This window comes from Suncus etruscus, chromosome 13 (genome assembly GCF_024139225.1).
Source record: "Suncus etruscus isolate mSunEtr1 chromosome 13, mSunEtr1.pri.cur, whole genome shotgun sequence".
NCBI classification, from domain to species: domain Eukaryota; kingdom Metazoa; phylum Chordata; class Mammalia; order Eulipotyphla; family Soricidae; genus Suncus; species Suncus etruscus.
In genome coordinates, this window is record NC_064860.1 from 58,625,373 (window position 1) to 58,913,730 (window position 288,358).

A 288,358-nucleotide genomic window follows, 5' to 3' on the forward strand; every position below is an offset into this window, starting at 1 on the left:
GAAAATTAAGTAAAATATATCTGCTTTTAGTAACAAGAGAATAAATTCTAAACTAATATAGAATTTGAAAGTCAACTATTTAGATTAACACTTCTCTCTACTGTCATTATGATTGAAAACTAAGAACAAATTAACAAATTTTTCGAATTGTCTATTCAAAGATAAAGATCTTAGTGTAGGAATTTAATATGTGACTTAACTCATATCATTTCATATCATATTAATCCCAATTAGTTCTACTTATAATATTGGTATTTTCTTAGTATGTCAACTTTCCTTTTAGTGGCTTAATGTTAAATGTTATAGAGTTTGTAATAAATACACTTAATGTAACAGTTATGAAGACAATTTCTAAGTTTCTTTCTAAGCTTATCTCTGGAAACTTCAAGCTTTTAGAACTGTGGTGAATATATAGGTCACCCTGGGATCTTGTTCAAATAGGGAATTTTGGTTAATAAACCTGCGTTGATTTTACATGTCAAACCATCTTCCAGTCTATGGTGATAGATTAAACTTCATTAAACCACATCTTCTTTAAATCTTTCCTAGATGCCTTTCAATGGTATAAATGAGAAAGCCCACATAGCTGGAAACTTTTTCATTATACCTGTCTGACTGTCATTGCATTGATGTTACTATGACCTGGGGTGACATTTGCATCTTGAACCCACTGTCAGTGTCATCTTTGTCCAAGCCTGGTTACATTAGTCATACTTAATAAGTAGAAAGTTAGAGATCAAAAATTGATTTCATAAAGCAGCAATGTGTTTATTATATATTACAGAGTTTAGTAAACTATAGTATCATTAAGAATAATAGTATCCCTTAATAACATTGTTAATTAGATAGTAGATGTTTATAACACACCTACTGTTTGCTGTGCAGTATTAGAAATTCCTTTGAACCCCATGGTAACCTATGCATTTTTATTATACCTTTAAAATGTTAAAGGTCATTTTAAAATATTTCAATTGAATTTGTATTTTATCCAACCACAAAATACTCTGCCCAAAATACTCAATAAAGAAATAACTAAAAGCTATCCCAGCAAAACAAGATAATGACAATAGGACATATGATCCCTCCAAAATTATTACATTAAAATTCCTACCTCTAGCATGATTTATTAAAGGAAAGAATTATTGGAAGGTGAGGAAGTCAATGGTGAAGTACTCAAGAATGGGATTAGTGTTTCTAGCATTCCTAATTTTCTTGCCTTTTTTGCTCTATAAGAATTCAGTGAGAGCATGTCAGTGTGTAACCTGCAACAGGTTCATAACCATAACTTAATCATGATATGAGAAATAAATAACTTTTTTCCTGTCAATACACCCAGTTTGTTCTTTTGTTAATTCTTTTTTAAGTATTTTAATTACTTTATTGCAATTTAGGCAATGATTAGACTAGTGCAATAATTTTATGATTTTAATATGCAAAATTACTGTACCTTCATCATCAAAGTGCAACAAATCCTCCAATATTTTTAAATAATATCTATATTTAAACACTGATTACAAATATGATTATAGTTGGGTTTCAGTCATGTAAAGAACACTGCCCTTTACCAGTGCAACATTCCCATTATCAATGTCCCAAATCTCCCTCCTCCCCATCCCACACCCACCTGTACTGGAAACAGACTTCCTACTGCCCTCATTCATTCACATTGTTATGCTAATTGTTAGTGTAGTTATTTTTCTAACTGTACTCATCACTCTTTGTGGTGAGCTTCACATCATGAGCTGGACCTTCCAGCCCTCCTCTCCTTTGTCCCTGAGACTTATTGCAAAAATGTCCTGTATTTTTCTTAAAACCCATAGATGAGTGAATCTATTCTGCATCCATTTTTCTCCCTCCAGTTTATTTCACTCAGCATAATAGATTCCATGTACATCCATGTATAGGAAAATTTCATAACGTTTTCTCTCCTGACAGCTGCATGATATTCCATTGTGTATACGTACCACAGTTTCTTTAGAAATTCATCTGTTGAAGGGCATCTTGGCTGTTTCCAGAATCTGGCTATTGTAAATATGATCCAGCTATACCACTCCTAGGGATATACCCTAGGAACACAAAAAAACAGGACAAAAATCCCTTCCTCACACCTATATTCTTTTGTTAATCTTTCTCAATTAAAGCAAACATGACTTTAGAAATATCATTTAAGATTAGTCTACTCATGGTGTCATAAATAGTTAAACTGACTAAAATGCACTTATCCAAATCATTAATCAAAGTTTAACTATTGATAATTAAATTGTATTAGTGTTATTATCAAGATCAGAATTTTAATGGCATAATCATAATCTTTTCCTTAACAAAGATCAGTCTTTTCATAAAAAATGTCTTTAATACTATGATAAAAAATCGGTGATTCTTCTATAACTATCATGACCCATAAGTCTTAACAGTACATAATAACATGGATATAGTTTTTGTCCATGTTGTATGCTTAATCCAATAACAATACAATAACTGTCAATACTCAGCTTTACACTAGCTTAATTTTGTGACCCAGTTGTATAGAACAGCCATAGCTGGAATATTTCTTTTATCACATATAGAAAGGGTGAAAATAGATTGATTTTCCACATAGTTCCTCAGTAAAAAAGAAATCCATACATTTCTACCCGCAAGAAAGAACAGTAAGCATATCATGGTCAAACTAAATTTTATTGTTATGGCAACACAGACTATACTATTCTACAAGGGTAGTATAGATCATAATTTTTATTCTGTTATCATTTAACTTATAAATATTGTGAACTTTGTTGCTTTTGTATAGATCTAGCACTTATATACAAACTCCCAACAAAGTACATGGTCCACTTTTCTTCCCTCATGGCCCATCTCAACAATAATTTATAGCATAAATTGCGATTAGTTTATTGTAAGTTTTTGTTTGTTTATTTTGGAGGCATCCTCACTGTTGCCTGGGTCAACAGAACTATACTCAATGAAAACTGGAATTCAACCAGGAACCTACATAAGCCTATCATGCACTTCCATCTTCTCAGCTATATTTCCATCATCTCAGCTCTCCAAAGGTCCTTCAGTTTTATTTGAAAATAAGAAACTGAGAATTCTCAACTGCAAAGTAGCATTATGGCAAATAACAAGTATATCATTTTATAGTTAATGGTTTATGGAACAAAATACTAACATCAAAGAGATGGACAGGCAGGCAGGAGTATGAGAAAAAGAAATGGTTGCAAAGGCATCATTTAGTCTGTAACAGCAAGAGACAACTCCAAAGCACAAGAATTTAGGAGGAAATGTAGCACCCTGCAGTGAAATAATTTAGATTCTATAGTTGGTGGTGGCTTGGCATTCTCATTCCTGCTGCTCACTGTTACAGCAGATGATGACGAGAAGAGATCTAAGATGATGCCAGAACTCCCTACAAAATCAGATACCCAATTCCTTCAGGCTAAATGTCTAGATGCAAGTCAATGTAAGGTTGTTTATTTTATTTTTGGGTTTGCATATTTTTGGACAGGGGTTACTCCTGTCTCTGAGTTCAGCAATTACTCCTGTTCTCTAGAGGGACCATTTAAGGCACCAGGGTCTAATCCTTGTCGGCCACCTGTAAGGCAAATGCCCTACTCATGGGTTTGGAGTAGAGCAGGTAAATCACTTGCCTTGCACAGGGCCTCATAGTTTTCAATCCCCTGAACTCATTATAGTCCCACTCTCATCACCCACCACGATGATTTATGAGTGCAGAACCACGAGTAATCTGTGATCACCATCTGGAGTAGTCAAAAACAAACAAACAAAAATAAAGGCCCTACCCGCTGTTCTATTGCTCTGACCCTGTAAGATATTTTTTATATATTTTATCTTAAATTTTTTCTGTCATCAAGTCTCAAGCATTAAAATTTCTGGATGAAACTAAACTAGAAAAGAATTTAGGAGAAAAAGTATCATTTCTATTGTGCTAAATAGTTTATGACTAAGAGAACATATGAGCAATGCAGTTACATATAGCCTTAGAAAGACAAAAGGCAACTGAATGCAAAGAGGCTGCTTTTTTATATCAATAATCTTTCTTAAGGTGGCCCAATTGTCCCCTACAATTATTTTAAGGCAAGGAAGCCTCTATGTTTTGCCTAACATTGATAGATGTAAACTGAATGCAGAATTATTAAAATTATATTCCAATTGTATTTGCATGTGCATATATGTGTATGTTTTTGTATGAATATGTGTTTATGTTGCATGTGAGGTTAGACATGAATATAAGGGTTTGTGTATGTGACTATACATGTGTGTTTATGTGTATCTCAGAGACATTGAAAGTAGATTGATGTGTTCTATTTCAACCTATTTTGGTATGTGGGCTGGAAAAATTGGGAGAAGGTAAAATATATGCCTTGTATACAACTGTGATGGTATTTACCCTGGTTCAAATCTCTTATTCCTCATAAGGTGGCACAGCTTCCACTGGACATTGTCAAAGTTCCTTCAAAGCATGGAGCAGAATATAGTATTTGGGCAAAATGATGTGTGGTAAAAAAAGAGAAAAAGAAAAAATTAAATGTGTTAGTAGCCTTCTCCCTAGAATAGCTCCCCTTATAAAAACTTTTAGGAATTTAAGAAAGAGGTAAAAAGACTTTCTTGAGTCTGCTATTTCCTAATTACCTTAAATTCATGATAATCCAGAAGTCAAACTATTTTTCCTCTTCAAATAGAAAATGATTAAATCAAAGGAGAATTATATGCTCTTTTTAGTTTATTTTATTCATTTTTGGTGGGGAGCACGACTGACAGTACTTGGTATTTAATCCTAGCTCAGTAACACAGGGGTCACCTCTGTCTATGCTTGAGGTGATATGGGATGCCAGGTTTGGAACTTAGACCTGGTTCCTACAAGGTTAGTGTATTATCTCTGTTTTCCCCATACGGATCACATTTTAAAGTTACATTGTTCAAGCTCTCTCGTTGTAATCTGCTTTCAAAGGCAGAGGCCAGTGGGAAGGAGCATGGGAACAATGGCAGAGGAAAGAGTAAATCCTGATTCTTTAAATAAATATATTTTAAGGCTACTCTTTTAATAACAAAGGAAAAATAACATAAAAGTTGTGCAGTTATCTATAAAAGTTCTTTCTGATGTATTGATTTAGATTATATCTAAAAGCTATATAATTGGGGGGCTAAATAGTAGGGAACTTGCTTTGCATTGATTATTTGGCATCCTGTATGGTCCATAGAACACCTCAAAGAGAGATTCCTGAGTCTTTATATGTGTATGTTTACACATATATATAATTGTGTATATATATATTCACATATACATATACAATATATATTTGTATTTTGTATTCATATTTACATACATTGTGTATATATTTATATAATTATAAGTGTGAAATTTAGCATTTTCTTATGAGTTTCATGCCCAGACCAGTCTAGGATATAGTAGCATTTTTAAAATAAAAAATATTTCATTGTAATTTATCTTTATTTTTTTAATAAGTAAAAATAATAAAAAGTAGGTTTTAGGGAAGTGTTTTAATAAGTAGTCAGTGAAAACTTCACTGGCTGATGTGGAAAAATTATGCTATAAAAAAAAAGCTTGATAGAACACTCTAGCAATGATAGCAGGGCAATTAGATAAAAGAAAACTGAGAAAATTTGACAAGTAGGCTGACTCTCTTTTGATATGAAAAAATCTTCTGACCTCCAGGCACTAAGATGATTAAAGTTAAAAAGTAGCTTAGTGAGAAGATAAATCCTACCCGCACTACAGATGTGGCTGGCACAACAATATAAAATCATGGGGTTGTGAATTGGTAAGGATTCTAGGCAGATAGGGGGTTTCTTTGAAAATGACCTAAACTAGCAGCTGGCAGGGAAGAACATGCTGATATTTTTTCAAAGCTCCCTACTAACCAACTAAGATGCTATAAAAAATGTGGTAACCCCTACTAGGAAAAACCAATCTCTCCCTGGCTAGTTCATTTTTCTTTCCTGAAACACAGGTCTATTTTTGAATACTGCCATGAATAGAGTTCTCTCCTTTGGAACAGTTAAGTGTTATGCAGTGCTGCATGTTCTGGTATAATACCTTTTTATTCAAAAGTTTCATAATCAACTTTACAGACAAAAGTAGATTAGGGAGATATGTTCTATGAGAGTGACTTTCATATGGCAAGATAAGGAGCAGCCTGTGGAGCAGGAACAAAGAAGGAAGAACTAGGAAGCAGAATTTGCATTAGCAAAGAAAAAGTAAATATGGTCTCACAGTAGTGAGACAAGAGAAGGATGAAAAGGAGCTGCACAGAGAATGAAAGGTCAGTGGGAGATAAGAAGGAAAAGATCTAAAGAAAAGGTTTGAAAGGATATTATCTCACATAGGTGATTTTTAGGTGAAGAGCTGAAAGAAATCTGGGAAAAGAATTTTTTTTAAATGTGAAGGAACATAAATTATAGAAGGGAGCATAAAAATCATAAAGTCATAAAATTTTAGAAATTATATTTAGACCATTGGATTTAGGTCTTCAGATGAAGAAACTGAAACTCAAAGAGTTTTAATTAAAAATCCAAGATGGCATAGCAGAGATCATATCTACCTGGATAGGTGGATCCACCATCTAGTATTTTACCCACAGCATCCAATCACCTCATATGAATGTTATAAACAAATTTGTTTTGTTTGGAGGCCAAGAATGACAGTTTTCAGATTTTATCCTGAGGTTCCAGGAGACTGAATGTACCAAACCAATGAAATGGTAAGACCAAGAACTTAATCCCATACTTTTTTATTTTATCAAATCAGGTCTTGCCAATTTGTAACTTCAAATAAAAATATGCCAGTTGACAGAATATTTTATTTTATTTTATTTATTTGTTTGTTTGCTTGTTTGTCTTTGTTTTGGGGCCACACCCAGTGAAGTTACTCCTAGCTATGTGCTTAGAAAATGCTCCTGGCTTGGGGGACCATATGGGACGCTGGGGGATCGAATCGCAGTCCATCCTAGGCTAATGTGCATAGGCCTTGCACCACTGCTCCGGTCCCTATTTTAGGTCTTTTTTTACTATCCAATAATAGATCAGATGAATCCAATACCTCTGGAATTATACAATTACTCAAATGATAACTACTCATTGAAATTACTTTTAACCTGTTCTTCACCAACTTTTCCAAGCCTTTCTATAATAAGATTTATGAGGGAGAATTGGTGGTGGGAATGTTGTACTGGTGAAGGGGGGGGTGTTTATTTTATAACTGAAACTCAACTACAAGCATATCTGTAATCATGATGCTTCAATAAATATATTACTTAAAAAATATTGTTCCTAACAGAGCTAACTGTAATTTCAGACTCCAAAGTTGTAATTACACATAAAAATTAATATTATAAATGGTCTTAGCTAAATAAAGTTGATAAACTCTTTAGCCCTTTACTTTTAGCTAAAGTCAGGGTGAGTGTGGGTAAGCTTGATTTTGGGTAAGATCTGAATTAAGTTAAAGTATTAAAAACTTATCAGTAGAATATATTTAAATAACATAAGCAATGAAAGCTAATTGTAAGTTCACAAGTAGTAAAATAATGAAACCATAACAAAATAAATTTATGACACAAATTGTACTCAATAATCCGAAAATTAAGGATATATATGTATTATTTATATATTATTTTCATATATTCATTGCCAATTGGTTAAAATATTGGTTAAAATAATTCAAAAGAGAATTAACTTTATGCTTAGCAATATATAGGAAAGCAAATTAAATTGGTAAGGAGGTAATCTGAGAAAAAAAGAAGTTGGCTTAACTCATGGCTAACAACTCCTAGCTAATCAATTACTGCTATGGGATCTCAGTGGAATAAAAATGAAACATTTAATCAATCAATCAGTCAATGAAGACTTGTGATTTATCAGCATTATTCAGTGAATTTGAGGATCATTTGACAGTACAGTGATAATCCAAGTATATTCCCAAACAAAATAAACTCCATATTAGTACAAAGGACTCTTGATAAAAAATAGTGTATAACAAAAAAAGATGGGGTATAACTCTTTACACAGAGGCTGTATGTAGTTTTATATGAATTTAATTGTCTATCTTAATACCTTCTCCCATCCCCTCAAATACATGTAAAAGTATATAAAAAGCATAAACTTTTGTATATTCTTCAAATTGCAACTCTTAAAAATTCAAGAATTCACTCAATCTATGAAAAATCAAAAGAAGAGAGACACATATAAATGAATCAGAAATCTGGTGAAAAAATTTATGGACAACCATTAAAAATGAAAGAAGGAGGAAGGAAAAGGAAAGGGAAGAACAAACACAATAGCAAAGAGTATAACATATGAAATATTGGAAAAATAAATGACTCTGGAAGCAAATTTAAGCAAAGAGAAAATCATAGAACATTATTTGTTATAAAGAACTTAATAAGAAAATGAGTCCAAGGAACTAAGAGCACAGTAATAAGATAATAAAATACAGAATTAAATTAAAAGAGAAAGACTTATTAAGAAAAGTAATTACACCCTGAATCAATAGTCTTACATAAATAATAAAATAAACCAAAAGAGGCAGTGAATGAAAAATATAGTTGATTCTTGTATATAATTAAAACATATGCATGAGTTACATACTGTTTAGCAATTAGTAAAAAATATAAATATAGGGGAATGACTAAAAGTATTGAAGTGGAGGAATATTGCAATTCTTCTTAACAAGACTACTTGTAAAACGAAAATCAGTCCTTGCTTCCATTGCAGATATATCAAAAGTAAAAAATTTCAAAACTTTATTAAAATATATTTATATATAAAAATAAATTGGAAGAGGCACATTTTATATGCTTTGTGCCTCCCCCGCACACACGCCCATCAATGTCCTAAAGCAAAGTCATGAGTAAACAACAGAAAATTTCAGAATACCCCAAAATAATTTAATAAAACACTATAAATAAAACATAAATGCCCTTGATAGATAATGCACTCTTATACACTACCTATTAGTTCAGACAAAATCACTATATTAAATCTTGTTTCTATCATTTTCATGTAGCCATTTATTACACAAAACTATGTTACTAAAGAAATTATTTTAGTTTTTGAAATTAAAAGTGTAAAAATGAAGTAAATAATTTGGTTTTGTTTCTTACTGATAAATTTTTAAAAAATTATTTCTGGGTTGTGTGATGAAAATGTGCCTTGGATTCTACCCCCCCACAAGAAAATTATAAAAGATAATGGGGAAGCCTATATTTTCTTTATATGTTTAATAGCTATATAATACTACCTCTTAACCTGTTTATCTCCAAATGTAAGATAGTTTCCTACATCACTTTTTTTCTGTAATTACTTTTTTACTTCATTTTTTTTATTATGTGTGTGTATTTATTTTTCTTTTATTTAACTTCATCTGTTTTAGTTCTGCTAAAAATCTACAAGAAAAACTCTTGCCCAGGATAAAAGTTCAGGTCAAAACCGGCACAGAGATGATTAGCCTGACATTCTCACCTTTCAAATTCACTAGCAATATAAAATACCACCATTTTTTTTTTTGCAAAGGCATATTAAATGGGGGGAATTTTGTGTACAGAAACAAGCTTTTATCTACTAGGAATAAGAACTCATACATTTGTACAATACAGGAGTGCCTCCCACCCTGAACATATGTCATGTGAACCCAAATTAGATTCCATGTGATTAGACAGTGACCATCCAATCCTGAGCCCTATATCTCAGACATAGAACTGACACAGCTCTCTTCAAAAGCTCCTGGAACCAAACTCCTCCTGGAAAATTCTTAATACTGCTCTAAAACCAACATTTTCCAGTTTTGATATGACATCCTGATAATGAGGAAATGGCAACAGCTTGATCTAAGAGCAGGTTGTCTTATCTCATCACTTAAGGATGAGATAAAATCAGAAGACATGCCATCCTCTGATCTGTGCAAAAACCAAGATCCCGAACTATAGAAGAGTGACTTTGACAACCATGACTAGGTAGAACTTATTCTGGGACCAATAATTAAAGGCCCTAGTGTACACTTTGGCCTAAGATCAGTACAACAACAAAGATCTTTAATTCCAGAGGTCTGACTGAAACAACTACAACCGAGCAAAATTTCTGGAAACATAATGAAAACTCTATCCTAGGCTTCATTGTAGGATTGGTGCAAAAACTAAGACCACCAACAGGGAAGACTGATTAAAACAGTAGTGATAGAACAGAACTTCTAGAACCATAAAAAAAACCTTTATTTTAGGCTTCTTCCTATGACCTATGAAAATACCAAGAACTCTAGTTACAGAGACCCAATTATGTCATCCACACTGAGTGGAAAGTTTCCTGGCACCATAATAAGACCTAGGGGAGTGATAAAGAGCAGGTATGGAGCCTGTAGTTATTCTCATGACAGTATGCTTCAAGGGTTAAGAAATCCTGTGTCAATTAGGCCAAGGGAATTTCCTTTCTAATCTCCCCAATATTTACTGTGCCTATGGGAAAAACAAAGAAAAGAAAAGAAAAAGAAGCAAAATTATTATTTATTTTATTTTTTTCTTTCTTTTTATTTTGGGCTTGTGGTTATTGACTCTTTGTTGTCTTTTTTGCTATGGTGCTTTATTTTCTTAAACTGACATTTATAACCTCCAGGTATACTTCTCCCAGTTTTTTTTGTTGTTGTTGTTGTTTGATATTTTTTGTTTGTTTTCCCTTATTTACTTTTTTCTTTTTTTCTATATTTTTCTTTAAACAGAATCACATAACTTGAATTATCTTGTTCTGCCTCATAAATAGATGAGAGGAGTCTAAGGGAAACTTCTCCTGCGCCTATCTGCCTGTGTTTCTGAATCCCTGAAGGTCTCCTCAGAGGCTTAGGGAGCGCACCCCCAAAACACTGCATTTTAGAGCTGCCCAGTGAGTACATTCTGGCTGTGGGGGTCACCATCCAATATGCTGAGTGATCTGGCCTGTGAAGGATCCACCCTGCTGTGCCTTTGTTCACTCTGAAGACTGTCAACTAGAGGCAGCAGAAGAGCATGGCAGCTTCGCTTCACTTCACGGTTGTGCACTCTTTCTAACAAATGAACCCCACCACAACACACAGGAAAAACCACAATACAAGCGTGACAATAGGGATAACTTGCAGGCAAACACCATACTCAGAGAATGAAGGCGAAAGCTCAGATAACCTAATAAATTCCAATCACCTGATTAACCTCTCGGATAAGGAACTTAAAATAGCACTATGGAAGATGTTTGAAGAACTCAAAGAAAGCATAGATCGATCTGAACAGAACACAAAGACAGAAATCAGAAAACTCCAAACTGAAATAACAGATCTAAAAAACACGGTAGCTCAACTGAAAATCTCAATGGATAGCCTTGCCAGCAGGTCATCAGCAGCTGAGGAGAAAATCAGAATACTGGAAGATGTGATGCAGAAAAACTCAACACAGCAGAAGAAATTGGAAAAGAACCTTAAGACAAACGAACAGGCAATGGAAATAGAAGTCTTTGATAAACTCAACAGAAATAACATAAGACTCATTGGAGTCACAGAGACCCAGGTAGATCTCCAGGAAAAATCAACTGTCAAAGACATCATCAAAGAGATACTCCCAGAGTTAAAGACTACATGCAATCAAATCCTGCATGTCCGAAGTGTACCAGCTAAAAGAGATCCAAAGAAAAACACCCCAAGACACATCATTGTTACAATGACAAATCCCAGAGATAGAGATAGAATAATAAAAGCAGCAAGATCAAAAAGGGAAATTACATTCAAAGAAAGATCCCTAAGACTTACAGAAAACATGTCACAAGAAATTCTCAAGGCCAGAATAGAGTGGAGGGTTATTGTGACAAGACTTAATGAAATGAGTGCCTCACTGAGAATACTGCACCCAGCCTGACGACGTTCAGGTTTGAAGGAAGAATACATAGCTTCATGGATAAAATACAGCTCAGAAACTTCACAGATGATAAAACAGCCTTAAAGGAAAAACTGACAGGTCTACTCTAAGACAAGAGAGACCAACAAACAAAGCAAACTTATCTACAAAGATGTCATTAAATCCTACGACAATCATCTCCCTCAATGTCAATGGACTAAATTCACCAATTAAAAGACACAAAGTGGCAAAATGGGTCAAAAAGATGAATCCAATCTTCTGATTCCTACAAGAAACATATTTGAATAGTCAGAACAAATATAGAAACTAAATCAAAGGCTGGAGAAAAATCATCCAAGCAAAAAACACCCTCAAAAAAGCTGGGTTGGCCCTATTAATATCTGATGACACCAACTTTATACTCAGAAAAGTGGTAAGGGACAAAGATGGACACTATGTACTAATCAAGGGATATGTGCAATAGAAAGAAATCATACTATTAAACATATATGAACCCAATGAGAAACCAGCAAATTATCTAATACAATTACTGACAAATCTGAAAGAAGAAATCAATATTAACACAATAATTGTGGGAGACCTCACACAGCCCTATAAACACTTGATAGGTCAACCAGACTGAAACCCAACAAAAGCATACTAGCCCTGAAAAAAGTAATGGAAGAAAGAGGACTAGTTAGATATATACAGGACACTCCATCCCAAAAAACCTAGAAACACATTCTTCTCCAATGTACATGGGTCATTCTCCAGGATAGACTACATGCTGACAGATAAAACATACCTCCATAAAATTAAGAGGATAGAAATCTTGCAGGCTACCTTTGCTGACCACAAGGCTCTGAAATTAGATGTGAACTACAAAGCCACACAGAAGAAAAACTTTAACAATTGGAAATTAAACACCCTGCTACTGAACAACCAGTGGGTCTGAGATAAAATCAAAAGGAAATCAAAACTTTCCTGGAAACAAATGATAATGAAGACACAAACTGCCAGGTCTATGGGACACAGCAAAAGCAGTCCTGAAAGGAAAATTTATAGCTCTACAAGCACACATCAGGAAGGAAGAGGGTGCATACATGAATAACAAAGATGCAGCTCAAAAAATTAGAAAATCACCAACAAGAGGAACCAAAAATAGGGAGACAGAAGGAAATAACAAAGCTGAAAGCAGAACTCAATGAAGTGGAAAACCAAAAAACAATCCGAAAGATCAACGAAACCAGAAGTTGGTTCTTTGAAAAAATAAACAAGACTGATAGACCATTGGCAAAACTCACAAAGAAAGAGAGAGAGAAATCTGATAACCCGTATTAGAAATGAAATGAGGGAGATCATGACAGATATTGCAGAGATCCAAAGGGTAATAAGAGACTACTTTGAGAAACTTTTTGCTACTAAACATGAGAACCTAGAAGAAATAAAAAAATTCTTGGACACTTATAACCTTCCACAGTTAAGTAAGGAGGATGTAGCATATCTAAACACTCCATCACTACTGAAGAAATTGAAACTGTAATCAACCATCTGCCCAAAGAAAAAAAGCCCAGGTTCAGATGGATTTCCTAATGAATTTTTTCAAATCTTTCAAGAGGAGCTACTACCAATCCTAGCCAGACTCTTCCATGAAATTGAAAAAATGAGAACACTCCCCAAACTTCAACAAAACCCTGGCAAATAGAATCCAATGCATCATCAAGAATATCATACACTATGACCAAGTAGGTTTCATCTCAGGAATGCAAGGATGGTTTAACATCCATAAATCTATCAACATCATACACAACATCAACAAGAAGAAAAATAAAAATCACATGATCATAGCAATAGATGCAGAGAAAGCATTTGATAAGTTCCAACACCCATTCTTGATCAAAACGCTCAGCAAGATGGGAATGGAAGGAACCTTTCTCAATCTAGTTGAAGCCATCTACCACAAGCCAATGGCAAATATAATCCTCAATGGAGAAAAAATAAAAGCCTTTCCTCTAAATTCTGGTTCAAGACAAGGCTGTCCTCTCCTACCACTCCTCTTCAACAATAGTACTGGAAGTTCTTGCTATAGCGTTCAGGCAAGAAAAAGATACCAAGGGAATACAGATAGGAAAGGAAACACCATGATTACAAATATGATTGTAGCATAATAGATTCTATGTACATCCATGTATAGAAAAATTTCATGACTTCATTTTCCTGAAGGCTGCATAGTATTCCATTGTGTATATTTACCACAGTATCATAGCCACTCATCTTTTGAAGGGCTACTTGGTTGTTTCCAGAGTCTGGCTATTGTAAATGGCGCTACAATGAATACTGGTGTGAGGAAGGGGTTTTTGTATTGTACTTTTGTGTTCCTTAGGTATACTCCTAGGAGTGGTATAGCTGGATCGTATGGAAGCTCAATTTCAGTTTGTGGAGGAATCTCCATATCACTTTTCATAAAGACTGGAGTAGGTGGCATTCCCACCAGCAGTGAAAAAGAGTTCCTTTCTCTCCACATCCCAGCGAGCACTGATTGTTTTCCTTCTTTGTGATGTGTGCCAATCTCAGTGGTGTGAGGTGGTACCACATAATAGTTTTGATTTGCATTACCCTGATAATTAGTGATGTTGAGCATCTTTTCATGTGACTTTTGACCATTTGCATTTATTCTTTTACAAAGTGCCTGTTCATTTCTTCTCCCCATTTTTTGATGGGGTTAGATTTTTTTTCTTGTATACTTCTGTCATTACCTTGTATATTTTGGATATTAGTCCTTTATCTGATGTGTATTGGGTGAATAATTTTTCCCACTCAGTGGTTGGCCTTTGTATTCTGGGCACTATCTTCTTTGAGATGCAGAAGCTTCTCGCTTAACATAGTCCCAACTGTTTATCTCTTCTTTCACTGTTTGGAGAGTGCTGTTTCCCTCTTAAAGGTGCCTTTCGTCTCAATGTCATGGAGTGTTTTACCAACATGTTTTTCTATATACTTTATAGTTTCAGATCTGATATCAAGGTCTTTAATCCATTTGGATTTTACCTTCATACATGGTGTTAGCTGGGGTCTGAGTTCGCTTTTTTGCAAGTGGCTAACCAGTTGTGCCAACACCACTTGTTGAATAGGCTTTCCTTGCTCCATTTAGGATTTCTTGCTGCTTTATCAAAAACTAGGTAGTATATGTCTGGGGAACATTCTCTGAGTACTCAAGCCTATTCCACAGATCTGAGGGTCTGTCTTTAATCCAATACATGCTGTTCTGATAACTATTACTTTGTAATACAGCTTAAAATTGGGGAAAGTAATGCCTCCCATATTCTTTTTCCCAAGAATTGCTTTAGCTATTCTAGGGTTTTTATTGTTCCAAATAAATTTCAAAAATGCATGATCCACTTCTTTGAAGAATGTCATGGGTATCTTTAGAGGAATCACATTAAATCTGTACAATGTTTTTGAAGTATTACCATTTTAATGATGTTGATCCTGCCAATCCGTAAGCAGGGTATGTGTTTCCATTTACACGTGTTCTCTCTTATTTCTTGGAGCAGTGCTTTATAGCTTCCTTTGTATAGGTCCTTCATATCTATTGTCAGGTTGACGCCAATATATTTGAGTTTGTGTGGCACTAATGTGAATGGGATTGTACTCTTAATGTCCATGTCTTCCCTATCATTATTGGTGTATAAAAAGACCATTGTTTTTTCTGTGTTAATTTTGTAGCCTGCCTCTTGCTATATGAATCTATTGTTTCTAGAAGCTTTTTGGTGGAGTCTTTAGGGTTTTCTAAGTAGAGTATCATGTCATCTGCAAACAATGAGAGTTTGACTTCTTCCTTTCCTATCTGGATTCCCTTGATATCTTTTTCTTGCCTAATCGCTATAGCAAGGACTTCCAGTATTATGTTGAATAGGAGTGGTGAGAGAGGAGAGCCCTGTCTTGTACCAGAATTTAGAGTGAAGGCTTTTATTTTTTCTCCATTGAGGATAATATTTGCCATTGTCATGTGGTAGATGGCCTTAACTATATTGAAAAAGGTTCCTTTTATTCCCATCTTGCTGAGAGTTTTCATCAAAAACAGGTGTTGAATCTTATCAAATGCTTTTTCTGCTTTTATTATTATGACTATGTGATTTTTATTTTTCTTGTTGTTGATCTTGTGCATTATGTTAATAGATTTACGGATGTTAAACCATCCTTGCATTCCTGGGATGAAACATACATGGTCGTAGTGAATGATCTTCTTGATGAAGCATTGGATCCTGTTTACCAGGATTTTGTTGAGGATCCTTGCATCTGTGTTCATCAGGGATATTGGTCTGTATTTTTTTTTTTTGGCTGCATCTCTATCTAGTTGAGGTGATGTTGGCTTCATAAAAGCTATTTGAAAGTGTTCCTGTTTTTTCAATTTCATAAAAGACCCTGGCCAGGATTGGTAGTAGTTTTGACATGTTTGAAAGAATTCATTCGTGAATTCATCAGGGCCTGGGCTTTTGTTTTTGGGCAAATTTTTGATTACGGTGTTTCAATATGCTTCATCTTCTTCATTCAACAGTGGAAGGTTATATGAGTTCAGAAATTTATCCATTTCTTCCAGGTTCTCATTTTTAGTGGCATAGAGTTTCTCAAAGTGTTCTCAAAGTATTCTCTGAATACCCTTCGAATCTCTGCAGTATCTGTAGTGATCTCCCCCTTTTCATTTCTAATACATGTTATCAAGTTTCTTCTCTCTTTTTCTTTGAGAATTTGGCCAATGGTCTATCAATCTTGTTTAATTTAAAAAAAAAAACAACTTCTGACTTCATTGATCTTTTGGATTGTTTTTTTGGGTTTCCATTTCATTGATTTCTGCTCTCAGCTTTGTTATTTCCTTCTGTCTCCCTATTTTTGGTTCCTTTTGTTCATCATTTTCTAATTCTATAAGCTACATCATTACGCTATTCACGTATGCTCCTTCTTCCTTCCTGATGTGTGCTTGCAAAGCTATAAATTTTCCTCTCAGTACCACTTTTTCTGTATCCCATAGGTTCTGATAGTTTGTGTTTTCATTGTCTTTCTTTCCAGGAAATTTTTGATTTCCTCTTTGATTTCATCTTGGACCCACTGGTTTTTCAGTAGTAGACTGTTTACTTTCCAGCTGTTAAAGTTTTTCTTCTGTGTCCCTTTGTAGTTCACATCTAACTTCAGAGCTTTGTGGTCAGCAAAGGTAGCCTGCAAGATTTCTATCCTCTTGATTTTATAAAGGTATGTTTTATGTGCCAGCATGTGTTCTTTCCTGGAAAATGACCCATGTATTTTGGAAAAGAACGTGTATCCAGGTTTCTGAGAATGGAGTGTTCTATATATATCTAGTAGGCCTCTTTCTTCCATTTCTCTTTTCAGGCCTAGTATATTATTTTTGGATTTCAATTTGGTTGACCTATCAAATATTGACAGGCCCGTGCTGAGGTCTCCCACAATTATTGTGTTATTATTGATATCCTTTTTCAGATTTGTCAACAATTGTATTTAATACTTTGTTGGTCCCTCATTGGGTGCGTATGCGTTTAGCAGAGTGATTTCTTTCTGCTGTATATATCCCTTGATTAGTACAAATTGTCCATCTTTGTCCCTTACAACTTTTCTGAGTATAAAGTTTGTGTCATCTGATATTAGCATGGCCACCCCAGCTTTTTTAAGGGTGTTGTTTGCTTGGATGATTTCCCCCCAACTTTTGATTTTGAGTCTATATTTATTCTGACTATTCAAGTGGGTTTCTTGCAGGCAGTAGAAGGTTGGGTTCATTTCTTTTGATCCATTTTTCCACTTTGTGCCTCTTAACGGGATGCATTTAGTTTATTGACATTGAGAGAAATAATTGTCATGGGTTTATTGCCATCTTTGTGTAGAAGTTTGGTGTGTTTGTTGTTCTGTCTTGTCTTTAAATTAGATCTTTCCTTTTTTTTTTAGGCTGGTTTTGAGTCTGTAAAGTTTTTGAGATGTTGTTTATCTGTGAAGCCATGTATACTTCATTCAAACCTGAAAGTGAGTTTTGCTGGGTGCAGTATTCTTGGCAAAGCATTTATTTCATTAAGTTTTGTCATTATATCCCACCACTGCTTTCTGGCCTTGAGGGTTTCTGGTGACAGGTCTGCTGTAAATGTCAAGGATGCTTCCTTAAGTGTAATTTCCCTTTTTGATCTTGCTGTTTTCTGTATTCCATCTCTATCTGTGGGATTCATCATTGTGACTAGGATGTGTCTTGGGTGTTTTTCCTGTGTTCTCTTTTAGCTGGTACTCTTCAGGCATGCAACGTTTGGTCACATGTTTTCCTTAGCTCAGGTAGTTTCTCTGTGATGATGTTCTTGACAGTTGATTCTTCCTGGAGATTTTCTTCTTGGGTCTCTGGGACTCCAATGATTCTTAGGTTGTTTCTGTTTAGCTTATCAAAGACTTCTATTTTCATCTGTTCATATTCTTTCAATAATTTTTCCATTATCTGATCATTTGATTTAAGGCTTTTTTCCAATCTCTTCTGTTGTGTGGAGTTGTTATGCATCACATCTTCCAGCACACTAATTCTATCCTCAGATGCTGTTAACCTGTGGGAAAGCTCATCCATTTTGTTCTTCAATTTGTCTACTGAGTTTTTCAGTCCTGTTATTTGACCTGATATTTCAGTTTGGAGTTTTCTGATTTCTACCGTCATATTCTCTTGATTCTTATTAGTGTTCTGATCTATACTTTCTTTGACTTATGTGAGCATCCTCCATATTTCTTCACTAAACTCCATATCTAAAAAACTACCTAGGTGGTTGGCCATTGTTGGGTCATCAGAATTTCCATCTTCATTCTCTATGCCTGATGTTGGTCTTCATAGTTTCCCCATTGTCACGCTTGTATTGTGGGTTTTCTACATGTTGTGGTGGTATTCATTGGCTAGGAGAAATGCGTGGCTGCGAAGCAAAGTGGTTTGGCCATGCTTCTCTGCTTGACCACTTAAGAGGTGGGCTTAAGGAGCCCAGTAGACTCAGCTTTTTCTGCAACTCTGGCCTGGAAAGACACACCTCAGCCGAGGCATGCCCTCAAGGGATTAATGCCAGAGAAGATCAAAGTTCCCAGGTTGAAGTAAATCAGAGGAAGCCTCAAAATGTTTGCCAAGCCTAAGGGGTCCAGCAGAATTAGTTTTTTCCACTACTGTGGCCTGGAAACACTCAACTCAGCCAAGGCAAGCTATCAGGGGATAAATGCCAAAGATCAAAGTTCCCAGGTTGAAGCAAGCTGGGGAAAGCCTCAAAATGTCTGCCCAGATATATTTTTCCCTAGCGCACAACAAACTGAGTGCAAGATTTAATACCCAAGCAAAAAAATGAAATGGTAAACACAAAGAAAAGAAAGAGAGAGAAAAGAAAAATGTCACACTGGTCAGCAGGAGGAAGGGAGGAGAGAAACTGGAGGCATTTGTATCAAGATAGGTATACAGGTGGTTATTTTACATTGTTATTTTACATCATTCATGAACAAATTTATAATTATATCTCATATGATTCATTTAAAGAATTTAATTTTCAAAATAATTTTATAAATTAATAATAAAACTCTTGGTAGGTATTTTGCCTTGCACCCTGCTGACCTGGGACAGACATATATGTTCCCCCAAGCCTGCTAGGAGCAATTTCTGAGCTCAGAGATGGGAGTAACCCCTGAGTGTAGCTGGGCATGATGCAAAATTACAAAAAATAATAAATAAATACATAAATAAGCAAATAAGTAAATAAATAAAACTCTCAACAATTTTGCCTCAGTTACTTTCACTTGTAATTAAACACAAATACAGGTGATAAAAATAGAAAGAGCAAAATTTTTTGTCTTGAATATTTAATTTCTTTTTGATGTCTTTTTTAAATTATTAGTGATATCATTAGTTAAATCACCAATATTCTGGTTTGTTTTTTATTTTATAAAATCATTTTAAAATTTTCTTCATCATTCTAGTATAAAAAGACACATGTTTTTATTTTCATTTTTTTTTTTTTTGGTTTTTGATTTTTGGGTCACACCTGGCAGCGCTCAGGAGTTACTCCTGGCTCCACGCTCAGAAATCGCTCCTGGCAGGCTCAGGGGACCATATGGGATGCCAGGATTTGAACCAATGACTTTCTGCATGAAAGGCAAACGCCTTACCTCCATTTTATCTCTTCAGCCCCTCTTCTGTTCTTAAATTATTTTTCACACCTGTAATGAATGCTCAGGAGTTCTGACACTACATTCAGAAAATCACTTCTGGTAGTGCTTAGACCATTTGTGATGATATGGATAGAACCCAAATAAGTAAGGCCAGCACCCTATCTATTATATTATGCCTAAGCCTTTTTCTCTACTTTTTCTTTTGACTCCCCCGCCCTATTTTAGGTATATCTTAGCTACTAGGAGTTTATTTCTTTGTGGCATGAAATAAGAATCTTAATTTCCTTTCCTTGGCATAGATAACCAACTATTCCAGTTTACTGATTAAATAAGCATTCTCTCATCCTCTATCAGAATTTTGATCTATTTGATCTATGAAGTCCTTATGAAATTTAGCTGTGTGTGGGCCTTTTATTTTATACCACTGAGATAAATTTCAATTCCTAACTCAATATCACTAAGTCTATTTTTATAACTTTATGTGGGTTTTTGTTATCTGATAGGGAAAGTTCAATTTTATTTCATGAATTATCAAGACCTATAATTTGTTATTTTTCAAAAATGATCGCCTGTTTTATTTTAGTCTGCATTTTCATATATTTTTATTTATAAAAAATAAACTTATATGCTAACATATAGAGAATGGTTATTTAAAATACATCATTAAAAGATCAATTATAGTATAAATGATGCTGTTATTTTTAAGTCTGTGCAATTTTACTTAATAATTTTATATTTGGTCTGTTATTACCCTGAGCTTGGAGTGGAACATGCAGACCCATTTTTCTATGTTTTTCTTTCCTAAAATAAAGTGAACATAAATGATACATAAAGTTATACTTGATTTTATAAAATCCATTTGACTGCATCAATCACAATGAAGAAGATAATCAAGTTTCTACCTTTTTGACTTCCCAAATTTAAGATGTCTATCTATTCTCAGGCTTCAATTTTCTCCTTGAATTTGACTGAAATGGATCTCTCCCAATTTATTATATCATGAAGATTTGAGAGAGAAGCCACAACTAGAAGTACTTGGTACCTACTCAGATTTCTGTTCTGGAAAGTGAAGGGTGTTCAGGGGAACATGCAGCGCTAGGAATCAAACCTGTGCCTTCTTCCTGTCAAGCCCATGTTTAGCTACTTGAGCAATTTCTCTCACCTCAATATAATATATTTATATATTCAACAATACAACCAGTATTAATTTTAAAAAGTAAGTGTATTTAATGGCATACATTTATTCAAGTATTACTTCAAATGTGGGGGTCTTGGAGAAGAGTACAGTGGACAAAATTATTGACTGCATGTAGCTTACTGATGTGTGATCTCCAATCAGGAGTCCTCAAACTTTTTAAACAGGGGACCAGTTCACTGTCCTTCAGACTGTTGGAGGGCCAGATTATAGTAAAAACAAAAATTATGAACAAATTTCTATGCACACTGCATATATCTTATTTAGAAGTGAAGAAACAAAATGGGAATAAATACAATATGTGGTCCGTGGGCCATAGTTTGAAGACCCCTGTATGGTTCCCTAGACATCATCAGAGTGATCCCTGTACTTATAGCAAGGAGTAAGCCTGGGGAACTATGGATGTTATTCCAAAGACTGATTAAAAATAATAATGATGATGATGAAGAGGAGAATAAGGAGGAAGATAATAGCTAACTTCATTAGTGGATGTTCCACAAAACAGCCATTTTCTTCTTTTAAAGATAAAAAAATTAGTGACTACAGCTAATTTTAATCAATCATAATGCCCCTACAAAGTCAGCACATTAAGACTATAGAATGTAGGGATTTTTCTTTGATCTTTGATAAATTTTTGCTACCAAAACTAATAGCAACTTGACTGCTATTAGATCAACAGAACAGACTTGATTAAATGTATTATTTCTTTATAGATTCAATGGTATAAAAAGTATAAAAATACAGCAATGAACTGTAACAGACAATACTTGACTTTCCTATAAAGTACCAATCTACTCTTTATTTTTGTTTGTTTTTTTGGGCCACACCCGTTTGACACTCAGGGGTTACTCCTGGATAAGTGCTCAGAAATTGCCCCTGTCTTAGGGGGACCATATGGGACGCCAGGGGATCAAACCACGGTCTGTTCCATGGCTAGCGCTTGCAAGGCAGACACCTTACCTCTAGCGCCACCTCACCGGCCCCTACCAATCTACTCTTATGTGCAAAGGTACATTAACATGTCCACTAATTACAATCAGCATGTTAAAAAAAGATAAAGTTCAAAGCAAATGAGCAATGTTTTCTCCACCCAGAACAGTTCCTTAAAATAGAAACAAATACTTTATTCTTCTCATCGCAGTTACTCCCATTCATTAATAACTGTGTAAGGCCATAAAGAGGAGCCACGTGATTGTTTTTAAGTGGACTTTAAGTCAAATCAATACTGTATAAACTCACATAAGTGGAGATTGAGAAATATCTGTTTCTTTTAATTATACATCAATTAGTAGTAAGCAGATAAGAAAATATGACACACACATATATATATATTTAATATCAGGCTTTATTTGCATCTGTGAAAAAATTATTTATAGAACATTTATATTGACATAGAATGAGGGAAATTCCTTAATTTAATTCAATTCCTTACCTGAGTCAGAAGGTAAAAGGTTGATTAGCTGGGAATTCTCTATAATATCAAGTGTATGTGTCTGATGACTCATTTGCCTACTATAAATTTCATGTGTTTTCCTAATAGTTTTGTAAAAGATAAAGTATTATTTTTTACAACATGGATTTTCATTCACCTGGATATATGGAGTGTTCAGATGATTAATATTTACAGCACTTGACAACTCTTTACTCATTTGTATCTTCTTAAAGATTAACTGCCCTTCTAAAGCTACTTAATGTATGGAGACATCATACTGCCAAAGCATTTGCACTGTCCAGTAAGAGGATGTAGATTTATGTTACTGCATTGCAAATCTTTCAAAGCTAGACTCTCCCAAAGTGGGAGAAATTTTCTGTTTTTCTCAATATAATACCTTCAAAAGCTTAATATGGCACCCAGAAGAAACATGATATCAAGGCCTCATTCGCTCAGTACTTATGAAGTCATGTTTGCAGCTCTCTTCACTATACTTATGGTGGTCTGTGTTGGATTAATTATAGTTTCTTGTTTAGTAATCAAGGCTTCAGAAAGAGGTAAGTGGCATCTCCACAGTTGGCTACTGATGTGAATGTACATGCTTTCAATTAAGCTAAATTTACACACACTAAGCTCAGTTCTTCTGACAGGGTATTTTATTCATTGCTGTGATTTTATAAGGTTTTTATACTATATCACATGCCTCTTTCAAGTTTTCTTCAGAGAATATTAAAAAAATGATGGTTTAAAATTTGAATTTAATCCAGAATTCAAGAATGAAACTATACTTTTTATTCAAGTTTTTATTTATTTGGAGAGTTGGCTATACCTGGTGTTGCTTAAGTCTTAGTCTTGAATCTGTGCTCAGGTGTAACTAGTGGCCTTTCTTTGGGAGATCATATAGGATTCCAGGAATCAAGCCTGGGTCATCCCCTTGCAAGGCAAGTGCTTTACCCACTGTACTTTCATAACTCATGAGACTCCATTTTAGTTGTTTGCTTTAGTAATGTTAAATTTTTATGATTCAATGTACAGCAAAGAAGATTCCATAGTCTGTGGAGTTTGTTCTGTGTCATTTAATTTAAATAACAATAATATCAACTTTCTATGAATCAACAAATAATCAAAGTTAATAAAAATATATTTTTATTATCAGAAAATTATTATTATTATCTCTTATTAGATAGCCATTTCATTTTTTAAGTTAACCTTATATTTGGGGGTAGTGTCCAAATGCCAGAAAGTTTTATTCATATTAATTATGTAATAAACCACGAAAAGTCTTGTACTATAAATTTATCTTTTTTTCACTTATAATTCTTCTAAAAATGGTTTATACTGACCCTTGACCTGATATAATCATTGAGCAGGCAATAGTAGTCTGAGGCTTAATTCAGAAGAACTTTGCTTTGTTTGTCTAAGTAAGTTAGATTTCTTCCTTCCAAGAAGGAAATTTGGGATACATTAAATAATTTTGTTTCTGAAATTTTATTAGGAAACAAATTTCTAATTTTCTTCTCTTAAATATTGAAATTCTGAATCTCACACCAAGTCATTTGAAAGTTATTTATCATTATTATAGCACTTACTGGCAATTTTCTCAGTGTGTGTTACAGTATTTTTTATGTTGAAGTAGTCAATGTGAAATTTACTTACTATTACTATAGCACTTACTGGCTATGTTATTTTTGTGTGTTTTAGTTGATTTTTCATTTTAATATATATTAAATAATTCTGTATTCTATAAAGTAATTTTTCTGTACTTAATTGTATGTTATTACTTGCTATCTTTATATTAAATTTAACTATTTTCCTAACATTTTTATGGAGGCTATATATTTTTCTAAAGCTTTCTCAATAACTATTTTAACAATGACACATTATCTAAAGTCAAAAGGTCATACTTATCAGTTTTATAATTATTAGAATGAAAGAAGTATCTCCAGAGCCATGTTTCAAAGTAATGCAATACTGAAATTTTCACAGCAATCCACATGTAGAAACCCAGCAGTGATTCTGGATGCTAGGTGTTCAAGAAGTATCTTAAAGCAACTACAAAACTTTTAATGGCTCTCTTCTCCCCATGCTTCTCTGGGGTAGTTCTATAATTGGTGAAAGTTGAGCATTCCTATATCTTCCAATAGAAATCTCAACAACAAAATTTACTTGGAAGCTTAGAGTGTGGGTTAAACTTCAAATAAAAGGGGAAAAATATAACAGGATGGGGAATACTTCTTTGTTAATTTTTTTATAAAAGTAGACAACTTTTAAACAAAAGCAGCAATTGATTATGAAACATTATTATCTGTAAAGGAAAAATCACAAACAATAGGAAAACATTACAAATTTTTATTTCTAACTGTATATTTTTAACTAGTTTAACATTTGTGTTTTATTTATCAATTAATTTAGACACAGAGATCGGAAAAGGTTATGAAACAAGAGGGACATTCAAAATAATTTCCGGAGCTACATATCATCCAAGTCTGCAAGACAAGAACTCAGTGGATTTCAAAGTCCTTTCCTTTGATCTTCAGGAAATGGTAGGAGAAGGCATATTTTTAGATTATTTAAAATTGTAGAACATAATTCACTAATTATTTCCCAACATATGCACACATTTTGTTTTCAATTAAAAACAAATATGCCCCTAAACTAGGGCTTATTTATTGGTCCCAAGATGTATACAGTCTGGTGGTGAATCAAGCAGCCAGTCATCTGTAAATCCCGATCTTGGGTTTTTGTCCTACCAAAGGGAGCCAAGACTTCTGGTTTTGTCTTGTCGTTAGTTGGTAAGGTAGGCTAATCTGCTCTAAGGTCAAGATGATCCCATTTTCCCCGTTGTCAGGATATCATGTTAGAACTGGGCCTTGTTGTTGGTCTGTACAGATACTGAGACCTCTAAACACAGAGCAGAAGTCTTCCACACACCAAAGGAAAAAAAAAAAAGAAAGAAAAAAAAAAAAAAAAAAAACACCACCGGGAAAGTAAAGGATCCTGAGCAATGTCTAGAGTCGATCCCATGACAGTATGCTCCAAGGACGGAGAAATCCCATATCTCTTAGGCCAAGTGAATTCTTTTTCGAATGACCCCAATATTTACTGTGCCAGTGCAGGAGGGAAAAAAACAAAAATACAAAAAGCACAAAACCTTGGTTATTTTTTTGATATAAATATATATAGTACCTTCATTCATTATTGTTATTATTATTTTTGATTTACCAATCTATTTTGGTCGATTTCTCTGTTTGGGTGTGATTATTGAAAGTGTAGTCCCCAATTATACTTATTTTTTTATTTTTTTTTTCTCTTCCTTTCTTCTCTTTCGTTATGTGCTATGCCATGTTTCTTAATTCAAGACCATGGCGTGATTTTTGTTTGTCTGTTTTTGTTTTATTTTTTTTCTACTTGTTTGTTTGTTTGTTTTGTCTGCTCTGTGTGGTGCTTATCGAAATAGCTGGAGCCCTCACTGGATATTTGACACTTCTTTTGGTACTAGTGGAGTGTTTCACCTACTTTTTCTCCATCTCCCAGAGTGATGATGAGAGCCTTTAGAAGGACTCCGCCCATTTTCGGGGTATTAGACTCTTACCCCAGTTTATTGCTTTTTTCTCCTTCAAACAAAACCACGCAACTTGAACTAGCTAGTCCTGACTCCAGATAGAGGGGGAAATAAGGGAGGCATCAGGACCAAACAGGTGCAAGACTACTAAGTAGTGGGTTAGATACAGAGGGGACCACATATTCTAGCCGCCCTGGGGTGAGGGAAAAGGAAAAGGGAGGTAGGATAGAAACGGAGGCGTAGGGATGACAATTTGGCGATGGGAATCCCCCCTGATTTTATGTAAATATGTACCTAAAATATTATTGTCAACAATATGTAAGCCATTATGATCAAAATAAAAATTTATATTAAAAAAAAAGAAAAAAAAAACAAATATGCCCAAGATTGAGCCCTACCACCATAAGGAGAAAAATAGCTACAAACTTATTCTTAGCAAAAAAAAATGGCTTTTTTAATTAAAATAAGTTTTCATCTTAATCAGCTTTTCATAATCTTTTTATTTTATTTTAGATAAATGATATCCTTCAATCAAGTAAGCTGCAAAATGAGTATAGAAATTCAAGAATTTTACAATTTAGGTGAGTGTAGCTCAAAATTTTTCTACTGATTTTATAGAATCAGACAAAGATTTCTAAATTTATAAAATAATAAGGGGAGCTGGTTCTATTTGACAGGGCTCAGAGACCACTCCTGGATTTGTGCTCAGGGATCACTTTTAGTGTTACTGAGAGAGCCAGGCCTAGAATCTTTTTGGCTATCTAAACACCAAGTACCTTAACTCAATACTATCATTCTGGTCTCTAAAATTGTGTATTTAGGAACAAATGAAACATTTGAAGTTTTCAACATTTTTTGTGAAGATTTAAAATAAGAATACAGCATAAGCTTTATATTGGTAGCAAAAATAATAACTCTAGATTGATCTAATTAATGTATTTTCTTTCCTGAGCTTAAGCTTGTACAGACACATAAAGGGGACTGAAGTTTAAAATAAGGTCTAATACTAAAAATACATTTTAAAATAGTTTATTATTTAACATATATCAACGGAGAGTCAAAAGGAACTCAAGGAGAAACATTGGAGAAACATGAAACTGAAAAATATAAAATCTAATCTATCTCAGATCAGGAACAATTAGATTAAGAGGAATTAGAAAGAATAGTGGTATGAAATTTTCACAAGCTCTGGCATACAAAAATATACCTTAGTTTTAAGTGACCAAATAGAGATAAGAAGAAAGTCACCTTCAAAGCAAAAGTATAATGCTTAAAAAATTACCAAATGAAAAAAATAGGTTATTCAAGACACTGGCATTTTCCTTTGCAGCAAAGTTCATTCTATTCATGAAAGGCATGATGACAAATATGTCAATTTTTCATTTTTCATAACCTATGTCTCATTAAAAGTTAAAAAACCCTTTCTTTTTGGTGCTGCTAACTTAATTAGTAGAAGACATTCTTAATATGTGTGAGACCCTCAGTTGAATTTATTGCACCACATGATGGCAAAATGTGATCAAGTGTAGTCGTCTCCAGGGGCCAGAGTGGTGGTGCAAGCGGTAAGGCGTCGGCCTTGTGTGTGCTAGCCTAGAATGGACCGCAGTTCGATTTACCAGTGTTCCATATGGTCCCCAAAACCAGGAGAGATTTCTGAGTGCATAGCCCAAAAACAAAAAGAGTATTCATCTCTAAAATAAATAATAAAGTTCTTTACTTTCATCATTCTATACTATTTCATTTCTTTCTTATTTCCTTTATATTTAGCTGTATTTAATATTATTTGTTCCCAGAAATATCTGTGGTATTTATTTTACTTTTTATCTATTTTTTTTGTTTGGGGGCCACACCCAGCAAGTTCAGGATTACTACTGCTCTGTGCTCAGAACTTTCTCCAGGAAAGCTCAGTTGACCATATGGGATGTGGGGATCGAACCACAGCTACATGCGAGTCAAACACCCTAACTTTTGTACTATTTCTCAGACCCTCAATTTATCTTACTTTTTAAATTATTTTTCTTATCTTGGCATTTCTAAAATAATTTTAATTGAATTACCAGGGTATTCACAGTTACAAAATTGTTCATGATTGAGTTTTAGTCATACAATGTTTCAACACCCAAATCTTCACATTTCATACCACCAGTAACTACAGGTTCTCTCCCACTATTTTTTCTCAGCTAGCTTTCTGTCTTTCTCATGCTCTGTTTATCTATCTCTTACTCTCTTTGTCCAAATTATCATTATCATAGCAGTCCCTTCTCTGCCCTAATTACATCGCCCTCCTCTTTGTGGCAGGCTTCCTACCATTGACATGTCCTCCTGGTTCTCATCTCTATTGTCTTTGAGTATTATTATGTACTATGTGTTTTTTCAATATTCCACAAATAAGTGTGCTTGTCTCTATCATTTCATTCTATCACTTCATTCTACATAACTATCATTTCACTCAACATAGTACATTCCATATCCATCCATATATAATCAAATTTTATGACAATCAGTTATATATATTTCATTGTGTATAGATGTACCGTAGTTTCTTTATCTATTTTTTTTGCACCTGGATTATTTCCAGATTCTGGTTATTATGAATTGTGCTGTAATGAAAATATAAATGAGATATCTTTTCTGCATTGTGTTTTTGAGCCTCTAGTTAATATTCCCAGAAGTGGTATTTTAGAGTCATATGACACTTCAATTTTCTTTTTTTAGAATGTCCGTATTGTTGTTCAAAAATTCTAGACCAGTTTGCACATCCAACAGCAGCAAATAAAAGTTATTTTTCTTGCTTCCACACCAACACTGGATGTCCTTTTTCTTTTTGATGTGTACCAGTCTCTGTGGTAGAAAATGATAATTTAAGTCAGTAGGGCAACCTAGCCCAATTTTCACCTACTTGCTGTCTTTATTTCTATCGGCAATACAAACGCTTTTATTCATTTTTCAGTTATTCTCTCTGAAGTCCTCTTTTACTTGCCCAGTACTAGGATACTGAGGGACTTTTAGAAAAGATTAGACTTTTAGTATTCTAAAAAGTTCAATTGTTTACAATTCTATTCAATATTTGTGTTGTGAGAGTAAAACTATGCAGTTATTTTTGTTCCATGCTGTTTGTATTTTTCAGGTTATCGAGACTAGTTAAATTTTCCAGTTAGATGGAGACTGAATATAAACACTAAAATATCATGTCATATTTAATTCTCAAAGTTTTTAGTAATTCTTGGGGAGAAATATTCCAAGTTTTTGTCTGTTTCATTAGACTTTGTACAGTAAAATAGATTCAAATAAAAGTATCCAGTTCAAAGTCTATAATTACTTTAACAGCAAGCTTTGTGAGAACCACAAGTTTGAAACATGTTGAACGACTTTATTTTTATAGGATAATTGTGCTGGATATAGATTTTTTTAAAGCTTTTGTTAAATGTGACCCAAGTAGTAGGGCATTTGCCTTGCATGTGTCTAACCTAGGACAGAACATGGTTTGATCCCCCGGCATCCCATATGGTCTCCCAACCCAGGAGATGTTTCTGAGTGCATAACCAGGAGTAACCCCTGAGCATCACCAGGTGTGGCCCAAAACGAAAAAAAATTCCATTACGTTATTTAAGTTTCCAGTCTGCATCATTAGAGATCAACATCTATACATAGAAACAAAATAGAATTAGAATTTGTTTGTTTTAGAATATAAGTTCTATGAGACTAGCATAATAGTATAGGAATTAAGATGGTTTCCTTGAAAACCCAAGTTCAGTTCCTGACACTGCCTGAGATCCCCCAAGTACCACCAAGACTGAAACCTAAGCAAAAACCAAAAGCACAAGTGCACCAATTTTTCACCCCAAAATATATATATATATAAAGGATAAAAATTCTAGCAATAGTTGAGAGAACATGGTTTACCACAAATGCCATACTGTTGCTGGTCTTTGTGAAGGTGTTTCATCATCTTCACTGCCAGAAAGTCAGTAAGTCTTCATCTCTGTTCCGGGGAAACAATTGAATCTTTTTTTATTCCAAGTAAAAGGAAAATTACAGAAAGAAGCAAATTAGTCAGTTGATCATTCATAATTCTAGAAACAGTTTAGTATTGCTCTTTTGTTTTTGTTTGGGGGCCACACTCAGAAATGCTTAGGGTTTACTTCTAACGCTGTTCACAGAGATCGTTTCTGGTGATGTAAGAGGAATCATACCGATCATTTCTACTATATTTATGTGCCTCCCACAGTAACAATTTAAAGAAATGCAAAATATTTTGACATCCAAGTTCTCTTTCAACCTTTAGTATACATCTAGCAGAGGTGTCTTTATTAAATGTATGGGGGCTATAGCATCATTGGTTAGTGTTTTCCCCACTGGTTGGCTGATAATGGAGTCCAACCTTGAACACAAACTATTTCATAAGTAGGTTGGTAGCATCCCTCCATGATAAATATTTCTACCTTGTGTGAGCTATAAAATATTTTCTACATACATGAATACAGATTTTTAATATGGTTATCAAATCCTCCAGCAACTTTTCTGATACTCAATAAGTAGTCTTATTTCTCCGCAGAGTAAAATCACTGAATTTAAAACTAGAAATTATTTGAGCTGATGAGTTATATTTTTCCTTTATTTTTATAGCTATCTAGAAGAGCACTGCAGTGCATAAACCTTGACACAGACTTTACGATCCTCAAACAACTAAGTTCTTTAGTGTAGATACTTTTAGGCAGTGGTAGTTGAACTACTCTTAAATCAGAAGCAACTTCATGGAAAATGCAATAAAAAGAATCCCAAGCAAATGTTAGTGAGGTAAATTAGATTGGTATTTAGGGAAACTTATAAATGAGAATCATAAAAGCAATTCAAAACTGAAAAGAGATGAAAAATAAAATCCAGGTTATCTTTGAATAATCACAAATAAAATAATATATTTCACTCGTGGGGAAAAATAGAAATTTCAAAATGATGTTTACAGTACTTCCGTTTAAATTGCCAATTGACAAAATAGGTTACCAACTAATTTATATTTGCACTGATTTTTAAAAATATACCTAAAGTCTTTTAGGGTACCTATATTATTTTTATTATTAATTTAAGTCATTACATATGCATATATAAATGGTCAAATCTTATTATTTAGACTACTGTTAATCATTAAGCAATAGTCTATTCATCTTAACAATGTTATTTTATGTAGTCTTAACCTTCTGCCAGTTTATACTTGTAATTATACATGTATGTGTGTATTTTGTGTGTGTACACAAATTTATAGATGAACAGTTTGTTTGTATCTGGGAAGATTTTCTGATAATGTGCAAAGGAGACTGCATTGGTACAAAGCATTTAACAGGCTACCCTTTAAATGAAATATGATTTACTGTTTGTGGCAGCTTATTTTGTCTTTTGAACAGAGATGACGAAAGGAAAAGCTTTGGTTTAGTCAGTAAACTTCAGTGTTGCTGGTACTAGTAAGCAAAATAAAAGATAAGAAACAATTTTATTATTGCATACAAGTTCTCCTCTATAATACCATTACCTGCTTAAAATATCTACTTACATTTTAACTGACAACTACTTTAAAATAAAAATGGCTGGGATTGTCTTTTGAATTCTCTATGAAATTCTCATCCCACAGTAAAAAATCAGTTTCAGGAATAATGATAGGGATCATTCCTATACCCAAATAATACCTTAAGTTTTTTTTTATTAAGTAAAAATGAAATGTTTATTATGGTTTTTCTGGTTTCTACTATGCATCTCTTATATCAACATTTACATAGAAGAAACAATTTTAAGGAGTGCAACTTAATTTAGGGTATTTCCTTCTTGTCCTTGAAAAGTATAAATTATTCAAGGCAATGTATAATTCACAACTAACAAAAACACATAGTTTATACAAAATGTTTTATGTCTGAGGATAAAGTAGTTCAATTATGTTCAACTCAACAAAGGAAAAATCCAGATTAGTATTTTGTTTGTTGAAAACTCTCATGCTCTTAGTCCTCAATACATTTAAAATAAAAGTTATATTCAATCATATTAAACATGTCCAAATTAAATAAAGAGAAAATGAAAATGTAGTCAGAAGACCCATTGATGTGTAATTAAGAACAAAGTTAAACTGTGTAATTGAAGCCAGAAAATTATAAATGCTATTTATTCTCTCTTTTAATTATGTTTCATCTTATTTATTTAAAGATTTGTATAATAAGAGGTTGAGGATACAGAAAGATGGATGAGAAGACAAAATAAAAAGAAAGGAGAAATAAAATGGAGGAAATTACATAATGGAAGGGAAGAAGGGGAGAGCTGGAAGTAAGTAGGAAAGTGTACAGGGAAGGAAAAAAGAGAACTCTATTTCTTTGGAATATATATCCAAAATTGAAAATAAAATCATTGTCTCCTCCAAAGTAATCCAGCTATCTTTTTAATTATTTGTTTAAAGAAAATGTATTACATTGTTGACATAACTGATCACAATACATTTATTTTGGAATATCAGAAAGCAAAATTATTAAGAAATAGCAAGAGAACAGAAAGTTAAAAAAAATGGAAGAATGGGAGAGAGTTCATTAACAGTGATATTTGTGAAACTTAATGTATCACCTATAAATCCCTGTTCAGAGTTCATGTAAATAAAATGCTCTGGGATCGTCTCCTCGGTATTAACACCTCGGCCCCTCATATGCACTAATAGTTCCCTGTGACAATCTCCCTTTTGGCATAAACACATCAAAATGAGAAAAGTTAGCAGCTATCTTTTTTATTCATAGAAATGGAGATAAGACTTTATCAAGATGATAAAGTCTGCCTACATCTAGGTGAATCTAGGTAAATGAATTACATTGTTATTTCTAGTAAAAAAATGAGAGCATTGGCCGTTGGAGGGAGACTGGAAGCTTTCTAATAGGACATAGAGAAAAAAATCCCAATTATTTTCCCTTTACTGATATGAATAAACTGTATAACTCTTGTCAAATATATGTGTATCATCTGTGAGGCTTTCTGTCGCCTTATTGGTAGAATGGTCAACATTGGAACAATCTTCCTTTCCTGGAACTTCTGTTTAAAATATGAAATGAGAAGTGAGAATTTCCTGCTTATTATTAGTTTTTATTTCTAGTAACAGAAAAATATGGCTAAAACACCTAAAGCAATAGTGCTTATTATCTAATATAACCAAAATGTGCTAGAGGAGTTAGCATGGTTTAAATCTGTGGTGTGGTCACAATGGTGTGATTAAAAAAAACATGGGGTTGTTTATTTGTGAATTATAGTTTATCTTAAGCACCGTCATGGATGCGCCAGCACCAGAAATAACATGTAGACAATTTTTTGAACTAATAAAATATTTTATATGATATATATGAAAAGTTTTCCAGAGGGGCCGGGTAGGTGGCACTGGAGGTAAGGTGTCTGCCTTGCAAGCGCTAGCCAAGGAAGGACCGCGGTTCGATCCCCCGGCGTCCCATATGGTCCCCCCAAGCCAGGGGCGATTTCTGAGCGCTTAGCCAGGAGTAACCCCTGAGCGGTTAAACGGGTGTGGCCCAAAAACCAAAAAAAAAAAAAAGAAAAGTTTTCCAGAAATTTTTCACCACTCATATTCATGATTTTGATCTGGTTATATGAACATCATAAATTGAAACATCATAAATATTATTAATAACCAGAAAAGTCAATATTTTGGGAAAAACCTGAAGAGTAATGCTTATAAAAATTTATAGATTATCATGAAAAACATGATTGATTAATAACTGGAAAAAGTCAAAATTTTTGGAAAAATTTGAAGAGTTATGCTTAGAAAAATGTATAGATTATCATGAAAAGATATGGAATAAAAGCAATTACATGCTAATGTAATAAAAGTTCATGGAATCTGACTTAGCAGTAGTGAAATTGGCCATGCATGTTTGAGGTCTTGGGTTTGATTCTAGAAGTTGGAAAAAAAGAAACAACATTTTTTGACAAAATCCAGTTACTTAAAATCAAAAATCATAATAAAAATGATTCCATGTGTGGCTAAATCTGGGATCACTTATGTAGTTTATTTGTTATTGGTGTTGATAAATATTATCGGGTATAGGGGAACACACAGCTGTGCTCAGGGATGACAGATGATTTTGTGCTCAGGAACAACTCCTGGCTATGATCAAGAAAACATCTGAGGTGTTGGGGAGAGAACTTTGTCAAACACATGCACAGCAAGTGACCTTTTACCTGAACTATATCTCTGGACCCTGAACTAGTTATTAAAAAGCCTTTATGCTTGAAAGATATTATTTCAACAACTTAAGCTAATCATAAGAAAGATAAGCATTTTAATACTGTAAGTTGCTTAATAGAAATAGTATACAAATGTTACAACACAATATACTGGTTGTTGCAAAAATTAAAAAAAATCTAGCTACAGAAAAAGAAATTATCGCCAAAAATATGTGAACTTAAGTTATGGAAAATAATGAACAACTACAATATTTCAGAAACATATTAGTTTTAGAATGGTTTTGCATAATGATAGGAGGAAGAAATGAATCTAAAATTATTAAATATAGGGATAGAGAAAGCACTCTTTTGGAGTTAGCAACATATTTCAAGAATTTATAAAAATTATTGTGATTTGCAATGTCCTTCATAATTGGGTTTCAGACATACAAAATCAGAGCCAATATCATGGCCAGTGTCAATCTTCCTCTACCATGTTCTCAGAATGTTTCCCAACCACCATGATTTAAACCCCAGCCTGCCAGTATAACAAGGCCCATTTACAGTTTAGATTGCTAGAATTTGGGTCTCTTGATTCCATTGTTGTTGACTTTGGCTCATATATTTAGTTCTCTCCTTTTTTGTAAATCTCCATCAATGCACCAGAGACCACTTGACCCCCATCTTTTCATATATGTTTTTCTCCTACTCAGATTTTTTTTCCTTCTCCTTGAAAGAATCTCAGTAACAGTTTCTTAACATATAGCAAGGATGTGTATAACTGTCTAAATTTGAGAATAAGTAATTTTCAATGCAAAACTAGATTTTCACTAGTCTGAGTCCTTTTTTTTTTTGCCACACCCAGTGTCACTCAGAGGTTACTTCTGGCTATGCACACAGAAACCACTCCTGGTGAGAGGGACTATATGGGACGCCAGGGGACCAAACAGCTGACAGTTCTTGGCTAGAGCATACAATGCAGATGCCTTACTGCTTATGCCACCACTCCGGCCCCATTAGTTTGACTCTGAAAAACCCAAATGTGTTTTATTGTTTGTTGACTGAGAGGTAAAGAATGAATATTACTTGTGTGTTTGTCTTTAAATGGTTGTATTCTAAAATGATAAATTAAGATGTGTAGATATGTAAACAAGTGAGAGAAAAATACAAAGGTTGGTGGGGGTAAATTTTTTACTTTTTTGTTGTTGTTGTTGTGTTGGCACACCCAGTGACACTCAGGGGTGACTCCTGGCTATGTGCTCAGAAATTGCTCTTGGCTTGGGGGACCATATGGGACACCAGGAATTGACCCAAGGTCCATCCTACCTGCATCAGCATGTGCAAGGCAAACCCCTTACTGCTGTATTATTTTTCCAGCCCTAAAATTTTAAAACTTTTATATATTTTAAAAGATAAACAAATCCCCAAATCAGAACTTTTTAATTCATGTGCAAGAACAAGATATAAATAAAAATGAGATTATTTGAGACAAAATAGTAAGATGTCATGGAACATATAATGACATTTTAATGCTATGGTCAAAGATGATACAATTAAAATGACCTCAACTTTTGGCCATGAAACTGAATATCTTATGTCCTCAAAAATAGTATGTATGTTTGTTTTTCTATAGTTATAAATTAGATGTGAATTTGTTTCTATATGTGAGCTTGCATATACATAGGCCTTCATAAATTATGTAGCACATTTTTTGAATTTTGTGAAATTATTTTAGATTTCTTACTACTTAGAAATCAGTTCTGAAAAATGACAAATTTACACCCTTTTCTTTCAAACTTTAAATTAAAAATAAATGCTATAATGCCATATGATTCTGTATAATTTGACAGAAATGACTAGGGAAAAGCTTAACAAGGAATTAGTATGCTAGTTGAGAACTCAGAAAACTTAAATTCCAATGGAATAACTAACAACTTTGAGTCTTTGTCTTCTTAAAAAATAGCTTTTATTTCTTTTGGTACCATCTGTGTAACAGAGATAATGTTTGACATAATATATCAAAACCAGTGTGGATTAATAAGGTGATACTCTAGAAAATTTGAGACATCTTACACAAATTTAGCACAGAAAACTAAGAAGAGTAAATTTTCATTTTATGTCATATTTTGCTTTTGCAGAAATGGCAGTGTTATAGTCATATTCAACCTTTTCTTCACCCAGTGGGTAGCAAATGAAAATGTAAAAGAAGAACTGATTCAAGGCATTGAAGCAAATAAATCCAGTCAACTGATCACCTTCCATATTGATTTGAACAGTATTGAGATCACAGGTATCTCTGAACATTATTTTATTTTTTGAATCATTAGGCTATGAAATTAAAATTTTAGTTATATATCAGGAAAGCAGTTAGTATCTACTCTTGAATTTTGGTATATGTCTTGTTGCTTTAGATATCACATTTACATATAAAATGGAAAATGTGGGAAATTTTTTTAAGAGAAATAGTGAGAAAAGCTTGTAAACTATCAAATAGAAAGGAGGTTATGGAAATATTTTATGAATAAATGTTTTCAGGTATTATTAAATTCCTATCATTAATCAAATATACTCTGTTTTTAGAAACATTTATAAGAAAATGGCATTCATTCATTTCTGATAGCCATATATTTGATCGTATTTTTTAAATCAAGGGAAAGTCTAGTCTCTAACAGAGAACATAAAAAAGGCAGGGAAGAAGCAAGAAATTTTAATAGTTTGATAAGACGCACTATCTTATTCAAAAAAGAAATCTTTATAGGGGCTAGAGCAATAGCACAGTGGTAGGGCTTTTGCCTTGCACATGGTTGACCCAGATGGACCTGGGTTCAATACCCAGTGTCCCATATGATCCCTGAGCCAGGAGTGATTTCTGAGAATAAGCCCCAGAAAGTCCTTCTAGAACTTTGTCTCTGCAAAGTTAATTTTATAGTTTTTTCTGTCAATGGCTAGGATGCTGTCAAAGAGAAGAGATTGAACTTTGTTGGGCCACTTTTAGTTTCTTATCACAGCCTCTTTATCCTACTGGAGCTTTTTTTCTGGAGATTCTTGCATTCACTGAGCTTGCACTAGAACCATTTGGAGTACTATGGAGCCTCAGATCCTGTGTCAAAAAAAAGTGGGTCCAATCTTAATGTCTTTTGTTACTTTAGAATTAGTGGCAGATGGGGCCGGGCGGTGGCGCTCGAGGTAAGGTGCCTGCCTTACCTGTGCTAGCCTAGGAGACGGACCGCGGTTCGATCCCCCGGCGTCCCATATGGTCCCCCAAGCCAGGAGGGACTTCTGAGCGCATAGCCAGGAGTAACCCCTGAGCGTCACCGGGTGTGGCCCAAAAACCAAAAAAAAAAAAAAAAAAAATTAGTGGCAGAAAAAGTTTTTGATTCACATCTTGGTTTATTACTTTCCAAGAACTCAGCACCCTTCACCCAACAATAGACTGTAGCAAAAAAATATTTTCCTGATGAATTCACACAATAATTTACAATTTGTGACCGTTCTTTGTGATTCTTTATTGTATTTAGATGTTTAAAAATATAATCATTGTTTAAATATCCACACTAATTAGAATGCAGAAAAACAAAACTTAAAAGTCTCATATCAGATGTTTTTTTCCTTTTGGTTTGGTTGTTTTTTGTTTTGTTTTGTTTTGTTTTGGTTCGGTTTGGTTTGGTTTGGTTTAGTTTGGCTTGGTTTAGATTTTTTGTTTGTTTGTTTGTTTTTGGGCCACACCCGGTGATGCTCAGGGGTTACTGCTGGCTGTCTGTTCAGAAATAGCTCCTGGCAGGCACGGGGGACCATATAGGACACCGGGATTCGAACCAACCACCTTTGGTCCTGGATCGGCTGCTTGCAAGGCAAACGCCGCTGTGCTATCTCTCCAGGCCCTTGGTTTGTTTTTTGTTTTGGAGCCACACCCAGTGGTGCTCTGGGGATACTCCTGGCTCTGTGCTCAGAAATCACTCCGGCTGAGCTCGGGGAAATATATGGATGCCAAGGATTGATCTTTGTTCCTTCCTGGGTCAGTCACGTAAACTGCAAACCACCCTACCTCTGTGCTACCTCTCTGATTCATATAGTTCTGTTTTAAAGTTTCTTTATACTTCTCTAAGAATGGCTTGGTCCTCCTTTCTATAGCTGTTGGGACAAAACAGATACTATATACCATTAATTTAAATTATTTGAAAACTACTTTATTTTTATATTAGAGTTCCTAAGTGCTATCTTTTAATGTGTTTACTCCTCATATCAATCTGATCACATAGTGTTTTAATATCTCCATTTGACAGCCAAGAATACCAATGCATGCATAGCTTTTGCTAAATAACTTTAAGTCACACAGCTATACAGTACTGAGTAGAGGATTGTTGTCTAGATGTTCTATTCTTAAGTTCTGTACTCATAACAATTATACTAGATTGTTTAGAATGGTCTTATCTTTGAAGAATGTTGATTACTTCTTTCATGGACTCCCTAACCCCATTAATTTTATTGCTACATTTGTTTGAATACACAAAAGACCTTGAAGTTGAGCTATGGCAAATGAATTGATGAGAATATTAAAATTTAGTTTTGCATTTACCATCTGTTAGGTTATTTTGGAAAAGTGAGTGTTTAGTTTTAAAAGGTATTTATTGGGATAGAAAGACAGTGCAGTGGGGACAGTGCTTGTAGGCTACTGACTCATGTTTGATCTTAGCACCGCATGATCATTGACCAAAGTAATTTTTGAGCACAGAGTCAGAAGTAAGCCTCAAGCACTGCTGTTTGAGGTCCAAAGATCAAATGTATGCATTTGATAAAATCATACCTCTCAGTTAACAAGAACGATATTGTGACTATGACAAAATATATTCCTCCATCTACTCAAGAATATTCTCCATAAGATTAAGTGACATTTAATTTGCTGAACTATATTCAAATTTACTTATAAGCATAAGTAAATCTAATTTCAGATTTCTAAGTTTAATTTTCACTTGTGTAATTTGAACTTTTTCAAATTAAAATTAGCCTAAATCTAAAATCTGTTTACATTCTATAAATTCATATTTTATATAGTGCACTTTGGGGGGAATGGGCCCCACCCAGTGATACTCAGAGGTTATTTTTGGCTCTGCACTCAGAAATATCTTCTGGCTTAGGGGACCATATGGGACACCGGGGATTGAACCCAGGTCCGTCCTGGGTCAGTCATGTGCAAGGCAAACGCCCTACTGCTGTCTATTGCACTTTAAAATGAGACATTCCTTGCCAATTGTTTACACAAAGATAACTGGCAATTTATGTATTTCATGTCTCAGTTCAAAAGATATGATTTTAGGTTTGTTAAAATCCAACTTAAACAAAAAGCATTGTCCATTACTATGGAATATTCAAACACAAACTGTTAAAGAAATGAAATAAAGAAAACTTTTACCATAAAAAAATCTTAAGAGACTAATGCCTTTTGAATAAATACCCAAACAGCAGTCTGTTTTAACATACATTGCATAATAATATTATATATATTTTATTAGTGAAATCAACTTGGCTTTACTTCAACAGATTCATATAACTTACCTTCAATAAGCCCTACAAATTGAGTACGCACTGCTTTTTGAAAAATGCATCTTGTTGAGTATCAAACCATATGATGTTCAGAAAGTATTTGTTTTTGTAACTATACCAGAGATGATTTTTCTATGTATTAAAATGTCTAACACTAAGTACCCGGTTAGGAAATTATCTATAATACTTCATATGCTTAGTTTCATGTATTAATATATACATTTCAAATCCTTGTGTTCCTTTCATATTTTAAAGAATATATATCTGTATTTTACACATGCAGTGAGTGTACATCCTGGGTGTGTGGTATTCCCAAAGAAGGTTCTGATCATAAATTCTTAGACAGGGATGAAACCAAGGCATTTATAAATTTACTTATTTACTTATTAGGAATGAGAGCAGTAAAGTTTTAAAAATAATTGAATGATGACTTTTATAATAATGAATTTTAGATCAGTAGCATTCAAGTTAGATTTGTTTAAGAAATGTAATAAAAATATCATGGTACTGTGGTCATTGTTTTAAGTATACAGTGTTACTGCACCACACCTGCCACAAAAGTGTCAATTTCCAGGGCCTGAGTGGTGGTATAGGTGGTAGGGAATTTGCCCAACCTAACCTAGGACAGATCGCTAACAAGACAGACCGCAGTTCGATCCTCCATTGTCCCATATTGTCCTCCAATCCAGGGGCTATTTCTGAGAGCATAGCCAGCAGTAACCCCTAAGCGTCACTGGATGTGATCCAAACCCCCCCCCCCAAAGTGACAAATGTGAGCCATGCATTTTTATTTGATTATTCCCTTTGCATGGAATTTAGGCATGTTTGCTTCTCTTTATATAGTACAGATGCTAACCATTACCTTGGCTTTATCTATTTCTACTTTTATCAGGTACTTATTTATTTATTTATTTATTTATTTATTTATTTATTTATTTGACTTTTGGGTTACACTAGGCAGTGCTCAGCATTTACTCTTTTCTCTATGCTCAGACATCACTTCTGTCAGTGTTCAGGTAGATCATATATGTTCTTCCAGTGATAGAACCAGGATTGGCTTTGTGCAAGGCAAATACTATCATTCCCTATGACTATAAATTGCCTAGTCTTTGCAAACTTTCCATGTGTATGTTTAATATATCTATTATAGCAATTTCTCTAGATTTTTACATAATTGTGTCTATAGGCCTGTTTATATGTGACTTTTATGACCATAAGTGATATTTATGATCTTAGCAATCTTTATGTTAAATGAGTTTAGGATTGACTTTAATACTGTTCATATTGTTAAGTAAACCAAATCAAGAAAATATTACACAAATATTTAGTTTCTGAAGTAGTACTCTTTTACATATCATTAGAATTTAAATAAAATGTTATATACATTGCAGGAAATAACATTCATGGAACTATAAATGCCTTCTGGCTAAGAAAATAATTCTTGGGTAAAACGGATGGTGTGATGTTTGAAATGCAAAGTAATACATGAATCACTGTTCCAAATGCATTATATAAAAACAAGGCATTATACCACTGAAGCTTATCGACATATTTTATGGTAGAATAAACCTGCCTGAAGTGCATTTAGGTTTTATTCATATAACAAAACAACATATTGAAATATAAAACTGCTTTCAAACATTTATGTTCCTCTACAATGTGCCAAATTATTTATGACGTATAAAGTCACCAACAATAAACTTTCAAAACATGCTTTGAGAATTTGTAATAAAATTTTAAGTAATTTTAACATATTTTTTGTTTTTGTTTTGGGGCCACACCTGGTGGTGATGTTCATTTTACTCCTAATTTAGCACTCAGGAATTATTACTGACAGTGCTTGTGGGACAATATGGGATTCCAGGAATAAAATGTGGGGAGGCCACATGCAATGCAAATGCCTTACCTGCTGTACCATTGCTCCAGCTCCTTGGCATATCTTGATAAATGGTTTTATTTAACTTTAGAAGTCAGCAATAAATATCCTAACTAATACCTAATTTTCCATTGATCTATTAAGTGATCCACTAGTCTACATTTATTAGTAAGGACTCGCTAAGTGCTTAAAAGGTCCTAAGGATATATGTATAATGACTTATGAAAATTTATTTTAAATGTAGAAACATTTGGACTTAAATTACACACATAAGCAAGCACACATGCAGAAATACACACAATCCTGAAGAATAGTGAATAGAGTAATGAACAGTGGCTAAACTGTATGCCTAGTTTGCTTTGCCTTAAGAAATGGTTATGAAGGGATTGAAAACAGGGTGACTTGTATTTGTTTTCCATGGAAATTGGAGCAGAAATCCCCTTTTCTAAAATTTGAAAACTATAGAAATAAGTTAAGTGTACAACTAATCTCAATTTCACTTTTTATGAAAATTTACTATAAAAATAAAGACCAACTCTAGCTGGTAGCCTTGGCTGTTGCCCACTAGGAAGCTTTTTGTAAAAGGGTCAAATTTATCTAAGAAGAGGGCAGGGCTCACCAAAAACCTAAGCAAAGACCTGTCCTGTCCTCCATACCCCCACTAGGTGCCAGTCTTTTCCTATTTATTGTCCAGCTCACAGTTGCCCTCTGCTGCCTACTGAGTGACTGTTGCATAACAATCCTTGGTAGTGGTTTTGTTTTATGGGTAGAGCAGTCTGATTTAGGCAATGTGAGGAAAGAGAGAATAGTAGCACCTCCAGCGGGAGAATTCTCAAAGTGCCCCATACAGAGGAAGAAGGTGCATATGGGGGTGTGCTGAGAAGCATCGATTTCAGTGTATCTGCTTCATTTTCCTTCCACTTTTGATCTCGTTGGTACTCGCTTGTGTGTTTGTGTAGAAGCTACTTTATCCTAAGGAAAAGATTTATAGCTCATGCAGCTCATCTGTGCACCACTTAGGGATCTTTGGGAATGCTGGCCTGCTTAGGGCTCAGGCTTCAGGCCTGACACAGAGGCCAAATACTGGGTGGCTCAGCCAAGAGTTTACCAGCATGAGTGTTTTCATGGAAGCTATGGTGAGTGCCGGTGGGCTCACAGCCCAACTGGGCCTGGCACCCAGCTGCTTGCCTTCCCTTGCTTGGCAATTACCAGAAGCCTCCAGGAACTCGTCTTGTCTCCCTTTAAGTCCCAACTTTCCTGCAGATAGGCCTGTTGCATTTCTCCCTGTCTCAATCTTAGGCATCATTCCTGAATGGATTGAAGTTCTGAAACACAGATACACAGACACTTAGACACACACACACACACACACACACACACACACACACACACACACAAAATAAGAGACCTAAAAGAAATGTACAACTCTTAATTTTTGCAAAGATCATGGATGCATTCGCCATTTAAGAATTACATTAGTTATTTTATGTGCAGTATTTAATAAGTGATCTAGCTTTTCTGAATTTGTATTTATTATCTGATAGTTAAAAATCAAATATATATATAGAGGTACTGTGAAGAACTAAGCCTATAGTATACAATTACACTGGACCATCTCAATTGTTACTGACACAAAGGAGAGATACAGAGTTAAATCCCTTTTCCTTTCTCTCTTTTAAGGTATTAAAATGAAATTGAATTACTTTAAAATACTTTGCAAAGTATTTTAAATACTTTGCAAAGTATTTTAAATGCTTTTAAAGTATTTCTGACTAAAGCCAGAAAATCAAACTCAGTAATACTCACTTTTAATTTGACAAAACGTCTGTTTTTGAGCTTATTTATTAATGGAAATTATTTTAAATTACTTTTATCAGTCCCCAAAGATTAATCATGAGGTAAGTATTTGTCAAATATTATATTCCTTATTTTATTGGAGCCAAACACTTTATGAATCCCAAATCATCTTTCCCATTTATTTTTCTTATATGGCAAGATACTATAGATTTATGAAGGAGAATGAGGCAATTAAACTTGAAAACCACTGTTTCCAAGCAGTAATTTATTATCAGTATGACTTTCGGGGATATTAAGTTTATTCCCATTTTTATATGCCTAAAAGACAAAGTTTGAGAAAAAACAACAAATGCATGCATCATATACTTAGCATGAATACTATTATAAATTCTGCCAAAGAGAATTTTTGTATTGGTTCAAATCATTTTATAGAAAGATAAAATTCTACTCTTCAACAGACTTTGTTGCCAATTACCATAAAATTTTACTAACCTTTTGGAACACAGGAGGAGAGAAATGGAAACTAAAGTTTTAGCACATGGATTTATTTCTTGGCTCCTGCTGAGTGCCTAAAGGATCTGATTGAGCAATTGTTCATATGCTTAAAGATTGTCTAGATTATATCTTATTCTATACCACTTTTGTTTACTGTGTAGGCAATGATTATAGAAAATGCTCTTACTCAATCTTGTATGAAAAACATTTTCATTATGGAGAGCAATTTGAGGACATTGGAAAAAAAGAATTAGATAATTGAGTGAAGAATTGAAATTGGAAGACAAGCTAAGACAAGAGAAAACTAGATGGGGTTAAAGTAGATAGAGAAAGTAAATTAAAAAAAAAATCTAAGAAAAATCACCAATTAAGTGGCAAATGGCCATGACATTTTTCCAGGAAAGAAAATGAATCTCTCAAATCTTTTCTTCTCCCACCCCTTTTGTGCTCCCATCTTGCTTATCTTAAACCCAATGCTAAGGATAAGAACCTGAGCACGCTCTAGCATGAAGACTAAGAAATGCTTAGTTATCTAACACCATAGGTTGCAATTTTAAGTATTTTTTTATTATTTTATTTGAAATAGTGTATATACATAGAGATGTATATGTATGTTAAAAAGAATAAATCTTTTCTGGAAAAGTGATGAGATTTTCTATAAGGTAAATTTATTTTTTCTGTTACAGCATAGTGAAATTAATTGGTTTCTGAATGTAAATATTTATGGATTCAGATTCTCCATTCATTACTTAGTATGCTATAAGAATCTGGGTTGAATTTGGCTCATACAAATTTAATAACCAGATCTATTACTTTTAGTTAACTAATAGGGAAAATAAAATTGTAATTTTTAAAATTTCTGATTCGGGATATCGTAAATAATTGGAATTCAGAATGAAAATTCAGAATTCCAATGAAAATTGGAATTCAGAGGGCTTTTCTAAACTGTATGTTTAGGTTCCCAAGATATGTTCATAGTAGTGGCATTGCTGGCTCATAAGTAAACTCAGTTTCTAGGTTTTTGAAGACTATCCATATTTTTTCACAAAAGGTCAAATCAGTAAATATTCCCACCAGCAGGGAATGAGAGTCCCTCTTCCTGCATCCATACTAGCACTGTTGCACTTGTTTTTGTTTGTTTGTTTTTGTTTGGGGGTGAGACTTGGCAGCACTCTGGGGTGACTCCTGGCTCTCTACTCAGAAATCGCTCCTGGCAGGCAAGGGGGACCATATGAGATGTCGGGATTCCTACCACTGTCCTTTTGCATGCAGGCAAACGCCTTTACCTCCATGCTATCTCTCCGGCCCCACTCTTGTTTTTCTGACATGTGCTAGTATCTATGGTGAAAGATAGTATCTCACTGTTGCTTTGATTTTGCATCTGCACATTGAGTAATAAAGAGGTGGATTGTTTTAATTTGCCTTTTGGACATCTTATCTCTTCTGAGAAATTTCTATGCATTTCTTCTTCCCATTTTTGCATGGGATTAGATTTTTTTCTTGCTAAACTCTACCAGCGTTTTGTCTATCTTAGAAATCCGCCCCTTATTAGATGGGTATTGGGTGAATAATTTCTCCCAATCTGTGAGTAATTGTTATATCCTAGTCACTATTTCCTTAGCGGTAAGGAGGCTTCTTAGATTAATGTAGTCCCATTTGTTTATCTTTGTTTCCACTTGCTAAGCCAGTGATTTTTCTTCCTAGAAGATGCCTTTACCTTCAATGTCATGGAGTGTTCTACCTACATTTTTCTACATATACCATATGAAACCAGTTCTGATATCACAGTCGTTAATACAATTTGATTTGACTTTTGTAACTAGTACTAATATCACAGTCTTTAATCCAATTTGATTTGACTTTCTTGCACAGCATTAAAGAGGTCTGAGTTCATCTTTTTTATGTCATTGACCTTTTTCCCAACACAATCTGATTTACTTCATATTTATTGCACTTTTATCAAATATTAATAATCACATAGCTGTCCTCAGTATATTCAAGTATATTCCATTGATCAGAGGGGTTGTCTTTATTCCAATATTATGCTGTTTTCATGACTACTGAGATAGCACATTTTGATATTGGAGAAATTAATGTCCCCCATCTTTTTTTCTCAAGGATTGCTTTAGCTATTTGTTGGTTTTATTGCTCTACATGAACATCAAAAGCATTTGACCTATTTCTTTGAAACACATCATGGGCAACCCTAAGGATTGCATTAAAGTTTTTCATAGACATGGATTGATATGGAGAGTTTTATGCTGAATAAAATAAGTCAGATTGATAGAGATAGCCATAGAATTATTGAATTTATTTGTGGGAGATAAATAAATATATGATAGTATATCAATAATATCCAGAGACAATAAAAACTAGAGCCAGGAGGACCAATCCATGGTAGGAAGCTTGCCATAAATAGCACAGGAGCAAATAGAGCAGAGAAAGTACCTCTATGACAATGATAGTTGAAACTGATGACTAGACAAGAATTGGATGCTGAAAGGAGATAAATGATAGTCATAATACCCTCAGTAACAATATTACAAACCACAATGTCTAAAAGGTAAAGGAAAAAAAGGGAGAGAGAAATTAAGAGAGCTAAATGTCAACTCCAGCGACAAGTTAGTGGGAAGAGAGGAGAGAACCTTGGGACATTGATGGTGATAAATGTATACTGGTAAAGGGCGTTGTACATTCAATAATGATTGAATCATTAATAACTTTATAACTTTGAAATAAACAACCCTTTTATGAACAACCTTGTGACCACTTTTTTTTTAAATAATGTAATTCTTGTTTTAAAAAAAGAATAAAAAATGCTTAAAAAAAGAAAAAGAATCCTGGCATCTATCAAATTTTTGTAACAGGCTTAAACAATAGTTTACTGGAAATTTTAATTATATAGATGTAAACATGATGAGGAGGTATAAGACTTAGTTAAAATATAATTTGAGGGGTTGGAGTGACTGCACAGTGGATAGGGCACTTGCCTTGCACATGGCTGCCCTGGAATTGATACCCTGCATCCCACACGTTCTCCCAAGCCTGTGAAGAGTGATTTCTGAGAGAGAGAGGGAGAGAGAGAGAGAGAGAGAGAGAGAGAGAGAGAGAGAGAGAGAGAGAGAGAGAGTCAGGAGTTCTCCCAAGCCTGTCAAGAGTGATTTCTGAGAGAGAGGGGGAGAGAGAGAGAGAGAGAGAGAGAGAGAGAGAGAGAGAGAGAGAGAGAGAGAGAGAGTCAGGAGTAAACCTGAGCACCAGCAGGTGTAGCCCCCAAAATAAAATATATATATGAATGTGTGTATATAATTTATTAATCCTAAACTATATTTCTCATGTAATGATTATGTCTCCATCATATAGTCTATACTTATTTAACTAAGAATAATTTCTCACTTTTATGTGTAGAGGAGAATTAGAGTGTTGAGAGAGAGAATGAAACCTAAGTATAATGCTTATCTCTATTTTGAAGTCAAACATTTAAAATTTGAGTCATTTTCTAATCTTACCACTTATTATTCTAATGAATATTCCTTTTAACTAAACAATTACCACCTCAAAAGCATGAACATCATTCTCACCATTCTCTCTAGACCTCCTTTTGATAGGATGTCACTTGGTCCATAAATTACATTAATTCTACTAACTGAATCCATGGCTGCCTCTTTTGTTTTTGTATGAGGCTAGTTCTTCTCAACTCTTTCCTTCATCATAGTTTCTTAATAATTTTTTCCTACATTATTCTCCATCCATATGGTACCAAAATTACTGACATGTGAACATGTCACATACCACAAGTGTATACAATATACAGTTATTTTCAATGGGAAATTACAAAGTTTATAAATACCAATCACCTATAATTTGACAAAAATTCTTATCGTTTTTTAAGCATCCAATCATCTAGATAAATTTAACTCATTCATTTTCTATATATTACATGATAAGTGGGCTCTTGTGATATTATCTTGTACATACTTTATACATCTCTCTGCCTGATGGGTTTCGAGGCATACTTCAAAACCTGGTTTATATAAAGATGCTTTATTGATTTATTTGAGGGAGAGTAAATGAAGGGGTTAGATCATACCCAGAAATGTTCAGGACTTACTTTTATCCCCATATTCAGGGTTTAATTTTGGTAGAGTCAGGAAACCATATGCAGGGACAAGGATCTAACCTTGGAGAGTTGCATGAAGGACAAGCATCTTATTCCTATAACTATTTCTTTGGCCCAAGTGGAGATGCTTTCAATTATGAACTTGGAAGGAAATTGATTTCCTACTAAATGTTTTAATTTAAACCTCATATTCAAATACTTACCTAATACAGTTTTCTATTATAGCTCATACTCTACATGAGTCTTCCTCACTAAAATTTATTTCCTTAGTAAATATTTACTTACCTTCTAATTTTAAAAATACATGATTCAAATATATAGATAATAAATAATTCTAATTAATAAATAATCATTAGTAAAAGCTAAGAATGACAAAGGTATCACTTGGAGCTCAGTGTAGCTCAATGGGCAACAGATATTTATGTAAAATGATTAAGATGACACTTGCAATACAAATTTTATAATACACCTTCTGAATTATATCCTAATATTTAGCTTTTCAAAGGTCAGCTAAATACTTAGAATGATTTAAGTTGTTGTTAAGTCAACATATAATTTCACCAATTAATTTCACATAGAGTAAGGAAAAATCCAATACGGATATACAGATTAAACCCAGAAGATGGCACTATAGTGCAGATATTAGGATTAAAAACAATAACAAAAATGCTATGAATCTCAATGATAATTTTTAAGTTATGCCATCATTATTATCCTATGATAGACAAATATTCAAATTCTCACACTATTATGAAAAACAAAAGTATTTGGCTTTATCTGGTGGGCTTAGTATGTCTTCTTTTAGAATTACACATTAACTTTCCAAGTTAATTTATAAAAGTAAAATGTGGGTTCTTGGTCCATTTCTCAACTTATATGTTTAAAAGGAGTAGACAAAGGATTGAAAAACCTGAGTACAAAATTGGCCAGATCATGGAGTATGTTTGTGTGTGCATCATTCTCATTATAAACCTCTGACCCGCAAAGAAAAAAAATATGGAGTTAACCATTACCTTCCTCCAATGCACATTCATTTTAATTTTTATTTGTTTTATCTTATAATATAAATCTACTGATCAATTGGATTCTGCAAAATATAAGTCTTTACTTCATTCACTAAATTTTCTAATAATATTTGTTTAATAAGTGAAGTATCTAATAGATATAGAAAATGATGTAATGAGCATTACACAAATTTTACTACAGGCATATGAAACAAACTTTAAAGTATAAATGTTAAAGACTAAATATTAAAATTATAATATTTATTAACAAGGTAGAAATGAAAAACAAAATACTGACATTAAGATCTGCAAAGAACTTTTTTTCAAATTTTTCAAATTTAAACTACTAAATTTATACCAGTGATTACTTCATTACGTTAAATATTGTTTTATTTGCACTTTTTGTCACAACTGGTAGTGACTGAAGGTTATTCCTGATGTGTTGAAAGAATTTGGTGATGCTAGAGATTAAGCTTCAGGTTGCTATATAATTTACATGCACTTAAAACTTTTGATCAAGTTCCCTGGCCTGAAATAAACTCTTGTGTTATAAAGGATATATTCTCATAATAAAAATCTAAATGTCAAAGAAGTTATTCAAATTGCCCATACCTCATTATTTAGAAATTAAAATTTTTGAGGAAACTTATAGATTTGATTTGATTTTTTAAAGGAAATATTTCGATAGAGTGCCCACCTGGTTCAAGACTTTGTTCTGGTACTCAGAAGTGCATAGCAGTTGACCAGTTTTGCAATGGAGAGTTAAACTGCCCAAATGGTTCAGATGAAGACAATAAACTCTGTGGTAAGTAATACCCTGCTCTCTCTCTCTCTCTCTCTCTCTCTCTCTCTCTCTCTCTCTCTCTCTCTCTCTCTCTCTCTCTCTCTCTCTCTCTCTCTCTCTCTCTCTCTCTCTCTCTCTCTCTCTCTCTCCATTACACTTAATCCTTACCCATCAACATACTCCTTTTTTTGTTTGGTTTGGTTTGCTTTTTGTTTGTTGTTTGTTTGTTTCTTTGTTTTTGGGCTACACACAGTGCCTTTCAGGGGTGATTCCTGGCTATGCATTCAGAAATGTCTCCTGACTTGGAGGATCATATGAAACGCTGGGGATTGAACCTCGATTAGTCCTAGGTTAGCGTATGCAAGGCAAACGCCCTACCAACTGCTCCACCACTCCAGCCCCAACACATATACTCTTCAATACCAAAAGCTACAAGAGACTTATTGTTATTTCCCAATAGCCAGGATGATAGTATAATATTATTTTATAATGTCACTATTGCCCTAAACTTATTTTCTTAATATTAGACAAAAGTAAGAAAAAATTAATTTGATCACAATAGACATAATTTCTGTCACCAAATAAGGGTGACGGGTGACTGTTGTCTCCAAATAGTTTGGAGAATTTCACTACACCAAACTGCTAAGTATTTAGTAACATTTTAACTTTTTCACAATAATGCTGTTTTCTTTCCACTATATTATGGCTTAATTCACTAATTGCTAATCTAATTTTAATGTTTCTTTGTCTTTTGACATAGAAACAAAAGGGAGAAAATGTATGTGAGTTGTAATTCTTTACTATTAATATAGTATGTCTCAAATAAAATATGTTTATCTATTTTATATGCATAGATTTTGGCATCTTATAAGTGAAAATATAATAATAGCCATTACCTTTGTGCTATTATACTTATTATTATTAAGCATTTCAGGCATAAATTTAAGTGATACAACAAATACATTTTGATTTTTTTTATTGTGAAAGTTTGTTACTTATGTAAAAATACAAATTTAGGGGGGGAGCCAAACTCAATAACACTCTCCTGTCTATGTGCTCAGAAATCACTTCTGGCTTGGTGGACCATATTGGATGCTGGGGAATAGAACCTCGGTCTGTCCTAGGTTAGCGCATACAAGGCAAATGCCCTACCGCTTGTCACCGCTCCAGCCCCTAAAAATACAAAATTATAAGCAATTTGAAAAATTGTCAGAATAATTCCAGTATTTAATTTTACTTAAAATGCTAATATATAATACATGAGTTAAAGAATTCAGTATTTTTCTGAATGATTTTACACTTCATCTTAGCCAAAAGGCCGAGAAGCGATTCTCTGACTGATTTTTAAATTGAGATCTCAATTAGTTCCTGAAATGTATGTCTCAAGTTACCATCTGATTTACCTTTATATTCTATTTTTGTTGCACTCTTCTCTGCTTGTTTGTTATTAACTGAAGACTCACACTCCAATAAAACTAAAGCTATAAGAATTACCTCTCTACTCTGGACATATTTCAAAGACATGCAGTTGGTTTGTTTCCAAGTACTGACTCAACTAAAGATAATTTGACTAAATAGATTTTTATTATGCAATTCCAATTCAAATGTTTTTGGATAAAATTCGAACATTTAAAGCTTAACTACATACTTTTAAATTTACTCAGAATATTGGAAGAAAGTGCAGAATATTTTATATCATTTTATATAAATACATTACTTCAGGAAAATAAAATGCAACATTCATATTTACTAAGAATTTTAGGCATTTCCCAAAAGCTTTTCAGTGAGAACAATTCAAATTCGGTTTCACAAGGTAATAAATGTGCCATCAAGAGGTAATAAATGTCATTATTCAAAAATAGTAAAGTGTATCAGTTATACATATAGCCCTGAAACTATGAAATAAAATGAAATAAAATTAAGAAACATGTTTGAGATTAATTAAATAATCAGAAATTATACCCACCTACTACTTAGCTTCTATTGTCATGAAGTTCATAATTTTCATGATAAATTAATATCAATGCCTATCAGAAACTAACCATAGGAATATTATGTGTTTGACAGCTTGCCCTACTGAAAATAAAAGACCAGGAAACATTACTCTGAATCACTGCAAACTTAGGTTTCCTTTAAAGACATCATTAAACTACATCATTTCTTTTCCATATCATGTATATTTTGTGTTATTAAACCTTCATGTTAACTAAACTAGCCATTCATACCCCTTACTTCTTAAGCTACCAGATCATCATTTATCTTACTTTAAAATTAACTATTTTATTATGGAGATAAAGTACAGAAGTAAGACATTAGTTTAGCAGAAGAATGACTTGGGTTTGATTTCCAGCATCACCAATGATCTTTGATACACATCCAGAAGTGATCCCTGAGAAGAGCCAGGAGTAATCCCTACTGATGAGCATAGTTCCCACCCCCCAAAACAATTTAGAATGGATTAAATTGAGTGCACCAGTCTGTAATAAAGTTTTACTTCTGGCCCTGTGCTCAGAGATCAGTTCTATGCTGAGAGGAACCATTTGTGATGCTGAGGAATAAATATGTGGTTGGCTGCATGCAAGGCAAGTAACATTCCTACTGTACAATTATTCTAACAAAAGTTTAATTGTGTATGTTTTAGGAAAACAATATTATCACCTAGCCCCACACTAGTGTCCAGCACAACCCATGTAACCTTTCCATTTTACCCACTTAGGTAGCTTCGATCCCATTGTTAGAGTTTGAGTTTCTTTTTATTGGACGCTGTCCTAATTCTCTGAATATTTCTAGTTGTAGATTAGCTCTGCGATATTACCAGAAAGGGGAGAGAAATAATGTGGGAGGACTCAAATGAAATGTGTTAGACGTGAGTTAGTGCTTTGGTGGTAGGTTGCAGTATAAGAGCATAGTTTTTGAAGATGTATAAAACTGTACCCACAAAATTAAAATAGCCTTGCAACAAATACTATAATTAGATGTAAATTAAAATTAAATTAAGTTAGAAGTGTTAAATTACATTATGGTCATGGGTATTTTTTGTTTTTTTTTTGTTTTTGTTTTTTTGCCACACTCCTGACTATGTGCTCAGAAATTACTCCTGATTTGGGGAAACCATATGGGACGCCCGGGGATCAAATTGCAGTCCTTCCTAGGCTAGTCCTTGTAAGGCAGATGCCTTATCTCTAGCGCCATAGCTCTGGCTCTATGGTCATGTTATAAAATAAAATGTAAAGTAGTTGGTGTGCTAGCACAGTCGGTAGGGTGATTGTATTGCACATGGCCATCCTGGGTTCCATTCCCAGTAATCCATACAATTACCTGAGTCTGCCAGGAGTGAAGGAGTAATTGATTTTTCTTTATTTTTCTTTCTTTCTTTCTTTCTTTCTTTCTTTCTTTCTTTCTTTCTTTCTTTCTTTCTTTCTTTCTTTCTTTCTTTCTTTCTTTCTTTCTTTCTTTCTTTCTTTCTTTCTTTCTTTCTTTCTTCTTTCTTTCTTTCTTTCTTTCTTTCTTTCTTCTTTCTTTCTTTCTTTCTTTCTTCTTTCTTTCTTTCTTTCTTTCTTTCTTTCTTTCTTTCTTTCTTTCTTTCTTTCTTTCTTTCTTTCTTTCTTTCTTTCTTTCTTTCTTTCTTTCTTTCTTTCTTTCTTTCTTTCTTTCTTTCTTTCTTTCTTTCTTTCTTTCTTTCTTTCTTTCTTTCTTTCTTTCTTTCTTTCTTTCTTTCTTTCTTTCTTTCTTTTTCGGCTACACCTGGTGACACTCAGGGGCTAATCCTGGCTCTGTGCTCAGAAATCGCTCCTGGCTTGGGGGACCATATGGGACGCCAGGGGATTGACCGCGGTCCATCTCAGGTCAGCTGCATGCAAGGCAAGCACCCTACCGCCACCAGGAGTGATTTCTGAGCACTGCCAGGTGTGACCCAAACCCTGAAATAAATAAAGTTTAAAGATTGTGAAATCGGGCAATGACTAAATCAATTTTTCTTAACTTACTTAGATGCAGGTGTATACATTGCTTTTTTCATCATTATTTTTCATTTAGTCATTAATCATGGTTAATACTAAAACATTGTGTACTTTACTTGAATAAGAACTCAAACTCTAATAGCATAATTTCAACATGATAGCCTTTATCCATCAATCTACAGTCATAGAAATTTCACATAAGAGAATTTTCTCTATATGAAATTGACCTTTGCTCTTTCTCCTTTTTTATCTCCAACGGTAAGCTCTAATTCTAGTTGGCATTATTAATAGAGTCCCATTAATGTTGACTTCCTCACACAGATTCTATTTTTATATTTAGTAATTTAGGTTTGCACAACTTATAGCTGACGATAGCTGAATCAAGATTTCTTTAAATTGTTTTCCTCTTCTGATTAGAATTGCAACAGCAGGAAAGTTTACTTTTACCTTGCCCTAAAAGAAAGAAATATGCTGACTCAGAGCCTGTCCAGTCAGTATTCAAGCCATTTGGATGTTAGCAAGAGTTCTCCAAAAATTGTTTACTTACCTCTATGTATGTAAACATACATACATTTGGGGATCGGCATAGATCAATATTAATTTTGATTTGATCCAGGCCTTTTCCATACCCTGAACTAACACAATTTTAAATATTGAGGAAAAGGAGTAGCAGGGGAGCGTTCTTACACTCCTGAAAACAAATCTTACAAATTCCTTCCCTTTTCAAACAACAGTTTGGAGGTTGTGTCAGAATGACTGATGATTGTTTGACTGTCATATTTATCTCATTTGAATATTTTTCTGACACTATAAAGTCACTGTGACCTATATAAATACTGACCACCCTGTGATCATACTCAACAATGGCTGTATTATCCTTATTTTGAAAATGGTGAACTAGTTTCTTTTGTAAAATTAAAATCAAGGGATCAACATGTTATTCAAAATTAATGAATCAATATCTATTCCTACCTAGGGTTTTTTTTTTTTTTTTTTTAGTTTGCTTTAGTTTGTATCTGCTATTGTTATCATACCCAGATTACTCAGGGGTTTTCCAGCCTGGTGCTCCAAAATTGCTGCTGGCAGTGATCAGGGTTGATATATTTTAGGGAGATCAAATTGGGGCATCTTGCATGCACATTTATAGCAGTTCTTTGATATATCTTTCTACTCCTAAATTATTATTTTTAAACTTAATTTTACTTATAACGTGTCAAAGTAAAGCCCAGGGATATAAATATAGACATAGTTATAGAAACAGATATAGAGATATAAGGTTTGAGGCATTTGCCTTGCATGCAGCCAACCTCAGTTCTATCCCCAACATCTCTGGTATCTTGACAACAACCTCAGCTTGGAGACATATAAACTCTAAATATAGAACCAGAAATAAGATCTGGGCAACTCTGGCTATGCCTAGCCCCCATTATCAAAGTGTCGTTTAACCTTTAATAAATAGGTTAAGTATTCTACAAAATAATACGTTAAGTGTAAATTATGTGATGCTACATAATAGCTTAAATTTTATAACTTTAATAGAGTTGCCAAAAAATGTTACAAAGCTTATTTCTGTCCATAAAATTTGATTTTGTTTTTAGATTGTAAAATCAAAAGTTTTAATTTTTAATACATAGAAATTTTAAAAGAATGACAATTTTTACTATATGGATACTGATTTGTGTTCAATACAATTTTAATCTTTTGAAAATGATTAAAGTGTAACAAAGACAACTAGTAGTCTGTGAAAATAAAAAAAATAATTATAAATATAATAAACCAAGGGATTAGATGGAAGAAAGTTATTAATCATAGAAACAAAACATTTTTTTTCAGGCATGACAAATAAAAATAGTGAGCTGGACAGCAAATATATACAAAAGGAGCAAGAATTATACTTAAAAAAATAAGTGGGGCCTGGAGAGATAGCACAGCGGCGTTTGCTTTGCAAGTAGCTGATCCAGGACCAAAGGTGGTTGGTTCGAATCCCGGTGTCCCATATGGTTCCCCGTGCCTGCCAGGAGCTATTTCTGAGCAGACAGCCAGGAGTAACCCCTGAGCACCGCCGGGTGTGGCCCAAAAACAAAAACAAAAACAAAAAAAAACAAAACAAAAAAAAAAAGAAAAGAAAAGAAACAAGTGAAATAGAGTAGGTGGTGGGGCCCGCGAGGTGGCGCTAGAGGTAAGGTGTCTGCCTTGCAAGCACTAGCCAAGGAAGGACCTTGGTTCGATTCCCTGGCGTCCCATATGGTATCCCCAAACCAGGGGCAATTTCTGAGCACTTGGCCAGGAATAACCCCTGAGCATCAAATGGGTGTGGCCGAAAAATCAAAAAATAAAAAAATAAAAAAATAGAGTAGGTGGATGGAATCTTTTACAGACCACTGGCACCAATTTGGCTATAATCTCCTAATTTTGTTTTTAGGAGAACATAATACTTTTTGTTTATTTGTTTGGGGGCCACATCTAGTGGTGTTAAAGGCTAAGTCCTGATTCTGCACTCAGGGATCCCTCCTGGCAGGGTTCAGACCAGAGTGGGTGCTTGCGTGAGTTGCATGTAGGAAAGTATCATTTCAACTCTCCTTTCTCTCTAACCCTAGGAGGACATATACTTATCAAAATTTTATCCCAGCTCCAATTAACTAGAGAAATAAATCAAATTTGGTACTTATTTATTTAATTTCATTTATTGAATTTTATAGTTCAAATATACTTAACTTCTTACACATATGTAAGAATATACTAAATGTAGAGTTTGAGTACTAGCTTTTTGAACTAATTGATTTTCTACAGAACTCTATAATGGGAGATGGAAGAGTATTTGAAAATGACCAGTAGATTTTAAATATATGCTCTGCTTTATTCCCATTTGGTCATTTCAGTTTTGTACACTAGTCTCATACATATTTGTCATGAAAAATTTCTGATGTTCATTGCCAATTGAAATCCTCTTTTATTTTAGAAACCTTCCAAGATTGTTTACATATAATGTTCATTGCCTTTTTTCACAGCCACTGTTTGTGATGGAAGATTTTTGTTGACTGGATCCTCAGGATCATTTCAGGCTGACCATTATCCAAAGCCTTCCACATCAAGTGTGGCTTGCCAGTGGATTATTCGGTAATACATCATTTATTCATACTATTTTTAGAGAATATTGCTCAAGCACTGAATCTTATCCCCTTTAGTAAATATTTATTACTTTGACTTTCATTTGGTTAGGTATGAAGCAGGACCTTCCTAGTTCTTTACATATTCAAATCTGGTATAGTGTGTGTAGAATGTAAAAATAGTGTTCTTGAAAATAATTTGGAATTTCATCAAGAATTAAAAACATGATTTTTAAATTCTATTTTGGAAAATTTATCCAGAAATAGTTACCACCATCTAAATAATTTAAAAGAAGGCAATGCATATAAAATTTTATTTGTGTTATTCAGTCATTGAATAAATGGAATCCTATATTTGCAACATTGATGATCCTTGAAGACATCAGGTTCAGGGAAATAAACCCTTTACAAAATTACAAATGCTGCATATTTTTATTTTTATGAATCATTTAAAGTATTTAAACTCATAGACACAATAAGAGAATCATTTTTGCCAGTGTCTGGAGAGGGCAAAGTAAGAAATTATTCCTCAGTAGGTATAGGGTTTTGATAATGCAAAGTGCTTATCATTAGTACACTCTATACCTTCACATTGGTTAAGAATGCTAATTTCATTTATGGGCCTTGTAAGTTACTTTTAGAAATATTTTTTAAAATTCTAGAATACATTAAGAATTTTTAATTCTGGAAGCTAGAGTGATAGTACAGTGGTAGGACATTTGCCTTGCATGCCGTCAACCCAGGGGACAGACCTGGGTTCAATTCCCAGCATCCCATATAGTCCCTGGGTCTGCCAGGAGTGAACTGAGTGCAGAACTAGGAGTACTGAGTGCTGCCAGGTGTGGCCCAAAAACAAAAAGCAGAAAAAAATGGAGAGAAAATCTTTTATTAACTGCTAATACTATGGTATTTTTTTTTGTGCTTTGAATTTAGTGTAAACCAAGGACTTTCTGTTGCACTGAAATTCAATTCTTTTAATACACATTATACTGATATATTAGATATTTATGAAGGTGTGGGTTCAAACAAGATTTTAAGAGGTAAGTTGACACAAATGTAAATTCCCTTATCAAAATGAAAACTTAATTTACTTTTGGAAACCAATGAGCTGCTGCTTCTTTGTTGATTCTGAATTGAATATGAACTAGCACTGAAAAATCAGTCTTCTCTATAAAAATAGAGTAATGCTCTATGTTATCAATCTTCATAATATTAAAATGGTTGCTATTTCACATAGTCATCATCATAATTTATGTTGAGAAATTATGGAATTCTTCCAAAGGAATGCAATTATATCTTTTGTTACTATGCTTTGCTGAACTGTTTATTCTTATTATAGAAAATTCAGACAAACTTTAAAATTTTCTATTTTTCTCTATCATTGTGTAAATAAGCTGTTTTTCTTACTTTCATTATGTAATCAGCTCAAATTTTTTTACAATACTAGTGCGAATAAAGGGGCTATTTAACAAAAAGAAAGAAAATATGGTAATAGTACCCAGACAATAAAGATGAGGGTCAGAATGACTAGCCCATGATGAAGCTTATCAGTTAGAGAAATAACTACACTAACTACCATGACAATGATGGTGAGAGAAAGAAATAAAATACCTGTCTCAGGGACCAGAGAGATAGCATGGAGGTAGGGCATTTGCCTTGCATCCAGAAGGATGGTGGTTCGAATCCCAGCATCCCATATGGTCCCCAGAGTCTGCCAGGAGTGATTTCTGAGCATAGAGCCAGGAGTAATCCCTGAGCACTGCCGGATGTGACACCAAAAAACAAAAAAACAAAAGAAAATACCTGTCCCAAAGACAGGCAGGGGGTGAGGGAGGAGGGAAATGTGGGTCATTGTTGGCCAAAAAATTGTAGTGATGAAGAAGGAAGTGTACATTTTTTGACTGAAATCCAACTACAAACATGTTTGTAACCATGGTGTTTAAATAAAGAAATTATTAAAAATAATAAAGAGGTGTAATATTTATTATGCCAGAATATTTAAAGATTTACTAAGCTGGTTGGTGCTATTTAGGCTTTCTATGTTCTTATTTTCATATTTTGACTCTATTGGTTATCTACATTTCAACCTAGAATGAATTATTTTATTTAGTAACACAGTGTTAGATCAGTAAGTAGATAGATTGAGCGATAAATATGGTGTCAACAGATAAAAAAATAATATATACAATGACAGTTATTTATTTTATTTTATAGCTTCTCTCTCGGAAAAGAATCCTGGTACAATCAGAATATTTTCCAATGAAGTAACTGCCCTCTTTAATATACAATCTGATGAAAATGAGTATGTTGGATTTAATGTTACATACACTGCATTTAACAGCAGCGATCTTAATAGTAAGTAGCTCTTTTTAAATTAACCTTTGGATCTTTACATGATTTAATATAATTAATTAAATTTTAAAGTAATAGAGTCAATTGTTTTAGAAAAATAAGTTGTTTCAGGGAGATAGGAAGGTTTTCAGCCATACTGACAGAAACAGAACTTATTTCTGGTTCTGTGCTCATGGATCACACCTGACAAAGTTCAGAGAAACTTCTATCATTTCTGGGATACTTTTGTAATTCCTGGAATCAAACACATGTTTAGGAAAGTGTCTCACCTATAGTATTAACTCATTAAATCCTTTATTCTCAAATAACAAGCCTTTATGTATGCATCTCTCCATTTAAGAGAAATAAGGAAATTTTTTTCTAATTGAATTCTTTAGATGTTCTTCAAAGAATGAGCATTTGAAAATATCATAAATCAACCAAATGAATTAGAATTTTCTATAAGGCAAGTAAAGTAGAAGCATAATAAAATTAATTCTAAAAATGTTTCTCAACAACTTAACTTGAATGAACTATTAAACTTAGTGAGAAATGAAGAGGAAAAATATAGGTGTAAATTATCAAATGTAAAACAAATAAAAGACTAGACAGAACAAGACTATTCTCTTGTAAATGGCATTATAAACCATAAGAAACATTAACTTAATAAAATCAGCAATGAAGTTCTGAGTCTTTTTTAAAACAGAATGAAATAAGTTAATTAATAATTATTTCATGAGTACCTCTTAATTATCATATAAAATGTCAAAATATTTTTTTAGAATATTTCTAATACAATTATCTCAACTAATTTATATTGTGAATTAAATTTGAAGTGTTTTCTTTCTTTTCTTTTTGAATTACAGACTATGAGAAAATTAATTGTAATTTTGAAGATGGCTTTTGTTTCTGGATCCAGGATCTAAATGATGATAATGAGTGGGAAAGGATTCAAGGCCACACCTTTCCTCCAACAACTGGACCAAATTTTGACCATACTTTTGGCAACATTTCAGGTATAATTTATATTCAATTCATAAATAAAAAGGTGGTAAATACTTTAATTTTTTTATAATTAAAAGCAGACACTATAATATTAGAACAGTCTTTTCAAATTTTCCTGTTTAATAATTATGGACTGATAAATGCATTAAAAGGAAAACTGTTCTTAAATAAGCACGTATATGCAAACATTTCTCCACTGCATATTCACCAGTTATTTTTTTTTTTTTGGTTTTTTGGTCACACCCTGCAGCGCTCAGGGGTTATTCCTGGCTCCATGCTCAGAAATTGCTCCTGGCAGGCACAGGGGACCATATGGGACACGGGGATTTGAACTGATGACCTTCTGCATGAAAGGCAAACGCCTTACCTCCATGCTATCTCTCCAGCCCCCATATTCACCAGTTATTTAAAAGTTATTTGAGGGCATTAAAGAAAAATATTTTTTGATCCTTACCTAGGTTTGCCACTTGTTAACTAGATTAAGTTAAGGTAATTAGCTTTTAGACTTTTGTTTACTTGGCCTTAATTTAAATATCTTTTCTAGTGAATAAATATACGAGTGATATTTTTGTTTCTCTTATGTTCTAGAAGACCTGCTGAATTTTATTATTAACAATATCAGTTTTTAAGATACTTAGCAAAATTTTTAAATTTTAATAAGTGTATAATAAGTGGTGATTTTGAATATTATTCACTATATACATTTATCAAATATTTACAGAATTTATTCTTTCCTTGGCTTATTTTCTTTTTTGGGGGCCTTTTTTCTCATTTTCTTTTATTTTTTTATATTAATAATTTTTATTTTGACCAAAGTAGTTTATAAATCATTCACAGTAGTATTTCAGATACATAGTGACATTGAATTAGGGCATTCCCAGCACCAATATTGTCTTCCCTCCTCCCCTGTTCCCAGCATTCATCTTTTATCACCTCTCCTTTGCCCCCTCCCCACAGGCTGCTAGAATAAGTGGTCCCTTCTGTGTCTAGCCTGTTGTAGATTGGGTATCATTTCTGTTGTAGTTCACTTTGGATTTGGTGTTTAAATCTGATCTTTTTTTTTTACTTCTACTCAATGTTCATACGATTTTTTGGTCTTGGTGCTCTCCATTATTTCCCCCTCAATTTGTGAGGCCGAACAAGATGGTTAAGTTACGTGTTTCTGTTTGAAGGTAAGAGGGGAAAAAAGAAAGGAAAAAAAGGGGGGGGGCAAAAATTCAAACAATCAAAAAATGAGCGGAGTTCTTCTAGAGACTTTTCTTTAAGAAAAAAAGGAAAAAAGGAAGGAAAACATAAAAGTAATACAATAAAAATCAAACCCAAAATTAAACAAAACAAAAACAAACAAACAAAATATATGTAGGAGTATAGCATATAGGAGTATACTATATATACTATATACTATATAGTATAATTGAGCTCGACGTAGAGCTAGATTTAGTTCTTCAGAGAAGCTTGCTTCGTCTGTACAAGTCATTTAAAACAACTTTAATAAATTGTCACAGTCTGGTAAGTTTAAGAATTTGTTTCTCACATTTGATGTCTGGTAGTCTGAGGTTGGATACCAGCAGATTCTTGAATAAGCCTTCTTCCTGGGTCTCAGGCACTTGCTCTTCATTACATCTTTATATAGGGGGGAGAGAGGGAGAGAGAGAGATAGTGAGAGAGAGGAGAGAGGGAGAGAGAGGGAGAGAGAGAGAAGAGAGAAAGAGGAGAGAGATGGGAAATAAGAGGGAAGGAAAGAGCCAATGAGAGACAAGGAGGGGGATATGGACTAGGACAGTGAGAGAGATATGAGGAGAGAAAAGGGAAAGGAGGAGAAATGGTGAATGGGGAAAAGAGGGAAAGGGAAGAAGGGATAAGTGAGGTTAGAGACAGAGGAGGAAAGGTACATGAGAGGTAGAAGAAGGAATCTGACTTTTCCTATTAAACTGGTTAATTAATCCCATCATGAGTATTCCACTCTTGAGTTACATACCTTCTGAAGCTCCATCTCTAAACACTATCACATTGAGACATTGAGAATTATGATTTCAACACAAAAGTTTTAAGGTTACATAGTCATCATTCCATACTGAAGAACTATGGAGAAGCTGATTCTAAAATGTGGTACAAAGGAAAGTGATGAAACTTTTAAGCACATTATTTATTTGAAAGTTATATTATTTAGTTTCTAATAAAAGAATTACTATTGGAGTAATAGTTTTGATTACAAAGTCCTAAACTGTGGAGGTAGATTCTCCTTCTTTAAATAAGTTTTCTAGAGAAAACTTATATATATACATATATATATAAGTTTATATATATGTATATATATACTGATAACAATCCACCTTTGATCAGCATAATTTGTAAAAAAATAAATGTGGCTACTGTAGTCTATTTGATTTTTATCTCTGAATTTTTTTTTTTTAGTTTTTTTTTTTTTTAGTTTTTGGGTCACACCCGGCGGTGCTCAGGGGTTACTCCCGGCTGTCTGCTCAGAAATAGCTCCTGACAGGCACGGGGAACCATATGGGACACCGGGATTCAAACCAACCACCTTAGGTCCTGGATCGGCTGCTTGCAAGGCAAACGCCGCTGTGCTATCTCTCCGGGCCCCAATCTCTCTGAATTTTTATTCACACTTTTATTCTCATAATTTTTCAGCTCAAATTAAATACACTAATAACTTCTCTGTGAAAAAAATTAGTTTTTTTCTTTTTACAAAATACATATCCTAGGAAGAAAGTTAAAAAAAATAAAGTATAACAAGTAATTTTTTTGAGGATTGTGTTAAATGTTAATGAACTCAGGGTAAACAAAATCTTTGGTAAGGCAATGAATGAATTCATGAGAAGAGTGGTATTGCAAATAATTAAAAAACACATTTTATTAATTTCTATATCTACAATAATATAGAATTTTAGAATACAACTTTGCCCCTTTATTTATAAAAGACTCATTACAATAACCATCCCAGTTTTAGAGCCTATCTATTAATTTTTTGTCTTTCTTTATCTTTTCTCTGGCAATTCTCTTCTTTCTTTATTTTATCAGGTACTAATTATTTTGATTTTCAATGCTTATTTGATTTAGTTCTTTATCTTCAACTCATGAGTAAAATTATTTTCTAATTTTCTTTTACTTATTGATTTAATTTACATAAATAATTTGAAGTCTCATTCATGTTATTAAGAAAAGCATAATTTCGTGCTGGAGAGATAGCTTGGAGGTATAGTGTTTGCCTTGCATGCAGAAGGATGATGGTTTGAATCCTGGCATCTCATTTGATCCCATAAGTCTGCCAGGAGCGACTTCTGAGTGTAGAACCAGGAGTGACCCCTGAGCACTGCTGGGTGTGACCCAAACAACAAAGAAAAGAAAAGAAAAAAAGCATAATTTCATATTATATAGTAGTGAGTGAAATGACCACTCATCTGGTTATTTTCCAGTTGACACATAGGTCAATTTCATGTTTTGTTTGCTGTGAATAATTTTGTTTTGAACTTACAAATGCTCATATTTATTTTAATCATATAATTATCTGCTTCAGATAAATATCCATTTTAGTTATGTTTTTGTTTGTTTGTTTGTTTGTTTTGTGCCATACCTGTTCGTTCTTAGGGCTTATCGCTATCTTTTCAAGTAGGAGAATCCCTAGATAACTCAAGACAGTAGGTGGCAGGATCAGCTGTGTGCAAAGCAAGTGCCTAATCCATTGTAGTAAATCTTTCCAGATACTTTTAATTTTTATATATTTAGATGTTTTGATGCTGTTTTCCATGGACAGTGCAACAACTGACATTCCCAAGCACATTGTACAAGAGTTTCCTTTTCATCAGTATTTTTCATTTTTTTATTTATAAGTTATTTGATGTGTATTTTTACAACAATCAGAAAATTTAATAATTTTAGGCACTTATCTTTCAGTACATCTTTTGGAGAAGTGTTCATTTAGGTCCTTTTTTAACTTGGTGATTGGCTTGTTTCATTTCACTATTGAGTTGTGTAAGTTCTTCATACATATATTATTTACATATATTCTTTTTATATCATTACAAATATTTTTCAATTAGTAGTTTGCCTTTTATTACTTTTTGATAGTTGATTTTTCATTACACAATCTTCTTAAATTGGTGTCAATTTTTTTGTTATCATTGAAACTGGATTTAATTTAAAAGAGTTCTGTGATCCAGTTCCTGGAGAGCACAACAAATATGTAACTTAATTTTATGGCTATAGGTCTATATGTCTGTGTGTGGTTTAAAAAGTAATCTTGTTGGAATGTGGCTGCCCAATTTTTTAAATAAATTTTAATTTATTTGATTTTAATTTTTAATTTTTTGAAAATGTTTGCAAATTAAAATTAAATAATCAGGTTGTCTCATTAGAAAGTTATTTCTTTGATCAAACGTAAAGGAAAATAGGGAATACATATATTTATTTATGTATTGATTATTTAAGAAAAAAGCATAATTTTTTAAATTAATATGCCTAATTGAGTTAAATAAAGAAGAGTACATTTGTTTTGAACTTACAAATGCTTCTTACAAAACTTTCTATAAATTTTATTTTTATATGAATTAGAAGATATATTATATGTTACTGATATAATTTTAACAATCAGAAGAATATAGTTTATTAGGGTTAAATCAGGGATACAGATTAAAATCTATTATCTACCCAGCAAGTGGTCAGGTGACTTTTATATCTATGGAGCTGTTGAAATTCAGAATGAGATTTTGAATACAATCTAAAAATAAGTCAACAAGATATTGTTAAATTAGTTACCAGACTAAACTTACAGACAAAATAAAAATAATGTACTCTATATAGATGATCAATCCCATTAAGCCAAAATAATTCGGTATTGAAAATTACAGCATGCATAATTTTATATATCACTCACCTTATTTGAATGGATAATTTCCCAGGGCCTGATTCTCTATGGTTATTGAATGATCTGCACAGCTAATGACTAACACTTTAGTGGTAACCATTAGTGCTCTAAAGAAGCTTGGCCTAAAATAATGACATAATTTCAGCACTTTTTTCTCTTTCAATATTAAAGAATAATGTCTCTATCACACTTGGATAAGAGTAGTTAAAGTGCAGAAAGCATTCATATCTATTGACAATGACAGATACCTTTTATGTAGTTGAAATCTTTGATGCTCAAATTATCATTTTTCTGCTTTCATGTCATCATTACCAGGCATAAAATAATTCCGCTGATATTTGAAGAATATCAGAGCAGTATAGGTGAAAATTTTTTCTGCTTGCCAACAGATTAAAAAATGAAAAAAATAAGATGAAACTGACCAAAGTACAGCAGGTTGAATGCCAGGTGGAGATTTTAAATAGTTGGGTCGGAAATGGAGTCTCAAGAGAAAGTTGTGTAGCGGGAGTTATTTAAAATTAGACCAGTCAGAGCAGTTCAGAGCTCACCAGAGGCAGCAGGGTAATAAGAACTGATGATAAGGCTTAATAGGTCTTCTTCAACTCTCATAGCGGTAATTTCATAATCTACCAGTCATCCGCCTCTCCAGGGGCATTTTACTTTCAACCTTCTTTTTCATGTGTCAGAACACCCTACCTCTGAAATGGAAGAGAATTAAATCCCTCCTGCTGTTCCTCTAATCCATGCAGGGCTTTTTCGTTCTTCACCTTCACTCTAAATGACAGGAAAATCTAAATGAAACAGAAAAACTTTGAATTAACTTCACCTTGGAAAATATCTAAGCCCCATAACTTTTTGAGTCCTTCTGAAGGACTCTCCTGGTGGAGCACAGGCTCCTATAACTCTGTGCTGTGAATGCTTTTGGAGTTTCTCTGTACCTGTTAGCCTCAAAGGAAATTGGTAGAAACGGTGGTATTGATGCTGGAGAGCATCTTAGCAGGTTTAGAAGTGTCCCTTTTGTTCAGAACTTTCAGGTAAAATGAGGTTAGTAATATGTGAAAACTTCAAAAATGTTGGGGTCATGAAAGGGTAAGACAGTGCAAAGAAACGTTTTTCTTTGTTGGCTATTTCCAATGAAATCATAATGTTTTTTTAACATTCGAGGGTTAGTATAGTATAATATAGTAGTAAGGATTATTATATAAAGAAACGCTAAAACCGTAACTACATTTAAATTTGAGCTCTATTCTCCCATTCTCTTTCTCTCTGTCTCTGTCTCTGTCTCTGTGTCTCTGTCTCTCTCTGTCTCTGTCTCTTGTCTCTGTCTCTCACTCTCTCTCTCTCTCTCTCTCTCTTCCCCCATCTGTAAAGCATTATGATAATTGAACCTAACAATAAAGTTTTTTTTGTATAAACACAAAATGGTTACATTATGAGGAAGGGACTAGAAAATTGTGTGTACTTCAGAATTGCTACAGAAATGTTAGAAATTATAACTATTTTATTTTTATGATACAAATGTATTCATTACAAACGAATTGGTGTAGTGTGGGCTTGAAAAGTATGCTGGTGAAGAAAATCGTTAGATTGCTCAATTTACAAGAATATAATTTGCTATTTTAGATACCTCCATTTAATAGAACAATTTTCTAAAATAAGTGTAATTTAGTATTTTAAAGAAATATTATTTTCATTTCTGTTTTTCTCTAATTCTGTACTTTTGAAAATAGCATTATTTATGCTGACATAGTGACAGAAACTGGAACTAGATTTTAATTTGAAATTGGAAATTTCAGCAAGATTATATTAAAATTAATACTTAAATTTATTAATACTAAAATAATAAAGACTAAAGTTTTGAAATAAATTTATAAAACATGATGTAATTTATATTCTCTTTTCAAAAGTATATCTAGCTTTTCAGTAAATTTTATCATTTCTCTAGTTATCTTTCTATTAACATGTATCTGAAACTTTTTCTATTCAATTGGTTTGGATGTTACATTTAATACATAGAAAAACAAAAAATATAAGATAATCTAATAAGATTTAAAAAACTTTTTATAATAAAATGTTAAATTAAAAGAGAGCTTCCAAAAGAGATTCAATGTGTTGTTAAATGAACAAATTTTATTCCATTTTATGAATTTTAGTTTAACTCTAAAGTTTCTTCCAAGTTTTCAAAGACATTTCCAGAAAGCTGAAGGTTTTCTAAAAATCATCAGGGTGTGTGTGTGTTTGATTTGTTTTGTTTCGTTTTGTTTTTTTTTGCTTTTTGGGTCACACCCTATGATGCTCAGGGGTTACTCCTGGTTATGCACTCAGAAATCTCTCCAGGCAGACTAGGGGACCATATGTGTCGCCAGGAAATCAAACCAAGGTCTGTGCAAGCCAAATGCCAATCGCTGTGCTATCGCTCCGGCCCCTAAAATCATCAATTTTTATATAAAAATGAAACACAGTTAATCTAGATAAGGAATTAAAAAATAAATCTTCTCTGCCTTAAAATTGTACAAAGTTAAATTTGCTACTTTCGAATGTGATAATTCTAGCTGTAACTATTATGTGCTAAACAAATGTCAAGTAACCCTATGGGCAAAATTGTATACAATCTAGGGAAAGTTAAATAGTTGGGCTATGTATATTTATGTAAATATTTATATTTTAATCATTTCTATTTATAAAAATTCATTTTTATTTTAAAAACTAATATATTAGTGATTTAGAAATAATATATAATGAGGGGTCCTGAGCAATAGCACAGCAGACCAGGGACAGATCCAGGTTATATCCCGGCGTCCTTTTTGGTCCCACAGCCTGCCAGGCGCGATTTCTAAGCTCAGAGCCAGGAGTAATATATATATATATATATATATATATATATATATATATATATATATATATATATATATATATATGTATGTATATATATATGTATATATGTATATATATATACACACACATATATAAGAAAAATAATTTTACATTATATATATAAAATGTAAATTCTTTTTCTGATTTTCATAATAGGCTATTATGTCAAATTAGCAATATTTTAAAATTTGCACTCATGCAAATTTCACTAGGTACTAGTCAAGTCACAGAACTTTATTTTTATGAAAAATAAATCAGTCATAATAATACATTTATTAAGCAAAAACAAAAATATGCTGTTCCATTAGCAAAAAATAAATGGAAAGTATTTCAAATTTAAACCAATCAACAATGACTTTGTCCACATATAAATGGGAGTATGACAGATATTTATATAATTGTAGCTACCTAGAAATATTTTAATAGAATAATGTTCAAATAATTATGCCTGCTTTTCAGTGATATTTTATTTCTTTCCTATATAAATATAAGGTCAATTTAAAAGGTACTTGAATTGGACATTTCTTGAGTGAAAACTGAAACTTTTCATCTAAACTAACTTTTAAATTATTCTTTCTGTAAATAAATATATGAGTTTGAATTTCAGAAAAATGTTTCCTATATAAATTTGTATTGAAAAATTTAAAGATGATATTTGGTGTCAAACAAAAGATGCTATTTGGTGTCAAACAAATGCTAAATTTTAAGTTTATAAATATCTTTAATAAGACATATTTTATATAATATTTAATTGACATTATTTCTATATTATATAAACTTTCTGTTTCCATTTATGATATCTAGCTTGCAAAAAATAAGAATAGAAAAATAAAATATACTAAAAAATATTCAAATATTCTCACTTCAACAATTTTTGCTATACTCCAAATTACTCAAATCATTGGTTGGAATAATGAATTATTGACCTGAAAGCCTTTATGTAAGTGACTTGAGCTACTTATGAAGCTTTTATGTGAATTAGCATAATTCCTGCTCCTCTATGATTTGATCAGTTATTATCAAAGGAATCGGAAGGTAAAAAATCACTATAAAAACTGCTAAATTGTGATTTATAGGTACGCAGTAATGTCAGTAAAATAAAGAGAAAGGTGGCCTTTGAATCTCTTAAGTTTCTCTAAATTAATATGTAAGAATTTGCATACACCAGTAGTTAGCATAACATTATTTTCAAATATCTTCATGTACTAATTGTATCTTAAGGAATAAATTAATAAAAACATCCAGTAAATTGAGTTTTAAATGGGATTTGGAGATAATTTAATTAATAGGTAGTATTAATTCAATTTTAACAGTGTTCCAGTTCAAGGATCTTTGTAAAAGACTGAATTAGAAATGAGTTTCATCAATAACTATTTGTGTTTTATCTTTATTTAAACACCGTGATTAAAAATATGATTGTAGTTGTATGATTTCAGTCATGTAAAGAAAACCCCCCTTCACCAGTGCATGTCCCATCAATGTCCCAAATCTCCCTCCTCCCCACCCCACCCCCACCTGTACTCGAGACATGCTTTCTACTTCCCTCATACATTCACATTGTTAGGATATTTCTCAACGTAGTTATTTCTCTTAACAGCTCTCATCACTCTTTGTGGTGAGCTTCATGTCGTGAACTGCACCTTCCAGCCCTCATCTCTTTTGTCTCTGAGAATTATTGCAAAAATGTCTTTCATTTTTCTGAAAACCCATAGATGAGTGAGACTATTCTGCATCTCTCTCTCTCCCTCTGACTTATTTCACTCAGTATAATAGATTCCATGTACATCCATGTATAAGACTTCATCTTATTTGTGATGGCAGAGTCAATAGCTTCTGAATTTGAGACTACTCTCCTTTTCACTCTATTAAATGTATTCCTTTTATTCTTTTAATTCTTTATTATTAAGATTTATTATTAAGATACTGCCTATGAGTAATATATCTCACATGATAAAATGTGTATATGTAAATGAAGTAAAAAGTTTCTTTCTTGTTCCAGGATATTACATTTCCACCCCAACTGGACCAGGAGGGAGAAGAGAAAGAGTAGCACTTCTTAGTCTCCCTTTAGAGCCTACTTCAGAGCCAGTCTGCCTTAGCTTCTGGTATGTTGTAGACCAATGTTTCTCAATCTTTTCCCAACATGACCCTCTTCCAATGTGATTTCCTTCCTATACCACTTGGCACCTTAGTTTCATGCCATGCTCCTCCATTTATATAATTTTCACTGTGACCCTTTGTATTATTCTTATGATCACAATAGGCCAGACTCTTGGATTAAATTATATATAGACATGTACCATTTTCTGCTTATATCATATGCAACATTGTTATCTCATGTTGTCATGATTAGATATCTTAATAGAAATCCCAAATTTTAATGAATTTATCATTGACTTTCATTTAATAAGGTAACAAAATTCTGCAAAATTTCCTAATGTTTATCAGATCCCTCACTCAAGAAAAAGGAGTTATTCAAAAGATACAAAAGGGTATAGAAAAAAACCTTGAACTGCATTTTTGAGTGTTATAAGAATCCAATAATTCTTTGTTTATTTTTAAACTAGGTATTGTATGTTTGGTATTAATGTATATAAATTAAGTATTAATATCAGCAATGACCGAAACTTGGAGAAGACTATTTTTCAAAAGGAAGGAAATTATGGAGAAAATTGGAATTATGGACAAGTAACATTAAATGAAACAGTGAAATTTAAGGTTGGCAAGTGCTTTGTAATTTATAACCATTCATTTGTTTTCCAAAAATGGTGTTACAAATTTATACCCTATAAGTTCTGGTAAATGTTTTTTCTGAAGATTATTAAGTTGCTTTCTATATTTCCTAAAATACCTTATTTTTTAAATCTTTGAATGCCTTTATTTTCCTTTACTTATTGGTTTATTAAAAACACATAGTAATAAAAAAGTTAATTGAATTACTTCTTTTTATAAGTCTGTGGTATATTACCAATTTCTTTTTTTTTTATTTATTCAACAATTGTTTATTAAACATGGCCATGGGCTTGGCAGTTTCCTGTTCCAGAGGGAGAAAATATGGGTGAGGCATAAAGGAGTTTATAGTTTTTTTTTTTACTTTTTTTTTTGGAGTTTATAATTTCTTTTTTTTTTAATATATATAATTTTTATTTTGATCATAGTGTCTTACATATTGTTGACAATAACATTTTAGGTACATATTTACATAAAATCAGGGGGGATTCCCATCACCAATTTGTCCTCCCTACACCTCCGTTTTTGTCCTACCTCCCATTTCCTCTTCCCTCACCCCCAGGGTGGCTAGAATATGTGGTCCCCTCTGTATCCAACCCACTACTTAGTAGTCTTGCCCCTGTTTGGTCTTAATGCCTCCCTTATCTCCCCCTCTAACTGTAGGCAGGACTAGCTAATTCAAGTTGCCTGATTTTGCCTGAAAAAGAGAAGATAAATAAACTGGGGTAAGAGTCTAATACTCCAAAAATGGATGGAATCCTTCTAGAGGCTCTCATCATCGATTTGGGAGATGAAGGAAACTACCCGCAAAAGCTAACCATAATTTTCTTGTCACCTGCATACTTATTTTTAACTTTCACAAATATCACTCATGCCATCCTTAGACCTAAGTAATCATACTTTTTGATTAGAACATTCACAACTACTGGTACTCACTTTTCCATTCTGATTGAATCTCTATACTTTTCCTTTGAAAACAAATTATATGAATTGTATCATTGAAAATTCTCTGATTATTTATTTCACATTAGGGTGAATAAATTTTTCAGATAACACTTAATGTGTTCTTTTCCTAAAGGTGTTCTCAATTAAAATATAGGCTAATATACCCTAATAGTTTGGCCAAATTAACAATGTTTTAATTGGCTAATTTCAGAATAGAGAGAGTATTAATTTTTAGAAGATGTTTAATTGGACAGATAATGTCAATGGTGGAAGTTTCATTACTTTCCTATGACTTGGTCTATGACAGAGCATATTTTTTTCCTTCTTGCTTTTCCCTATATTCTTTTATCAACCTTTCTTGTAATATGTCACTGTTTTGATATTATTGAGGAAACGGTATAAAATAAAAGTCAAAGAGACAAAGAATTGAGATATTATATATTACATTATAATATAAATATTATATTATATAGTGACCAAACCTAACTCAATTCACTCCATATTTTTGTTAAAGTATATAAATATTGACACCAGTTTTTCAGCTTGTAAAATCTTGAACAAATCATGTTAATGGCTAAAATTTGGCTGGTTATGTATGAAAGTAAGTAAAATTCATCCTTATTTTAAGTAGTATTTATTATAACATAGGTATTGATTGTCATGTAATATGTCTGAAAAAATGAAATGAAACAATATATGCATGTGTCCGAAATAGCAATTACGTACGATATATTTCATTTATTTCTTAACTTTTACAAACAACCTAAAAAAATCAATCTAAAACTCTTCACTAAATTTTAATGTATTTTATCTAACCAATGGGTATGTCGTGCACATCTTGGTATTTACTTCTGGGCATCAACTTTATAGAGGTTCAGCAGAGCCCTAAGTAAACTTTGTCCAGTATACATGTTGATCCTGAGTGAACATGTCATGCTCATATTTTCTATTCTCTCCTTTTTCTTACAATTAAGTTCTCTGCATTTTTATGATGCAGACCTGCATTTCTTGTAGAGTTGAAGGAGGAAGTTGGGAGAAATTTTCTCTCTCCTCCAGATGGCATGTATGCATGACAGAATAAAATTAAGCATGATATGAGAGTGAGAGAAAGAAGAAAAGCTGTGAAAATAATGCCAACAACAAAAGGAAAACACAAGTAAATATTTTGACTGATATGGATACATAATAAGAAATTAGGGTGCATAGAAAGTTACTCTAAAAATTTTTTGAAAACATGTTGTACCAGTAATTCCCTGCATATTTGGAGATGACAATGTTTGTTTCCAGAGAATATTGGACCACAAAATTAAGGGAAGTCAGTGCAGATTAAAGTGGAATGATTTCATATACGTTTTTGAATTTCAGCTTTCAATTAATGCTATTAAAAACCAAATTCTGAGTGATATAGCATTGGATGACATTAGTCTAACTCATGGAATTTGCAATATGAGTCTCTATCCAGAACCAACCTTGGTCCCAACTCCTCCACCAGAGCTGCCTAGTAAGTAACTTTATCATGCATTTTACAAAGTAAATAGTATTATTTTATCACATCGATTTCTTATTAGTTATTTGCTTAAAATGATGCTAAAATATCATTAACTAGAATAAAGTAAATACATTATTAAAAATCCACAAAAATAATTTAGAACTCTTTTAAGTAAAGTTATCACTCTAATAAGCTCATTTGTGTAAAGAAAAACATATTTCCTTTTTTCCATTTTTTCCATTTTTTAATACAAGCTAATTTTGAATTGACAATGTGGAAATACATTAATCTTGCTTTGTGTTCTGTTTTTGAGCCACACTCTACTTTGCTCAAAGCATACTTTTTGTTTTGTATTCAAGGATCATTTTTGGAAGACTTAGGGAACCATATAGAGTGGCCCTAGGAATGAAACCAGATAGATCTCATGTAAGGATTAATTGTGATGGTGTTGGGGGAACTCTGTGCTGTGCTGGGGATCAAAATAGCCCACTTCATATAAGGCAAGGTCTTACCCAGGAATAATTCCTGTGTACTCTCCAGCCTGCCCTCTAAAGAAAGATTAAAATTTATCAATACTAAGAAAAATAAAGCAAAAGGATTCAAGTGCCATGTTTCTTTTATAGTAATATTATCATAAAATTATGTAAGAAGTATTTTTGATAATTTTTTAATATACTTTGCTTCACCAATTAATGACATGCTTAAAAGTCATATAAATAAAAGTACTAAATGTGACCTAATATTTTTTCTTTTTATTTTAAATGTACTTTTCTTTCTTTACTACAAAGGTTTTGACCAGCCAAAATGTTTATATCAACTTAAATCTTAGAAATTATGATGAATAGAGAAAATTTTAATGTGTATGGAATAGTTTGGGCTGTGTAGCATGGCTAAAAGTATTACATTTTGTTTTAATATATGTACCATATTATGTTATTATATTATGTTATTATGTCCCATATATGTTACTGGCCTATTGCATGAAACATCTGCATTAATAATTACAAACATTAATGTCACTTCTAGATTCATAAATAGATCACATAAGTACCAATATTAATGATGATTTTTTATTCTAATAGTATAATATTTGATGTTTGTATTCATAATCTTTTTGGCCAGAGTATTTCTCTTCCCATAATCCATGATCAAGGAGATTGATTCATAAATGAAAGTAATAATTTCCTGAACCAAATATTTTAAGGTTATTACCTAAAACAAATAAGTATCTAAAAATTAAATGAGATTACTTTGTACAAATTATTTCTAGTTATTAAATATTAAAAATAAATTCTTTTATTAAAATGCCTATCTAAACTAAATAGACTTCTCATGTCAGTCAGGAAGAGAGAAAGGAACTGTATATGTCAAGAGACCATATACCTCTGCATATTTTAACCACAAGGAAATAATAATGCAAGAATAACCCACCTGATTTTAAAATATAAACTTGAAATTGTCTAGAGCATATTTGTTCCAGTTACCAAATGGTCCACTCAGGGCAATATTTAGCACGGTAGAAAATGTTAATTACCATCAAATGCATTCTGAACAATTTCATTCTAATACCATTTGCCATTGGTTCAGTGACATTCTTATTTGAACAGAGCTTTTTTGGTTCCAAGTCATTGATTTGTTTAAGCAGAAATAAAAGGAAACTATGGTTGACTAGCCTTTCTTTGGCTCCCAGAAAGCATTTAAATAAGAAAATAATTCTACTCTAGCAACTGAATAGCAAAGGTTAGTTTTCTCCTTTGTTTCTAGGAATCCAAGAATGCCTACTTTAGAGAAGCATATGTTCAGTTTTCATTAACTTGATGTTATTGGTTGCCCCGTGGCATTTGGCACAAATAATTTAACTATGTAATAGTACTTATAAATAATATTAAGTAATTATCTTATAACACAAATATTATATGAACTTGGATAAAATTTTATTTATGACAGTATACCTACTACATAGAATAGAAATACATATAAACAAACATAATCCAACCTACATTCATAGAACTAGCTTATTTTGGAAGTTGTTAAAGTTAAATAGAACAAAGGGACAACCTCTAAATTTGATTATTATTATTATTATCAGTATTTGTACATTTTTGTATTATTTGACCCTAACTTTTTTTGTTTTCCAAACAATAAAATTAAGTCAATTTTTAAAGTGCTATAGATGTGATTGCACATAAAGCAAAATAGACTAATTTTAGCTCCTCATATAGAAATGGCTGTTATCCACCTCTGTTATAACAAATAGTCATATTCAAAAAGACAAAAAGACCTGATGGGTTTTAAATAATTAACATTATTTTATATTCAATTCCTTAGCATGTTTTATATTAAACATATGACCCTCCAAAAAAAGATTGAATTTTGTTCTTCACCCCATATTCAGACTTCTGAAAATATATTATGTGCTAAAAAAATGTTATCTATTTGTTTCACCAAGAGGAAAGTGTATTTAACTTTCTGTTTCTTGAAGAGAAAATGATAATGGTATTTTAAAATAAGCACCAAAAATGAAAAAAATAACTATCATTAACCCCGCAGGCTTGCTGGTCTTGATTAAATTTGTAGTTTTAATTATAATCCCTGTAATTACATTTTTTATTAGTTTTATCAATGTTTGAAGAAAATATCAGATGGCATGTAGATAAACTTAAATGAATTCTGTGTATGTAAAAGTTAAGGAAACACACAGGTCCCTTTTCACTGTGAAATCTTGGCAAGATAGTCACATAATGTAGATTAGTAATAGCATCAAAAAAATAGTAACTGTAGAAGCACACACAATTCTCTCAGCCTTTTCATCAATTGTTTTCACTGGAAAAACCTGTCTTTGTTCAGCACTCTCTTTAGAAAGAGTCACCATCGGGGCTGAAGAGATAGTACAGTGAGTCAGGCATTTGTTTGCCTTTCATAGAATAGATAGTGGGTGTTGCATTAAATATTATTTATAGAGTCCTTGGTGGTGTCTTGTGGGGTTTGATGGATGGATGTGCCTGCAGCCCCTTTATGCAAGCAGGTCTGAGGGTATTAGGATAAGGGCAAGAAAATGATCCACAGCAGTCAGTAGAAGTCAGGAGACATACACCTTTATTTAGGGCCTAACTGTCATGTGCATATCTCACATGGCTTCTAAGCTAAGAAGCCTATTTCCTGCTCCTGCATCTATCCTATCTCTCATCTCTTCATGCTGTATCTTCCTTGCTCAGCCTCTCTCTCATCCCTCAGGCAACCCCTTTTCTACCAACCATAGACCCCTCCCAGATGTGGCCTGGTCTAACTACTAGATAAGATTAGCATTTGTCTTTGGGAGGGGTAGCATTGGATTCAATATCTAGCACCACAAATGGTCCCATGAGTACTACCAGGAGTGATCCCTGAGTAGTAAGCCAGAAGTAAGCCCTGAATACCGTCAGATGTGGTCCCAAAACATAAGAAAAAAAGTATCTCCTTTAGCACTCAATGTACACAACATACTTCTGTCTAGATCTAGCTATCATTGACCAGATGGTGGAAAATATTCAAAGTTTAATCAACCCAGTATGAGATATAACATATAATGGAATGATCTTGAATTGAATTTAAATATTGATTTTGACACTATGTAAATAAGTAATTTTAATAAGTAATTAAATATTTCAATCCTCAAATTGTCTATAAAAATGGAAATAATTACTTAATTCATTAAAATGCATTAATTTAATTATTTAATAAAATAATGTGTCAGGGGAATGCTACAAATTATTATTACATAACCTCCACTTTCTATAACAAAATGTAAAATTCCCAAAGTATATCTATATTATAGATGAGAAAAACAAATCTTAATAAGACAATTATCTTAGAAAGACAATTTTAATCCACACATCTTTCTTTTATATACTGGTAGAGTCCAAGATTACAGAATACACATGAGAGCACTTTGCAGATGGTTAGATTTTGTAAGATAGTTCATTGTTCTTATGAAAGCTCATTGGTCCTGGTAGCATAATATAAAAGGATGTGTAAGGTGGACATACCCTTCTTCTTTATTGCAGTGGTATTATGACCACACCAGAACAATAAATGCTTTCTGCTCTACTATGTGCATCTTGCACCTGAGTTGTAGGAGCCTATTACATATAAATTTTAAAATGCCCTTACATTTCAAAGAAACTACATAAATATAAGGCATGTAACAATAAATTCAACAAATAAAAAAATCTGAAGGCCCTACCTTAAATATAGACACATTTCATTATGATTCCTATATTTATCATTCCTTTAGAAACAAATGCTTTCTGTTATCTGCAAAAATATATACTTATCAAAATTTTCTATATTTAATTAAGTTACATCTATTATTTGCTATTTATTTATTTATTTATTATTTATGGTTTCTGAGCCATACCATGCAGTGCTCAGGAGTTACTATTGGCTCTTTACTCAGGGATCACTCCTGGTAGGCATTAAGGACTGCTGGGGATCAAACGTGGAATGGCCCTGCACGACAAACACCCTACCAAGTGTACTATTACTCTTCCTCTTTCTTTTTTTTGTGAAATATTAAGTATAATTGATAACAAAATAAAAGACAATTAGGATACTAGTATTGATATATTTTATAATACTTTTATTTTCTTCTAATTAAAAACAGGTATAAAATATTAAGACTCTCATAAATTAGTCAATTATACTACAATGTGACAGTTTTGGTCAGCAATTGTATATATTTAATAAAAGCTAAGTTCCAATTTGATTCCTAGACAATGACAGTTAAAATAGGCTTATTAAATTTTTTGTCTATTTGGGGCTGGGGGGTTAGGCCACACTTGATGGTGATCAGCTTATTCCCAAAACTTTGCTCAGAGATCACTACTGGTGATGCTCAATGGACCTTATATACTGCAAGGGATTAAACTAAGATTGGCTTCATGAAAGTAAGCACTATAGTCATTAGACTAGTTTTCTGGTGATGATAATAAGAAATAGTAAGCAACTGATATTTCAGATTTGTTTTATTTACATGAAAGTCAAATTTCTGAATGAAAATAGTGATAAATGTCCTCCAATAAGGAAAACAAGGAGGAAGAGAAGATTAGTAAAGAAATAAAGAGATAGCTAAAGAAACAGAGTACAACCTTTATCGATGGGTCTGTGGGATATGGTCCTAGGTAACACATATGACCTATACCCCCAACACTACCTCAAGTAACTCCCAAGCACAGAGTTAAGATGAGCGGTTGAATATAGTTGTGTTCTAGCTCACCCCTTCTAGCCCACCCTCCCCACAAAAGGAAAGAAATGAATAAAAGCACAAGAAGTGCAGGTTTCATGATTCACAAGCCTTTCTTTTAAGTGATTTATTTTATTATAAAGATTCATTTTCATTTTCAATAGAAGGAAACATATATCTTATTTCATGACCCTATTTAAAAATATATCTAGAAAACAAAGGTTATTTTTGGACATACTCTGTCCACATTATTTTTGGACAAAGTATATCCAAAAATAACCTTTGTTATCTAGATATACTTTGTCCAAAAATAATGTGGTAAATGCTGAATGATGCCCTTTCGAGTTTCTCAAAATAAACAGAAATATCAAAGATTAGGGTAAAACTTTTTTAAATAAAATAACTGTTTATCTCTATGTTTCCTAACATAAGTTACAAGATTTTAAAATTGTAAAATTGATCCATAAAATATAGCATTGTAAGAAATGTAACTCTCCGCTGGTATGTAATATTACATTTCTAAAATCAACCTTGGGTCACTAATGGTTTTCATTACTTTCCTTTTTAGCGGACTGTGGAGGACCTTTTGAATTATGGGAGCCAAATACAACATTCACTTCTACAAATTTTCCAAATAACTATCCTAATAAGGCTTTCTGTGAGTATTTTTTCTTCCAGGCCCCAAGAAACAAATGACATTGATTTTATTCCAAGCTCTGAATATACATGATTTGAGCTAAAGAGCTACTATACTCTATATATTTTACACATAACCATTCCTTGTACATATAATGTCAAGCATATATAACACTTCTGACATTTCCTAGTATTAAATAATTGGAAAGTATAAAATTACAGTAAATTTTAAATGTAAACTAAAATTAAGTATGCAAAGATACTAATGTAATTAGATGCCCATAATAAAAGATGAAATAACTGCTAAAGTATAAATCCTAGAGAAATTAATAGTTTATTAAAACTGGGCAAGATCTATGTCTAGGAAATTATTAGTAACAAAAAAATCTAAAGTTATAGAAAGACTGTTAAAAATGATGGATCCCCTTCTTACTAAGATTCTTACTAAGATTAGGACATAACCGAGATTCAAACATATTTCTCCTATGACTACACTTTTTTTTAACATAACTATATTAATAGAAACTTTTTACAGTGAAAGAAAAGTTTAATGACAAAGAAAAGTGTGTTGTTAGAAAATGTCAACATTAAAGGGCCTGAGAAATAGCACAGCAGAAAGGGCATTTGCTTTGCATGTGGCCAACTCAAGCTCAATTACTGGCATCCCACATGGTCCCTTGAGCCTGCCAGAAGTAACTTCTGATCGAAGAGCCAGGAGTAAGCCCTGAGTGCTCTAAGTGCTGCCAGGAGATGCCAAAAAAGAAAATGTCAACCCTTAATCCTTCAATGATCCAGAGATATGTAAACATAAATTCCATAGGAGAATATTGTCACAATAATAGGAATATATGTGACCAAATAATGAATTTTAATTTGATTTCTTTGAGTAACCAGAAATTACAATATCTATTTCATATTATAAAATATTTCAACATATTCCTGTACAAAATAACAAATCAGGGGCAGAGAGATAGCACAGAGGTTTAGGTTATCCTTTTACAAGGCACATGCAGGTTCATTTCCCAGAACTCTGTACAGTCTTCTAAGTACTGCTAGGAGCAAAGTCTAAGCATGAGCCAGAAATAAGCCTTAACTACTATTGATATTTCCTATTGCTTATTCTAAGTAATTTTTAAGATCAATTAGAAAAATAATTACTCAGATAGGAGAAAGAAAAAGAATAACTCAGATAAATTTATCGTTTTGCACAATAGATATTTCTTGAACACTAAATTAAATAGGTTTATCCTGGATTCAGACTTAGTTAAAGTTTTAGGATAACTTAATGACCAGGTTAGTGTTATAAGGGTAAAAACAGGATTTGTGGAGAAACCCAAGATATACTTACTATATGAAATCCCAGAGATCGGAGGCATCACTGGGTGTAGTCCTGGAGATACCCAAGCATCACCAAGGTGGATGCTGCTGGCCCTTGACACCATTGGGCCCCAACAACACCATATCTTTGGTTTCAAGGATGAATGAAAACCCAAATAGTTATTAGCAGAGGTGGGCTTGGTGTTCACTGAGGTTCATGGTTCACTGAATACCATCAAATTTACCTCCCCCCAAAAGAAAGAAATATTAAACAAGTATAAACAATGTGTGAATGCAAAACATTGAAATGTTAAAAGTTTGCTTTCCTTATGAATTATTTCATAATCACTATAATTTTATCAAAATTTAATTATAGAAATTAAAATAAATGGAAGCACAATATTAATATCATTTGTTATTTATAAGTTTTAGATTTTAAGAGTAAAAGGCAATTTGTAAGATTATATTGTTATTCCACTTTATATAAAATAAATTCATTTATAAATTTAATTGAAATTTTACTTTAAACAATTTTGACTAGATCAATGTATTTTTTACACACATAGTCAAAACATAAGGTTGTACTATATGTTTTCATAAAATGAAAAAAATAACTTTGCACGTGATTTGAATTTACCAAGAGCAAAAAGCTTTTATGAAGATGCAAAGGAAATGTATCCTCAAATGTTATTTATTAATTTAAAGGCATATGGAATTTAAATGCACAAAAGGGAAAGAATATACAACTTCATTTTGAAGAATTTGAATTGGAAGATATTGCAGATGTGGTTGAAATCAGAGATGGTCAAGGAAATGACTCCTTGCTTTTAGGTAAGTCTACAACTGAAATATAGTGGTTGTTGGCTCAAGTCATTGGACTTACATAAAATTTCTCAATAAATGCACCCTTTGATACCCAATAAAATGAAAACTAAACAATAGCATACTTTCATTTAATGTGTTAACTATCAATATAAACAGATCTCAGACTTATAACAGAGTAACATTCTTCTTGAAGTTTTTGGTAAAGCAGTATTAGTATCTTTGAGGTAGCAATTTCATAAAGCTATTTTTAATTTACTATAATAATATTATACTTGGAAACCAGGGAATAAATACACTTATTATGCAGTTTTCTTTGTATTTGTCAGATGTTCAAAGGTTGATATTAGGTCTTATTAACTATAAACTAGCAAAATAGTATTTGTTATGAAAAATATTGTTTATTACACAAAGTATAAAAATTAATTTAAACAAATTCTATTATTTTGAAATACTTCTAGAAAGTATCAGAAATTTTGCCAAAACACTTTGCCAAAATTTCTTTGTATCACTTTAGCTATTGATCATTTCTTTGTAATAAGCATTAAAAAGAATTCATCTTCTAGAGGAAATTTCTAGCTTAAATTCATAAAATACAAGTTAGTAAATGAAAAACTCTTGAGCACATATAATAATTATTATATTAATAAACTATTAACAATGTTAGGTGTCTTTATAAGTCACATTTTAAATTATAAAGGTACATGACAGATCAAGTGGAATACATGGTATAGTACACTGTACATATAAGATTTTATTACTTAACTGCTTTGGGTACTTATTAATCATTTTTATAAAATAATTTTTATAAAATCTGGCTGAATGTCTTTAAAATCACGATGCAATTCCTTGAAAGTGGAAACCAGAGATTATGATTCTTGAAGGCACTTTCAATAGTCTGATTGAAGGAAAGACACATATTTAGCTATATGCTAATTCATCACTACTTGTGTAGGGTTCTTTAGCACAATCCCACAAACATCTGGAAGGCAAATTTTCTGAGAGAAGATTTTGAGAGCCACTCAAAGAACAAATAAAATTGAAAGTTTTCAGGAGGTTAGTGTCAGCTTGAACTGATAATTTCACATGTGGCTTTTGAACGTATAGTCTCAAACACATTTATAATAATTATTCCATTTACATATATTTACATTGCCCTTCCAATTAGAATTTTGAGTTCTTAAGATCTAAGAAAAATCAAGTTTCACCACATTACCTCTTAATATTTACACATACCATTGAAAATTGAATTAGAATTCAGAAAAGATCTCCAAAGCATAGTTTTCAAATGGGTAGGCATGGAATCTATGGAATCAGATTTCCTAAATATGAAACTTTTAATAATATGAATGTAATCCATTAACATAAGCCCTTATAATTTTGTGAAAAGTATTTCATTTTTTACCCCCAAATCCAGGAACTAGTGGGTTAATTTTATATTGGCAGCCTCTAATTAATACCTCTTCCAGATTTAATTTGTGAAGCAACTCAAAAAAATAAAAACATATTAGAATTTAATAAGGAACTTAAGGTCCTTAATTTTTTAAATAGAATCATTCAATGATATTTTGGAATAATAGGGATTTTGAATATTTATGTCGTTCAGATACTATTATTAATAATTCATCATAAAATTATAGAAATATAAAAACCTCCCATAATATTGATATGTCTTTTATAAGCAACCCATGGGTCAGAAAGATTTACAGTATCTGTTCAGAGGAAGAAATCAAAATGTGGATTTCCTCTATATTTAAAATATGAATTCACTAATCTTTCCATTTTGGGGGGTGGGTAGCTGTGTACACAGGGCCTGGGCCAGTAAAGGATGTGTTTTCAACTTCCAACGAAATGACTGTGATTTTCATCTCTGATAGTGAATTGACAAAGAAAGGATTTAAAGCCAATTTCACTACTGGCTATCACTTGGGGATTCCAGGTAAGTGCACTACAAATTAAAAATCACATTGCAGGGGCTGGAGCAATAGCACATTGGTAGAGCATTTGCCTTGCATGTGGAGAACCCAGGACAGACCCAGGTTTAATTCCGGGCATCCCATCTAGTCCCCAAGCCTGTCAGTAGCGATTTCAGAGCACAAAGCCAGAAGTTACACCTGAGCGCCACCTAGTGTGGCCCAATGACCCACACCCCCCATCAATCACATTGCAACTTTTGTAGACAATCAAAGAATCTAGGATTTTCTTGCCTAAATATGAATGAATGAAGATGTCTTTCCTTTTTGAATGTCATTCTATAACACTTTACCAAATTTGTTCAAATCAGAAAGTGTTTTTATCAGCACACTAAATTGATACTTTACTATTATTTTCTTTATAAAATTTTCTTTATAAAAGTTTTCATATTAACAATTAAAATTAGGTACTTGGGGGACAGATCATACAGGGGTTAAGATGTTTGTTTGGTATACCACTGACTCTAGTTTAATATTGGGCACCATATATGGCTCCCCAAACATGATCAGGAGTGATACCTGAGCAGAGATCCACTGAGTAATCTCAAAACACTGGGTGTGACAGAAAACCCAAAGTTTTTAGGTAAAAACATACAAACAAACAAACAAACAAAACCACAACACCAGGAGGTATGTGGCACTGTAAAAAGTATTTCTGTAGGCAGAAGGGATAGTACAGGAAGTAAGGCATTGAACAAAGTTGATCCAGGTTCAATTCCCCAAAACCATTATGGTCTTCTGAGACCCTTCAGGAGTGATCCTTAGGCAAAGAGTAAATATATAGTCCTGAACACAGTCAGAAGTGGGCCATAAAACAAAGAAAAAAACTAAAGAATACACTTTTCCATTATTAGACTTTTTGTTAAAAAAGAGATCATAAATACACAAAATAAGTAGTCTGACTATGGAGTAGTCAATTTCAAATAAATTTTATGGAGTTGGAAAATTTCACAGTGCTTAGGACTAGGTTTGTAACACAACAAGGTTCTCTGAGTTATTGAGTGCAGCCATAATGGTCCCACAGGCAACACCAAAATGGTTTTGATAATCCCCAGATCCACAAGCTCTGAGTCACTTAACATCTTAAGGTCCTTGTGTTGAACCTCCTGCCTCATTAGCAGAATAATGGGTGAGTCTCTCAGGTATTCTGAGCATTTGGGAACCTTTAACAGTGCCACTCCTGAATAAAAATGAACATCATTATCTTATTAAAACATCATTATCTTATCTTATTATTACACTGTAATTTGTCAGAGTAATTCATTCCTATTATTAAGGATGAGGATGTTGATAACTACTGACATGAATAGTCTTATTACCTGACTTTTTATTAAATGTAACATAATCAGCCTGAAAGTGCTATGGCCTGCCTACTTATCAGAGTCTCTGCCTCTATCACTTTCTAAATTTATATCATTACATCAATAGTTAGGATATAAATCTTTCGATTTAACAATAGAGATCTTTGCAGCTTGCTGCTAGCCTTGAATAATAGTTTCATATATTGCTACACCTCAACTCACTGGTTTCCTTTAGCAGTAAACATAGCAGAAACAAACATGTATCTTATTTTCTGCATCAGTCTTCCATAGTAGAATGCGCTCAGTTTTATTATCAGTAGAATGCCTAGAAGAGTGAAATTTAGAGTGTTAATCTTTTTTGGCCTATCTTTAAGTCAGATTCACCTGTGCAGTTATCTGTTCCTTCACAATTCACCTATCACTGATTCCATCACAGAAAGTTACATGATTTCATCTAACTTCAATTACAAAGATCAGTCTATTTTATTTTATTTTTTGGCATATGCCTCAGTACTAAGAATAAACTGCATCAGTAGGGAAGTGAATGGTATTCTAATCAATATATTCTAGATTTTGTTATTAATATTACTTTATTTTACTAAATTTACTTTGCATGTTAATATGATATAACTTTTGCATGATGCAAAATCATCATCTTTTATATTATGGTAAGTTCAACTCCTGACAGTCCAAATCTATTTTTGTTTTTACTATATTGGTATCATTTACCATATACCCTCCTTACTCTTCCTCAACCCTCTGGTAACCATTACTCAGTTTTATATACCAGAAGTTTATCTTTGCTATATTTACTTCACTAATTGTACTGATTTGCCTCTTAACACATATGATTGACGTCATATTGTCATTGTTGTTCTTGTTTTGGTTTGGTTTGGTTTGGTTTGGTTTAGTTTTTTGGGTCACACCCAGTGATGCTCAGGGGTTACTCCTGGCTATGCACTCAGAAATTGCTCCTGACTTGGGCGACCATATGAGAAGCCGAGGATAGAACCCATCTGTCTGGGTCAGCCACATGCAAGGCAAATGCCCTACAGCTCTGCTATCATTCCTCCATAAAGTCAAGTTTTTTACTTTCTCAGTCTTACTTCTTTTAACATAGTATCCTTTAGAAGCAATTACTAATGGTTTACAGAATTTACAGGCAACACCAATATCAACCAGTCAAAATAACTCCTGAACAAGCAATTAAAATGTCAAAACCTATAGCGAGAAAATGGCATAAAAAGTAAGAGTTCCAAGATCTACAGAAAATTAGAGCTTATCTTAAACAGAATTATGAATAAAACAGAACTCATTCAAAAGAAGAAAGGAAAACATTTATCACTATCATTAGAAAATTGAATTATTGACTTTTAAATTATATTTTCAGTACAGTAAATATATAAGTATGCAACCAGTTACTAATATTGAAGTTAATCAAATAACTCCTCTAGAAAATATTAGTGAAAACATTTTAAGTTCATGCCTAGTTTGTAGATTTTTGTAGAAATCCCTCACTGCAGGTTACCTGAAGATATCTATCTTTGGGTAATTTGCCTGTTAAAAACTTATGTACAATAAGATGATGCTTTCTGATCTACTAGAAGTCTTTGCAAATGATTTGAACTGCACGTTGGTTTATTGTTTGTTTGATTTTTTTGTCAATTGCAAAGATTTATTACTTATTCAGAACTTATGATCGAGGGATACTCATATTTTATAATAGCTACTAGAAAGAAGTGTGATCAAGGAGGAAAAAAAGGGGCTGGAGAAATAGTATAGTGGGCCTTTCTCATAGCATCCCTTATGGTCTTCTGAGCCCCACCAGGAGCGATGCCTGAGTTCAGCGCCAGGAGTAACTACTGAGCACAGCCAGGTATTATCCAAAAGAAAAAAAAAAGAAAAGCAGGTAAAACAATAAGATATTAAAAACAAACAAACAAATACAAAGTCATGAAAATCTATAAAAGGCAATCTATAAATGATAAATAACATCAAGACACATCTGAAAACGAAAAAGACATTTCCAGGGAACGAGGCAATAGCACAGCCGGTAGGGCATTTGCCTTGTATTTAACTGACCCTAGTTCATCCACCACATTCCATATGGTAGTCCAAGCCTGCTAGGAGTGATTTCTGAATGAAGAGCCAGGAGTGACCCCTAATTGCTGTTGAGTTTGACCCCAACCTCCCAAAGGCATTTCCAAAGAAAAGAATTATTAAAGCTAACATGAAGAAATAATAGCAAACAAACAAGCAAAGAGAAAACACAATAACTTCTGGATATGGCTACATAGATTTATAAATGTAACTAATTTAGTCGTTACTGTTTAAAAATATTATTTTTTAGTTAGTTGTTTAAAAATAAAAAATAAACAAGAAAAAATTTATACTATTTGTGGTTCCAAATCTTAAGTTCAACAGGAATTAATGAATCTGAGATTAAACAGAACTGAAAATTCTAAAAGTAAAAAAAAAAAGAAAAAAGTGAGGGTTCAGAGTGATTGTATATCAGATAGGGGGTTTACCTTGAATGCAGCTGGTCTGGGTTTCATCCCAGATATTTTATATGTTCCCCTGAGCCATTCCAGGAGAAATCTCCGAGTATAAAGCTAGGACTCATCTCTGGGCACCTCCAGGTATGGTCCAGAATGAACAACAACAAAAAAGGGAATTCAGTTATTTTGATATTCAGGCAATTGAGATGATATGAGATCATGATACCATTTGCAAACATGGCATATAGAGAGATACTAGGTATTTAAATTAATACTTTTAATTATAAATTAAAAGTAAGGAATATGTAGAAAAGAAAAAATGTTAAAAAGTCAAAATATTTAAGTATAATACAATTATTGATTGTCAATAGATTTTTAAATGAAAGAAATGCATCATGCTAAAATATTGCATTTTCTATTCAAAACAAAATTTGAAACATCATAACTTATCACTCTAACACTAAATTGATAGCCAAATCATGAAACAGGAGATGTTTATATTCTTATGCTCTTTCTCTAGATCTCAATTTATATTAATGTTATTTTCTATACATTACATATAATATGTAACTATTATAAGAGAAAACCACCTTGGCCGATGCTAGAATGGAGTCATTTTTGACTGGATGGTGTGGTAAATATGTAATTTCACATTCCTTCTGAGCAGGGACAGATGTAACCAGGGAGGAGAAAATGGAGTCATTGAGTTGTCATCAATACAATCTTTTCCCCGCAAGATTTTTACACCAAAAGAATGAAAAGCAATTACAGAAACAGGGGATTGGCAGTGGAAGATAATCAAGCTGGTAATGGAAAGAGAGATTGGACATACAGTTCGGTTTATATTGCTACTCAGCTTTGGTGACCATTTTAGGGGCATATAAAGGGATGGTGAAAAAGAGATATCACAGCTGCATTTATCTTCTGAGATATTTTAGAATCCTCCTTCCAAAGCATTTAATTGAAATATAAGACAATTAATAGCATATATTTGATCTCCTGTATAGTTTCTTAGTACTTCAATTCTATTAGACTATATGAAACTCTGTTGTTTTTTGACTCAATAATTGATATCAGGCTACTGTAGAAGTGACAGCTGATTATATTTTAAGGTTTTAAAGATTGTATGACATGTGCATTAGAAATTAATTGAGGTCCATTAGAAAACCAAACATATGTTGACTATGTGAGGCAGGGCTATTGGAGACTTCATATAAAGTAGATAGGGAAAATAAATCCTTAGTTATATTTTTTCTAATTCTCTTAACACTGACATAAAATGATCAAAAATAAGATTTCAGAGGCAACATAAAGTTAAACTATTTAATTAAAGACTTCTTAATGAAACCAAAGTGTTATTTGTTGCAAAGAATTAGGACCATCATTATTCACACTAAAAAAAAAGCTTTAAAATAATTTATTTATAGCTCTTCTAAAAATTTATTGTTTCTAATCATTTAGGCAACAGTGATTTTTTTCACTAATTTTATTTTTAGTCCAGTGCTTTTATTACATAGAAACAATTTAATTTTGTGAATTAATAAGCATAATGCTAATGTTTAGTAGGATACAAAAGGGAATTTTAATTTTTAGATGTTGATATATTTTATTCTGATATTTTTATCTATTTTTATTTTATTAAAATGTGGTATTCTTACTAAATAGAATTTGAATACACTAATAAATGTGTAAAATTATCAGTAAGCATATATATTATTAAGTCATTGACATTAATAACTAATTTTATATGATTTTATTAAGCTATGAAAACAATGTAATGAAATAATTTTAAAAAGTCTAGCAGACATTTTTATTCCATAAGTATAATTAAATATTTGATCATAGATATTTTATTAGAGCTTTCAACTCTTTAAATGTACTAAAATACAAATTCTAAAATAGAATATATAAATATAAACACATACATAAATAGAGATAAGCCTCTATCTCTAGATAAAGTTAATATTAGAAAGATAGTAGGAAATTAGTGAATGTAATAATTCCTGCCTATAGAATATGTGGCCATTTTTGCTCATTTATCATCTCACTAATCTGTTTAAAAATATGTTTTTGTGAAGCTAATTGATAATTAAATTTACAAGAACTCCCTAATAGTATTATATTTGAGATATGTAACTGACTTTTCTCATAAGAATAATATTTATAAAACAATTAGTCCATCCATGTCTTGCTCAAAATGATGCTTTTATTAATGTGATTTATACTTCAGATGCAAAATACATAAAAATGTTTTAATTAAAAATGGTATAGACTAGTATTTTTAATTATTATTGTGATTAACACAAAGAATATTATTCTTGTTTCTTATTTTTCTAATTATAAGCATGGGATAGTGTGGCAGACAGCACCTAGATGCAAAAAAATTTAGATAAAACTGAATGAAATGTAATTATTTAAATGTAAGAATTATTGCTATAGATATTATTATTAGATATTTATTTTATTAATATTGGTATCTCCTTAAGTGTATCCCATTGCAATTTAGTAGACGGCTCTTTCCAGCAGTACTCAGGGATCTGAGGACTCTGCCAAAGTGCTTAGGGAAGCTATCTAGTGCTGAAATGGAAACCAGGGTTTTAAAAATATAAGACATATGCTCTACCACTTAAGCAATTTCCCAGACTATCATTGTTTATATTTTTTCTTTTAATATACTCTATGGTGTTCCTAAAACAGAAGTAACATTTATTTCCACATGACAAAAACTTTCTCTGGACTTACTTGTATCAGATCAAAAAATATACAAAAAAGAATAAAAATAAATGGCATGTAACTCTAAGGTTGTAGGATTCCAGAGTCATTGGATTAGTCAACACTCAATATTAGAAAAGTAAAATTTATCTTTATACCTAATAAAACAGTTTTCTTTTTATTTTGGGGAGAAGATAAATTAGGTGCTTTAGGAATTCAGAGGGGATCTCTGATGCTTCTTGGCCAATTGGAGTCTTGCTTCCAGGCAAAGGTTGAAGATGCAATGCTGCTCCTACCTTGTAGGTCTGGGGATAATCAGTAACTACAAAGCCATTGAAGTCTCCATGGCTATATCACAACAATGTTTGGGGACCACATGTTGTTAGAAATCAAACCATGGTCTTAGGAATGTTAGGCATTTAGTTCTACTGCTGTTCTATCTCCTGGCCCCAATTATAAGTTTTAAGTCTATCATTATGATTTAGTTAGCAATCATCAAAAGGTGAATGTTTGACATCATCTTTTTTATAAATCTCTTAAATTGTTTCATTTATTAAGCTTCTTACAGACTTTTGAGGTTATAACTCATATAGAATGAGTTAATTGACCCATATACAACAAACATCTACCAATTTTCTATTCTGTGCCAGATGTTTTGCCAATCCTCGGAAATATGAAGATAAGTGATTTGTCATTATGGATGTTGTAGCTATAGTCAACTTTAAAAATAACCAGAATTAATGAGAGAATAAATGGAAGAAATATTTTTCTCTAAAACTTCTATTTTTGGGGGTCATACCTGGTGGCACTCAGGGGTTATTCCTGGCTTTGTGTTCAGAAATTATTCCTGGTGGTGCTCAGGGGATCATAAGAGATGCCAAAGATTGAATTCTGGTCACCCGGGTACAAAGCAAACGCCCTATCTGTTGTGCTATCTCTTTGGCTTCCAAATCTCCTTTTTAAATCTGAATATATCTGGAAGATTCCTTCACTTTTCTAGTTTGGGATACTAATTTTTTAACTATGTAATTAAAACTCAGTTCTTAAGAATTACCTTGCCAAATACAGCATTAAATTTTTACTATTATTTGAAGCCAAAGTGATAACAAAGTGGTAGGGCATTTGCCTTGGACAAACCTGGATGGACCCAGGTTTGATCTCTGGTATCCCATATGGTCCCCAGAGCAGAGTCAGGAGTAACCCTGAGGGTGTGGCCCAAAACCCCCAAAAAAAATTAAAAAAAATTTATTGTCATCTGAAATAAACAAAGCTTCCCGCAGGTGGTAGGACTTTTGCCTTGCAAGTGCTAACCTAGTACAAATTGCAGTTTTTTCCTCCAGCATCCCATATGGTCGCCCAAGCCAGGAGCGATTTCTGAGAGCATAGCCAGGAGTAACCCCTGAGTGTCACCTAGTGTGGCCCAAAAAACAAAAAACAAACAAACAAACAAAAAATACAAAACTTCTGTCTCTCAACTCACAAATCTTGCAAATAATTAAAGTAAACAAGGGTGAAAGTATTTCCTCTTATTCATTATCCCCTTTATTTTTGCTCCATATTCCAATAGTTACAATGTTGGAAAAATAAATTCAGAAAAGGAAGCTATCATCACTCCAGTACTGATTCCAAGACAAATAGTAACCTGTCAAATGTTATTTCCTTTGGTCTCTTTGGATTATATTTCTGATTTAGGCCAATTAGGCCTTTGTGAAAATGCTAGTATACTCTCTAAGCTAACATATTAGCTATTCTCATTTGTTAAATTATACCCTTTGATTCCATCCCCCTCTTCTTGATGCTAAAGACAGGAACCTCTCAGAATTATTTTTCACATCTAAAGAGTCAAAATGAAATATACACACTGTCCCACACATAAATAAAATACATATACTTTCCACTCTTACCTTTTCTGCTAGTGTTTATTAGCATCAGTAAGTTCCGATATACTTCCTAAATGTTGAAAGTTTGACATAAAAAGCAAATACCAATATTCATTTCTGGAACTATCTTCCAAGCTATAGGAAATGAACATAACTGTCTTTCATGAAAATACTCATAATACCTCAGTTTAATCTCATAATTTTCCAAAACTAGTTCATATAATAAAGATATTAAATTTGCTCAAGATTCCTTGTTAGGAAATAAGATGGATGGAACATAACAGAATTTAAAAAGAATAGATTATAAATTAAAATAATAAAATAAAATAAAAATAATTGAAAATAATAAGATAGGATAGGATGGAATAGAATAGAATGGCATGGACTGAACTGGACTTGAATGGAATAAACAGAATGGGAAGGGAAGGAATGAGGGAATCGGGAAGGGAAGAGAAGGAAAGACAAGGGAAGAAAGGGAAGCAGAGAGGAGAGGAAAGTAGAAGGGAAGAGGTGGGGTTGGGAAGAGAGGACAGGAGAGAAAAAAGGAGAGGAGAGGAGAAGAGGGAGAGGGGGTAGGGAAGAGAAGCAGAGGAGGAGAGGAGAAAGGAGGAGAGGAGAGGAGAGGTGAGGAGAGGAGAAGAGAGGGGAGGGCTGAAGAGGATAGCAGAGGGGATGAGTGAGGGAAGGAGAGGAGGAGGGGAGAGGAGAGAAGAGAAGAGGCCTAGAGGGGAGGAGAAGAGAGAAGGGGAAGGGAGGAGAGGAGAGGAGGAGGGGACGGGAGTGGAAAGGAGGGAGAGGAGAAAAAAGGAGAAGAGAGGACAGTGAACGGGAAGGGAGGGGAAGAGAGGAGGAAAGAGGAAAAGAGTGGACAGGAGAGGAAAGGAAAGGAGAGGAGAGGGAAGGGGAGGAGAGGAGAGGAGAGTGAGGAGGAGGTGAGAAAGGGGAGAGGGAAGGATAGTAGGGGAGGGTAAGAGAGGAGAGTGAAGGGAGGAGAGAAGAAGAGGGGTGGGAAAGAGAGGAATGGAGAGTGGCAGAGATGAGACTAGGGGAAGGGATGAGAGGATAGTGAAGGGGATGAGAGGAGAGGAGAATAGGGGAGGGGAGAAGACAATGAAGGGGAGGAGAGGAGTAGGAATGGGGAGGGGAGAAGAGAGGAGATGGGAGGGGAGGTGTAAAATGGGAGGGGTGGGAGGAGAGGAAAGGTGTAAAGAGAGGAGTGGAGGGAGGGGAGGAGAGGAAGGAGAGAAGAGTGGGCAGAGAGGAGAGGAAACGAGGGGAGGGGAGGAGAGAAGAGGAAAAAGAGAATTTTCCTAATATTACTATTTTGAGACTCAAGCACTGGAAGTAACTACCAAATCATGAAGTACTGCTCATTTACTATCTTATCCTTCTTCATCATTTTCCTTTTCTGTCTTCATCTGCCATGTCAATTTATTCATCTCTGGCTTTAGCAGTCTTTATACTTGAGCTTTTGACTGACTAAAATTAGATATTTATTAAAAAATAAATCTACCTTGACTATGTGCCAAATTAAAGGACTAATGTGTACAGAGCCAAAATAGGATATATGCCTCAGAATCATCTATTTATTAGTTCTTTATCCCAATCAATAAATATTTTGTCCCCATAGAGCCTTGCAAGGAAGACAGTTTTCAGTGTAAGGATGGAGACTGTATTCCACTGGCCAATCTCTGTGACAGTTCTCCACACTGTAAGGATGGCTCAGACGAAGAGCACTGTGGTATGTTTTTTATTAATCTCATTAACATTTATATTTGATTATACAAATGTAGAAAGAAAAATTGTTAGTGTATTTATTAGGACATGATTTTATATATTTGGGTGTGAAAATGCCCAGTGGTTAAGAAAGACATTATCTCAAAGGCCTGGTTTTCTGTTTAAATATGGTTACTGGAATATCTTCAAATCTAGGGCAATATCTTACTTACCTATTCTAGTGGAATATATAAATCACTAGATCCGCAAGGCATTCTATCATCAGTAGCATTGTCTTTTGCCTACATATAAAGGAACCTCATACTAATTTATAACTAAGTTTCTTAGTCTTCCTCTTTGGAGATTCTTCAGTACTTTCTTCTGCCTTGTTGAATCTTCATTTCAGCCAGACTTCCTATGACATTCTGAGTAATAAATATTTTACGTTTTATTTTTATTTCTAAACTATTATCTCATGTATTTATTATCTTTTAAAGACTGTGCCTGTATTGTAAAACAAATATATAATAATAATTAGCTCTTTTATTTATTTTTAAATAACATGCTTGGCAATTAGCAACTTCAGAAAGTCACAGTCCTGGTAATGTTTTGAGTTACATCTCTCAATCCTAAAGCTGTTGTTTTAACTCTACTCATATATTTTAAATGTAGAGACTAACATTAACTTGCAGAATGACAATATGTTATTTATGGATAAAACTTATAGTTGTTGATGTTTTATTTATTGAGATAAGTTAGTTTAGATGCATCCAGTCCCTACCTGACTACAAATAGTCTGAGAAGTCTATATAAAATGGTTATATTATGGTGAAAACAAAAAAGTCAAACAAATACAAAAAGAACAAATAGAAATAAAATGGAATCTTGAGAAATTTGTGGGTGGTGGGCTTAAAATATATTTGTATTTGAGTGTTTCACTAATTATTACTGAAATATAGAATATAACATTATTTTCTACTTATGTATAACATTGATACATTTTACTTGTATGTATATAGAGCATGTTTGCCTTTTTCATTTTTATATTTATATAAAATATGTATTTATAGAAAAATGAATCTACTAAACTTGTATTTTCCACCTGAATACTTACAATATATTCTTAAGAAAATTATATTCTCTAGACTAAACTGCTAAAATTCCCTTATATTTAAAGATCATTTGCTTTCATCAAGTTGGGTCTAATTGAAAGTGTATGTGCTCTATATACTCTTTAGTGCGTCTTTACAATGGCACCAGGAACAAGGGATTAGTGCAATTCAGAATGAAGAATATGTGGCATACAGCTTGTGCTGAGAACTGGACCACTCAGATTTCAAATAATGTTTGTGAGCTATTGGGACTAGGGTAAGTCATTCCACTTAATTCCCTTTTAAGAGTTACTGAAACATGTTAATTGATATATAAACATATGAATTTATCATTTGCAAGTTATTTAAATTAAATAAATTTAGTAAATAAATTAAATTAATATATTAAGTAATTAAAAATCATAATTAAATTATCAAACATAATTGTTCATAGATTTTATGCATATTATATTTTTACATATGAATGTACCCTAAAGTAATATCTATCATTGTACTTATTCTGTTTAATATTTCTCTCATATAAGTATTTCACGTTACTAAATTTTTCTGTTGATTATCATTTTTAAGAAAGTAAAATTTTAGTGTGTTCTCTGTAGTAATATGCATCACATATGTAAATAGAGTAACAAGAGACTATATTCACCAAGTACTTTTGCAAAATGCTCAAATATTTTGGACAATTTAAAACAGAACTCCTGTTATAAAAAGGGGAAGAAAATTTCCGGACCCTTTATAAATATAATAAAATGATCATCTAATTAACATTTTAGCAAAAGTATATTGTATCTCTATTCAAATCAGTAGTAATTCATATATATATAGATGACTCATATGTAAGTTCACCATATTTATTTTTTATTCTATTGTTAATATAAAAAGTAAGGAGGTAAAATGTTGAAAACATTAAGGAACTAAATGTTATTTCTTTTAAACTGAATATCAGTGAAATCTAAATTATTTATTATTATTATTCAACTAATTTAGGAAACAATTTATAATATCAAGCAATATTACTTTACCATTATTATTGTAACTACACTGTGTATATGTCTGATTATGTCAAACTGTGAAGCCATATAAAGACACATGTCTATCTTATCCATTCTTACATTGCTGACATCTCTAGTCTTCATTTCAAAATAACATAGAATAATATGAAATTGTTAAAGAAATAAGTTATTCATTAATAAATATATTGTATGTACATATGGGTATATATTTTACTAAGTTTATAATAAAATTTTTCAGTTAAAAATCATCTTTTAAATATATATTTTATTTAAACACCTTGATTACACACATAATTGTATTTGGGTTTCAGTCATGTAAAGAACACCACCCATCACCAGTGCAACATTCCCATCACCAATATCCCAAATCTCCCTCCTCCCCATCTAACCCCCACCTGTACTCTAGACAGGCTTTCTATTTTCCTCAGACATTCTCATTATTAGGATAGTTCAAAATGTAGTTATTTCTCTAACTAAACTAATCCCTGTTTGTGGTGAGCTTCATGAGGTGAGCTGTAACTTCCAGCCCTTCTCTCTTTTGTGTCTGAAAATTATTATTGCAAGAATGTCTTTTATTTATCTTAAAACCCATAGATGAGTGAGACCATTCTGTGTTTCTCTCTCTCTCTCTCTCTCTCTCTCTCTCTCTCTCTCTCTCTCTCTCTCTCTCTCTCTCTCCTCTCTCTCTCTCTCTCGTACTTATTTCACTCAGCATAATAGATTCCATGTACATCCAGGTATAGGAAAATTTCATGACTTTATCTCTTCTGACATCTGCATAATATTTCATTGTGTATATGTACCACAGTTTCTTTAGCCATTCGTCTATTGAAGGGCATCTTGGTTGTTTCCAGAGTCTTGCTATGGTAAATAGCGCTGCAATGAATATAGGTGTAAGGAAGGGCTTTTTCTATTGTACTTTTGTGTTCCTAGGGTATATTCCTAGGAGTGGTATAGCTGGGTCTTATGGGAGCTCAATTTCCAGTTTTTGGAGGAATCTCCATATTGCTTTCCATAAAGGTTGAACTAGTCGGCATTTCCACCAGCAGTGGATAAGAGTTCCTTTCTCTCCACATCCCCACCAACACTGCTTGTTCTTATTCTTTGTGATGTGTGCCAATCTCTGTGGTGTGAGGTGGTACCTCATAGTTGTTTTGATTTACATCTCCCTGATGATTAGTGATGTGGAGCATTTTTTCATGTATCTTTTGGCCATTTGTTTTTCTTCTTTGTCAAAGTGTCTGCCTATTTCTTCTCCCCATTTTTTGTTGGGATTAGATGTTTTTTTCTTGTAAAGTTCTGTCAATGCCTTGTAAATTATTTTTGAATTATTGATAATAGAACTTATAAGATTACAAGGAGAAATCATTTAAGTTTACAACTATCCAGACCCTCAGCATATGGCAGTTAGATCAACTATTTCAAGATCAACTCTAATATATATGAGGAACTCTTCTTTATAATTTATTAGTAGTCCATATAATATAATTTATTCGTAGTCCATATGATATAACTTATTAGTAGTCCATATGACAAGTCTTCATACTTTATATAGAATTTCAAAACTCATTTAAAAGATCTTTTGTACCAAAATGTATTTTTAACAAAAAATAATGTTATACAATGGTTTCCTTCAGTATAGATTTAAGTAGTTCTTTGATATCTATTATAGAGAGAGAATTATACAACATTTGTATATTAGGAAGACAACCAATCACAATACATACATTTAACATAGGAAAAAGTGTGGGACCCAGCTGAAGTGTGAGGCAATTTATAATTCTTTGTAATTCAATCGAGGATTTCCAGAAAACCACACATTCTAAAATGTTCAGTGAAAATGGGAATTTCCCAGCCTCAACAAAATGTTTTCAGTCTCAGCAATAAGGTATTTCTTTTTTTATCTTTATTATTTTTTTATTAAATATATTTTTTATTTAAGTAACATGATCATATTTGGGTTACAGTCATAACCAGAACACCCCCTTCACCAGTGCAACATTCAAGACAGGCACTCTACTACAGTAATTTGTTTTTAAGTTCAGTAAGTTGTATTTTTTTCCTTAAAGGATAAGAGTAAAATATATATATATATATATATATATATATATATATATATATATATATAGTAAAGGTGTGATAGTGGCAATCGCCAATGTTTGCATAGGTCCAGAAAAATGGAGAAAATGGAAAAAAAGTCCTTGATCTGATTACAAAAAGACCTCACCCCAGAAGTTTATTGGCATAAGACAGACTCTGGGTTCCAGGCATACCAGTCTATCCAACTCCAGTCATTTTCAAGGTCCCGGTGAAACTTTTGCACACTTTAGCTATAGTTGGTATCAGACTTTATATTTAAAGACTCTGGATTCTGTGCATCTCTTTCGTCGATGTCAGGCTGATGTGGAGCATCCTCTAGTTTCAGCATATCATTAAATGCAGAGTGATCTGCCCTGCATGCAGACTGTTGCTGAGTCGCCTGGGTGTTGGGAGTACTCTTTGGAGTAAGTCAATGCCAAAGCAGTGGTAGGTCTTCTCTGGTAGAGGCTTGGATCCTGGGAATGTTAAAAACAATTGTGGTTGTTTCCATAGATCAGGTGTGTGTGGGCGATGCCCATTCTTCTGAGACCTGAGCCAAATCATTATGCCAATGTTCAGTGTAAAAGGCCTAATTACATTACCAAATTTGTGTCCCCATCTCTATTAGATAAGAACTTGTTTGCATATGTATTATTTCCCCATTTTAATGTGCCTATGCAAAAGAGAAGCAATGCCACAAGATATTGTTGGTGCATCTGGGGGCCAACGAATAAAGTCCAACATTTCCAGTAAGTTGGTATAAACGTGAAATCTATACAGAGTTACTCTTCTACCAGTATTGCTTATAAAACAGATCTCACAGGGGAAAAATCAAACAATCAAATAACTTATCTAGTGGGCAAAATTGTCACTATATGAGGATATTTGAAAAGAGTTATAGATGTAAGGGAATATATCTGAGATATACAAAAGAGATGCATTTGACCCTTTTATGTTTTAAAAAGAAAAAAAAAGAAACAAAGGAAGGGAACCTTATCCTCCATCATGTAAAGAAAAAAAGATCAATTTGGTTTGTGTGTATTTGTCAGAAAATTCATATATAGTGTTCTCTTATATTACATTATACCACATATTCTAACAAAAGCCCTTTGAACTTGAAAGACTTTCAGACTTAAATAGGATCAAAGAGGGTGGGCAATTGGAGGAACAAAGAGGATATTTTTGGTAGTTGGAATTTTGCATTGGTGAAGGGGCGTGTTCTTTACATGACTGTAATAATACAACTACAATCATATTTGTAATCACAGTGTTTAAATAAAGATAATTTAATAATTAATAAAAAAGAAAGTCAAATGTACATTGGAACTGAAAGTTTACTTATCCACACCTCAAGTAAAACACTGGGTAAGTGGAATAGATTTCTGGTTACTAGTTTCTCTGATTTTTGTTCAGTAGCAAGTTCAAACCAATTAAGTCATTTGTTTCCACTAGTAAAAATTGTCAGTGATTCTATACTCAGGAACTAAGTGTATAAAATTAGGCTAAGGAGATTGTTTTCAAAACATATGAACCAAGCTCATGACTTTTCAACTTACAATAGTTCAACTCAGCACCTTTTTATTATTATAAAACATGTAGATGAGACTGGATCAATAACACAGTGGGTAGGGAGTTTGCCTTGCATGAGGGCAAGCTGGGTTTGATTCCTGATCCCCAACATCACATATGGTCCCCAAGCTTGCCAGGAATAAACCCTGAGTGCCCAATAGGTGTGGCCAAAATATAAAAACAAAAGGAAACTAACAAAAAAATATGTAGGAAACATTTTCCATTAAAATTTGTGAATCTAAACTAATTCCAGGAAGAAATTACATAATCAAATGGAATTATATACAAACCCAAAATGAATACATATTGTGTTGAAAGTAGAATTTTGCTTTTAATGCACTCAAATAAAACATATTGGGCAGTTGAGTGATGCTCATCCCTGTAGTTATCAATGAAATGTACTAAAAATGGGACATACACCTTTATTATATTTCAGCAATTGTCAATATAAATAACTTCTGGATCAGAAATTCAAGAATTAGCCATACTTGTTCCATGGATAATTAAGACATTAATTTCCTTTAAATGTGGTGAGAATATAACAGATACTATATATATAATTACAGAAAGTTTGATAAATACCGTATGCTTTTGGAGACGCACTTAATTTGGGCATGTCATAGAAGATTTTGTAGAAAATTACTTGAGCTGAGAGGATAAGACCCAACTTTTTACAATGGTACTATCTAGTTACGTGTTTCTATTTCAACCAGATTTTACTCTCTAGTTCACTGACCTCATTTCCTCTGACTCCTATTCTTTCCAGCTGGAGATAGGCAAAAAGAAATATATTGTTTTAGTGTAAAGCAAGTACATTTAGTGGAAAGAACATTTCACTGTCTTAGATATAATATTTTTGATGAATGTCTGGCACTTGCTTTTTTCTGAAATGAGTCAGGTAATCTCTGCAAAGACTTTAAATTTGGGGCTTGCACTTATTAAATAGTCTCCATAGTACTCGAGTAATTGAAAAAAAGTTATAGCCTTAATGAGAATTTGTCTAGACTGGTTCATGGTAACTGCAAGAAAAGTTAGCGAGTTTAAAAATGATGTGTTTGCTACAATGGAAAGTAATTTAGGAGTCAATTTATTAAAAAGGCACTAGAGTCTCTCAAGATTATTTATGCAGATAGACTACAAAATGCAATTCCCCACAGATTCTAGTAAATCATTTGAGGCAGATTTCATCCGCCTTCCCTTTTGCAAATGAAACATTTTCCTTCCTTGCCATTTGTAGCATGTATGAGTAAAACAGTACTTTAAATAGTATTTTCAATGGTCTCTGAAAAAATATGAAAGTAAGTACTTACACTTAAATAAAAATAAATGTTAAAGAAACTAAGAGCAGTTATCTTTTTAAGTGATATTTTCTAGGAAAGTTCATTACCCTGTTACTAACTCAATAAATGAACTATGCAGTTGATTTGCCTTGCTACGTCATTAGAACCTAGAAGTCATCAGCTTTATACATTTTTACAGAATTTAGGAAACATTCTTGTCTTAAAAATAGTTAGTTATATGCCTCCCTATTAGGAAGGCTATAAGACTTTGCTATTCATTTTTAAATCTATAAAAATCCTGTGCAAGAGACCTTCATTTCAAATATCAGAAACATCAAGTTGAACCTCACATTCTCAGATTCAAATAAGAAATGAAATTACTTTAGTGTTCTCATTTTAGAGGCATTTTGAAAATGTTGGGGATAATAAATGAAATATTTTTAATGAGCATTTCAAATACACAGCTAAATATTTGAAGCACCATAGCACTTCTATCCAATTTAGCATAAGATCCTAGAAGATTGAAAATAATCTGCTTCATATTTGTTTAGAAACTTAGTAGACAGATAAATGTCTTTCCCTATTCCTGACCTTAGTTCCAATCATAATCTCACAAATTTAGCTAGATGTGAAAAAGTCTTAACACAAAACAATAATGATATAAAAATTGAAAGAACAGTTAATGACTACTTTCAACATTAAATTAAAATTAAATTTAATTTAGTCAACTTTACATTAAATAATAAAATAATATTTTGTGACTTAGTTTTTATTTTTAAGTTACGTGCTTACAAATTGTGTTTTTTTTTCATTGTTTTTGTTAGTTATGTGTTTTGGTCTAACTTATGTTGCTGTGATAGAATGAATAGAGGAAAGTTCTGCCAACGAGGTAATAAGATTTATTTTACTTGGCTTCATTGAACAAATAAAACCTCACTTTTTGTCTTGAATAAAAATTGCAATCTGGTGTTCAACTATTGTTAAATAGGAACAAAAATAAGTTAGAAATAACAATATCAAACTTAATCATGTAAAATTCGTCTTTAATGTGTTTATTACCTGACACGGCTGAGGAAACAGTATTTAGATACATGATTCATGATACCTAGTTAGTGATCATCAATAGCTATGATGCATGTATAAAATATAAAATATGAACATAAATGTATATATAAAATCTGTAACTGACTTTGACTTCTATTCATTGGAAGACTCCAGTAGGGCCCTTTGACTAGCATATATCCTTCAGGTGTAAACTTTTGGGACTACTACCTATGAAAGAAACTTTTTTTTTGCATGTCAAGAAGGTTTTTGGTAATTAGGTAAAACTTACATACATATACCTCTTAGGATCATACTTTAAGTGCCTAATAAAGTGCACAAAAATTATGCTTTAATAACTTTAAAATAAAACCTATGGGGACTCCCATAGCATAGCAGTAGGGGGTTTGCCTTGCATGCAGCCAACAGAGGACGGAGCCTGTTTGAATCCCTGCATCCCATATGATTACCCATACCTTTCTGGAGTGATTCCTGAATGCAGAGCCAGGAATAGCCCCTGAGCACTACAGAGGGTGACCCAAAAAACATGATAAATAAATAAATAAAACCCTAAGACAAGGTAACCTGTATTCATCAATGCATAAAATAAGATGTGTCAGTGTTCTAATGTTCTAATGTTTACTGTATTTTCATGAGTGAACATAAATAATATGGCTAAATGTTTGCAGCAGTTGCAATGTGAAACAAAGGTAATTTTGGAGTTTCTTTTGGTGACAAAATTGTAGGTGCTATTAATAATGCTGTAGTTAATTAGCTAAATTTTTATTGAAAAGAAAAACTAAATTTTAGGAAAAGGTGAATAAAATAAAAATGAACTTCATTTTCATCATTTACAAACCCATTATCCACACTGTAAGAGGCTTTATACAACCCCATATAGGACTTTGATTCTGGCCAGAGTCTTGGTCCTTTTCATATGAGCCTATTAAAGAGACTGTCTGGGGGTGAAAGGAAACCAGGAAGCATTGATAGAACATGCTGACACTGGTGGTGAGACTGGAATTGGGACATAACAAGCTGAAACTCTATTACTTATAATAGCTTTATACATAAAGGCACCAAAATAAAATAATAAAATGTAATAAATTAAATTAAAAAGAGGCCTAGGCCATTATGAAGGAAATATCATCTACATCATGGGAAATAATCATAAATCTTTGGGTCATTTTAATTTAAAAAATGATAGATTTGTACAAAACATTTTCAAAGTTTTATTTTATCTGAAAATAGAAACAAAGAGTAGTGAAACAAAATACCAAACATTTTTGCAACTGCATTGGCAGTTTAAATACTTTATGGAGAGCTGTCTTTAACTTAATCTAAGTGAATCCTTAGTTTGTTATTCAAACACCGATCAATTTTAACTTGGTTTCCTGGGAAAATGTGTTATTCACAATGTCAGAAAACAAAGTAGAGATACAAAAGGACTACAAGGAACCACCACAAAGGTATGAAGAAAACCCTCTGGTTAGATTTTCACCAACCACAGACTGCCATTATTTCTTGACTGGAGCAAGTGATTTATTCCAGTAAATGTTCAAAATCATATTGATGACATCATAAAAGAATTAGACATGGCAGAGAGATAGCAAACTGAATGACTCAGATGTCACTTTTGAGTAGTTGAGATAACACAGGGGACATTCAGAGAAAAGAAGCTCATTTAGGAAAGTTACCCAGAAAAAAGTGAAGAAAAACAATTAAAATTGTCACTTTTCCCTGCTAGAAGTATTTAAAGGAGATATTTTTATGTACATATCTCTTCAATGCTAATCATTATGATTTTAGGGATTCTCCATGGAATGTGCTGTTTGCCAAAAATATGTCTTGGTATGAAGGATTTTTGCCATACAACAATATCTTGTTTATGAGAACTGTCATTTATTTATGTTTGAATTTTGGGAGAATTCTTATTTTTTTGCCTTATTGTATTTTACTCAGTTTAATGGATACTTTGAGCAAACTGAATTTCATATATATAAAATTACAAAGGCTATAATTAACTACACAATTTTTAGAAAGTATTTTTGTTTTATAAAATTATAATACACTATTTTTGCAACAGAAAAATATTTTGCCAGTTACATGATAAAAAGATGATGGATTTTTAAATTGTTTTTGTTTTATTTTGGGCACTGTAATTTGTAAACTAGATGATCAGGATTTCATACATAAACTATTTCACCACCACACTCTCACCTATGTGTCCATTCCTGCCACCATTGGCCCAATGTCATCCTTCACCCATTACTCATCCCTTTCTATCTTCCCCTGTGGTAAACTTTTTACTGATGACAAATTCCCTGTTTCTGCTGTTTCTGGACATTTGTTATTCCCTATTCTGTTTTTTTTTCATATCTCACAGTGTTCTTTAAGCCAAGCCAATATTCCTCATATCTTCCTTAGATCTTATTTCTCTGAAGGTTGAGGGGTTCTTATTTCTGAAATAAGAAAATAAGGTAAAGAATATTCTCCTTATGAAATTGACACTTTTTTTATTCACTGATTTTCATTTCTAAAACGTATTCTTAAGTAATCATTTGGTAAATAACTACATATTCTCTGGAACCAAGATAATTTATAATAATAGTTATTAAACTATGAAATATAATAATCTTCTTATATTTTTTATTTTTGGGGGCACACCCTGTGACACTCAGTGGTTACTCCTGGCTCTGCACTCAGAAATTGCTCCTGGCTTGGGGGACCATCTGGGACTCCAGAGATCAAACCCAGGTTTGTCCTGGGCCAGCTTCTTGCAAGGCATACTGCCCTACCACTGCCCTATCACTTTGCCCCTTCATTATGTTTTTAATTTTTTTCTATTCCCAATTTTTCTTTCTTATTGTTTGCTTTTATTTTCACATAATTATCTTCCTTCTTTTCTTTCTTACTATAATTATTCTCCTTTATTTTTTATATCCACATCTTCCCAAAAAACTTAGGTGATTTATATGAAAGTATATATCCCACAAAATAAACAGAATAGGGAATGTAGCAATAGCACAGTGAGTAGGGCATTTGCCCTTGCACATGGTGGACCTGGGTTGCATTCCCACCATCCCATATGGTATCCTGAACTAGGAGTAATTTCTGAGTACAGAACCAGGAGTAACCCCTGAGCGCTAATGTGTGTGTGTGGCCCAAATAATAAATAAACAGAATGGTTTATGAAAACAAAAAATCAGGAGGTATTTTATATAACATACATGGTCACTATAACTAACATTAATGTCTGAAATTGCAAAAACAGGGAAAATAAAAACAATAAATGTTATTATAAAATAAGATATTTTATCTGTTTCATAGGAAAAATAGATTTCTTATGATATCAAATTTCAAAATGTCACTCATATGTCTTTTATATTAATAATGTATGGGAAAGTATGTATATGTAGTGAGAAAACTTCATTGAAAATGTGAAGAAAATATTTAGATACCTCTTTTTAAAAATAAAACCCAATAATATCTGAAAAAAATGTTACAAATGAGTTGAATATATAGGAAGCTATATTTTAAATTATGTCTGTTTGACATATATCCTTAAATAACACTTTATGGCCATGTTTTCAGTAGAATTGTAATACTTAACTTCCTTCCTACAAATATTACATCTTTGTGATTACAGAAGGCTATTATAAATCTGACTCATCAATTTCTCATTTGCACAAAGAAGATGAATACAAACAAGGAAATATTTTTGTCAATGTGTAATGAAAGTTTAATATTTTAGTTATCAGAAAGTTTAAGAGTTTATATATCAGAGTTTCTAAAATAAATTAAGTTGACCTATTTTCTGAGGAAGTATCATAGTCCTAGATGAGAGCTAGATGTGTACTATAAATGTGGTTAAAAACAAACAAAAAGAGCATTTGAGGTTGAAATGTATCCAATTCCATCATGATGGTTGCCTATCTGCCTACGTGTTCTCACTTCCCAAGTAAGATACTTTGCCCTCTTTTACTTCAAATTGCTTTTTATTCAACATTCCCTTGGATATTAAAATGTTTTTCCCAACTTACTGGCCTGCCAAAACAATCATTATTTTCCCTCCCAATCTGCAAAAGAAGGCCATCTTGCAACCAATACCCTTTCAAACTAATCCCACCTGACCTCATCCATGACTTAAACCTTTTGGGGTGTGAAATGAGCTACTGTGCCTGACTACAGCATTTGCAACTTTTGGTATTGTTTTTAGTTTTCCTGTGTCTGTGTCCAGAAGCTTAAAACAGCATTATCTAAACTCCAGCTTCAGGGAAGAATTCTTACTGCAGCAAGTACAGTCTGAAGAGCCAGAAAAAAAAAAGAGAAACCTAAGCAGAGCAGAGAAAAGAAGCAGAAGAGTTAACATTGTGTTATTGAGACTATTGAGACTCTATATCACTATTGAGATAGTGAGACTTTATATACAATATCAAAAGCAATGGTTAATTGTAACTTGGTTTATTTGTTCACATAATATAATGTTTCCTCTAAAAACAAGGAGCCATTTGAGGAGACAACAACTAAGTTTAGTAAAAAATAAAATGTCAGAAATCAATAGACAGGAGACATTAGACATGTCACCAAAGTAATACTATATGAGATGAATGTTTCCCAGGAAATTCAAACTTCTACTGACTTCCAACTACTTAAGCAAATGTCTGACAAAGTTCTCTAATTATCCAGAGCTAGAACACTTTCAGATTTGTAAAAAATGCAAATTGAAGTTGTAATCTTGTTGATTGCAAATTTAACAGCTAGCTTTTTTGCAAAAACAGAAAGGGCTGAAGAGAGAGTGTGGCAGGTAGGGTGTTTGCCTTGCACATGATCAACCTGAGCTAGCTCCTGAGTACTTTGAGCCAGGAGTGGTCTCTGAATTGCAGAACTAGATCCAGTACTAAAGCCTGAGCACAGCTAAGTGTGGCACCCTTGCAGAGGAATAAAAGAAAAACTGAGATAGGAAACAGACTACCTCAACTATATAATTAATATTATTTAGTTGCAAAATTTCATATAGCATAATCTTTCTTAACAACTCAGTATTTCAGTTCTTAGGGTTTGTTTTCTTTTGTTGTTGTTTTTTTGTTTTTGTTTTTTTTATTTTTAGCTGTTTTTTGGTACCTCATATAGCTCTGTTCAGGGCTTTCTCCTAACTGCACTCAAGGATGACTTTTGCCAGTGCTCAGTGGACATTATAGAGTGTCAAGGATTGAACTTGGGTGAATAGCGTATAAGCTTAAGAAATAACTACATTTTGTACTATCCTAATAATGAGAATGTATGAGGGAAATAGAAAGTTGTCTGGAGTACAGGCAGGGATTGTATTGGGGAGGAGGGAGATTTGGGACATTGGTGATACGAAAGTTGCACTGGTGATGGGTGGTGTTCCTTATATGACTGAAACCCAAACACAATCATGTGTGTAATCAAGGTGTTTAAATAAAGTATATAAAATATAAATAAGTAAAAAAACCCAAGCTCCAATCTTGAGACTATTTTTTTTTATCAAGAATATATGTGGGGGCCGGAGAGATAGCATGTAGGTAAGGCATTTGCCTTTCATGCAGAAGGACGGTGGTTTGAATCTTAGCATCCCATATGGTCCCCTGTGCCTGCCAGTGGCGATTTCTGAGCATAGAGCCAGGAGTAATGCCTGAGCTCTGCCGGGTGTGACCCAAAAACAAAAACAAAAGACAAACAAAAAAGAATATATGTGATTTATTCACATTTGAGTTTGTATTATTTAGGAACAATTTGTTGAAATATATACCTATATGTATATACAATTACTGAATTATATATGTATTTGTATTTGTACAGAATGTTGGCTATGTCCAGGGCTTACCTTTGTTTCTGTTTGTTTCTTGTTTGCTTATAGATCATACCTGTTAAGGTTCAGGATACCATAATGAATTCCTTGGGTCTAACATAGATCAATTGTATGCAAGGCTAATGCCTTTATCAACTGTACTAACTCTCCAGACCCAAAAATATTTTTACACATTTTATTACCTTAATATTTTATTCAAAATAAGAACTAGATTGTTGTAAATTTATAATTTGCTTATTTTTTTCCAGAAATACAAACTGGAAATATATATATTCATTTTGAAAAAGGATGAATCAGTTTGGATCTGGAAATTTTTTAAACTGATTCCCTGGTGATTCACCTTTAAGCTACTTATCAATATTTATTATAAAATGTAATTGCTATATCTTTTAAAATTTTATTCTAAAATAATTCTTTACCCAGTTTAAGTAAATAACATAAAATATGATATCTACAGCATAGTCTGTTTTGTTTTTGAGATAAAACAATGTAGGAAAAATGATCAGATAATATTTATATCATTTACCCAGACTCATAAATAAATAAACTTGTTTTCTCTGGTAGTGAAAACAAAGATAGATTTGAGAACTCTAAATAGCAGCAACCACTAATATTTTCTGAACAGTCTTTTTCTTAATATATTGCCTCAAATATTAAATTTTTAAGCTTAGGTTTTGTTATAGTTTGTGGTAGTCGTTTAATAAGTGAGTGCTCTATTGTTATAAGAAAAGGTAAATGAGTGGCTTTGACACTGAATTTGTGCTTACTTTGAATTTCCATAGAAATTAATATATTCCCTCTGAGTGTGTTTTTCAAAAAGTAGAGAGGGATAGAGTAAAGGAAGCTATAGATGTAGAAATAGACTAATAGTCTCAGCAGACAAGCATTCAAAAACTATTTCTGGGTTTTTGGTCAGGAGTGACCTCTCAGTACACTTACTGGGCCATATATGATGCAAAGAACTGAAGGAGGACAAGTGGCATGCAAAGCAAATAAATTTCTTATTTCTTGAACTATCTTTACAGACCTCTGAATATATTTTGATTATATATATTGGTTTGATATATATATTGGTTTTGGTGTCACACCTGACAGCACTCAGGGGTTACTCCTGGCTCTATGATCAGAAATTGCACCTGGACCACTTGGGGGACCATATGCCAGGTTTTGAACCACCGTCCTGAATGCAAGGCAAAAGCCCTAACTTCACGCTATCTCTCCAGCCCCATTTTTAAGATATATTATAATACAATATACACATGTGTTCCCTCAAATATGTACATTTTCTCAGGTTGTTGATCAGAAGTCATTTTTGTATATATAAAAGCAGATAACTGAATGTCCAATGAACAAATAGAATTAATTGTTTATTTTGTTTGTTTGTTTGTTTGGGGACCTCAGTTGTACTCAGAGCTGACTCCTGGCTCTAAGCTCAGAAATCACTCCTGGCTGGCTCATTGATGCTGGGATAGAACTCAGGTTGACTGAGTGCAAGACAATAGCTCTAATAGCTGTACTATCACTGTGCATCCTAGATGTTTCATTTGATTATGAAAGCAGCATCTTCCTGACATGTAAATATTATAATTTTATGGAGGTTAATTAAAAAATGGTGTTGATGAATGGGGCTATAAGTCCAATGATAGAGCACATGACTTGCAAGAATAAGACTGCAGATTCAGCATGTCACCAGATAGTCTTTTATGAAGCACAAACCAGGTGTTCCCCTCCCCAAAGCATTTCAGAAAAAAAGAAACAAAAAAAGAAAAGGATGGAAGGAAGAAAAGAAGGGAGGAATGGAGGATGGGGGAAGGGAGGGAGGGAGAGAGGAAGGGAGGAAGGGAAATAGGAAAGAAGGGAGGGAGGGGGTAGGGGGGATGTTACGTGGGTGGGAGTGAGAAAGTTAGATTCAATAGTAAACCTAGTTTTCCACCCTTCACTACCATCTTATCAAGTCCATGGGTTTAATCAATTTGCATTTCTTACAATTCCTATCAAAGCATGCTTCTTGTCTGGGAAATGCATTCTGAAAATGTCTTCATAACAGAAAATTACTTTAAGAAATGTCTAATGTATGTAAATATCAAAAAATGTGAAAGATATTTAGTTCTAGGTTCTTTGGTTGGTATAATAAAATTGATCAACAATAGATTAACAAGATAAAAACTAGTGGAATTCCATATACATGGGAGCCTCAATTTTGAGTTCCATATATATATATATATATATATATATATATATATATAGAGAGAGAGAGAGAGAGAGAGAGAGAGAGAGAGAGAGAGAGAGAGAGAGAAGGGGTACTCAAAAATACTAAAATAATTGAATTTTTCTGTTATGTGTTGAGAAGAGGAGAGAAGGAGGAGCCTGGAGTTTGAAACGAGGAAGAACATTCTAAGGAAGATGATAAGAATAAATGTTTAGTAAATAGATATTTGCCATGCAAATAAAACTATCTTTTTTAGAAATAATTTTTATTTTGACGAAAGTGGATTAAAAATCTTTCACAGTAATATTTTAGGTACATAGTGAAATTGGATCAGGGGCATTCCCACCACCAATGTTGTCCTTCCTCTACCCGCTTCCCAGCATGCATCCCATATATCCCCTCCTTTCCCCTTTGGCTGCTAGTATAAGTGGTCCCTTCTGTGTCTAGCTTGTTGTATATTGGGTATCTGTTGTAACTGACTTTGGATTTGATGTTTAATTCTGATCATTTTTTTTTACTTATACTCAATGTTCATACAACTGTTTGGTCTTGGTGCCCTCCATTATCTTTAAAGATTTATGGTGTAGCTCTCTTTCTTGTTCAGACAGTCATCTCAATTCATTCTAGAAGTTAAGGGAAAAATATTTCCTGAATTTGAAGTATTTTAATTGAAACATTTGTGATTTAGAAAGTTACTCATAGTTGAGTTTCAGACATACAAGGAATCAGGATTAATACCACCACCAGTATCAAACTCCCTTCACCACTGTTCCCCAGGTGCATCCCACAACATCCCTTATTCCCCCTAGTCTATCAGTATAACAGGTCCATTTTAAGTTTAGATTGTGAAAGTTTTAGTCTCTTGATTCCATTGTTGTTGTCTTTGGCTTGTATATTTAGTTCTGTCCTTTATTAACACTAACAATGCACCTGAGACAGCTTAGCCCCTGGCCCACATCCTTTCATATTTGTTTCTCCTCTTCCACTCAATTTCTTTCCTTCTCTTCACTATATTCTGGGTCAAAGGGTGTTCTAGACAACTCCCATTTAAACCACTGGGTTTCTTCATGCATTTATTCTAAATACAACATTTAAGTGATATTCTGTATTTATCCTTCTTCTGGTTTACTTCATTTTACATAATATATTCCATTTCCATCCACATTGATGGAAAATGCATGATCACATCATTTCTTATAGTATGTAGTATTTCATTGTATATACACACCACATTTTCATGATTCACCCAACACCCATATCTGTTGTTGGACATCTAGGTTGATTTTAAGTCTTACCTATATATTCTTCGCTTTATCCAAACCATCTTTAAGAGAAAATTTTGAAAAGGAAATTGGGAAAGTAACTAAGATCTATCAGTTTTACTCTTGATGCAAATATATTTACTCATTAACTAATTACAATTATTTATACTGCTTTCTGGTAAAATAAACATAATTATATTGCATTTTTATATAAAATAGGCATTTCTAGATAACTTTTCAAAATCAAGATTAGTCAGATGAATTTTAATGCCTTTTGCGATACCTTTGTGACTACTTTTATCTGAGCTATATAACAAATATGTTTTATATCAATAATGAACATCATTATTCTGCTTACATTGAGGATATACCTTAAACTTTAATAATAACAAGAGTAAATTTTTATAGTTAAATAAGTTTCAAATTTTACTAAAGCAATGATCATCATTTGGGATTCTAAATTTCACATTATATGTATAATAAAATATAATTTCAGGATGTTAGACTGTGGAACATGAACTAAAGCCTCCATTGTTCCGCTCTGTTCCACTGATGAAAGATACTAGAGGCTGATTTCATTTTCAGATGTTTTACCAAAAAGAGAGAAGCATCATCTACCTAGCTCTTTTACTCTTACTGCCCATATAACAGATGTAAGAACAAAAATATCAGTATAGATTATAGGCTCAATGGAGATTACATAGATAGGTCCCTTATGTTACTATAAAAAATCAACATAGTCTTCCTGCTAATAAATTTTGTAGGGAAATACAAACCAGGATGTTTCCAACAATAGTTGTAATTATTTATAATAATTCAATTTTCGAAGTGAGGTCCATACCTCATGGTTCTCAAAGCTTACTCCTAAATCAGTGCTCAGGAATCACTTCTGAAAGTAGTGCTCAGAGGAGTATATATGGTGCAAATCTAGACTAAATTCATGCAAGTCAAACAATTTAAGCCCTGTACTATATTTCTGTCCCCCAAATTCATAAATTTTATAAAGATTAAAAATTTGGAATAAGTAAAGTTCAGAAAAGAAGATTTGGAACTGAAATGCTCAAATATTCTCCCTGCTGAGCCTTTGGAAAAAGAGGCAGGAAACCAAGAGAAATCTGCAATTAAGGCTCACAGTTGAGAGCAAAGCTATGACACATTTTCAGCAAAAGGAAAGGCTAGAAGCTTAATGCATTGTCACATGAAGGTATTACTTTTTCCATCCTATTATTTTTTTTACCAGCAAATCTTACATGTTCAATCTATACTCTTAGATAGGACTCATAGTGTCTAAATACAAATTAGAGCTTGTTAAGCTTTGAATGATAAAAGATAAAAATGATAAAGATAATAAATGAAGGAATATTTAGACAGGTATAATTGAATCTTTTAGTGTGTTTTAAATATATAAATACAGATTGAAAGATGAATTTATGTTCAGCATGTTTAATAAGTTATCAATTCTGTGAGATGGTAGTTAACTTGATCATTATGAAAACTATTGTGTAACAGAAAAGACAAATAAAAAATCAGAAAAGAAAAATACTATGTTTCACTGATTTTTAACTTTGTAAAAATGTCTGAACATTTAGGGAACAGCACTTGCACCAGGGTGTAAGGAGGTAGATGTGGGATGCATGCTGGGAACAGGGTGACAACACTGGTGGTAGGAATGCTCCTCATTAATTGTCACTATATGCCTTAAATATTACTGTGAAAGATTTGCAATTCACTTTGACCACAATAAAAATCTGAAAAATATCTGAACATGCAAACAGGAACAGGAATTCTATGCAATGATGATTATATTTTATGCCCTTATGTATAATTATTCTATTAATTATATATTTTAGATAGAAAATTTCTTATTCCATATTAAAATTTTCATTTCTTTGTATTGATGTCCATAATAATTCTCAGCATGTATGGCATTAACTAATTAGAAATTTTGAATATGGCTTTTTGTGTTTTTTGCATTGTCTGTGTGCATTTTCACCTACAGAAATGAAAACTCATCAATGCCAGTCAAGTCTACTGAAGATGGACCATACATAAAATTAGGCATATCACCTAATGGAAGTCTAATACTAACACCAAGGTGAGTCCCAGAATCTTTTCTTGAATTTATTATATACAATTGGAAAGTATTCTTCTTAATCGGGTTAGTTGTAATTTCACTACATAGTAATCATATGGAATTTATTTCATATTTTGTTTTTCATATAATTTTAAACAGTATCTTGCTGATTGATCTTATTCAATATGTAGTGGAAAGAGAATCAAACAAGGCATGAAATATTTAACTCTAGCACACTGGTACTGATCCAATATACTGATATATTTTCTATATCATTCTTTTTATTAATTTTTTATTTTTAATTATGAGAACAAAGATGCAAAGAAAGAGGACAAGGTAAAGTTACAGTGGAAGGACAACCACCCATAAACATAATTCTCAGTAGTCCCATTGCTGATATCTTAACTTTGAACTTTCAGCCAAAGAACATTAAGAAAAATAAAACAGAACCTATGTACAATTGCTTTGTCCCTCAAGTCCCCAGATTGTAGTACATAATATTTCTTAGCAGCACAGAAAGTAATCTAAAGACATAACACTTATGTAACTCCTTAAAAATTGAAGGCAAAGTACTTTTTCACATTTCTATGTACATACATATTAGTTTAAGTTAACCTCAAAAGTTAGGTTGGTTTGTTTCTCTTAAGTATTAGAGTCAAAGGAGCACAGTAAAAACGGTGTTAGAGTGGCAATTATTGTTTGCATAGGCCCACCAAAATATGAGGGACATGGAACGGAAAAGCTTTGGCCTAAATACAAGGAGACCGTACCCCTAAAGTTTCCTGGCATAAGATCAACTCTAGGCTCCAGGCAAACTAGTTTGTCCAATCCAGGTCATTGTCTGTAGTGCCAATACACTTTTATTTTTCACACAGTCTCTATTGTTAGTATCATGTTTCTGTATTAAAGATCCTGGAATCTGCATATCCTACATTGCATTCAGGATGGTGCAAAGCTACCTCTCGTTTCACCTCACAATTAAAGGGCAATTCAGGAAGCCCTGTCCTGTAAGCAGGTCGTTGTTGTTGTCAAGTCTTCTTAGTGTTAAGGGAACTCTCTTTTGAGCAGGTCGATGTCAGAGCCATGGTAGTGTCTTCCTGGTAGAGGATTTCTTCCAAGTGTTGTTATAAAAAACCTCGGATGTTTTGTAGATACCTTCCCTGGTTCAGGGGTGAATGGAGGATGCCCAATCTTCTGAGGCCTGTGCCAGGTCTTTATATCAATGTTCAGGGTGTAAGGCCCCATTGCACTACGAGATTTGTGTGTTCTGATCTCTAATAGATAAGAACTTATTTTTATGTATAGTATTTTTCCATTTTAATGTGCCTATGCAAACAAGGAACAATGTCACGTGGCGTTGTCGGCTCATATGGGGGCCATAAGAACAAGTCCAACAATCCCCATGACATGGTTCAACCATAAGCATTAAACTGAGGGACTCTTCCACCAAAATTACTTATTGGACAACTCACAAAGAGAAGACAAGATAAACAGTGGATAGAATCGTCACAGTAAAAGAATATTTAGAAAGAGTTATAGCTGTTAAAGAAAATACACAAGGGCAGAATCTGTTTTGGAGAAGGAGGTCAGTCTTGGTGCATAACAAATTAAAGAACTGAGGATAAAGAGGGTTAATTAAGGGGAAGATAACGAATCTGGATTGGGATATGAGGGAGTAGAAGGGGCTCTGTGTGGAGGAGGGGAAATATATCAGAGGGATTATATACATTGTATAGATGAATTGTTTATGGTCAGGCTTGGCAGACAGAGAGGACCACTGTATAGGAAGTCATGTCTACCTATCATTCTTATTCTGCTCTAAGACTCAAAAGTTAATCTTCTCAAAAGAAAGCATGAGTGATGGGATAAATAGATCTCATGGTTTTCAATAAATAAGACCCATGTTTATCAGAAAACAGGACACACAAGCTAACTACCATCAGGACAGGGAGAAAGGATGATAAGAATAAATAGTATTATTTTCCTCTTCTAGCAAATAAAGCATGAATATTAAGTGAAATGGATCAGACTTCTAGTTGGTCATATATATTACTATTTGCCTTTAAAAGTAAGTTGTGATAGATATATTGCAGTGAGTTGGGTAAAGCACTTGATTTTTAGATAGCAAATATGGATTTGCTCCCTAACACTGCATGTTTTCTGAACCCAAGGAGTGACATCTGAGTGTAGAGCCAGGAAGGACTAAGTCTTGAGCACTTCAGGGTGTGATGAAAAATAAGTAAACAATAAAATTAACTCTAATTTACTATATATATGTATATATACATATACATGTATGTATATATATATATATAGAGAGAGAGAGATGTATATCTCTCTATATGTTGGTTTTTGGGCCACACTCAGTGACACTCATGGGTTTCTCCTGAGAAATCACTCTTGGCACACTCGAAGGACCATATGGGGTGCTAGGAATCAAACCTGGGTCCATTCTGGGTCAGCCATGTGTAAGGCAAACATCCTACCACTGTGTTATCTCTCCAGCCCCAGACTTAATAAATATTTTTAAAAATAGTATATTTTCTATTTTCTAAGGTATGTTTTTTTAATATTTTGTTTGTTTTTGTTTGGGGGCCACACCCAGTGACACTCAGGGATTACTCCTGGTATGTGCTCAGAAATCGCTTCTGGCTTGGGGTCCATATGGGACGCCAGGGATCCAACCGCAGTTCATCCTAGGCTAGTTCAAGCAAGGTGATGCCTTACCGCTTGCACCACTGCTCTGGCCACTAAGCTATGTCTTTTGATTAGATTATGTCATTTCAATTGTTTGGACATTACTGATATTTTTTCAATTTGACTTAAATTGGGTTTCATATTTTACAGTCCCATTAAATGAGAGCAGTGGGTGACAAGAAAGTAACTGTAAGAAGCCATAATTACAAATAAGAATGTAAGACAGTGCTGGTGTATCTGCTTGTAGTATTTTGTTTAACATTTTTATATTGTGAAAGATTAAATTATAAAATTATCCACTCCTCATAAAAAGTTACAGCTTTTTTATGAACTCAATAAATAAAACAAATTGATAAAGAATTTTTTAGTACCAAAGCATTTGTTAAATGTTTATGTAAGTGTTTGCTTCTTTTCAACTATCATTATTAGTTATTGGAAAGAAAGCTAAGTGTCTACCAGTGAAAAGCAGACGTTTATATCTCTATAAAGCATGTCCAAATTCATGTTGCAACTATAAATCTTGAGTAGTTTTAATATTGATGATTTTTACGTATACATTAGAGGCCCTAAAAATGTATAAAAGAGAGAGACTATAAAGGGTAAAGTGCTTACTTTGGACAAAGCTGACCAGGATTCAATCGCCAGTACTCAGTTGATCCCCTAAACCCCATTAGGAAGTAATCTGAGAGCAGATTCAGAAATGAAATCTGAGCACAGCCAAGTATGACTGAGAAGCAAACAAAAGAAGTTAAATATACAAAATAAAATGAATAAAGTGAAACAATAAAAAATGTGGGGGAATTTATTAATTATATATATATTTTATCAGAACTCTGGGGCATTCATCAACAAAATGTCAGTATATTTTGATGCCCCTGTGATTAGTATGCTCATATTATTTGGAAGAAACACCATTAACAAAGATGCTTTAATCTTTTCTGACATCAACATATTAGGATCATTTTTAATGTCTTCCTTGATGTCTTATAATTCTGGGTTGAAATAAAAAGAAATATATATTGTGTATTTATTTTAATTCAAATATGAATAGATGATTAGACTTACAATGTTTTGCTTTAAAAACTTCCTGATACTAGTGGCTATAAGTAAACCTAAGAAAATGCAATTAGATTATTCCCACTTTGAGAAGTTGCAAACTATATTGCAAAGTTTTTATCTTGGTGTAATATTTAAAACAGTCTACTGGGCTGGAGCCATAATACAGCAGGTAGGGAACTTGCCTTGCATAAGACCCAGGTATGATCCTCAGAATCACATATGGTCCCTGGGCTCTACCAGCAGTGAACCCTGAGTAGATATCTAAGAGTACCGCCAGGTGTGGCCCCCCAAAAAATATTGAATAAAAAAGAGGAAAGCTCACTTAACATGGTCTTAGAAATTTTTCCTTAAATAACAAGAAATATACAATTAAGCATTTGCTAAAGAGGTGTCCTTTCCTTCAAGGGTAATTTTATTTAACATATATTGATTGATTAACAATGTGTTCTAAACACATTGTATTGGGTACCTATCACATGACAGACTCCCACTGTAATGGGAATTTTACAGGGTTTCATTTATCCATTAAAAGGCACTGAAACTTGATATTATTTCCCTGTGAAAATAAAGACTAGTGTTGAGTGATGATCTGAATGAATTCCTAACACCTCTCGGCAGCAGAAGTTTCTAACTCTAGTCTGTGTGATTTTCAAGTTCCCTATACGTCCATTTTACCTTGATAATTTTTAAATGTTCTGAGAGTTGCAGCATAATATAAATAATAATCCTGGCTTTGAATACCCCCTACACCATTTTTAATAAGTAAATAATTGTTGCATGAAATAAATAACGATGGGGCTAGATGGTGGAGGATGCCATCCAGCCCACGTGGCTCTGCAACCTCCATGCAGCCGGCGAGTTCCAGGCCCAGGTGAAATCACTCACTCACACGCAGCCATTAGGAAGAATCATCTTTATTCATGCCCTTGCCACCACAGGTGTGTGGCCTATGTCAACCTTTCAAGCACAGCTATATTTTGCTAGCCCTGCATCTTATCTCCTGTTAGCCATCTTCCCTTTGGGCTCCATGCGGCCCAAAGATCCCAAAAGCCAGGAAGCCAAGCCGGGCCAAGAGAGAAACGGCCAAAGGGCCGAGTCCCCTGGCTCAGAGGTTTATCTATCCTTTTCCAGACCCCTCCCAGAAATGGGAGGTCTTGCAGGTAGTTACACCTATTATCCGGTTCCCAAAACTCCTCCCAGATATGGGTGGGTCTTGGGGTACACCACATTTCCCCCTTTTTTAAATATTTTCATGCGCCAACGTAATAAAGTGAAAATTAATATACCAGCCCTTTTTAAAAACATATCATTTGCAAAATATACTTTACAACTGTAACCTAAAATTCTATTAATGCTTTTTTACCAAGCACTATTTCGGAACTTTCATGTTCCTAGGCCGAATCCCCTGGCTCAGAGGTTTATCTATCCTTTTCCAGACCCCTCCCAGAAATGGGAGGTCTTGCAGGTAGTTACACCTATTATCCGGTTCCCAAAACTCCTCCCAGATATGGGTGGGTCTTGGGGTACACCACATTTCCCCCTTTTTTAAATATTTTCATGCGCCAACGTAAAAGAGTGAAAATTAATATACCAGCCCTTTTCAAAAACATATCATTTGCAAAATATACTTTACACCTGTAACCTAAAATTCTATTAATGCTTTTTTACCAAGCACTATTTCGGAACTTTCATGTTCCTATATTTTTAAACTATATTGGGGGAACTATTTGTTCCTATAACTTTTCTATACACAAGTACTTCAGCATACATGCATAACATACATTTTAAAAACAGGCTAAGTACATTAAAATACACAGTAAAACATTTTGCAATTGAAAATTTTAACTCTGAAAGACAACAAAACACATTTAAATTATAAAGAAAATGACTTAAGACAAAGATGCAGGTGGTTAGAAATCAGATGTTTAAATGAGCTAAACTGAATTACTTCCCTTTTATTTTTATTTTTTAACTACTAACTAAGTAAAACTTATCCCATCACCAACTATGAGTAAAATATTACTACCCACTAATTTTCTACACCTAAAACCATAGTTCAGATGATTAATTTGTCCCACGCTGATCTCACCACATGGCTTCTTTAAACTTTTAAAGTTCAGATGTTGTTTTGTCCCACGCTGATTTCACCACGTGGCTTCCTTTTAGTTTCAGGCCCCGCAGACGGTTTTGTAGACCATGAGGTTGCCGGTTCCGCCGCCCGCTGCCGGTTCGCTGGAGGGTGGATTCCAGGTTTTTCGCTTTTCCGGGCAAAGCTGAGCCCAGCCAAGCCGATTCCAGCCGAGATCCCAGCCGAGCCGAGCCCAGCCGCTTTTCCCCTCTGGGCATTACTTTGGACGCTGCCTTTTTTATTTTTTTTTCCTCCGGGCGCACTTTGGAAGCAGCTTATGGCCCACATTTTCACAGGGAAAAGTTCAGTCCGAAATTTCCAAAGTCGAAATTCAAATTCAAGCCAAAGGTCATTCTTAGAAAATCAGTCCATTTTCAATACAGTCTTTTTTCTCCTCCGTTTCCAATTTAGACTTTTAATAAGTCTTTGAAGAGGCCCAGGTTTTTGTTTCTTGTAACAAAGTTTTAGTTTTGGGCCTGGGCTGGAGGTGATGCAAGCTTTCACCTCTCTTGTTTTAATGGCCTTTGAACCCCCAGGTGGGGTGTTGGCCATCTTTGAAAATTGTTGCACGTGGCCCAGGGTTGTGGGCTCAGTGCACCCGACAAGAGCCAAAATTAAACTGAAAAGCAGAAATATTACCATTGTTGCTGGTTTCTTGGGTCCAGGATTCAGGTCAAAGTTCGGAGCGCCAGATGTTGCATTAAATAATTAACGATGGGGCTGGATGGTGGAGGATGCCATCCAGCCCACGTGGCTCTGCAACCTCCATGCAGCCGGCGAGTTCCAGGCCCAGGTGAAATCACTCACTCACACGCAGCCATTAGGAAGAATCATCTTTATTCATGCCCTTGCCACCACAGGTGTGTGGCCTATATCAACCTTTCAAGCACAGCTATATTTTGCTAGCCCTGCATCTTATCTCCTGTTAGCCATCTTCCCTTTGGGCTCCATGCGGCCCAAAGATCCAAAAGCCAGGAAGCCAAGCCGGGCCAAGAGAGAAACGGCCAAAGGGCCGAGTCCCCTGGCTCAGAGGTTTATCTATCCTTTTCCAGACCCCTCCCAGAAATGGGAGGTCTTGCAGGTAGTTACACCTATTATCCGGTTCCCAAAACTCCTCCCAGATATGGGTGGGTCTTGGGGTACACCACACATAATTGCTCTAGAAAAAAACTAGTAAGAAAATGCTCAGGATGAGAGGTAGTTGGAAGAAATTAAGTGCCTGACACATGCAAGGCCTATGTGCTCTACTATTTGAACCATTTCCAGAACCTATTTTTTCTGTTCAATACAAAGCTAACTCCACTCTGACATTAAAACCAGACAAGAATATATCTGTTTCTTTATAATGTCTCTAAATATTCCTTGGGAAAGTAGAGATTCCCTTCCCATTCTAACTGAAGATTGAGCAAGGTGCTTCTCTGCCTTCAGCCTATTGAAGATGTGTGTGTATATGTATTGAAAATCGGGGCCGGAGAGATAGCATGAAGGTAAGGCGTTTGCCTTTCATGCAGGAGGTCATCGGTTCGAATCCCGGCACCCCATATGGTCCCCTGTGCCTGCCAGGAGCAATTTCTGAGCCTGGAGCCAGGAATAACCCCTGAGCACTGCCAGGTGTGACCCAAAAACCAAAAAAAAAAAAAAAAAAAAAAAAAAGAAAATCACAGAAAATGAGGTCTTAAGTTCAGTTTAATTTTCTGGGAATTTTCTGTGTTTCCTAAGAAGAAATTCACTGATATTATACATGACAAAGAATAATAAGCATTGTTTAATTCTTAAGAAACATGAACCATTCTGAATATAAATATTTACTGAGAAGTAGTGTAGAGAATAAATTAGTTATATAAAACTTCACAATAAGTGAGAAGTGGCTAAAGACATTTTTCTCCCAACTATGAGTTGAGAGTGGAAGTAAATGAATGATAGTAGAAACAAAATGAAACTTTTTATGAATGATTGATCACATGTCTATATCTTACATACACATATCTGGATTGAAATTATCTTCTACTCTGAAATGTATGTCAATCAGACAAAAACATTGCCTGTGATTTTTAATAAAATTTTATGATATAAATTACAGAAATATTGAACTATTTGATAGCAATTAAGATTATATATATCTTGAGTTTATTTTGTGCTTTTTTTTCCTAAAAGTTGAAACACCCAAACAACATATTGTAAGCATATGCAGCTAGGTATATAAACAAAATTCATTAAACTTGCTGTGTAAATGTTTGTGTGTGTATGTATATATCTTTGTGTGGGAGAGAGAGAAAGAGAGCGAGAGAGACAGAGAGAGATGGGACCAATTTCTTCAGTTTCACATCAGGAAATAGGGGAAGACCTTTAATTCCTGGTATTATACTGATCTCTAGTGGTAGATAAGTATAAAACACGTTGACACCATTTTTCTTTGTTACTTTTAATTTAAATCAATTTTGAGCATTTCAGGAAAAAGTTCCTATTCAATATTAAAATTAGAAGAGAGTTTTTAAACCATTTATGACCACACTTTCTTTTATATTTATCTATGTACATGTCTGCTTCATTTTTTACTAGGGCCTGTGATACATTCATTATTTTAATTCCCTAAATAAAATTCAAATCCTCCTATATACTGTAGGATAATGTAGGAATTCTGAGGCATATTTAGAATTATAGTATGATGAAATTTAATTATTCCAAGAAAACTAACAATGGTTACTATTTGTTAAATATATCCATGTACAAGAAATATGTCATTGCAAGTATTTTCATTTCTCACAAAATTCCAATAAACATGATTGCTCTCATTTTACATGTGACATATCTTGAGGATAGTGAATAATTTATTTGATATCACACACAAGAGTAAGTGGTAAAATAAGTATGCAAACTCAGCTTTCTTCATTTTTAAACTATGGAGATTTTTTTATTTATTTTGGTTTTTGTTTATTATTATTATTGTTTATTTGTTTATTGTTATTTGTTTATTTTGATAGATTCAAAATACTTTGTTTAATATTAGATAATTTACTCCATTGCATTAATGTATGAGAAGCACATTTACTAAAATTTTTCTTTTATTACAGTACACAGTGTTCACAGGATTCACTGATTCTATTATACTGTAACCATAAACGTAAGTAAATATTTTGCCATAATGTCTTTAAGAAATTTAGTTTAAAGTTATAGGTGCAGTGATTTTGTACATCAAAATCATAAAATGTAATATTATTGTAGCTACAGTACCTATGCAACAATGCCAATTTAGAAATAAATACATTTGGATTTAAAATAAATTAGTAAAAATTCTAGAATCTGCTTGTCATTCTAAGTTTCTTTGTAGCTATCCACACTGTATTTAGGATCAGAGAAATCTGTCAATGTCAAATGTTTTTTCTTCAATTATTTTTATAGCTTGTGGGAAAAAACTGGTGACTCAAGAAACTACTCCAAAGATTGTTGGAGGAAATGATGCCAAAGAAGGAGCTTGGCCCTGGCTTGTTGCTCTGTATTATAACAACAAACTGCTTTGTGGTGCTTCTCTCATCAGCAGTGAATGGCTAGTGTCTGCTGCCCACTGTCTATATGGGTGAGTGTAACATGAGAGTGACTATTAATTAAATGCCCAACCACCCTTTCTCTAGCAGCCTTATAAGCCATCATTCAGGAAAATGATCCTTCTGTTTATGACATGAATGTTCCAATCATTTTCCCACTAAAATTATGTGTAAAATTAAAAGTTTACTTAAGAATTGTTCTTTATTGCCTAGCGGTACCAAGTATTGCATTCCAGAGCAAATGTGTCTAGCACTAGCTTTGCACAAAGCCAATCTAGGTTTGATTTTTGGTACCTATATTACTATATGTTGCCCTAAATCCCTCCATGAGTTATCACAATGGAAAGAGCCAGCAATTTCTGAGCACTGTTGGGTGTGGTCTGAAAGCCAAAACTCAACTGAAAAATCAATTATTATCTAAAACCCAAGTACATCTCTGAAGTAAACTCAATTCTGAAATCAGTTCTAAAATATGAGAACTGATTCATTGCATTGTCTGTTTTTTATTTACCTTAAGCTTTTTTCCCTTCATTAATTGATGTGGGCTTTTTTGTTTGTTTGTTCTTTGTTTTGGCCTCGCTCCTGGTTTGGGGGACCATATGGGATGTCTGAGGACCTCAGTCCGTCCTAGGATAGCACAGGCAAGGCAGAAACCTTTTTTTTTTTATTTAAACACCTTGATTACATACATGATTGTGTTTGGGTTTCAGTAATAAAAGGAACACCACCCATCACCAGTGCAACATTCCCATCACCAAAGTCCCAAATCTCCCTCCTCCCCACCCAACCCCCGCCTGTACCCTAAACAGGCTCTACATTTCCCTCATACATTCTCAATATTAGGACAGTTCAAAATGTAGTTATTTCTCTAACTAAACTCATCACTCTTTGTGGTGAGCTTCCTGAGGTGAGCTGGAACTTCCAGCTCTTTTCTCTTTTGTGTCTGAAAATTATTATTACAAGGGTGTCTTTCATTTTTCTTAAAACCCATAGATGAGTGAGACCATTCTGCGTTTTTCTCTCTCTCTCTCTGACTTATTTCACTCAGCATAATAGATTCCATGTACATCCATGTATAGGAAAATTTCATGACTTCATCTCTCCTGACAGCTGCATAATATTCCATTGTGTATATGTACCACAGTTTCTTTAGCCATTCGTCTGTTGAAGGGCATCTTGGTTGTTTCCAGAGTCTTGCTATGGTAAATAGAGCTGCAATGAATATAGGTGTAAGGAAGGGGTTTTTGTATTGTATTTTTGTGTTCCTAGGGTATATTCCTAGGAGTGGTATAGCTGGATCATATGGGAGCTCGATTTCCAGTTTTTGGAGGAATCTCCATATCGCTTTCCATAAAGGTTGAACTAGACGGCATTCCCACCAGCAGTGGATAAGAGTTCCTTTCTCTCCACATCCCCGCCAACACTGTTTATTCTCATTCTTTGTGATGTGTGCCATTCTCTGGGGTGTGAGGTGGTATCTCATCGTTGTTTTGATTTGCATCTCCCTGATGATTAGTGATGTGGAACATTTTTTCATGTGTCTTTTGGCCATGTGTATTTCTTCTTCAAAGTGTCTGTTCATTTCTTCTCCCCATTTTTTGATGGGGTTAGATGTTTTTTTCTTGTAAAGTTCTGTCAGTGCCTTGTATATTTTGGAGATTAGCCCCTTATCTGATGGATATTGGGTGAATAGTTTCTCCCACTCAGTGGGTGGCTCTTGTATCCTGGGCACTATTTCCTTTGAGGTGCAGAAGCTTCTCAGCTTAATATATTCCCATCTGTTAATCTCTGCTTTCACTTGCTTGGAGAGTGCAGTTTCCTCCTTGAAGATGCCTGTAATGTCCTGGAGTGTTTTGCCTATGTGCTGTTCTATATATCTTATGGTTTGGGGGCTGATATCGAGATCTTTAATCCATTTGAATTTTACCTTTGTACATGATGTTAGCTGGGGTTCTAAGTTTAATTTTTTGCAAGTGGCTATCCAATTGTGCCAGCACCACTTGTTGAAGAGGCTTTCCCTGCTCCATTTAGGATTTCCTGCTCCTTTATCAAAAATTAGATGGTTGTATCTCTGGGGAACATTTTCTGAGTATTCAAGCCTATTCCACTGATCTGAGGACCTATCCTTATTCCAATACCATGCTGTTTTGATAACTGTTGCTTTGTAGTACAGTTTAAAGTTGGGAAAAGTAATTCCTCCCATATTCTTTTTCCCAATGATTGCTTTAGCTATTCGAGGGTGTTTATTGTTCCAAATGAATTTCAAAAGTGTCTGATCCACTTCTTTGAAGAATGTCATGGGTATCTTTAGAGGGATGGCATTAAATCTGTATAATGCCTTGGGGAGTATTGACATTTTGATGATGTTAATCCTGCCAATCCATGAGCAGGGTATGTGTTTCCATTTCCGTGTGTCCTCTCTTATTTCTTGGAGCAGAGTTTTATAGTTTTCTTTGTATAGGTCCTTCACATATTTAGTCAAGTTGATTCCAAGATATTTGAGTTTGTGTGGCACTATTGTGAATGGGGTTGTTTTCTTAATGTCCATTTCATCCTTATTACTATTGGTATATAGAAAGGCCATTGATTTTTGTGTGTTAATTTTGTAGCCTGCCACCTTGCTATATGAGTCTATTGTTTCTAGAAGCTTTTTGATAGAGTCTTTAGGGTTTTCTAAGTAGAGTATCATGCCATCTGCAAACAGTGAGAGCTTGACTTCTTCCTTTCCTATCTGGATTCCCTTGATATCCTTTTCTTGCCTAATCGCTATAGCAAGTACTTCCAGTGCTATGTTGAATAGGAGTGGTGAGAGAGGACAGCCTTGTCTTGTGCCAGAATTTAGAGGGAAGGCTTTCAGTTTTTCTCCATTGAGGATAATATTTGCCACTGGCTTGTGGTAGATGGCCTTCACTATATTGAGAAAGGTTCCCTCCATTCCCACCTTGCTGAGAGTTTTGATCAAGAATGGGTGTTGGACCTTATCAAATGCTTTCTCTGCATCTATTGATATGATCATGTGGTTTTTATTTTTCTTGTTATTGATGTTGTGTATTATGTTGATAGATTTACGGATGTTAAACCAGCCTTGCATTCCTGGGATGAAACCTACTTGATCGTAGTGGATGATCTTCTTAACGAGGCATTGAATCCTATTTGCCAGGATTTTGTTGAGGATCTTTGCATCTGCATTCATCAGTGATATTGGTCTGTAATTTTCTTTTTTGGTAGCGTCTCTGTCTGGTTTAGGTATCAAGGTGATGTTGGCTTCATAAAAGCTATTTGGAAGTGTTTCTGTTTGTTCAATTTCATGAAAGAGTCTTGCCAAGATTGGCAGTAGTTCCTCTTGGAAAGTTTGATAGAATTCATTAGTGAATCCATCTGGACCTGGGCTTTTGTTTTTTGGCAGACATTTGATTACTGTTTTAATTTCATCAATGGTGATGGGGGTGTTTAGATATGCTACATCCTCTTCCTTCAACCGTGGAAGATTATAAGAGTCCAAGAATTTATCCATTTCTTCCAGGTTCTCATTTTTAGTGGCGTAGAGTTTTTCAAAGTAGTTTCTGATTACCCTTTGAATCTCTGTCATATCAGTAGTGATCTCTCCTTTTTCATTCCTGATACGAGTTATCAAGTTTCTCTCTCTCTCTTTCTTTGTTAGGTTTGCCAGTGGTCTATCAATCTTGTTTATTTTTTCAAAGAACCAACTTCTGCTTTCGTTGATCTTTCGGATTGTTTTTTGAGTTTCCACTTCGTTGATTTCTGCTCTCAGCTTTGTTATTTCCTTCTGTCTTCCTATTCTTGGGTTTTTTTGTTGAGCATTTTCTAGTTCTATTAGCTGTGTCATTAAGCTACTCAGGTAAGCTCCTTCTTCCTTCCTGATGTGTGCTTGCAAAGCTATAAATTTTCCTCTCAGTACTGCTTTTGCTGTGTCCCATAAGTTCTGAGAGTTTGTGTCTTTATTGTCATTTGTTTCCAGGAACCTTTTTATTTCCTCCTTGATTTCATCTCGGACCCACTGGTTATTGAGCATGAGGCTGTTTAACTTCCAGGTGTTAAAGTGTTTCTTCTGAGTCCCTTTGGAGTTCACAAATAATTTCAGAGCCTTGTGGTCAGCGAAGGTAGTCTGCAAAATTTCTATCCTCTTGATCTTATGGAGGTATGTTTTATGTGCCAGCATGTAGTCTATCCTGGAGAATGTCCCATGTACATTGGAGAAGAATGTGTATCCAGGTTTCTGGGGATGGAGTGTCCTATATATATCCACTAGGCCTCTTTCTTCCATTTCTCTCCTCAGGTCTAGTATATTCTTTTTGGGTTTCAGTCTGGTTGACCTGTCCAGTGTTGACAAAGCCGTGTTAAGGTCCCCCACAATTATTGTGTTGTTGTTGATATTATTTTTCAGATTTGTCAACAGTTGTATTAAATATTTTGCTGGCCCCTCATTCGGTGCATATATGTTTAGGAGAGTGAATTCTTCCTGCTCTATGTACCCTTTGATTAATATAAAATGTCCATCTTTGTCCCTTACAACCTTCCTGAGTATAAAGTTTGCATTATCTGATATTAGTATGGCCACTCCAGCTTTTTTATGGGTGTTGTTTGCTTGGATAATTTTTCTCCAGCCTTTTATTTTGAGTCTATGTTTGTTCTGACTATTTAGGTGCGTTTCTTGTAGGCAGCAGAAGGTTGGATTGAGTTTTTTGATCCATTTAGCCACTCTGTGTCTCTTAACTGGTGCATTTAGTCCATTGACGTTGAGAGAAAGAATTGTCCTGGGATTTAACGCCATCTTTATTTCAAAATTTGGTGTGTCTTTTGGGTAGTCTTGTCTTAGATTAGGTCTTTCAGTTTTTCTTTTAAGACTGGTTTTGTGTCTGTGAAGTTTCTGAGCTGTTTTTTGTCTGTGAAACCATGTATTCTTCCATCAAACCGGAAAGTGAGTTTTGCTGGGTATAGTATTCTGGGTGAAGCATTCATTTCATTCAGTCTTGTCACAATATCCGACCACTGCTTTCTGGCATTGAGTGTTTCTGGTGACATGTCTGCTGTAAATCTCAGGGAAGCTTGCTTGAACATGATTTCCCCTTTTGATCTTGCTGTTTTCAGAATTCTGTCTCTATCCGTGGGATTTGTCATTGTGACTAGGATGTGTCTTGGGGTGGTTTTTCTGGGGTCTCTTTTGGTTGGTACTCTTCGGGCATGCAGGATTTGATCACATATATTCTTTAGCTCTGGAAGTTTCTCTTTAATGATGTTCTTGACCATTGATTCTTCCTGGAAATTTTCTTCCTGGGTCTCTGTGACTCCAATGATTCTTAAGTTGTTTCTGTTGATCTTATCATAGACTTCTATTTTCGTCTGTTCCCATTCTTTGACTAATTTTTCCATTGTCTGCTCATTTGCTTTAAGTTTTTTGTCCAATCTCTCCTGCTGTATGGAATTGTTATGTATCTCATCTTCCACAGCACCAAGTCTATTCTCAGCTTCTGATACCCTGTCCCAGAGCTTATCCATTTTGTCATTCACTTCGTTTACTGACTTTTTCAGTCCTGTTAGTTGACATGTTATTTCAGTTTGGAGTTTTGTCATTTCTGCCTTCATATTTTCTTGGTTCTTATTAGTGTTCTGTTCAACTCGATCCATGGTTTCTTGGAGTCTGTTGAGCACCTTCCATATTGCTAGTCTAAAGTCCTTATCTGAGAGGTTGATTAGTTGTTCAGTCATTATCTGGTCCTCAGAATTGTCATCTTCGTTCTCTATGTCTGATGCTGGCCTGCGTTGTTTCCCCATTGTCACACTTGTATTGTGGGTTTTTCTACGTGTTGTGGTGGTATTCATTGTCTATATGATGTAGGCAGCACACTCCTCTGGCTCCTCCCTTTCTGGATGGGCTGACTTGCCTCTAAGGGAGGGGAGTCCTCCGTGGATGAAGCCTCACACTGGGTCAAATCTTAGGCCCGAGCATTCAACAGAGAAGACAGTCCAGAGAGAAATGTTTGCTTCTGTGATATAGCGCCATTCTTAGTGTGATTTTTCCTTCTTGTTGCAATGGAGTTCTTTCCTTAGAAAGAGTGCACGGCCGCGTAGTGAAGCGGAGCGGCCGTGCTCCTCTGAGCCTCTTTTTGCCCCACTCGCAAGAGTTTCACGCAAGAGGACAGTAGACAGACATAGACAGGTCACACTCACAGTCTTTCACAGTTGAGCCCCATTGGGCCGGTGTACTTTCGCGGATTTTCCCCGCCTGGTGTCACACACAGGGAGCCGGGTTTTGCAAAGCTTAGCCGGTTTTTATGCTCTGAAGTCCCTCCCTGAAAATGGCGTCTGGGCGAGCGAGGTTTCTGGAGGCTCTTTTTGCCCCACTCGCAAGAGTTTCACGCAAGAGGACAGTAGACAGACATAGACAGGTCACACTCACAGTCTTTCACAGTTGAGCCCCACTGGGCCGGTGTACTTTCGTGGATTTTCCCCGCCTGGTGTCACACACAGGGAGCCGGGTTTTGCAAAGCTTAGCCGGTTTTTATGCTCTGAAGTCCCTCCCTGAAAATGGCGTCTGGGCGAGCGAGGTTTCTGGAGGCTCTTTTTGCCCCACTCGCAAGAGTTTCACGCAAGAGGACAGTAGACAGACATAGACAGGTCACACTCACAGTCTTTCACAGTTGAGCCCCACTGGGCCGGTGTACTTTCGCGGATTTTCCCCGCCTGGTGTCACACACAGGGAGCCGGGTTTTGCAAAGCTTAGCCGGTTTTTATGCTCTGAAGTCCCCAAGGCAGACACCTTAACGCTTGCGCCACTGCTCCGGCTCTTGTTTTGATATTTCAGTATACAAATTTCCTGTCCTTACCCACCTGTCATTTCTGATCACTGACAGCATTCTGTCTACTAGTTTGGTATTGCTCCTGGTTTTCATATAATTGTTCAATATGTCTTATTAGAACACTTACCAGGTGCTGAACACTTAAGTTGGGGGGGCATACCTGGTGACACTCAGGTGTTACTTCTGGCTATAAGCTCAGAAATCGCTCCTGGCTTGGAGGACCATATCTGACTCAGGGGATCGAACCCAAGTCCATCCTGGGTCAACCCCGTGCAAGGCAATTGCCATACCATTGTGATATCACTCGGGCCCCACTGTTTTTAGTTTTATTAGACTTATGTCCTTCATTTACAATTTACTTACTAATTAGGATGAATATATGATGCTTCATATTATTAGAATTGGTCATTGTTATTCCACCTACTCTAGCTCCTTTCTTTATATATAATTATCCCTAATTATTAAAAAAAACTTTCTTGTTTTAAGATAATAGCATTGTATTTCAGAGGTATTTAATTTTTACTTGCCTTAAAATTTTGAATAGATCATTCTCATAGGAATTATTTTTACATTCAGTGCAGAATAATAAAACAAAATATGTGAAAACAAAGTTTGGTGACAGTGAGAAACAGAGTTAGCAGTGGTTAGCTATTCCATAATGGAATAAACAGAAAGAAGTACTTAAAACTTTGGGTCCCTATTATTTTCCCCTTTAATATTTTATGTACTGATTCATCATAAAATTGTATATTTGCTTTCTGCCTCAATAAAAATCTCAATTCCTTATATAGACTGGAAATGCTAGTTACACACAAGCACATAGCAACATAGAATAAGATTGCATAGCTTCATCTCATCCCTACTAGCATCTATGGAAGACCTACCAAATGCCTAGAAGTGTGCTAGTTTTTGAGGTTATGAAAGTCAGGATTGTATCTTTTTTTGTTTCCATTCAACCTATTCTTTCCAGTACTATTAAGACTCATTAGATCTACTAGTTTGTAACTATTCCCACCTGTGTTCTGTTGCATTGTTTTTCCTTACCTTACAATAATGTAGATGCTTTAGATTAGAACAACAATAAATTTTTGGAAAAAAAGTACCCTATTTTTATGTGAAAAAATTGGTCCCATCTTATCAGATTCATATGAATAGAAAAGCTATGGGGCATATGTGAACAGTTTTACATGCCAGGAGTAAATACAAAATCTCAGATCTAACTAGATTTCCAAATCAAAAGTACTGTAGATAGAATTTGGGAATATGAAGCTTGTTCTTTCTTGAACACATATATTGTGTGTGGGGGAAGGTTAGTTTACATCTGGCAGCGCTCAGGGGATACTCCTGACTGCACATTTAGAAATCTCTCCTGGCAGGCTCGGTGGACCATATGAAATGCCTGGAATCAAACCAGAGTTCATCTGGGGTTGACTGCATGCAAGGCAAATGCCCTTCTGCTGTGCTATCTCTCTGGCCCCTTGAACACATAGCTTTGATTGCTTAGATTTCATCTACTCTGGATAAACCTGTGCTTTCTCTTGAACATGTACTCTTCTCTGTCTCTTAAAGTCTAAGAAAACACTATCTAATTTCACTAAGAAAAAAGAAATAAACCAACCTTATGTAATATAACTTTTCAGAAATTTTTTGTATTACCTAAAGATTACTGGTTGTTGCTCTGTACTCACAAAGTTTTTTTCTGGTATTCTTTCCCATTTAAGAAGTTTTCTGGTCAAAATAATGTATAATTATACATTATAATTAGGAAATATGTTTGGTTCTACGCTGTGCCACCAATGCATTTCTCTTAATGTATAATGCATTAATTATGACCATTTTTTTACTGGTACTACCATAACATCATTTATTTGTTTCATTGAACATAATTGATGGATTCTGCAACTTCAGTCTGAGGAATGAATAAGACAAGTTGCCTAAAATCTTTTGAAATTGAACTAAAAATTTTGTACCTCTTTACACACATAACTCATGTGTTTATATATGAACTTATTCTTTCTATATTCATTATAAATGCATATACATACACTCAAGTTCTACACGAAAAATTTGGACTTTACCACAAAACAAAATAATAAAATTTCATTAAAATTTTAAAGTATTACTATCAAAATGAATGGTTCTACTAAAGAAATTCCCAAAGAGTCCATTGTACCAGTTGTTTGTCATATTATTTTTATAGCTTAGTTACATATTCAACTAATTCTTAGTTAAATTAAATTTACTAATTTGCTAATTACTAATTTACTAATTCTTAGTAAATTTATATATTAGAAATTTAAAATTTAAACCTAGTAACAATTCATCTTGTGAATAATTGGATGCCTAATGCAAAACATACAGTTACATATTCTTCTGAAACTTCATGTACAAATCTATTTAGATATTTGATTTTGGTGACTGGTTAAAATTTTTATTACAAGTAAAAAAACAAATTTTTCTTATTATATGTTGGGCAATAGGTTTATAATTGTGGTTGAGTTTATATTAATCATGTCTGAAATTAATGCATACCACCAGTACCATTCATCCATAAGCCTCCACCACTTATCCTTCTGTTACCTCTGATTCATTTTTATTCTGAATGACCAAACTGACATTAAAAGAGGTTGTAGTAGTTCGAGTAAAATCTCTTCAAGTTTTGTTCTTGATATGGGAAGCTAAGACACAGAAAGTTTTATGGAATAAAGTGTTATGGAATAGGATTGTAAGAGAAAAATAAACTGTATGTTAGAAAGATATTTTCTTCCTTGTAGTGCTACTTACAGATACCAGAGTGTAAAATCAGGGATTATTTCTGTATAGTCTGTTTACAATTTGTAAAGTATTAGGAACTTATCAAATTAGCATTGTTATATATCATATTTAATTATACCTCTAACTTAAATAATTTTTCTTCCTCTTTCTTGCTTGTCTACCTATAACCTTAAAATAATGAAAGAAAATGGTGATTATTAAATTTCTATCTATAAATTCTTTCGTATCCATAATTATACTTTTTAGTTTGCTTATTTAGGACTGTTTACAGTCCAGATAATTCTTTGAAGTATGACTATATTTTCTGGGCAGCATTATTTTATCATTGAGTTAAACCCAAAGCAAATAAACTGTATATGATTCTTTCTAATTCATGTAGGTCATGTAAGTCAAAATATTTAAAATTCTGTTAAAGAGCCAATTCCATCACTGTTTTACAAATAAATGCTTTCTATAAACTTCAACTTTGAATCTGTAGAACTATTGTTATTATTAGGAATGTGAATATTCCTGAGAGCAAATTTAGAACTTATTAATGAAATAAACCTCAACTCGTGTAACCAACACTATTTCCATATAGGATTTAGATATATATGTAGATGGTATCAATAATATAAGATTATAAAATATACTTACAGTAAAATTAATTATAATTCAACTGATCTTATATAGTATGTTAAATTCAGTATACTAACATTTTGCAACTTATAATAATAAGCAAAACTAAATTTAACTAAGTGAAGAAGAAAATATACAGTATCGCTACTCCTTAACTGTTCTTAAATTCAGGCAAATAAGTAAAGTAAATGCTAAGTAAAAATGTAAAATCTCCATAATTTTTAATGAAAAGAGAAAAGAATATTTGTTAGTAGTTATAATAGAAATCAGGTCTAGTGACAATCATGGTCAAAACTATAACTGAGGAAGCAAATGGCAGAGATGTAAGTACAAAAGTGGGACTTCAGAGAAAAGAATCACAGTTCTCTCTCCTGGAGAAGATCAAAGTGGACATGTTGGCCCTGGGTACAATAGGAATAAAGTCTGGACATATTTTCAGTGTCCACCTTATCCAATACACTCATTTCACTAACTTGCAGAAGAGCAATCACGAAGGACCTCTTTGCTACACAGTGATGCTAAGCCAGGAAGCCTACAATTGAGCTTAGCTTTGAGCAAGTTCGGCAGAGGTCATTGGAGATGCAGGGCATTCTAGATACATACCTTCTATAAAGGTATAAATGAAAAACTTTAAAATAGGGACCATAGTGCATTTGAAGTTTTGAATTTTTTATTTTCCTTTCCTTTCATTTCATTTCTTTTCATTTCATTTCTTTTGCTTTTGCTTTTCTTTTCTTTTCCTTTGGGCAACACCTGGGACTCAGGGATTGTTTCTGGCTCTGCTCTCAGAAATTACTCCTTGCAAGCTCTGGGAACACACCGAGATAGCCGGGATTGAACCCAGGTCAGCTGCATGCAAAGAAAACGTATAGTTTCTGTACTATAGCTCCAGTTGGAGAGGTTATGAATTCTTCCTCACAAATTTTCAAAACAGAACGGGGTGCTAGGAGATAGGACAACCCTACATGCTCCTTGGTTTGATCCACAGAAACACCTGGTTTCCCCTAATAGCTTTAGAAGTACCATTGTGGCCCTGGAGGTCTCTGAGCACAGCTGAGATGACAGTTTATTCCAGACCCCATAGGCCCAAACAACATCCTCAGGACTGAACATTGGATCAACAATCAAAGAATCACTTGCTGTTCCCTGAACACCTTTGAGAAAGCATGCAAAAAAAAAAAATAAGAAGGGCAAATAAAAAAAGAAAGAAAGAAAGAAAATATAGGGAATCATATGCAGGGATGGGGATCAAACCAGGGTCTGATGCACACAAGGCAATTGCCTTAATCCTTGTCCTGAGAAGTGTGTGTGGGGGGGGGGGGTGTGGGTGTGAGTGGGTGGGTGGGTGGGTGCATGCAAGCATGTATGTGTGAGTGTGTTTATGTGCATCCTTTGTTTAATTGTGCTTTAGACTCCAGATGATGCCCATAACTATTTCTAGCTCTGGGATCCTACCAGGCAGGAATCAAAGAAACAGTTATCAGGGACTGAAGCTGGGCTGATCATGTGCAAAGGAAGCACCTCACCTGCTCTAGATCCTCACTTAGTGATGTTTTATACACACACACACACACACACACACACACACACACACACACACAGTAAATTTAGAGTGAAAACACATTGTTTCTGAAAAAAGAACTCTAGAAAGTAATTGAAATCATTAAAGAATTTCTTATACATCTTTTCCATTTTCTCCAGGAGAAATTTGAAGCCAACTATGTGGAAAGCAATCCTGGGACTACATAAGTCATCAAATCAAACCTCTCCTCAAGTAGTAACTCTGCTGATTGACCAAATTGTCATCAACCCACACTATAATAAACGAACAAAGGACAGTGACATTGCAATGATGCATCTTGAATATAAAGTGAATTACACAGGTAAGAGAAATCACTTTTAGTCATTTCACCTAAACAAATTAATTCAGAAACAAAATTTTAATTGTATCAGTTCCAATATACCATCCTTAAAAATAGATAATTTGTTAAAGAAAATGTTCTAATTTAAGTGGACAGGTGAGTAGTGGAGAGAAATGTAGAAAATTAGTTTCACGGAGGTATTTAAATCCGATTTTCAAAAAGTGAACCAGAAGAATAAAACTCTCTGAGACTTCAGTAAATTTAAAGTAAATTCGAAGAGGCAGCCTGGAGAGAAATAGGTCATATTATAATGTGTGGCCTTTTTATTTTTTATTTTTTTTATGTAAAGATAGTCAGACCCATCTGCCACAAATGTCTGAGTAGGACAAACTGAAAGAAGACCATATGTTTGAAGACTAAAGAGAAGAAAAATTAATTCTGCATAAAATTAATATATTTATCTTTTGGGTTTGAGACCATATCTAGCAGTGCTCAAGACTTATTACTGGCTCTCTCTATGCTAAGGGTCACTCTTACTGGGGCTCTGGGAATACACTCTAGTCAAGTGGCTAGAATCAAGCCAGATCTACTATGTATTGGACAAGCTCTTTGTCAGTTGTACTTACTCTGTAATGACAAATAAAATTTTATATATTTTAATAATATTTTTAGAATGGCAGATGGAGAACTTCTCTCAAATGTCTTGATAATGTGCCAAAAATATCACTTGAGAGAGTGACCTTGATCCTGAAAAGTTCTGTTCAACTTCAGTTTTATTCCTAAAATATTCCCAATCCCGTTGTAGGAGGAAGCACTATACTCTCTGTGCATTTATGACATTTTAATTACACATGTATTGTAGCATTTTCAGAGATAGAGAATTATTATGGCTAGCTGGATTACCTTCTCACTGGAATTCAGATATGGTTATTTTTCATGCAAAAATGTATGTATATATTATTCATATAGTGGGTGTTTAATAAATTTCAGGTGTCTTGCTCTTTGTTAGAATAGAGGAGGAGAGAGATGGGGGCATTGGTGGTGGGAATGTTGCACTGGTGAAGAGGGGTATTCTTTTTGTGACTGAAACACAACTACAATCATGTTTGTAATCACAGTTTCAATAAAGATATTATTTTTAAAAATTTTAAAAAGAATTTAACAGTCAGTGACAAATATAAATGTTCCCATAAATATTCTGTAAAGCAATACCCTAAAACTTTTTTAATATATAGATGATCAGGAAAACAACAAGAAGCTTCAGAATACGTATCTAAGTATATCTTAATTGATACTGAAAACAAACCTTATTAAAATTTATGAAACTATGCTTCTTTTAATGCCATGGTCCTTTAAGTAACAATATTATTTGAAAACAAAATATAATTGCTGTCTTCAGAACTAGGACACTGTTTACACTGTAAAATAATTAAGAGATGATGTAAAAAATTCAAAAGAGCATTGACTCCATTATCAAAGATCACTGTTGTAAAGTGCTTCTTATTTCTAGTGTTGAAGAAACTGTTCAGCAGACTCAATAAAAATGAATGTTCGATAAAATGTTTAATAGTAATTTTAGTAATTTTGTTTAAATTTAGTAATATTGTTTAAAATGTACACTATAAAGTAAATCTGTGTTTGCTCTTTTTTCCCCAGACTATATACAACCTATTTGTTTGCCAGATATAAATAATGTTTTTCTACCAGGAATAAATTGTTCCATTGCTGGCTGGGGTATGATTGTAAATCAAGGTAAGTTATCATATATTATAGGAAGAAAATACTACTGAAAAACAAAAGCATTTATTTCATTATCTTTTGAATATTTTGACATGCTTTGCAACTTTTTTGCTACAAAGATTTTTTTACACTCTCTCATAAAGGAGTTAGGTTATAATATTCGTATGTTGTATACTTTCATAGTTAAGTATTTTTCCACATAATATAGAGCATACTATAAAGCTAAAATTTTGTTTTTAATATACATTTTAGTATTATAATATTGATAAAGAAAAATGACTCATGTACTTAAATGAGTCTTTTAGACATTTTAGACATAAAACATCAAATCAAACTTCTCAAATAGCAAACACATCTTAGAAAAAAACATATTAGTGAATGCATTTTAGTAAAATACATATATAAATTTTTTTACAAAATAAAATTGAGGGGCCAGAAATATAGTATAGTAGGTAGGGTGTTTGTCTTGCATAGGGCCAATGCTAAATTCTCAGCACTACATATTTTTCTCCAAGCATCAACAAAATTGATGCCTCTGCACAGAGCTAGAAGTTACCTGAGCAGAAAGAGTTGTGTCTCAAAATAATAAAAGAGAAAAAAAAAATCCAATCCAATCCAATGACAGTAGAGTGATTAGGAAGCTTGTCTTCATGTGGCTGACCCAGGTTCAATCCCCAGTAACTCATCTGGTTTCCTATGCACCACCAGGAGTAATTTTTTAATTCAGAACCATGACTAAACCTGAGCACTGTTAGGTGTGCTCTAAAAAGGATTTTTTAAGTTTTATCAAAAATTAAATTATTGCTTCCTATAGCAATAGAAATATATCATGTAAAGCTCTCAAATGTATATCCCCTTCAAAGAGAAAATTTTCCTATAGTTTCTACATACATATCCTTCTTCTGAAAATGATGTGAAAATATATCACAAATGTTACAGAAAAGATCATACATTGTTTTATTATCAACATTTTGACAATATTTGGTAGCCACATTTCATAAAATCAAAACATATGTATATTAAAACTTATAAATGCTAGAGAGATTATTTTGTTTTGTTTTGGTTTGGTTTGGTTTGGGGCCACACTTAGTGGTTACTGAATACTAAAGATTTACTTCTGGCTCTGTTCTCAGAAAGCCTCGGGGGACTTTATGGGGCACTGGGTGATATAACCAAATACTGTCACATGCAAGGCAAATGCTCCAATTGCTGTGCTCTTGCTCCACTCCCATGTGATATTTTTTAATGCAGTCTATTACTTAAATACATTCTGATACAATCAAAGGATCATGGCTGTAAAATTATCAAAGAGTTAGTTCATAAACAATAAATTTTTGACTATTCACTAACAGTTAGAAAAAGAAAAGGAACTAGTCATGTGGAATATTTTGGCCTTTGGAGTCATGAAAAATTATATCAATAGCATTTAAAAATAATAATTGTATTAAGATTTTTTTAAGAAAAAGCACAAAATTTTCTCAGAGGTACAAGTCACAGAAACAAAATACTCTGTTAAATTTTTCTTACATCTTTCAAAAGAAAATATTGAAATTTATGTCAAATTATTGGTTGATCAAACCTAGAAAGAGTCTTCATTCCTATTACATTGAGTTGTTGAAAATGCCTCATATCCGCCATCTATCTAATGTATTTAAGTCATACCGCATAATTCTTTATTTTCTCCATTTGAAAAATGTCAAGATTTATTAAAGTTAAAATCTAGAGTAAAAAGAATACACAGATAGATTTTTTTCTCTATGAGACTTCAAACTAAAGACATTTATGACCAATATACAATCTCTATAAAAATGAATTATCAACAAAGTTTATGACTCTTTGTTCCATAAAAATAAATTGTTTAAGAAACTGAGCAATCTTGGCTCCCATGTACTTATTGGTTAGTAAGTATGTGCATTTAATTGAGTTTAGAAATGTCTTTGGAAGTGGTATGGAGCCAAGAAAAAATATCTGATTGACTTCATTTAGAAATGAGCTGCAAAATTTTGTTTAAATATTTCATGAGTGATGGCAATCTAAATAAATTTTATAATTTTTTTCTCATGATTTTCAGTTATTTTTCAGTTAACCCCAGTTTTCTATGCCTATATAAGTATACTAGACTAATAATTACTTAGGAAAACTGGTGATGTTTACTAGGAAGAAATAAATCTGCATTAGTTCAATATATTAGAAAACTTAAAATAACTTTATTAAGGTAGTTAGGGAGATGCACATTATATAATGCACTTTCTTGCACATGATCAAGCAGAGCTAGGAATAAGCTCTAAAGTCTGGGCCCACCCTAACCCCCACATATCCCATCTTAACCCCTCAAATCATTTTACTGACAAGTTTGTATATGTTTTTATGGTATATATTTGGTCTTCTTGATTATACCTATGGTGTTACATATAAGGATACTGTCCTAAATTAGATTTACAGAGGTTTTACAATATACAAAACTGTGTTGATCCAGTTAGCCAATGATGGTCAACTTCCATTCTCCCAGTTCTGGACAGAAGATATTTTCCCCAATTGATGAAGGGGAAAGTTGGGGTACTAAGTTGATGACCAAAGGTATTTTAGTCCATTCGAACAACGCTTATAGAGGACTAGAAAACTGGGATGCATTCAAGGTGACAGGATCATCGCAGAAACATAGCCAGTTGGGGAGTGAGGGATCAGGTAGAAGATAAGCATAAACACTGGGGTCTAGGAATATTTAGGAAGCAACAGAGTATGCAATAAATGTGACCTGTAATCTCCCTTAAACAGAGCCAGCTATAAGGGAAGAGGGGAAATGGCCCTGAGTCAAGCCTGAGAGTAATCTCTGATCATCGGAAGATGGCAACCCCATTTGTGCTGTCTTTCACTATCTCAGGAGAAGTGTCTCCAAAATTTATTTGTTGTTTATTTGCTTTTTAAAGAAGTATAAAACTTTTTTCCTGGAAATGACTTAACAAAGATAGCAATTTCTCAGATATGAAACATTCATTCTGTTAAAGAAAAATCCTGGTTTTCCTAACAACACTGAACAGGATAGAATGCTTACAGAGAAAGTATATGTTCCTATGATTAAGACTCAAATTTTGAAATAGGAAAAATTCTTGGTATTGAAAGCTTGAATAATGCAATGTATAATGGTTGAAGAATATCATAATTATATGTTATAATATATAGGAGTAGTTGTTATCACTGACATTTGACAAGTCACCTGAACATAATTCTCAGCTTTGTTAATGATTCCATATAGATTTTTTAAAATAATTTCTTTATTTACACTGTGGTTACAGAAATGTTCATAGTTGTGTTTCAGTCATAGAATGTAAACTGTCCTTCACCAGTGCAACTTTCCTGCTACCAATGTCTCCAATTTCCTCCTTCCACCTCCACCCTCTGCCTTATCTCTGAATAAGATAGGCATTCAGCTTCTCTCTCTCTCTTTCTCTCTCTCCCTCTCTCGCTCTCTCACTCTCTCTTTCTCTCTCACTCTCTCTTTCTCTCTCTCTCTCTCTCCCCTCTCTCTTTATTTCACATACATTATAATAGTTTGCACTATGAGGGGCTGCCATGCATATCACTTGCCTCAATTGTTTTACACATTTCTGTCTTCCAGGCAGTTCAGGAACAGTGTCACAGGGGGAACCAAACATATTTGCATTCCTTCACAAACATTAAAATTGGGTTTGAATTTTGTTATAAAAATGAGTTAGCCAGCATAGTTTTATAGAATGTGGAAAAAAAAAAACAGTGATGAAAGCGAGAGACTGAAATTTCTCCTCTGTCATTAATCCATTTAATTAATTTCTTTTTTTCTCATTGGTTTGAGGGCCACACCTGGCTGTGCTCAGGGTATATTCCTGACTCAAGCATCATTTGTGGTAAGGCTCAAATGACCATATGCTTTGCCAGAGATTGATCATAGATCTGATCAACAGTATGCAAGGCAACTTTACTCGCTGTACTATTTCTCCTGTCTTCCAGAACATTTTCTTAATTTAAGTTCTATTTTTAAGCTTTATTTATGGCACTGGGCAGCAAATCCACAGTCACCATGCTAAGTGCTCTAACACGAGACTATATCCCTGGGCCTTATTGTAGAACTTTAAAAGTCACATGAAAATAAGCATTTATGTCTCCTTTGAATGCCACAGCGCTGCCAAGCTAATACCTTAGTATTAGCCATGATTGGAGTGTTTACCACAGGCTAATCAGCAGACAATACATACATGGGATTTTATTCCCTGGAGTTAGTAATTAAACATTTAATCTCATGGCACAGTCAATCACATTCTATTTTGCACCTAAATCTAATACACATATACATCCTCAAACACTAATATTTTTCCTCAAAAATTTTATTTGGCTTTTGGGCCATACCCGGTGATGCTCAGGGGTTACTCCTGTCTATGTGCTCAAAAATCACTCCTGGTTTGGGGGACCATATGAGATGCTGGGGCATAGAACCGCAGTCCATTCTGGGTAGCACTTGCAAGGCAAATGCTCTACAACTTGTGCCATCACTTCAGCCCCTCCTCAATGTTTTTAGTATATGTGTTAAATGTATATGTAAATAGATAACATATTCTTTAACAGTTATATGGCTGTACATGTACTAACTTTTCTTCAACTTTCTCCTTCTCTTGAACAATGAATAGAATTTCTCATGATTAAAATATTCTTATCATAAACCTTTTCTGGAGGCCTAGACACCTGCTTGTTTTGTATCCCTCTGAGAATTAGTATTTCAGTAAATAGAGATGCTGACTTCCAAGAGATGATTCATTTTGTAAAAAGGCATGGAAGTATACCCTGCTACAAAATGCCTCCTTTCTCTTCTGCACATGAAAGACAAGCTGATTGTCCTTAGACAGGGCACAGTTCATCTGAGCTTTTTAACTTCTGCTAAACATGCAGCTGATGACTCACATCATATCTCAAAGAAGCTGAATGCATTGTAAGACAGCACCTGTTCAGGTGCCACATGAAAAGCACTTTTGGATTTGGGAGACTGTTGCTCATTTCCATGAATGCAACTCTTTGAAGGGTTTTACATTTCTTCCCATGAGCAATAATGTAAATGTGTAAATTACTGAAAATGTTTAAAGACTATCAAGTCCAATCTACTAATCCTACTAGCCCTTGGGAACTAAAGACATGCTTTACAGTTATTTCATGGCAAAAACCACAGATGGGTCTTATTATGTACTCTAACATAGAAAATTTAGTATTTTGTTTCATTATATACAAACGCAGTACTGGATAATGAGAGGGAACTGCTGGAATAAATAAGAGTGATGGTGTCTCATTCAATGATGCGTGTTGATCACTGTGACTGTCTGGCTGCTTTATCCATTTGAACAGGTCCTACAGCAAGCATATTGCAAGAAGCTAATGTTCCACTTCTATCAAATGAAAAATGCAAACAACAGATGCCAGAATACAGCATTACAGAAAACATGGTATGTGCAGGCTATGAAGAAGGAGGAACAGATTCTTGTAAGGTGAGTATGGAAAAAGACTCATTTTTGCAATACCATTAAGTATCACTGTAGATTTTTACAAGTATTAAAAATATTTTTAAAAGTATTGAAACTATTGCTATAGCCTAACTAATTATTAGACTAAATATTGTTAAACTAACAATAATGCAGATTAAAAAAACCTCAGGGTCACAATTTTATTTCTTTATTATTGTTGTTGTTGTTGTTATTTTGGTTTTTGGTCCACACACGGTGATCCTCAGGGGTTACTGCTGGTTATGCACTCAGAAATCACTCCTGGCTTGGGGAACCATATGGGTCACTGGGGGAATCAATCACTCCTGGCTTGGGGGACCATATGGGTCGCTGGGGGATCAAAAGATGGTCCGTCCTAGGTAAGCATGTGCAAGGCAAATGCCCTACCACATGTGCCACTGCTCCGGCCCCTTTATTTCTATTTTTTACAAAACTATGATTTATGCTTGTGGTCTGCTTACAGCTTATCTGTCTATCTGTGGTTCTTAGAAATTTTGGGTAGAATTGGGCATCGAAAACATAATTGTATGTGACACTACCTTGGAGATGCTCAGGAGGCTGGCATTCACTTTCTGCAATATTTGACCCAACTGTACTCATCAGGTATTCCATTGCTTGTGCCTGGCAACCTGGGGCTGCAAGGTGCCAATAGTGCTTGGAGACATCACGGCCATTCAGATGAGCTCGGGGTCATGCAGTAGAATGTTCATATGGATTTGGACATATCAAATTCTTAATATTACTTCAACCCTTTTATGTATATTCTCAATCCAAACAAAAATTAAAAATAAGTATTTCTACAAATGTTACCTTTAAAGGTCAAGCATAGAGTCTGCCTGTGAAGACAGTAAGATAAAATAAATAGGAATTTGCTCTTGTGATGGAGATTTACATCTTAAAGAATTTCTTCTCAATTTTCTAAAACATGGTATAAATGAAAAAAATACATAAAGAGATGTCAGGACCAAATGACATTTTTCTCCTTTATTTTAAAAAATAATTTAATGTATGTTTCAGTTGTCCAGTGATAATTTTTGGATGAAAACAAACCTGAATAGGCTAGTTAATATCAGTTGTGGCTAATCATTTGTCAAAAGGTAAATAAGAAATGTATTCAGTAACTCAGCATTACCCGACTCTGCAACTCTTCTACTAGACTATTCACATTCTCTTTTTATTCATATTCATTTCAAGTTGGGGATGTTACAACAAACTCACTGTATGCCCAAACTGAATTTTTTGAAGTCTTAATAACCTTTGACTGATGTGACCATCAGAGAACACATTTATAAAACTGAAAGACAAAACAGATTACTACCAGGAAATAACATACTCATCTATCAGCTTCACAAAAATCTACAGTTAGCCAATAAAAATCACATCCTATTATATTTTAAAATGACAATTAAGTTTAAGTATTTGTAAAATATTCAAATATGGAATATGTTTGTGACAAATTACTCTTAACTCTAACAAGCTCTTTTAGTTATGTTTTATTTTGTTTCGACCCTATAATTGTTGGTGAGGCATTTGGCAACACATTTATGTGAAAAAAAGGCTTAAATGATGTAAACCATGAAAGTTCCTAAGTAAGGACTCAAAATCATTAATAGTCTTTATTGTCACATATTGTAAATGAATTATTTTTCATGTTTTGTGTACTTAAAATTGATAAAATATTAATATATTCACATCTACTACATAAGATTAAATATGATAGCAATACTGAATAAATAATTTACCAATATGGAAGCAGTGACTATATCAATGAAACATGATTTGATTTATTAAGGTGAAAACACTGATTTACATATAAAAATGAATGACATATATGTGAAAACAAACTTTATAAAAACTGGACTCAATATAAGATATTTAATAGATATACCTGTGTACATACTCTAGTTCAGTTAATGTATCAAATTATTTTAAGCTTTCAACTTAATTTTATCTGAATCTTATTTGATGAACACTTGCAAATTTAAAGCACATAGAACAGCTTTCTTATTTAAAATTTATCACTGGATCTTCTACTTTACTTTTGAGAGTAAGTGTACTTAAAGTAATATATTGTCACTTAGAGGGAGATTTATAGAATTATTGTTCAGGAGGGAAATCAACACATCAGATCATTTACAGTTAATGGGGATTGCTTGGCAAACACCTCATATATTAGGTAGAAAATATGAATCCTGGTACCATTGATGTTAGAGTTACTTTAAACCAATATGCTTGATCTCTGAAATCTTATATTAGCCTCTGATTTTTAGAATATAAACATAGTATTCATTAGAAAATAAGAAAGCTCCTACTCATTATCTTTCTAATATAATATGATATTATTACTCAGTAATCAGTAGCATAATCACATTATTTTTCTCTCAAATTTAATTCCATTTATATATAATTTATTGTCTGTAAAAGAAATCATAGCTAATATTATAAACAAGTAACTACTGGAACATCAGTTATACACAACTGGTGTTTGTCTAGAATTTAAAGCACTCTGACAATCTGAAGCATGTCCTCTTTTTAAAAACTAAAAATATCTCACACAAAAAAATTAACCTTTTTTTAATCATCCAGAAAGTTATTTTGTAACTGTGGTTTTCAAAGGATGGCCTTTCTTCCAAATCATCATCACCAAAACATTTGTTATAAATAAAAATCTCTCAGGCCCTCCCTTAGACTTCAGAGTCCAAATTTGTAGGTTTACTCCTCACTGTGTAGCATAACTTACCAGTGATTCTGAGGAATACTGGAAGTTAAAGAACCATCTGATCTAAACTAAAATTGTCACCAACTCTTAAACTCAGAGTCTTCACAAAAGGTAGATATATTTGATTTTATCTACAAATATTATAGATCAATATTTTATGTGCTAGACATATAATCATACTTTAAAGAATTTATACATCTGACATACTGCAAATAAAAAATCTCTTTATTGAACATATCAAAAAATTAAAACAAGAGGAGTCACATAATTGAGCCAAAATAGCTAAAAGGACAATAATGAGATGATGCAAAGTGACAGAAATAGACATGTATGTCTCAACCAGACAGACAACACAGTAGTTAGACATCAAGTTTGCTAGTGGCTCCATTCAGGAGCTGCGACTGACCCAGTATGTCTGGATAAGTTAAAATCCTTGTTTGTGTTATCAGTGTCTGGATTCTAGTCTTTATTTAAAAAATTAAATTATTTTAGAAAATGTGAAGCAAAACAGACTCCTTTTGAAAATATTGAGAGAGTTGGGGTTTATTTTTAAAGTCACATGAAAATGTTCAGCTTGTACTTATTTTTCCTCTGAATTAATCATCTTTTATAAGTATTTCTAAACTTGCATTATGGACTACGAATTTAGGATAAAAATTAAAATCACAGTCCCAGTTTTCAAATAGATTAAATATATTTTTATATCTGAAAGAAGAATAATCTGTGGTTACTGTATCGAAAGATAAAGTGTGTTTTTATGTAAACATTTCCCATAAACAAGAGATAAAGAATATAAAGAATAATCAAAATCTTTTCAAGAAATAATCAGATACACATAAAGTTAAGGTAATTTTTGGTAGGGTTGGATAATTAGTATAGCAATAAAGCACTTGACTTAAATTCATCCAACCTTGGTTCAATTCTGGCACTTGAGTACTGCCAGAAATAATCCCAAAGTATAGAGCCAGGTGCAAAATCTAAGCGTTTCTGAGTATAGCTGACTCCCAAATTATTTTTTTTCTTTTTTTCTTTTTTTTCTTTTTTTTTTTTACTCCCCCACCCTCTTTTTTTTCTTTTTTTTTCTTTTTTTTTACTCCCCCACCCTCAACTCCCAAATTATTTTAATAAAATATTCCATTGCATCAATAATTTCACCAACTGCTTGCACTTCCTAAAGAAATATGAAACAGAATAATTGAATATTTTGCACAATTAAATTAAGAAAATGCATGTTCATTTGCATTGTATAGAAATAATACAAATAGTCTATTTAACTTTATGAGCATACTATAATTAATACTTATAAATAGTTATAAAGTTTCATTTATTGAAATATCAATGAAAATAAGGTAGATTCCTATGATAGAAACTGCCTTATAAATTTTCCCATTTAAGATAAAATATTTTTTACAAACGTTACCAATTTTATCCAATGCAGAAGATAATGCTATGTGAGAAAACTAAAATAGAATATATATGTGTTGCCTATATTTGTAAATGCAAAATCTGAGCTAGTTGTCTTTTTTATCTTAAAAAACCCTGAGAGTTATATTTCCTTAATAAAATGAAAAGAGCTTTGTTTAGAATGTATTCATAGTTGTGTCTTAGAGAATTTTGTGGTACCCATTACATGGGTTATTTGAAGTGAGGAAACTCAATAAAACTGCATCATAAAACATTGCATAAAATTTTATTTTAGTTGTCAATTTGTTTTTGTCTTTTTACTAAGCAGCAAAATGTTCTCTTTATTGATCTAACATGGTAGGAAAAATACATCATTATTTGTGTGACTTTGTATTGATTTGTAAAAACAATTTTATTTAGTGTTAGCAATTGACCACATGTCTATAATTTTCTTCTGCAACTTAATTTTTAGGGAGATTCTGGAGGACCATTAATGTGTCAAGAGAACAACAGGTGGTTCCTGGCTGGTGTGACATCATTTGGATACCAGTGTGGGCTTCCTAATCGTCCAGGGGTGTATGTTCGTGTCTCAAGGTTCACAGAATGGATACAAAGTTTTCTACATTAAAAAGTCACCTATATCAAACATAAACCAGCAAGTTTTCCATTACATTCCACAGAAAATGCAAATAGAGAGCTTCATTTAACGAACTGTTTTGTAAAACTCTTTGTTGCTCCCTGGGCCACTGAAATCTTATAAAACAGTGAAATTAATATTTACTAGTAGCTAAATAATACAACTTAATCTTACTATATACAGCTATTGTTTTATAGATTTGATTTTCTTAGTCATGAATTATTTTTAGCCTGATATTTTATTTTAAAATGTTATTTGGGGCTGGGGAGATGAATCCAAGAACTAAAATTTAGGCTTTGCTGAGACAAGGGTTCAATTCTGCCACCACATGGTCCTTAGGGAGCAGCCCCTGAAATAGTCAGTCCCTGAGCACTGCTGGATGTAGATCCAAAGAAATACAAAATTAAATAGATAATAAAAATTTTTATTTGGATTCCTATTATTTACATATGGGATGTTTATGCTAAATTAGAAAAGAAAATTAAATAAGCTTTGTTTTTTATTGTTTGTAATAAACTTGTACATAATATACTTCTTGACTATATTACAACCAGTAGAATCTTTGTTTTACTATCAAAATACACTTCCAATTAATCTCATTCAGCTTGGGAATGTCTTTAATGTATTTCCTTAAGAGAATATTTATTACAAACTCACTCGACTAAATTGATGGTACATTTCTCTCAAAAGAGATATTAAACAATAAGAACACATAAGTCTAGGCAGCACTTTAATATCAAAACAAAAAATAAGCTCATTGATATGATCTCTATTTCATTGAATTAGGTATTTTTATTAGCTATGTTGTCTGTTTATTTCAAGTTAGTATTTTCTAAGTTTCAAAAAATCAGATAACAAAAAATAAAACTATTATAAATCTTTCTTTTTTATGTTTCCTATTACAGTCTTCAAATATGTGCAAAGCTTATTTAGACACAGCTGAATATCCCATTAAGAAGCCAAATGTGTGGAATAAATGAATTTGATTCACTGCTTTAATCTTTTGGATTATTTCCAAAATAAGTACAAACAGTACAAACATAAACTCAGTTTATCACACAAAAGCTATATTTGGGGAGACAGATACAGAGTTTGGTTTGACAAATAAGCATACATATATATGCTTACATGAGTCTGTATGTTCCAAAATGGTAAAAAAAAGAAACTGAATTTTAAGAAGATGAAAGACATAATCAGTATAAACTGGATGAAAGATCAGGCTAAAACAGAATAGAATGATTATTACTGATACTACTAATATCAATGTCCGAAGAGGACATGAAGATCACTGTGCAGTGGGGGATGATCTGAAAATTCATGCCTCTGAAAATCATCATGGAAAGGAAAAAATAAGATTATTTGAATCTCATAGGAATCATAGCTGTATGCTAATGACAAAAATTGAAATTTCCTGAACACACTTTTAAGATCTTTCCAATGACCTAATCCTAAAAGGGAGGCAAAGCAGTTAGGAAAAATAAAACTACACAACTGGGCATGTTGTTTAATTGTCCCATCTAGAACTTTATGAAACTTGGAGAAATGGTCAAAATCTCCAAAGGAATTCTCCAAAGAAAGGAATCCATGGCCCTAGTAACTCATTGCCTGGTAACTCATGGTTTTTGTAATCGATACCATCAGACTTCTCCAAGCCTGGATCTAGATAAAAGGCAAAATCAAGGCTTTTCCCCATTACTTCACCTTTCCTGCTTTGCAGCTGTTGTAGTCATGGGTGGCATTTACAAAGGGAAAACCTTGTTTCTTCTTCTCAAGTCCCAACTAAAGGAAGAAATGCATGCAAATGCATGGTGGGAACATGTTGGGAAGAGGAGAACGCAGCAGCTGGTGTCGCATTCTACCAGAAAGATGGGTGGCCAAAAGGAGGTGCACACAGCGGTCAGCAGCTAAGCCTGGTCTGCAGATTCATGTTCCCTGACTCTAAGAGGCTGAAAAGGTGCCAACGCCCACTCCTTCCTTTTTTGCCTCTTCATTTGGCCAACAAACAAATGTTGTGAACAATCTCCAGGAGAATTCTTTGTTTACTAATAGCAAAGGCTGGACAAAAAAGATTAGCTTTTATACTTCCATTTGAAAGATAACTTCCTTTTTAAAACAACTTCCATTCTCATTACACTTAAAGAGCAATTTCTTTTCATCCTGTGCATCTACACAAATGCATGTGCATGTTATTCCCTTAAGAGATTCAGACAACACCAGAGAGCATTCTTCAGAAACCATAATTTTTTATTTGGCTTAAAAGGAACACAGGGACATTTGTAGACCAGGTAGTTACAACTTTCTCTTAAGAAGGCACCACAAGCATTGAAGAAAGTAGGATGAGTTTTAAAGGAGCTGTGATTTATTCTACCAGACAAATCCTCAACAATGATCATGTAGTCACCAATGTCTTTCAATCCATTTTCATGCTAATTATTTATTTTAGTTTTCATCTTTGCTGAAATGTCAGTGAGCTGTGCTTACCTTCTGTCAGTGGTGATCCTTCACCCACTCCTAACCCTAAGACCCCTTTATATGCCAAAAAGGATCTATCAGGCTAGGGGGAAAGTTTAGAGATATTTTGCAGTTATCCACTTCCAATGTCAATTTAGGCCCCCATAGAACTAAGCTTTGCTTTGTGGTTATGAGAAGGGCATCTGATTCCAGAAAATTCTGAGTTGTGTTTAGACAGGCAACGTGTGAAGACAATGATTTATACTGTATGTGCCACTTCCTTTGTTCTAAATTGAGTGTATTGTTTGTACAGCTATTATTAAAGTTATTACAAAAATCTTTGATTTTCAACTAAAAATACTTGTAAGGCACGTGTCTTGCACAATTGAAATTAGACAATCCTTGCCTCTTTGTAAAATATTTTAGTAGATTTACATCACAGTTAATGAAATAGCTCATTTCCTAAATATTGTCTGACCAAAAGCCAAAAAACTGGAAGAGGATGTCATTTCTAGAAAAGAAACTTGTATGTAGTAATTATATTTGTGATTGTGTGATTGAAGTTGACAACAGTGATAAATTTATTTAATCAAAACAGTATGTATTGAAAAATTAAACACCATAAAAATAAATATAAGAACTGTCTGTTTTTATCAAACATTTATGTAAAGATAAAATATGTTTAACACTGTAAATTTCAATACCATTTATATTATATTAACCAGATTATAACCTATAAAAGGTAAAAAAACACAAATTTTTGCTTCCAGCACACATTTTTCTGATGCATTAATAGCAATTTTATCTGCCTGGATCATTCAATTTACTTGAAGTTCAAATACATCCTTTAGCAAAATAAGCAGGTTTCACTCCATTATTAGCACAGCCTTATCTTATAAATGAAATAATAACCATATAAAATTATTTTAGTATTTGCCTCAAGGGGGAGCTTACAGTTCATCTTGCAGATCCTTTGAGATTTCAAGCCATTCCAAACTAATGTTCTGATGCCATTCCTTACACTTATCCAGAATTATAAAACTCTAATTTCTTTTCTGAAGCCAAGTTTATGATTTATTATACTTCCATACCACTTTCTTTTCTGGTGCTTTTTGAAATCCACAGTGTGGACTGATTGGGGCTAGTCTTTGTTCTTCCTTTACTGAAAAACAGAAAAAGAAAGAAATTTATTGGAGAAAGCTGCTTTTCATAGGAGGCTTGTCAACTTCCAAATCTCAGACACTTCTCTCAGGGTCCTTCTATCACCTTCATATTTTTTCAGTCCTACAAAAAATTTTAGATTATTCCAGTGTAAAATGATAGAGTTTATATAAAGTAATTAAAATTAAACATTTTATTTTGTTTGTCCCTTTAGAATTTATAACTCAGACTCACACATGCACATATTCTCACATACAAAATATTGTTAACACAACACCAAGAAATTTATTATAATCAACCAATAAATATTTGACCATTAATTCTTTACCTATGATGATATAGAAACTTCTCATTTTCCTCTACTCATTCTGTTCTATCATTAAGTCTATTAATGAAAGTTTTATTCTGTTTCAGAATAAGATCATCATTACCTATAAAGAGATCTGAACCAAGCAGTTTTTGAAAAGTATGACAGTTTCTTAGGTGAAAGAAAAAGGTGGTTAAATTATTAATGTGACTCTTAACTGGCATTAGTAGTTCACCAGAGTTACTACTAGTTAAGGAGACAAGTGTGGTTATTTGGAACATGACATGGAGTGATAGAAACCAGGATGTATACCAGATTGGAATTTAAACTTTCTGCAAGGCATTCAGATGATAATGGAGTTGAATCTTTGATGAAGTTTCTCCTTGCTTTCCTGGAAGAAAGGAAAATGGGAGGCTCTAAGAACAAATGAAGTAAGCACTAGAATTAACTGTGGCATCTGTAGGTGTTTGACTTTGCTTTGCTTATTCCCTCAGAATTTCAAAGAAGTAAAAGTACCATGGGCCTTAAAAGTATAAAAATCCTAAAACTCTTTAATTAATAGAAGTTCAGCAATAACATGCTATTTTAAAAAAATGTATAGTGCAAATTTTAAAGAAAATGTCATTACTGGGGCCGGGTGGTGGCACTAGAGGTAAGGTGCCTGCCTTGCCTGCGCTAGCCTTGGATGGACCGCTGTTCGATCCCTCGGTGTCCCATATGGTCCCCCAAGCCAGGAGCGACTTCTGAGCACATAGCCAGGAGTAACCCCTGAGCATCACCGGGTGTGGCCCAAAAACCAAAAAAAAAAAAAAAAAAAGAAAATGTCATTACTGGTACTTTCATATTTTAGAAATGAGGAAGCACAAAATAATATTTTAAAACTGATTTGTCTCATATAACAGTTCTTCCTTAATAGTTTGACTAGGAGAGTTTTTTCTATAATAAACGGCAGAGATTTAGAAATTAATATATATTACTGTGTTTCACATACATATTGGAAATTTTAGAGGACACAAACTTATTACTAATTTTTCAGGCATTATTATACTGACTGAAAACTTACACAAGTTATTATCCTATTTAACAGTTTACGTGTACCATTTATAGGATACAACTGTATAATTAAATTTGGGGGAATATTGTTGTTTAGTGGATTCTTTAAGGCTAAGTTATTTAAAAACATAATCAAAAAGAAAATTTACCTTATTTCTGGATCCCTTCCTGGTGGAAGTATTGTTGTGATCAGTGTTTATTTAAAGCACTCTGGAAAAAGTGGTCTTTCTCACACCCAACATATTTTTCTTTATCTTCTGATACACATTTATAGATCATTTATTAGTTTTTAAATTGACTTGACACAATTGACATAGAAAAAACTTCAGCTAATTCAAGGTCTGAATAAACAGACATAAAAGAATATTCCAGTCTTCATGTTGAGATATTTCATTCTATTTCAAGATTCCTGCCAAAATGTGACTTATTTGCACCAGTTTTTTTTAATTCTTTATATATTTAAAGGACTGTTCTCAAATAAAAAATAAATAACTGCACTAACAACTACCGTGACAATGGCAAGTGAGAGAGAGAAATAAAATGCTGTCCAGAAGACAGGCATGGGGTGTGGAAGGAAGGAAATGGAAAATATTGATGGCAGAATGGCTACACTGGTGAAAGGTGATATACATTAGATGACTGAAACCCAACTATGAATATTTTTGTAACCATGGTGCTTAAATAAAAAATTATAAAAAAAATAGAAGATGTGTATTACTGAACATTTAAAATACTATTACAAAGTGCATCTACAGATAACTTTCAATCTATATGAACTCAAGGTTTAAATATTTAGTGTCAAAAAGTATATGTTTACACTAATAAAAACATATTTTTATTGAAATTTCAGATCTACCACAACCACTGTCTATACAATCCAACCAATTGTGTATCTAAACTACCATCTTCTTAACTGAAAAAAAGAAACAAAGGGAGAGATACATATATATCTATGTATACATAAATATATATGACTGGTAAAAATTACATGAGATCATCAAAGAGCTCTATAAAATCATAATAATTTCATTATATAATGTAGATATAAATCCAATATTTATTAAATGCATAGCTTAATATTATTAAGAATTAAAAATTAAATACATACCTTAATATTGTTAATAATTAAAAAACATTAAAAATTTCAAGGTTTCTCTAATCTGTATGAATTATTTACCTTTTATGGACCATCTGAAAACAGCATGTTCCAAAAGCAACCAGTATCAGTAAAAGCAGTGGAATTGTTGGTATAACAACATAAATTAGATTGGGAATTATACCTAAAAAGTAAAACAGTTTTAGTGCAAAAAGATAATTGAGTGTGAGTCTAATACAAAAGTTTTTAAAATTCCAGAATTTTAAGTCTAATTAAATTATCACTAGATTTGAATAAAAGTCTTTCCCAAAGTAACAAAACAAAAGAATATATTTCTTCATTAACTTTAAAATCAAAGTGATACTTCTATCTTTCAGGTAAACTCCATATCTTGTAAATTATATCTACAATTCATTACTTGATGATACATTCTTAGTTATCTTTATAAAATTAATTTTGAACAATTAAGATAGTTGTTTTGTTATACAAATAATGATTACAGCCAGTAGGCTCAGTGCCATAATAATATGCAAGACTTTAATATTAATCAGTAACTTTAAATATAACTAATTATCAGATCATAACTAAGACATGTGCTTCAGATGCATGTAAATTTCATCTAATTAAATTTTAAAATAAACAAATTTTTGCATATTCTTTGTAAAATAAAAAGCTATCTCCATGAAGTCTCTTATTTTTTGTTTTTGGGCCACACCTGGCGGTGCTCAGGGGTTACTCCTGGCTGTCTGCTCAGAAATAGCTCCTGGCAGGCACGGGGGACCATATGGGACACAGGGATTCAAACCAAACACCTTTGATCCTGTGCTATCTCTCTGGGCCCTCCATGAAGTCTCTTAAAGTTATTTACAAGTGACTTCTTTAAACACTTTCTAATCCAAAAATAGTTACTTAAATATATTTTAATTAAGTTTAGATGCTTTACATGATTTTAAAATCAGGAACCAGAGCTTGCTCTACAAGCACTGCTCTTCCTTGAATATGTATCTTACTTCCTTGTCTCTTTGTTCCTTTGCTTGTTTTATTCCACTTTGAAGTTCTATTCTATCTTGAACATATTTCCCCTCCTACCATCTTTCTAAAAAAGATTTGTTCAATAACAACATTCTTGCTTCATTAAAAATGGTGAAAAATTAAAATAAACTAAAAATAGACACCTAAAAAGTGAACATTTTAATATGACCACAATAATGCAATCTGAAAATCTTGCACTTAGCAAATTAAAAGCTGCTATTATAATTGATCTGGGCAAAGTAAACTAAACTTGGAACAAACTATTCTTAGTTCTATACTTCTTACTCTGTTAACCAAGATATATTGAGGTCAATAATGGGTAATAATTGTTGATGTTTTCACTTAGTCTCAAGTCTCTAAGAAATTACTTAAAGCGTGATTTTGCATTCAGTAGTATTTCTATTTTTAAAAACACTAACATCATTCCTTAATTCCCCACTCTTATGGAATTTTAATAATCTGCAGAAAGATTTTGATTCAGAAGGCAATGAGTCTAAACTAACATTTCGATTCAACTGGAATAAGTCCTTAATGATACTGAGAACAAAACATGCAATTTACACTGTGATTTCATTTTGCTTATTTTTCAAACAGTATTGTGTTAGAGGAAGCTAAAGTGCTTCTTTGAAAGCTCACTTATTAACCTCACTTATTAACTTATTAACCATCTTATTAACCTGCAACTCAGTGATGTCATTTTGGTACCCTGAAATCAGGCAAAGTAGAAGTACTTGCACACAAGAATACAATAAAAAAAAAAATCCCTTCCTCACACCTATATTTATTGCAGCACTATTCACAATAGCCAGACTCTGGAAACAACCAAGATGCCATTCAACAGATGAATGGCTAAAGAAACAGTGGTACATATACACAATGGAATATTTTGCAGCCGTCAGGAGAGATGAAGTCATGAAATTTTCCTATGCATGAATGTATATGGAATCTATCATGCTGAGCGAAATAAGTCAGAGGGAGAGAGATAGACGCAGAATAGTCTCACTCATCTATGGGTTTTAAGAAAAATAACAATCACTTTTGCAACAATCCTCAGAGACAAAGAGAGGAGGGCTGGAACTTCCAGCTCACTTCAAGAAGCACACCACAAAGAGTGGTGAGTGCAGATATAGAAATAACTACACAGAGAAAGACCATAATCATGTGAATAAATGAGGAAACTGGAAAGCCTGTCTGGGGTAAAGGTGGGGGTGGGGTGGGATGGAGGGAGATTTGGGACATTGGTGGTGGGAATGTGGCACTGGTGAAGGGGGTGTTCTTTACATGACTGAAACCTAATCACAATCATATTTGTAATCAAGATGTTTAAATAAAGATATTAAAAAAAGAAGTATTTGCACAATGGTAATCTGCAAAGATTACAAAGCAGGCTCTTTACAAAGCACATGATATCCACATCCACCATTAGCTAATCCCCACCAGAACCCTCTTTGATCTAGGTCACTGAGAGTTTAAGTTTATATCATAATGCCTACCTTTTGAATAAGAGTCTGAATTAGTTAATATAGATACTACTACATACAATAAAAATTTAGAAGGAAACAAGTAGATTATTCTATTGCAATACTAGTTACTCATCCTTTGTTATAGTCTAGTAACAAAGTAAACTATCACCTGCCTTTATGTAGTGCACTACTTAGAATAGCAACTTAGACAAGAAAACTGCAGCAATTGTGAAGCAGAGTTTCTATTACTTACAGGGGTGTGAGATTGCAAACTAATTACCTGCTTCAGTGACGACCACATTTTGATGGGTATCTCCTGGTTGGTTTGTAAAATAAGTTTTCTCTACAGGAATAGTTGGATTAATCTCTGTAAATAAGAAGTACAACATCATATAGCAAGATATATGCAAATGAAAATAGGATGTAATAATGAAAAAATATTAAAAGATATGCACATTTAAACAAAGTGTGTTAAGAAACAATAAAGACATTATAGTTTTGATTTTGAAACAAATTACAGCCAAAGATTATATTTTAAGGTATATTTATATAAAATTATTTAACCATAAAATAAACATAAGGTTTATCTTCAGTGACTCCTTGCAACTTGAGGTCACTTGGTGAATCACTGTAATTCAAAAATTAACTTAACAATCAACATCATCTCTGCTGGTGACAGCTTTAGTAAAAAAAAGGCAGTTACAAAACCAGGCAAAGATAATCAATAACTGGAAAATCTGATTATTGAGACAATAGAAAATGTCAAACAATAAAAACTAAAATTATTTTTCTTAGTTCAGAAAATTTAGGCTTATAAGAAGCATAAATAGTAGATGAATAAAATTTGAAATTGATAGTTCAGGTAGTGATGTTCTAATACTTTTTTATCCAGACAAAACTACCCAATAATTTACTTTAAAAGTGTCTACTATGGGGCCAGAGTGATAGCAAAGTGGGTAATTTGCCTTGCATGCAGCCGATCCAAGTGCAATACCTGGCATCTCATACAATCACCCAAGAACCAAAAAATAAATATAAAGTAAAATAAAAGCATCTTCTTCCTTAAAAAATAAGATACTAAGACTTGCCAGCTATTTCTTTTGCTGGTTTTTGAGACAAGAAAGATCATTTTAATTGCTTCATATAAAATAGTTATTAATTATAATGGTAAAATATATCCCTATTGTCTTCTATTTTCCCAAAATAATTATTTTCTAAATAAACAGTTCACTGAAAGTTGAGTCTACACAATTCTCTTATTTGTTCCATATTATAATTATTTATCATTGTAAATTGATAAATGAGAAAAATCAGACATGCAGGTTAATTTTTATAGACAAGTAAGTTATTTAATGTCATATTTACTGCATTAATTTGACCATATGAAATCTATCAGCTGAAATTATATTCACACATTGTCCTATAGTAATTCTCAGATGCATATTTTATTTGGTGCTTTCCCACCTCACACTTGCAAACACAATCCTACTCTAAACTTAGTGTTCTACTAAACTAAGACACTGTGACTTTAAATCAAACTTTCAATTAACTCAACTGCTAAGTAATAAAACATAATTCTGTGAAGCTATTTTAACATCTAAGGACAAATAACACACAATATAATTTTAATAGACATAAAAATAATATTCAGAAGTACTCCATAAAATATATTAGACAGCACTGGTATATATAAAAATAAATAATCAGGTCAAAAGCAGAATTGGTGAAAGAAACAATTAAGAAAATTCAAAAATGAATTATTTCACTTCTGTATAGCTAGACTAGATCTTTTGCTTTTTTGCCAATTTTGATATCATGAAGTATGAAGATAGATTAGAGCAGCAAAAGTTTACATTTTCTCACACAGTAGCTCAGGTATAATAGGAGAATAAGGTTCAAAAAGACTAGTGCTGAAATTTATAGATATTACTCAATTTTATTACTTAATACACAAATTATTTCTCCACTAAAATGTTATCAATCACCACTAAGAAAGCAATGATTATAAAGCAAAGAATTCGATCACACCAATATTTTTTTCAAAAAGAGAGTAAAGTTTTAAAAAATTGACTATGTACAAAATAATAAAAAAAGTTTAAAATATGTAATGTGAAATAAATGAATGAATTAATAAGCACACATGATCAAAAGTAAAAACAGTAAATTTTTAAAAAAAATTTATGTTAAAGACATTTGTAAGTGATAGATCATTTTTTAATTGGTAAAATATAGAGGATAAGAAAAAATAATAATTTCAGGACTTACATGTTCTTTATTTGTAACATAAAACTAGGGTAGTTAATACTAAATAAATTACTGAATAATAAATAATAATAATGAATATTATAATATACATAATATATTATAAATATATTTATAATAAATATATAAATCATTGTTTAGTTTATTTTTATTTACTAAAATTACTTCTAATGATTAAAAGTATAAAATAATTTATAATATTTTATTTATTAAAATTACTGTTAATCATTGTATAAATGCATGATATATAAAATAATATAAATATATTACAAATATAATTAATATAAATAATAAATAAATGACTGAAGCTAATGTCATTTTGTATATCTTGTATAACTGCAACAAAAGTAAAATATTAAATAAGCAAATTCCAAACTATCAAAAAGTCATCTAAGAATCTCAAAAGAGGAAGAGAATGATATTATTTTAAGAATACTTGAGTACATTTTCTTCAGTTTATCTTAGATATCTAGTGTCATAACTTTAAACTAACAACTAATTCCAGTTTTTTATTTTGCTAGGAAAAATCTACAGAAAACAGAAGGTAAGTACATAATAGATTTAACTCCGTAAAAGCATCTAGAAACACAATAATGGATTTAGCAACCATCTCCATTCTTTACAGCGTAAGGGTTTGTTTCAAGAATAAATTCTCTAGGGATATAGAGGCTTAGCTAATAAACTCAAGAATGGGATAAATGTAAAAGAAAGCTAAGTCTAATCCAAATAATCCCCTGAGTCTTAGGGTCTTAGGAGAAAAGGCATCATGTAATTTCAAGAGTATAATGGAAGTGGAAGCACTTGAATATAATTACCTTCAGTATACACAAGATGAGGTCAACAGCAAGCCCCCAGGAAAAAAAGAAAAACTATGCTAGCAATTCCAAACACTGAGGTACAAGAATAACAAACATTTATCCTCAAACCTAACTAAGGCAATTCTTTCCAGTAATTTCAAAAATAAGTTTATGTAGCTGTCTTTTTGTCAAGCAACAATTTAGTTGAACTTTTTTATTAAAAGTTATTCAAATTTACCATTTTCAACAGAAAACCACACATGTGTAGTTCAAATCAATGGAGTCTTCCCATTTATAATATATGGCAAGTAGATATTTCAACCAAAGGTAACTAAAGAAAAATAAAAGACCACAAGAAGAACATGACATTTTACCTGATTCGCTTTCACCCAGGCTGATACGAGAGGATCCATTTGACTTTTTACTGAGAGCATAGGCCAAGTATTATGCCATGAAACTTCCAGGAGGAAGTTGCTCTTGTCTCTTAGTCACCAACTCATGCCTAAAGAACTATGTCTCATATGCGTAAATCTATTATAAGTAGCATTTGTGACTAACACCTTTTTACATGCATTATACAATATGCTTGAAATATTTTAAGTGCTCATTTCTTCTTCATGAGTTTATTAAGATCAATTTATGGCTCTAACATTAGAAATAATTCATTTATATTAAAAGCACCTCTCCAGATAGTTTTAGTTGCTTCTCTCTGTTTAATACATGAGGCAGCTCTATAGATATAATATGTTTTGGTATCTTGAGTGAACCAACAGGCTGCAGAGGAAATGCAAACTTCATAAAAAGAAAACCAAAAACCAAAGGGAATAGAATCACATAAGGTAGACGTTCTAGTAAGTTTCCTACCTGGTTCATATTTGCAGATGTAATTATGCTTCATGTTGCACCTGTCATCATTCCATTGGTACAAATAGGGACCCCCAAGTCCAGGATTGGCTGTAGGTTGATGATACATTACTACACATTTTTCACTTCCACAGGAAGGTTCATCAGTATACCAGTTTCTGCAAATATAAAGCAACATGAATATTCTTAGGTGTTTTTTCTCCGTTCTACTCTGTGTGGAATTCTATCATCACCATTTCGGGATTCCCACTTGCCCCCTTATCCAGAATACATGCAGCTTCTCAGCAACCATACTAACCTGTACTGGGAAATGCTTCCATCAGACCACCTGTAGAGGTCTGGGCAAGCTCCAGTTGCTTGTCCCTCACCATTTCTCCAAAGTCCTATCCAGAAATCGCCATCAGAAATCCCTGTTCCTGGTTTTGTCAAGTTTTGTAACATGCTCTCAATTAACTTCTGTTCTGCTTCATTCTCAAGGCTTAGAAGGACTCCTCCCTCACTTTCACAAGCCAGGCGTGCCTCTTGGAAGCTCACGCGGCTGGATAGTTCATGGAAATAGGCCATTTTGTAGCAGGGATGTTTGAAGTCAGCAAAACACACCTTTTGGCCTGAAAAAAAAAGATATCCGTGTATTCATGAGATCTTTAGTAATAATAAGAAGAAGCAGGGTTTAGAAAGAGGCAATCAAAACAAGAAATATTCTGCAAAAACGCTTCCCTTGGGGGCAGGAGCTATGATAGTGCAGTGGTAGCTTGTTTGCTTTGCATGTGGATGACCCAGCACGGACCTGAATTCAATCCCTAGCATCCCATATCGTTCCCTAAGCCAGGAGCGATTTCTGAGCACAGAGCCAGGAATAACCCCTGAGTGTCATCGGGTGTGGCCCCAAAGAAACAAACAAAAAATATTTCCCTTAGACATATAAAGTTAAGGTGCTTGACTTGCATATAGTTGGCCCTTTGGAGATTTCAAAACTGAATATAGTACACTGAGCACCACCAAGTGCGATTCCTGAGCACGAAGCCAGGAGTAAGATGTGGTCCAAAAACATAATCCAAGAATACTTTTCTCGTAGTATTATTGTGTCATGTTTGTTTCTTGGCCACCAACCTCAATTTATAAATTGTAATTGGTTTTCTAATAAACTTGTGACAAACTTAATGAATAGTACTTCAAGGATAAATTAGTAAGGAAAGTCACTATCGTAGTTAGATTTTGTAAATGGATTTCTGTAGCAAATAAAAGTAACTAATACATTTAAGATATTCATATGTTTAAAAGCTAACAGGATAAAGTAATGAAAGAATAACATGTTCATATAAAAATGTCAAAACACTCCATTTTAGGTTAGATATGATGACAATGATAGAAAATTAATTGGTTTTCTAATAAGCTTGTGACAAACTTAATGAATAGTACTTCAAGGATAAATTAGTAAGGAAAGTCACTATCGTAGTTAGATTTTGTAAAAGGATTTCTGTAGCAAATAAAAGTAACTAATACATTTAAGATATTCATATGTTTAAAAGCTAACAGGATAAAGTAATGAAAGAATAGCATGTTCATATAAAAATGTCAAAACACTCTATTTTAGGTTAGATATGATGACAATGATAGAAAATTGAAAGACTAAATACTTTATGTTGGGCATGACCAAGAGCAAATTTATCAAAATTAAAAGTTAATTGGGGTCACAAAGCAGTAATAATTAAAATAGTAACTTAGTTTTATATAGAAGTAATGGGATGACCTCTTTGTAACCTTATAACCAATTTCCTAAAGATTCTCTCGTTGTTGTTGTTGTTGTTGTTGTTTTTTATTTTTTGGGCCACACCCATTTGATGCTCAGGGGTTACTCCTGGATAAGAGCTCAGAAATTGCCCCTGTCTTGGGGGGACCATATGGGACGCCGGGGGATCGAACCGCGGTCTTTCTTTGGCTACCACTTGCAAGGCAGACACCTTACCTCTAGTGCCACCTCTCTGGCCCCGATTCTCTAGTTTTTTAAGACATACTATGTGAATCCCAGTCCAAAGCCAGTCTTAGCTCTCTAGTCATGGCTTTCATCCATTTAACTCTGTTTTTCCTCTTCAATGCTTTATTCCTTCTCAGGAGCACTTGGTAGCCTAATTTTTTTAAATTTATGTCAAGTCAGTTATAGTTTAATACTATTAATTCCCTTCTCTTTTTTCTCTATTTACAACAGAGGAGTGAGATAACCTGGTACTTGTCTTTCTCCCTCTGATTTATTTCATTAAACATGATAACCAAAACTTCTTCTAAGTTTCTAAATTTCTTCAAAATTTAGAATTGTATTGTTTAAACACAAATTCATTTAAATTAAATGCTTTGCAGTTAATAATTTTGAAGAGGAAATTTCAAATCCATCTTAAAAGTTACAGCTCAGTTTAAACATTTATATATTGATTTATAATATAGATCATTATAGATATGTGAGTAAAATGTATTACCTTTAAAATGTTAGTCAGATCTATAAATGAAGCTTAGAATAATTATTTAGAGTTCTAACAGAATATCATTTATAAAAATAAAATATTATGTAGCATCACTGTTCTAACAACATCTATAGAAACAATTACTTTGTCAACAAAAACGATTTAAAAATAACTTTCAAAATTCAATTTCATATGCTCCTACATTTTAAAGAGAAAATATTCTCCTATATACTGAAAGATATCATGAAAATATGCCTGACTATATTGACTTACAATAAAATCAGATACATGTCAAATTCATAATATATATGTGGAATATTATTTTATAAAGGATATAGCTAACTCTACCAGCAGTGGTATTCCATTTATTCTATGGTTTACATCTGTCCCCTTTGACTGCTATATATGCATGTTGAGTAAAGTGGCCAGAGAAATAATACAGTGGAAAGTATATTTCTTTGCCTTTGGCCTACTCAGACTTCATCCTTATACCCCAGTTCCCAGGAGACCCCATCAGAAATGATCCCTGAGTGCAGAGCCAGGAGCAACCCCTGAGTTCTACTGGGCAGAGAACATACACAAAACAAAACACAATATTGCAAGGAAAAATAAGATCATAAAGAAATATTTAGGACATTCATAATGCTTTGTTTTAATTTTCATTAGTCTGTTTGTTTTACCTCTAATCTCTGCTGTCAACTTAAAAACCAATAGATTTGTTACCCCAACCTACAGGCTTTAGACTTGAGTCTTCATTTTCAGCTTTGGTTTGGTATTGAAAACAGACTATCAAACACTCTTGTAAAGTTGAGCCAAATTATTTTACCTTTTTGTCATGGCATAGTTCTGCTTTCTTCTACATGAGTTCATTTACCTGATAGTTATTGTTTGTGTAATTTAAAGTTGTTGTTGTTTTAATTTTAACATTATGTTTAGTTTTGTAGCCAAGAAAGTCTGTCAGTAGGGCCATGAGGTATAATTGTATTTAAATACCACTTAAAAAAAAACATTCGATTTGTATTCTTAATTACAATACATCACACTAATACAGCATTAGTATCACATCCATTCTCCTCCAGAATGTCATTAATGATCTATGATGATTCCCAGAGGCAATGGGAGGCAGAAATAGCAGAAGGTCATTAACCTCACAACAGTTTTTAAGTGATGAGCATTCAATATCTTGACACCAGCTGAGAAGAGTCACTTAATAAAATGGCTTTCCAAATTGCAAGGAAGACATCAGTTATACCACAATCTTGTGAACTGTTCTGGATGCAGGTATAGCATGTTAAGTAATATGGACCAATTTACTTATTGCCCTGACTAATTTCAAATAAAAAATAACATGTTAGTATAAATAGTCATTAGAAATTAGAGTTAAATAGACTTCAAGCAGGCCAGAGAGACAGTACATTGGGTAAGGCACTTGCCTTGAATGTGGCTGACCCAGGTTCAATCTCTGGCATTTATATGGTCCTTGGAGCACTATCAGTATTGATCCTAAGTGCAGTCATAGTTACTGCTGAGCATCATTACTGCTGAGCATCATTACTGCTGAGCATCACAGGGTGTGACCTCAATACAAAAGCAAACAAAAAAGAAGGGGCTTTCAAGAGGACATATAAATATAAAATAAATAATTTGGAGAAATTATCAAAGAAGGCTCAATTTTTGCTCTTAGCAAATTGTATAGTTTTATATTTTCCCCAAAACTCATAGATAAATTTTATGGTACATTTAATTTTTTTTGTTTGTTTTGTTTTTTTTCTTTTGTTTTTGGGTCACACCGGCACTGCTCAGGGGTTACTCCTGGTTGTATGCTCAGAAAATCGCCCCAGGCAGGCACGAGGGACCATATGGAATGCCAGGATTCAAACCACCATTCTTCTGCATGAAAGGCAAGTGCCTTACCTCCATGCTATCTCTCTGGCCCGATACATTTAATTTTTAAAAAATGGTTGTTCCTAGTAATATTCTAACAATGCCCATAGGCCTAGTGATGTTTATACTCTTTTTAAAAAGCAAGTTTTATTTCCATTTTGTCTACTATATCCTCTATAGATTTATTTTTAAATGTCTTAACTATATGCCGTAGAAATTTTTATTTGTTTACTCTTCCACTATAAGTGATTATTACAGACCTGAATTTTAATCTAACACTTTTGAAATATTACACTTGCCCAGCAAGTCTGTTCTGTAATATGTTGAAGAAAAATCAAATTAAGAATAGAAAAACTAGGGGACGGAGAGATAGCATTGAGGTAAGGCATTTGACTTCCATGCAGAAGGTCATTGGTTCGAATCCCAACATCCCATATGGTCCCCCCAGCTGCCAGGAGTGATTTCTGAGTGTGGAGCCAGGAGTAACCCCTGAGTGCTGCTGGGTATGACCCAAAAACAAAAACAACAACAAAAATATAGAAAAACTAGATTATCCAGAGTTTTAATGAGTAAAACATATTTTGATAACAATGGTATATTCAAAGTCTCTGCTCTTGTGATTTTTTTACAAATAAATTAAACAGATATATATGATTACACTAAAAAACATGATCTCCAAATTATACAAGGCACTGACAGAACTTTACAAGAAAAAACATCTAATCCCATCAAAAAATGGGGAGAAGAAATGGACAGACACTTTGACAAAGAAGAAATACAAATGGCCAAAAGACACATGAAAAAATGTTCCACATCTCTAATCATAGGGGAGATGCAAATCAAAACAACTATGAGGTACTACCTCACACCACAGAGATTGGCACACATCACAAAGAATGAGAACAGTGTTGGGGGTGTGTGGAGAGAAAGGAACTCTTATCCACTGCTGGTGGTAATGCCATCTAGTTCAACCTTTATGGAAAGCAATATGGAGATTCCTCCAAAAACTGGAAATCGAGCTCCCATATGACCCAGCTATACCACTCCTAGGAATATACTCTAGGAATATAAAAATACAATACAAAAACCCCTTCCTTACACCTATATTCATTGCAGCACTATTTACCATAGCAAGACTCTGGAAACAACCAAGATGCCCTTCAACAGATGAATGGCTAAAGAAACTGTGGTACATATACACAATGGAATATTATGCAGCTGTCAGGAGAGATGAAGTCATGAAATTTTCCTATACATGGATGTACACGGAATCTATTATGCTGAGTGAAATAAGTCAGAGAGAGAGAGAAAAACGCAGAATGGTCTCACTCATCTATGGGTTTTAAGAAAAATGAAAGACATCCTTGTAATAATAATTTTCAGACACAAAAGAGAAAAGAGCTGGAAGTTCCAGCTCACCTCAGGAAGCTCACCACAAAGAGTAATGAGTTTAGTTAGAGAAATAACTACATTTTAAACTGTCCTAATAATGAGAATGTATGAGGGAAATGCAGAGCCTGTTTAGAGTACAGGCGGGGGTCGGGTGGGGAGGAGGGAGACTTGGGACATTGGTGATGGGAATGTTGCACTGGTGATGGGTGGTGTTCTTTACATGACTGAAACCCAAACACAATCATGTATGTAATCAAGGTGTTTAAATAAAATATAAAAAATGATTTATTTATTATTTAGTGATTGCATTGATTATGACCTGATTAATAATTGATTTATTAATTAAATTTATCAATATAATGTATTGTTTATATGTATTAATATTAAATTATTAAATAAATTTATATTCAATTATAAATATATTAATAAATATATCCAATGGAAATTCTTAATGCCAGTATGTTTCCAGCAGAAAAATAGTAGTGAAATTATAGAGGCAAAAATTATATTTAAAGTTATTCTCTGACCTGGAAGACAACCAATCAGGTGATCTCAGTGAGGCATTTTTTCTTTGGTTAACTATGATGGAAGGATACAGAGCTTCTCGGTAAGTTATGGTGGCTGCATAGCTTAGTGCTCTCAAGACAGAGATGTATCCCATTACTAAATATAAACAGATATTAAGTGCAAAGTGCACTGATTGAATGTCAATTATGCTCACTGATTTTAAATTGAAGAATTCAGAACTAGAATTTTTAGGAAATAATAAATTGCAGGGTATTTTTGATTTACATATATCATTAAAATCTATCAATGAATATTTTATAACCAAATTTATTTTACCATTGATTTTCAACTTATTGTACAAATCTAAAATAATTTGTAGGAAGATCAGAAGCTTTTAACCCACATATGATCATTCAATTATATTTGAGTGTAACTTTAAGAATGAGGAAATAGGTATTGCTCAAATTGTTAGAATCTTCCATTAACGAAGAACTTATGAAAGTAATTTTTCTTCTTCTATAAAGGCTTACCTTTCAGAAAACTATTTTGAATACCTCCTTTCACGTATTTTGAGATCACATGAACTTCCTTTTTTCTCATTTTTCAGTGTTATATTCATGGATTACATATTAGTCAAGTAGTAGTATCACAAACAATTTTATTATGTTAATATTGCTTTTATTTTAATAAAGTAACCTAGTAAATACATATAATTTATGGTTAATAATATCCTCTGATTGCTACAAACAGGGAGAAGCTAATATTTTTTTAAGGGAAGGAAAAATGGTAGAGTTAGAAAAATGTATATAATTTTGTTAACAAAATCTGGAATTTCACCAGGGTATGTCTTTAGTGTGGACATGTTTAAATATTTCAATACTGAAATTTTAATACTCCTGTACATATAGTTAAGAATATACAACATTTAGAAATTCATATAAAAAAAACATGAAAATATTCACTTTCTCTTGAAGCTTCTATAGGCTTATTTTTCCTATTGGTTTTGAAACTAAATACAAGTTTTTCCCCTCTCTAGAAAGTATGCTTAATTTCCATTTGGTGAGATATGACATGCAGCTGACATCAATATTCCTAAAATGACCCACAATGACACTTTGAGCCTAATAATTAATGAACAAAAACTTATTTCTAAGCAGGTTAATGGGGACACTTTGACAGGGATGGAGGGAAGCTGACACTCTGATGGAAGGAATTGTCATGGAATGTTTTATACATTTAATTGCCCATTATCAATAATGTAAAATACAGTGCCTAAGATTAAATGTTTAATAGTATTTTATTACTAAACATTCAGATACAAGGTTAATATTGGAGAATCTTATTGCTGACATGTATATTAATGATTTTTATCCTTCCTTTATTTTCCTAATCAAACAAGTAAATATCAATTGGTAATTAGAGTTTTCCCCAATTACAATGAATATAAATTGAGTCACATATTATATCGTAAATAACTTATTATTTTAAAAGTGAAAGAAAACATTATAATTGTGAATGAAAATCTTCCATGGCAGTTTTATATTAAAAATATCCACCCATATGCAGGCAGTGCGAGAAGCAAGTTGTTCAAAGTAAATTGAGAGTATCAGCTGAATTTCTACTTCACACATTTTTATTAATAATGCCTCACTTTTTAATATTAATGTAATATGTATTACCATCTTCTGGAAAAAAGAGTTATAAAAGCAAAACCATTAATGATGAAAAACAGTAGTGATAAGAAATATTTATGATAAATGTATAGTGTGTGAAATGAGTAGTAATTGGATTAATTTGTTCCTTTCTTGCCCAAGAGATACTTAAAGTAATTGCATCTTTGAAAACTGCACTGTCATCACTTTATGCTTTTGATGATGTCATGGAATAGTACCATCAGCTTGGATCCTCTCAGCCGTTTTGAGTATTCTTGCTACTATACTAATTTGTAGTGTCCTCCTCACCACCAATGATTTTGGGAAAGTTAGTGGCATCTGAAAGATTTAAAGATGCAGTTACTAAATTATCCTGTCTCCTAAATAACATGCAGACCACTTTTATTAATTAAAAATGAAAATGTTAAAGAGCTCCTCAGGTACATTTGGAAGTACCAAAAATTACACTAATGCCATTTTGTAGGACATAGATAAGAGGACATAGTCAGGGTGCACACTAAAAGAAAAAAGAAACACATTACTTTCAAGCATTTCCATTTGTTAAAGGCCTAGTCCTTACATTCACTCAGTTTAAAGAGTCAAAGTTTTAATACACTTTTTGTGTCAATATTCATATTTGCCACTAAAACTTGACCTGTGCAATAAAAAATGATTATTATCTAGTGTCACACTGCACAACATTTAATTATTACAGCTCCTTGAAAGTTATTCCTATACATCTAAGTTCAGCAACAAATACATTCATGTCTAGGTTTCCATAACTTTCTTAATTCTTAAATAATATATTTACTAAATATTCTTCAATTAGCATTCTCATAGCTATATATTTTCAGTTACATAGTTGTGCATTAAAATATAGACTGACCACTAATATAAGTATAAATTTCTAATATCAAAATAAGTACATGCTATTAAATCAAAAAGGGCAGCTTATAATTAATTTTTTAAATGTATGTCTGCTTAAAATAATTCACCTAATTTAAAGGTAATTTTCTTGTCCTTAAAAGGGGTAATGATTTGAAAGGATTAGAAAATACTTATTAAAGATTTTAAGTTACAAAATAAAAATAAATTCCATGAAGTAATAATTTACAGGGCCATAGGTTAAGTGACTGGTATATGACATAGAAATTAGAGTGTTTTGCTGATTTTAATAAGCATAAGGTGAATTTCATATATATATATATATATATTAGGTTTGTTTGTTTTATTAATTTCTCGCAGAGTGCTTGTTTCAGTTGACAGTTGTTGAAAATTTGATAAATTGTCTCTAGTGGCATAAAAAAGTTGATGCACTTCTTAAAACTTAATACAGACTGACCAGAGGAACTTTAGTCACTGTTTCCAAAATTTCAAAATTTAGAGTGTTCGGAACACAGGTATTTGGCCTGAAATACATAGAATAAAAAATTAGACTTCAATGAATAAAACTACAAGTCTATTTTATAATGTTTAAGTTTCAATGTGATTTTTATGACAAAATACAGCTAAATTATTTACAAGAAAAATCTAACAAATTGTATCATGTAAACATCATTATGCTAAATCAAATATAATCATGTTTAGTTAATTAGAGATTTTTCCAGATGTCACTATCAAGATGCCTATAAATACTTAATAGAAATACACAGCAGAAGTTTCGCAACAATTTATGCAACAATAAAATAATATAATTGTCAAGACTTATGCTGCTTTTTATATATCAGAAAATATGTGTAGAAAATTATATGTTCATTTTTCTTTCATAAAGTTTAAGCAATATAAATTTGAATAATCAAAAGCATACTATTTAGATCAGTGGAGTCCTACCTTTTCAAAACATCTAAGTTCAAAGCATAGTCACTGCTTTTCATTTATTGGCAAGAATAATTCTGATAAATACAATGGCAATCAGGTAAGTAATTTAAAAGTCATTCAGATAAGTTCATTGCTGCACTTTTTTCCCTATTGAAATCATGGAGGCAAGAAATCTATTGTTTGATTTCCAGAGCATCTTTATTTGATACTGTAAACTTGTTAAACATGTTAGTTAAAATAGCTCATTTCTTCTCCTCAAAATGTAAGCAACATTTATTTACAAATGACATTTCACAGTGAATTTAATTCCACTGTTTTTTCCTGAGGGTTCAAAGTTACTGGGAAGTGATTGATAACTAGACATTGAAGAATTATATCCTGGAGATACAGAACATCACATAGTGCTAAGGGGAAGATCAGTGACAATTAAGCTTAATATGCCTCATTCTAAAGGTCTGGCCTCACTCTTGATTAAGGTGCTGTCATTTGTCATTTAACTCTACCTCTACTGATCTAGTGACACCTGTTAGACAGATGTACAGAATGTAAAAAGGAATTTGCCCACTCCTTTTCTTTGTACTGGAAAAACTTCCCCTAGGAGCACACGCCCACCCTCAACATCAAATATTTACTGCAACACTTTAATAAGCATCACAAGTTATTCTAATAAGCTTTTGACCTTCATGGAAGGTCCTGTTCCTATTTATTCATAGATTTAGGAGACTCTACATGCTTTTATAAGAGATGGTCTTGAAAGGTGAGAGTGTAAACGCCCTATAAATTGTTCAATCAGCGGACAGTGAAAGAAACAGTAAAAGCGCAAAGAGCAATAGGAAGCTTGGCACTCCTGATCCATTTCCCTGCAATTGAGTCCCATCTACTTCATTGCGCACCTATCCAGTACAAGTCACTTGTCATCTACACCTCAGCCCAACTCCAGCTGAGTTTCTTTTCTGATCAATCCCTAATTTGGAACGAAGCCTGCACAGGCAGAAACCTTCACATACACACTGATCTGTTTCCAGCCCTTTGTCAGGCCTCCTGAGAACAAAGGCTGTGTGTGTGTGTGTGTGTGTGTGTGTGTGTGTGTGTGTGTGTGTGTGTCCGTCCAGGGCTGGGAAAAGTGATTCTTAACCCGTAAAAGAGCAGGTCTGTGCTCAGCAACCAACGCAGGAAACAAAGTGCCTGGGTTGGAGAGGATCCAAGCCCAACAAGGGGTGGCTTCCCTGCTGCGGTTCTTCTGTCCCTGGGTTTCCTCTGCCACTGCGGCACCCCGCCCCATTTGCAGGTGCCAAACCCTGCGCTGGGGCCAACTCTCTCAACAAAGTGGACATTACTCCTGGATAAGCCTTACAGTATAAGCAAGCGCTCGCCATAAAGCAGGGTTCGCTTTGGAAGCTCCTGAATCATGCACTTTTGAGAAAAAAATTTTTCTCAACTTTTCTGTATGCACGTGCATGCACCTTAAGTGATGAAAGGGGGACACAATACAGGGGTCTATGAGAACATGCGTCTCCTCCTAGCCCTTAGATCCAATCCGAAGAGGACCTGTCCCTTATCACACTTGAACTGAGACTCCCCAAGCCCAAGACAAGCCGCCCTGTACTGCCCCCAGCCCTTGGCGCCCCCGGACTCACCGCTGACCACCCGGCGGCAGAAGGCTCCGTGGGCGCAGAGCAGCGCAGCGCCCAGCAGGAGCGAGACCACGCGGCTCATCGCGACGGGGAGGTAGCAGCAGGTGTGGCGACCAGAGAGAGAGAGAGAGAGCGCGCGCGCGCGAGCGAAGGTAGCCTCGGGCACCCGTGCAGCAAGGTTCTAAAGAGCTGACCCCTCAGCCCTGCCTCTCCCTGGGTCCTTAACCCCTTAATCCCACCCAAGCCCCCAGATCTGAACTCCAGTACGCATTGCCTTTAGCCCGACGTACAAACTGGTGAATCCCTGCCCCGGCTTGCGCGCGGAAGTGCAGGACGGGGAGAAAGCTACTGGGGTTTGGGAAGAGACAGAAAGAGAAGTTAAGGGAGTCCCCCGTGGGTCTATTCCGGAGGAGAAGCACTAACTGCTATTTGGACTCCATCAGTCCCTGGGACTCCCTTTCTGGCCTCCAGCTAACTGAGCGGCTGAGCCAAGTGGCCCCAAGTCCAGGCTCTCAGCAGCAGCAGCAGCAGCAGCAGCAGCAACAGCAGCAGCAGTTTAGCGCCAGGGGCGTCTTATATACCAGATCCTGAGGTTCAGCCCCCTCTTGCTGCTAATCATTTTTAACTGCTTCGTCTCCTTCTGTCCTGCAGTGTCGCAGTCCCTCCCCTCCAAACCTAAGCCACTTTGCAAACAGTCCAGTCAGCAGCCCCGCCTTCTCTTCTTCTTGGCTCCAAGGGGGTCCCCTCTGCATTCGCTAACAGACCCGATACTCATTTATGTAAAATGTGACAGCTTTGCTATTAAAGTCTGCTAAAAAGTTGGATCCATTTGGTTTTTTCCAAGATTAATGTCCACGCCCGTTGCCAAGTAGTGGGGGCCTTTCTCTTCTTGTGCTAAATTGCTTGATCATAGGAATGGCAAGATGCAGGGCTCTAGCCACTATTTAAGATAGATTGGTGGAAAGAGAGCCAAAAAAATGTGCTTAGGGAATTACAGAATGTGCCAGGTTTCCCCCTCCAGCCTCCACCTCCATCTCTACACCTAGGTTCTGCAAATAGGTGAATTCCAAGCAGGTCTTTGGACTAAATTGCTGCAGGAATAAAACCATGGGAGCACAGGAAAGAATTTGTAGAGCAAGAGGGATAGCACAGTAGATAGGATATTTGCCTTGCATGCTGCCAATCCGAGTTGGATTCCTTTTATTCCATATGGCCCCTTGAGCCTGCCAGGAGTAATTTTCTGAGCACAGAGCTAGGAGTAACCCCTGAGCACAGCTGGGTGTAGCACAAAAGCAAAAACAAAAATAGTATTTGAAGAAATGTTTCCCCAGTAGATTTAAATCCCAGTATTTGTAGCTCGAGAAAAAAAGCATCAAACTCACATGCAAGCGCATAGACACACACACACGCACACACACACACACACACACACACACACACACACACACACACCCCACCTAGGAATTTTCACTTGTGAATGTGTATATTTCTTTTTATATCTTTATTAGCACAAACCTGTGGTTTACATTTGATGTTAAACTCACTTTAATATCTACTAAGACACTTCTCCATTGCCTTTCATAGACTTTATTTTATATTTTACCCAAGAATATAAGAATTCCCCAAAGACAGCCTTGAGAGTGTTATTTACATCTGTTTAGGTTTTTGCTTGTTTAGGGTCTAAAGGCCACTTCCAGCAGCTCTCAGAAATGACTACGGGCCTATACTTAGGGAACCATATTAGTGTCAAGATGTAATTCAATTAGTCTTGTCAGTGGAAATGCCCTACCCATTGTGCTATCTCTCTAGTTCTGTTGTTTTACATGGAGGGTATTGAGGAGATTTGGGAGAGTAAAAACTCTACCACAAATACAAAACTTATGGAATAATAAATTTTAACACTTTAAATAAAACTTAAAGTTTATTAACAACACTCTACTGGAGAGAGTAGAATTCTAAAATAATTAAAATTGTGTCTAGCACCTTTTTTTCTTGTATAACCATTAAAAAGTACTGATTTATTGCTTGTCTTTGGGCAATAAATAAATCTTCAGAGAGGTAAAGATTTTCTGTCATTAGTTAAAGGTCTAAAGATACAGACACTGCTGGACTTTTGAATAAAATATTGAAAACTGATAAATCCTCAAGGTAATTGAGGTATATATAGAGCTCAGTTCTATAAACATGTCAAATAATATAACTGGATGTAACTTTGTAAGAAAGTTTGGGTATAGAAAGAAATATATTATAGAATGCAATAATATTTGCATTCATAAACATCAGGGAGGAGTAGAATTACATGCTTGCATGTATTCATGGAAGGGTGACAGAAATGAATTAGAATAGACAGAGGAATTAAGTGATTTCATGGACACTTTTGCAGGAATTTTCTAGTAGTAGTCTAAATAAACTGGAGGTCCTCAGTGACTTATGGCCTGGGTGAGTTCTCCAAGTGCTTGCAGTATAGAATTGTGACCTTTTTTTTGTCTTCTGCAACCTTTTTTAATTTGTTTGTTTTCCATTTAGTGGGGTCACTCTCAGCAGTGTTCCAGAGTTACTCCGAGTTCAGGAGTCACGCAGCAGTGCTCAGAGAACGAGGCAAAGCTAGTGATGGAACCTAGTCCTCCTAATAGTAAAGCATGGACTTTAGTCCTTTGAGCCATATCCCGAACCCAAAATGAGATTCTAAATGTGTCCTTTTAATGACATCATATTTCCAGATATTCATGTGGTCTAGAACTTTCATGAGATCCCTCTTTAGGAAAAAATACTTGTGGATTGTAAAGTACTGGATATAATTTCCTCATATCAGTAAGCCCCCAAATATCTCTAAAGATTCTGTTGCCTCAAAAGTCCAGGAGTTCTTGAAGACATTAAAGGCAAGAGGAAGTTCCATGTTTTATTTCATTAGAAGATGAAAATTATAGCAATAACTATACCTTCAACATATCGCAGCTTTCCTAATCTATAGTGCCTTAGCCAGAGATGATGTACATTTATTTCTGTAGCTTTCAACTTCTCATGAAAGCACATTTTAAGGCTCTTTTTTGATAGTAAGCATGCTCTTAAGGGGACTACCTGACAAGATTTTTATTTCTTCATTTCTGTCCGACTAGAAAACATCTGGACTGAACATCACTAATTTCAGACACAGATTTTATTAGTCTTAAATATAGAAAATGTGTAGCAATAAATATTTCTCTTGGAGCAGTTAAATCTCATAAAAGTGATCATTTTTCATGGCAGGAGATACAAATTTCAATTTTTAATAATATTTTATTTTAAACAGATAATTAGGGCCAGAGTGGAAGCACCATGGTAGGGAATTTGCCTTACGTGCAGTTGACCCAGGCTGAATACAGGTTCTATTCCCAACATCCGATCTGGTCCCCCTAGCCAGGAGCAATTTCTGAGCACAAAATCAGGAGCAACTCCTGAGCACTGCCTAGTGTGCCCCCTCCAAGAAGAGATAATTGTACAATTACTGGAGTTGGATATAACTTGCCCCAGTTTCAATTTTCAATAATTTTAATAAACCCAACCTCATTTTTATGACTAAATAATTCATTAATTTTTAAGAGTGTCTCACTTGTTTTTCTTTGTGGGTATGCATAAAATATCATAGAAAATAAATAGCAATTTCTTAGAAAATATTTGGGCATTAATGGAACACAATGGGGATAAGAACTGCTCTCAGAAGAATAAGAAGATGAGACTCCCTCCAAGACTTCCCCAAAGCCCCTGGGTTATGTGGGGAATTTTACCCATGTGAGTAGCTGGATTTCTGGGTTCCCTAAAGCAAATACGATGAGACCACATGACTGAGAATGTCAATCAAGAGCCATATCCTGCAGTCAGAGTAATAGTGTAATGCTAAACGTTCTTGCCTTGTTTGCAGCCATCCCAGTTTGATCTCCAGAATTACATGGTCCACTGAGCACATCCAGTAGTGATTCCTGAGCAAAGAGCCAAGAGGTTCTGTAAGCAACATATAGTATGACTTAAATCCCTTTCCCCAATTAAAAGAGATATTTTATGCAAGTTCAGATTATTTCCCCTGGAGAAATAATATAGTTGGTAAAGCACTAACTTTGCACACTGTCCACCAAGGTTAATCCTTGACACTATAATTTGTCTGCTGAGCCCTAGCAAGAGTGATCCCTGAACAAAGAAATAGGCATAATCCCTAATCTTACCAGGTATGATTTCCCCCTCCAAAAAAATGATCTGATCAATTTTAAAGTCAAATGATAACTTCAAACTGACCAGACTAAAGATACCAACATTGATTTAAGAACCAAATTACTGAAATCAAAAGCAAATTTTCATAGACAAAATCACAGAGAAATTCCAGATACGAGTGGATAATTCCATTTCCTGAGACTGAGTTAAATGACACTATTTTAATCAAAGTTTTGAAAAATGACCATTAACACTACACTAAGTGATACATTATGGAATCTGTATGTCCAAAGATAAACAATCTCTTTCATCCTCGCTACCTATTCACTTTCTAATGTCTGCAGTTTCCAGCAAGCCTATTTAATATATCCCTTAAGGAGGGGCGATATGGGATGCATGCTGGGAACAGAGGTAGAAGGAGGATAACATTGGTGGTGGAAATGCCCCTGATTCAATGTCACTATGTACCTTAAATACTACTGTGAATGATTTGTAATCCACTTTGGTAAAAATAAAATTATTAATAATAAAAATAAGACACAAGGACTTGGGGCCAGAGCAATAGCACAGCAGTAGGGTGTTTGCCTTGCATGCAGCTGACCCAAAGACAAACCTTGGTTTGATCCCCAGAGTCCCATATGGTCCCCAAACCATGAGCAATTTCTGAGTGCATAGCCAGGAGTAAACCCAGAACATCACGGGTATGACGCCAAAACAAAACAAGCGCTAGCCAAGGAAGGACCACGGTTCGATCCCCCAGCGTCCCATATGGTGTCCCCCCCAGCCAGGGGCAATTTCTGAGTGCTTAACCAGGAGTAACCCCTGAGCATCAAATGGGTGTGTCCTGAAAAAAAAAATAAGAAAAGAAAAGAAAAAATATCTTCCAAACTCACCTCCACCATGATGCTATATTTTGTCACCCTAAACATGCTAAAAATGCCTAAATTCTGAGAGCTCTTCAGCTCTCATCCTTACACCCATAATCATCCCTGACTACCCAGGTGCTGATCAGAAAGATTGACCCATACTGTACCCTAGCTTTAGCAAGGGAAGACATGGCTTAAAAGTTAAATTGGCATGTATCCCACACTAACAGTGTGTGTCACACGTGATCCCATCAACGTGATTGTCAACCTGGATGGTCAATCCTTCTTCTACATGTGTTGAAGTGAACAACCTTGAATGTCTGCCTTGGGCCCAGTCCTGAGGTGATTGGAGAATAGCATTCTAATTTGTGAATGTTCTTCTGTACCTTTTAGGTTTTCAAGTCTACCTGGAGAACTTCTAGAAGAGTGACCCCAGAGATTTTTCCATTGCTCCTTCATCTGTTTTCCCACATTTTGTCAGTGTCATAAACTGGGAGGTTTTTGAAGATAATCAAGATGGATTTCTCACAGTTTTGGAAGCTGGAAGTCAGGGATGAGGGAAACATTGTGTTGTTGAGTCTAAGTGAGATCACTCTTTCTGTTCATATCTGATTCTGTCTCATAGTAAAAGAAAGCTAAGGGCTCTCTGGAAACTCTTGCATCTTGTATCCCATGAATGAGGACCTACCTTCCTGACTACCTCCAGAAGGTTCTATCTCCTAATATCACATTGAAATAAATATTTATTAATATTTATGAATATGAGAGGATATAAATATTCAGTCCCCTGCTATAATATACAAAAAAGGACTTGGTGCACTAGAAAACTCTATCTGAATATAATTAAAATGGTATCAAATCCAGTATTTGCTAATTTATTGATTAAATTGTTAGTTCATGATAAGAAATAATTATCTGCATACAAAAATAAGATAGTTACATAAAAATAAAAAGGAATGTTGGGGCCAGAGTGATGGCACAGTGGTAGGGGGCTTTTGCTTTGCATGAGGCTTAAACAGGATGAACCTGGGTTCGATCCCAGGCATCACATATGGTCCTCCTAACCAGGAGCAATTTCTGAGTGCATATCTAGGAGTAACCCCCCCAAGTGTCATTGGGTGTGGCCCAAAATAGCAATAATAATAATAGTAATGTGAGAAAAATACATTACTTAAAGAGTCACTACATCAAGCTTCGTTTTCTCTTTCTTTGTTTTTCTGACTCATGGTTGTCATTTCCAGGAAGAAAACAATTAATCTCAGAATTTTCTTGCAGTTCTTCAAAGATGGTAGCATGGCATATAGACAGTCATAATGACTCAAAAGCATTCAGAAAATTCCTTCAATATTCACTATGCTTTACAAAACATGTCCATGGTAAAATAAAAATATATATTACCTATATATCCCAAGAGTTAGTTCTACTCTTCCTTATAATACCAGGAGAAGTGTTAGCTTTTACATGACTAAAGGAACTTATATATTTTTTTGTTTGTTTTGTTTTGTTTTGGGGCCACACCCGTTTGATGCTCAGGGATTACTCCTGGCTATGCACTCAGAAATCGCCCCTGGCTTGGGGGGACCATATGGGACACCGGGGGATCGAACCGCGGTCTATCCTACGCTAGCACTTGCAAGGCAGACACCTTACCTCTAGAGCCACCTTCCCGGCCCCAGGAACTTATATCTTAATAATGCTGTTAGAAACTAATAGAGAATATTTTTACTACAATAATAGGTGTTTCTGTCATTTGAAGTTTAAATTCAAGAACTATTGAGTCTTTTTCATTTTGTGACGAAGATAATGAGTTAAATATTTATGGAATTCAATTATTAAAAACATACACATTCAGATGAATGTTTAATTAAAATTTTTCTTTAGTGCCTCATTAATTTCAAAGAATGCAGTGGATATGGTTGTTTTAAATATACCATGAGCCAATTAATTTATTTACTAAGTTTGGTTTTAATACAGATTAATAAACCCAAGAAGAAATATTAAAAGCAAAATAATAAGTTAATGGCATCTTTCCTTCAAGTGTCTATCTGGATTATCTAAAAATTTAATTCTATTTTAATTCTATTGCTGATAGAAACATAAAGTTTAATAAATAAGATTTTAGAACAATTTTATTATTTTTATTTTTGTTTTTATACTTAAAAATAAAATAATTCATCTGCAAAGTTTTGAGTTTCCTGACTGGGTAGTGTTCTCTCTCAAAAATATTCAGTATGTTACAAATATTTGAATTTTAATTTTCAAGCTTAAAAATTATATTTAGCCTGGTGTCCCATATGGTTCCCCCAAGCCAGGGGCAATTTCTAAGCACTTAGCCAGGAGTAACCCCTGAGCATCAAACGGGTGTGGCGCGAAAAGCAAAAAAAATAATCACCTAATTTTCAAAAATGTCCATACTTATTTAGGAAAGAGGGACTCACAAGTCCTCATGATATCTGTAGGCCTCACTAGTGATTCTTTACCAACTGGATCTGCAGCTCAATATAATGGTTCAAGGATGTGAAGTTACCAAGGTCTTGTGGTGCTGGGAAATATGGGTCTACCTGGAAGTACTGGAAACCTCCGAGGTTGCACCCCCAAAGTAGCTTGAAGGACCCCATGGTGCTTGACATCTGAATGTATTCTGACCTCTGTGTTATATACCAGCCCCTTTCTAAGTAAAGTATTTTTTTATCAAGAGTTACTATTATGTATTATGTATAGATGCTATTATGTATAGTTACTATTATAATGGCTATTATGTAGAGATCTAGAAAAAAATGTCTGTTTTAAGCAAGAAAAAAAGGCATTAAATTTGAAGCAACTTGGCTGAAATTTGAGGATGTTGTGTTGAGCAAAACAAGTCAGCAGCAGAAGAACAAATACCAGATGATCTCACTCATCTGTGCTATCTAGAGAAACAAGTCAAGGGTATGGATAATATCAATTGGTATATAACTTGCATACTGGATTGAAAAATGTAAAAATACCAGATTGAAGCTGAGGGAAGTTGGTGTGGTAAGTGATGAGGTAGACTGGATGGAAATACACAAGGGCCTAGTTTTAGAGAGAAAGCAAAGTAACAGTATGCACCAAAAACATAACATTAACAATAGTGGTGCAGAGGGAAATTGAGAAAAAAAGATTGGGCCAGAAATGTTATAAGAATAATGTTATGGAACCATTGGCACAATGGTGGTATTAAAATGCAGCACCATTGTACACAACTACTATAAACTTATAACAACCTGATTACCTAAAGATAATATAAATTAGTAATAAAATTAAAAATATTTTATAAAAATGGGCCGGGCGGTGGCGCTAAAGGTAAGGTGCCTGCCTTGCCTGCGCTAACCTTGGACGGACCGCGGTTCGATCCCCCGGTGTCCCATATGGTCCCCCAAGCCAGGAGCAACTTCTGAGCACATAGCCAGGAGTAACCCCTGAGCGTTACTGGGTGTGGCCCAAAAACCAAAAAAAAAAAAAAAATATTTTATAAAAATGTTTTATTTTGGAATATACACATAATCAATACAACTTTGGCTAAAAGAAACAATAAAATCATGCAATTTTCTGCTATATGACTGGTGGATGATCCTTATTCAGAAGGAAAGAATAGGCATGTGGCATATAAAAATATAATAAGAGAATAACAATGGCTAAGGCAACAACACCCGAGTTTATTAAAAGCAAGGAGAAAGCAATGAATGGGATGAAAATCAGGAATAATAGTTTAGGGAAGAGAAGTTAGATAGGACTGGAAGATGATATACATAAAACGCTATCTTGAATAGTAATGTAAATCATCGTGCCTTAAAATAAATAAAGTAGGGATTTTGACTCAAGAATTCTAGGAATTAGGTTATTTCTAAAGCTAGTCTATTTGCAATTACATTTTCTAAAGTTACTATTCAAGCATTTTTATTTTTTCTATTTACTTTTTTTCTTGCTTTGACTTATCTTTATATCTTTTCTCCCACTATACCCCAACCTCTTCTCCTTCCTTCCATCCTTTACTTTCTTTTAAAAATGTTTTTCTGATTTATAATGAATAGAAGTGCTCTCCTATGATATTTTTATGTTAGTAAGAATAAAAGGGTCCTAAAATATTTCCATGATCTTTTGAGTAACAGATCAATAAATCACAGATGACACATAATGGAAAAATCTAAGCAAAGTAAAATAAAACTGAGTGGCAAGTAAGTGAAAGATAAACTAAGAAACCATAAAACTATAAATGAATATTTGATGAACCAAGATTTTTTTATAAAATGCTCACTTTTACTAAAAAGTCAAGTGTGTCAGAAAGAGGAATAGCTGAAGAACAGAAAACCATAAATTTTATTTTATTGTTTTCACAAATATTCAACAGTGTTTTTTCCAAATATTTCATATAAATAGCAAACAATGAGAAATGCAACTCTAATAGAAAAAAAAACCTACTGGGCTAAATGGAGCTACCTATAAAATTAAGGTGAATATAGAATCAAAAACAAAGATATTAGGACAAAAATAAATAAATTTAAATACTTTTCTGGAGTTATATATGTCACCTAATTATTTGTTCATAAGCTCTTTCTATTCGTAAATGACTTGCACACCAAATGTATACTGCAGCACAGCAAAATGGAAATTTGGGGAATAGTAAGAAAGATGCTGTCAGGTATCTTATAAATTTTGACATCTGTAGAATTTTCTATCCTCTAGACTGCACTTTTTTGCACAAAATGCAAGCTTTTTTTTCTGTAATCAAGTCTAAGTATTTTGCTTTCCTAAGAAACTTTAAAAGTAAGCCTCAACAGAACTGGTAGACAAAAGTAAATATGCATTTCTATTTTCAAAAGTATTATATCAGAAAAAATAAATATTTTACATAAGAAATTGATGCTATAATGTGCACAAGAACAAATGAGAAGATGTGGTATATATACACAATGAAATACTATTGAGCTGTTAGAAAAAATGAAGTCTTGGGGCTGGGAAGGTGGCGCTAGAGGTCAGGTGTCTGCCTTGCAAGCGCTAGCGTAGGACGGACTGCGGTTCAATTCCCCGGCATCCCATATGGTCCCCCCAAGCCAGGGGCAATTTCTGAGCGCATAGTCAGGAGTAACCCCTGAGCGTCAAATGGGTGTGACACAAAAACCAAAAACCAAAAACCAAAAAAAAAAAATGAAGTCTTATCTCTTGCTACAATATATGTAGAACAGGATAGGATCACACTAAGCAAAATACCAGTAAGTCATAAAGAGAAAGACAAATACCAGTTGATTTCATAGGATCAGAATGATAGTACAGCAGGTACTTGATAGTACATTGATATGTACTATTGATATGTACTTGATAGTAGGGTCTTGCAAGCTGCAATAAGGATTTGATCCCTGGCATTCCAAATGGTGCCCTGAGCCTGTTGGAAGTGATCCTTGAGTGCAGTCACAAGTAAGCCTAGAGTACAGCCAAAAAGACTCCAAAACAAATTTAAAAACAAGATAATCTCATAGTTATAGATATATTAAAAAAGCAAGAGAACAATGTCTGATCAAAGCAAACCCTTATGCTTTGACCATAAAACTGAGAATTTATTAAGGGTAGGGGAATAATTTGAATAAGTTCAGTGGAGTTTGGTGAATTAAAATTGGCATTTTGATGGAAGGAAAGTGTGACAACATTGAACCCTGACATTATCAATATACAAATGTTAAAATGATTATATAAAATGTATTACAACAGGGCTCCAAGCTATAGGATATAAGTAGAGTGCTTGCTTTGCACACAACTGATCTGGGTTTAATTCACAGTAGGATATCACCCCTCAATCCTGCTAGGAGTAATTTTTTAATGCTGAGCCATGAGCAATACTGAGCACTGCCAAGTGTGTCTCCTTCCCACAAAAATCATTTCTGGCAAAATTGTCAGAATTTTAAATAAATCTTTTAAATAAAATGTTTTTGAACATTGAAACTACTTGTTTTATTGCTGAATTCTATAATTATAATACCTAGTGTGTTTAGATGAAACTCAAAAGAAATAGAAAGCATTTAAAGGAAGTGGCCACAATGCTTCCTGAAAAATGCCTTAGAGAAATTTACAGAACCCTTAGGATTCATAAAACATGTTGAAAACCAGAATTTCCATAATAAATAGCTATAATATCCTGAGGTTAGGGGCAAACCACTCAGAATCTATCAAAAGCAACCAAAGCTCAGATATATAAAAATGGCTTTTAATATTCAGGAAAAATATGTTGACTCATTTTATTTATAACCAACAAATCCAACAAATGATGGAAAAATAACTAGATATTATAAATTTTATTACATAAAGAAAGCATGTTCATTTTAATACATAAGAATTTTACATTCTTTCATGAATTTAAAAAAGTGACAAATATATACTCAAGCAAAATATGTACTATTTATCCATCTTATCTATCTCACACATAATGTTCTAGTTTCTAACTGCTACTCAAAGTTGTCATAGCAACAAAATGTTACAATAAGTTTTGGTAGAAAATCTGTTTAGAACACCTAATTTATTTTAAATGGAACACATTCTGTTGATTACATATATGATGGGTTTCTTTATTTAAAAGCCTTTTAATCAAATTATTTCTGATAACTATTTGTTAACTCCTCAATGTCACTAAAAAATTTGTCAACAATAGTAAGAATGACTTCAGTGCAGACATGCTTATAGTTAACTCAAATTTTTGACTATAATTTATAAGTGAGTTTCTCCCACTCCCATCTATACAATTAACCTGTGTTTTGTCTAAAATACATACTTTTTTATCATTTTTATGCATTCACTTTTTTTCTTTTTGAGCCACAACTGTCTCTACTTCCTTTGGCTCTGTGCATATGGATTACTCCTAGCTCAGGTAACCATATGTGTTGCTGAAAAACAAACCTAGGTCAGCCACAAGCAGAGAATTTCCTAACCTCTGTACTATCTTTCAGTTTCCTATATTACCTCAATTTGTTTCTAATATAAAGAAAAACCTATTTTTGTTTGTTAGTTTGGGGGCCACACTCAAAGGTGCTCAGGGCTTATTCATGGCTGTGCTCAGGGATCACTTCTGATGGGCTTTGGGAACTATAGGTAGTGCCTAAGATGGAACTCAGATCTGCCATATGTAATGCCTGTGATCAAACCCTTGCAAGACAAGCACCCTAGTCTATACTATTGTTCTAACTCAAGATAAGTATTTCATAGGAAATAGACAAAAAACAAAAGGGAAGTTTACACATAATGCCACCGTCAACAGCTTCTAGTGAATACCACCTTTTTGCCTACTGCCACACACATATGTATGTTACATCTATCTATCTATCTATCTATCTATCTATCTATCTATCTATCTATCTATCTATCTATCTATCTATCTATCTAGATACATACATACATACATAGAATTTTACATTGCTCTGTAAAAATATTTTCATTACACTTGGTAAATATTTTTCAATATCTATTAAAATATGACTATCTAGTTTTGTTTCTACTTATTTCATGAATCAGTAGCACAATTTAAAATGACTAGCAAATTTCATGTTTTCTTACACACTTTCATAATATTACTCTTCTTTTTTTTTTTTTTTTTTTTTGGTTTTTTGGGCCACACCCGTTTGATGCTCAGGGGTTACTCCTGGCTAAGCACTCAGAAATTGCCCCTGGCTTGAGGGTACCACATTGGACGCAGGGAAATTGAACCATGGTCCTTCCTTGGCTAGCGCTTGCAAGGCAGAAACCTTACCTCTAGTGCCACCTCGCCGGCCCCAATATTACTCACTTTTTAAAGCTTGTCTACTTCTATACCTACTCTAAACATTTGAAAAGACAAGTTGAATTCTCAAGTTCAGAAAATTCATATTTCTTTTCTAAATGCATTTAATCATTTAGTTCTTAATAAAATCTAGGTGGTAGAACATTTCATATTAGTAATTATCATTAGCTGCTTACATGATTAAATATTTACCTTTATAATTGGAAAGTAAGTTCATTTAGAAAGTCATATCTGGCATTATTTTTCCATGCTTCAACCAACATTTTCTATTGGATTTAATAAAATATCATGTATAGCAGACCTGTATGTCTTCAAGTGACTCTGATAACAAACTTTGCACCCACTCATTGTCAGGCATATGTGAATACTTAAAGGACTAAAGGTGAAGAAAATTACCATTTTCTTTGCCTTTTATGCCTGGGAGCTAGAATTCACCAAGCTGGCCTCAAGGTTTATTCCTGGCTCCCACCTCAGGATTATTGTACTGCTGATGATCAAAAACACTGGTCAGAGCATGCAAGGTAAGAGCCTTACCCTCTGAACTGTTTCTCCAGACTTCCTTTTCTCTTTTTAAAATTGGTGTTTCTCTTTATTATTATCATTGGTATCATTAATGTTATTATTATTGTTTACATGTATACAGAAAGCTGTCATTCATACTCCTAGTATAAAGTTACCTCACCACCTCCATAGTACCTGCAATTCCCAACCATTGCTTCTGAGTCACTTCTAGCTCATCTAAACCCTCACAAAAATCGCTCAGTTGACACTCAATTATTTAGGATTTAAAAAAAAAATTATATTGTCTATCATCTTATTTTCTTCCCCTATATATCAAAGGTAGGCAAAATCACACTGTGCTATTTATTCTCCCCATGGTTCACCTCACTTAGTGAACCTTCAGCTTTCATATTCTGTAAGTTTTACTTTAGCACTACAATAAACATATGTATATATATATATATTATCAGTTTATTTATCTTTTTGCAGTTGGGGGAATGGTTCCAAAATAAAAGAATCTTTGAATAGATCAAATGGGAACTCTGTTCTTAATTTTGTGAGACATCATCATACTGTTTTCTGGAGAAGAGAAACCAGGTAATATTCCCACCAGCAGCGAATGAGTGTTCTAGTTTCACCATATCCCAGACAACTCTGCTTTTTTTTCCCAGTACTATTTGTTTTTATTTTGAGGCTCATCCAACAGTGCTCAGGGATTCTGCCTGACTGCACTAGGGATAACTACTGTTGGAGGGCCCAGAGATTCATATATGAACCTGGAAATTGAACCAGCCTGGGTCAGCTGCATACAAAGCAAGGGCCATCATACTACCATTTCTGCCCTGGTATGGATGGTGTTGTAAGTGCTAGGTATGTATATATGTTGTAATATATAGATGTTGCAATTATGTTAAAAATAAATTACTTCAAAAGTTGTATCAAAATAAGAAAAGTGGGAAAAGGAGCAAAAAGGTCAGGGAATAATGCTAAAAATAAGTGTTCTCCATTGTCAATCAACCATTCATATTATCATAAGATTTTATAATCAGGCAAAGAAATGAAAAGATACTTTGATTTCATGTTTTTTTTGCTTACACACCTGTAGAAGCCATCTTAGCTTTCCAAGAATGTAAGTAGGTAAACCCTACAGATTATGGTCCATGAATATACCCTCAAGTCACAATTTATCTGACACCATCAAAGAGTAAGGACATTAAAATAAGAGTTTATATTTGTTCTATCAGAAATGAAACTTTTATTGTTATAAGTTCAAAAATAAAATGTGATTTTTTTCTACTTATAATCAAAGATGCAATTTACCAAGAACCTTGGACATGATAAATTATTTTCTTTATTTCAGAATTTTAAAAATTTTACCTTTGTTGATTTGTTACATGAATAATATAATTTGGAAAATCATCCTTCAATATATTGACAAAAATTAAAATGTCATATATTCTAAAGTGTGTATTTTGAAAAATGTGGTGAGAAAATAGGTAGCATTTTATTGACTTAAATGTTAAGTCTTGACATATTTATTATTTTAAGTCAGAGTGTATAGTAACAAATAACAAAATTTAAAATATTAAGCCTTTTCTTGTCATATTAGATGAGAATAAATGGGAAAATTAAAAGTCTTATGAGAAGCAACCTACCCACTATGAACGAAGGCCAAGATAGCTTTAAAAAATTCTAAATCTTTAGTCCATGTTTTAATAAAAACTTAGATAGTTTTCTAATGCTAATCTCAGTTTTCTCTCTGGATGGATGATGACATTCCTGGAGATGCTGGGACTTATTTTTCTCTGCTATCATTATAATCATTTTTATATCAGTTAATGATCTACTGCTAAGCAATGTTCTGAAAAACTGACATTGGAATTTATTTGATCCTCACTAAATACTTAGGTGCACTGTTGTTATCACAAGATTTAAAGTGAAGTGAAGGATAGATTAAAAAGAATCTTAAGTGACTTATCAAGGTCATACAGAGTAAATGGGGAACAGCTAGAATTTTAACCTTGGAAGTTAGGCTCTACTGCATCTTCATTCAAATAAAACTTCAAACTGTTTTGAAACTACACATCCTTGGGGCCAAAGAGATAGCCCAGCGGTAGGGCGTTTGCCTTACAAGCAGCCAATCCAGGATAGATGGTGGTTCAAATCCCGGCATCCCATATGATCCCCCATGCCTGCCAGGAGCGATTTCTGAGTGCAGAGCCAGGAGTAGCCCCTGATCACTGCCAGTGTGACCCACCCCAAGGGAAAACACACACACACACACACACACACACACACACACACATATCCTTGGACTATATATCAGGCATATTTGATTCCATTAACCACTGTTTCCAAAGGCATATATATATATATATATATATATATATATATATATATATATATATATATATATATATATATATATATGTATTTGGTTTTTGGGTCACACCCAGCGGTGCTCAGGGGTTACTCCTGGCTGTGTGCTCAGAAATAGCTCCTGGCAGGCACGGGGGACCATATGGGATACCGGGATTCGAACCAACCACCTTTGGTCCTGGATCGGCTGCTTGCAAGGCAAACACCGCTGTGCTATCTCTCTGGGCCCCAAAGGCATATATTTTAACTTCACATTTATTTATCTCTTATCCAACTACTTGCCACCTCTAAACCTATTGCTCCAAAGTATTATTCATATGTTTTTTGTTTGTTTTTGTTTTTTTGTTTTTTCAGGCCATACCCTCTTGATGCTCAGGGGGTACCGGCACCCGGGGTGGCAGACGCAGGGGTCTCTGCGCGCCCAGGTGGAGCCGCCTCAGGTCACTGCACTCACTCTGGGGACAGGCGCGCTGGCTGGTGGGCGCCCATGTGGAGCGGCCTCAGAGGAATGCACTCACCCTGGGTACCAGCGCGTGGCAGACGCGGGGGTCTCTCGAAAAAAATTAACTATTATGAAAAATTTGTAACCACAGTGTTTAAATAAAATAATAAAAAGTACCTCTAATGGCCTTGAATAACCAAAGCAACCCTGTGAGAAATGGATAAAATGGAAATATCATATTACCCAGCTTCAAACTACATTGCAAAGCTAAAATAATAAAAGTATAGCATTTTAGAATAAAATTTTCCATATAGATCAATTGAATAGATACAAAATCTCGTAAATAAAACTATACATACAAGAGTAACTAATCTAAACACCGTGATTACAAACATGTTTATAGTTGTATGGTTACAGTCATGTAAAGAACACCCCCCTTCACCAGTGCAACATTCCCACCACCGATTTCCCAGATCTCCCTTCTCCCCATCCCCCACACCTGTACTCGAGACAGGCTTTCTACTTCCCTCATTCATTCACATTGTCATGAAAGTTTTCAGTGTAGTCATCTCTCCAACTGCACTCATCACTCTATGTGATGATCTTCATGTCACGAAAAAAAATATTTTATAGGAATAATAAAATAAAAAGTAAATATCGTTTGAAAAAATCACATCTATTAATTATTCTAATGATTCTATCCTAGCTTTTATTTGTTTTGCCTGTTATGGTATTGTATGATATATATGTAATATGTGTTATATAAGATTATAAGTATAATTTGAACTATACTAAATGTATTGACAAAGAATTATAGATACATGAACAATTGTGATGAATCTGTATGGAGATATTTTACTGCATTTTAAATGAGTGAAAAAACTTTGATCTACACTTTTTGATGTAATGATGTAATGAGATATGATGGAAGATGTGTATTTTATAATACATGTACATGTATTTTATAAACATGTGCTTTTTATTAAAAAAAAGAGTAACTAATCTATGATAAATATGTAAAACTATGCCAGAATCTGACATTATGTACATGATGTTTGAAAACAAAGGGTAAGTCAAAATATATTAAAGAATTAAATTTAAAGTCTGAAATATAAAATTAAAGAATTAAATTTAAAGTCTGAAATAGAAAATAACATAAGTTGTAAGTTCTTGACATCAGCATTAATGTGAACTAATCCCCAATAGCAAAATAAACCACAAAACATTATTATAAATGTAGCTTCCTCAAGCTAAAATGTTTCTTCACTGATTAAAAAAAATCATTACAACAAAAAGACAGTTTCCTGACTGAGAGTAAATGCTTGTAAACATACAAGAAATAGCATCTAAATATATAAAACTCATACAATCCAACAACAACAAAAAAAAAAAAACAGAAAAAAGAAAATACTTGAGGATTTAAATAAACATTTCATCAGAGAGAAATAGCCAAGAAATACATGTCTAAATTTCTTATAATTATGAATTGTCAAAAATTACTGTACTAAGTATACTTATATAAAGTCTTACTAATTAAAACAGGCACATAGAAGAGTTTTGAAAAAGTACCAAAAACAAAAGCAAGGGAAAAGGACAGCAGGTAAAATACTTGTGTTTCACCCAGCAAACCAGGGTTTTCCCAATATTTTCCAAAATATATAAACATTCTAAATAACTAATCATGATAATGATGTTGTTATAAACTCAATGAAATACCACTCCAGAGTAAAAAGAAAATTCTAATTTGTGATAACATGGATGGACTTTGGAGGGATTGTTTTAAGTGAAATGAGCAGAGATATAAAATGGCAAATGCCACTTAATTTCAATTGTTTTGTGTAAAATAGAAATAAAGCAACTCTACAAAAAAAAAAAACTAATCCTTTTGACTCTGGTAGTTGAATGGTGATTCTCAAAGGGCAAATGTGAAATGAAATACAGAGAAGGTGTTGATTGATTTATGTGTCCTGGTAACTAAACATTGCAAAATATCAAATGTGAAATTGTACAACTAAAATCTCCCAGTGGTATTATAAATTGCTATTGCTTCAATTTTTAAAAATTAATGTAATTCCACATCAAAAACATGTCTTACTGATGTTTGTGCTTACTCAAGACTGAATGAAAGAGTAATACTAATTATTTAAAATAAAAAATATAAAAAATTGAATTGTCTGTAATCAAAATGAGCCCAACATATTTATGGAATATATGACTGATTAAAATTTGCTAGCTATTAACCACATAAATATGTTCCTTTAAGAACCAATTTTCATGATATAGTTCCCACAACTTTTGCTTAGTCACAGCAAAACTGAGTTTTTCCATAGCATAGCATGCCTAGCTGTCCCATAATTTTTTTTTTATTTTCTGGTACATGGTCCTTTAAAAAGTGATTTATTTTTTGAATTATTATAGTATACATATTTATTATTATTATTATAAATCTGTAAGCTTCTCCTTGAATAAAGATTTAGAACTACCAAAGCAGTTTTAGTTTTCTTCACATATTTGTCAGTCTGTCCGCCAAATTTATGCTGAGACTCTTGGACTAGAGGATCAAAAAGTGTTAAATCTGAGCTTATATGAAAAGCAATAGGGAATTGTGACATGGGGACCAAAGGGAAGCCAACTGTGCTGTGCTGAGCCATATCTTAATCACTGTAATGGCTTTAGTTTACTCAATCTTTTGAATAACTGACATGGAGGCATTATTGGTCTTCCTTTATAGATTAGAAAACCAAAGGCTACAGATCTAGCAGAATCTGAGACCAAGTTTCTTTTATTTTGAAGTTGGAAGGATTTTGCTTAACTTTGCAGTGGATGAAAGAAGACAATTTTCAGAGCATAAAGAAAAGCAGAAAGAACCCTTCAACACATCTGTCTTCTATAATGCACACGTAAAACAGCGCCATACTGCAACATTACTGCAACAAAGACAACAGAAGGGCCAGAGAGAAAATACGGGTACTTAGGTTTGGGTGTAGGCATTTGATTTCCAGCAGCAACACTAAAAATAATCTCTGATCAGAGCCAACCTTGCTGAATGTTGCTCCAAAACCAATGTAAAACAAAACAAAACAAATGATGATATAAAGAAAAGATAGCACTTTCTTTCAAGCCATCATGTTAGTTGATTAAAGATAAAGTAAGACAGAACTATATAGTCAAGTACCCAAAGCTACAACCTGAGTATTCCATCACCTGTTCAATGTTATTTTTAGCACATTAATAAAGGAAAAAAACGGGTTGAGGATTCACTGTAAGAGACCATAAGAAGATGCATAAATTAAATAAAATGAAAAGAAGTACTGCAGTGCCAAGTCATACTATTAGCACACACCCAATGGCAAACTGCCATTGAAAAGATTTCTGCTGAATAGGTTGTAAAATAAATGGGCTACTGCAGGGAAATCTCCAAGCAGAGTCATTTCATATGTTGGAACCAAAAATATCAAACACTTTAGGGGCCTGGCAGCAAAAGGAATAGATGAAAACCTTATCAAAAATTAGTCTTAGAAGCACTGCTACTTTATTGTTACAACTAATCAGTAGTCTTTTCAGTTTAAAAATCTGTGGCAAGTTCTGCAAAAGACAGACCTTTTGTCCCTTGTATATTATAAATCACAGACAAAGAACCATTATTTCTCCTTATTTTACTGATGTCTTACCCATACTTTGATCTATATAGATATTTGTTGAAAGAGATTTATTTTGAAGGCTGAAACACTTGTGCAAATGTAAATGAAGATCACTTAAATGTAAGTGAAAACAAAATCATTAAAAATATTTGTGTATCCAGCAGTTTGCATTTATTTTCTTTAATAGCCATCACATGAGAAAGTCATTACCATAAAAATAATTTAGTCAATAATGTTAAAATTATGCCCAAATGATTATAACTCTGCTCACTCAGTAATTCATAGTCATATAGTTTACCTTCTTTATTGGTACTTTAAAGACAACTTGTTAAATCACACTGCTATTGGAGATATATTAACCCACCTTTTAGCTCTACACAATCTTCTTCCACTACACTTTTTATTTATGAAATGATACTTGGTATAAAATTTCTTTTGTTAGCTTTGTTGCATTTATAAATTCTTCCTACAGTTTTTCTCTCTTGTAACACTATAATAAATTATAAAGTCATATTATATTTTATCAATAAGCATTACTGATTATTTTCAAGTAATCAAAAGCCTAAATACTTGAATTTTTATGAACCTTTTATTTTCTCTTTTCCTTTTTGGTTATCATAGAAATATAAGCTTTCTAATTTAAAAGGTCACAATTTTACAACAAAAACTAATAGTGCTGATTTTGTGATCTTGAAATGCTTGATTGCTTCATTGAAAAGGTTCTTTTCAATGTAATATAAAAGTAAGAATCTGTGGTCTACAATTAGTGTGATTTATATCGTGTGTTTCTACTTTTACCAGCTATTTACAAGAAATTTTCTAGCAAAAATTTTATGTGAAACTAAGCTATTAGGATCTTGAATGGCATTGAAAGAATTATTCAAGAAAACAAAAAGTAATATTATATTTTAAATAACAATTTTTCCAAGGGTATCTTGAGAAAAAAATCCTGGAGGTCCACAATTACATTTTATTTGACTACAGTTTACTAAAATCCTTAAAAACTAATTACATTAATTTTATAGGTATATACTCTCCCCTTGCACTTTCTTTGGGTAATTTTAGCTGCATGATTTATTCATCCAACAGAACAGTAGAGAAAGGCTATAAGTCCTACTTAAGCAAAATGTTGAACTTTGAGATTGTCTTACCTTTTGAACTTTCTACAGGGAAAAGCTCCCCTACTGGAAACTCTACCTGCATTTGGGTCATTGGATTATAGATAAGTGACCATTGGTGTGATTTTTCAATGATAACTTAGACATGAATATTCACAGTGTATACATAGGATCAGTTATCGATATAGTACTGCGATTTAAAAATCAATTTTGAAGTTCAATAAGCTTAATTTAAAAACCACTATAGAATTTGATACCAGGATTGGGTAAAACTTTGAAGGTAAACTAATATATATATATATATATATATATATATATACATACATACATAAATATATATATATATGTGTATGTATGTATACATGTGTGTTATAAGTTTAGGGGAAAGGAAATGTACATTCTGACAATAAGCATTTGTTGCATAGGAAGAATATATAATATAGAGAATAGCACAAAATTTTGAATCCAAATTTGTGCCAACAGATATAAACTTTGTAAGTAGGAAGGAATATTCATTGAGGTTAAAGTGAATATATTTATTGACATAAGAATAGAAAATTTTATTATCTACTTTCTAGAAAAGGAATTTTATTTCTGTTTCCTCCAAAGTTTTTGTGCCCATGCAAAAATACTTACCACATCTGCCCTCCTTTTTACCTTTTATTTCCTTTTATTTTATTTTATTTTAATTTAATTTATATTTATAGCTTTTAAATAGGGGGTCCAACCTTTTTTTTACAGAGCCATAGAACATAGATCATCTTATTCTGCCTCATATTTATATGTCTTCCTACAAACTGAGAAAAGAAAAAAAGTGGATGGGACCCAGGGCCAAGCAGTCTTAGGAACATTGAGTGGAAATAAAAAATGGTCAGTCTTAAATACCCAAACCAATGGCAATGACAGTAAAATCAAAAAACGCAAACTATAAAAATCTATATATAAAATGGACCTGTTACACTAGAAGTCTAGGGGGCTTATGGTGGACATGTGGAATGCATGCTAGGAACTATAGTGGTCAGAGGTCAACACTGGTGATGGGAATGGCCCTAATTTTCTGTCAATATGTAACTGAAATACAGCTAATAATTCACATTGCTCTCAATAAAAATCTTTGAAGAAAAGACAAAAAGAATAGAAAATTAATATTAGTTTTACAAAAAAATATAAAGTAGAATACATTAGTAGGTAAATTTTCAACTTCCTACAAGTTGAACTTCTGAAGAAGCATATGCTTCCAGTATATTTATGCTGGGATTGATTATGTGTTTCTCTTGAAACGAAAATATGGCTGGAAATAGCATGTACTATTAAGGCAGGAGTTTTCAAATTATTCCCATATTCAAATAGATCCCTGTTAAATATTAACAGGAATACATATTTAATACAGATTAAATATATTCCTGTTTCCTAATATTCTTTTATTTTTTCATTTCTGACATCATGATAATATTTTCCAGTTAACCAATAATTAATTCATAATAATTATATAATTTCCAGTTAACCAATAATTAATTCATCTTGGGTTAAATAATAACACATCCTGAAACATTCATAACACACATAGATACTAGAAAATATTCAGTTATGTAGTAGATCGTGAGTAAGGAATAAATGCATTTAACAGTAAGCCACTTAATATTGAAAAATTTTTTTTTTTGGTTTTTGGGCCACACCCGTTTGACGCTCAGGGGTTACTCCTGGCTATGTGCTCAGAAATCACCCCTGGCTTGGGGGGACCATATGGGACGCCGGGGGATCGAACCGCGGTCCGTTCCTTGGTAGCGCTTACAAGGCAGACACCTTATCTCCAGCGCCACCTTCCCGGCCCCAATATTGAAAATTTTGATTTTTGATATTATCAATAGAAAATGTCACTAGTACACATTTCCATACAGTTTGCCAAATAAAACATCTGAATGAGAATGCAAAACTGATAGCATATTATTTTGCCTGAGAGTGCCTTCTTACTACTTTTTCCATTATTCATGTATTTAATGTATAGATTTATAAAATTTCATCTGCAGCATACTTTCTTCATATTACAAAAATATACTTTTGTTTTTTACTGTTATTTTAGCCATTTTGCCCCAGGATATCCGAGGAGCTTCAGAAAACATATAAAGTAGACAAATTGTTCCATTCATAAGGCTGAAATTCCCATTCTCCTACATATACTTTAATGATCTCTCAGGAAATTTGTTATTGTGAGATAAATCAGGAATGTATTGCGAAAACAATGTATTTTTCCTATAAGCTGCCAACAAAACCTTTGTGATTGTATATAATAGTAGGTTCAGTATTTCATTACACTGTTCGTATTTTATTTTGTTCATCATAAAATGAAGAATCTTCCTTTCTATAGAATCCCTAAATCTTTTTGATCTAATCAAAATATGATAAAAAGTCTTGATGTATTTATCAATTTAAATGAAAAAAGAGAACTTGAGTAGATAACACAATTTTAAGATTTGAGAGACCTGTTCTTTCTACTCACAGAAATAACAACAGGATTAAGCTGGCTCATGAGCACCTTTCCATGCCAGAGGAGACATCAGGGAATGAAAAACACAGCTGGGATGCTTGGATTATTTGCGTGATAACTTCCCCCTCCTCCCAGAAACTGCCAACCAGATGCTCACAGTAAAGCCAGGATTCCTGCGTATCACAGGCATGAAACTAATGATGCATTCCTTGATGCAGCCATTGAGATAAAACCATCTGCTGGTATGTTTGTCCACCATTTTCTCATTACAGACATGTATTAGGAGAAAAATTAAGCATAACCCAAAAGCAATTTACATGAAGAGACTTTACACACACCAAAGACTACAGATCCATAAACTTAAAACTTCTGTCATCCAGTAGTCTTATGCTTCGCTATATACTCATTATGAATGCAAACCAGCAGTTTGAAGAATTTAAACTATGGGAAGCAGTGATTAAGTAAGAAAAGTGCTTCATTTACTAGAATGAGACATGGCTACAAGCTACAAAATATCTAGAGGAAATTCATTATATTAATATCATTCATTTTTTGTAGTTGTAAACAAATGCAATCACCAGACAGAATTACTAAGTTCCTATCCAAAGGAAAAATGCAAAACTAAAATACAAATGTGGTATAACCATAACAAGCATATCCTGAGTGTTTATATAACAGTCGTACTAATACTAGTGACTTTAACTCAAAACTCTTAATATTATAGAAGCTTAGACCTTAGGAAAGAATATTATCAGCCTTTCCCACAAGTAATATTTTCTTTTAGATGTTTTCACTTATTTTAATTTTTCAGATGTAACAGGATTTTAAAGACATACATTTTGGTGTAAATATTAATATTACATGTATAGCTCATTACAGCTTAAAATGATTTTATAAAGTTAGCTAAACCTAAGATGCCTGGAATGTGGAGAGATCCATGGCCATGTCTGCTCACTTAATTACATCGTTGATAATTGGAAAAGCTTGGCTTGAATTTAGATGCCTCTAAATTCAAATCCAATGAATTCCCATCAAACGAAGTACTAACAATATTTAGATAAAAAATTATCATGTATCCTCTTCATATGAGAGTTAAAAATAGTGAATAAAGTTAAATATCAACTACATATGACTAATATACATTTTCAGATGATTTTAAGCAATATTTAAATAAAAACATCATATCTTTGAAACTTTTGCAATTTTTTGTTACAAATTCTGATATCAGAGGAAATTTCTCCTTTTTAACATCCCAATTGGAAAATTATATATTTCTATATCAACTGGTTCTTCATAAAATCTAGTATACAAATAACTAAAACTGACTAATTGGGACTACTTTAGAAACTTTAAATATAAAGTGCAGTCAAATTTTCTCTGAGATGATAATTAGTATTTTCATATTTCTCTCTTGACCTTTCCAAATAAAAGGTTGTATTGCTTTAAGATAGACTTTAAATACAATTAATATTATAATCTACATATTTTTATTAAAAATGACAGGAAACATGAGAAGTCTAGGGGACTATAATAAAATCAATTTATATAAACAATAAAAGGTATTATAGCAATGTTTCAATGAATATTGCTAAGAGACAGGAAGGGTAATTTCTTTTTAGTATATAAAAAGCAAAACACTTCCTTCAATTACAATTCATTTAATCTATTGCTTAAGATAATGAATCCATCCTGTAGAAGGCTGTAAGAAATAAGCAGTTCATCTTCCCAAGCATTTCATCTTTGTGAAAATAATGGACCTCACTTTTCTCCCCAAAGTTGGCAGTTTACACAGCCATTAACAAGAAAGACTAAAGAGGTAGCCGTTACCTTTGGCTTGTCCCCATCTTTTAAAATTCCTTCCACCTCCTCTCTCTTCTTAAAGGCAATGAACTCATTTACTTAAGATTGCATTATTGGTGGGACCCGACTGTGAAAAACTGAGTGCTGCCTGTGTGTGTCTGTCTACTGTCCTCCTGCGTGAACCTCTTGGGAGTGGGCTGAAAAGAGGCTCCAACAGAGCACTTAGCTCCACTTCGCTACGCAGCCATGTGCTCCTTCTAAGAAAAGAACACAATCGCAACAAGAAGAAAAAATCATACTAAAAACTGTGCTGGATCACAGAAGCAAGCATTTCTCCCCGGACTGTATTCTCTGCTGCGTGCTCAGGCCTAAGATTTGATCCTGTGTGAGGCTTCATCCATGCCTCCTTTAGAGGCAAGTCGGCCCATCCAGAAAGGACAAGCCAGAGGAGTGTGCCGACTGCATCATATAGCCAATGAATACAACCATAACATGTAGAAAAACCCACAATACAAGTGTGACAATGGGGAAACAACGCAGGCCAGCATCAGACATAGAGAATGAAGATGACAATTCTGAGGACCAGATAACAACCAACCAACTAATCAACCTCTTAGATAAGGACTTTAGACTAGCAATATGGAAGATACTCAACGAACTCAAAGAAACCATGGATCAAGCTGAACAGAACACTAATAAGAACCAAGAAAATATGAAAACAGAAATCACAAATCTCCAAACTGAAATAACATGTCAACTAACAGGCCTGAAAAAGTCAGTAAACGAAGTGAATGACAAAATGGATAAGCTCTGGAACAGGGTATCAGAAGCTGAGAATAGACTTGGTGCTGTGGAAGATAAGATACATAACAATTCCATACAGCAGGAGAGATTGGACAAAAAACTTAAAGCAAATGAGCAGACAATGGAAAAATTAGTCAAAGAATGGGAACAGATGAAAATAGAAGTCTATGATAAGCTCAACAGAAACAACTTAAGAATCATTGGAGTCCCAGAGACCCAGGAAGAAAATTTCCAGAAAGAATCAACAGTCAAGAACATCATTAAAGAGAAACTTCCAGAGCTAAAGAATATATGTGATCAAATCCTGCATGCGCGAAGGGTACCAACCAAAAGAGACCCCAGAAAAACCACCCCAAGACACATCCTAGTCACAATGACAAATGTCCTCAATGGAGAAAAACTGAAAGCCTTTCCTCTAAATTCTGACACAAGACAAGGCTGTCCTCTCTCACCACTCCTATTCAACATAGCACTGGAAGTACTTGCTATAGCGATTAGGCAAGAAAAAGATATCAAGGAAATCCAGATAGGAAAGGAAGAAATCAAGCTCTCATTGTTTGCAGATGTCATGATACTCTACTTAGAACACCCTAAAGACTCTACCAAAAAGCTTCTAGAAACAATAGACTCAAATAGCAAGTTGGCAGGCTACAAAATTAACAAGCAAAAATCAATGGCCTTTCTATACACCAATAGAAATAAGGATGAAATGGACATTAAGAAAACAACCCCATTCACAATAGTGCCACACAAACTCAAATATCTTGGAATCAACTTGACTAAAAATGTGAAGGACCTATACAAAGAAAACTATAAAACTCTGCTCCAAGAAATAAGAGAGGACATGCAGAAATGGAAACGCATACCCTGCTCATGGATTGGCAGGATTAATATCATCAAAATGGCAATACTCCCCAAGGCATTATACATATTTAATGCTATCCCTCTAAAGATACCCATGACCTTATTCAAAGAAGTGGATCAGGCACTCTTGAAATTCATTTGGAACAATAAAAACCCTAGAATAACTAAAGTAATCATTGGGAAAAAGAATATAGGAGGAATTACTTTCCCCAACTTTAAACTTTACTACAAAGCAATAGTTATCAAAACAGCATGATAATGGAATAAGGACAGGCCCTCAGATCAGTGGAATAGGCTTGAATACTCAGAAAATGTTCCCCAGACATACAATCACCTAATTTTTGATAAAGGAGCAGGAAATCTTAAATGGAGCAGGGAAAGCCTCTTCAACAAGTGGTGTTTGCACAACTGGCTAGCCACTTGCAAAAAAATTGAATTTAGACCCCCAGCTAACATCATGTATAAAGGTAAAATCCAAATGAATTAAAGACTTCGATATCAGACCCAAAACCATAAGATATATAGAACAACACGTAGGTAAAACACTCCAGGACATTGAGACTAAAGCCATCTTCAAAGAGGAAACTGCCCTCTCCAAGCAAGTGAAAGCAGAGATTAACAGATGGGAATATATTAAACTGAGAAGCTTCTGCACCTCAAAGGAAATAGTGCCCAGGATACAAGAGTCACCCATTGAGTGGGAGAAACTATTCACCCAATACCCATCAGATAAGGGACTAATCTCCAAAATATACAGGGCACTGACAGAACTTTAGAAGAAAAAACATCTAATCCCATCAAAAAATGGGGAGAAGAAATGAACAGACAATTTGAAAAAGAAGAAATACAAATGGCCAAAAGATACATGAAAAAATGCTCCACATCACTAATCATCAGGGAGATGCAAATCAAAACAATGATGAGATACCACCTCACACCACAGAGAATGGAACATATCACAAAGAATGAGAATAAACAGTGTTGACGGGGATGTGGATAGAAAGGAACTCTTATCCACTGCTGGTGGAAATGCTGTCTAGTTCAATCTTTATGGAAAGCGATATGTAGATTCCTCCAAAAACTGGAAATAGAGCTCCCATATGATCCAGCTATACACTCTTAGGAATATACCCTAGGAACACAAAAATACAATACAAAAACCCCTTCCTTACACCTATATTCATTGCAGCACTATTTACCATAGCAAGACTCTGGAAATAGCCAAGATACCCTTCAACAAATGAATGGCTAAAAAAATCCGTGGTACATATACACAATGGAATATTATGCAGCTGTCAGGAGAGATGAAGTCATGAAATTTTCCTCTACATGGATGTACACGGAATCTATTATGCTGAGTGAAATATGTCAGAGAAAGAGAAAAACGCAGAATGGTCTCACTCATCTATGGGTTTTAAGAAAAATGAAAGACATTCTTGCAATAATAATTTTCAGACACAAAAGAGAAAAGAGCTAGAAGTTCCAGCTCACCTCAGGAAGCTCACCACAAAGAGTGATGAGTTTAGTTAGAGAAATAACTACATTTTGAACTGTCCTAATAATGAGAACGTATGAGGGAAATGGAGAGCCTGTTTAGAGTACAGGCGGGGGTTGGGTGGGGTGGAGGGAGTTTTGGAACATTGGTGATGGGAATGTTGCACTGGTGATGGGTTGTGTTCTTTACATGACTGAAACCCAAACACAATCATGTATGTAATCAAGGTGTTTAAATAAAAAAATTTTAAAAAAAGATTGCATTCTTTCCTGGTGACTGTATTGTCATTGGTCTCTATGCTTTATATTAGTTTTAAGAAAAAATATTAAATAAAATTATATTTTAGAATAATCTGTATATATTATATTTTTGAGTAGACAATCTATTTTTACTTTTAATTAACTAGAAATCATGAATACTATGAATTCTTCTAATTTTATTTTTAATAATCTTGGTGCCCATCCATCTTACATTCATACAGAAATCAATTTTATTAGTCTCTTATAGTCTTGTATATATATTCAAATAATATATAAAATTATCAGTTTCTCTCCTTATTTTCAATAGATAGTTGGATATAATATGCAGTGGTTTCCATACCATTCTTTTATTTTAAAATAAAGTTTTTTTTATTTAATTATATAAGAGAGTCTTTCTCTAAATTGCTAAAATTTGCTTTGTGTATATTAATTTTTTTTAATTTTGGGCCACACCTATTGATCCTCAAGAGTTACTCCTGGATATGTGCTCAGAAATCGCTCCTGGCTTGAGGGACCATAGGAACGCTGGGGGGGATTGAACTGTGGTCTGTCCTGGGTCAGCCACTTACAAGGCAAATGCCCTGCCACTGCGCCATCGCTCTGGCCCCTGTGTGCATTAATCTTTAAGAAGGTCTGTATTCTCTTAAAGAAGTTTAAGTGTTAAATAGAATAAGAATAAATAATCATGTTACATAAATTACATAGTCATGATATTACATTTTACCCACTGATAGTTAAATTGAGTCTGTAAAATAATATTTAAAATAAATCATCTATAGGGCCTAAGAGATAACACAGCGATAGGGCGTTTGCCTGGTATGATGCCATTCCAGGAAGGTTTCAATCCCGGCATCCAATATGGCCCACTGAACTTGCTAGGAGCAATTTCTAAAGCAGAGCCAGGAGTAACACCTGAGCATTGCAGGGTGTGGCCCCAAAACAAACAAACAAAAACACACACACCAAAAAAAAAAAGGAAAAGAAAAGAAATTTTCTTTAAACAGAGGTTCAAACACTGAGTACACATAATTTAAGGGTTGGACTTTTATTTAAAAACATTATATATTGTAAACTTTTATACATTAAAGTAAAATATTTACATTTTTAAAAAATATTTAAGGTCATTGGGGCCAGAGTGGTGGTGCAGGGCATAAGACATCTGCCTTGTGCTTGCTAGCCTAGGACGAACCACCATTCGATTCCCCGGTGTTTCATATGGTCCCCCAAACCAGGGGCAATTTCTGAGCGTATTTCTAAAGAGTAATCCCTGAACATAACCAGTGTTCCCCCAAATATTTAAGATCGTTATATAAATAACAGCAGCTATGTATAAATTTTCTTATCTAGCAGGAAAAGAATAATATCATGTACATAGCAGTAGATTGTACTTCTTTCCAAGTCAAAATGTAAACATTTTAGAGAATAATACATATTTGTGCACAAAGTTAAATGCCTAGTGCATGCATTTTCACATATATAATCAGAAAATCATTTTTAGAAGTGAGATATTCTCAGCAGTCTGAAGATACCTTATGACAAGAGATATATGCACCTAAATCTGGAAAATAAATATTTCTAGTAAGAAGTTGAATAACTATTTTGTTTCTGCAAATATTAACACCAAAATAACAATGTATATTCTCTCAATTTTAATAAAAACATTATCAAAATAATTTAAGATAAATTATAGGGATGTCCTATTGTTAAAATTAAGCATATTTAGAAATTTATATAAATCAAATTCAAAATTCAAAGGAAACACTATAAACTAATAATAAACTATGATACTGTCTGTGGCAAATTTCAGACATTAGATCAAAAATGGAGGAAAGTACCAGGTCTTCCAGCAGACATTAGTTTCTTTAGAAAATTCCAGTCACCCAAAGTCCAATATCCATCCCTTCACCAGTACATACTTCACACACACACACACACACACACACACACACACACACACACACACACACACACACACACACAAAATATCCCTATGCCCGTTCCTGACCTCCCCTCTCCCTGCCCTAATGGTTGACATTTTCTCCCACTCCTTTCTTTTTGTCTGTCCTCTTTACTTTTAGGCACTGTGATTTTCAATATTGTTACAGAAACGTTCCCTACCTACACTCCCCCAATCTTTGTGTCAAGTTTCCTACCATGGACTGGTTCTCCTGACCATTCATCTCTATTGTATTTGGGCAAAGTTGCCATAATATCTATTTTCTTTAAATATCCCACAAATGAATGAGATGATTCTGTGTCTATTTTCCCTCTAAATCATTTTACACACTATAATAATTTCCATATCCATCTGCGTATAAGCAAATTTTATGATCTCATTTTTCCTAACAGCTGCATATTATTCCATTATGTAGATGTAACACTGTATCTTTATCCACTCATCTCTTCTTGGACACTTAGATTGTTTCCAGATTCTGGCTATTATGAAATACTGTAATGAACATAGGAATGAGATGCCTTTTCTTCATTGTGTTTTATGAGTCCCTAAGGTATATTCTCAAGAGTGTTAAATGGAAGTTCAATGTATATTTTTTGAGGAATCTCTTTTGTGTTTTCAAAAAGATTAGACCAGTCTACATTCCCAACATTGAGACTACCTTTCCACATTTACACCTGCACTGGTTGTTATTGTTATTTTTTTGTGTACCAGTCTCTGACATGTGAGATAATATCTCATTGTTGTTTTGATTTGCATGCATCTCCCTGATGATTAAAGAAATAGATCCTTTTTTCATGTGTCTTCTGACCATCTGTAGTTTTTCTTTCAGAAGTTTCTTTTCATCTCTTCTCTCTATATTTTGATGTGGATAGATTTTTTTTCTTGTTAAATTCTACCGCTGATTTAGGTATTTTAGACATTAAGTCCTTAGCAGATGGGTATTGGGTGAATAATTTCTCCAATCTTATGGACAGTCTCTGTGTCCTGGTTGCCATATTATTTAAGGTGCAGAAGCTTAATTGAATGTAGTCCTATTTTCATATCTTTGCACCCACTTTCTTGGTCAGTGTCATTTCATCCTTGAAGTTGTCTTTAGCTTCATTGTAATGGAGAGTTCTATGTACCTTCTATGTTTTCCTCTATTTCACTTTTGGTTCAAGATCTAATATTCATTTTAAATTTACTTTTATGCATGGTGTTTAAAAGAAGTCTGGGGATGAGAATAGTGGTGCAAGCGGTAAGGCATCTGTCTTTCCCACGCTACCTAGGATGGACCGCAGTTCTATCCTTTGGCATCCTATATGGGTTCTTCAAGTCAGGAGCAATTTCTGAGCACATAGCCAAGAGTAAACCCTGAGCATCACAGGGTGTGGCCCAAAAACAAAACAAAACAAAACAAAACAAAAAAAAGTGATCTGAGTTCATGAATATATTTTTGTATGTAGATGATCAGTTTTCCAACACTACATGTTGAAGAGGCTTTCCTTACTTCACTTCATTTTTTTTTCTCTTTTACAAAGAATAATTGATCATATTCCCAAGCATTTATCTCAGAATATTTAAGTATATACTATTAATCTGAGGATCTGTATTTATTCCAATAACATGCTGTCTTTTATTACTTGATAGTAGAGTTTGAAGTTGGAGAAAAGGATGGCTCCCTTTATTATTTTCCAAGAAACACTTCAGCAATTTGTGGAAATTTATTATTCCATTTGAATTTCAGAAGTTTTTAATTTATTTATTTCATATATATCATGGGTATCATTAAAAATTTTGCTTTAAATTTATAAAATTCTTTGGGGGAATATTGCCAATTTAATGACATTGATCCTCTCAATTCATTAATATGGTTTGTGTTTATATTTCCTCGTGTTCTCTTTTATTTCTTGAGTTGGTGTTCTAAGTTTACTTTATTTTAAAGGATTTATACAGTGAAAATTTATGACTATAAGGTATAAATATGTGTAAAACATATTTAATCTACTCATTAGTTATATTATCTGGCATTAAAATCATCACAGAAAAGTAAACAGAAAAAACAGACCAAAAGAAAAATTATACTAGTGATTTAGATAAAACAGAAAAATGGGTATTATCAAGCTTATCTGCCTACCACATGTGGCATCAAAATCTGACATTAGAAAAACTAATGTTATCTTCCTCAGTCTAGAATATTGATCTTGCATTCTGACTAGTGCAATTTGAGTTTTAAATTGTAATGTTCACTTTTCCTTGCAGGATGCCAACCCCTTATACAAATTGTATTTCTTGTGGGTATTATTGTGATATATTAGCTTTAATAAAATCCTCCTTTAAAAACTATATTTTATTGTTATTTTAAATAAGTTTTGTTAAAGTAGATACAAACGCCTCTATTAATTTTTATCTGGTGTCATTGGAAGAACTTTCTAACTTGATGAGTTCAAATATGTAAAATGCATTTAATAAATACTTCTGATCTTTGATTTTAAACTTCAATAATTGATTACCACTCTAATTTCTGGTAAGTTACACCACACATTTAGTTGCATAGCATGTATTCATTGGACCTTTCAAATTTTAATTCTTTTCAAAAGAATGCTCCTAAGTAGAAGCAGGGGTCACTGTCCATTTTCAATTAACTCAGGAAACAATTCAGTTCTAAGTATGAGATGCTCTTTGGTTCCCTAAGTGCCATAGATACCCAGGTCATCCCAGCAGTGAAGAACCCCCAACAATATACCATTGGTTGGGGTACCATGTGGTAAAAGTCTAAGATACAGGTGATAAAAGCCTGGGATGAACTCTATGAAATATAGCTGATGCACTATTTTCTAATCCAACTTTCTTACTTTCAAAGGGGATTCTTATACTCAGATGTGTTTATGGATTACTCCTGGCTCTTTGCTCTTTGCTTATTCTTGGCAGTGTTTATGGTAATATGTGGTAGTGGGGAACAAACCTGGATGGATCACAAGTAAATAAAGTGCCTTAACACTTTTCCTATATTTCTTTTTTCTTTTTTTTATTTAAACAACATTATTACATACATGATTGTGTTTGGGTTTCAGTCATGTAAAGAACTCCACCCATCACCAGTGCAACTTTCCCATCACCAATGTTCCAAATCTCCCTCCTCCCCAACCAACCCTCACCTGTACTTAAACAAGCTTTCTATTTCCCTCGTACATTCAAATTATTAGGATAGTTCAAAACATAGTTATTTCTCTAACTAAACTCATCCCTGTTTGTGGTGAGCTTCATGAGGTAAGCTGTAACTTCCAGTTCTTTTCTCTTTTGTGTCTGAAAATTATTATTGCAAGAATGTCTTTCATTTTTCTTTAAACCCATAGAAGAGTGAGACCATTCTGCATCTTTCTCTCTCTCTCTCTCTGACTTATTTCACTCAGCATAATAGATTCCATGTACATCCATGTATAGGAAAATTTCATGACTTCATCTCTCCTGACAGCTGCATAATATTCCATTGTGTATATGTACCACTGTTTCTTTAGCCATTCATCTGTTGAAGGGTATATTGGTTGTTTCCAGAGTCTTGCTATGGTAAATAGTGCTACAATGAATATAGGTGTAAGGAAGGAATTTTTGTATTGTAATTTTCTGTTCCTAGGGTATATTCCTATGAGTGGTATAGCTGGGTCGTATGGGAGCTCAATTTCCAGTTTTTGGAGGAATCTCCATATTGTTTTCCATAAAGGTTGAACTAGACGGCATTCCCACCAGCAGTGGATAAGAGTTCCTTTCTCTCCACATCCCCACCAACAATGCTTGTTCTCATTCTTTGTGATGTGTGCCAATCTCTGTGGTGTGAGTTGGTACCTCATAGTTGTTTTGATTTGCATCTCCCTGATGACTAGTGACGTGGAGCATTTTTTCATATGTCTTTTGGCCATTTATATTTCTTCTTTGTCAAAGTGTCTGTCTAATTTTTCTCCTCATTTTTTGATGGGATTATATTTTTTTCTTGTAAAGTTCTGTCAGTGTCTTGTATATTTTGAAGATTAGTCCCTTATCTGATGGTGTATAGTTTCTCCCAATCAGTGGGGGGCTCTTGCATCCTGGTCGCTATTTCTTTTGAGGTGCAGAATCTTCTCAGTTTAATATATTCCCATCTGTTAACTTCTGTTTTTACTTGCTTGGAGACTGCAGTTTTCTCCTTGAAGATGCCTTTAGTCTCAATGTCCTGGAGATTTTTACCTATGTGTTTTTCTATATATCTTACGGTTTCGGATCTGATATCTAGATCTTTAATCCATTTAGATTTTACCTTCTTACATGATGTTAGCTGGGGGTCTAAGTTCAATTTTTGCAAGTGGCTAGCCAGTTGTGCCAACACCACTTGTTGAAGAGGCTTTCATTGCTCTATTTAAGATTTCTTGCCTCTTTATCAAAAATTAGGTGATTGTATGTCTGGGGAACATTTTCTGAGTATTCAAGCCTATTCCACTGATCTGAGGGCCTGTATTTATTCCATTATCATGTTGTTTTGATAACTATTGCTTTGTAGTATAGTTTAAAGTTGGGGAGTATAATTCCTCCCATATTCTTTTACCCAATTATTGATTTAGCTATTTTAGGGTATTTATTGTTCCAAATGAATTTCAAAAGTGCCTGATACATTTCTTTGAAGAATGTCTTTGGTATCTTTAGAGTGATCGCATTAAATCTGTACAATGATTTGGGGAGTATTGCCAATTTATTATGTTAATCTTGCCAATCCATGAGCAGCTTATGTGCTTCCATTAACACGTGTCCTCTCCTATTTCTTGGAGCAGAGTTTTATAGTTTTCTTTGTATAGGTCCTTCACATTTTTAGTCAAGCTGATTCTTAATATTTTACATCTTGATATTTGACTTTGTGTGGCACTATTGTGAATGGGGTTGTTTTCTTAATGTCCATTTCTTCCTTATTACTATTGGTGTATAGAAAGGCCATTGATTTTTGTGTGTTAATTTTGTAGGCTGCCACCTTCCTATATGAGTCGATTGTTTCTAGAAGCTTTTTGGTAGAGTCTTTAGGGTTTTCTAAGTAGAGTATCATGACATCTGCAAACAGTGAGAACTTGACTTATTCCTTTCCTACCTGGATTACCGTGGTATCTTTTTCTTGCCTAATTGCTATAGCAAGTACTTCCAGTGCTATGTTGAATAGGAGTGGTGAGAGAGGACAGCCTTGTCTTGTGTCAGAATTTAGAGGAAAGGCTTTCAGTTTTTCTCCATTGAGGACAATATTTGCCTCTAGCTTGTGGTAGATGGCCTTAACTCTATTGAGAAAGGTTCCTTCCAGTCCCATCTTCCTGATAGTTTTGATCAAGAATGTGTGTTGGACCTTACCAAATGCTTTCTCTGCGTCTATTGATATAATCATGTGATTTCTATTTTTCTTGTTGTTGATGTTGTGTATTATGTTGATATATTTATGGATATTAAACCAGGCTTGCATTTCTGTGACAAAACCTACTTGATCATAGTGAATGATCTTCCTAGTGAGGCATTGAATCCTATTTGCCAAGATTTTGTTGAGGATCTTTGCATCTGTATTCATCAGCAATATTGGTCTATAATTTTCATTTTTGGTAGCATCTCTGCCTGGTTTAGTTATCAAGGTGATGTTGGCTTCATAAAAGCTATTTGGAAGTGTTCCTGTTTTTTCAATTTCATGAAAGAGTCTTGCCAGGATTGGTAGTAGTTCCTCTTGAAAGGTTTGAAAGAATTCATTATTAAATCCATCTGGGCCTGGACTTTTGTTTTTGGGCAGACATTTCATTACTGTCTTAATTTTCTCAATAGTGATGGGTGTGTTTATATATGCTACATCCTCTTCATTCAACCGTGGAAGATTATAAGAGTCCAAAAATTGATCCATTTCTTCCAGGTTTTCATTTTTAGGGGCATAGAGTTTCTCAAAGTAGTTTCTGATTACCCTTTTGTTCTCTACCATATCAGTAGTGATCTCTCCTTTTTCATTCCTATTATGAGTTATCAAGTTTCTCTCTCTCTTTCTATGTTAGTTTTGCCAGTGGTCTATCAATCTTGTTTATTTTTTTAAAGAACCAACTTTTGCTTTCGTTTATCTTTTGGATTGTTTTTCGGGTTTCCACTTCATTGATTTCTGCTCTCAGCTTTGTTATTTCCTTCTGTCTCCGTATTTTTGGGTCCTTTTGTTGAGTACTTTCTAATTCTATGAGCTGCATCATTAAGCTATTCAGGTATGCCCCTTCTTCTTTCCTGATGTGTGCATTTTAAAGCTATAAATTTTCCTCCCAGTACTGCTTTTGCTGTGTCCCATAGGTTCTGATAGTTTGTTTCTCCATTGTAATTTGTTTTCAGGAAGATTTTGATTTCCTTTTTGATTTCATCTCGGACCCACTCGTTATTCAGTATTAGGCTGTTTAACTTTCAGGTATTAAAATTTTTCTTCTGTGTCCCTTTGTAGTTCACATATAATTTCAGGGCCTTGTGGTCAGCGAAGGTAGCCTGCAAAATTTCTATCCTCTTGATATTATGGAGGTATGTTTTATGTGCTAGCATGTAGTCTATCCTGGAGAATTCCCCATGTACATTAGAGAAGAATATGTATCCAGGCTTATGAGGGTGGAGTGTCCTGTATATATCTACTAGGCCCCTTTCTTTCATTTTTCTTTTCAGGTCTAGTATGTTCTTGGTTTTCAGTCTGGTTGACCTGTCAAGTGTTGACAATGCCGTGTTGAGGTCTCCCACAATTATTGTGTTGTTATTGATAATATTTTTCAAATTTGTGAAGAATTTTATTAAATATTTTGATGGCCCTTCATTCGGTGCATATATGTTTAGGAGAGTGATTTCTTCCTGCTGTATGTATCCCTTGATTAATACAAAATGTCTATCTTTGTCCCTTACAACTTTCCTAAGTATAAAGTTTGCATCATCTGATGTTAGTATGGCCACTTCAGCTTTTTTATGGGTGTTGTTTGCTTAGATGATTTTCCTCCAGCCTTTTATTTAGAGTTTATTTTTTTTTCTGACTATTCATGTGCATTTCTTGTAGGCAGCGGAAGGTTGGATTGAGTTTTTTTTTTATCCATTTAGCCACTCTGTGTCTCTTAACTGGTGCATTTAGTCCACTGAAATTGAGAGAAAGAATTGTCCTGGGAGTTAATGCCATCTCTATATCAAAGTTTGGTGTGTCTGTTGGTCAGTCTTGTCTTAAAGTAGGCCATTCAGTTTTATTTTTAAGAATGGTTTTGAGTCTGTAAAGTTTCTAAGCTGTTGTTTGTCTGTGAAACCATGTATTGTTCCTTCAAACCTGAAAGTGTGTTTTGCTGGGTGCAGTATTCTAGATGAAGCATTTATTTCATTGAGTTTTGTCACTATGTCCCACCACTGCCTTCTGACCTTGAGTGTTTCCAGTGACAGGTCTGCAGTAATTCTCAAGGATGTTCCCTTGAATGTAATTTCTCTTTTTGATATTGCTGCTTTCAGAATTCTGTCTCCATCTGTGGAGACGTCATTGTGACTAGTATGTGTCTTGTGGTGTTTTTTAGGGGTCTCTTTTAGTTGGTACTCTTTGGGCATGCAGGGTTTGATTGCATGTATTCTTTAGCTCTGGTAGTTTCTCTTTAATGATGTTCTTGACCGTTGATTCTTCCTGAAGATTTTCTTCCTGGGTCTCTGGGACTCCAATGATTCTTAAGTTGTTTCTGTTGAGCTTTTCATAGACTTCTATTTTATCTGTTCCCATTCTTTGAGTAATTTTTCCATTGTTTGAGCATTTGCTTTAAGGCTTTTTCCAATTTCTTCTGCTGTATGGAATTCTTATTCATCTCATCTTCCAGTGTTCTATCCTCAGCTGCTGTTAACCCATGGAAAGCTCAACCATGTTTTTCTTAAATTCATCTACTGAGTCTTTCAAACCTGATATTTGAGCTGAAATTTCAGTTTGGAGTTTTCTGATATCTATTTTTGTATTCTCTTGATTCTTATTAGTGTTCTCTTCTATACTTTCTTTGAGTTCTTTGAACATCTTCCATATTGTGACTCTAAACTCCTTATCTGAGAGACTGACTAGTTGGTTGGTCATGTTCAAGTTATCAGAGTTGCCATGTCTGGTGCTGACCTGCATTATTTCCCCATTGTCACACTTGTTTTTTTTTTTTTTTTTTTTTTTGGTTTTTGGGCCACCCCGTTTGACGCTCAGGGGTTACTCCTGGCTATGCGCTCAGAAATCGCCCCTGGCTTGGGGGGACCATATGGGACGCCGGGGGATCGAACCGAGGTCCGTCCTACACTAGCGCTTGCAAGGCAGACACCTTACCTCTAGCGCCACCTTCCCGGCCCCCCATGGTCACACTTGTACTGTGGGTTTTTCTATGTGATGTGGTTGTATTCATTGGCTAAAGGTGTGCACAGCCGTGAAGGAAAACAGAGCAGCCATGCTCCTCTGGCTCCACCCTTTCTGGGCGTGTAAACTCACCTTCAGGGAAGGCTCCAGGGAAGGCGAGCCGTCTACAGATGAGCCACACACAGGATCAAATCAGGCTGAAAATGCAGCACAGCACAGAAGACAGGCAGATAGGGGTGCTGGCATCTGAGTTCCCAGAAATCCTTTAGAACTTTAATCCTAGTCTGAAATGGGTAATCCCCTCAGATGTTTGGGGCTTCACATCCTCTTACTGACAAAGGTGAAAGAGCTTGAAGCCTCCAAAACCTTCACTGTGCTCTCCAGGGTCACCCAGAAAATTGACATTCACCTCTGAAGCAGGCAGGATCACGGGCAGGAAAGCTGATGAAATCCAGTCTCAGGCAGCTCTGAAGCAGGCAGGATCACTGGCAGAAACACTTTCTGCAGGCTGTGGTCTCAGAGGAGGGAAGGGGAGGGCTTGTCCTATATTTCTAGCCCCTAGTTTTTGTCTTTTATTTTCTTATGTGGGATAAAATTTCTTTAATTTTTATAATATCTATTTTTAACCAGTTAGATACAATCTCTCTGCTAATTGCTTTTAGTTTAACTGTAATCTCACCCAGTTGAACATACTAATTTGTTTTCCCCATGCAGAAAGATCAATTTATTGATTTCAAGAGACACTTGAGATTATACATATACATATATAGTATGTTGTTCAAATAAAAGCATTATAAAGTTCTATTTTAGTATTCAATGGATGCTTAGTAAGTCATCATTCAATAATAGTACAGACATTAAATTCTCAGAACCAACCAAAACTCTAAAACTATTTTGAAGAAAATAAAATTCAGATAGAAAATTAAGCTATCCTAAAAATAAAATATTACAGTTTAAATTTAATGATTGAGTGAGTGAGCTCAGATGGAGCAACTGTAGGCTGTGGACAGCATTTGGACCAAAAAGCACCATTTGATTTGAACTGAGGTGTATGAGACCAGTGAGAGTGGCTGTGGTCTGTGAGCAAAGTTTGGACTAAAAAAAGTACTTTTTTTTTTTAATTAACTGAGGTGTGTAAGCCCAGGGAAAGTGATTGTGGGTTGTGAGTAAGTATTGAGGAGATAAGAAAGGGAATTACCCTGGCCTAAGAGATTCAGGGTTTCTCTGCCCATGAAGCATACTGCCATGGGAACAACCTCTGGCTCCATATGTGCTTATTACTACAATCCAAGGTCTTTTTATGATACCAGGAAATATTCTTATGCACTCTTGTTTAGTTTAACTCACCCAGATTTTATATTTAGGTTAAATTCCACATATCTGCTAAGATTCAGCTTGAATATTATCTATTTCACATAGGTTTTCTGAATATAGCAACTGTCTACATTATAGAATCATATTGCAATGACAGCAATGATCAAAAATAAGCCAAGGTTTGTAGTTTATAAATGATTTCATGTGTATGTGAAGCAAGAAAATTTTTATTGAAATTTATTAAAAAGATGTGAGTCAGGGCTGAAGTGATAGTACAATGTGTAGGGCATTTGCCTTCACCTGGCTACCCTGGTTTGATCCCTTGTACCCCTGGATCTAAGAAAAAATATGGAAAAATTAAACTATGTATAATATTGATGGTTTCCACATAATGATTTTCAAATGATGGTTTTAATGCCTAATAATTTTTAAGAATGACTAAATTGCAATTAAATACATCTGAAACATTTTATTAAGATATAATTTATCACAGAATTTGAAAAGTTTTGTGATAAGTTGAATAATTTTTTTTTTAGTTTTAGGGACACAGTGGGCAGTGCTCAGGGGCTATACTGGCTCTCTGATCAGTAGTGCTCCTCGCTGTGTTCCAGGTGCAAGAGACTCAAACAAAGCAAGGCTAGCACCTTACCTCTTGTATGATCTCTCTGGATTATTTTCTAATGCCACAGAACTCTCAGCCCTAGCCACACTTATCTTCCTTCTAATAAAATTTTGATTTTGTTAGATATTTTGTCTGTTAAAATCAGTTCTCCTCCCCTCAACCACTAATCTTTACTGTCATCTGCTGGAAATTTGTCACAATAATTTTACAAATGAATATTAGCAAACCTTTGAATAGGATTGGAGTTTGGCTGGTATTGTACATAGTGGTATGTGTCTAACAGCTTTTAGACAGTTTACTTAACAGGAAATATTTATGTCAGACTAGTTTTAGGCAAACAATTTTAATTTCAAAACATTTGTGAGACATTGTGTTATGCTTTGAGGTTCTGTGAAAGGAGGCAGGTAGTGGAATGGGCAAAAAAATGTTTGTGTGTGAGATATTGAATAGGGATTTGGAGCACTTTGCCAGAAAATTTAAGCAAAGGGGTATATGTGTCTGTGCTTGGTCTTGGTACAGATAAAGAAGTGAGAGCAGTAGAGCAGTGAGAGCAGAATAGCAGGTCATATTTTACATGTGGCTGCCCTCGGTTCAATCTTTGGCACTGTCTATCAGCATTTCTCAACCACTGTGCTGCGGCACACTAGTGTGTGTTGTGAGATATTGTCTGGTGTGCCGTGGGAAAAATTCCAATGTCATCCTTAACATGCATCTTTGGCTCACAAATAGACCATTCATTAGATTATCTCATAATAAAGTAATTATAAAATAACTTCTTTGTGTTTATTTGATTCCTACTCAAGAGAATTACTTTATTTATAGTCAATGTAGGCACAGAGTTCTTTTTTTATTTTATTAACATTTTCTGATGGTGGTTTGCCTCATGTTTGTTTGCTTTTTTGTTTTCATGAAAACAATGTCCTTTTGCACAAAAAAAGGTCGACAAACACTGCTCTATATGATGCCCTGAGACTAACAGGAGTGATTCCTGAACACAAAGCCATGAGTAAGCCCTGAGAACTTTTGTGCATGGCCCCCAAACAAAACAAAACTAATGGAGAGAACAGAATATGTCAGAATCAGCAGTGGTCTTATCTAAGTCACATTAGAGAAAAGAGGGCTTTCTGGGTAAACTTTCCTAAACTATAAAAAGGTAGAGGGATTTCTAATATTTTTCAGTTATATTTATTCCTTTCTTTTGGGGCCACATCCAGTGATTATCAGGTTTTACTCCTGGCTCTGCACTCAGAAATTGCCCCTGGCAGTCTGGGGGACCATTTGGGATTCTGGGAATTGAACCCGGTTGCTCCCAAGTTGGTAGCATGAAAGGCAAATGCCCCACTGATGTACTATCTTTTAGGCCCCTGAAACACACCAGTTTAGATGCCAGTGACATGCCAGCTCCTTGGCCCAGTCCCACAGATCCTCAAAGACCTGGAACATAAAGCTGTGCAGCACCTTCATATTTTTCAATACTGGCATCCTAGTAAAAATGCACGAATTTAGATGTGAAATGATCACAGAAGCCAGCGCCACTTAGGCAAATAAGAACAGAATACACAACTAGCAATAAAGCAGCTTAGTCAACTTTCAGACAATGGCTTACTGACCCAGGGCAAGACCAAAGTTTATAAATATTCTTTGAATGAAGGTCTTTCTTCTCAAGAACTCCAGTGTGTAGCTGAAGTTACTTAATTCGGCAATAAATGAAGTAACAGGACGCTCAGCTAGCAACAAGAGCAACCTCTCCCAATGCCTGAATGACTTCATTGAAGACACAATCATTTTCACAAATTTGCTTATTGCTGTACTTTGTTTTAATTTTTTTCTTCTTTTCCTTTATTTACTTTCAAAAAAAATTTTGCTCTCACTTCTCTGGAAACAAGTGTAATAACAACTATGCCAACTATGTGATAAGTGTCCTTTAAATCAAATTAATTCAAGTAGGAAAAAATAAGTCAAACCTCAGAGGCCGCAGATAGCATGATTCTACTAAGACGAGATGCCTTGAATAGATCTTGCAAAGAAATAGAAAGCATTTTTCGTTTCCAGGGATGAAAGGAGGGCAGGGAGTGATAACTTGTCAGGGACAAGTCTCTTTGGGGACATGAAAATGTTTTGGAGGAATGAGACTGAAGTGATGTTGTGTCTAGTGAAAGTCTTAAACAGCACAAGTAGACATCATCGTTCTTCGATTCATCTGCCATTCCTTTGACCACCCTTCCAGACTGTGCTGGAGGATCTCTCTGAAAACCTTCTGGTGCCTGAGACTTCACTGCAGACTTCCGGCCTGCCAAACACACACACTCAGCCCCTTGAGCCTCAATGGCACACTGGCATTTCCCTGTTGCGTTCCTTGCATGTCCAGGCTTCCTTTAATAAAAATGAATGATAGACAGAAACTGGCAGCTGGGATGCTCAAAGTCGGATGAAATCCTTGCCCAATCATCTGGCAAAATTTGGCCTGAACAGCAGGTGGCTTCTTTGGCCTTCTGGACCCTTATCAGTATCTCCAATTAGGCTGGAAGTGGCCTGAGACAAGTGAACAGGGGCAGGGAGGAGGGCGGGGCCAGAGAGGAGGGAAGGGGCATGGCCTGGAGGCATGGGGCGTGGCCTAGAGCACTGTGGCGTGGCAGGAGGGCTGGGGCCTGAGTCGCCTGGCCTGGAGCATCAGAAACGCGGCCACTTCCGGACTGGCCACTTCTGGGCGGGCTACATCCGGGGACTGGGTCGTGTCTGCTCCACCTGGGCATGTGCCCGCCCGAGGGTCGCCCGAGGCCTTGGCCTTCCTGGCTTCCCTCCTCAGCCCATCTCCACGCTGAGTGGGCTGAGTCCGGTGTTCCCAATGTTCCTGGCGTTCCTGGCGCTTCGCCTCTCTCAGGAAGCCTCCTCAGGCCTCTTCCGGTTCCTGGTGCTTCGCCTACCTCAGGAAGTCTCCTTAAGCTTCTTCCGGCCTACTCTAAAAGTATGAAAGTATGTCTGTATGTCAGTCACACTACTCATTGCAGCACTCAGGACAGTAGCTAAGAGTTGGGCTCCACCAGCTGTTCCACAACAGACTGTGAATCATGAAGAAGTGGTACATGCATGCAACGGATGAGTGGAAATTTAGTGTGCTCATGTTTTGTTTTTAGGCCACATTCAGCAGTGCTCCAGGCTTATTATTTCTGGCCCCGTGCTTAGGAATCATTTCTGACATGGTTGGGAGACTTTCTGGGGTACCAGGACCTGACTGGGTCGGTTGGTCCTGTGCAAGGCAAGTGCCCTGACCCCTCATATCCATGTATTTGTGTGACTGTAGATTTTCACTTCTCAATTGCAAGAGTGGAATGGCTGGATCATATGACCACTGTTTACCTTCCGCTCCCCAACACCTACCTGTGTTGGGGTCATACCTATCAGTGTTTAGGGGTTATTCTGTAGGCTTTGCTCTAGGGCTGCTCTTGGCAGTACTCAGCATGTGGTGTTGACTGGGATGGAGTCAGGCTTCTTTTATTTGGGGGCGGGGTTTGGGTCACACCAGGCAGCTCTCAGGGGTTACTCCTGGCTCTATGCTCAGAAATCGCTCCTGGTAGGCTCAGGGGTCCATATGGGATGCCCGGATTCGAACCACGGACCTTCTGCATGCAAAGCAAATGCCTTACCTCCATGCCATCTCTCCGGCCCCATGGAGCCAGGCTTCTTTCATAGAAGCATGTCCATTGGCCCTCTGAGCCGTCTCCCTTACCCACTCTTATGTCAAACTCTTCCTACTCGTTTATTTGGGGAGGGGGGTCATCTCACCCGGCAGAGCTCAGGAGTTACTCCTGGATCTATGCTCAGAAATTGCTCCTGGCAGGCTCGGGGGACCATATGGGATGCCGGGATTCGAACCACTGACCTTCTGCATGAAAAGAAAATACCTTACCTCCATGCTATCTCTCCAGCCCCCTTTACTTCCCACTGTTTGTTGTTGTCAGACAACCTTTTGTTGCTGCTGTTCTGGAGGATACACACAGTTATGTCTTTGGGCCTGGAGTGGCAATTATTGACCCTAGGGCCTCATGCAGCACATTTGCTCTATAGAATGGCACTTGTGACAAATCCCCAGTTCGCTTATGTTCCCATTGCTTGTTTGTGGGAGAGTAGTGGTGCTTCATTGTGACTTTGACTATACTTCTGTGCTAATACTGTTGTACATTTTTATGTGTGCTCATTCTTTGTTTTTGTCTTCTGGGTCATAGCTAGTAATGCTATGACTTGCTAGGACTTACTCATTGTTCTATGCTCAGGGATCATTTCTGGAAGTGTTCTGGGGACTATATGGGGTGCCCGTAATGGAACTCAGGTCAGCCATGTATAAGACAAGTGTCCAGATTGCTGTACTATCACTACATAACTCTCCTTATTTGTTATTCAGGGCTGTCCCAGCAGTGCTCTGGAGTCCACTAGGATCAGTAGAGTAATTCAGAGGGGCCCCAGAGGTACCAAAAATCTAACTCCACATTTTATAAGACAGGCACCCATGACTCATAAGCTATTTCCCTAGCCTTAGCCTTTATTATTATTATTATTATTATTATTATTATTATTATTATTATTATTATTATTTTGCTTCTGATTGGAGGTAGAGGGCATCGGGTCACAATTGGCGTTACTCTTGGGACCATTTATCTTGTCAAAAATCAAATAGTGGCTGGCGGCTGCATGCAAAACAAGCACCTTAATCTGTGTATTATCTCTCAGGCCATGTTTTTCTTTTCTTTTTTTCTTTTTGGGTTTTCATGCCACATGGATAATGCTCTGGAATGCTATTCAGTTAGGAGCTAGGCATGGGCTGGGGTTAGCGAAAACTCCTGATGATGCTGGAGGGAGTATTGCCAAGAGTCAAATCAGGGCATCTTGCAGACCAAACCTGTTCTTCAGCATGTTGAGCTCGCTCCCCAAATTATACTTATCTTTTTGTCTTTGTTGTTGTTTACTTTGGTGGGGCACACTCGGTGGTGGTGCTCAGAAATTACTCCTGGCAGGCTTGGAGGACCATATGGGATGCCAGTGATCAAACCTGAGTCCATCCTGGGTCAGCCGTGTGCAAGGCAAATGCCCTACTGCTGTGCTATTATTGCTCCGGACCCACTACTTATCTTTCTTATCTCATTTTTGGTGTATTTTTGCTTTGGGGTCATATCAGTATTCAGTATTTCTAAACCTAAACATCTCACATACAAAGTATGCCCTCAACCCCTTGAGCTATCTTTCCAGTCTCATTTTATGGGGAGTCATACCTCATAATGCATGTGGTCTACTCCTGTCTCTGTACATGGAGGTTGCTCCTGGGAATTGAGCTGAAATTGGCCAAGTGCAAGACTTCCACACTTGTCCCCACTATCCCACACTTGTCCCACACTATCTCCCTTGTCCCTAACTTCATTCTTTGGGGGGGGGGTGTTGGGCCATACCCGGTGACACTCAGGAGCTACTCCTGGCTATGCACTCAGAAGTCACTCCTGGCTTGGGGGATCATTTGGGACGCCGGGGGATAGAATCACGGTCCGTCCTAGGCTAGCACTGGCAAGGCAGACGACACCTTACCTCTAGCGCCACCATGCCGATCCCCACTAACTTCATTCTTATATATAGTGGATATCCTGTGTTCTATGACCATCGTTGGAAAGACTATTCTTAAATCCATAGTAAATATAAAGCTATCAGAGTCCTATGTAAAAGTGACAACACAGATTATTAAAAAGACCAATACTTGGGCCATAAAGATAGTACAGAGGGTAAGGTACTTGCCTTGCATGTGGCTGATCTGGGTTTGATACTCTGTATCCCATATGGTCCTCTGCTCACCTCCAGGATTGATTTCTGAGTGCAGAATCAGGAGTTACCCCTGAGCACTGCCAAAACAAAATATACACAAAACAAAAATACCATGACTCAATAGACTCAGCAGGCATAAGGATTCATTTGTACAAATATTTGTAAAATGGTTAACTATTTTCTACTAACACTTGAGAGTGATTATCATAAAAGCCAGTAATTCTACTGTAGCAAAATATAAATATGTGGAGCCAAAGTAGTGGTGCAAGCCGTAAGGTGTTTGCCCTTTGCACGCTAGCCTAGGATGGACCATGGTCCCCCAAGCCAGGAGTGATTTCTGCATGCATAGCCAGCAGTAACCCCTGAGCATCAGCAGGTGTGGATGAGAAACGAAATAAAAACATATAAAGGAGATGTGTTGAACATCAAACAGTGTACTAGTAGTAGCATTATCAGACTTAAGCCATGACAAATACATTAACAGTAATAGTTACATAGTACTCTGTATAAATTAAAGTACCCATATAAATGAATTCTGACATAGTATTGAGATTTTTCTTTTTGATACATAATAATATATATAAACTTTGATCCTAAATTAAGCAACTGAAGCATTCCAGAAAAGACTTTAAATTTTAAAAGCTGGACCCTAGATATATAAGGAAGTGTGGGAAGGGGACTGCTGTTAATTTGGGCTTTTTTTTTCTTTGTGAACTCTCCTGGCAGGTGTTGGGCAATTGGATTAGTGCCAGGTTTTACTCTGGTTTTACTCCTGTGGTTTTACCACAGGAGACCATGGGGTGCCAGGGAGAGAACCATGTGGTGCTAGGGAGAGAACCTGTGCTTTCTGGATGTAAAGCATTTACTCCAGCTGATTGAGCTATTTCTCTGTCCTCCATATTGTTTCTGTTTTGGTTTTGGAGCACATCTGTGATGCTCAGGGCTTACTTCTGGCTCTGAACTCAGGGATCACTCCTGGCTGGCTCGAGCTATGGGGTGGGGTGGTAGTGGCTATATAAGATGCTGGGGATTGAACCTGAAGCATGTGAAGGAAGTGTCCTACCTGTATTCTGTTTCTTGATCAAGGTTCTGGTTCCACTGGAATTTTGTTTTGTGTTTGTTGATCTAGGGGGTACCAGGGATTGAACCCATGTTGACCTTGAACAAGGCAAGGCAAGCACTTCCCAGCTGCTCTCTGGCTCCCCTCTATTGATTTTATGTCACTTTCTGCTTTAGAATGTTTATTGTTTTAAAATTTGGTTCCACGTCCTCCAACCTGGTTTTGTTTTAGATAGTGGTTTGCTGTTGTTCTTTGAATTTCCATGTGAGCTTTAGGACCATCTTGTGAATTTCTGAGAAGTCGTTGGGATTTGGGGAGGAATTCAATATGACTTTGTGATCCTTTGAGGGAATACTTTAACCTTGAAAGTGTTTTGATCAATGAACATGAGAAAATCTTGTATTTAACTGATTCTTCTAACCATTTTTGCATGTTTTAAGAATATGTTTTATAAATCTTTGATTTTTTTATCCTTTACTTTCTAATATAAGGGAAATAGGTCTTTTGTTTTTTTTGGGCCACACCTGTTGATATTCAAGAATTAATCCTGGCTCTGCACTCAGGAATCATTCCTGCCTGTGCTGTGTATGTGGTGGGGGGAGTACATATGCTCCTATAAGTGAAATAATTCACGTGTGTATGTGACACTCTGGGTCATCCTCAAAGGATCATTGGTGCCAGGGATTGAATCTGGGATTCCATATGCATTTGATCTAGTTCCTGGAGCCATTTAGCTAGTCCTATTATTTTCTCTTTTTTATTTTTCAAATTTATTTCTCGAATTATTTCTTGTTAAATTGGTATCAGGATAATATTTATTATATTCTATCAGAGATCTTTAGAAATAAATTTATCATATTTAGAGGCTGGAGAGATAGCATGGAGGTAGGGAATTTTCCTTGCATGCAGAAGGACTGTGGTACAAATCCTGGCATTCCATATGGTCTCCCTGCCTGCCAGGAGCAATTTTTGAGTGTAGAGCCAGGATTAACCCCTGATCGCTGCCAGATGTGACCCAAAGACAAACAAACAAAAGTATATAGTTCTATGGCAGTATCAGCAATCATGGCTCTTTGCAATCATCACTTGTTTGCAGATTTTTTCATCACACCAGAGATAAACTTTATATATCTAAGAGTTTCTTCTCATCACATACCCTCTAGTGCTCTCTATTATCATTCTCTCAATGAGTTTATTTTATCTATTTTATAGAAATGGGATAATATAATAATATTTACCCTTCTATATCTGACTTAATTTACTTAGTATGTCTTTTAAAGCACTCATCTTCTATAGTGTATAGCATGAATCAGAATCTCATCTCTTTTTATGACAATATCCTTTTATTTAGATATGTCACATTTTGTTTATTCATCTGTTGATAGATACAAGAGGAGTTGTATCTATTGATTATTGTGACTAAATATTTTGGGTTTTTTTTTGGGGGGGGCAGTAGGCTGTGTCTGGATTACAACAAGAATTGCTCAGGGGTTATTCCTGACTGTGCTCTGGAGGAACTCCTGCCAGTGCTTGGGAAAACATATGTGATGCTGGGATTAGACTTGGGATGCTTGGATTTAGGCACTTTAGTTCCATCCAGCTCCTGTAATTAAGTACTTTTTTGTTTTTGGACCATACCAACAGGGCTTAAGGGTTTCTTCTAGCTCTGTACTCAGAAATCACTCCTGGCAATTTTTGGGGAATCACATGAAATATTGGGAATTGAACCTGTATAGGCTGCATTTAAGACAAATGCCCTGTACTGTGCTTTGCTCTGGCCCTAGCCTGATTTTTGCTGACCATTGATGAACAAGTATGAATCCCTTCTATGCATTTTTAAAACATAAAAACAGATTTTGCTTAGACATTTTAAGGAAGGAGAGAGAGTGAAACCAAGAGAGATAGAGGTAGATGGATAGAAAGAGAAATAGAGAGACAGGCACACATGAGAACATGGGCTTTTTCAAAAGCAGAATAACAGCACAATAGGTATGGCATTTGCCTTGATGTAGCCGAGCTCGGTTCTATTCCCCACATCCCATGATACCTGGCATCCCATATTGCCAGGAGTAATTTTTTGGCACAGAACCAGGAGTAACCCCGGAAGGCATCTCGGTGTAGTCTCCAAACCAACCAACCCAACAAAAGGCAGAGAGACCATTTCACACCCCAGTATTAAACTATGAAAGGACACATCTCAGGAGGGCAACACATGTACACAGCAGCAACACATGGGCCCAGGCTGCACAGGTGCCTTTCATGTATTTTGGGGGTAATGTTTGTTTAACTCCTTTTAAAACAAGGTGGTGCATCAGTAAATGCTTAATGGTAGTATTGTTAGGCTGATGTATATTTTGGAGCTGTAAAGATGTTCCTTGACCTATTCAGGAACTGAAAATAATTTGTTTTTGCCCACACTTGCAGATTAACGCCTAGTTTTTTGCTTAGGGATCACTTCTGGTGGGCTCAGGGAAACATATGAGGTGCTGAGTATTGAACCTGGGTTGGCTGAGTGCAAGGCATCTGCCTTACCCCCTGTACTACCACTCTAACCCAATGAAAAACTTTTCCTTTCTTTATTCGACTCTCCAGAGATAACCAGTGTTATGATTTTTTCCTCGTAAAGTATTCTCTATCCAAATTATATGTCTTTCATTCACATGGTAATTTCTCTGCAACGATTTCAAAGTTAATTAGCCATTCTGCTCTTAATAGATTTATTAGATTTCTCAGATTTGTTTTCACAATTGCAAGCAATCAATTGATCCTTATAAAACACCATGGGGTTTGCACATATTTTCTATATGCCTTTATTTGAGGCAAAAGGAGGTTAATTTTTAAACTTTCCATTCTTTAGATGCTGACAATTCTCTAAAAGCTTTCCTAGTTTATATTTGCATAAAGAGGAATGTGAACTCACTAAGAAGACTTCAATGAAAAATAGTTTGCTTATATGGCTTTTAAACCATTGAATATTTTTTATATTTAACATAAATATAATTTAGAGAGTTGATTAATTTTAATTAACTAGTGACCACATTGTTGTGCACCAATTTATAATTATAAATTTTGCTTTTGGAAGGGGTTTGGTTCACACCCAGTGGTGCTCTGGGACTATACCTGGCTCTGTGCTCTGTAAAGATTCGTGGCAGTGCTCAGGGAGCCAAAGGTGGTGTTGGGGATTGTGATTAACCTTCAGAAGTATATATTTTGCTTTGTTTTATTGTTAGGTCATACCCAGCAGTGCTCACTTATTTCTCGTAGTGATCAGACGACCATTTGGGATGCCAGAGATGGAATTTGGGTGGGTTGGCTGAGTGCAAGGCAAGAGGCTTACCTGTCACTTGGGCTTCTCATTTAAAAAAAAATTATTTAAACACTAGATTATCTAGTTGGTCATAATTAATTTGTTTCTGCCATTCCATGCTCTAATACCAATCCCACCACTATTGTAAAATTCAATCCACCACTGTCTCTGTGTCCCACTTCTCCTGCTCTTGCCTTCCCTGGCAGGCAGGAAATAATTTACTTGGTATTGATTGTTTACAACTGAATGGTAATGGAATTATCAAAAGAAAAAAACTTGAGCCAAAGAAAGTTGTGGAAATGATTATGTCTTGTATTGGGGCCAGTAAATTACCATCTGAAGCCATTTCTGTTTGTTTCTTGTTGTTCGTTCAGTTATTGGTTCTGTTAACCTTATCTGGCTTCTATTCTACCTTGGCATCTAACTTGATATGTGCCTACTGGGATGTCTGTATAAAGATATTTAAAAATATCATGCTGCTGAGTATGCTGCTGTGCAGCCCAAGGAAGTCCAAAATCTATGGTTGACAGGAGATGGTTGTGGAGTGTGGTTATGGCTGGTAGGCCTTTTGGAAGTATGAAAAGTTGAGGTGAGGGTAGAGAGTGCCTGCACTCATTCCTGACAAAGTTTTGATGATGTCAGCTCAAATACTGGCATACCTGGAGCTTTTGTTGGTTAGGTGTCTCTGCAGAGATCAGTGGTAAAGTGGAGCCATTGGCACGGTAGTGACTGTGGATTGTGGGTTCAGCTGGTGAGTTTTTGGCAGGGGTGAAATTGGTCAGCCCCTCCCTCTGACAGTGCCTCAGTTTTCAGCTATGAGGCTGGTGTGGCCATTATTTTTTCATGGGTTGGTTTACATCTCTTGAGAATAAATAAAATGTGATGGAGCTGGCCAATATATGTACATGTGGCTATGTGGTGTGTCCGTGGCTGCAAGAGCATCCAGAAGTATGTAAAGGGTGGGGGGAGGCTTCCAGAACTATATTTCTAGCCCCACACTGATTTTTTGTTAGTTTTGGTCTTAGCCCATATCTGGGAGTGGTAGAGGGTACTCCCCAGCTTTCTCTGGAGGCATGCCCAGTGTATTATTGCTTTGGACTCTGTGATGCTGATTCTTGAACCTTGGCTTCCTGCACACAGATTAGTGCTTAGCTCTTTGTGCTCCAGTGAGGTATTCCTTAAAAATAATTATCTTCTTTACATTTTGGCTTTTTGGATCACACCTGATATGGTGCTCAGGAATTGCTACTGGTGGTTTGGGAGCGGGGTGCATCTGGAATGCCAGGAAGTGAATGTGGGTTGGCCACATGCAAGGCAGGCACCCAACCTTCTGGGCTATCATATAACTTGGCCCAGTATTTCATTTAAATAGCATTTTAGTGTTAATAGTTTGAACCACATAACAGTTTATCTTTTTTTTCTTTCAGTTTTATATTCCTGCCATCATCTATTATACTTCTTTGCTGGTTTTTGTAACAAAACCTAGCAGTCATAATATGATTCACTGCTTTTCTTGTTCTCCTTCATTCTTTTTTTTTAAATGAAGTAACTGGTTTACAATAGTTTAAGTATTTATGTTTTAAGCATGTGTTTCTATCATAACTGTTATCAAATTGTTTTCCCTCCTCCACCTTCATAGGTGTTTTTCCTGATTGTGCCCCTTTTCCTGCTTGATAATCTCATTTCTGTTTTTAGAGGCTAAGGGTTTATTTGCTTGGTTTTATCCAGTAATTTTGTCTTCTTCTGACTTTAATCCCCAAATAGGCTGGGCTAACCCGGGACCAGACACCTGAGTGCAGTGGTTTAGGCTAAGTGTAGGCATGAGGTATGCATGCTCTGGGTGGGGCACAGGGCTCAGAGGATGATGAACATGGGGACCAATCTGGATCATCCTCAATATGACTGGTCTCTTGCCCCTGTGGAGTCAGTTTAGGTTCCGGAGCTCCAGGCCATGTGTCAAAGTCACCTGCTGGTGCCCCTCCCTCCCGTAGAGCCAGGATCTCAAGGGCCTTAGTTTCCCTGGATGGGTGACTAACCTGCATGAAAATGCTTTTCTTTGAGCCTGCATTGGAACCTCCTGACAGCATGCACCCCTGGAGGGCAGGATGGGCCCAGAGCAGGTGCCCATTGCTCACACTTTCTCAGAAGTGGGCACCGTGCTCAGGAATTTCCTTTTACCACCTGGGGGTTTCTGTCCACCACCCTAACATAATATTGGCCCAGTCCAAGCAAGGTCACCTTCCTGCACACTCAGCATGGCAGGGCCTTGGGGACAGGCTGCACCTGTGGATGGAACTGCAGGGAGAGACCTGGACCTGTCCTGGCTACTAGGAAGGTAACCTATGGACTTGGGGCCACAGAAACAGCAACTCAGAGTCCATTGGGGTTCCCAGTCCTACAGCACAGGCATAAGTAGGGTGCAGGTCCTCCCAGGGCCGAGCTCACAGGCCTAGCATGCCTGCGCCAGGAAGAGAAATGGAGGAGTGGTCTGGAGACAGGTGGTTTATTTTCTCTGACTTCCACTTCCTGTAGCCCAGAGACCAGAAGCAGAAGTGTCTTGCCTAAGGGCAGCCTCAGTTATGGTTGATGTGCAGGAGCCAGTTGACTAGTCCTTTATACCACTATGGCCATTTACTAACAGCTCTTGTAATTGTCTCCAACCTCATAGACTACTGGGAAATGGGACTGCTCTCTCTGGTGACTTACTTATGTGATTCACACACACACACAAATACACACATTCTGTTTTTTTTTTTGCACTGAATCTTATTTATTGAGAGATCTGTTTCTTATTTATGCATAAAATTTTCTTTTTTCTTTTTTCTCTATTTAAACACCTTGATTACAAATATGATTGTAGTTGTATGATTTCAGTCATGTAAAGAACATCCCCCTTTACCAGTGCAACATTCCTACCACCAATCTCACAAATCTCCTTCCTCCGTCTGTACTCAAGACAGGATTTCTACTTTCCTCATTAATTCACATTGTTAGGATAGTTCACAGTGTAGGTATTTCTCTAACAGCACGCATCACTCTTTGTGGTGAGCTTCATGTCGTGAGCTGTATCTTCCAGCTCTCATTTCTTTTGTCTCTGAGAATTATTGAAAAATGTCCTTCATTTTTCTTAAAATCCATAGATGAGTGAGACTATTCTGCATTTATTTCTCTCCCTCTGACTTATTTCACTTAGCATAATAGATTCTATATACATCCATGTATAGGAAAATTTTACAATTTTATCTCTCATGACAGCTGCATAATTTTCATTGTGTATATGAACCACAGTTTCTTTAGCCATTCATCTGTTGAAGTGCATCTTGGTTGTTTCCAGAGTCTGGATATTGTAAATAGCCCTTCAATGAATATAGGTGTGAGGAAATGATTTTTGTATTGCATTTTTGTGTTCCTTAGGTATATTCCTAGGAGTGGTATAGCTAGATCATATGGGAACTCAATTTCCATTTTTTGGAGGAATCTCCATATCGCTTTCCATAAAGGTTGGACTAGACAGCATTCCCACCAGCAGTGAAAAAGAGTTTCTTTATCTCCACATCCCTGCCAGCACTGCTGTTTTCCTTCTTTGTGATGTAAGCCAATCTCAGTGGTGTATCATAGTTGTTCTGATTTGCATTTCTCTGATGATTAGTGATGTGGAGCATCTTTTTATGTGCTTTTTGGCCTTTTGCATTTCTTCTTTTATGAAGTGTCTGTTCATTTATTTTCCCCATTTTTGATGAGGTTAGACTTTTTTTCTTGTAAAGTTCTGTCAGTACCTTTTATATTTTGGATATTAGTCCTTTATTTGATGAGCATTGGGTGAATAATTTCTCCCACTCAGTGGGTGGCTTTTTATTCTGGGCACTATCTCTGAGGTGCAGAAGCTTCTCAGCTTAATATAGTTCCATTTGTTTATCTCTGCTTCCACTTGTTTGGAGAATGTTGTTCCCTCCTTAAAGATGCCTTTAGTCTCAATGTCATGGAGTGTTTTATCTACATGTTGTTCTATATACCTTATAGTTGAAGATTAGATATCAAGTCTTTAAGCCATTTGGATTTTACCTTCAAACATGGTGTTTGCTAGAGGTCTGAGTTTGCTTTTTTGCGAGAGGCTAACCAGTTGTGTCAACACTACTTTTTGAAGATGCTTTTCCTTGCTCCATTTAGGATTACTTGCTCCTTTATCAAAAACTAGGTGGTTGTATGTCTGGGGAACTTTATCTGAGTACTGAAGCCTATTCCAATGATCTGAAGGGTCTGTCTTTATTCCAATATCATGCTGTTTTGATAACTATTGCTTTGTAATACAGCTTAAAATTGGGGAAAGTAATGTCTCCCATATTCCTTTTCCCAAGGAGTTCTTTAGCTATTAAAAGGTGTTTATTGTTCCAAATGAATTTCAGAAGTGTTTGATCCACTTTGAAGAATGTATTGAGTATCTTTAGAGGGATCACATTAAATCTGTACAATACATTTGGGATTATTGCCATTTTAATGATGTTTATCCTGCCAATCCATGAGCAGGGTATGTGTTTTTATTTTCATGTGTCCTCTCTTATTTCTTAGAGCAGTACTTTATAGTTTTCTTTGTATAAGTCCTTCACATCTTTAGTCAGTTGACTCCAAGATATTTCAGTTTGTGTGGCACTAATGTGAATGGAGTTGTTTTATTAATATCCATTTCTTCCCTATTATTATTGGTGTATAAAAAGGCCATTGAATTTTGCATGTTAATTTTGTAGCCTGCCACTTTGCTATATGAATCTATTGTTTTTAGAAGCTTTTTGGTAGAGTCTTTAGGGTTTTCTAAGTAGAGTACCATGTTATCTGCAAACAGTGAGAGCCTGACTTCTTCCTTTCCTATCTGGATTCACTTGATATTTTTTTCTTGCCTAATCACTATAGCATTTACTTCCAGTACTGTGTTGAATAAGATTGGTGAGAGAGGACAGCCTTCTCTTGTACCAGAATTTATAGGAAAGGCTTTTTTTTTTCTCCATTGAGGATAATATTTGCCATTGGCTTGTGGTAGATGGCCTTAACTATATTGAGAAAGGTTCCTTTCCTTCCCATCTTGCTGAGAGTTTTCATCAAGAATGGGTGTTGGACCTTATCAAATGCTTTCTCTGTGTCTATTGATATGACCATGTGATTTTTATTTTTCTTGTTGTTGATGTTGTGTATCATGTTGATAGAATTATGGATGTTAAACCATCCTTGCGTTCCTGGGATGAAACCTACTTGTACATAGTGACTGATATTCTTGACGAGCCACTGGATCCTGTTTGCCAGGATTTTGTTGAGGATCTTTGCATCTGTGTTCATCAGGGATATTGGTCTGTAATTTTAATTTTTTGGCAGCATCTCTATCTGATTTTGGTATCAAGGTAATGTTGGCTTCATAAAAGCTATTTGGAATATTCCTGTTTTCTTCAAATTCATGAAAGAGCCTGGCCAGAATTGGTAGTAGTTCATCATGAAAGGTTTTAAAGAATTTATTAGTGAATCCATCCAGTCCTGGGCTTTTGTTTTTGGGCAAACTTTTGATTAAAATATTAATTTCCTTAATAGTAATTTGGGTATTTAGATATGCTACATCCTCTTTATTCAACTGTGAAATGTTATAACAGTTCAAGAATTTATCCATTTCTTCCAGATTCTAATATTTAGTGGCATAGAGTATCTCTGAATACCCTTGGAATCTCTTCAGTATCTGTAGTGATCTCCCCATTTTGATATTTAACATGGGTTATCAAGTTTCTCTCCCTCTCTTTCTTTGTGAGTTTTACCAATGGTCTATCAGTATTATTTTTTTTTTCAAAGAACCAAGAGGAAGAGGAAGAGGAGGATGAGAAATAGGAGGAGGAAGAATAGAAGAAGGAGAATTAGGAGAAGAAGAGGAAGAGGAGGATAAGAGGAAGAAAAGGAAGAGGAGAAGAGGAGGAGAAGAAGAAAAAGAGAAAGGAAGAGGAGGAGGAATAGTGAAAGGAGGAGGATGTTAATAAGGAGAAGAAAAAGAAGAAAAGAGAAGAAGAGGAGGAGAAGCAAGAAGAGGAAGAGGAGTAGAAGAAGAGTAAGAGGAGGAGAAGAAAGAGGAGGCAGTATGAGGAGAAGGAAGAGGGGGAAGAAGAAGAGCAGGAAGAAGAGGAGGAATAAGACAGAAGAAGAAAGAAGAAATAAGGAGGAGGAGGACGGAGAAGGAAGGGAGAAGATGAAGAAAGAGGAGGAGGAAGAAGAAGTAGGAAGGATGAAGAGGAGGAATAATAAAAAATTAATAGGAAGAAAAAAGAAGAAGTAGAAAGAAGGGGAAGAATTGATGAAGAAGGGGAGGATAAGGAGGATGAGAAGAAGAAAGGAGGAGGAAGAAGAAGGAAGGAGAAAGAAGAAAAAGAAGGAAGAAAATGAAGGAGGAAGAAGATGAAGAAGAAAGAAGAAGGAAAGAGGAGGAAGGGAAAGAAGATATAGGGAAAGGAAGAGGAAGGAGAAGAAGCAGAAGGAAGAAAAGGATGAAGAATGAAGGAGGAGGAAGAAGGAAGGAGGAGCAGGAAGAAGAAGAGATAGGAAGAGATAGGAAGGAAGAAGAAAAAATAAGGAGGATGAAGAAGATGAAGAAAGACGAGGATGAAGAGGATTAAGAAGAGGAAGAAGGAAGCAGAAGAAAGAAGAAGCAAAAAAGAAGTAAGGAGGAGGAGAAGGGAAAAGGAGTAGAATGAAGAAGATGAAATAGAAAAAGGAAGAATAGGAAGAAGTAGGAAGAAGAAAGAAGAATGAGGAAAAAGAAGAATTAGGAGAGGAGGTGAAAGAGGAGGAAGAGAAAGTAGGGGGAGGAAGACAAGGAGGAGAAAGAAGAAAGAAGGAAGGAGGTGGAAAAAGAAGAAAAAGTAAGGCAGAGGAAGAAGCAGGAATGACGAGGAGGAAGAATAAGAAGTAAGAGGAAGATGGAAAAGAAAAAGAAGATAAGGCATAAGAACGGGGAAGAAAGAGGAAAGAAAAGGAGGTGAGAGGAAGAAGATGAAAAAGGAGGAAGAAGAAAGAATAAGAAGGAAGAAGGAGGAAGAGAGGAAGATGAAGAGGAAGGAGGAGGAAGAAAAGGAAGGAGGAGGAAGAAGAAAAGGAAGATTAAGGAGATCGAAGAAGAAAAAATAAGAAGGAAGAAGAAAGAAGAGGAAGGGGTAAGCTGAAGAGAAGGAGGAAGAAGAAGAGGGAGAGGAAGGAGGAGGATGTAGCAGAAGAAGGAAGAAGAACAAGAAGGAAGGAAGGGAGGAGGAAGAAGGAGGAATAAAGAAGATGAAGAAAGAATAAGAAGGAAGAAAAAGCAGGAAAGAGAAGGAATGTAGGAAGATGAAGAAGGAAGGAAGGAAGGAGGAAGAAAAAGGAGGAAGAAGAAGGAAGAGGAGTAGGAAGTAGTAGTAGGAGGCAGAAAAAGAAAGAAGGAAGAAGGAGGAGGTAGAAGGAGCAGGAGGAAGAAGATGAAGGGAGAAGAATGAGGGGGAAGAAGGAGGAAGAGGAGGAAGAAGATGAAAAAGAAAAAAGAAGAAATAATAAGAAGGAAGACCTGGACCTTTGGGTGACCTAGAGCAGCCTATCCCTCTGAGCCCCGAAGTGGACCTGGGATTCCCCAAGGGCTGAGGGCAGCAGCCGGGTGGGTTTGGCTGAGGGAATTTCTTCGGCTGAGGCCCGGAGGGGGCGGAACTCCATTGACTTCCAGATAGGGGAAGGAGGACAGAGGGCTAGGCCCAACAGCGCCCTCAACCATTGTGACCAGGAGCGGAACTGCACCGGCTGGCAGGAATAGGGAGAGGAAATAGACCAGACCAGCTGAAGGAAGAGGCAAAGCTGACTCCCAGGTCATGGGGGAGCTGGGGGGCAAAGGAGCTAGGCCCAATAGCATCCTACACCATTGTGGCCAGGAGCAGAACTGCACTAGATGGCAACAAAAGGGAAAAGCAATGGATCAGGCAACATAGAGAACACAGGAGGAGCAGAACCTCAGCAAGCTCACACAACAGACCCCTCTAGAACCATGCTCAGGGAGGGGACCCATCCCCCACCACAGGGGGCCAAAGCAGGCTGTATTCGGAAGGCACTGCACTACAAGCCACACCAATAAATGCAAAGAAATATGGGTAAATCAAGGAGAAACCTAACATCTGGAGACATGGAGACAAACCCTAGCAAGTTTTCAAGTCTATGGAAACACAAAGATCCATTGGAAGAAGACCTAAAAGCAGCCATGAGAAAGAAAATGCAAGAATTAATCAAATAAATGAAGGAAACACTAGCCACCAAATACAAGAAACCCATGAAGGAGCAAATCAGCCAAATTAAAGAAGAACTGTCAAAGAATATGAGAGATTCCATACAAAGGTAAATAAAGGAGCTAAAATACACCATAACAAGCCAAATGAGCATGATCACACAGATGGAGAAGCACATTGAAGAACTCGAAGGAAAACTGCAAACAAAAAACGACCAAGAAACCAGCAAGGAAATAAAAGGCAAAGCACTAGAGGGAAAAGTCCAGTATCTAATGAACAAGGACAAAAGAAATAACCTAAGAGTCGTGGGTATACCAGAAGGGGAGGAAATAGGAAAAGGGGAAGAACTAGTAGTCAGAGAAATAATAACAGAAAAATTTCCCACCCTCTGGAAAGAAAATTCAGTGCAAATCCAGGAAGTGAAGAGAGTCCCTAATAAAATAAACACTAATAAACCTTTACCAAGACATATAGTAATCCAAATGGCAAAAAAATAAAGAGAAAGATGATATCTAAGGGAGAAAAAACCCTCAAATACAAAGGAAGGAACATAAGAATCAAAGCAGATCTCCCATTTGAAATAATTCAAGCAAGAAGAAAGTGGAACAACATATTTAAATTCCTGAATGAAGGAAATTTCCAACCTAGGGTCCAATATCCAGCAAAACTCTCATTCATATGGGAGGGCAGACTAAAAACATTCTCAAACAAAAATGATCTTGCATTATTTGCGCAAACAAAACTGATCCTAAACGACCTACTCAGAGACGAATTACACAATCCAAACCCCTGATTGTAAAAACAATCACCCTACACAACACAACTGCACAAAAGTCCTCTCTGTCAATAATTTCCCTAAATGTTAATGAAATAAACTCTCCCATTAAGAGACACATAGTCGAAAACTGGATTAGAAAATATAAACCGGACTTCTGCTGCCTGCAAGAAACACACCTACAACTATAGGACAAACACAGACTTAGAATAAAAGGATGGAAATTATTCAGACCACTGAAGCAGCAACAGTAACCTACAGACTTTTACTACAGGCCCTACTCATCGAACACATTCAAGCAAACTAAAATTCTCTTGCTCTTTTCTCCTCTCTCCTCACTACTTCATTTTTTCTTTTTCTCTTCTCCTTTTCTTTTTAATGTGTTTTTTTCTTTTCTTCTTTCCTGCCCCTTCTATACACTTTCCCCTTTCCCCCCTTTGGATATCCGACTATTCCTGCACCACTCAACCACATCCAGATTTCCCACCTTATTAAAACTCTTCACCCTCTGTTCTTAATCCATTAGGCATCAAAACTGACCTTCTACCCCCAATGAACCAGTACCCAGAACCCAAGTGAAGGGACACCCAGTCAAACCCACACCTTATCCCTAGCAAGAAAAGCCAACCAACTCCCCTGCTGACTCATGCTGCACATCCCTTCTTACCAACTCTTCCTAATATGGACTGTTACTTGAAAACGGACTTAGCTCTAAAAGTACCCCCAAAGCAAGAACTCTTCCCAAGACCTTCCTGTCACGATTCTCTTACCAATCTGAAGAAGGTAAGGGTGTGTGATGAAAAGGCACTTGGGAACCCACACACCAAAAGAAAATCCCAAAAGACAATGGGGAAACCTATACTTCCATCATAAGTATAAGACCTGTACTCAGTACCTTTTTACCTGCTTTTCCCCCAAATGTAAGATAGTCTATTGCATACATTTTGTTCCTTTATATACCTTGTTATTTCATCTTTTTATATATTTATGTGAGCACATATAGTTTTATTTCTATTTTTTATATTTTTGGGAGTGTCACCTATTCTGTTTTCTTCTCTTTCCACCCCTAAATGCACAGGCAATATAATGTAGCACCATTTCCCCCTGCAAAGACACAATAAAAAAAAGGGGAAATCTTACGTATAAAAACGAGCTCTTATCTACTAGGGATAAGAACTCATACTTGTTTACAATACAGTGACATCTCCTACCCTGAAGATATGTCACGTGGACCCAACTTAGACCCCAGGTGATTAGACATCATCCGTCCAGCCTTGAACCGTGGATCCCAGACATAGAAATGACACAGTTCTTTACAACAGCTACAGGAAACAAATTTTATCTGGGACATCCTTAATACTTCTGGGACACCATCAAGTGCCAGCTATAATATGATATCCTGACAACGAGGAAAATGGGAGCAAATTGACCTAAGAACAGGTTATCCTTGTCACCCTTTGGTCTGTCCAAAAGCCAAGATTGTGATCTACAGATGACTGGCTGATAGAACCATGACCGGACTGTATGTATCCTGGGACCAATAAAAAAGCCCTAGTCTAGAGTTAGAGCTATGGCCTGCACAACAACCATGATCTCCAGTTCCAAAGATCTGTCTGAGACAATTACAACAGAATGGGTCTTCTGGAAACATCCTAGAATCAACACAAAGACCAAACCCACCAACCACAGAAGACAGATTAAAATGACACTGAGGGAGCAGAACTTCTAGAACCACAAAGAAAGACTTCATCATAAGTTCCACCCCTTGACTTTTGTAGATACCGAGATCTTTAGATACAGAGGTCTGATTTTATCACCCAGAACGGAGCAGAAGTCTTCCAAAAAGCACGAAATCACTAAGGGGAGAGTATACGAACCTGTACGGAGTCTATAGTTAATCCCATGACATATACTCCAAGGGTGGAGAAACCCTGTATCTCTTAAACCAAGGGAATTTCTTTTCGAATGACCCCAATATTTACTGTGCCTGTGCAGGAGGGGGAAAATGCACAAAACAATTTTTCTCCTATTTTTAATTTATCTGTCTAGTTTTTGTCGATTTCTTTGTTTTGGTGTGGTTATTGAAGTTGTTGTCTCCATTTATATTTATATATTTATTTTCTTCCTTTCTTTTCTTTATTTGCTCTTCCACGTTTTTATCTCAAGATCACAGCTTTTATGTTGTGCTTACCTTTATTGTTGGTGTGCTCACTGTATATTTTATTTGACACTTCTTTTTGTACTGTTGGGGTGATTCACCTTTTTCCCCTTTGTCTCTCAAACTGATGATGAGAGCCTCTAGAAGGACTCCGCCCATTTTCGGAATATTTGATTTTTACCCCAGTTTATTACTTTTCTCTTCTTCAAACAAAACCATGTCACTTGATCTATCTAGTTCTGCCTCCCAGTTACAGGAGGAAATAAGGAAGCTACCAAGACCAAACAGATGTAAGACCACTATGTAGCAAGTTAGGCACAGAGGAGACCACATATTCTTGCAGCCCCGGGGGTGAGGGAGGAAGATATGGGAGGTAGGATGGGAACGGATGTGTAGGGAGAACAATTCGGTGATGGGAATCCCCCTGATATTAAGTTACCATGTACCTTAAATATTATTGTCGTCAATATGTAAGTCACTATAATCAAAATAAAAATTATATTATGAAATAAAAAAGAAGGAAGGAGTAGAAAGGGAGACAGATGAAGAAGGAGAAGGAAAAGGAAGAAGGAGGAGGAGAAAGGAAGAAGAGTAGGATAAAGAAGATGAAGAAGGAGGAGGAGGAAGAAGATAAATAAGGAAGAAGATAAAGGAAGAAGGACGAGGAAGAGTAGGAAGAAGAATGAGGATGAGCAAGAACAAGAAGGAAGAGGAAGAGGGAGAAGAGTAGGATAGGAAGTAGGACAAGGAAGAAGATGAAGAACAAGAAGATGCAGGAGAATGAAGATAGAAGAAGAAAAGGAAGAGAATAGGATAAAGAAGAGGAAGAGGAAGAAAAAGGAGTTGAAGAACGAAGGAAAGAGGAGGAAAATGAAAAAGGAGGGGAGGAACAATAAAGAAGAGGAGAAAGAATAAAAAGGAGGAAGAGGAAGGAGGAGGAGAAAGAAGTAAGAAGATGGGAAAGAAGAAGAGGGAGGAGAAAGGAGGAGGGGAAGGAAGAAGAGAAAGGAAAAAGAAGGAAGAAGTAGGAGGAGGAGGAGGAAGAAGAAAAAGAAAGAGGAGACAGAGAAGAAGAAATAAAAGAAGGAAGGATCAGGAGGAAGAAGGAAGAGGAGGAGGAAGAAGGAAGATGAAGGAGGAAGAAGAAAGAATTAGAAGGATGAAGAAGGAAGGAGGAGGAAGGAAGGAATAAAATGAAGGAGGAAGAGGAAGGAGACAAAGGAGGAGGAAGTATGAGGAAGAAGAATAAAGATAAAGAAAGAAGAAGGAAGGAAGAGGGAAGGGAGCAAAATGAATAAGGAGGAAAAGTTGATAGAAAAGGAAGAAGGAAGAAGGAATAGAAGGAAAAAGAAGAAAGAAGAGGAAGGTAAAAGGATGCTGATGAGGAAGAAGAATAAGAAAGCAGAAGAAGGAAGGAAGGAAGGAAGGAAGGAAGGAAGGAAGGAAGGAAGGAAGGAAGGAAGGAAGGAAGGAAGGAAGGAAGAGGAGTAATAAAAATAAGTAAGAAGGAAGAAGAAAGGAGAAGGCGAGAAAGAGGAACAACAAGCAAGAGGAAGAGGAAGAGGAGGAAAATAGAAAGAAGAAGTTTAATAAAATGGAGTAAGAGGCTGGCAAGGTGGCACTAGAGGTAAGGTGTCTGTCTTGCAAGCGCTAGCAAAGGAAGGACCGCGGTTCGATCCCCCAGCGTCCAATATAGTCCCCCCAAGCCAGGGGCATTTTCTGAGCGCATAGCCAGGAGGAACCCCTGAGCATCAAATGGGTGTGGCCAAAAAAATCAAAGAAAGAAAATGGAGTAATAAGAAGGAAGAAGAAAATGAAAAAGAAGGAAGGAGGAGGAAGGAAGGAAGATGAAGAAGGAGGAGGAGGAATAAGAAGGAGGAAGAGGAAGAAATTAGAAAGGAAGGAAAGGAGAAAGTAGAAAGGAAGAAGGAGGAAGAGGAGGAACTGGAGGAGGAGGAAAAGGAGGAAGAAGATGATGAAGAATGAGGAAGAAAAGGTAGAAAGAATATGTAGGAAGAAGGAAGGAGAAAGAAGAAGAAGCAGAAGATAGGAGGAGGAAGAAGAAAAAGAAGAAAGTAGAGGAAGAAGAAGGAGGAAAAGGAGGAGTACAAAGAAGGAGGATGTAAAGGAATGGGAGTAAGATGATGAATAAGAGGAGGTGCAAAAAGAAGAAAGAATAATAAGTAGAAGGAAGAAAAAGGAGGAAGAGAAGAGGGAAAAGAGGAGAAAGGAAGAAGTAAGGAAGAGGAGGAAGAAAGAGAAAATAGAAGAGGGAGGAAGAAGAACAAGAAGGTGGAGGAGGAAGAGCTGGAAAAGAAGAGGAAGAAGAAGAAGAAAAGTAAGAGGAAGAAAAAAGGAGTGAAAGATAAAGGAGGAAGCAGAAGAAAGAATAAGAAAAAGGAAGAGGAAAAAGAAGGAGGAGGAGGAAGAAGGAGGAAGAAAAGAAGAGGATGAGGAAGAGGAAGAAAAAGAAGATAGAAGGAATAAAAAGAAGTAGGAGAGGAAGGAGGAATAAGAGGAATGATAAGGAAGATGAAGAAGTAGAAGAGGAAAGAAGAAGAGGACGGAGACATAGCAGGAGGAGAAACAAGAGGAAGAAGGAGGTAGAGGTGGAAGAAGGAATAAGAAAAGGAGTAGGAAGAAGAAATAGGTAGATGAAGGAAGTATGAAAATAAAGAAGGAAGAAGAGGGAAGAAGTTGAAGAAGGAGGAAAAGAAGAGGATGAAGTAAAGGAAGATAAAGGGAGGACAAGAAGGAGCAGGAAGAAGTAGAAGATGAAGAAGGAAGAGGAAGAGGAAGAATCAGGAAGGAGGAGGAAGGTGAAGAAGCAGAAAGTAGGAGGAGGAAGAAGTAGTAACAGGAAGAAGAAAGAAGGAAAAAAGGATGAAGAAGGGGGAAGAAAGTGGATGAAGAAAAAAGAGAAGAGGAAGAATAAGGAAGGAGGAGGAAGATGAACTAGAAGGAGGAGGAGGAACAATAAAGAAGAAGAAAGGAGAAAGAAGAAGGAGGAGGTGCAGAAGCTTCTCAGCTTAATATATTCTCATCTGTTAATCTCTGCTTTCACTTGCTTGGTGAGTGCAGTTTCCTCCTTGAAAATGCCTGTAATGTCCTGGAGTGTTTTGCCTATGTGCTGTTCTATATATCTTATGGTTTGGGGGCTGATATTGAGGTCTTTAATCCATTTGGATTTTAACTTCGTACATTAGCTGGGGTTCTAAGTTAAATTTTTTGCAAGTGGCTATCCAATTCTGCCAACACCACTTGTTGAAGAGGCTTTCCCTGCTACATTTAGGATTTCCTGCTCCTTTATCAAAAATTAGGTGATTGTATGTCTGGGGAACATTTTCTGAGTATTCAAGCCTATTCCACTGATCTGAGGGCCTGTCCTTATTCCAATACCACCCACGGAGTGGGAGAAACTATTCACCCAATACCCATCAAATAAGGGGCTAATCTCCAAAATATACAAGGCACTGACAGAACTTTACAAGAAAAAAACATCTAATCCCATCAAAAAATGGGGAGAAGAAATGAACAGACACTTTGACAAAGAAGAAATACACATGGCCAAAAGACACATGAAAAAGTGCTCCACATCACTAATCATCAGGGAGATGCAAATCAAAACAACAATGAGATACCACCTCACACCACAGAGAATGGCACACATCACAAAGAATGAGAATAAACATGTGGAGAGAAAGGAACTCTTATCCACTGCTGGTGGGAATGCCATCTAGTTCAACCTTTATGGAAAGTGATATGGAGATTCCTCCAAAAACTGGAAATCGAGCTCCCATACGATCCAGCTATACCAACTCTAGGAATATACCCTAGGAACACAAAAATACAATACAAAAACCCCTTCCTTACACCTATATTCATTGCAGCACTATTTACAATAGCAAGACTCTGGAAACAACCAAGATGCCCTTCAACAGACGAATGGCTAAAGAAACTGTGGTACATATACACAATGGAATGTTATGCAGCTGTCAGGAGAGATGAAGTCATGAAATTTTCCTCTACATGGATGTACACGGAATCTATTATGCTGAGTGAAATAAGTCAGAGAGAGAAAAATGCAGAATGGTCTCACTCATCTATGGGTTTTAAGAAAAATGAAAGACATTCTTGCAATAATAATTTTCAGACACAAAAGAGAAAAGAGCTGGAAGTTCCAGCTCACCTCAGGAAGCTCACCACAAAGAGTAATGAGTTTAGTTAGAGAAATAACTACATTTTGAACTGTCCTAATAATGAGAATGTATGAGGGAAATGGAGAGCCTATTTAGAGTACAGGGTCGGGTGGGGAGGAGGGAGACTTGGGACATTGGTAATGGGAATGTTGCACTGGTGATGGGTGGTGTTCTTTACATGACTGAAACCCAAACACAATCATGTATGTAATCAAGGTGTTTAAATAAAAATTAAAAAAAGAAGATGGAGGAAGAAGACATAAGAAAAATGAGGAAGAAGAAGGGGAGTAAGAGGAAGAGGAGAAGGAAGAAGCAAAAGGAAGGAAAAAGAAGGAAGAAGGAGGAGGAAGAAGAAGAAAAAGAAAGAAGACAGAAGAATGAATAAGAAGAAAAGATGAAAGGAAGGAAGGGTGAGGAAGGGTGGAAGATGAGAGGGAGGAAGGAAGAAGGAAGAAGGAAGAGGAGGAGGAAGAGGAGGAAAGCAGAAAAAAGAAAGTTGAAGATGAAGAATGAGGAAGAAGAAAGAAAAAGAAGAAAGAAGGAAGGAGGAGGAGGGGAGGAAGTTGAAGAGGAGGAGGAAGAAAGGAGGAGAAAGAAGAAGGAGGCTGGTTAAGGAGGAGGAGGAAGTAGGAGGAAGAAGGAAGTTAAAGAATAAGAAGGAAGAAGAAAGGAGGAGAAAGGGAACAAGACGAATAGGAAGTAGGAAAGGAGATAGAAAAGGAAGAAGTAGAAGGAAGAAGAAAGAAAAAAGGAAGAAGAATGAATAAAAAGAAGGAAGAGGAGTAATAAAAAGAAATAAGAAGGAAGAAGTCGAAGAAGGGAAAAAGAGGAAGAAGAATCAGGAGGACAGGGAAGAGGAGAAGGATAAGAGGAATAAAAAGAAAGAAGGAAGGTAAGAAGATGAAGAAGGAGGAGGAAGAAGAGGAAGAAGGTAGAAAGAAAGGAAAGTAGAAAGAAGAAAGTAGAAAGGAAGGAGGAGGAGGAAAAGGAGGAAGAAGATGAAGAAAAAGGAGGATGGAGGAAGGAGGAAAATAAGGAGTAGGAGGAGGAAGAAAAAGAAGGAAGAAGAGAAAGAAGAAGAGGAGGCATAATAGGAGTAGGAGAAAGAATACGAAGAAGATAGGAGGAAGAAGAAGGCAAGAAGCAAGAGAAGGAGGTGAAAGAGGAGGAAGAATAAGATGCAGGAGGAGGAAGAAGGAAGAATAAGGAAGGAGGAAGAAGAGAGGAAGATAAAGCAGTAGGAGGAAAAGAAGGAGGAAGAAGAGAGAGAAGAGGAAAGAAGAAGGAAGGAGAAGCAGGAAGAAGAAGGAGAAGGAAGAACAAGAAGATGGAGGCAGAAGAGATGAGGAAGAGGAAGAGAAATAAGAGGAAGACGAAAGTAGAAGGAGGTGAAGAGGAAGGAGGAAGTAGAAGAAGCAAGTAGGAAGAAAAAGAGGAAGAGGAAGAAGACAAAAATGAGGAGGAAGGAAGAAGTAGTAAGAAGGAAGAAGGAAATAAAGGAGAAGAGGAAGAAGGTGATAAGGAAGAAGAAAGGAGAAAGGAGAAAGAACAGAAGGAAGGAAAGAGGTAAAGGAGGAAGAGGAAGAAGAATGAAGAAGGAGGAAGAAGAAGAAGGGGAGGAGGAGTAGAAGAAGGAAGATGAAGAAGTAGGAAAAATAAGAGGAAGGAGAAGAATTGTATGAGGAGGAAGAAGGAAAGAAGGAGGCAGGAGATAAATAGAGAAAGTAAGAAGGAAAAGGAAGAAGAAAAAAGAAGAGGAAGAAGGAAAAGAAGGTAAAGGAAGGAGGACAAGAAAAGGAGAAAGAAATAGAAGAGGAAAAAGAAGGTGGAGGAGGAAGAGCAGGAGAAGGAAGAAGGAAGGAGGACGAGGAAGAAGAAGAAGCAGGAAGGAGGAGGAAGAAGAATAGTAGAAAGTAGAAGAAAGAATGAAGAAAAAGGAAGAAGGAAAAGGTAAGAAAGCAGATGAAGAAAAAGGAGGAGGAAGAGGAATAGGAGACTAGGAAGAAACATAAAAATTAGGAAGAAGGACCCTGAGCAATCCATCCCAGGGACCCCAAGCCTGAGCAGAGAGTGGACTGGGTGAGTCCCTTCCCACCACGTGGGCGCCCATACCTGCAGTGGCTTTGGCAACCCAAGCAAGCTGCCTCAGGGACCCCAAGCCCGAGTGGAAGGTAGGAGGGGTGAGGGAAATCCTGCACCTGACCCACTCAGCGCAGCTGGGACAGGCTAGGACCAATAGACTGGGTGAGATTGGGCCGGCCAACTGGACCCTTGAGTGAACTAGAGCAGCCCACACCCCTGAGCACCGAAGCAGAACTGGGACTCCCCAAGGGTTGAGGGCAGTAGCCAACAGGGTTTGGCTAAGGAAATTTCTTCAGCTGAGGTTCGAAGGGGGCAGAGTTCTATTGACTCCCAGAGAAAGGAGGGAGGATAAAGAGTTAGGCTCAACAGCGCCTGCAACCATTATGGCCAGGAGCGGAACTGCACCGCTGACAGGAATAAGGAGAAGGAAATTGACAAGACCCACTGAAGGAAGGTTGACCTCTAGTTAGCAAAGGGGAGGAGAAAGAGCTAGGTTCAGCAACGCCCTCCACCATTGTGGCCAGAGGAGCACCTGCACTAGTGGACAACAAAAGGGAGGAACAAGGAATCAGGCCACATAAAAAGCACAGGAGAAGCCAAACCTCAGCGAGCTCACCCAACAGCCCCCTCTAGAACCACCTTCAGGAAGGGGACCCATCTCCACGCCTCAGGGGACCAAAACAAGCTGAATTTAGAAGGCACAGCACTCCAAAGCATACCAATAAATACAAACAACTATGGGTAAATGAAGGAGAACCCTAATAGCTGGAGATATGGAGACAAACCCTAGCAAGTTTCCAAGTCCAGCAAAATGCACAGATCCATGGGAAGAAGAACTAAAAGCAGCCATGAGGAAGGAAATGCAAGAATTGATAAAAGAGTATTGATACAGAGTATAAGAAATCTATGGATGAATGAATCAGCCAAATTAAAGAAGAAATGTTAAAGAACATGAGAGATTCCATACAAAAAGAATTGAAGGAATTAAAAGACAAAGTAACAAGCCTTACGAGCGGAAACACAGAGTCGGAGAAGCACATTTAGGAACTTGAAGGAAAACTGCAAACAAAAAATGATCAAGAAACGAACAGAGAAATAAAAGGCAAAGCACTGGAAGGAAAAATCCAATATCTAATGAACAAGGACAAAAGAAACAATCTAAGAATTATGGGTATACCAGAAGGGGAGGAAATAGGGAAAGAGGAAGAACAAGTAGTCAGGGAAATAATAGCAGAGAATTTCCCACCCTCTGGAAAGAAACTTCAGGGCAAATCCAGGAAGTGAAGAGAGTCCCTAATAAAATAGACCCTAATAAACCTTCACCAAGACATATAGTAATCCAAATGGTAAAAAACAAAGAGAAAGAGAAACTCCTTAAAGCAATAAGGAAGAAAAAAACCTCAAGTACAAAGGAAGGGACATAAAAATCAAACCAGATCTCATTTGAAATAATTCAAGCAAGAAGACAGTGGAATGACATATTTAAATGACTGAATGAAAGAAATTTCAAATCCAGGGTCTAATACCCAGCAAAATTATCATTCATATGGGAGGGCAGACTAAAAACATTCTCAAACATGAACGAACTTGAACTATTCATGCAAACAAAGCCAATCCTAAATGACCTACTCAGAGATGAATTACACAATCCAAACCCCCAATTGTAACAACAACCACTCCACGCAACACAACTGCACTACTGTCCTCTCAATAATCTCCCTAAATGTTAATGTACTAAACTCTCCAATTAAAAGACACATAGTAGAGAACTGGATTAGGAAAAATAAACTGGACTTTTGCTATCTGCAGGAAACAAACCTACAACTACAGGATAAGCACCAGCTTAGAATAAAAGGATGGAAAGTAATTATACAGGCCAATGGAGAACAAAAAAGAGCAGGGACAGCCATTCTTAGAACAAATTGCATTCAATCTCAAGAAAGTGATCAGAGACAAAGAGGGTCACTACCTACTGATCATGGGAACATTAGATCAAGAAACACTAACCCTGGTCAATATCTATGCACCTAATGTAGAACCAGCAAAATATGTGAGGCAACTGCTCGCAAACCTGGAGAAACACATGAAGGAAAATGTGATAATAGTAGTGGACTTCAATACTCCACTATCACCACTGGACATATCCACCAAAGAGAAAAATAGCAAAGAAATAAGAGCCCTAAATGAAAAATTAGAAGATCTAGGGCTAATAGACTTATATAGAGCCCTCCATCCCCAGAAAGCAGAATACACATTCTTCTCAAGCCCAAATGGAACCTTCTCCAGAATAGACCATGTCTTAAGATACAAAGCCAACCTATATAAGACCACAAATGTAAGGATCATTAGAAGTACCCTATAAGATCACTATGCAATAGAGGTCAAAATTGACTTCAAGAAGAAACAATGGAGAAAAACTAGTACCTGGAGATTAAACAACATGCTGCTCAACAACAGCTGGATCAAAGAACAACTCAAGGAAGAAATAAAAAGATACCTGAGACAAATGATAATGAGGAGAAAACTTGTCAAATTTGTGGGACACAGCAAAAGCAATAATTACTGGGAAACTCATAGCAATACAGGCCTATGTCAAGAAAAGGGAAAATAACAAAATCAACAGTTTAAATGATCACCTCAAGGAATTGGAACAACAGCAGCAGAGAAATCCAACCACAACCAGAAGGCAAGAAGAAATAATAAAAACCAGAGCAGAAATGAACAACATAGAAACTAAGAAAACAATACAAAAAATCAATGAGATCAGGAGTTGGTTTTTCAAAAAAATAAGATAGAGAAACCACTGGCAAAACTCACCAAAAAAAAAAAAAAGAGAGAGAAAACACCCAAATCAGTGACCTGCACAACAACCATGATCCCCAGTTCCAAAGGTCTGGCAGAGACAATTGTAACAGAATGGGGCTTCTGGAAACACAAAGAAAGACGCTATTCTAGGTGCCATCCTAGGTTTAGTGCAAAGTCCAAGACCAGCAACTACGGAAGATGGATTAAAATGACACTGAGGGAACACAACTTCTAGAACCACAAAGACTGACTTCATCATAAATCCCACCCCTGGAACTGTGCAGATACTGTGATCTCTAGATACAGAGGTCTGATTGTATCACCCAGGATGGAGCAGAAGTCTTCCAAACACCACAAAAGCACCACCGGAAGAGTAAATGATCTGGAACAGAGTCTATAGTTGATCCCATGACAATATACTCCAAGGGCGGAGAAACCCCTTATCTCTTAGGCCAAGTGAATTTCTTTTCAAATGACCCCAATATTTACTGTACCATGGCAGGAGGGGAAAAAAAAGCACAAAACACCGCTTATTTTTATATATTATTTTTTATCTTCATTTATTATTATTATTATTATTATTATTATTATTATTATTTACCTATATATTTTTGGTCGATTTCTTGGTTTTGGTGTGGTTATTGAAGTTGTTGCCCCCATTTATACTTATTTTTTCTTCTTTTCTTTTCTTTATTTATGTGCTCTCCCATGTTTCTTATCTCAAGACCATGGCGGTTTTTCTTTTCTTTCTTTTTCTTTCTTTCTTTCTTTCTTTCTTTCTTTCTTTCTTTCTTTCTTTCTTTCTCTCTCTCTTTCTTTCTTTCTTTCTTTCTTTCTTTCTTTCTTTCTTTCTTTCTTCTCTTTCTTTCTTTCTTTCTCTCTCTTTCTTTCTCTCTTTTTCTTTCTTTCTTTCTTTCTTTCTTTCTTTCTTTCTTTCTTTCTTTCTTTCTTTCTTTCTTTCTTTCTTTCTTTTTTCTTGTGGTGCTTATCGTTATTGTTGGAGTCCTCACTGGATATTTGACACTTCTTTTTGTACTGGTGGAGTGTTTCACCTTCTTTTTCTCCTTCATCTCTCAAACCGATGATGAGAGCCTCTAGAAGAATTCCACTTACTTTCAGCGTATTAGATTTTTACCCCAATTTATTACTTTTCTCTTCTTCAAACAAAACCACGTAACTTGAACTAGCTAGCCCTGCCTCCCAGTTAGAGGGGGAAATAAGGGAGGCACCAGGACCAAACAGGTACAAGACTACTAAGTAGTAAGCTAGGTACTGAGGGGACTACATATTCTAGCAGCCCTGGGGGTGAGGGAAGATGATATGGGAGGTAGGACAAAACGGAGGTGTAGGGAGGACAAATTGGTGATGGGAATCCCCCCTGATTTTATGTAAATATGTACCTAAAATATTATTGTCAACAATATGTAAGCCACTATGATTAAAATAAAAATTATATTAAAAAGATAATAAAACATTAGGAAGATGATGCAGAAGATGGAGGAAGAAGAAGAATAAGATGGAAGGAGGAGGAAGGGAGGAAGATGAAGAAGTAGGAGGAACAAAAAAAGGAGGAGAAAGAAGATGAAGGAGGAGGAGGAAGAAGTAAAAAGATGGAGGAAGAAGGTGGAGGAAGAGGAGAAGGAAGAGGAGTAAGAAGATGAAGGGAAAAGAAGAAGGGGGAAGAAGCAGAAGAAAAATGAGAAAGAAGACGTAGAAGAAAGAAGGAAGGATGACTAAGGGAGGAAAATGTAGATGGAGGAAGAGGAGGAGGAAGAAGAAAGAAGGAAGAAGAAGGTGGAAGAAGAAAAAGGAAGGAAAGAGCAGGAGGAAGAGGAAGAAGGAAGAGGAGGAAGAAGCAGAGTAAGAGGAAGAGGAAGAAGACAAGGATGGAATGAAGCATATGAAGGAGGAGAAAGAAGAAAGAATAAGAAGGAAGGAGGATAAAGGGAGGAAGATGAAGGAGGAGGAAGAATTGGGAAGAGGAAGAAGAGAAAGGAAGGAGGATTAAGAAGGAGTTGGAGGAAGAAGATAATGAATAAGAATGAGGATTGAACGAAGAAGAAGAAAAAGAAAAGAAGAAGTAGGAGAATGAAGAAGGAAGATGAGGAGGAGTGAGAAGAGGAGGAAAGGAAGAAGAAAAGAGGAGGAGGAAGAAGAAGGTAGAAGAAGGAAGAAGAACAAGAAGATGGAGGAGGAAGAGATGGAGGAAGAAGAGGAAGAGGAAGAAGAAAAGGAAGAAAAGAAAAAAGATGGAAAAAGGAAGAAAGACGAAGAGGGAAGAAGAAGCTGAAGAAGGAGGAGGAGTAGAAGATGAAGGAGGAGAAAGAAGAAGGTGGAGGAGCAAGAACAGGAGAAGGAAGGAGGAGGAAGAAGAAGCAGGAAGGAGGAAGAATAAGAAGTAATAGCAAGAAAAAGAAAGAAGGAGGAAGAAGGGGAAAAATAGGAAGATGGAGGAGGACGAAGAAGAGGAGGGAAAAGAGAAGAGGAAAAAGAATAAGGAAGAAGTTGCAGAAGAAGGAGGAAGAAGATGACAGAAAAAGAAGAAAGGAGGAGGGATGAAGAGGAAGGAGGAGGAAAAAGAAGAGGAAGAAGAAGGAGGAAAAAGGAAGTAAGAGGAAGAAGATTATGAAGAAGAGGGATAAATAAGACGGAAAAGAAAGAATAAAAGGGAAAAGAAGGAAGGATGAGGAAGGGAGGAAGATGAAGAAGGAGGAAGAGGAGGAGGAAGAAAAAGAAGAAGGAATAAGAATAAGGTGGAATAATAAGGAAGAAGATGAAGGAAGGAAAGAAGAGGATGAGGAAGACAGAGAGGAGGAAGAATAAGGAGGAAGAAGGAGGAGGAGGAAGAGAAAGAGGAAGAAGCAGGAAGAAGATGAAAAAGATGGAGGAGGAAGAAGAAAAAGGAAGAGGATAAAGTGGAGGAGGAAGAAGAAGGAAGGGAGGAATGTGAAGAAGGAGGGGGAAAGGATGAAGTAGGGGTAAGAAGAGGAAGAAGGAAGGATGAGGAGGAAGATGAAGAAGCATGAAGGAGGAAGAGGAGGAAGAACAAAAAGTAATAGGAGGAAGAAAGAAGGAAGTGCGAAGGAAGAAGGGGGAAGAATGTGGAAGAAGCAGGAGGTGAAGGAAGAGGAGGAGGAGGAGGAAGAAGATGGGGGATGGTAAGAGGAGAAGTATGAGGAGGAAGAAGGAAGGAGGACTAAGATGGAAAAAGATGGAAGAATTAGGAAGAAGATAAGGAAGAGGAGGAAGAAGAAGAAAAATAAGGATCAAGTATATAAAGACAAGAAGGAGGAGGAAGAAGTAGAACATGAAGGAGGAGGAGGAAGAAGGAAGAAGAAAGTGGAGGAGGAAGAAGAATGAATGAGGAAAAGGAAAAAGAAAAAGAAGAATGAAGAAGAAAAAGAAGAAAGAAATGGAAAAAAGGAGGATAAAGGGAGGAAAGGGAAAGAGAAAGAGGAGGAGAAAGAAGTAGGAGGCAGAATAAGATGAAGTAGGAGGGAGAGGAAGAAGAAAAAGAATGAAGAAGATGAAAGAGGAGAAAGAAGGTGGAGGAAGAAGAGTAGAATGAGGAAGGAGGAAGAAGGAGAAAGTGGAGGAGGAGAAGGAAGTAGAAGCAGGAAGGAGAAAGAATAAGAAGTAATGGGAAGAAGAAAAGGAAGAAAAAGGAAGAAGGAAGAATGGGGAAGAAAGGAAGAAGAAGGAGGAAGAGGAGGAGGCAGAGAGAGGAAAAAGAAGGAAGAAGATGCAGAAGGAGGAAGAAGAAAGAAAAAGAAGTAAAATATTTTCCTATGAGTAGAAGGCACACATTACAGTAAAAAAAAAGAAAATAAAAACTATCAAATGGTAAACAAAAGTTTGATACTTTTAACAAACAGATATAAGGACTCCATAATTTATGCCTTTTTCTGCATGTTTACATACAAATTCCCAGAGCAAACCTTAAATTGACTAAATTATAGATGTTATCTTAATTCCATTACCCCCTCAAAAAATAAAATTTAATACAAAAGAGTGATGGTCATTTAATTAGTCACAAAAATTCATGACTATTATCAATAGTTTTACAACTTAAAATTTACTGGTCTCAGCCACATGGTCCCAGAACTTAATATGCTAATTCACAATGTACCAGGGTCAAATGCCTTGCCACTTATCTTCACCCAAACTGTTTATATTCTGATGTTAGCATTTTTGTTTGGCACTTTTGCTTACCATTGAGCACTTTTAATATCTTGCTTGACAATGTATGATTTATTTACTTAATTAAATATTAAGTGATTATTGAATATCATCACATGATGTTTAATGTCTTATATTGTCATCAATAACAGATTCAAAGTAATGCAAAATTGTTACTTTCTGGTAGAGACAATATAAGAAAATGAGCCATCTATGAAATTAAATTAGCTCATGCTCTTGTGTGTGACAATTACTATGAAAAATGTTGCACCGGTGAAGGGAGGTGTTCTCTACAAAAAAAACCTCACACTTAACAGAATGAGTTGATGTTAATAGAAAAATCATTTGGCTCTCAATAAAGATTGGATTTTTATCTATATCAGTTTAAGAATTTTAAATTGTCAATATATTATACACGTTAACATACACAGTAAATATTCTATCATAACTACACCTACCAAAAATTACTTTTGTTTTCAGTCATGTAGAGAACACTACAATTATGTTTGTAATCAAGGTGTTTAAATAAATATATTAATAAAAATGAATAAGGTGAGGAAATGTATGTATATAGGATAAAATATTAACTCATATTAATATTATTATTTCTCTGAGGAAGAATATATAAGATCGATATAAAAACAGAAACTTGGAATAAAGTTTTCAGACTTAAGTATGTCTGGATGTTTCTAGACAAAGCAAAATAATGATGTACTTGGAGCAAATATAATAGGAAGAGATCAGATATGATCACGAGACATATTAGAGAGTTAATAAGAACCAGATGATGCAAACTTAGAAATATATATTGTAGTTTAACTTTTACATGGGAAAATACATGGGGAAACTTCAGGGGGAATTTGTGCATAAAAATTTTAGTGGAGGAAATCCTTAACTTTCAGTAACTTGAGACATGTACTATTAATATTCTAAAAGCTAAGATGGTGTCACTATCTTCACCTTGAAGTTAAATGTCAATTCATAGTGAGACAACATATATGTGACTTGCTCAGGAATTATTTATGGGAACCATATTATGGGGACCATAATGGGTACTAATGCTTGAACTGTAGTTGCTCATGGTAGAAAGCATCCTACCATGATCTTGCCAGGTTAATGGTAGGGTTTTTTGCATGTCATTCCAGAATCACTGTCTTTGGAGTATCTACATTCTTCAACCATTGTTCCAAATTCTGGTAATTTTAAATTGACATGATTTACTAATCCAAAAGATAGGATTGAATTAATTTAAAAGTCAGTTTTATTTAATGATAGAATTAGTATTTTCTATCTAAGTTAGTACTCTTGATTTATAACAGAAGGTATTCTCTAACAATGATTTTTCACAATGAGCTTTTCTTTTAAATTGTTCAAGTTAATCATTGACATTGAAAGATAAAGTAATTTTTGGTAGGTGGAGTTATGATAGAATATTTACTGTGTATGTTAATGTGTATAATATATTGCCAATTTAAAATTCTTAAACTGATATAGATAAAAATCCAATCTTTATTGAGAGCCAAATGATTTTTCTATTAACATCAACTCATTCTGTCAAGTGTGAGGTCTATATAAAATGACTAAAAAATATAAAACATTTCATTAAGGAAAACTTTTGTGGCCTATGCTTTCCATATTTCATACATAACATCAATTATTTTATTGACTACTTTTAATAGGGTTTAATGTAGCAAAAATTGTAGGGTTATTTAATTTGATGTCATAAGATATTTTACAATTTAATTTATTCTTTTCTCAGAATTATTAGAATAAAAGATGTTTTGACAAATAAAAGAAGCTGCCATTGCACGTTTATAAAATTTTGCTTTAAGGGCAGGTTTCCCTGCCTCGCCTTCTAATGGTGAGATGAAATCAAAAGGCTCTCCGTGACACCCCAGTTTTGATCTAGTATCTGTGTAAAAACCAAGATCTCTACTTACAGAAGTCTGATTGATACAACCATGACTGAATAGAACTTTTCCTGGGGCCATAAAGAAAGACCTTGCATTTGGACAATTAGTATTCCAGGAGCCTGTCTTATGACAGTTTGCTTCATTGATAGAGACAGCTGTTTTTCTTTTTGTTGTTGTTGTTGTTTTGTTCTGTTTTAGGCCATGGGTATTTCCTTTCTAGTTTCCCCAATGTTTACTTGAAAAACAAAACCAGCCACACCCATCCCCTCTTTTTAAAATTTTTACTTATACCTTCTAGATATGGGAGTGAGCCTTTTTCATAGAACTTTGGAACATGGATCACTTTGTTTTACCTCATATTTTTACGTCTTTCTACAAATTGAGGGATAAAAATTTGGAAGAGGCCCAGGGGCCAATTGGTCTCAGGTGCATTGGGTGGGAAAAAAAATGGTCAGATCTAAATACCCAAGCAAAAGTCAACGACAATAGAATCAAGAGAACGAAACTATTACATGCTAAAAATAAAATGGATCTGTTACACAGGTAGACATGAGGACTGAGAGTGGAGGCATGAGATGCATGCTGGAAACTCAGGCTGAGGGAAGTCAACACTGGTAGTGGGAATGGCCCTAATTCACTGTCACTATATGCCTGAATTAAAATTATGAAGGACTTGTAATTCACAATGGTCTCAATAATTTTTTTTAATTTCATTTTAAAATATGACAACAAAAGTTTTGCCTTTTTCTGATAGAGAAGAAAAGAATTACAAATGCACTTCAACTTTGTTCACTGTTGAAAGAACATTGGTACCCTTCCTAGATTAATGTGCCAGGGAAAAAGACTGCTTCTGGGACTTGATACAGGTGGTTTAGCTACAAGGGAGCAGACAGTGAAAAGGGAGTGGACAGTGCCAACCCAAGTCCCTGCCCTGAATGGCCAAGTCCAGTGCAGATGTGCCTGATGCAAGACACAATAACAGCACCTGCCCCTATTGGGGACTATTCCCGCCACCCTTTTATTTATTTATTAGTTACAATAAAAAATAAAGTTATTTACTGCAAAAAAATTTTTTTTTCTTGTACTTGGTTGCTCATTTTCTTAGCGAAAGAAATTCAGTAAGTCAGTCTACTAGCCTTCAAACAATAAGGCTTTCCACTTAGTAAGTTAGCAACATGTTTATAATGAAATTGTCCTTCTGGGAACTGGGATCAAATATAATATGGCTTTATAATAATCAAAAATACAAATTTGATTGCCTCTTCTAAGTCAAATATGTGATTTTGCCACAAGAGTTTACTGAAAATCAAGTTTATTCGAACATTTTTGTAATCACATACTTATTAGAACCAACCACTTATCTTTTGTGTAATGGCATAGCAGCAATAAAATAAGGAATAATTGTCAGTAAATGAACATTCAGATCAGTGAGTGATCTTTATACTGTGAAGGTAGAAACAGTTTTTTTAAACCAATAGCTTGTTGCTTTATAAATTCTATTATTGATAATAAGATATGAACTAGATATTTAAAATGTACTCTTGATATCAGTTAACCTCGGTTTGTCCTCCAGCTCTGCATATGATTCTATGAGTCCAATGAACACCATCAGATAACATTTCTGAGGAATAGTCCTGAGCACCTTCAGATATGAGCCAACAACCTCCACCTCCCAATAGTAATAAATAAAACTAGATGTATTTTATTAAGACTACTATAATAGTTGATACTGATTAGGAAGTATAAACAACAAAATGTATTTATTCTCATAGTTAGAGACTAGCAGTTCAAATCAAAGTAGTGGTGCCAGGTTCTCTACAGAGGCTCAAGCAATCAAGAATTCTTCCTGGCTTCTTCCTAGCTCCTGATGACCTCTAGCCCTCCTTGACTTTGTTGGTTTACTAATTCTGACATATATACTCTGTCGGGACATTTTTTTACCTATCTTTCTGACTCAGCTATTGAATTTTAGGTCACCTCAAAACTAAGTATTGAGAGATAAAACAGAAGTCAAGGTGCTTGCCTTGCATGAGACTGACACCAGTTCCTTATCTAGCATTAAAGGTTGCCCTATCAGCACTGGGAATAAATCCTGAGCACAGAACAGGAAATACCAGCTGAGAAATACTGGGAGTGACTCACATATCTACCTTCAAAATAAAAATCTGTAAATAATTAAAACTGTAAAGACAGGGGCCAGAGCGATGGTACAGCAGTAGGCCATTTGCCTTGCATGCAGCTGACCCAGGACAGATGGCAGTTAAATCCCGCAGCGTCCCATGTGGTCCCCCAAGCCAGGAGTGATTTCTGAGCGCATAGCCAGGAATAACCACTGAGTGTCACCGGGTATGGCCCCAAAACAAAAAATAATGATGATAATGATATAATAATAATAATAATACTATGAAGACATTAGTTTGAAATAACATATTAACGTACTGAGGATCAGAATTTAAATATATCTTCTGGAGATGACAATTCAACCCACTATTGGCTGTAAGTAAATGATTAGAAGAAGCAAAATTTGAACTGATTCCATTTTTTTCTATTCATGAATTTTTGATAAATGAACCAAAAATCAAGAATATGTGATACCAAGGATATTAGACAAAGGATACATAAAAGAGGAGAGCTTGTTACCTACTTTTATATTTCATATTTATCACTTTCTATGAACTTATATTTATAGTAGAATAAAACCTAGTATATATTATCCAATATAATAATCTTTCTTATTTTTTTAAAAAAAGAACCCATTTTTTTTTATCCCAGAAAACATGATACTGCCACATTGTTTTGTTCAAATCTGTCCCTTAAAGTCTCATCTTCATTTTTTTGTGTGAGGATTTAGTAAAAACTTAGCAGGAAAACTACCAACTTAGCAAAAGTAAAAGTGAGAGAGGCAACATTCAATTACTGAGGAAGATGCTGGAAGTGGTGGGGTAATATAAAAAAGCAGAGCAATGCAGTCCTGTGATTGAATTCAAAGCCTCAAGCATGCCAGGTATATGCTACTACCATTTGATCCACATTCCCAGCCCTGAACTCTATCTCTTTAACAGTATTGAAGTGTGTATCATTTTTTATTTGTTTATTTTTATTTTAAGCTTACAATAACATATCACTAAAGCTCATTCATCTTATATTAACTTGAACTATTTTCCATTTCCCACTTCAACTCCAATTTAAAATTACAATTATGTTGAGCATATGTTGCTGTTTTTTTCTTCTTGAGATGGGGATTCCCTACTTTCATGCTGGATTGCATACTGAGCTCTCTCTCTCAAGTCTATTATTTGTTATTCTCACTTTCTTATTCACTCCTTCTACTTTCTCAGAATCACTAAATAAAATGTTTTTGCTTCAATAAAGCAATTATTTTTTTCTGCTTCTATGATTTTTACTTTTTAACTTCCCATTTAAGTGAAATTATCTGAGTGGTTTCCTTTAACTTTCCTCTCTTTACAGAAAACAATAAAAAATAAAATAAAATTTAATATAGTCTGCTAAAATGCTATTTCCTTAAAGGATGCAAATGACTTATAAATTCAATTTGATAAAATATTGAATTGATTTGCACTGCTAATTTTTTCATTTTTGTTAATGTTTACTCTTTATGCTTTCTTTTTTAATATAATTAATTTTATTAAGCACTGTTGTTACAAATAGTACATGATTGAGTTTCAGTCATATAATACCACCCCTTCACCAGTGCACTTCTGAGTCACCCATGTCCGCAGTTTTCCTTCTACCCTCTCCCAACTCTTTATGCCTTCTATCATTTTTAATTTTTGTTATTTGAGTCAATAAAACACATCTTGTGAATATCTGACAATTGCATAAGCACGATGCAGAATAATCTTTAATTTAACAATAAAATTTACTTTATAATAGCATATCAATATTAGTCATTATAACAAATGTGTCAAAGAAAACATGATGTTAATAATTTAGGAAAATGTGGAGAGAAGGAAATACAGGAAGGACATTTTCTATTCTCAATTTTCTGCAAACCTATAAATCAGTGACCTAAAGCCTAAAGGCTATAAATTTAAAAATTAAGTTGTGCTTCTCTTTATCCTAAATCAAGTTTGATTGAAATAATGCAGCCCTTGAGAGTTATCTGGGATTATCATTGTGACTCAGGCTGCCTGGAATATTAGCCATCATTCTATTTTCCTCATTTTCATATATTCTGGAGCTTTGTCATAATGATATCTAAATGCTGGCAAATAAATCAAATCTGTTATTTGAAAACTAAATCTTGGAATGTAAACTTATTAGCATTTTAGGTTGTCTACTTAGTAGGAAATGACTTAATCAAATTATTTAAATTTTTTGGACTGTAAGATCTCTCTAAAAGTAATTAAATGGTATTAGACAGGAGAGGAAAGTTTTATTTCTAAATGAGTTATTTATTAATTGCATATTTCATGTATAAGAACCATTGTATTTCAATTGACAGTAGTCTCACATGTCTTTAAATTTTTATTTCTATCTCTTTTGGGCATTGATGACATAAAATGAAACTTTCCCTTTTGGGAATTGTATTAACATCCTCTTTTTTATTTATTTATTTTTTTGGTGGGGGAGGACACACCTAGTAGCACTCAGGGGTTACTCCTAACTCTGGACTCAAAAATCACTTCTGGCAGGTTCGGAGGACATTATGGGAAGCTGGGAGTTGAACTGGGGTCCCTCTGAATTGGATTGGCCATATGCAAGGCAAATGCCTTACCTCTGTGCTATCACTTCAGCCCCAACATCCTCTTTTTTAATAATTGTGTTTTCTTGTTTTGTTTTATTTTGTTTTAGGCACCAGGGTTTACCAACATTGTAATTCAGGGCTTCGTTTTCAACATTGGACCCTCCACCAAAGTGTCTTCTTTTGTTCATTCACTAATGTTTAAATATTCCCTCCCAACCTCATCCGACCACATCCCTCTCTCCAGTAATAAGCTTCCTACTGACTATCACACTCAGTTTCTGTTGCCTTTGGGCATTCGTAATTTCTCTACTGTTTCTTTATATCCAACATATGAGAGAGATTATTCTGTATGTGCTCCTCCCTTACTATTTTTACTTGGCATCTTAAGATTTTTATATTAATATAGTAATATATGGCATGTTAATATAAAAAAACTAAATTCACCCACACCTACAAAAACAATATCACATCAAGGGTATTATTATTGCACGCTTCTGTAACAGAAATACAAAATACTGTCCAAACCTTAAAGGCACAAAGTATTGAGAAAACTTTATATTTCTGGGGATTTTTCTTTTGCTTTGTTATTTGAATATATTATGCCAAATAATGTCAAATCATCTGGGTTAAATTTATTATGGTTTTACATAAAATTATGCTTTCAACTAATCCAGCTGTTATAAAGCACCGTTATTTATAATAGAGCTTTTTCAATTTCACATTTGGAATAAAAAATACTGTAGTTGATTGAAATAATACATTTTAATTCAGATGCAACGTTTACATGAGTTTCTGTAAAAAGTAACACATAATATGACTGCTAATTTCCTATTATCCCATGATTTACTAAATAAAGCTTCCATTAAGCTGAGTTACCTAGGAAATATGGAAGTTCTTTGTATAATGTTCTGCATAGCACCTAATTGAAAAATCAATTTAAGTAGAAATGAAAATAGTAAAGAAATCTATATGCTTTCAATGATCTTTTATGTGTTGACCCTAAGACAATGTTCAGCGGACTATTTCAAAAACAATAAAATCCACTGGTAACAATGACTTTTTTATTAGCTAAATATTCTGTGATTGTCAACTTAACTCTTTATCTTTCTCCTTAATGCTGACACAAAATGCTTAGATAAGGAATTTGAACTATCATGAAATATTCATTTAGTTGCATTTGCAAATTATATATTCATGTGAATACTTGTGAAGTAAACAGAACTTTCCCTTCAACTTTCACATTTGCTTTTCCCTCCTTCTATTTGTCAATTTGTTCAGATTCCATAAGACTTTGCTTTCTTATTATTTCTTGTCTTTCTTTTTTTATTCTTTTAAAAGATACTCTGTTACAGTCTGTATGGTATGGTACTAAACTGTATAATTTCCCAAGATTCGGGCATGAGATTTCATTAAGTACTGGTGGCTTCATAGTTCATATTGCTTGAAGAGCAAGAACTTTATTTACTTTATTAATATTCTCTATTAGCACCATGGTTACAAATATGTTCATAGCTGGATTTCAGACATCATATGTACATCTGCTTTCACCAGTGCAACTTTTCAGCCACAAATGCCCCTGATTTCCCTCCTCCTTCACCCCTGACTATCTTGAGACAGATATTCTATTTCTCTCTCTCACTATCATTACCATGATAGTTGTTAGTGTAGCTTTAATTGCACTACCACCCTTCATGGTAAGCTTCATATGATGGGCTAGTCTATTCAAACCTCATCTCTATTGTCTCTGGATATTATTGTTATTATGCATCATATTTTTTTCTTAAAAACAACAGATGAGTGAGACTATTATTCTGTGTCTATCTATCTTCCTCTGACTTATTTCACTCAGCAAATATTCTCCGTAGTGTCCATCCATGTATAGGCAAATTTCATGACTTCATTTTTATAAGAGCTGTGTAAGTTTTCCATTATGTATATGTACCACAGCTTTTCTTTTTACCCATTCATCTATTTTCTGGCACCAAGGTTATTTTCAAATTATGGCTATTGTAAATAGAGCTGCTATAAATATAGTAGTGCAGAGGGCATTTTTGTTTTGTGTTTTTGTGTTACTAGAAAATATCTTAGGAGTAGTATGACTGAATCATATAGGAACTCAATTCTCAGTTTCTTGAGGTATATCCATATTGTCTTACAGAAAGGCCGGACTAGATGGAATTCCCACTCTGAGTGAAGGGAGTTCGTTTATTCTGCGTACCACCAGCACTGGTTGTTCTTGTTCTTGGTGATGTGTGCCAGTTTCTGTGGTGTGAGATGATAGCTTATCATTGTTTTAATTTACATCTCCCTGATTATTAATGATGTGGAGCATTATTTCCTGTGCCTTTTGGTCATATATATTTCTTCTTTGAGGAAATGTCTGTTCATTTCTTCTCCCCATTTTTGATTCGGTTAGGTTTTTATTATCTTGTTAAATTCTGCCAGTACTTTGTATATCTTAAAGATTAGCTCCTTATCTAATGAATATTGGGTGAATAGTTTCTCCCATTCCAAGGGTACCTTTGTGTTTTCATCACTTTTTTCTTTGAGGTGCGAAGCTTCTCAGCTTAATGTCCCATTTGTTTATCTGTCTTTCACTTATTTGAACAGTGCTGTTTCCTCCTTGAAGATGCCTCTAATCTCAATGTCATGGAGTGTTTTGCCTATGTTGACTTCTTATGATTTTGCGTCTAAGATCAAGGCCTTTAATTCATTTTGATTATGCATAGTTTTAGATGGATGTCTGAGTTGGTTTGTTTTGCATGTGACTGACCAGTTTTCCTAGCACCACTTCTTGAAGAAGCTTTCCTTGCTCCGTTTTGCATTTTTGCCCCTTTATCATAGATTAATTGATTGTATGTCTGGGGGACATTTTATGAATACTCAAGTTTATTCCACTGATCTGAGGGTTTGTCTTTATTCCACTAATATGCAGTTTTAATGACCATTACTTTATACTATAATTTAAAGTTGGGGAAAGTGATGCCTCACATCTTCTTTTTCCTAAAGTTTGCTTTAGCTATTTATGGGCATTTATTGTTCCAAAGGAATTTCAGGATTGTTTTATCTACTTCTTTAAAGAATGTCATGGCTATCCTTAGACGAATTATATTATATCTGAGCAATGTTTTGGGGAGTGTTCCCATTTTAATGATGTTAATCCTCCCAATCCATGTGTCTTAATTTCCTTGTTTCCTCTTTTATTTCTTGAAGCAGTGTGTTGTAGCTTTATTTGTATAGGTCCTTCACCTCTTTAGTTAAATTGACTGCAAGGTATTTAAGTTTCTATGGCACAATTGTGAATGGGATTATTTGCTTTGTTTTGTGGGGGCACACCTGTTTGATGCTGAGGGGTTACTCCTGGCTATGCGCTCAGAAATCTCCCCTGGCTTGGGGGAAGGGATTGTATTTCTTCTCTACCATTATTTGGTTATAAGAAGGCCATTTATATTTTGTTAATTTTGTAGCCTACCACTTTGCTATATTAATCTATTGCTACTAGAAGCTTTTTGATTGTCTTTAGAGTTTTCTAAATATAGTTATAGATATGGCATCTGCAAACAGTGAGAGTTTGACTTATTCTTATCCTATCTAGATGCCCTTGATATCTTTTTTATGTCTAATTGCTATGATAAGTATTTACAGTATTAAGTTCAATAGAAGTGGCAAGATGAGGCAGCTTTGTCTTTTGCCAATTTTAGTGGAAAGGCTTTCAGCTTATCTCCATTGAGTTTAATATTTTCCATGGGCTTGTGATAAATGGCCTTGACTATATTGAGAAAAGTTCCTTCCATTCCCATTGCGTTGAGGTGTTTTATTTTTTATCATGAATGGGTGTTGGGCCTTATCAAATGCTTTCTCTGCATCTATTGATCTGAACATGTGGTTTTTAAATTTCCTTTTGTTGATATGGTGTATTATGTTGATTGACTAGCATATGTTAAACCATCTTTGCATCTCTGGAATAAAATCTACTTGATCCTGGCATATGATCTTCTTGATGAGATGCTGGATCCTATTTACTAGATTTTATTGAGGATCTTTGCATTTGCATTTTTAGGAATATTGATCTGTAGTTCTTTCTTTTTGTGGCATCTCTGCTTTTATTATCAGGGTGATGTTAGTTTTATAAAAACTATTTGGGAGTGTTTCTGCATCTTCAGTTTCTATCAAGAGCCTGAAAGGATTGGCTATAGGTCCTCTTGAAAGGTTTGAAAGGATTATTAGTGAATTCATCTGGCATGGGTTTTGTTTGGGAGAAGACTATCATCACTTCACTTTCCTCAATAGTGACACATCTGTTCAGATATGATTGATCATCTTGGTTTAAACTTGGTTTAAACTTGGGAAGTTTTAAGAGTCCAAGAATTTATCCATTTCTTCTGGATTCTCTTGTTTTGTTACAGTCTTTTAACATAGACTGATTATCCTTTGAAATTCTGTAGTATCTTTAGTGACTTCCCCTTTTTCATTTCTAATTCAGTTTATAAAGTTTTCTCTCTTCATGTTCTCTAGTGGTTTATCAATCTTGTTTATTATTTCAAAGAACTAACTTGCCTTTATTGATCTTTTGGATTATTTTCTATAATTCCAATTAATTAATATCTGCTTAAAGCTTTATTATTTCCTCTGCCTATTTTTGGTTCATTTTGCTTATCACTTTCCAATTTTATAAGCTGTGTCATTAGATTATTTATTTAGGTTCCTTATTCCTTCCTGATGAATGCTTGCAAAGCTATAACTTTTTCGCTTTTTACCCTTTTTGCTGTGTCCCACAAATTCTGATAATTTGTATCTTCTCATATGTTTATAAGAATCTTTTGATTTCCTCTTTGATTTTGTCTCTGCTGGTTTTAAGTAGTGAGCTTTGTAATTTCTAGGCGTTAAAGTTCTTCCTCTGTGTCTGTTTGTAAATCACTTCTAATTCCAGAGAATTATTATCTGAGAAGGCTGTTTGTACAATTTCTATCCTCTGGATTTTATTGAGGTATGTTTTAGGGGCCAGTATATGGTCTATCCTGGAGAATGAGCTATGTGCATTGGAGAGGAATGTGTATCCAAATTTGGGGGGGGGGTTGGAGAGCACTATTATATATATATATATATATATATATATATATATATATATATATATATATATATATATACTAGTCCACTTTCTTCCATTTTTCTTTTCAGAGCTAGTATATTTTCATTGGGTTTCAGCCTGGTTGACCTATCAAGAGGTGACACTGCAGTGTTGAGGTCTACCACTATTATTGTGTTACTATTAATGTCTTCAAAATTGTCAACAGTTGTTTTAAATATTTTTCTGAATCCTCAATAATTGTGTATATATAGGAGTATGATTTCTTCCCGTTGTATATATCCCTTGATTATTAAGAAATGTCCATCTCTGACCCTTATAGCTGTTTCAAGTCTAAAGTCTGTGTCATATGATATTAATATGGCAACTCCAGCCTATTTTAAGGGAGTAGTTTGCTTGATGACTCTCTTCCAACCTTTGATTTAGAGTCTATATTTGTTCAGATGTGTTTCTTGCTCACAGCAGAGTGTTGTATTCAGCTTTTTGATTCATTTTGCCACTTTGTGTCTCTTAACTGTTGCATTTAGTCCATGAAATTTAAAGAGATAATTGTCATGGAATTTAGTGTCATCTTTATGTAAGACTTTGGTGTGTTTCTTGGTCTGTCTTGCCTTAAAGTAGACCTTTGAGTGTTGTCATATATCCCACCACTGCTTTTAGACCTTGAAGGTTTCTTGTGAAGATCTGTAAATCTTATGGACACTTCTTTGAATGTAATTTCCCATTTTGATCTTGCTGTTTTCAGTATTCTATCTCATCTGTTGATTCATAATTGTGACTAAGATGTGTTTGGGGTACTTTTATTTAGAACTCTTTTAAATAGTACTCTTTAAGAATGCAGGGTTTGTTGCATTCATTCTTTAGTTTAGGAAGTTTTTCTGCAATGATGTCCATGACTGTAGATTTTTCCTGGGAATTTTTTTGTTTGTTTTCTGAGATCACACCCAGCAGCACTCAGGGGTTACTCCTGGCTCTCCACTCAGAAGTCGCCCCTGGCAGGCACGGGGGACCATATGGGATGCTGGGATTTGAACAATCATCCTTCTGCCTAGAAGACAGGTGCCTAACCTCCAGGCTATCTCTACGGCCCCTGGGGAATTTTTTTTTATAATTTTATTGTGACCAAAGTAATTTACAAATTGTTCACAGTATTATTTAAGGTACATAGTGACAATGAATCAGGGCCATCCCCACCACCAGTGTTGTCTTTTCTCCACCCCTATTTCCAGCATACTTCCCATATCTCCCCTCTTTGTCCCCTAGAATGCTAGTGTAACTAGTCCCCTCTGTTGTTGATTAGGTATTGATTCTATTGTCATTGACTTTGGGTTCAGTGTTTAAGTCTGATCAGTTTTTTTTGTCCTGGTACCATCCATTTGCCTCTCAATTTATGAGGTAGAACAAGATGATTCAAGTTCTATGGTTCTGTTGGAAAAAGATAAAAAAAAAATGCTGGAAGGAGTTCGTCTAAAGGCTATAAATAACAATTTAAAAAGGGGGAAAAAGAATAAAAACATAACAAAAAGCAACCAAAATACAAAACAAGAAACTACAGAAAAGCACAACAGCAATAAAAAATCAACAACAAGAAAGAAAAATAAAGAAGAAAAGAAGGGGGACCGTAGAGATAGCCTGGAGGTAAGGCATATGCCTTCTAGGCAGAAGGACAGTGGTTTGAATTCCGGCATCGCATATGGTTTCCCGAGCCTGCTGGAACGATTTCTGAGCATAGACTCAGGAATAACCCCTGAGCACTGTCAGGTGTGACTCAAAAACCTGAAGAAGAAGAAGAAGAAGAAGAAGAAGAAGAAGAAGAAGAAGAAGAAGAAGAAGAAGAAGAAGAAGAAGAAGAAGAAGAAGAAGAAGAAGAAGAAGAAGAAGAAGAAGAAGAAGAAGAAGAAGAAGAAGAAGAAGAAGAAGAAGAAGAAGAAGAAGAAGAGAAGAAGAAGAAGAGAAGAAGAAGAAGAAAAGAAGAAGAAGAAGAAGAAGAAGAAGGAAGAAGAAGAAGAAGAAGAAGAAGAAGAAGAAGAAGAAGAAGAAGAAGGAAGAAGAAGAAGAAGAAGGAAGAAGAAGAAGAAGAAGAAGAAGAAGAAGAAGAAGAAGAAGAAGAAGAAGAAGAAGAAGAAGAAGAAGAAGAAGAAGAAGAAGAAGAAGAAGAAGAAGAAGAAGAAGAAGAAAAGAAAAATGAAAAAATAATGGAAGGAGGGCTTATGTGGCAAGGTATTGTGCTTTTTTTTTTCATAGGCACAGTAAGTATTGAGGAAATTAGGGAATTCCCTTGGTCTAAGAGATATAAAATTTATCCACCCTTGAAGCATACTGTCATAGGAACATATGCAGACTTCATACACGCTTATTTTGGAACCCCAGGAAACGTTCCCCTCAGTTGTTGATGATAAATCTCTTTACCTTGAAATCTTGGTATTTGCACAGGTCATAGGATGAAGTTTAGGATAGAGTCTTTTTTTATGGTTCTAGATATTCTGTTTCATCACAATTGTTGTATTCAGTCTTCTGTAATTAGTGGTCTTGGGTTTTGCACAGATCCTAGAATGAAGCCTAGTATGGTCTTTCATCATGATTCTAGAAGTTCTGTTCCATCACAATTGTCAAAATACCAAAGCTCTGAAATCAGAGATCTTGGTTTTTGTAAAAATCCTAGGCCAAATCCTAGGGTAGGATCTTTTAGTTTTTGTTTTTGGGTCACACCCGGCAGCCCTCAGGGGTTACTCCTGGCTCTACCCTCAGAAATCGCCCCTGGCAGGCACAGGGGACCGTATGGGATGTCAGGATTTGAACCCCCGTCCTTCTGCATGGAAGGCAAATGCCTTACCGCCATGCTATCTCACTGGCCCCTAGGCTAGGATCTTTCTTATTGTCCCAGAATAAGTTCTGCCTAGTAGTGCTTGTCAGTCTTCTGTAATTAGTAATCTTGGTTTTTGCAGTTAGAAGGTTAATGTGTCTTCTGATTTCATCTTACTGTTAGGTGATGAGATAGGGCAATCTGCTATTAGATCAAGTTGTTGCTGTATCCTCTTTGTCAGGATGTCATATTAAAATTGGCACAAGTTTGTGCCAAAAAGATATTAGAAATTATTTCCTGGGGATTTTCTTCCTGGATCTCTGGGAATCCAAAGATTTTTACATTGTTTATATTGAGTTTATCAAAGACTTCTATATTTGTCTGATTACATTGTTTGAAGATTTTTTCCATTGTCTGATTGTTTATTACAAGTTCTTTTCCAATTTCTTCTATTGTATGAATTTACTATACATCTCATTTCCAGCTCACGGATTCTGTCCTCAGCCACTGTCACTCTATTGGAGAGGTTTTCCAGTGATGTTTTCATTTAGCCTACCAAGTTTTTCAGTCTTATTATTTCAGTTTGGAGTTTTCTCATATCTACTTTCATGTCCTCTTGATTCTTATTTGTGGTTAATTCAGTTCATTCCAAACTTTCTTTGAGTTCTATGAGGATCCTCCATATTTCTTATCTAAAGTCATTAGCTGAGAGCCTAAAAGTTAGTTGGCAATTTTCAGTTCATCAGAGCTGCCATCTTCATTATCTATGCTTTGTGGGCCTGCATTTTTTCACCATTGCTATACTTGTAGTGTGGTGTTTTATACCTGTTGTGCTGGGATTCTATGACTAGGAGAAGTGCATGGTGACACTCCTCTGTTTCCACTCTTAGGTCCAGTCAGCTTACCTCCATTGATATGCATTCAGTAGGCTCCACTATTTAGGGCAATATGCATCAAGGTACTGCAGGCTGATCAGGATTGTATCCATGTTGACCAAAAAATTATCTTTAAAGGTGTTAAATTTCCTACTTCCTCTGTGCAGAATAAAACACCAAAACTCTACCACATGGTCTCATTATGTATTTATAAACTTGCATGATAGATGAGAAATTAAACTTCCTAATGAAATAGCTTTGTCACTGTTAAATGATTCCTGAGGAAGAAGTAAAAATATCCAAGCCTCAGAGAATAAGTAGTATATGCTGATAAGACATGAGCAAAAATTTATGTATAATCAACACACACACCAACATACATGCTAGAAACAAGAGAAATAAAAAATTAAAGGACATATTTTTAATATTTTGATTTTGAGGCAAAGGAACCTCAAATATTACCTCAGCAGGGATTTATAACACTGAATATTTTAAACTTTGCAAGATGACAGACTTTTTCTCCTCACAGACTTTAGGCATTCTTACCTTGAAAAAGAAGGTTGTTTGCTCTACAGAGCTTTGACCCAAACCATTGCAAGCAATTGTCATTGTAGCACACACACCCATCCCCAGGGGATAAAGGAAAAAACACTGAAATGCTTTCTTTGGATACCAGTAGGTCTCTATTTTAATCCCTATCAGAAGCCACTGGATATAGAAAGTATAAATTAGTTTGAAATTAAAATTAGCTCTTATAAAAGCTAGAAATGTCTATTTTTAAAAATTTGTGATTAAAGTAAAAAAAAAACCCACAAGATTTTCAATTTTGATTTCTTTAAAAAAAAACTGTCAAAGTTGATTTTGAAAATCTGTTTAAAGAAAACCACTCCCAACACACATTGCTACCAAACTGAGTCTATTAAATATGCCCAGTTCTGCTGCTGCATTGAGACTGTCTATACTTAAGAATGAGAGAAACACACAGAACCTTTCTATTAGACCTTCTCTTTGAAAAATAAAAATTCAATTCTAACCTGCTGACTATTGGACATTAACCAGCAATGGGAACTATTTGAATATTAAATTTTCCCATAAAATCGTTGAATGAATCTATATTTAAGTGCATTACAGTGCTGTGTCAAAATTTTATTACTAAACTATAAATATTTTCCTAACATCTTTATGCTAACATTTCATTTCAATAAAGAACTTCCAATGCAACTAGATTAAGTTTTAGATGAGAAATAAAAAAGACAGATTTTTCAGCGTTACTGTGACAAAGATCAAACAAATGACATCCTTGCCTCATTCTGACTTATTTTAGAAATATTTGGTTCCAAATTGTTTCTAACAAAAGCTAAATTTTTCTATACTGGGGTTAGGGAATAAAGATTTGTTCTCTAGACAAGAAAGGTAGTTCTTCAGAGCAAAAAAAAGAAATAAATGAACTACACAAATCTATATTTTTCTCATTGATGAATTGGAAGACTCACTGCATCTTCTTTTAGGCAGACTAAGTAGAAGTTATGAAGAAGATTATTACAATTTCTGATCAAATTTCCTGTGGAAGTGAAGAAAAGAATTTCAATATTTTATAAAATCTCAAAATATATTTTGTTTAACTGCAACAAAACATTTTTCCTTCAAATTCTTTTCTATTTATTTATTTATTTTGTTTTTTGGGTCACACCCGGCAGTGCTCAGGGGTTACTCCTGGCTCTATGCTCAGAAATTGCTCCTGGCAGGCTCAGGGGACCATACAGGATGTTGGGATTCAAACCACTGACCTGCATGCAAGGCAAAATGTCTTACCTTCACGCTATCTCTCTGGCCCCTCAAATTCTCTTCTTAAGAAGATGGTAGAAGAAAATATTTCTCTATTATGCATAGGTGGGGTAGATTATTAGTGTTAATTAAGTTGTTTCTCCAATATGGATATTTATTCCCCAGTCAGAATATTAGCCAAATCTCAAAAAATGCCCTGGCCTTTATCATGCCTCTTTTTTTTTTTTTCTGATCTCAGACATATTTGATGTGAATGTTATAATTCAATGTTTCGTTTGTCAGGGACATTTAATCATATAGTTTAATCTACATCCTTACCTAAATCTTTCATTGCAACAAATCTGTTGTTTCTGCTATATTTTCCCTACCCATTTGTATATTTATTATATTGTTTAATACCAAGAAATTTACAAGTTTCCTGAAAATTTCAAAACTGTGTGCTCAGCCCAACTTAAAAAGGTAGATCTCCTTGCATCTGTTTTTAATATATCTAGCTATAACATTATTTTTCCTAAATGTATTAATAATACCACAACTAGCATAGTATAATGCATATTTCATGCATAATGTTTTCATTATGAAACTATTTTAACTTCCAAACTTCATTGAATGCCATGGGGTTTGTTAATTTACATTTAATTACTTAAAAACAATGCATTACATAGTTGACATAATTGATCATAATACATTTGTTTCCATATAAGTGAAAGCAAAATTTTTGAAAAAATTAAAAATGAGGAAGAGAAGAAAGTTTAAAAAAAGAAAGGAAGAAAAAAAATAATAGCAAGAACATTTGAGAAAATTATTATATCTCCAATGAAGTAATTAATGGTACAAGGTTTTGTAAGCTGTATTGTCAAATTGTTAAATTGCTGTGTTCCTATAGGAATGACAGCATTAAGCAAATAAAGTTGTTCAGAGATTTGTTGCATTATTACTGATACTACAAGTTTTACAGGCATATACTCAGCTACTAAGGTTCCTACAAGAAGTAAAATAAGGAGGTAATGTGCCTGCACTCACTTCAAGAAGCCCTTGTGATAACAGTTCCAGAAACAGCATACCTAAAAATTGGTGTCCCTGAAGAGAATTGTAGAGGGTAGGTAAGTGATAAGGCAGGGCCACCTAGAAAATGGCAATTGTGGGTGATAGAGTTGAGCTTGGGGCTTGGCCTGACCTCTCCTACTGAGATGGTTAACTTTCTGTTCTGTGGGCTGGTATACCCATGATCTTTCACAGCTCTGTTTACATCTCATGTGAGAAGAGTGAGTTTATGGAATTTGCCTAGTTATAATATGACTACTGCATTTGTGAGTGTCTAAATGTCTCTGTTTTAATCAAGATCATGTTGTATAGTTGGTAAATTTGTATAGACATTTTTAAATATATTTCCAAAACTTAACAATAAATTATATTTGAGAAAAACTCTTGAATTGTAATCCAAATGAAATGAAGAAAAATTCAGAATTGTGCCCCTCTACTCAATTCTTAAATTTTTTGTTCTCATTAGGCTTTTTTCCTTTTAGTCCCTGGCTACTTCCTTTATCAATACACACATAATTATTGCATATAATAATTATTCCAAACCTGTACTCTCTAGTCAACAAGATTTCAGAATATCAGCATGCATATCCAGCTTTCCATGAGCATCTATTTAGATGTTTAATGTTTTCCAAAACCAAAAGTCCCCATTTTTCCTAGATTCTAAATGTGCACTATTCTGATAGTCAACAAATAAATTTTACTTCAATATCATTAGATTTTATAAAACTGATATAAAAATTTACCAAATCTTATTGATACCATATCTATAACACTAATAAAACCCATATAGTTTTCTCATTATTTTTCCTAACCATGATGCAATGAACATTACTTTCAATATACTACAATCACATTACAAGCCTCATGTCTTGACAAACTTAATTGCACTGAGACTACTTCTAAAATATAATATCATCACTCAATCTTCTATGTAAAACTAGCAACAACAAAAGCTCTATTTATTCTACAATCACTTACCGCATGGCCTCAATACCTTATTTATTAAGACTTCATCATATATGCAAGTGTCTCTCAGAATCTATAACATGATGAGGACAAACCTATAACTTCTAGTTAGACTATGATATGTACCTCTCTTAGATCAAACATGCTTTCAATCTTCCTAAAACCTACTAGAAGAAATTCTACACCAATTCTAGTCAAACTGAACTTTTTGTTTTGGTCATTAATAAAAATTTCTTTCTTCTAGTATATTTTTTCTGTTCTAGGCACTAATGTTGACTGTGATGTGGGAATAGATAATAAAACATTTCCATTTTATTAATTGTTTTCTATTGGGTATAAGTCAAAATTGAATTATTAGAATTATATATAAAATTAGAAAAAATTAGAAAAATGTACTAATATTAACTAGTGCATGTTAACTTTTAGGTAATTATAATTTATGTACAATTATGATTAATACAAAAAATCACACAAAAAGACTTTTTATAAGAATTGAAGTAGAGGGGCCGGGAAGGTGGCGCTACAGGTTAGGTGTCTGCCTTGCAAGCGGATGGACCGCGGTTCGATCCCCCGGTGTCCCATATGGTCCCCCAAGCCAGGGGTGATTTCTGAGCGCATAGCCAGGAGTAACCCCTGAGTGTCAAACGGGTGTGGCCCAAAAACCAAAAAAAAAAAAAAAAAAAAGAATTGAAGTAGAACAGTATAATTAAAAATGGCTTTGAGTTGGAGTTTAAGGAAAGCTTCTAATATTAAAAATGTATATTTGACTGTATCTTATGATCCTTAATCACTTTTCTTTTACGGAAACACAAAACTTAAATAAAAATGGGATTAAGGTGTTCTTTTCATAGTAAATATAGTGGATTTAATTATTGTTAGTGTTTGTTTTGACCCACTCTCAGAGCCTACTTTTGACTCTGTACTCAGGGATCACTCTTGTAGGGCTCAAAAGATACCAGATATCATAACCTAGAGTTGGCCGGGTGCAAGGTAAGTACTATACATTGCACTCATACTATTGCTCTAGCCCTCTATGCCCTTTTCTTTAAAACTTTCTTAAAATGGGTCCAGAGTGGTAGTGCAAGGGGTAAGGCATCTGCCTCACCCGTGCTAGCCTAAGACAGATGGCAGTTCCATCCCCTGGTGTCCCAAATGGTCCCCCAAGCCAGGAGCGATTTCTGAGTGCATAGTCAGGAGTAACCCCTGAACATCATCGGTGTGGCCCCAAAACCAAAAAAAATTTTTCTTAAAACATATTTAAGTGTAAATTCTACTGTTACTTATGGGGACAAAGGTATGTTAGAGATTTTTATACTGTATAGTTAAAACTGAGATCATTAATAACGCTTCCCATTTTCACTTCTCCCTAGTTTTGGGTAACCATAATTCGGTTCTCTTATTCTAATTTTATATATTTTAATATAAATCCAAGTAGAATCATACAGTAATTCATATTTGATGCTGTGCTTATTTAACTTAGAATTCCTATAATAAAATAGGCAGACAAAAATCTCTGATTTAAGAATGAGCTAATTGGGCTGGAGAGATAGCATGGAGGTAAAGCGTTTGCCTTTCATGCAAGAGGTCATCGGTTCAAATCCCAGCGTCCCATATGGTCCCCTGTGCCTGCCAGGAGCAATTTCTGAGCATGGAGCCAGGAGTAACCCCTGAGCACTGCCGGGTGTGACCCAAAAACCACAAAAAAAAAAAAAAAAAAAAAGAATGAGCTAATTACTTGAATAAGCTTTTTCCAGACATCTTAAAAAAGGCCAACTCACAAAGAGATTCAAAACCGCTAATCAAATAAAAAATGTAAATATGCACATTAAAAGCCAAATAATTGTAATGAGCTCAGTTGTAATGAGCTCAAGATTCTTGCCTCAGGGTGTCAAGATTGATTGAATACAGAGAACAAGAGACAAGAATCCAATAGAACTTTACTTGAGGAAAGGAAGGGAAGAACAAAATCACTGAGGCATGAGAGAACATAAAAATAAGAACCTCACCTATTTTAATTACCTTTTACTAGGAGGAAAAGTGAGGTACTCTATATTGGCCTTAATATATGCAAGATCATAAGACAAGAAGATTATTAGGAGCATTGTGTTTGAGAGGGTGATTTTCTATATAGCCTGGGTACTTGTCCTGAATGCATAACCTGAGTTCATTCTGAATTAAAATTTCTAGAGGGGCATTTTGTTTCTTATATCTTCCTGTTTATTTTCCTTTTATCCCTAAATCAATAAAGTATAGATGTCTGTACACTAGTTCCGGGTTGTGTGCTATGGAAATAAAGAGAACTTCAAGTGAAAGTGGTGTCTACTTAAGACAGTGAAAGTGAAACTCAGTTTCCCTTTGAAATATCAAATTTTACTCTCTCCCATACTACATTTTTATTATATCTTCAAATTTCTGGGCTTTTTCTGACAAATAGAGAGTTAACACTTCCCCGAGATCAAAATTCTTCCCCAAACCATAGGCTCTGGGAGACATACCTAAGGAATATGGCCAAATAAAGAATCCAAAAAATCTGAAGAGAGCCAGGCCACCTTGTATAATCCTGGCATTTTTTGTAAACATTCTTGTCACTTGACAAGTAACACAAAGGTCTATTTTTCCTATAAAACCTTAGGCATCTAATAAGTTTTTCCTGGCTTTTCCTTTTTCTTCTCAGACTCTTGAGTCTGAGCATCTTCATTACTTAGTATTTTCATCCTTGAACATATAAAAAAACCTCAGACTTCAACATACTCAATATAGTTCAATATGAAACAATACAGAGACCTATTGTTCACTCTCCTGTATCAATCATATGTTTACTGGCTAATGAAATGAGGCAAAACAAATAAGAAACCAATGATGTAAAAATCATAATATGTTTTATGATTAGATCTTATTAAGTTATGAAGAGAAGAAGAAATAAAATTCACAAAGAAGCAAGATAACTTTATGTCAAGTGGATTCTAAATAAAAGGAATTTCTGAACCAAAGCACTGAAGCCACTACTAGAAGATTCACATTTATAATTTTATAGTTGTAATTGGAAATAAAAATTCTCAGATAAACACCACTTTGTCCTCTCAAACTTTGCGTTTATAGTACTTGTCACTTTTGCTTTAGTTATGGTATCATGAATCTGTTAGTTATTCTTAACAGATTGAAAGCTCGCTAAAAGAAGTGTATTGCATAATATCTAGCTTCACCTAGATGTGGCAAAAAAATCACAGAATTTTGAAATCGAGCTCATCAGGACTTACAAGGCAAGGGGTAATTCATACTGCTCATTGCTATTTCATTTCCATAGCCACGTTATGCTATAAGTGTTTTGCTATAAACCATGACAGGCTCAGCCTCACCAGAAGATGACTAGTAGCTGGGCAAACAACTAGATCCTGGAACTTTTCAGGTACATTACAGGAAATACCGCAATGGGCTTATGGTTTGAGCAAACCAAAGATAGACCAAGGAATACAGGAACCAATAAATCTACCTAACTATAGTTGGTGTCCTCGAGGTACCAGATTTTCTCTTCTGCTTCTCTAGCCAACCATTTTGAAATCCCCAATCTCCATTATAAAAGGGGCCTGTGAACCCACTCTGGGGTCTGCTCCTAGTGTGAGGTGTGGACCCAACATCCTGGAATAAGCTTCTTCGCTTTTGCATTACTGAATCTCTCCTCATGATCTTTGGGGGGTCTGATCCAGAGTCCGGAAAGAACAAATTAATAAATTTCAAATTATATAAAAAATAATATAGTTAAGTCTTATTTGAATTCAAAGTGAAAACAGTAGTTTAAAGAAATTAACCGTTAAACATTATGCCTTAAGAAAAATAATTTGTCATGCTTTGTCATGCCTTTTTGGACCAAATGCAAAACCAGGCTTTCAAAAAGTTAGGACTTCGCTTCTGGAAAAGAAAAATTGCACATTTAGATGACAAATTATAAGACAAAGTAAAAGTTTCCTTTTGAAAAATTCCTAATGTTGAACAGTCTATTTTGTAGTCAGTTACCTCGGTTAGCATAATATATAAGCCAGAGACACAGTCTCCCAGAAGGATTTTTCTGTTATATTTATGTGTACAGAATGATGGTATCTAATGTGAACAAATATGACTAGTACAAAATGCAGGAAAGATGAAAAAGCATGGCTTCTTCTTACTTTTGTCACTAAAATCTCCAATTATTAGAGAGATTTTTTGTTTATCTCTATTTAATTGTAAGGAAAATTTAAGCTACTAGAAGGGGAAAATATAAAAGAATATAGAAAAACCAGTGATGTTTCACAAATAAGAAAAAGATAAGGTTTTCAATGTCTAGCATTAGAATGTCTCTTTCTGTCCCTACCCCTCATTCTTTGTGTCTAGATTTTTTTAGTACATATATAATATTATATTTATATATATATTTTTTTACTTTAATGAAGAGCTAGAAGATACATGCCATGGTTCCTATTTGGAACTATTAATCTCAAATTGCAACCAATTAGGTATCTGACACTTTTATAATTTTATAGGAAAAAATAACAATGGTGGGGCCTGAGTGATAGCTCAGCGATAGGGCGTTTGCTTTGCACAGGGCTGTTCGCTGGAGTTTCATATGGTACTCCAAGCAGGAGCGATTTCTGAACGCATAGCCAAGAGTAACCCTGAGCGTCACCAGTATGGCCCCAAAACCGAAAAAAAAAATTGTAAAATATAAGTGGTTTGTTCATGGACTTTTGCCTTATAGTTTTAGGCAACAGGAGAGCTTCCAGGTGGTGCTTTGTGAGCCAAGGCCACTCTTACATGCTCTCAAAAGGATCCTACGATACACTGCTGGTTGACCTTGTGGTGTCAGAAATTACCTGGAGAACCCCAATAGTACTTAGAAACCTCCTAGGCTATACCCAATAGTGTTCAGAGTATCATCCGGTTACAGGGATCTAACCAGTGTAGGCTGCACTCAAGGCAGGCATTTTTATAAAGACAGAAAATTAAGCATTCCTAGGAAGCACCTGTTTTCACTCTAGAATCATTTTACATAAAGTATATCCAGAGTATGTGAATTCTAAATTCCATATAGAAACAAGTTATTAAAATGTGATTTATATGCTTTTCCATTTTATAGAATTTTTTAATTAAGGCTACATTTTAATTTTAAAATGCCCATACATTTTTCATTACTCTCTATTAAAATTTAGAGTGTAATTGTGAAAAGCAAGATGTATTTGATGCAGAAGATTTAAAGCAACAAATTCTAGTTTTGAGGGGAGCCACACCCGGTGATACTCAGGGGTTACTCCTGGCTATGCACTCAGAAATTGCTCCTGGCTAGGGGGAACATATGTGATGCTGGAAGAAGGAACCAAGGTCCATCCTAGATCCACTGCGTTCAAGGCAAATGACCTAAGGCTGTGCTATCACTCCGGCTCTTAAACCAACAAATTCTTAATGAAATTCAAGCATTTTAGAAAGTTTTCTGAAATTCTTTTCTTTATTTTGAGGCCATACCTGAAAGTACTCTTAAGCTATTCCTGACTCAGTACTCAGAAAATAGTATTCAGAGGATCACTCCATGCTAAAGATTAAACATGGGCCTCTGGTATATAAAGCATGTTCTTCAGCCTGTTGAGCCATCTTTTTAAAGATGTTATAGCCATGGGGCCAAGGGGATAGCACAGCGGTAGGGCATTTGCCTTGCATGCAACTGTTCCTGGACAGACACAGGTTGGATTCCCAACATCCCATATGGTCTCCTGAGCCTGCCAGGAGTGATTTCTGAGCGCAGAGCCAGGAGTATATCTTGAGTGCCTCTGGGGGAGGGAGGGAGGGAGGGAGGGAAGGAGGGAAGGAAGAAAGGAAGGAAGGAAGGAAGGAAGGAAGGAAGGAAGGAAGGAAGGAAGGAAGGAAGGAAGGAAGGAAGGGAGGAGAAAAAAGAAGGAAAGAAAGGTAAGAAAGGAAGAGAGAAGAAAGAAAGAAAGAAAGAAAGAAAGAGAGAGAAAGAAAGAAAGAAAGAAAGAAGAAAGAAAGAAAGAAAGAAAGAAAGAAAGAGAAAGAAAGAAAGAAAGAAAGAAAGAAAGAGAAAGACAGAAAGACAAAGAAAAACAGAAAGAAAGAAAGAAAGAAAGAAAGAAAGAAAGAAAGAAAGAAAGAAAGAAAGAAAGAAAGAAAGAAAGAAAGAGAGAGAAAGAGAGAAAGACAGAAAGACAGAAAGAAAGAAAGAAAGAAAGAAAGAAAGAAAGAAAGAAAGAAAGAAAGAAAGAAAGAAAGAAAGAAAGAAAGGAAGGAAGTAAGGAAGGAAGGAAGGAAGTAAGCAAGTAAGAAAGAAAGAAAGAAAGAAAGAAAGAAAGAAAGAAAGAAAGAAAGAAAGAAAGAAAGAAAGAAAGAAAGAAAGAAGAAAGAGAGAGAGAGAGAGAAAGAAAGAAAGAAAGAAAGAAAGAAAGAAAGAAAGAAAGAAAGAAAGAAAGAAAGAAAGAAAGAAAGAAAGAAAGAAAGAAAGAAAGAAAGAGAGATAAAGGAAGGAAGGAAGAAAGAAAGAAAGAAAGAAAGAAAGAAAGAAAGAAAGAAAGAAAGAAAGAAAGAAAGAAAGAAAGAAAGAAAGAAAGAAAGAAAGAAAGAAAGAAAGAAAGAAGAAAGAAAGAAAGAAAGAAAGAAGAAAGAAAGAAAGAAAGAAAGAAAGAAAGAAAGAAGAAGAAAGAAAGAAAGAAAGAAAGAAGAAAGAAAGAAAGAAAGAAAGAAAGAAAGAAAGAAAGAAGAAAGAAAGAAAGAAAGAAAGAAAGAAAGAAAGAAAGAAAGAAAGAAAGAAAGAAAGAAAGAAAGAAAGAAAGAAAGAAAGAAAGAAAGAAAGAGGAAGAAAGAAAGGATGGAGGGAGGAAAGAAGGAAGGAAGGAAGGAAGGAAGGAAGGAAGGAAGGAAGGAAGGAAGGAAGGAAGGAAGGAAGGAAGGAAGGAAGGAAGGAAGGAAAAATCTTTAAGATTCTTCTACAAGAAGAATCTTGTAGCCATGGACTAAAGGCAGAGATCTTTTAGCCAACTAAACCTGCATAAATCTTTATTTTTGTTTTCATCTTGATTTGAGACATTTTAGGATAGTTGAAAAGTAGGTTTGTTTTTTAACTTCACAATGCATTTTAAAAGTAGTTTTCAAAGAGGACTTCATTAAAAGTAAACCTGAGTTTGTATGTAGCTAACAAGAACTTAAATGGCCCCAGACCCTTAGGAAAACACACTGATACTTTCTCAGTGTTATCTAAAGGCCAGAGAGATAATACGATGGATTGAACACTTGACTTGGACTTAGCTAACCCCAGGTTTCATCACTGACGTCCTTTTAGTCCCATGAGCCCACAAGGAGTGATGTCTGATCACAGAATTGAGTCCTGAACACCACTGGGTGTGCCAAAAAAAAAAAAATACACACACACACACAAAGAAAATGCGGGTTAAATGCAGAGTTAACACATGATACATTAATTACATTCATATAAGAAATATTCTTGCCATAAATGAAAACATACTTTTACCTAAAATGTATAAGTAAATATTATAACAACATTATATAATAACTGTAAAATATAAATATCTTATGTGTTCTTTTGCTGATTAAAGAATAAAGTTTTATAATGGTCAAGATCTAAAAACAATACAGTGCATGTCAACAGATGAGTGGATAGAAGTTGTGGCTTCTTTGCCCAATGTAATACTATTCAACTAGAAGAGAATATTATATCTTTTGTTTCCATTTAGTTGAAACTGGAGCATGCCATGCTAAATGAAGTGAGACAGAAGAGAAACTCAAATAATTACTGATGCTCGTAAGTGTAATGAAAATAAACAAAGAGAATAGACAATCCTCAATAGAAATAAACTATTTGAATATGCCATCAAAACTGAGAACTGAAGCTGCCGTAGGTGTGTGTGTGTGGAGAACAGACCTTGCACTAGGATGGAAGAAAGTGGTGATAGGTGAAGTGCAGTAGTATTGTAAGCATAAAAGAATACCAATACTATTTACAAACCATGATACTGCACTAAAAATTTTTAAATACATTTTTAAAGAATTGTGGAGATAAGTGTATTAAATTATGACTGTGATACATTCATATATTATATTCACCATTATTCATTACTCCATAACAGACCCTATTTATTTATTTATTCATTTATTTATTATTGGGTTGAGGAATACCAGCAATGCTCAGGAGTCATTCCTGAATCTGTCTTCAGGAATAACTAACTGGTGGTACTTAGAGGTCCACACCTGGTTCTGAAAATCAAATTAGGGTCTGCCACCTTGCAGGAAGCACTTTACCCCTTGTACTAGCACTCAATTTCTACACTTTACACTTCTAACCCCAAATATTTAATTCCCTTTACCCTTCTTTTCTGCTAATCATTAATTTGATCTTAGTATCTCAAGTGTTGTATTAATTTTTCAAATAACATGAAAAACTACATGAAAAATACAGTATAATCACAGTACTTTTAGTTTAACATTTTTTACATATTTAACTAAGAAACTTAAAGTAGGATATTTGTATATTTCTATGTAGTATTGACAAAAATATATGAGAAGTATATTTAGACCTTAATTTGACTATTTTAATCTGACTTATTTGCAAAGAAAATTATTGCTTTGAGTAATCCACTTTGGTCAAAATAAAAATTATTAATATTAAAAAATTATTGCTTTGACTCAAAATTAAGATTTTCATATACCTCAGATATACTTAGTAATGTCAAAAATAAGCAAATTGGACCAGTATAATCAATAAGCTATTTACCTAGATTTAACCAACTACTGAAATTTTTCTGATTTTTAAATACCTGTTACACAACAGTTCAGGGGGAAAAGGGGAGAGGTATGGGATTCATGCTGAAAACAGGGGCAGAGGGAGGATAATACTGGTGGTGGGAATGACACTAATTCACTATCACTATGTACCTTAAATATAACCTTGAAAGATTTTTAATTCACATTACTCACAATAAAAATTTTAAAAACATTTTTAAATAAAAAATAATTTATATAAATCTGTATTTATCTGGTTTAACTAGCATATTGCCAAGTACATTTATTTATAATCTACTTTCAGAAAAAAATAACTGAGTTTTTAAATTAATTTAGAATATCACTCTATAGATAGATTTTTAATGCCTAAACGTTCTATATTTAAGTACAAATGAAAATATCTGGGGCCAGAGTGATAGCACAACATAGCAGCAGTGCATTTGCCTTACATGTGGTCAACTCGAATTCAAACCCGACATCCCATATGGTCCTCTGAGCTTACCAGGAATAATTTCTGAGCACAGAGAGCAAAGAGTAATCCCTGAGCATCACTGGGTGTGGCCCCCCAAAAGGGCAAAAATAAAACAAAACATGAAAATAATTATTTTTAGCTAAAGCACTTTAGCTTTATTTTTTTCTCTGTTCTCATTCCCTATTCAATTCCCAAAATAAATATAACCTTGAACAATTGGTTAAGGACAAATTTTGGTCACCAGGTGTAGGAAGCTTCTTAGAACAAGCAGAATACTTATTAGTTAAAAGAGCTTCTTAGATCAGGCAGAATACTTAGTTAAAATGAAGGACCTGTGACTTTGCTCAAAGCAGGTAACCTCAGGAATTAAATGTAAAACATTTAAGGTTACCTTATTTCTATATCCCACCTGCAGGCAGCCTTGAGAAATTGCATGTTAACCATTTAAGACTTAAGGGCACCAAACAGAGAGCCATAATCAAAACAGGTAGCCTCAAGAATTAAGTTGCATACCCCACCTGCCAGAGATAGGTTCCATTATCAGTTTATCCTGACCAAGTAGAGACAGATCTCATTATCTTCATATTCCATCTCATTTGCTAATGGATCCTGTTATGCCTGTTCTATAGGTACGAGCAGAACTATGCCCACAAAAAATGTATAAGCCAGGCCTTGAGTTTCAATAAATTGGAATTGGGTTCGGTCTTGGCTAGAATCCTTTTCCCACTTCTGTCTGTCTCCATGTCTGTCTTTGTCTGTCTGTTGTCATATCTGTCTTTGTGTCTTTGTGTTTGTGTCTCCCTCCAAGGAAGAATAACCACATCTTAACTGGGGTGTCCCTGCAGGAAGGGCACCCACAGCCAGGTAAATGATTAGTAATAAATAAAGATCTTGTAACTCATTTTTATTATAAAGTTACACTTTATAATTTTGCAGTGAAAAATTTACCTGGATGTAAATGTAATAACTATGTGCAATATGCAAGTTAATAATTTTAACATGACTACAGAATAATTTACACTGTACACTATTCCCTAAAACTATTTCTCTGAAATAAGAAGGTAATGAAGGTAGCAATAGTCCCTGTTTTAATTTTTTAGAAAAAAATTTTGTTTTTATGTTCAGAAAATTTCGAACAAAACCACAACTGAGATTTCATAAATCTTGTTAGAAAGAAATATGTATCTAATTTATTTTTGCTAACAATTAATATCAACTTTAAGATGCAAACCATCAATAGTTTAATGTGGAATTACACTAGAGTGGTAGCAACGATTTCTTCAGGAAACTTACCTCATTCCTTGTAGTTTTCCAAAGTAATAGTTTCTGTTGGTGAGAGTGAACACTGTTAAAAGAAAAAGTGACACCATCAAACATACCTCCATTTTTAGAGACTTCTAAACAATTGAATTTTCTACAAAGTCAGGGTCTCAACTAGTAAACTCATTTGTCAAATGTTGATTTGGCACAAAAATGCCTTAGTCAAGCTTCTTATATGTTGCCCTCTAATTTTTCTGCTTATTTGTTGGAGTTGTCTGCCTACCTCTGTCTACCTCTTCTGATTCAGTCACTGGGATCCAGTCGCTCTTCATTGGTTCCTATCTTTAGTTTGGTTCAAAATATTACCTTGAAATAGTTTCAGCCTTATACTCACCATTCTAAATTAATGCTATCTTGCTACTAGACTAAGGATTTCTGATTTAAATGGAACAAACTAAAGTCTCTTGCTTCAGAATTTCTCAGGAGTCTTCCATTATAGTTTCTATTGCAGGTACTTTACCCTAACATTTAACCTATTAACAGCATTTGGGGAATAATAAACCTAAAAGGCCATAATTTTATCCCAAATATCTTGGTCTTGTTACCATATAGTTTTAAATTAAATGTGATAAAAAGTATACACACACACACACACACACACACTCTGACTTTTTCTTCAAAATCACAAGTCTTATGGCATTTCAAAAAGGAAGAAGAAAATCTTTATGTTCTCAATATCAGAAAATACCTAGATATGTCTTTAAGAAATGGGTACAAATATAAAATCTAATTAATTTTATTGCTATTTTTATGGAGTCCACCCACTCTGAGGTGCTTAAGATCCATTAGAAGCACACCCAATATGCTAAAGGCTTTATGCAGCTCTGGGGGTTAAACTTAATATTCACGCACAAAGCAAGGCTCTACCACATAAGTCATATTTCCAATAATTTTATTTTGTGAAATGTCAATATTAACACAGAAATTTTTCTCTGTTTTATTAAGTGTGTATTTTAGCATGTGGAGTTATAGGACAGCTAATACAGGCTATAATATAGACTGCCTAATATTCAAGCTTTGTGACTTAACTTCTTATATTCCATATTATGTCTTAAGTTCTTTGTTTCAGCCATTTGCAACTACAGCAAAAAAAATGGTCAGATAACTAGTCATAAAACAAGTTTGTCAAGATAACATACTAATTGACACTTGACTTTGACTTCTTTTTCCAAGTTGATGTCAACAAGACATACAGTTTTGGATGATAACATTTCTATTTGAAGATCCTCTGTGCATAACCATCCTTCCAATTTGTCAAAGCCAAGAGTTTGTCAAACTATGACAAATAAAAGAGGTAATTCACAGTAGTTTTCAAGGGCATTTATTTTGAAATTTTCAGACAATATAGGCACAAAGGCTTACTCTCTAATACCATCTTTACCTAATTAACTATACAATATTATAAATTATAGACAAAAGAAGAACCAAGATCCTTCTCTTAGTACCTCCAAGAAGAAACAGTTACATACATCATTTTTGGAAAAATATTAATAAATATTTTTTCTATCTTAGTGTTGAGTGAATAATATACAGTATTTTGGTCTTTAATGCAGGATCTTTCTCAGATTATCTGATGAAATGTAAGGACTGCATATGAAATGAAACATTTAAATATAGTGAAAGTATGTACTTTCAGTTATTATAGATATATGTTATGATTATATATAGTTCTTCTATTTTACTTAAGAAATATTTGAAAAAGACTTAGAAAGATAAATTTTTGTATTGTAAGGAATGTAAACACCCATCAGTTTCTTAATCCCTTGTGATTGAATTTTTTAAATAATTTTTAAAATTTATTTTGATAAGGGCCATATCTAGTAGTTATTGATAGTCATAGAAATTGCAGATACTCAGTAGTATCCTGTGAATCATGTTATGGTAGGAATCAAACTCATGATCTTATACATACAAGGCATATGCTCTATCATTTGAACTGTCTACAGTCTACATAACTTTTAATTTTCATTATTGTATGATTTTAATGCTAGAATTGTCTAATGATCAATTTATTATGTTCCCACTTACTATGACTAACTATGACCATTCAATATTTGAAAACAAGAATAACATAATTTTAGTAACTAATAAACAAGATATGTGAAGCACCAATATTTAGATTATTTGTCATATTTGACAAATGCTAGCATGTATTATTGGCAACCAGCGTTCTACTGTGAGACTGCACTTTCCTGTTATAACCTTTTAAAAATTCACAGTGTCAGAACTAACTATGCTTTTTCCCCCAAGGTGAATTAATACTAATGATTTACATAACTGCATTAAAACAACTTTTTCCAATATTGTTTATTGTTTATGTAGTATGCATCACTCAAAATTCTAATGGCACTCAATTGCTACTGATGCATAATTAATACTTTATTATCACTAATTAATTAATTAACTGATTAATTAATGCATGATTAATACTTTATTATCACTATTTGAAAGAGTACCATTGAATCTGTTTTTATAGAACATCATTATTTAAGTTAAAGCTCTTGCCTTGTTTGTCACTGACACTGGTTTTATTCTTTTCATATGGTACCAGGAGATATCCTTGAGTACAGAGTCAGGAGTAAGAAATCATCACTGGATATGACCCTAAACTTCCCCACACAGTGCCCAATAAAGCTTTATCTGAATCCTAATAATTAATAAAATATAAATATAGAATGTAAATCAGAAGACAGTTGAATATTCTTTCTAGGTGTCTCAAAAGTCTTGAAAAACTTTCATATTAAGAAACTGAGTAAGAAGTTTATGCTTTGCCCTGACAGTTTTAAAAAGGGGCCAGAGTGGGGCTGAAGAGATAGCATGGAGGTAGTGCATTTGCCTTACATGCAGAAGGTCGATGGTTCGAATCCTGGCATCCCATATGGTCCCCTGTGCCTGCCAGGAGCGATTTCTGAGCACAGAGCCAGGAGTAACCCCTGAGTGCTACCTGGTGTGACCCAAAAAAAAAAAAAAACCAAAACAAACAAACAAAAAAGGGGCCAGAGAATTTTAATATGAATAGGGTGTTTGCCTTGCATGCAGCCTACCCAGGTTGGATCCTGGGAATGCTTGGGGGATGAGAAAGGATGCTGAAGAGTTAAGCCAGGTTCTGGCCCCGTAGTTTTTAACATTTTTTGTACAATCATATACTCATTCATTTATTATCTATAAAAGCTCCATCAGCAAAATTTCTCTCTCTGGAATAACTAATTTAGGAAAACTTATAGTCTTGGAATTAAATATGAAAGTTAATCACTAGGAGCAATTGTGTCTCATGATAATGTGACTTAGTCCTTAAGATTCACATAGAAAATTGTTACTCCTGGCTAAGCGCTCAGAAATTGCCCCTGGCTTGGGGGGACCATATGGGACGCCAGGGGATCGAACCATGGTCCTTCCTTGGCTAGCACTTGCAAGGCAGACACCTTACCTCTAGCGCCACCTCGCCGGCCCCGTACCTATATTTTAATAGCATTGTTCCAAGTCCTTTCTTCCACCCACTGCTTTCCTATGGAAAAGTTTAGGACATATTGAACCATCTTTTTCTCAATGGAATTCACCTATATTCACTATAAAAAAGAAATCCGGTAAATGAAGACTTTTGATGGATCTTAGAGCTATAAATTTATCCATGATACCTATGGGCAAATTGCAGACTGGTTTACCATCACCTGTAGTTATTCCAAAGGAATGGCCACTAATTATAATTGATCTGAAAGACTGCTTCTACCATATTCCTATCCACCCAGATGATAAAAAACGTTTTGCATTCTCAGTTCCTTCTCTCAATAATACCCATCCCTGCAGACGTTTCCAATGGACTGTTCTCCCCCAAGGCATGCTGAATTCCCCAACCATGTGTCAGTTTTTTGTAGATAAGGTTTTGAGCCCTGCTCATGAAAAATTTCCTCAAGCCATGATATTTCATTATACAGATGATATCTTGCTCACAATGAACAATGAAACAGATTTACAGGAATTATACTCTTATGTTACTGACTGTTTACAAACATCAGGACTGAAAAATAGCTTTAGAAAAAATACAGATAATGCCACCGTATCAATATTTGGGTTTTATTTTGGACCGGACGTCTATACGTCCACAAAAATTTTCTATCAAAAAAGAAAACCTCAGAACGCTTAATGATTTTCAGAGACTTTTAGGTGACGTAAATTGGCTCCGCCCTGCACTAGGAATCCCAAATGCAGAGTTATCTAATCTGTTTAAAACGTTGGAGGGTGATCCTGCTTTAGATAGCCCGAGAAATTTAACAACAGCTGCCAAAAATGAATTGGACATCTTCTTGAGCAGATTACAAAAATCGTTTCTCTCAAGATTCATCCCAGGAGAAAAGGTATTACTGTTAATCTTCCCTACTATAGAAACCCCCACAGGGGCCTTGATGCAACAGTCAGGACCTTTGAAATGGGTGTATTTACATAACAAACAACTTTGCTCAGTTGTCCCCTACTTGCAACTGATTTCAGAGATTATTATCAAAGCAAGACTCAGATCTATATCTTTACTAGGTTTTGACCCAGATATAATAGTTTTGCCAGTACCAAAAAAGGAAATTGAGTCAATATTGCCAATTAATGAATCTCTACAAAGGGCCCTCTCAGATTTCACAGGAGAAATAACCTCCCATTATCCAGCAGGAAAAATTTGGGACTTTTTAAAGAAAACTCAGTTTGTTATTTCTTCAATTGTTTGGGATTCCCCTATTCCCAATGCCAAGGTTTTTTACATTGATGGATCCCAAAATGGAAAAGGAGGAATAACTGGAGACAACATTAATATGACCATAGATACCAAATATAAATCTGCACAGAAAGTTGAATTAGCAACGTTAATTTACCTATTAGAAAATGTATCTGAAGCCATGAATATAGTTTCTGATTCTTTGTATGTGGTAAATTTATGTCATGTGATAGCCACTGCTTCCCTTAATGCTAATAACCCGATCATACAGAACTTACTTAAACAATTACAGCAGCTTCTTCAAAAACGAACTGAGCCCATCTTCATCACGCATATTAGAGCCCACTCAGGTCTTCCAGGACCGATGGCTCAAGGAAATAAAACTGCTGACTTGCTAGCAATGCCTATATTTAAATCACCTGTAGAGGAACATTCAGCCCTACACACAAATGCTCGCTGTTTACATGTGAATTACCAAATTCCATGGAGGCAAGCTAGAGAAATTGTAGAAAACAACGTATGTGCACAGTTAACAAAAAAGACTCACATAGCAGGAGCAAACCCAAGAGGCTTACAGTCTAACGAACTTTGGCAAATGGATATAACTCAAACAGATTTATTTCCAAGGAAACCTTATCTTCATGTTGTGGTGGACACTTATTCTTGGTTTATGTGTGCAATTCCCATGTCTTCTCAAAAATCTAAGGCTGCTTGTAGTTTTCTTTTACAATGTTTCTCTGTGATGGGTATTCCATATTCTATAAAAACTGATAATGGGCCAGCCTATGTTAGCAAAACTTTTGAATTTTTTTGTAAGGAATGGCAGATAAGACATCTCAGAGGAATTCCTTACAATTGTAGGGGACAGGCCATTGTAGAAAGGACTCACAGAACCTTAAAAACTCAATAGCAAAAAAATAGAAAAAGAGGTTTACCACCAACAGATTTGTTATCCTTGACTCTTATCACACTAAATTACTTTAACTTACCCCAAGGGGAAAGTTACACTGCAGCGGAAAGACATTTTAAAGAAGATATTCAGAGACAAGAAACAACCCATAAACCTATTTGGATCAAGGAGGATGAAAAATGGATAGCTGGTTATCTTCTCCTAAGAGGAAGGGGTTATGCCTATGTTTCTATAAATGACAACCCTCCCAAGAAATTTTGGGTTCCATTACGCCTTGTTAGAAATCGGGCTAGCACAAATGATCAGGTTCAGACTACAAACTTTCTTTCAGAGCAAAAACAGAATACTTCAGACACTAACAGCAGTAATATTGCTGAGGTCTCTGGGGCAGGGAACAACGATTTAGCTGTCACACACCATACAATGAGTGAGACTGATGGTAGTGATAAACCCTTACACTCCGAGATGCAAAAGGAAAGACAGGAACCTGTCTTAACTGGGCTCCAAAATATAGGAAACTCTTGCTACATGAACTCAATATTGCAATGCTTGTATAATATTTCAGACTTGACTCAGTATTTTCATAAAGATCATTATAAAAAGGATATTAACAAGAAAAATCCGATGGGGCATAAAGGTAAATTAGCAGAAGAATTTGGTCGGCTCATCAAAACCATGGGAAATGGATTTCATAGATATATTAACCCTGAAAGCTTCAAAGTAACAATTGGTTTACTTAATGACCAGTTTGCTGGACACAATCAGCATGATCCTCATGAACTATTGATGTTCCTAATTGAGGGACTACATCAGGACTTGCTTACCATAAATCTAATGACACACAAAACTACACATCTCATGGAAAATGAAAATTATGAACAATTTAGTCCAGAACACCAAAAGGCTCACAAATCTATTATTTATGATCTCTTTCAAGGACAATTCAAATCTATACTCCAGTGTCTCACTTGCCACCAAAAGTCTGAGGTTTATGAGACATTTGTTCATTTGTCTCTAGCTGTTACATCTACAGATAAATGTACATTACAGGAATGCCTCTCTGAATTTTTTAAAGAAGAAGAATTAAGAAATGACAACAAAGTTCTGTGCAACAGTTGCAAAACTAGAAGGGATTTTTCAAAGAAAACGTTCTTATGGAAACTGCCACCAGTACTTATAATACACTTGAAACGTTTTGCTTTTGATGGCAAACAAATAAAAAAATTGCATACTTATGTAGATTTTCCTCTAGAAGACCTCAATTTAGAGGAATTCACTTCAGAGAATAAAAGCAAGATTAAGAAATACAACTTATCATCGGTGTCAAACCATTATGGTAAAGTTCACTATGGGGGCTGTACTTCATACTGTAAAATTGCTGCAAAACAACACTGGATCAATTTTGATGACAAGAAGATCAAAAAAGTCCCTAATACATTGGTGAAATCCACAGCAACATACATCCTGTTTTATACTTCTTAAAGATCTACGATGAACACCAAATAATCATTTCACTTCCTTATCAGTTGCTATTAATGCTCTAGGATTCTTTCCACAGGCATGATCAATGAATATAGATTGAAAATCATGAATTCCCAATGTGTTTCCTTGTAGGATGGATTTATGTCTTAATTTCATTATTGCTCTATGTCTCAGTTAATCATGAAATTTTACAAATTAATTTAGTCAAGGTTCACCTGAAAGAGAAATTTCTCATCATATTAATGTTGTTTTTCTTTCTAGGTATACTCATTTAACGACTTTCACTCTTTTTATTTTAACATCATTGCTCTATTTCCCTCAATTTAGGTTTTAAGACGCTGACATAATGATAATTTTAGGTGGACTTTCTTCACAGTGCTTCTTGCCTATGATTGATTATCATAAAGTTACTGTTATACAATAACTTTGTATATACACTGATATACACTTATAGTAGAGTTTTCCATGTTTGTATTACGCATGAAATTCTCTTTCAGATCTGCTCTGCTCTGCCATAAAAAAATAGATTTTTGAATTTGAAATGATTTATCTAAACAATTGCCGGCTATTACATTTTAAGGCGCTTTTAGTTGATTCAGCTGAATTCTCTTTTCTTTTGCTCTATTTTGGATCCTTTCCAACAAATATTTTTTAGTATGAGTGAGTGTTATGGCCATACTTTTTGTGAAGTCTGTATGTGTATGTCTTGTTTAGTGTCTGTCTGTTCTGCATATTTTGTATATAGTTCCCTTTTTCCTAACTTTATCTTCCCCAATTTAGTCTTCCTTATCCTTCCTTCTCTCTTCCTAGTCCTTAACATTTTAATTTTCAGGATTCCCTTCACATGTGCAACTCATCTCCTTCACCCACAACTACAACTTCCTGATCTCGGCTGGAAGAAGAAATCCGTGACTGTTGGAGTTTTACACCATATATGCTTCAAACTTGTTGGAAATGAAGCCACCTGGAATTTGTGTCACAATGTAACCCCAGAGAAAAGATCCATGGATAAGACCTACAGTCTCTGGATCCCAGTTAAACTGTGCTATCTGAATTTCTGGCTTTCCATCCACATACACAGTGCTATTGTTGACCATTTCTACAATGGCTACCCCAAGATTGCACCGATCCCAAAGGAAATGCAGAAGCCCAACCAACTCATGATCTAATAATGTAACGCTTGGGGATGCCCCAACACATGAATGACTGTACTGGCCTTCCTTCTTCATTCAGCTTGATGTTATCTCCTGTACAAGGCTTCAACCCGCTTTTCCAGACCCATCAAGTGTCTTCTGCCGGTCTTTTTGGAGTTCCAGACCCTCATATTTACAGATTGGTATTGAACTCTGTAGAAATTTCATCTGTTGTTTTTCCTATAACTGTAATCCTTTGAAGTTATATTTGGTACTACACTTCTTTTGACTATCGTAATTAATGTTTTTCTATTTTAGTTTTTAATATTAGGAATAGATGTTGTATTACATTAAGGTTTTGCTTTCTTGACTTTAGGTTTGTGAGTTAGATATTATTGTCTATAATTTCCTAAATGATATTTTTGTCTGTTCTCAGGGTTTTTTGCGTGGACCATCATAGGCAAAATACTAGGTTTATAGAAGGTTCCATCCATTTTGGATGGGCCCTCAAGTTGTTTATTTACACAGGGAGGGTCTCTACCTTAAACATTTTGTTTTGGTTTGTGACTTAAGCTCCCATCTATAAATAGTCGACATCAATTTCAGACATCTTATGGACTTCAGACAGGATTAAGAACTTGGACTAAGTTCAGATACCTATTGATCATCATTGCAGTGGCTCCCCACTGTGCAGAGGGTGTATGTGCCTCTTCTTCCGAAATAAAGGCCTAGTTCAATGCCCTCAAAGATGGGCTTTCTGGTCTACCTGAACTTGAATGAAAATAGAGCTGGAGAGATAGCATGGAGGTGAGGCGTTTGCCTTTCATGCAGAAGGTCATTGGTTCAAATGCCGGTATCTGCCAGGAGCGATTTCTGAACGTGGAGTCAGGAGTAATTCCTGAGCACTGCCAGGTGTGACGCTCAGGGGTTACTCCTGGCTAGGCGCTCAGAAATCGCCCCTGGCATGGGGGGACCATATGGGACGCCGGGGGATCGAACCGTGGTCCGTCCTACGCTAGCGCTTGCAAGGCAGACACCTTACCTTTAGCGCCACCTTCCCGGCCCCGCTATAAAATTTTCTTAATCAGAACTTCAAACTAAGAGTCATCAAAAATTGGTAGATGTTGAATCCAATTTGTTTTAGCACTTTAACTTTGTAAAAAATAAGAAATCATTTTATAACCTTTTTATGCAATATAATATACCTATATGTTATATTTAAATGAAATCACTATCTCTAGTGTATCAGAAGAAACGGGCTCACTTTTGGCAGGACCCTGTGGCAGTTGTATTGAAATGAGGTTCTGAGGATCAAACTCAGTGTCTTGCACATCATCATGCTATTCCAGTAAGCATTATTCCCAAATCATTTACCCTGAAAACATTATGCATTCATTCAAAGTTTTATATTAGCTTTATTAATATATTCTTATCAAGAAAGTGTATATACAGGAAGAGTGCCCAGTTAGACACTATAAACTTAAGAGCATATATTAGGATTTTGACAGTAGCATGAATAATGAAGAAATTTATCTTAATTTTGGTAGCCAACAAAATAACCAGGCCTTCAATAACAATACAAAACACTTAGCCACTAGGTTTTCATGGATTTGTTCATTGGATCTACTCAAGCTACTATCACTTTAAAATAATGCTTGGTTGAAAGTGTTAGACGGGACTTGGGGACAAAAACCAAATTGACTGCGGTTGAGAGCTTGATGCTGGAGCCTAATATGAATAAAACTTATCTATGAATAGCTTTATAAGTCACAGTGCCATAACAAGAAAATTTAAAAAAAATAAAATAATGACTGAAGTATTGTCACATTATGCTAAAATATTGATTCAAATTATAAAAATAAGTTATAGTATCAAAACACCGACTCTAATAATGCCATTAGATCTTTTGGAATTTACTATAATGATTGCATTATATGATGGTCCTTAAGTAATATTCTCACGAGACAGAAGGGAATTTAATCAAAGTATATGATAACAATGGTGGAATACTATCTCTGTTTATACCAGAGCACAAATTATTTAATATCAGGTTTCAGAAACAAGTAAACTATTTCAGATAATCTGAGAGCCACAGTTATAAAAAAAAAAAAAAAAGCCTATATGCTGGGATCTGCCTAAGAGGAGTTGTCTAAGACCTGAGAGTGTCAGTTACTTGCTGTGTGGAACTTACTTCTGTCAACATTTTGAGTGACCTAGAGAAGATCACAAATTCCAGAAAAGAACTAAGCAATGACATACAGACATCAGACTTGATAGGAACTCTGAGATTTAGATGTTGCTGAATGGTGTTCAGATTCTGGCCTGCAAAATTGGAAGATAAGTTAGTATTGTTTTACACAACAAAAAGTGTTGTGTAATTTGTAATGTATCATAGTGACCCAATGCACTGAAAATAGGACCTCTGAAACAAAAATGTAATGGCATATGATAATTCTCTCTTCCACAAAAAAACATGTAGCAATTGTTCTCAAAAACAACAATAAAACTGTTTTGGAAGTCAAAAACTGTGTGTATGTAAGTATTTTAGGGAATTATTATGTTACTGACCCTAACCTGATCGGTGATTGTGCCCTACCCTAGGGTGTGACCTGGCATTCTGCACCCACCCTAGGGTGATACCTGATTCTGCTTCCACCATTGGGTGGTATCTGATCCCACCATTGGGTGGTACCTGATTCAGGGGGATAAAAGCAAGGGTCTGTGGAAGGTGAGAGGTTTTTGGCTGGAACTTATGCTGAGTCTTTGGACTTCAGTTGTCCACCGAATAAAGCTAATATTTCCACAAGCCTGACTGTCTGTGAGCTGTTTACCCGCCATTTCACCTCAGAACTGTTGGCTGGACAGGGTGGCAGACGCGTGCTCCAAGCTGGAGGGAAAAGACCTCATCCTTCATCCCTCCATCAGTCAACCTCTTCAGGGGCTGACTTGCAACAAAAAACAATACTACCTAGAAGAGTGTTAATTCGAGAAAAGTCACTAAATCGTGATAAGAACAGCTGGTTTCATATTTTAATTTACATTATTCCATCACTTCTCCTCCAATCTATAGTTGCTTGAAAAAACAAAAATTTACCTCTAATATAGCTACAAAAACAAGTAGGCTATAGCAACCACAATATGGGCTAAACAAGACTGAGAACTACCTTGAAGTAAAATTATATGTTGTCAGAGAATTGTCATTATTTTACCTTCTTAGCTTATCAGTGAAAACCTATAATCAGGATTTGTCTTTATTTTTACCTGAGTTTAAATTTCTTCAGCAAAAACAGCCATGTTCCAAGATTTATCACTGAAAAATAATTTCCGGCTGTCTAACAGTACACATGTTAAAGCAGGAATACACAAAAGAAAATAGGAGGAAATATTTGAAGAAAATAGTCATGGTTAGGGATTTGTAAAACTCTCGACATATTTCTGTGAATTTATAAATAAATTTTTATACTACTTAAGCAGGAGCTGTAGATCACCATGTAGATCACCATGACTATCTGCACCAACAGAAAGTGAAGAATAAGGCAAACTTGTAAATAGCTGGAGTATTTGAAAGTATGTTTTATTACTCCCACAGAGAATCATAGGAAGGGGTAGGAGAATTACAATTTTTAGACATTTAAGGAAAACTGTCCAATCACTAACTGAATCCTAAGCTAACTGAGCAGAGAAACCAGTCACACATCATACGTCACCCGTCACAAAGACTATAAAATTAGCATCCATAACAACAAACTTTAGAGGTAACAGAAATCATGAGAAGGGGAATGTGATCTTCATAGCTGCTTATTGCTAAAATTGTCTAAAACATACAAAGAAACAGAGAGGAAATATCTGTTGACACTAGTTCTGAGAAAACCCAGACAAAGGTGTTTGGTTGTTTCTCCTGGCTTTGTGCAAGGGAGGAAGACTGTTTCTTTTGGTGGATCACTCTGGCCCTTTAAATAAGTTATATAAATATGCTGGAAGAACTAAAGCAAACCATGTTTAAAGAACAAAGAACGCTGGGAAGAATATTTTTATGAAAATGAAGATATCAGTGGAAATTATGATTCTCTCAACACAAATATCATTAAAAATAAGAAAACAGAGCCAGATATTTTAGATTTGGAAACCACCAAACAACAAAATAGATAAGTACAAAAATAAGTAAAAGGGAGAAATTAGATTGCTAATAAACTGAGCCCAAATTTCTAACATAGTGAAAACATAATATAACATATTGCATTAAGTCACAGATACACATGAACATAATGCAAATAAAAAACAATACTATCAATTAAAGGTCAGAACAAAAATAACAACTTCCAACTAAATACTATCTTGACATAATAGCTTAAGAGGTATTATGTCTCAAGAATGCATTTCTTCAGAATATTATTTATAATTTTACATACTCTTCTAAGATTTAGTCATTCTTTTATAAAAAGTGGTTCACCTGACTTTGAAACTCAGATGATTTTTGTGGGTCTCTCAATATAAGTGACTGAACTGGTATTATAAATTCTGAGGTGAGAGTCCCCTCCCCTCCCTTTCCCTTGCCCTGATTTGGTGTTCTCGAGACACTCCTGGAAGCCAGTAAACATGCTGAATAGAAGCTCACTCCCTCTTCTTTTAAGTTCTGTTGCCATGAAAGTGCTTCTTACAATTATTGCCCTAATGATAATTTTGTGT

General features: G+C 34.6%; 2 protein-coding genes across 2 annotated transcripts; one reads left to right on the plus strand and one right to left on the minus strand.

Moving 5' to 3' along the window:
- The first annotated feature begins 23,081 nt into the window (after positions 1-23,081).
- Positions 23,082-146,411, plus strand: TMPRSS15 (transmembrane serine protease 15). Its single transcript, XM_049785724.1, has 26 exons — positions 23,082-23,226; positions 25,082-25,212; positions 26,745-26,812; positions 36,560-36,711; positions 47,373-47,391; positions 48,138-48,154; positions 49,925-50,056; positions 57,003-57,111; positions 58,035-58,141; positions 59,316-59,456; positions 60,299-60,448; positions 70,193-70,298; positions 70,761-70,911; positions 73,234-73,369; positions 79,147-79,236; positions 81,237-81,362; positions 83,152-83,292; positions 93,348-93,458; positions 94,672-94,801; positions 112,828-112,923; positions 121,858-121,907; positions 122,186-122,360; positions 134,241-134,422; positions 136,058-136,153; positions 141,506-141,645; positions 146,256-146,411. The coding sequence occupies exons 1-26, from the start codon at positions 23,082-23,084 to the stop codon at positions 146,409-146,411; spliced, it is 3,057 nt and encodes a 1,018-aa protein (XP_049641681.1).
- A 3,531-nt stretch (positions 146,412-149,942) lies between these two features.
- On the minus strand, positions 149,943-170,451 carry CHODL (chondrolectin). Its single transcript, XM_049785856.1, has 6 exons — positions 170,253-170,451; positions 159,205-159,514; positions 158,907-159,064; positions 155,264-155,350; positions 152,570-152,672; positions 149,943-150,033 (listed from the first exon to the last, which is right to left on the minus strand). Exons 1-6 carry the CDS (start codon positions 170,329-170,331, stop codon positions 149,949-149,951), a joined length of 822 nt encoding a protein of 273 aa, XP_049641813.1. The 5' UTR covers positions 170,332-170,451; the 3' UTR covers positions 149,943-149,948.
- Between the last annotated feature and the right edge of the window lie 117,907 nt (positions 170,452-288,358).

Bases quoted from the DNA above. Each gene is read 5' to 3' on its own strand.
- TMPRSS15 (XM_049785724.1), top strand. From the start codon at position 23,082: ATGGCACCCAGAAGAAACATGATATCAAGGCCTCATTCGCTCAGTACT. The intron at 50,057-57,002 runs GTAAGTAATACC...CTTTTTTCACAG, and splicing joins TGAAGACAATAAACTCTGTG to CCACTGTTTGTGATGGAAGA. The intron at 70,299-70,760 runs GTATGTTGTAGA...TTTTTAAACTAG, and splicing joins CCAGTCTGCCTTAGCTTCTG to GTATTGTATGTTTGGTATTA.
- CHODL (XM_049785856.1), bottom strand. From the start codon at position 170,331: ATGAGCCGCGTGGTCTCGCTCCTGCTGGGCGCTGCGCTGCTCTGCGCC. The intron at 159,515-170,252 runs GTGAGTCCGGGG...TTTTTTTTTCAG, and splicing joins CTGCCGCCGGGTGGTCAGCG to GCCAAAAGGTGTGTTTTGCT. The intron at 152,673-155,263 runs GTAATTAGTTTG...TTTACTTTTTAG, and splicing joins TGTGGTCGTCACTGAAGCAG to GTATAATTCCCAATCTAATT.